The 288,358-nt window shown below is 40.1% G+C and overlaps 10 protein-coding genes and 1 long non-coding RNA gene across 17 annotated transcripts; 5 read left to right on the forward strand and 6 right to left on the reverse strand.

The window, feature by feature from the left end:
• Positions 1–13,436: 13,436 nt before the first annotated feature.
• On the forward strand, positions 13,437–105,208 carry LOC134218391 (transmembrane protein 235-like). Its single transcript, XM_062697366.1, has 6 exons — positions 13,437–14,201; positions 45,163–45,292; positions 84,957–85,107; positions 85,185–85,383; positions 103,825–103,990; positions 104,096–105,208. Exons 1-6 carry the CDS (start codon positions 14,076–14,078, stop codon positions 104,200–104,202), a joined length of 879 nt encoding a protein of 292 aa, XP_062553350.1. The 5' UTR covers positions 13,437–14,075; the 3' UTR covers positions 104,203–105,208.
• Positions 105,209–105,390: 182 nt separating this feature from the next.
• LOC134218451 (carbonic anhydrase 7-like) lies at positions 105,391–127,266 on the reverse strand. Its single transcript, XM_062697491.1, has 2 exons — positions 126,727–127,266; positions 105,391–106,671 (listed from the first exon to the last, which is right to left on the reverse strand). The coding sequence occupies exons 1-2, from the start codon at positions 126,797–126,799 to the stop codon at positions 105,728–105,730; spliced, it is 1,017 nt and encodes a 338-aa protein (XP_062553475.1). The 5' UTR covers positions 126,800–127,266; the 3' UTR covers positions 105,391–105,727.
• Positions 127,267–127,888: 622 nt separating this feature from the next.
• On the reverse strand, positions 127,889–151,903 carry LOC134218498 (carbonic anhydrase 2-like). The gene is made up of 3 exons (XM_062697629.1): positions 151,648–151,903; positions 151,393–151,575; positions 127,889–128,533 (listed from the first exon to the last, which is right to left on the reverse strand). The coding sequence occupies exons 1-3, from the start codon at positions 151,712–151,714 to the stop codon at positions 127,938–127,940; spliced, it is 846 nt and encodes a 281-aa protein (XP_062553613.1). The 5' UTR covers positions 151,715–151,903; the 3' UTR covers positions 127,889–127,937.
• Positions 145,276–147,908, forward strand: LOC134217298 (uncharacterized). The gene is made up of 4 exons (XM_062696057.1): positions 145,276–145,371; positions 147,084–147,335; positions 147,399–147,562; positions 147,632–147,908. The coding sequence occupies exons 1-4, from the start codon at positions 145,276–145,278 to the stop codon at positions 147,711–147,713; spliced, it is 594 nt and encodes a 197-aa protein (XP_062552041.1). The 3' UTR covers positions 147,714–147,908.
• Positions 151,904–153,948: 2,045 nt separating the features above from the next.
• LOC134218565 (carbonic anhydrase 2-like) lies at positions 153,949–191,906 on the reverse strand. 6 transcript variants are annotated; one of them, XM_062697721.1, is made up of 3 exons: positions 171,004–171,070; positions 169,678–169,755; positions 153,949–155,370 (listed from the first exon to the last, which is right to left on the reverse strand). In XM_062697721.1, the coding sequence occupies exons 1-3, from the start codon at positions 171,017–171,019 to the stop codon at positions 154,298–154,300; spliced, it is 1,167 nt and encodes a 388-aa protein (XP_062553705.1). In that variant the 5' UTR covers positions 171,020–171,070; the 3' UTR covers positions 153,949–154,297. The 6 variants fall into 6 exon arrangements, with proteins under 6 accessions (XP_062553705.1, XP_062553717.1, XP_062553722.1 ...); XM_062697733.1 differs by lacking the exon at positions 171,004–171,070 and adding an exon at positions 191,532–191,906 and having other exon boundaries at positions 153,950–155,370; XM_062697738.1 differs by lacking the exon at positions 171,004–171,070 and adding an exon at positions 170,712–170,994 and having other exon boundaries at positions 153,950–155,370.
• Positions 191,907–224,156: 32,250 nt separating this feature from the next.
• LOC134227778 (ADP,ATP carrier protein 2) lies at positions 224,157–234,875 on the forward strand. The gene is made up of 4 exons (XM_062709461.1): positions 224,157–224,315; positions 233,444–233,888; positions 233,953–234,187; positions 234,257–234,875. Exons 2-4 carry the CDS (start codon positions 233,464–233,466, stop codon positions 234,497–234,499), a joined length of 903 nt encoding a protein of 300 aa, XP_062565445.1. The 5' UTR covers positions 224,157–224,315; positions 233,444–233,463; the 3' UTR covers positions 234,500–234,875.
• A 9,393-nt stretch (positions 234,876–244,268) lies between these two features.
• On the reverse strand, positions 244,269–248,104 carry LOC134219163 (vesicle transport protein GOT1B-like). The gene is made up of 5 exons (XM_062697894.1): positions 247,656–248,104; positions 247,504–247,595; positions 246,667–246,927; positions 246,421–246,459; positions 244,269–245,337 (listed from the first exon to the last, which is right to left on the reverse strand). Exons 1-5 carry the CDS (start codon positions 247,678–247,680, stop codon positions 245,329–245,331), a joined length of 426 nt encoding a protein of 141 aa, XP_062553878.1. The 5' UTR covers positions 247,681–248,104; the 3' UTR covers positions 244,269–245,328.
• A 3,498-nt stretch (positions 248,105–251,602) lies between these two features.
• LOC134219251 (uncharacterized) lies at positions 251,603–252,111 on the reverse strand. Its single transcript, XR_009981525.1, has 2 exons — positions 252,026–252,111; positions 251,603–251,860 (listed from the first exon to the last, which is right to left on the reverse strand). It is a non-coding gene; the product is annotated as an uncharacterized LOC134219251 (long non-coding RNA).
• An 830-nt stretch (positions 252,112–252,941) lies between these two features.
• On the forward strand, positions 252,942–256,513 carry LOC134219306 (tRNA (34-2'-O)-methyltransferase regulator WDR6-like). The gene is made up of 4 exons (XM_062698053.1): positions 252,942–253,067; positions 253,138–253,325; positions 253,395–255,474; positions 255,550–256,513. The coding sequence occupies exons 1-4, from the start codon at positions 253,007–253,009 to the stop codon at positions 256,356–256,358; spliced, it is 3,138 nt and encodes a 1,045-aa protein (XP_062554037.1). The 5' UTR covers positions 252,942–253,006; the 3' UTR covers positions 256,359–256,513.
• A 6,907-nt stretch (positions 256,514–263,420) lies between these two features.
• LOC134206325 (uncharacterized protein K02A2.6-like) lies at positions 263,421–266,401 on the reverse strand. Its single transcript, XM_062682025.1, has 4 exons — positions 266,008–266,401; positions 265,909–265,962; positions 265,223–265,803; positions 263,421–264,038 (listed from the first exon to the last, which is right to left on the reverse strand). The coding sequence occupies exons 1-4, from the start codon at positions 266,399–266,401 to the stop codon at positions 263,421–263,423; spliced, it is 1,647 nt and encodes a 548-aa protein (XP_062538009.1).
• Positions 266,402–271,859: 5,458 nt separating this feature from the next.
• On the forward strand, positions 271,860–281,363 carry LOC134227788 (DNA topoisomerase 1-like). Of its 2 annotated transcripts, XM_062709467.1 has the most exons (8): positions 271,860–272,303; positions 275,323–275,600; positions 275,665–276,682; positions 276,756–276,841; positions 277,772–278,901; positions 278,965–279,215; positions 279,873–280,054; positions 280,135–281,363. In XM_062709467.1, exons 1-8 carry the CDS (start codon positions 272,271–272,273, stop codon positions 280,235–280,237), a joined length of 3,081 nt encoding a protein of 1,026 aa, XP_062565451.1. In that variant the 5' UTR covers positions 271,860–272,270; the 3' UTR covers positions 280,238–281,363. The 2 variants fall into 2 exon arrangements, with proteins under 2 accessions (XP_062565451.1, XP_062565457.1); XM_062709473.1 differs by lacking the exons at positions 271,860–272,303; positions 275,323–275,600; positions 275,665–276,682; positions 276,756–276,841 and adding an exon at positions 277,275–277,505.
• The last annotated feature ends 6,995 nt before the right edge of the window (positions 281,364–288,358 follow it).

Genomic DNA, 288,358 nt, shown 5'->3' on the forward strand with positions numbered 1-288,358 from the left:
CGAGTTTCACTTCTTGCGAACCCAATCCCGATCACAACTCGATGTTTCAATTTATTATTTATAATTGATTCTTTTCGTTGAAATTCGAGCACTCGCATTCCAGTTCTGATCCAGTCTTTCCAGTGGACTTGCAAAATATACCAAATTGAGTAAATCAATATTTTTTTGAGAGCATATCTCTTGGTTTCATTTAGTTTGCTAAAATATCCTATGATTTGGAAATTGAAATGGTTAACCGAAAATATTCGAAAATACAAAAGCCATCAATGGAATTTGTTGACAGTGCACATCAGTGTTGTGCAGTGCACATCAGTATTTGAATTTTATTTAGGCAGTTTGATTTTATACAAATCTTATTTGTTAGTGAAATGTGATGACAGAACTCGGAAAGTTCAGTAGCATGTGTCAAATCAATGGAAAGTACCGCTTTCCCCTCTGTGATGAGAACAAGGCGACGATCAGTTTATGATTGGTGGTGACAACATATCTGTCGAACCTGTTTAATGCTGACTACATTGCACATGCTTCTTGATATAATCGGCTCGGCCTAAAGCTGGTTGGATTAATCGGAGAGAGGTCGTTAGGAACCGTTTACTAATATAGATAGTAGAATCTATAGATGAGCGAAAGCATGGTTGCATTAATATTTTCATTTAAGTCGTGATGTCATGCTCGTTTGAAGACACATTTAACAGCTCGATTGGAGACAGAGGATTTTTTTCGCTCTTCTATAGATTCCACTATCCATATTTACTAACAACCGTCAATCGGCTCTTACGGACAGTCTGAAGGTCGAATATCGTATCTTATAATTTAGTGTTCTTGTCATCAAATACACTTAACCAATTCTACAGGTATTCTAAGCTGTTGGAACAATGACAAATTCTCACCTCCATTCGACCCATTGTCACCCCAACGACGATACATTAAAACATTTAGGGAAGAAGGACTAGTTCTATGTTTTCAGAGAAAAACTCGATGACTGATCCAAACTATAATCACATATAGCTAAATCAACTCATTGAAACACTTGTTGCACTTGGAATGGGAAATGTGTTACAAAGTATGAGCCTTAAAATTGTGAAATTTCTCCACAATTATCAGGTTTGGAATCTATAGCTAATCGATACGAATGTAGCGGGTTGTTGCAATGCTGGTTATTGAACCAGTTAAGAAAGTATTGCTATTGAAGGCTTCATGTGTATGTACGTGGGTATTATGAATGAAGCTATAAGTTTGAAGATTCAGAGTAGACAAACTGTCTCGCACGGTTTATGTATCCATTGAAAGCTTTGACTGTATATACTGTAACCATATTACTTGAATTATTCAAAACGATTTGCTGTAAGTGAATTCCGTCGCCGCCGTCAAAAATTAATCGGCGCAACGCCGTATGGAAATTGACCACGCCGCCGAGTATTTTTTTTAAACGCCGATAGCATTTTTACTGATGAGTCTAGACTTATCTAGCTCCTGCCTGTCATTTCCAATACAGTCTAGACCCAACACAATTGTAAGCTGGTGAAGGGCTTATTTAATTAAAAACAGGCTTTTTCAGCTGAAAAAGTAGCTTATTCGACCTGAATTGTTTATTGAAGAACCATTATATCCCTTGTTGTGCAGCGTATGCTCGGTCAAACAAAATGCACCTGACATTTAATTATTCAGAAAATGAGGGAATTGTTCTTCAGGAATTCTTCGGCAGTACGTACTAGAATATTTCGGTTGGAAGATATTTCAGAATTTCATTTAAAAATTGTTTGGAAACTCAACAATCTTTTTTTGAAGTTCTTTATGAACGAATACGTTTACTTCTAGAATTTCTGCTGAAACTCATCTAGGAATTCCTTCGAAAATTTCCCCTGTAAGTCCATCGTGAAATCCATGCAAAATTCATCCAAGAATTTGTATAAAAATTACTTCTGAGTTTCAAATCAAAAATTCTTTTGCGAATTTCCACAAGAAATACTTTATGCATTGAACATTATAATCTTTTATAAACTCCTTCGGATATTCCCACACAAATTCCGTCGTGAATTTTTCACGAAAGAGGAATTTCCCGGAGCAGTTCATTGAGAAAAATTTACAGGAAAACATACAGAGATATTTCTGGAAGAGTTTTCAAAGGAATTTTCGCGGATATTCTTGTAGGTAAGAATTTTTGAAAGAATTTCTGGAGAATTTCCAAAAATAATAAAAACAAGCATATTTCTATATCATATAATTTGTTATAATTATATTTTCAACATTCAAGTGAATTTCTCTCAAATGCCATACATTTATTTTATAATTCAAGAGATTTATTGATAGATTGATACGTAATACGCCTGCGTAACGCATACAAAGCGAAATTATAGACACTACCGATGGTGGGAGTATTTTTCTGATAATTTTTTTTATTTCTTTATTACGGTGTTTTTTATTTCTAGATTAAGTTCAACACCGATTTTTCTGATGATATTTCTAGAAGTTTGTTCTTGAAAAAAAAATTCGAGAGAGAAACATCCGGAGAAATAATTTATTTGTGAACGAATTTCCGGGAGAATTCTTGGAGGAAATTTGGGGTAGGAATTTTTGGAAGAATTCTCAGAGGATTGCACGTAAGATTTTTTTTAGATCTAGATTTCGCAACTTAACTTCCATAAAAAGTTCTTCAAGAACTCCTAGACAATTTTCCGGAAGAATACCCGGGAGGTGGGTTTAGTGGAATTCCATGTGAATTTCGGATGGATGTCAGAAGAAATATCTGAAGAACCCTCGAGGAAGTAATTTATGAAGTTTCCTTGGAGGAGTTTCTGGAGGAACTCCAGGAAAAATTTCAGAGGAATTTCTTTGAGAAATTATTTAAGAGATTACAGAACCTCTCGGGGATTTACCGAGCAATCATCCTTCATATAGCATCCATATAGGAACTTCCAGAGGAATTCCTGATTTTTTTTAAGGAATTACCATCAGAATTCCTGGAGGCACTTCCGGAGAAATTCCTGGAGGAACTTCCGGAGAAACTCCTGGAGCAACTTTCGGAAGAATTCCTGGAGGAATTTCTGGAGGAACTTTCAGAAAAATTCCTGGAGAAACTTCCGGAGTAATTCCTGGAAGAACTTCCTGAAGAACTCCTGGAGGAACTTCTGTAGGAATTCCTGGAGGAACTTCCGGAGAAAATCCTGGAGGAAATTCAGAGGAGAAATTCCTGGAGGAGCTTTCGGAACAATTTCTGGGACAGCTTTCAGAGCACTTTCAGGTGGAATTAACGAATGAATTTGTGCAAGAATTTCTGAAGGTTTCTATAGCTTGAAAAAAGCTCACGCCGACCAACGCCACCTATAATATATCTACTTATGTATAATATACTACTATAAAAATATCTTTCCTTCTCCTATTCGTAATTCAAGTTGACCTACTTAATTCTAATGCTTTGGAGCATTAAGCCCCAGAATATCAGCACTCTAAGCCATATGGTTATCAAGATATAGGCATCAGAAGCAGACACTTTTGAGTTCTTGAAAAATCAATGCATTATCCAACTGCAGTTATCCACGGCTACAGTAGCTTTTTTCCAACTCTTTAAAAAGTTTCTGGAAGCTCGTTTCTTGGACTTTCGAAAAAACGGGAAAATACCCGGGTAGAGGTGTCAACGAAGAGCTAATACACCGGTTCTGGATCATTCTGATTGTGATGAACTGCCGAGGGCCAATCAACCCTGAGAAGCATAAAAAGGAAAATTTACATGACGTTTTCATTCGTTCTATGAGCTCGTCGGATCCTTTGATAAGCTCACTCAAAATAGGCAAATCAAATCTGAAATATCCAGAAGATTTTCAAAGTTTTTTGGTGACTGAAAGTTTCTGCAGCATGATAGATAGAAGTAGAGAAAATAAATGCCCTAGAAGGTATTTGAACCGATCTTGAAGAAATAAATAATGATTCTTTATTACATGGGACTCGTGTAGCTTTTTTGGAGCTTTATATATACTCGTTTTAAAAGGTAAGAATCTGACGACGGCAACAACTAGTCGCCGCAATTCTATAGCTGGGTCGCTAAGCAATGTTACATTTACGTTTCCATACCAGCGGCGACAGAACCGCGTCGCCAATGCAATGTCGCGTCGCGTGTGTTTGGGGGAACCTTTATTGTGCTGTCCCGTCGTAATCTATTAAATCTACAATTTGTCCCGTTTTTTCATTGATTCTTTCAAATATTTCAAAAATTGTATTCAAACGAACTAAACATGTTATGCAGAAACCAAAAAAATACAACAAGTGAACAAGACAAAACCCATAAGACAGTTCGAGATGTTGAACACTTATATTATTATTTATTCAGACTAAGGCCACTGGCTCATCAGACATATCAGCTTCCACACTGATATTCTTCCCTCCCCCTTCATACGGGAGCTTGGCAGAAGGAAGGTCGTGTGATATGTGCCATCACAAATATTGCCTTCCGCTCGCTTTCAAATCGACTTCTATAAAAACATTCTTCATGCCTGCCGTATCCTAACGGAACTATCAATTCTATACTTTCGCCTCTAATTCTATCATGAACATGTACGTCTAAGTTTGGAAGATGATATTAGCATTTCCATATCATGGTTAAATATGTTAAATATCTTGGCTGCACATGTTTCGAAATGGACAAATTGATATGAAATTTGCGAAAAAGAATCCACGTGTCTTGGAGGGACTCGAACCCTCAACCTCCTACTCTCTAGATAGGCGTGATAACCCCTACTCAATAAGACCACTTAAAGGTCACATTTGCGGAAAAGCCATCAGAATCCGAGTACCAACCTCCACCGCGGTTAGCTCTCTTTTTTGCAAATTGAATATCTTTCGGATGCTTGATTTGTCTAATCTCCACATGTGATTTACTGTTGTATATCCACAGTCAAGCGAGTGCACATTGTTTATTAAACGAGAGGATCTCACTCTATGCCCCCCCATGCCCCCCAATGCCCCCCAATAACGATTGTTTCGCATTCTACACCAGGCCGCCCACAATCGCACTCTGCTGTGCCAAAGGCTTGATTGGCTAAAGCATTTGATAAGTTTGATTGCCTTACGTAAGCGGTCGCGTGTACTCAGACGACTAATGACGGTGGAAGACCGACACTTGATTACAATTAATTGCATATTATTCGGCAACTCGGCCGTGCGAAAACCATTTTTTTGTTAAATATCTTGGCTGTGCATAGAGAGTAGGAGGTCGAGGGTTCAAGTCCCTCCAAGACACGTGGATTCTTTTTCTCAAATTCCATATCAATTTGTCCATTTCAAAACATGTGCTGTGCATATGCACAGCCAAGATATTTAACAAAAAAAATGGTTTTCGTACCGCCGAGTTGCCGAATAATATGCAATTAATTATTAATTGTTTAAATATGCCAAAAAAGTTATTGGCAGAGTTCCTGAAAGAATTTCTGAAGTAAAAACGTGATTATTTTTGGAACTCCTCATTACTTGGGAAATTTCATTCCTTGAGAATTTAGCATTAGCATTGAGCAATTCGCACAAATTCGTAGGTGGTACAAATATAGTCTTTTATAAGAGACTAATCACTATCTCTTAGATGGAAGCAAGGCACCCTTCATCAGGTAAGATCTGTTCTGGCCACGTCCTTGCGAATATTGGGGAAGGGTAAGGATTATTAGTTGGACTTCTTCTTCTTCTTATTGGCATTACTGAGATATTGCCGCCTCGCTGGTTAGTATTATTCATTCAGCGCTTCCACAGTTATTAACTGTGAGCTTCTTGCTTTATAGCCGAGAATCTTACCGCTAGGCTAAGAAGAGCCCCAGAAACCATCGTTTAGTTTGGAAAGATGCAGAAAACTCTGGTGGCAAAGAAGGTTTTTGAATTGTTGTTAAGAGTCGTTTGGTAGGAATCGTATTGGTAGAACGTGAAATACAGAAAAAAAAACTAAGATAGAAATACAAAGTAGGAAAGGGACGAGCCTGGAATTGAACCCACGATCTCCTGCTTATAAGACAGAAGTGATAGCCACTAGACCACCGAGCTCATCTTGGTAAAATGCTATGAGAATTTCCGCGGAAACTCATATAGATATTCTTCCAAAAATCCATTCATGTTCTCTTTGGGAAATTCTTCAGTAAAATCGCACATTCATTCGGAAATTTATTAAGAAATGAAATAGTTTCAGATGGTATTCGTAAAAGAATTTCCGAAAGAATTCCTAAAGGGCTTTCTGAGAGAATTCCTGATGTAATGCCCGAAAGAGTTTGTGATAGCATTTCCGGCAAATTTTTTGAAGGAATTTCCGGAAGACAGACATTTTCAAAAAAAGTCCTAATAGAATTTCCTAATGCATCCCAAAATGCAATTTTCTAAGGAATTTTAAAAGAAATTTCCGAATTTTTTAAAGGACTTTTGAATGATTTTCTGAAGAGATTCCCGAAAAAAATTGAAAGTTAAGGAATTCCTGAGGGAAATGGAAGGAATTTTCTGAAGATTACCCTGAGAATTTTCCAAAGAATTGCTTAAGGTTGTTCTGAAAGAATTATTATGGGAATTTCAGGAAAAAATGCCTAGAAGCTTGCTAAGGAGTAATTTCTAGAAAAAAAATCCGTTAGAATTTTCTGAGCAAATTTTCAAAGCCTAAAGAAACTTGCGAAGGAATCGTAAATGAATTTCAGAAGGAATTTTTAGTTATTTTTTTATGGAATTCTCAAACGGATTTTCGAAGGATCTTCCAAAATATTTTCTGTTGATATTTCGAAAGAAATTTGTGAAGGATTTTCGGAAGGCATATTCGTGAGGATTTTGCGAAGCAATTCCTGATGGAATTCGCTGAGGAATTCCAGAAGTTTTACCAAAGGAATTTACTAAAAAAAATCCTGGTGAAAGTTCTTAAACGATTCCTGAGAGAAGATTTGAAATAGTTCCTAGAAAACTTTTTTGAATTTTTGGAGGAATATCTTGAGAAATTTCAACATTTATTTAATTTCTAAATTCATTTCCTAACAAATGTTGGCGCATTTTCCGAAGAAATCCCTAGAACGATTTCTGAACAGACTCTTGACGGAATGTGAAGAAATTTTAGATTGTCGGAATTCCCTTCAGGAGTGGCTTTGACAATTCGGATATTCTTTCAGGAACTTGTTCAGAAATTCTTAAGGAGTTTGCTACAAATTTGCCCAAGAGTTTTGCGAGGAATTCCAAAAGAGTTTTCAGAAGAATTTCTGAAGGTACTTTTTTGACGAATACCTTAACGAATTTCCCAGGGTTTTCATATACAAATTTCTGAAGGAATACGTGAAGAAAATTCCGAACTAATTTCTGAGGGAAATACAGAAAGAATTTCTGAAAGACTTTCTGGAATTCTTTTCCGGAGTTTTTGTAGAACTCCTTAAGGCAATTTCCGAGGGAATTACCGGACGAATCTTTAAAGAAGTTTGTAGAGGAAATTGCGAATAAATTACTGGAAGAAAAAGTCCATAGGAATTCCTGGGAAACCTAGAAATTACTTCAGAAATGCCAGTAGACACTAATATGAATTTCTTCGTTAATGCCATTGAAAATTCCTCTGGAAATTCCTTCAGAAATTTGTTTATGGATCCCTCTGGAAATTCTTCTAGTATTTTTTTGGGAAGTCTTTTAGAAATACCTTCAAAAATTCTTTTAGCAGTTCTTTCAGAAATTATTTACGGAAATCCTTTCAGGTTCTTTTTTTGGAAATGCCTTCAAAAGTTAATTTGGAAATCCCTGTACAAAACCCTCTATGATTTTCTTTAAAAACTCCTCCAAAAATTGAGAACTTGAACTTCTCCTTCATTAAATAATCTAAGAATAAATTCATTGTTATAGAAAAAGATATTAGCTCTTTTATTGGAATGTATTCAACCGTCTAAGACGAATTAAGTACTCTCCATTTAATTCCACCAGTTAATTTTCGTTATCTTTGCAGATACGCAGACATCATTGTTATATTTTTTTGTAATAATAAACCCTAAAAGACTTTCAGCACGAATTGTTGAAAAAAACAGAGTGAATTACTGAAAGATTTTCGGAAAAAAAACTCATTTAGGCATTTTCGAAGGAATTCCTGCAGGAAGTTCTGAAAGAATTCCCGGAGAATGTTTTTAAGGGATTGCTGGAAGTAATTCTAAAGAAATTCCTTTCGAAGGAATTTCTTATTCAATATCTTGAAGAATTTATTTAAGGAATTCATGGAATAATTTCCAAAGAAATTTCAAAAGGAGGAATTTCCGAAGGAGTTCTCAAGGAATTTTCCAAAGGTATTGCTTTTAAAAAATGAAGGATTTTGTAAGCAATTTTTGGAGAAACTCTTAAGGAATTTGTGGAGGAATTGCTAAATAAACTTCCAAAGGAATTCCTTAAGGAGTCTCCAAAGGAATTCTCAACGGAATTTTCGTAGGAATTCCTGCACTCATTTTCGTATGTATTCTTTAAAGAATTCCGAATAAAATTCGTAAAGGTTTTTCTGAAGAAATCGGTAATGGAAATTCTGAAGGAATCGTAAGAAATTTCGTAAGGAATTTCCAAAGAAATATATAAAGAAATTTCCGGAAGAATTACTGAAGTAATTTTCTAAGGTTTTTAAACGAAAGAATTTGTAGAGGAATTCCCGAAGATTTTTTTTTATTAATTTCCGAAGCAATTTCTGGAATATTTTCCGAAGGAATCTCTTGAAGAAATTTCGAAGGAAATCTTGAATGAATGTCGAAACGATACTTTTTCGATTATTCACAGGAATTCCAGGAATTGGAAGTTTTTGAAGAAAATGTTTCTAGAGCTTTCACAATAAACTATTAAACAATAAAATAAAATTTCGTAATGTTTGAAATTGCCTGTCGTTTCAACTAAATAATTTTACTTAATACTAAGCGACGAGGCGACAACATCCCAGTTCTGGGCTACAGTGGCAATAAATAAGAAAAGAAGAATGGTTTTCAACTGATGTTCGCAATATACCAAGTAGTTTTGTCAATCATATTTTAAAATAAAGATTAGTTACACGGAACAAAAAAAATCGGAAAAGCATTCACAGTAGGGATTTAATTATTTTGATAAATTTTTCCTAATAAGTCAACTGTCCTAATAGCGCAAATTTTAAAAACAAAGAAAACTGGCCTGGTTGATAATGAATATGTTACTAAACTTGATAATCCTGAACTGTAATGATTTGCCTACACCTTTGTCAGATCCTATAAGAATGGGAGGGGGCACTTTGAGCATGTGTCCAGGCCCTCACAAAAGCTTGTGTACCACAACAAACATATTTTTTTAGGAGTCTCCTACAAGTTTAGGTGCCCAACTGATTGAGGCCCTGACTTAGACGAAATCCAGTTAAACCAGTTAAACAATCTATGTATTATTTTACTAGATAACGCCTCATTCAAACTCTCAATCTAATCAACCAAATTATTCATTAACCAAAATAATACATGTCACTACACCGACTTAGAGACACCATCGCTTGAGGAAGATTTGAAATTGAATTCTGATGAGTTCCACCTCAACATCATTGACAATAGACGAGTTTAGCACTATTCCAATTAATTCCAATTAATTAATGTATTACCCCTTCCAAAGCGATGTTGAATAGCAGACACGAAAGACCATTTCCTTGCCGTAACCTTCTGCGCGTTTCGAAGGGACTCGAGAATGCCCCTGAAACTCGAACTACGCACATCACCCGATCCATCGTCGCTATGACCAACCGTGTCAATTTATCCGGAAATCCGTGTTCGTGCATTAGCTGCCATAGCTGGCCCCGATCGATTGTATCATATGCGAATTTGAAGTCGATGAATAGATGATGTGTGGGCTCGTTGTATTCACGGCATTTCTGCAGTACTTGGCGAATGGCGAACACCTGGTCCGTGGTGGAGCGTTCGCCCATAAAACCTGCCTGGTACTGCCCCACGAACTTCCTTGCAATTGATGCTAGTCGACGGCATAAAATTTGGGAGAGTACCTTGTAGGCGGCGTTCAGCAACGACACACGACACCTCCCATCCACTCCTACGGCAAAACTTGCTCCTCCCAAATCTTGGTAATCACCCAGTGCAGCGCTCTAGCCAGTGCCTCACCACCGTGTTTAAATAGCTCTCCTGGTAGGTGGTCAACCCCAGGGGCTTTGTTGTTCTTCAGCCGGCCAATCTCTTCCTGGATTTCCTGGAGATCTGGAGCCGGTACAATTATGTCCTGCAGGCGTTCTCCCAGGTACATCACCATACCGCCATCTTCGTCTGCCACATCGCCATTCAGGTGTTCTTCGTAGTGCTGCCGCCACCTTTGGATCACCTCACGCTCGTTCGTAAGAAGGTTCCCGTTTATGTCCTTACACATATCAGGCTGTGGCAGGTGGCCCTTACGTGAACGGTTTAACTTCTCATAGAACTTTCGTGTGTTATTAGCGCGGTACAGTTGCTCCGTCTCTTCGCGGTCTCGATCTTCCTGCTGGCGCTTTTTCCTCCGGAAAATCGAGTTTTGTCTGCTTCGCGCCCGTTTATATCGTGCCTCGTTCGCCCTCGTGCGGTGTTGCAGCAATCTCGCCCATGCTGCATTCTTCTCTTCTACTAACTGCTCACATTCGCTGTCATACCAGTTGTTTCTCTGATCCGGGGGCACCGTGCCTAGTGCAGCGGTTGCGGTGCTTCCAATGGCGGATCGAATATCTCTCCAGCCATCTTCAAGAGATGCTGCGCCTAGCTGCTCTTCCGTTGGGAGTGCCACTTCCAGCTGCTGCGCGTATTCTTGGGCTAGTCTACCGTCTTGTAGCCGCCCAATGTGAGGACCGCGGCGTTCGACTTCGACGCGTGTTGTACACCGTCGAGAGTTTTGAGCGCAGGCATACTGCAACGAGGTAGTGGTCGGATTCAATATTTGCACTGCGGTAAGTGCGGACGTTCGTGATGTCGGAGAAGAATTTACCGTCGATTAGAACGTGGTCGATTTGGTTTTCCGTTTCTTGGTTTGGTGATCTCCATGTGGCCTTGTGGATATTTTTGCAGGGAAAGAAAGTGCTTCGGACTACCATCCCGCGGGAGGCTGCGAAGTTTATGCATCGTTGGCCGTTGTTATTCGATACGGTGTGCAGACTATCCGGTCCGATGACCGGTCTATACATTTCCTCCCTTCCTACCTGTGCGTTCATGTCACCGACGACGATTTTGACGTCCCGCAGTGGGCATCCATCGTATGTCTGCTCCAGCTGTGCGAAGAACGCTTCTTTCTCGTCGTCGGGTCTCCCTTCGTGTGGGCAGTGCACGTTGATGATGCTATAGTTGAAGAAACGGGCTTTAATCCTCAGCTTGCACATCCTTGCGTTGATTGGCTGCCACCACACTATGAAACCGGTTCCCAGCTCGTTGGTGGTGCCACATCTTTGGTAGAAGGTAGCCGCTCTATGTAGTTCCATGTTCCAAGCTTCCAATCGTGATGCAATCGCCTAGTTCTTTGCCGTCGCATTATCTCTTATATTGTTCGTAATTATTGGTTTTACAGGCGGCCTATTGGGCCTGCACAAACCTTCTGTCTCGTCGGAGGGCCGTCGTGTCAGGGCTGTTTAGCGTCCCACCTAACACCAGGACTTGGGCATGTGCGCTTCAAGCGGAACACGGTCGCTTTGGTGGGGCCTACTTGCGGATATATGCAGCTTTTTATAGGAATTTAATAGGGCCCACTGTCAAACCCCATCACATCCTAGGCAAGCCTGACAACTCGAAGATGGCTTGAGGAGGGATCGTCAAACCTTTGGACATAGTCCCTGCTGCCCGCAATTTGTTGTTGTCAAACGTCCATAAAAAAAGCTCTCGAGCATAACAGAAATCATAAAAATTTAAAATTGACTTGGGATTATCTGACTATCGATTCTCTTCTGCAATTCTATTTGTAAAACCTGCAAGTTTTTCAAAATTGTACATGCTCCGTTTTGCAGGTGCGTTTGTCCCGTTTTTTCCTCAAAATGATCTGGTCAGTCTATAAATAATGATTGGTTATGTTGAATTTCCGCTTATTGTACGTCCAAATCCCCAGAGGGATGTTGGATTCAAGCTCGTTTATCCAAAATCATTAAGTTCTTCGAAAACAAAGTATCGAGGATCCAATTGCATTTTTTCTTATTGTTATTAATTGATGACTGGAAATATTGTTGCTTACGAGGATATGGCTTTCTCAGTCTCTGGGTTGATCAAAAAGGTTATATTTTGAATTGCCCGACGTTTCGGCAGGATGTATTCTGCCATTTTCAAGGGAAAATTATCAGTCCTTGTAAGCATTTGTTCTTATTTTTCCAGCATTATGCAAGCATTAATGAACAAGAAAAGAAATTATCCTGATCACCTGTACGACAATAATAAGAACATGTAACTAATAAAGGAAAGAATATATTATTTACTCTGAGGCCAAATTTTCTATGGCCTATCACTTACTTTGATTTACCATGAAAAATTTGTATATATTCGGTACCTTTTCATTTTCCTATAATCAGAATGTAACGTAGTGTAATGTAATGTTACAATTGTTACGTGAAGGCCAATTTCTTATTTTTTGTTAATTCCGGTATAATAATGAAATATAAAACTAATAATTACTTTAGCATTTTTTTTATTTTGGCATTTTTCTGCTATTTCATGTGGTTTTTCTAATGAGTTATTTAGATAATATTAATTATTGTTTGAGTTAACATCTACACCTACGACGCGTTGTCGTGTAACATATATGATTGCACATTAGTTTATTGTTGTTGATCAATTGCATTATTTAATCAAACTACTTGCATAATTTGGGATTTTTTGGATTTCATCTCAAACCTGCACATGTCATAAATTTCACAATCCAAGTCACATACGACAAGCTCCTTTCTTCTTCATATTTTGCTTTTTTCTGCACATGCCTCGAATTCAATCCACACCTACCTACCTGTTTCTTCGTCGTTCGGCGAAGAAAGAGCAGAATACAACAACCTGAATCTGAATCGAGTTCGCCCGGATTAGGGAGGCATGGTACCACACAGGAAAGCACCCACAGAGAACCAGTCGTGTCGCTGCCGCGTGCATCGTCTTCGCAGTGATGTTGGTTTGGCATGCTCTGTCTGTCCGTCGCCGTCAGTCATATCCAGCCATGTGAGTGAACGCCAACGACGACAACGACTCTGAACTCTCAATGTGCACCGAGCATCGAAACGCAAACCTCAGAAACAACTGTAAAAAGTTGGCCTGTTGCGTTGAAAATATTTACATTCAAACTCACTTGATCGCCGCTGCTGGTGTGTTAGAAACAACGACGACCATGTGGTGAAATTCCTTCAGCGAGTGGTGATTTTCTTTCTTGAATGAAGTGTCTTGAGAAGTTGAAATAAATGCACGCGTCGGTGGTAGTGGCAGCGCTCGCTCTCTCATTCAAGGCAGGGGGTTCAGCCTGATCTTGCGGCTGGCGGTAGATTTAGTTGAGCCTTTGCCATCGATGATGTTGGACTGTGAAAACCGAGACGCGTCGTAACGGAGAATTTTACCCCCCGGGAAGAGCGCATATAGCTGCTGTGGTAGTAACGGATTTGCTAGTGTGGGAGCGTAGGATAGGAAAAAGGTGACCCAACGGAAGATCGAGCACGGGCGGGTCTTAACAAAAAGTAAGATCGCTGAGCGTTCCGAATACCCCGTTTTGTTAGTGGGCTCTGTTATCATCGGGAAAAGTCCGTTCTGTGGATCAGGAGTTTTTGAGTTTTGGCACCTTTGAACCGGCAGTGTTAAGGGAATGTTGAAAGCTCCAACCAAGTAAGATCTTGAAGTTGTTGCTGGAAGTGATGTTCTATGGGTGATTGAAGCATAACTACAGATAGTGTGAGGGGCAAAGTGATTCAGTTGTTGATACCATCATACCGAGAGGAAACCATTGCCAATGATCGCCTGTGAGTGTGCACCAATAACCTGATTGCGAATTCAGTGATGATCGTCGTGTCTTGAAAACGTCAAGTGTCAGGAATTTCTGGAAGACGAAGGCTTCCAACAGCGATAGATTGCGTCTTTGTGGTTGTATAGTCGTAGAGAAAGTACCCTAGAAAATCGGACGAAGACAGCAACGTAGTGAAGATGCCCTGCAGCGCAGTAACGTTGTCTCTCGCGACGATATCCGCCATCATTGCCGTTGCCCTGCTGGCAATCGCCTTCTCGACAGATAATTGGCTGAGCTACGAAGTGAAGCGGAATAACATACAGGTAGGTTAGCGTTCGGTAGTCTTCAGCGGAGAGTCTTTTGCGAGCATCAGGTCTCGGGAGAGGGTCTCTCTCAAACTTGGCTCACCGCAGCCTCAGCCCCTGGATCCAGAAGGCGACGATCGCTTGAGGAGAGCTCCCCATCGCCGAGTGGATCAGCTGCTATTGTGGGGAAGTGTAAATGATGATGTGAAACTTATCAACGATCCACCATCACGAGGAGGTGCGATGGTTTACATTTTTCCGTGAACACGCAAAACTACCCATCCGGGTCCGGCATCGCCATCGTGAAAGTCTATCATTATGGGTTTAGTATAACCATTTGGAGAAAGAATTGCTCAATGAAATTCAATGCGCGATCAGCGCATTGTATACAAAGAAAGATGATTGCTTGGGTATTTTGTGATGATTCAAGTTTTGCACATTTTAAAATGTGTTAAAAAAGTTCGTTTGTATTTGCATACACTGCTGAAACGTAGATAGAATTCAACACATCTTCGATTCATTAATGATTTAAAGAAATCTTCAAGACTTCTTGTTCAATAAAATTCTAATTTTATTCGGGCCTTGAGACCAGATTTTCGTCGTGCTGATTGGTATTCTAAGCTTGACATCATCTAATGAAAAAAACTTCTCTCTAGAACTATATTCTTTAAGATCGTGAATCGCAATAGATTGAATGACGAAGATTTGTTATTTCGTATTTGAGTTTATATTTGGTAAACTGAACGTATTCAGATACTCTTTCAATTCGCGCTCGAGTCAAGTAAGTTGCTCAATTCGCTTGAATTGTCTAACCTGGGCTTATTAGCTCCATTCGAACCGGGGATGACGATCCACTTGGAAGATGCGAACCAAGGTTCATCGCTGGTGAAGCGTTCAAGTCACTTATAGTTTTTTTTTTTGTGAGATTGCTCGCTCCCGCGAGACGAATTCGACGAAGGCATCAATTCACGAAAGCTGCATCGTCGCATGAGGTATTTGCTTCTCTTTAGGTCTGATGCGATGAAACGTGGAATTGTGGCTGAATGTCAGAAATCGCACCCCTATGTTATAATTGTCATTATTATTCGGTTTAACATGTTACCAACTAGATTGGATTGAAGTGGGTGAATCTTTTCAGAGGTAAAGCCTCTGACGATTGGGAAATATGTGCGAGCACTCGGGCCACATGTAATATGGTATGTTTAATGGTAACTACTTTACCTCGTTGTGTATAACATAGGTGCACTATATGTGGTTAACCAATGAAGTCATTGGAAACCGTATGATTATTTTTATAAATGCATCATCATTCATTCACTGAAATGCAATGTAATCGTGAGCACGTGTACTATCGTCGTGCAAACAACTGAATGACAAAAACATGACGTAACGTGGTGTGTTCACAGTAGCTTGGCAATACTCGTATCACGATTGAGAATGTTTATATAGATATGATAAGTATTCAACATTCGAATTGTGTAGTGACGTTTTTTTTTTGTTTATTGGAATTATCCAGTTATTTTAAATAAAAATTCAGAGTATCAAATTGATTGATGCTGATAATAACAACAACAATTTCAAAATGATTTGCCTTTACAAAATATTTATCAAGTTAGTCGAAGTATAACATCAGAGTCACTTTACCGAAATTTTATTGCTTCTAGAAATGGACGTCAGTTACCAGCCCGCTATTAAATCCCAAAGAATATTCCTTTTCCAACTTCCTTTATTTCTATAAATATCGTACATCGATTTGTAGATACAATTATATTACATTTTTATTTAGTGCCTTTCCAGAAATTACATGGTTACATATTTTTGTGGATTTTCAATCTGTCACTTGCAGAAACCCTCCACGTAGTTTATTTTGGTAGTAGGTACTACATAAACATACAACCATTTCTTGATTCCAATTGTTCGAAAGACACAAGGAATCGTCTTATTCATCAACTATCGTTTCTCCGGTGCCCATGCCTGATTTTCGGAAGCCTCTTATGCTAATCCTTTCAATACAGTCGATTTTGGTTCGCCAACAAGGATCAGCCGCCCACTCTCGACGGGTCGTCGGAACTACCGTTTAACTTCACGACATTGACGTCAATTGCACGCAATCACCACTCCGTAGTAACCCCAAATTTGTTGGTCGCTTGTTAACTTAGAACAAAAGAAAGCATGGTTACCTTCATGCGTGCATATTGGTGAAGAATTCGCCAGTTCCAAGTTGGAAAGTGTAATCTATTCGCCCATCATTTCCTGCGTACCTTTACTTTCGTGCCACAGGGTCACTACCGCTGCTGCAAGTTAGTTCACACCTAGAAAAGCAATAGATTTACTAACATTTTTAATCGATAATCAGACCGTTCTGTCAGCCATCAGAAAACTAAAAAGCTCGTAAACGGCCGGTCCAGATGGTATTCTGTCTGTGTTGAATAATTCTCGCTTAACTTTTCAAAAGGTAACATAAAGGTAACCTCACATTAAAATATTATGAAAATTAGCCACGATTGAATTCATAATTGAATGAAAGATTCAGTAACAGAATATGTACCAGATCATATATTTAAAGTAGGTTATGGCTTTCAGTCTTCTTATGCTCAAAAACGGGTTTTACGTTTTGCCTTTCTCGTACAACAAAGTTGTACCAGAAGGCTATAATTTCACTCCAAAAGCCAAATTTTGATAGGAGGCCCCAGGATTTTTTTTGTTGAACTCGTTTCATATAGAATATATGAAATATATTCCATAAAGAATTAATTTTCCTTTGAATAAATACAAAATTTCCATGAATAAATCAATATGAGCAACAACCAAAATTTTCCACGAAATAAATATTTTTTTCACGAAAAATTGAAAACTTTCCCTAAAAAACTAATATATTAAAAAGCAATAAAACTGATCGTTTTTCCATAAAAGACCCCTTTTCTAAAAACATACATTTATTGATTGTTTTGTGGGAAGTTTTTATTTTTTGTGAAGAATATTTTTTTGAGGAAAATTTTGTAATTGTTTATTTGTGATATTGATTTATTTATGAAAATTTTAATATTTTATCATGAAAATTTTTGATATCTGTATGGAAAATTCTTTTTTTATAATTGCCATTTTTACTTGTTTATGCTCATTTCGCATCATTGTTTTAATTTATTTACTAGCAGACCCAACGAACTTCGTTTCGCCTAAAATGGATTTTTTTTAAATTTCTGTTTCATTTGTATGCAAACCCTCATTTCCAGAAGGGGAGGGGTTACATCACCACAGAAACATATATTCCCTTCCAGAACCTCCTCATGCCAGATTTGGTTCCATTTGTTTGATTAATTTGAAACACCGATTTTTGAAGAAATTTGTGATTCATTCGTATGGGAGCCCTTCTTTTCAAAGAGGAGAGGGTTAAGAACCTTCCACGGCCCCAAAAACTTCTGCATACAAATTTTCGATTAAGTAGTTTAAGTAGTTTAAGATTAGTAGATTAAGTAGTTTAAGAGTATAAGGTTCAGACAGACAGAAATTCATTTTTATGTAGGGGAACTGTTCCGTTTTCCATCTCACTGATCATATATTCATCTCATCGCAAAACAAAGAAATACAGCACCAATCTCGTCGCTTCTTTTTGCTAACACGCGTGCTCACTAGTGAATAAAATCACAAAAATAAGAAACAAACCACATTTCTTTTCATGGCTTTGTTTTTGATGGGATGGAAATAGGAGCTATGGGATGAAGTGCCGAACCGACCCTATATAGAAGGAGAAGATTGCTTCCACCCTAGTTTTTTTTGCGCAATTTCCTAATTTGTTTGGGGAAATTTTTAACTATGGACATTTTATTTTGCTGCCTCCTAATGAGTTTTCCGGCAACAGAATATCACAACTTTTGTAAATGTTATCAGCTAGCTACGTTGTTTAACTGTTGCATGAGGTAAAATACCCATGAAAATCGCAACAACTGAGACATTACAGCAGTCTTGATTAAAACATATGGCTCCCCTTCCCTTTTGGAATACTTTTCTAATTTTATAATAAAAACAGCGATGAGCCGTGAGCCATTCAATGCAAGCTCGCTTCGCCCATTATCTGCTATGAGAGCTTCAATCATTCTTCGAATATTTCTGGGAACTTTAGTAGATTGAGAGTTCGACTGTTTATGTTAAACTATTTGCGAGGTTACAACAAGATATCAACAACTATCACTCAACGGCTACCAACGTACTATGATCAATAGGTTAATCAATCTGTACAACAACAGAACTAGTCATATCACACAAGAACCAAATCAACAGCCAACCAGCCATCAATCATCCTGTACAGCAATGATAGCCAATAGATCATTCGACCACCAAAGAATCACACAACAATCATCTACAGAAACTCCAAAAGCATCCTACAACGACGATCCATCGTCTAATCCAGAATCTAAAAATATTAAACAACAAGACATCAACAACGAACCACCAAATCATCAAAGAACCAGAACTCACATAACTCACGAGATAGATCCCCAACAGTCAACCAAAACAATCATGTACAAATCGTTCCTCTACATCCCGGACTGATTGAAGGATTATCTAAAATGTTAACAAATGATAACCCATATATAAACTAGCAGCCCGACAGTATCACTCAGTAGCAAATCTACACACCTATGTAACCCAGATTAAATAAAAATAATGTGATATACAGCATCCCATGGAGCAACTGCCAATGCTGTTACATCAGCATGACCACTAACAAGGTATGTACTAGACTAGCAGGACACAAAACACAAATGAAGAAATTGGAAGTACATCTACAGAATGAAACAGACAACGACATACAAATCAGTGATCTAAGAGGTAAAACTGCTTTAATGGAACACTGCATAGATTTCAAACATACATTCGACTTTTTTTCGTTTATTTGGTATGCTCAGGCGTGTATAACACTTTACGGAGCCATGGTTCTTTGTGATATACACAATCAACATCATTTAATTTTTCAGTTAGTAAGAGAGGGGTAGAAGCCAGCTTATTAAGCTTTTCATCCGGGCATTTGGCGTCAGGGACGATGTGGCGTGTCGTCGTGAGGAATGGTTCGACTGGGAACATCTTCCGGATTGCAAGAGATATGGTGCCCTAAGGAACAGAAAGCAGATACTTAACATACAAAAAAAAATTGAAGAAAGAAAAAAAAACTAGGGGAACTGTACCGGTTTTGGCCATATTCCTAATTTGGCCAATTTAGCGAATAACTCCAAAAATAAAGCAATTCGCGAGGGTTTTATTAGTTCCAACAAAAGATATATCCCTCACGGTTCAACGCTGCTTTCAACTGATCGATTATTTTGGAAAAATATGTATTTTCCAGGGTTGGCCAAATTAGGCACCAAGTTGGCCAAAACCGGTGCACTTCCCCTATTAGATTTTGATGTCAGAAGCACAAAGAAAATTATAAATGCTCTAAGATCACATCACGATCTCCCAAAACACGTCAAATTTTCCTGAAGGGTTGTTTAACTTGGGCCACTAGGGTAGGGCCACTCTCTGGAGACGTCGTTTTCCGAGCAGAACCAAACTACGTGATCGATGTCATCATAACCGGCTCCGCACCTACATAAGTTGCTATTGACAAGGTTTATTCTGTACAGATGTGCGTTTAGTGAATAGTGATTGGACATAAGTCTCGACATCACGCGAATGAAGCCTCGACTTAAGTCCCCACCTCTGAACCACGCTCGCCCAGAAACTTTTGGAACTATAGAAATTAGTTATCGTTCAAGTTCGTTGTGTGTCTAATTTCTTTGGCAACTTTGAAGAGTACTCTGACGGAATACATTCGACTTGGACAAAACTGAAATTGTTGATAGTAGTAACAACACTGACACATTACCCTTTCTAGAGATGTGTCTACAACATCTACATCTACAACACGCTCAATGCAGTAAACAGACGATTGATGTTCAAAACCTCAATACAGCATACGCTGCAATATTACACACATGTAAATCTCGTATAATAGCCTAACAATGCCCTATAGCCCAACTGCAAATAACCAAGACCCAAATCACACACATAGCCAAGCAAGATCATCAGAATTAATTATACAATAGCTAGAAGTAATTCCCAAGTAACAATTCCAAGGCTTCATAGATTTATTTAAATTTTTTAACGGCTTTATCGCTGCTTAGCTCAATGCCGCGAGATTAGCCTTATTGGAAGACTTGTAGCTATCTTCAAAATTGTAATAAAACGCTCAATAAAACCACAAATGTCAAATGCTTTATGAGCTTATTTAGGTCCCTAATATTTGCCCTAATGATTATCTTGAGCACTATAATAAAACCAATTTTGAAAACTGTCATAAAGCCGAATATATTGGTCCAAGACTTGTCTTACGCATAACCTAAATAACACTTAGTAGTTCTCATTAGGTTTATAATGATCCATGTTTCTGATCCATGTTCCCCAAATATTTTAAACAAAGAAAACAATAAACACATAAATTTTCCCAACTGGGCATTCGCATATTTAAGATTTTGCTGATTATTGGTCAAATTTCACTTCTGAAAATGAAAACAGATAATAAAAATCCAGCAAACTATATCCTTTTACTTCCGGTAAATTAAAGTGCGAATTCACAACGAATGGTGCAATGACCACGATTCGATATAGAAAAGCTTTCAATAATATGAAATTTGCATAACTGTGCATATGTTAATTGACCACAAAGTTGAAAAGCAAGCCAATTTCCAGTAGAATATAGAACCATCATGAAGAAGAACTGATCGTAAGAAACCGTTTGCAACAACTTTCAGCAAAATATTTATTGTATAATAGAGCTTGCATAGCTTTCAAATACAAATTGTTATTTTGTCCGTCAAAATTGCCCACAGTGTAGTAGCAGCCATGCTGATAGAATTTTTTTTTTATATCGGCGTAAATCAGCGTCATTAGTAATAATCGCTGCATTTCAAGATGATTTTTAAAATTTGAAGCACGGGAAATATTTCCTTGCAAATCAGAATGCCACCAGAAACAAGGCAGCATATCGATTTATTATTTACATTAATTTATTTGCTGTAAATCACAGTATTACGATGGCGCACTTGAACAAACTGATTTTCTTACCTGTTTTTAACAGAAATTCGAACGCACAGAAAAATTAATTGGCAAGCACGCGAACGAATTCTAGGCATCCAATTTCCAATAATTGAACATTATTTTTCATCCATGTCCGTGATGTTGTTTTTTATTTCATTCTTCCATTTCTACGATTATCCTTTTCTACAATACAATAACAAAAAGCTCCACGGAAAAGAAATTCCCTTTTTTGACAGCGGTTTTATTGAACACTCATGAATAACCTTATACTTGCTTTGATAACGATCCCAAGAGTGGTCCACTTGGTCATAACATAATCTTGTAGCGGTCATCAAGAGGTTGTCATGTAGATTTTAGTTTTATTGCTAGTCCTGAAAATTTGCTCTCCAAAACTGCTAATAGAGTATGGTAAAACTCAAAATGTTACTTGGGACTCCATCCATAAAAATGCAGTACAAGTTCATTTTTTATTTATGAATATTTAGAATTATGAAACATACGCCAATAGCCCAACTATCTAATCCTATATCACGGACTATCCACCAACACTTAAAAAGACAATATCCTTTGCAAAGACGTTAGACGTAGAACCATATGCATGGTTTGTTAGTGCCACATAAAAAATTGTGCAGGAACAAGTTAAAACAATTTAAAAATAAACTTTTCCTCTCAGTTCAGTTCCCCTGATGAAGGCAACAAAAACTTGTCGAAACGGTGGGACAAATCTAAAAAAAAAGAAGATGAATCTAAAACGGTAGTTCTAAAAAAATCCAGACTGAAAAGCCGAGACCTCGCAAATAATTTCTGCAACTTTTTCCAAAAGGGCGTAATTGATTCCGACCTTGATACCAAATAAAGTCAGTTGAATGAAATATGCTGAATAGAAAGACTATGAGTCATATGACGTCTATTTAAAAAAAATGGACCTAGATTTCCTTTCATATTCGTTCATTATAGAAAAAATATGCAAAAATATTTCAATTAAGCTCAAGAATTTTGTGCATACACTTTCCCCGCATACAACCCTGTATCAAGGGAATAGTGAACATTGTAAGGGAATAATTTTCTGAGAAAATCACAGTAGGGAATTAGTTTTGAGAAAAACGTTTACATTCTACGGAATCGATAAAACAATGTACACTCAAATTGCAAAGTATTGCCGGAATGAAAAAATATGGATATTTCGAAGTAATGAACCCAGATGTAGGCGGCTTGTTATGCATCTTTTAGAAGGAGTTAAGAATTACCTAACCGCTCTGTCTGCTAAATTTAAAATAACATAAAAGGCGCACATAGTTAAATTGCACCACTAAGAACTACTCGCAAAAATTAAGTTTCGCCACCAATTGCCATGGATTTTTTTGAGAATGAAAATGAAAAAATAATATGTAATTATCTCGATAACAATTGTAATTATTTCACTCTATTTCATTAACATATCCGAATTCCCAAACTTTCTTGTCAAATGCACTTATTAGGTTTCGAACAAAACCTGAACACGCATTTTTCTGCTTTCGGATAGATTTATAGCAACTTTGTGCTAATTGTCATCAAACACATCGAAGTTAACGTTGAACGAAATAACTAGTTAGTAACACTGGGATACTGAAGCACGAATTTCGTAAAATATTGTTAACATCTAAAAGTTGCGATAACGGAACATATAATATTAAATTGTCCTTCTGCGTTAAAATTTCAATTTCCAAAAAAAACCCATATTTTTATGCCTTTTTCTTTCAAATTAAAATTGAAAAGAAAGGTTCAATCTTATTCTGGACTGATTTTTGGGTCAACATCAGAAAAAAAACCAGGTTGCTTCAAACCACAGAAAATTTTTGATTTTTATTTAAGATTTTTAAGCTTTAAAAGTTAGAAGCCAAGGAAGGATGACAAAGAAGCGTGAAACAAATTTTGGCATAGAATGTTGAAAGCAGAAAATGTCGGTTCAGTTCTTGTGAAAAACCTTATGAGTGCATTTATGAAGTAAGTTTGGGGGTTTATATATTTTGGATAAAGAAAATAAAATAATTATACATTATGCATAGATTGTTTTTATTTCTTGTAAATTTCATGACAGTTGGTTGAAAGACCTATTATTGGGCATACTTCTAAGTGACGCAATTTAATTGTGGACACTGGACACAGTCTGCCGTTATCTGAAAAAGTGACGTATACGCCATTTTCCAAAAATGATGTTAACGAGTAGTACTCATCGAGCTCTTTAATATAAAAATGACAAACATACATGTTGTAATTTGGCTGTTATGTCACTTTCTCAGATTACGGTGGACACCTTTAATCATAGAGTGCCTGTTCCAATACATCATATGATTTTTCCATTTTATTGAAACCCAAAGAAATCATACCTAATCAAATCGACATGGTTATTTTTCTCAATTTGTTCTAGGGAAGATCCATTGATTACGTAACACAAAAAATGGCCATTTTTAACCCCCCCTCTCCCTATGTCACACTTTTTGTATGAATTATTGAAAATTTGTGTACGGACTGTCACACTTCACCCCCCCGCCTCCCCTCTGAGCGTTACGTAATTTGTGGATGCTCCCTTATCAGCATTGCGAAAACCAACCAAAGAAAAGACAATGTTGGTGTTTGAGAGGAGATGCATATGTGCATGCCAAATGGAAGAGTATTCTTCTACTTTAAATTCCTCAGAGCATTATGATGCTTTATAAAGTAAATAAACTCTTAAGAAGATCCTGAATCTAAAGAGAATATTTGCTTTTTCTGGGATTGTGTTTGGTTTCTGATAAAGTCTTGCTGTGAGGCGCTTTTGTCAGTGACAGACTCTGTTGACAATAAAGGGTATATTGTTAGGCGTTGCTCGAATATTGATTCTCTATCCATAACATATTTTGATATTTAAATGATATTTTGGTCCAAATTTTTGAAATTGTTGCCAGTCATTCTATATTTTATAGCAATCAATTGCATATCATGTTTTGCTATAATGTTCATAGCTTTTGCCCGGGAACTCCCCCAATACAATAAGTGTGAACACGTGAAGATACAGATACTCACTGCCAATAATGTCTACAATATACATGGTTCTTAGATTTGCATTTAGATATGTTCACCACCCCCTCTCAAATCGAATTTTTATAATACATAGGCAACTGGGGTCAATGAATATTGGAGAATTGATTTTGAAGCATAAAATTCGGTTTTGTTTTATATTCTCAGGATTTATTTCAAGTATTCTATATAAATCTAATGAATTTTCTTATGAATAACTGGAACTATTTCAGTATTTTAAAGCTCTTGAATGTATCTCAGAAGCTCCAGAATACTCTCAGATATTTCTTGGAATTCTCAGTTTTGAAACCCATGTAAGACTGAATAAGGTGAATCTTATTTGAGAAACCCGAATTCCTCTCTTCAAATTTTTGTATGATCCTTGAAAAATAGTAAAATTTAAATAGTAAAGTTAAAATTTTTTATATTATTAATTTTTATATTGTTAATTTATTATATTGTTATATTGTCCTCTTTTATCTCTTGGCTGGCTTACCTCTAACTATTAAAACTTATGTGGAATATCTATCCGCGCTAATAATCTCTGTTTTGAATCCTTTATAATGTAATAATGAAATTGGGCAAAATTCAACATTTTCTTTTTATTGTAGAACAAGTTTCTAATAATAATAAGTAACTATCCATTACTGACATGCTCTATTTCGCATTTCTCACTGATAGTTACCGTTTCCTTCAAACCCCCTCTCGAAATGTCCACAATCAACCCACTTGATAAAATTTATGTTCCGGCTATGAAATGTTTTGCCTTCATCAAACCACCCTTAGGACCAAACCAACATTCTTGGGCGACTTTGTAAGCTCAGCTTGATTCAAGTACATCCAGATAAACTGTTTTCAAGTGAACCACGTCCCGTACCCGTACTGGAATGGTTGTTGAACACGAAAAAAAATCCACAACAAAACTCGACAGCCAGCAGTGCAGCCACCACCAGAGCCAGCAACGTAATCGCATAAACAAGTTCTGGTTTTGGCGTCTCTTGACGCAAGCCAGGCGAACCTACGTACGCATTGTGCTTATACTTCGCGTACGTCCGTGTCGTTGCGACTTGATGCGATTTGTCGGTCAGCGTTTCAGTCACCTCCACACAGCACAACACAACCTAACGGCGGCGGCTGCCTGCCGCGTGTAGCAATAAGAATAACTATAAGCAAGCTACCAGACTAAGACAACAGAAAACCGAAAATCAGCATCATCGCGCTGGGCTTGATTTGAATTCTCGATTCTCTTTTGGCCGAGCAGATCCGTTACACCTACCACTAACTTTGAGCGCGGTAAGAATGAGTGGGTCGGCTCTTCACATGTGCGCCTTCTGTATCCTAAAGTCCCAACTTTACCGCTGCTTTAGTGTGCCGTTCTTCATTGTTGGGTTCTCTTATCTTTTTTTTTCTTCTGGTACGTGGCATAATAATTTTATTTCGATTCGGCTCATTTCAGTTGATGAGACGTCTTTTCGGCATCATTAAAACTGATCTTGACCTTTAATATGTAAAAATGTATGGTGATATCAAACACTCTTAAGTTAAACACTTGGTTGAACTAAACGATTTAGTTGTGTTAGCTATGAAGTTCAAAATGGTGTGATTTGAACACTTCTTTTTTTAATATAGTAACCTCTCCAGATTTAGATTATTGATACGAATAAAATCATATCTAAGTTTTATGTAATGTTATGTTTTAATGTTTTGTCTAATGTTAAAATGGCGATTTTATGATGCAATCAAACCATTTGACCTACTGATGCAACCGATGCATCTGATAGATTCTTCTTCTGGGCTTTTGCAAACTGCTTATTACTTATGGCAAATAGCTTATTGCCGACTCTCAGTGATACTTAACGACCGAAAGAAGCTGAAAAATTCAACTCGAAAGATCTACTTGATAACTTGTTGAAAATTTAACTGTGCTTTATGCTGCCTCATAAGGATCTCGGTGGTATGTAAATGTATCTAAATACACACAAAACGTTCAGTTCAGTAAACTTGCTAATCTTGGAAAAAATTACATTGAGTAAGAGAAGATTGCTTTTTTAACAATTGGATTCATGTTTCCTCCAATCCTTTTTATTACTTTCATCGTGCGGAATGGTCATTACGCAATTTAAAGGAATGTCACTCATCAAAATAAAGAAAATCCCCAAGAAGAGGATTTTGTTCCATTTTTTTATATAAAGCAAATTCTACCTGATTATGATCATAAAATCAAAATCAAAAATTTAAACGAAGTGGAAATGAATAGATCAAAACCATTTACCTGCTGTGCTGTGGGATTTTCTTCATCCATACACAGGTAGCCACTATGCTAATAAGCCGAAAGCAAACAAACACACGTGTGTTGCATTAGGCTTTGGTATCCATAAACACGGGCTAGCCCAAAAGCGAAGAAAAACCTGAAACAGAATGAAGAAACAAGATCTGGAATGCAAATTTGGTCCAACCAGCTGCGAGCTTCTTACACGTTCTATGGGCTTTGGATTAGATACAGAATTGACTGAGGAATCTTTTGTTATGTGGCATGCATTCCATGCACGAAGAATGAAGCCAGTTGTTCCGTCGAAGTTTGTGTATTATTTTCTGGCTGCTCAAACTACTGTGTTGAAAATAGGAACAAGAAATCTCATGTTCAAATGACATACCGATGCAAATATTTTGTAAATAAAGGTTTAAAACTCTATAAAATTAATTGTTTTAAATTCTATCAAACCCTCAGATAATTGAAATGGTATCTTTTAAGACTCAAGCTTTCTCTGCTGTTTTCCAGTTTTGTTTTGATTTGTAGCTTATTCCCGAATTTCAGTTGCTATCGGCCTCTGCTAATGACAACGACGGTAGTGCTCATAAGAAGAGTAACAAAAATTATTGAAAATTATCCTTTTGATTGCATGACAGAACCTTTGTGGATGATAGTAGCATTATTATTATTATTATCGTCAGACTAAGGCCGGAGTGGCCTGTGCTGCACATAAAAGACTTCTCCATTCAGCTCGGTTCATGGCTGCGCTTCGCCAACCACGCAGTCTGCGGAGGGTCCGCAAGTCGTCCTCCACCTGATCGATCCACCTTGCCCGCTGTGCACCTCGCCTTCTTGTTCCCGTCGGATCGTTGTCGAGAACCATTTTCACCGGATTACTGTCCGACATTCTGGCTACGTGCCCGGCCCACCGCAGCCTTCCGATTTTCGCGATGTGAACGATGGATGGTTCTCCCAACAGCTGATGCAACTCGTGGTTCATTCGCCTCCTCCACGTACCGTCCGCCATCTGCAACCCACCATAGATGATACGCAACACTTTTATTTCGAAAACTCCCAGTGCGCGTTGGTCCTCCACGAGCATCGTCCAGGTCTCGTGTCCGTAGAGAACTACCGGTCTTATAAGCGTTTTGTAGATAGTCAGTTTGGTACGGCGGCCAACTCTATTCGATCGGAGCGTCTTGCGGAGTCCAAAGTACGTACGATTTCCAGCCACTATGCGTCTCCGAATTTCTCTGCTGGTATCGTTATCGGCGGTCACCAGTGAGCCCAAGTACACGAATTCTTCAACCACCTCGATTTCGTCACCACCGATAGAAACTCGTGGTGGGTGGCTCACATTGACCTCTCTTGAGCCTCTTCCTATCATGTACTTCGTCTTCGACGTGTTGATGACTAGTCCAATCCGTTTAGCTTCGCTTTTCAGTCTGATGTAGGCTTCCTCCATCCTCTCAAAGTTACGTGCCATGATATCAATGTCGTCGGCGAAACCAAATAACTGGACGGACTTCGTGAAAATCGTACCACTCGTGTCAATCCCTGCCCTTCGTATTACTCCCTCCAAAGCGATGTTGAATAGCAGACACGAAAGACCATCACCTTGCCGTAACCCTCTACGGGTTTCGAAGGGACTCGAGAATGCCCCTGAAACTCGAACTACGCACATCACCCGATCCATCGTCTCCTTGATCAACCGTATCAGTTTATCCGGAAATCCGTTTTCGTGCATTAGCTGCCATAGCTGGTCCCGATCGATTGTATCATATGCGGCTTTGAAGTCGATAAATAGATGATGTGTGGGCACGTTGTATTCGCGGCATTTCTGCAATACCTGACGTATGGCGAACACCTGGTCTGTGGTAGAGCGTTCACCCATAAATCCCGCCTGGTACTGCCCCACGAACTCTCTTGCAATTGGTGTTAGTCGACGGCATAAAATTTGGGAGAGTACCTTGTAGGCGGCGTTCAGCAATGTGATTGCGCGGTAGTTGCTACAATCCAGCTTATCGCCCTTTTTGTAGATGGGACACACGACACCTTCCATCCACTCCTGCGGCAGAACCTCATCCTCCCAAACCTTGGTAATCACCCAATGCAGCGCTCTAGCCAGTGCTTCACCACCGTGTTTAAACAGTTCTCCTGGTAGTTGGTCAACTCTAGGGGCTTTGTTGTTTTTCAGCCGGCCGATCTCCTCCTGGATTTCCTGGAGATTCGGAGCCGGAAGTCGTATGTCCTGCGCGCGTGCTCCTAGGTTCATTACCATACCGCCGTTGTCTCCCTCATCGCCATTCAGGTGCTCTTTGTAGTGCTGCCGCCACCTTTGGATCACCTCACGCTCGTTTGTAAGAAGGTTCCCGTTTATGTCCTTACACATATCGGGCTGTGGCACGTGGCCCTTACGTGAACGGTTCAACTTCTCATAGAACTTTCGTGCGTTATTAGCGCGGTACAGTTCCTCCGTCTCTTCACGGTCTCGATCTTCCTGCTGGCGCTTTTCCTCCGGAAAATCGAGTTTTGTCTGTTCCGCGCCCGTTTGTATCGTGCCTCGTTCGCCCTCGTGCGGTGTTGCAGCAATCTCGCCCATGCTGCATTCTTCTCCTCAACTAACTGCTCACATTCGCCGTCATACCAGTCGTTTCTCTGATCCGGAGCCACCGTGCCTAGTGCAGCGGTTGCGATGCTTCCAATGGCGGATCGAATATCTCTCCAGCCATCTTCAAGAGATGCTGCGCCTAGCTGCTCTTCCGTTGGGAGTGCCACTTCCAGCTGCTGCGCGTAGTCTTGGGCTAGTCTACCGTCTTGTAGCCGCCCAATGTTAAGCCGCGGCGGACGACTCCGACGCGTGTTGATCACCGTCGAGAGTTTTGAGCGCAGACATACTGCGACGAGGTAGTGGTCGGATTCAATATTCGCACTGCGGTAAGTGCGTACGTTCGTGATGTCGGAGAAGAATTTACCGTCGATTAGAACGTGGTCGATTTGGTTTTCCGTTACTTGATTAGGTGATTTCCATGTGGCCTTGTGGATATTCTTGCGGGGGAAGAAAGTGCTTCGGACTACCATTCCGTGTGTGCGTGTGTATGTATGTGCGCAAAATAAAACTCACTCATCTTTTAGGCACTTATCTTGATCCGATTTGTTTGCATTAGACGGGGAATCATGTCCTATTGTTTCCTATTTAAAATTGGCTAGATCGGACTATAGGATCAAAAGTTTTGGCCAAAATACGATTTATATACAAAAAACACGCTAAGAAATTCCTACTATTTTTTAGTATATCTGATGTACGAGAAAGGCACAAACACCGCTAGGTGGATCAATCAGAGTTTTTCGGTGTAAAACAGTTAAACGTGAGACCCGATCAACCGTGAATGTCGGTATTTCTTCCTTTCTTCTTACAAAAATTATTTTCAACGGATAACCGAGACCGAGGTCCTCGTGGAAGACTTAGATTTGGATTTTTCGTGTTCCGATAGTGATTCCAATATTTGACCGACTCTCTAAACTTGGATTTAATTCGGGCTCGAAATTGCAAAAAAAAACTCGAAATGGATTGATGCTGCTAATGCCAATTGGTATGAGAACTATTTCCCATCAAATCATAAAAAAGCCACTAGTCATTATGCAGATTCCATAAAATAAGGAAAAGCTCTCCAACACCACATGGATTTGTCTAAGATCGGCATAAGGCTTCGAACAGAAGTTAGAGACCTGTGTGCAGTCACTTGAGGTAAATAAATGAAAGTCTATCTGCACATGCCACAACGAATGTGTTTACTTTGGCATTCCTTTACGTATATGTATTTATTTACGTACCGACGACGGACGGCGGCTATGACTGGATGAACCAGCCATTCCAGTCGACGACGACGGCAACCGGCCGCTGCAGCAGCGTGCAGAAAAAGGAGTGTTCCGAGCCGAGGTAGGTACCCACACATTGGGGCTGCGCTCGTATAGTGTCCACCGTGATCATGGTAAGCATGTGGCACTTTCAAGTTTTGTTCGCTCCTATAAGACCTGTGCTGCAGGGCAGCTTTCTCTGACCGATGATGATGATGATGATGTCTGCAATTACTATACGGACGAAGGAGCACTATTAGGAACATGATGAGATATTTCATGTTCAATTTTAATATTAAAATTGAGATGTTTAGTTTTCTTGCAAGTACAATTCTGTCTCTGTATGGCTTATTTGCCACTGATAAATGTTAAATTCACGTAAAATCAAATTCGACAAAACACAGCAAATAACATATACTTTGTGTACGGATGACACACATTATGTTTGTGAATCGCATTGGTTCGGATGACGCTCTCACTTCTATAGCGTTACATAATCTGTGAACAGACCCAAATCGTGCACTGTTTGGAAACATGATTTAGATTAATCAATTAGATTAATCTTGAGATTACTCAATTACACTCGATTTGTGAACAGTCGCAATTTTATTGATTCGAGTCTGAATCATTTGTGATTAGCAATAAGTTATGGCATACTGTACTGCTTCGAACAAATAAAAAATACAGCATTAGTTCCTTGATATTTGGCATTCATCATGATTTTTTTAATAAGCATTCAGTACTCCGTAAATCCTTGAATGTTTGTACGTATTCATTATGCTAAACGAAATGAAATGGGCTAATTTTCTACACACTAATTCAAGCTAGTAAGAGACTCAGAACTAGAGATGGGCATTCTGATCCGGAACCGTTAAAATGATCCGGATCTTTGTTGTGAGTGAATGACCCGCAGCTCACTTTTGAAAAGATCCGGATCACCAGATTAGCAAATTAACTAACCATTTGTAAGGAAATGACAAAACGAAAAGCTTATTGTGGGCTCTTTACACTTAAAATATATCCTTATGAGCGTGAGTGCGGTGAAATTTTGGTATGTACGGGTCGAAATCATGGTCCAGAATGCCAACCGTTTCACTCTTTTGCATTCTTCTTACGTATTGTTCTAAAGATCCGATCCGTATGAAAGATCCGGATCATTAGAATGAATGACCCGGATCTGAACCGATCAATTAAGTGATCCGTTTTGCCCATCTCTACTCAGAACGTTGTGGTATCCGATATGATCAAATGTCCATTGTATTTACGTTTATACGACCTTCAAACTGGCACGAGTATTCGGTTTTGGGGTGTTAACTAGCACTGCTAAATGCGATTGATTTCGATAATGTGTAACAATTTGCGCCAATATTCGAATTCCCACACCTAACACGAGTGCTGATTCCATCGAAAGAAATTTGATACATGCAGGCCTATAGGCTTCGCTTTTTGGTTTCGGGGCCGCCCTCTATTCTATTCCACTCAAGGGCACTTACTAGAAAATGATCGATGACGGTCATTGGAGGTGACAATGGGTCTGGAAGGTGAGAGTGGGTCATTGCTCCGTGAATGAGTTAACAGTTTTAAGAAAGGTTTCCTTGAATTTGGTTTTATTGAAGTTTTATTAAATTTTCTCGGAATTTCAGAAGAATTTACCAGAACACACATCTATGGCCTCAATGTGTCAAGGTCCACCTATATTTCAGAGTGTCCTTCGGAGGTGAATTGAGACCCCAATAAATCCGATGCAAATAATAATTCTTATTTGGCTTTGGGTTTCATTCGTAGTCTCATCGTCCGCTATATCCGTAATTGAGATGTCTTGTTCAATTGTTATGCATGTCGTAATATCTAACCGCCAACACACATAATCGACAAGTTTACATAAATGCATCAAATGCATGCTGCTCTCAATACAAACAACTGCTATAACCGCGCAATGAACGCTGAAATAGTGCGAAATTGGGAAATTTGTTCGATAATGTTCAAAAAAATTTGAATGCTCTCATCGAGGCAAACCGTCTGTGCAAAAGAAGACGATCGGAAGCTGTGCGTTGTGCAAGTATTGACACTCGGCCGGGACAACAACCGAGGCCGTGGAGGCAGGCAGGTGATGCCGTACATGTGGTAGGTGGGTGGTCGCGTGCTTATGCCACTTGCACAAAGTTCCCGCCCAGTCGCGCACATATGTGATGCCGCCCGGTTTGCTCGGTCAATGTACACCTGATTTCCGAAAGCTTGCGATGTCGGCGTAGTGCAGAAGATGGTTCCATGACGGCAGCAGCGGCGGAACGTTTAAATGGGCAGCGTGTCCGTTTTCGTCCAAATATGTTATATTTTGTATTGATTGGATAATATTCGTACACGAAAAATAATAGTACATGCTTTACGCTTTTTTTTAAATAGTACATTAAATATTCTGATTGTAGTGCGTCTACTAAGGCACACTTATTTCAATGTTGCGTGGACCCATCTTCATGCTTAGCTTCAGTCGACAGAGCTGGAGTTTAAAACCATTCAACAGGTATTTTTCTTCTTTAAATTAAAGGTTCAAAGCTGTTGTTATTTTGATAAGTTAGTAGAATTCAAGTCTGTGACAACAAGAGTCCCTTCCGTTTCTGGCTACACTTAATAGGACAAAAAACGGTAACCAACTCTCAATCGAGTGAGAGTCTTTGGCAGCCCAAGCAATGCAACCCCAAGAAGGTGTGGACCGTGCTGGCTTGTTGTCTGTTTACATTGCAGAAATTGCTCACTTTTCACTTCCAAGGTACTTAACTGCCACCGCTCATTTTAGTAGTGCCGGTTACCAACTTTGAAGCATGCTGCCTGAGTCATCCGCGCTTTATCCGTAGCATGTAGTCACGGTGGTAATAACCATAATAACGGTAATTTAACTGGAAATTTTGATGGCATTTCATTCTGTGCATATCTTCGTGTTTTCACTTCGCTGGCTGTTGCAGATTAGCGGCAGGTTCATTGTTTTACAAGTAAATAACTAAAGCAGTGTGGCCACATCTGCCAGAAGACACCTGACAGAATACATTAGCCGGGTTCCGAATAGCCCTTTTCTGATTCTTCACGTTGATGCCGTTGTGTTTCACAATACTTCAATGGGCAAAGGGCGGTGGTGCTGCCTGCATGCTCATCTGTTTGGGACAGATTGTTCGAAGAACGGGTCGATTGCACGAGTTTATGTTGATTGTGACAATGTCATTTGATAAGACGCAATATACATCACTCTTACTTTCATCTTGTCAATACAATTTTACTCAATTACTAAGTAGATAAGAGTTAGCGTGATCATTGTTTGTTTAACAGATGAGAATTACTGTTAATTACGGTTCCTGACGAAACATGAAATCCTGCTAACTTTCACAAAATCTGTATTTTTATCGAACTTGCTGAATAATAAGAAAATGGTGAAGCTTGAAAAAATGGACTTTGAATAATAATTTTTAAAATGGACTTTGAAAAATAATTTTAATTTGGAAAGTTATTCCGAATTTTTTTTCATGGTTCTTCATGTAGGGATGATATCATCGTATGGAGTCTAATTTATCACCTAAGAGGCATTGTTTTCACCTGTTTTCTTCAGTTGACACGGTTCTCAGCATTCTCACGTGGTATTGGAGAATATTGAGTTGATGAGAATTTAAGCATGTTCTATGTCGGACAAATGTCTTGGCGATATTGGGCAAAAAATCTGTTAAAGTGAGAACTGTTGTCGGGTTGCTTTCAAGTCTAAGTCAGCCAATGTAAAATTAGGTATTGGTATTAAAGATCTAGGCTTGAAATGTGTACCGGATTTTTTTATTAATCCTAGAGGGAAAATTCCCAAAAAAAGTTCTGGAGGATTTTGTGGAGGACATCCTGTAGCAATTTTTAAACGGATTTCAGAAAAAAAAATCTGACTCAATTCTTTAAAATTCCGACTACTGTCATGAAGGAATTAAAAAACCTTAAGGAATTTTCGAAACAAATTCGTAAGATTTTATTAGGAGGAATATTTAAAAAACTTCCAATGGAACTTTAGATGAATTTCAAAGGGAATTTCGTATGGATATTGCGGAGAAGTTCAGGAGTTCCTGCACGCATTTTCGAAGCAATTCCTAAATGATTTTAAAAAGAAATTACACATAAAGTTTCCTCACAAATACCTAATTAGGAATTCCAAAGTCGAACTACCTCTTCTGCCTTATAAGCAGGGGTCGTTGGTACAATTCCAAGCTCGTCCCTATTCTACTTTGTATTTCTTTCTTAGTTCTTTCTATGTGTCACGTTCTGCCAAAACGATTCCCACAGTTATAACTTTCCACATTAACAATTCCAAAACCTCCCATGGTACCTATAAGAGGTAGTAGAAGTCGTCTCTGCATCTTTCTTTAGTAGGTGTCCAACTAACCATCCTTCCCCTTCCTCAGTATTAGGAAGGACATGGCCAGGACAAATTTCGACTATTGAAGAGTAGATTGTTTCCATCTAAGAGATAGTGATTAGTCCTAAATCAATATCTATGGTAACAGATGGAAGTGGTGCTACTCTCATACAATAGTCCAGACTTGTACCATCACGAATCTGTGCAAATTGCTCAACGCTAATCCTAAATGCCTTATTGGAATTTCGGAAGACATTCCTAGATTTCTGCAGGAATTCCTTCGGAAATAGCTCCAGGTAGTTATTCTTTAGAAAATTTCACCGTTAAGTTATTCTCAAATTTATCCTCCGAAAGTTCCTTTGAAAATAACTCTAGGAATTCCTTCTCAAAACATTTTCCTAAAATAAATCCAGTATTTCCTTAGAAAATGCTTCCAGGAATACCTCCGGAATTTCTTTCAGAAATCAGATCTATATTTCCACATCGAATTCCTTCGGGAATATCTTTAGAAAAAATTTTACGACCTCCGGAAATTCTTGCGAGAAATCCTCCGGAAATTTCTTGAGGAATACTTTTGAAAATTGGCCCCGGGAGAAATTGCTTGGTCCCAGAAGGGAACCCGCTTAAGCCCCAAGCAGCTGGTCTTGAGCCAACGGCAGCTTCCGGGGTGGGCACCAAAGGACTTCTTTTTTCTCCCGGGTCCCAGGGCGGTATAAGTAGGGGAGAGTTTCGGATGTGGGGTCCTAGAACAAGTAAGAGTAAATTTGACTTACTGCTTTATTTTAACGGCAACGGTTGGTGGACGGCAGGGCAATTATCGTCGGAGTTGAAGCGTGGGGCGGCGACGAAAAGGCGTCGGACGGATATCTTCGTAGGATCTCGTCGAATAAGGTGACGAGGATCGGGTTTCTCAAAAGCGGCTACACCGACAAAGTTTACAGTTGGGCGGACCGGGTGTCTCGGCCGGCAAGATGGCGGTGGTCGTAGCAGGCTCGGCGATGGCCCGGACCGGGTTTCTTGTAGTACGGGCGCCCCGGACGAAAGGATGGGCGACGACAGCAACGATTCTTAAAAACTGACTGACTGACTGACTAAGCACTGACCGGGCTTAGAGCTGTGAGGGCCAATTGCGTCGGTTGGAAAGATGGCGATGGTCGAACCAAGCTCGGCGTGTTCTCCGACGAAGTCAACCCACGGTTTCCTGGAGGTACGGACGGACGCCCGGACAAATAGGTGGCGGATTTCAGCTATGTTGGCCGATTACCCGGTCGACGGAAAGCGGTAACCGTTGATAGCTTGACGTATTCACCGACAAAGGTGGCACGGAACGGATAGTCCGCATTAGAAGATCGCGGCTTAGGCTGGATTTCCTGATTGCGGCACCATAGATCGAGTCGGCAACTATACGGACCAAAGTGCGCTGACGAAGGCGTCACGGAACGGGCTTCACGTGGTACGGACGCTCCGGACGAAAGATGGCGGGTTTTCACTCGTTGCTCCACGGTTCACCAAAAAAAAGGGCGCGCATCTGCTTGACTCAAGTATCTAACTTCTACTACCCATCGTTCGCCGAAACCCCAACCACCCGAACTTTTTTGGCACTCAATTTTTCCATCTCGCATCTATCCGTATACACGCATACGCCTTATCAGATCAGGTGCCTGTACACCAGCCCCAACGCTATGATATGCGTTTGATGTATTAGGTCTCCAACCATCCACCTTATTTAAACTGATCGTTAGCTATCTTACACAATTTTAATTACCCTACCGTTCAACATAATCATGATAACCAATGTTACCGTCCCCCGCCCCACGTTGGGCGCTATTGAACCCTTTTTACCCCGGGAGAAAATGCTCGGTTCCGGAAGGGAACCCGCCTAAGCCCCAAGCAGCTGGTGTTGAGCCAACGGCCACTTCCGGAGTGGGCACTAAAGGCCTTCTTCTATCTCCCGAGTTCCAGAGCGTTATTCGTGGGGAAGAGTTTCGGATGTGGGAGTCCTACTAACAAAAATTAATTGCAACTTACGGTGGTTTATTGACAGAGGAGGGCGGCCGGGTGTATCGTGTAAGCGATGTCAACTAGTAGCAGCATCAAGCGATGGCGTCGTCGCCGATTACGTTAGCGATAGATTCGACAGAGACGTGGTAGGGCTGGCAGGAGCGCGCTGGACATCACGAGGCTCAGGACGGACCGAACGAATCGGTGCTCGGGACGTGGAGTCGCTTTGGCTGGCGGCTGACAGTGAGGCGAAGGATCTGGCGAAATCCGAACGATGGATGTCGATGTCGAACCTTAGGTCAGCGGTTGATGGTGAATCTTGGTGAAGCGGGTGGACTGACTGTCCAAATCCGTCGACGGATGCGTGAGGGAAAGAGCGGGGCCGATGGCTGACCGAAATCCTGGGCGTTTGGCGTGCCTGTGAACGAACGTGACCACGACTAACTGGAGCCGGGGCCGATGATTGTGTTCGGCGGGGCTTTGCTTGCCTGTACTTTTTCGCTGGACGGAATTTCGGGGCTGACTCAACTAGGCTGGTGGTGGTCGTAGAACTACTCAGGGTTTCACACACGCGTTGGAACAAACGGAAGCTCATGGACAATCGACCCGCAATATTGGCGCTTACACATGAGTCTTCACACCGTGATGCTACTATTACTGTCTCTCGTTCGGTTTGGCGAGCTCCCGCCACCCCAAACTCTTGGGCACTCATTATTTTCGTCCTCTTCACCGTTTCAGTATTTCCGCCCCAACGAATCAGTCGCATTCACACTGGCTCCAACGATCTGCGTTGCGTTTGGAGCGTTAGTTGTGCAGCCGCCCACCACATTTAAATCGGACGTTATCTAGCTGAACAATAAATAATCCTACCATCCCACATCGTAATGGCAATCAATGTTACCGTACGGTAACAAAATTCTCCCGGGAATTTCTTCCAAAATTATAGAACAAAAGTGTAAGGAAAGGTACTTCCGATATTCTTTGATTTCTCCATCAATTTCTTTGTGCATTGCTTCAAGATTTCCTTCAGAAATTCCTCCAGGCATTCAATTGAAAATTCCTACGGAAACAACTTCGGAACTGAATCAAAAAAAATATTTACAAATTCCTCAGGTTGGTGCTTCGAAAATTGAAAGAAGGAATTTAAAGAATTACTTTAGAATTTATCTCAGGAGTTCCTTCGGAGTTCAAAACTTCCTCCTGGATTTGATCTCGGAAATTATTTAAATCATTCATTTGGAAACACATTTATGAATTTATTTAGGAAATTCTTCGGAAATAGCTTCCAAAACTCCTTTATTGGATACCAATGGAAAATATTTTGGAAATTCTTTCGAATATCCTTCCAAAAGTTCCTTAGAGGATTCTATCGGATATATCTAGGTTTCGAAAATTTGCGTAAGAATTTATTCAGAAATAGGAAAAGATTTTTCTTATTTTTTTAAAGGAATTTATTAAAATAGTAATAGGAAATTGAAAAAATGAAAAAAAATCTTTAGAAATTCATTCAGGAATTCATTAAAAAAAATCTCCAGGAGTTCCTTCAAATATTTGCTAGCAAATCTTTAAGAACTTCCTCTGAGAGATCCATTAGGGAATTACTTAGGACATTCCTCAGATTTTTTTAAGCAACTCTTTTAGAAATTTCTTTGGGATTTCCTCGACAACTTCCTTCGAGAACTCCTTCCAAAAAATTTTCATGATTTTCATAGAATTTTCGGAGTTCCTTCAAATATTTCTTATGAAAGTCCTTTATCGGAAATACCGGAAATTTTCTCTTAAAATTCATTCCAATTTTTTAGGACTACCTTTAGGAAATAATTTGTAAATTCCTTTAGGAATACCTTCGAGAATTCCTTCAGAGAATCCTTCCGAAATCCCGTTTAAAGTTTCTTTGGAAATCCCTTTAGGAAATCGTCAACTCATAATAAAAAGTCATAAAGTTCATAAAAAAGTTCCAACAAGCATGTTGTTGAAAACGCCTTCGTGATCTTTTACGATATTCTTTCGGAAATTAATATAGGAAATTCTTGCTGCTTCGGAAATTTCTTCAGTATTCCCATCAGAAATTATTCCTTTGTTCGGTACAATAAATTTCTGGAAGAATTATTCCAACAAATTATCGGATAGAATGCAAGTATTTCGTATGATTTTACATACGGAAAGAATTCCTAAGGGAATTTCTGAAGAAATTCTCAAAGGAATTTACGAAGAAAAAATCCTGCATTTCCTTCAGGAACACGTTCAGGAATTCCTTCGGAAGTTTCGCCAAGATGTATCAGAATTAGCAGGATATCAGTTTTTCCCTAGTGTAAATCCGCTAAAGATCGCAGATAACTTACTTAATGGTATCCACAGTTAAATTGCATCACGTAGATCTGCTCGTCAAAAAATAAATCTCTCAACTGATTGTCATGGCATTTACAAAGACTGCAATCTCTTTCAATAATTGATAAGCGCCTTTAAATAAAAAGTAAACAAAACTGATTTTAATACCATTCGATAGCACTTTTTAATAGCTACCAGTCCAATAAAAATGTTTCACAATTTTTATAGATTAACTTTCGATCGGGCCTGTGGCGTGTTATTTTCAAAACATCTTTAGGCCCACCCAAAAAAAACGGCCAAAACACTCGTTTCCTTCTGTCAGAGAAAATTCTTCTCCAACTTCAAGGCCGATAACGGGATATTTCACGAATCGTCATTGCTTGGAGGGAAAAATAGGCTCTCTCAAGCAGGCTTATTCCATCAAACCTCACACATTGGGGATTTGGTCCGCGGATTTTCCCCCATGTGATTTTAAATGAGCGATGTTTTCGGGATTTGGGAACAGCAAATTTAAATGACGACCCCATTTAAGATACACAGGGACCACAACTCGGCGGAAATTTTTGTTTTCAACTTTTTCCGGCAAGAAAATCATCTCGTTTCATTATCGCAAAAAAAATAAAAAATGTTCTGGAATGTGAACCGGTCAAAAAATAAGCTTGATGTTGGCTCAAAATTTGCCAAATATCAGTCCAAGATTAGATTTCAACACTTTTTTGATTTTGTTGTCTTCATTCTACCCCAGTATCGTTCGATCAACCTCAACTGCGCTGTTTTTGTTCTCAACTATGGTTCTGAGGATAAACCTGTGAGAATTGAGTCCCCGAGGAAGGTCCCAAACGGACCGAAACGTTGGACAAGATTAACAAAAAAACAATGTTTTGATTTTGTCAAGACTGAAAAGCCATCTCCGAAGCATTAAACTATAGTCGTAATTAATAGTGTTTGTTTCTGTGCATATGTATGCGTATGTATGGTTGTATATGTGCACAAGTTTTGTAGACACAGTTTTTAGAATTAAGTATTGTCCGACTACCGTTGTTGCGCGGTAGTCGGACAATGCTTAATTCTTAAAACTGTGTCATTCGAGTTGCATTGCATTTCGGAATAAATGAAAAATCATTGTTTTCTTCTAAGAGTCTCTTTTTGGATGAAAAATTCAAAACCTATTGTTTACAAAAAATGAATGTAAACAGAGCAAATTGATGAAAACGAGATTTATCTGCCTAAAGTACTTTTTTTGACCTGTCTATATAATGCGATTTTTCCTATACATTTTATAATGCACGAGAAAAGCATCATCACCGCTAGGTGGATATACTTGTTTTTTATTGGAAAATTGGCACAAAATTGGATTACTAACATGTTTCGAAAAAATGTGGGTTGTTGTTGGTGAATGCATAAAATTTTCTAGCGCATGTGCTGTTTCTTCGAGTTTTTTCGACTACTTTTCAAACTTACTGGACATTTTGCAATGAAACTCACGCAGTGCAAATAACACACGCTGATGCCATTTTACACAACAGTTTATTAAAATTGACTGTTGGGTGTTGCGTCGAAATGTTATTAACGTTTGAAAGTGATCCAATTTAACTATGAACACTGGTTATTCTCTCAAAAAGATCTGGGCACACAGAAACAGACTCAACCTACGTCCCGTCTTTGAAAAGATTATTTTTTTGTAGGATTTTGATCGGTTACTGAGGCTTGTATGTACTTCCATGGGTTTTTATTTGTGTTAGACATTTGCGCTTTACCATCACCCGGTATCCACTTGTTCACACATAGTGATCAATAAACTAGGAAAGGGTTGCCATTTGATCGAATAACACATTAATCCGAAAGCCATAAATACCAGATCATTTTGAATTGGGGCAGTTTCAAATGCGTGTATTTTTTAACATTTAGTTTGATCGAAAAACTAATGGAACAAAAGTTATATTATTTTATGAAACTGAAACGAATCATGCATCGTTATTTCGAAGAAATTCTCGCAGTTTCCTGTTGATGCCGCTTGTCAGTCTATGCACACCTTCTCCAGTAATGATTTTGGTTAGCTGATTTCACCAATTCTTCATATGGCCAATGCCAGTGGTCATCTTCAGTTCCTGGTTAATAATCACCCAAAAAACTCCATTGTATGGAACTGATGACAATTTGATGGATTCAGATTTTTTGGGATGAACTGGACTCTAATATTGAAGTGCCATTGTAGTACTTCCTACAATGGCAGCTGGCTAAATCTAGCCAAAACGTAAATGGGCCATCATGGAACTGAATGAAGGGTATAATCCGGCTTTTGGCGAGGATGGATTATGCAAGACTGTGCAGAATTATTTATCGTGTCTCTTCCTGCATGGTGAATACTTTGAAACCACGTTAGTTTCAAACTTTGAAAAATAGACCGAAGAGAATGGTTTACTAATTATGAAACGCTGTGAAAAACTTCCGACCACTAGGAACGGCGCTATCTCTAAAAGGAAATGCCTCATTTCTAAATGATCTAGGCTTTTCACCCGAATTCCATTTGGCCGAACTGAACAGTTGATCAAAAATTAGTTGGCCGAAAAACAACTTTAGCCGAAGAGAACCAAACCATACGACCAAAAATGGTGTTAGACCAAAAGGGTCATTTGGCCAAAAATATTGTTAGACCGAACATGTCATTTGGTCGACTGTTGTTTAGTTGAACCGATATAACCAAGAAAAATATTTGACGAAACCGGTTGTTTAACAATATATGCCATTTTAAAGCCAAACATGTTGTTTGGTCGTAAAAACCATTTTACCGATTAGGTCCAGAACAGATAAAAACAAACTTCAAAATACAAAATACACACCATTCTTAGCTAATGTCTACTCTCTATGATTTTAGCATCATTTATTTTTTTAATGTGCCTGTTTTTATCTGGTCTGGACCTAAGCAGCCAAATGTTTTTGACGAAGAACTAGGTCTGTGTTTTCTATTGAAAAGCTTCATTATAATATAATAGACTTTAAACGGTTATATCTCAGCCGTTTTTTAAAGCATTCGATCGAGGTTTTAATTCCATTATTAACAAAAACATATTTAAAATTATAATTGCAAACAGCATCCAAAAGATACAGCTACGTAGTTCTACGTGACCGTTGCGTACAAATCGTTTGGGCCGTACCTTTGTGTTTTTAATCTAAACAACATGTTCGGTTGAGTGTGAAATGGCATATATTGGCAAACTACCTGTTTGGCCGGATGTGGATTTGTGGATTATTTCGTGGGGTTAACTCAATGATTCATCAAGCCCAAAGTCCTGAAACAAGAAAAATAAACAGCGTAAAAAGCGTCAGCAGTTTATGACATTTTCGGCCGTATTATCCGTTCGGCCAAATGGCCCTTTCTGGCGTCTTGGCTAAACGAAAAGTTCGACCAAATGACCTGTTCGGCCAAACAACTTTTAGGGACAAATGAACAGTTCGGCTGAGCGACATTTTCGGCCGTATGTTGCTTTCGACCAAATAACATTTTCAACTAAATGACTCTCGGCCAGAAGGCTTTCGGCCTAGTGGCCATTGTTCAAATGGCTTTCAGCAGAATACCTTTCAGCCAAACAATCCTTCCATACATACACTGCTAAACGACCTGTGCTTTTCTTGGTCATATCATTTTTCGACCAAATTTTCTTTTCGATTATTTGACCCGTCCGACCAATGGCATATACGGCCAGTCACCTAAATGACATATTCAGTTATATCACATTTTCGGCCAAATGGCCTGTTTTGCTAAATGGTCACTTTGGCTTGACAGCATTTTCAGCCTTTTATGCCGAAGGACCAGTTCAGCCAAACGGCATTTTCGACCGTATGTACCTTTAGTCGAAATAACGTATTTTTTCTGTTTGCAATTGACTGGCTGTCATTATGCCGCTGGTTTAAGGGAAATAACGTATTACAGTAGACGTTCGATAACTGCAAGTCATTTAACTGCAATGCTTTTTAACTGCAATTCGATAGTTGCAACAGTTTTGCAGTTATCGGACCGCTAAACTTCAAACTGATGTCAGACTCAATGACAGCTGCATTGCGCTGCACATTTAGATGCACTTTTATTGCATCTGACGACGATTGACATCCGTTTGACGTCTAGAATGCGTTGCAGTTATCGAACGGCATTCGTTAACTGCAAAGTAAACATTTTGCAGTTATCGAACGGCTACTGTAAATACTAAATAAATAAATTTTGACCAAATTACTTTCGACCAGTTGGATTTCTGCCTGATTGTTTGTTCGGTCAAATGACAGCCAAACGATTCTTCCATGCCCATGATAGCTTTCGATTTAGAGATCATTTTTTAGAATCGATTACAAACAAATTGACTGGATCTATTGAAACTCGTTTCCCAAGTCTCTGCATGACACCTTCTAGCACAATATTGAACAACAGTCACGTAATTCCATCACCTTGTCGTATTCTCCGGCGGGGTTCGAACGAACTGTAGTGTTCGGCCGAAATCTTCACAATGTTGCTTACCGTCCATCGTTATTTTTATCAGTCTGGTAAGCTTCTCCGGACAACTCTACGCATAGCATTTTCAAGGATTTGCTGTACAGTAAAGAACTGGTGCGTTGTCGAGCTGCAGCCAGTGAAGCTTGATAACTTCCCATGAACTCATTCACTATTGGTGGTGGCGGACACGTACATAACTTAAATCTTTTTTCCGACCACATTTTGTAATTTGTTTAAGAAACTGTTGTTCTTAAACAACACTTTAGTACACAACTTGAATAGATCCATTTGTTTCACTCGACTTTAGTTTTGTATTGCGTTGTAGAGTTTAGAATTTCAAATTTTTGAAGTAACGAACCCATCCGAAGTTGGAGAGGCATTTCATTTGATACTGTCCAAAAAGGACCACGGACCATCCCGGGCCAAACAATATTGAAAATCAAGGGTCAGTTAATGCAAAAACAGGTGAAGTGATGACAATAGCTCTCTGTGAAACAGCGAAGACTAACGTTATGAAAACTTTGAAGGATCCCTATCCGATTGTGCGGAAACCAAGCTTTGATTTGGTCAAACTGTTGGCAGAATCTAGCCTCTTCTCCCTTTCTCCAAACTCTCCAACTCCTAGACATCTACGATGGCGGCGGTTAGTGGCTGACCTCTTATTAAGTAGATGCCGTTTCATTATTTTCTTTCATTTTCCTTGTAACGAAGAAGGTGGACGTGGCCGACAATAATAGTTTTCTTACTTCATCATTATTGAATTTCATTATTGAATTCCAATTGAATTTCTATTAACTCCCAAATAGCTTTCCATACGTAATCGGAGCAAGGATGATAAAGACATGCATGAAAACTAACAGTATTCTATCTTAGAAATTATCCCAGCTCCGAACTAACGCAAACACATCCTTTTTGGCACTTTTACCTACTTATACAAAAATTAAAACAATTTGGTGTGGGAAATGTTTTGTATTCCATTTTACGTTTGATGGATGGATGCCGCAGAGATGGGAATTTGGTTAACCTTTTTTTCTGTTGATGAATTTGTATGACATTTTTATCAGCTTTTGAGGTTTTGTTCTTCTAACTGATCCCATCAATACCTACTCGCAGTGAAGTTATGTTACTCCTTGTCTGCAACCTCCAATCTGCAACTTCTGCCCAGGTAATAGGCAAACGAAAGCGAATCACACTTTCTCTGTCCCAGCGGCGTGCATCAAAACAATTGTAGGTACTTCCACGTTGTAACTACCTTTACCTGAGGATACTAAAACAGAAGTTTAAAGTCAACGACCATAGCCGTTAGCCATCCGCGTCTCACATGCTCGGAAGCGTGGTATATCTGCTTCTTGAGCGCATTATACCATGTTTTGCTAGACGAAGTGGAAGACAAAGTGCAAAACAAAGATACCAGTCTGCCGGTGGTTCCCGTTTCCCTCGGTTTCGCACCCAATAAAGTTCCAGTGGAAATAAAACGAATGTTTTCACAAGCTTTAATTTTTTTTCATCCTTCCGTTTATGGTTATGAGTTTAGTGTTTTAAAATTATGTTTCGTTTCCCGTTCTTCTTGCAGACATTTATAGCAAAACACCCCGATGGAGCATCACTCACAGAATCGTTCAACAACAGGCTCGTCTACTACACCCGGACGCGTGGCCTGTTCCGGTACTGCTACCCGAAAGAGAAACCCCCAGCGTCATCCGGTGAGTACTTTCTCTGTCGCCAGCTGATAGCAACTGAAGATGCAACTGAGGCGAAAAAAAATACTTTTAAGGGTTTCAAGAATGTTTTCGGCGTATTTATCATAGTTCTTTGAACGGAACTCCTAGCTTCGATCTCAAATTACCGCAGGCTCGGAAACATCTTGATTAAGTCTAATATGTTGCTAAAAGCAAGAAGCGGTCTTTTAATTTTGCCCTAGTGGTACATAAAAGCCCAGTTTTTCATATATAAAGTAAACATGAAAGTGTTGAAGCTTGTGATTGCGTGGGTGTTGGATATGGGTGAAAGAATGAGAATCTCCCCCGTCAGTGCGAGCAGATCATGTTTCTCGCGTAGAGGTGAACAGGGGCATAATAACAGAGTGGGTTGGTTATTTACTATACATCAATAACGGACGCGGAAAATCAACCGTTTGTCGAACGGCAGGCTGCCGTGGGAGCCGCGCGATAGATAGCATATCTGATGGGGGTAGTTATTATGCTTGCGATCCAGGATGCAGTGTATCAGTATGAATTAAAGATTAGTCAGAATGTTTCGATGCTGTTTCAGTATTTACACCGGTTTAGTAATTAACTTCGGCAGTTTTGGTTCTATTAGCATTAGCATTAGCATTGAGCAATTCGCACAAATTCGTAGGTGGTACAAGCCAAGACTATTGTATGAAAGTAGCATCACTTTCATCCGTTACCACAGATAATGATTAAGGACTAATCACTATCTCTTAGATGGAAGCAATACACTCTCCAACAGTCGAGATCTGCCCTGACCACGTCCTTGCGAATGCTGAGGAAGGCGAAGGATTGTTAGTTGGACACCTACCTAAGAAAGACTCTGCGACCACTCATAGGTGCCACGGGAGGTTTTGGGATTGTGTGGAAGGTTATAACAGTAGGAATCGTTTTGGTAGTACGTGAAACACAGAAAGAACTTAGATAGAAATGCAAAGTAGGAAAGGGACGAGCCTGGAATCGAACCCACGACCTCCGGCCACTAGACCACCGAGCTCGTCAACTTCGGCAGTTTTGGTTCTATTCACAAAAAAAAACAAATCTAACAATTCTGTATAATATGTTGGTATATAAATTTCAATATAAAAAATGTAAGCTTTTTATACAGGTACTGTATAAAACTGTGAGACTTTAATACAATGATTGAAATGAAATTTTTCAAATTTATATACGCCAAAATTTTAAACAGATTTGGCAAGGATCTTATACAGAACTGTATGAAAATCTGCCATTCGCTGGTTGGGTGATCAAGTGTTATTGAACACACATTTTCGATAGTAAATATTTTTAAACAATACAAAAATAGTTAATTTTCTCATATATTTCCTTGAGGGGGGGCTGAGGTTAACACCCCCCTCCGCTTCCAAACAGCCAAAATTTTGACAATAATTTTTTTGTTCTCTAAAAAATTTCTGCTGCGCCGCTGATTGGGACTTACAGTAAATACATAATTCTTTCTTACTCGAAATTCAAGAGACCCCTTCGAATAAAAATCTGGAAACTCTTTGAGAATTTTTGGACGGTGTATGCGATTCTTCGGCTTTCAGTAGGCAAATGCATACATCTTCAACTCTCTAACATTTTGATTAACTTTAATGACGTTATTCCGAGTCGAAGTAAGGTCTTCAAACATAAAATTCTTGGAACAGATAGCGACATCTGTAGTATATGTAAAATTAAAAACCCAGATCAATCCACCTAGCGTTGGTGATGCCTTTCTCGCGCATTAAAAAAATAAGAAAAACACATAAGAGAGGTCGAAATAGCATTTTAGGGGGATAGATTTTACTTTTTCCATCAATTCATATGAACTTGCGGTCATTTGAATGCATTGCTGCAATTTTTTTTAAAAAAACCCAGATCAATCCACCTAGCGTTGGTGGTGCCTTTCTCGCGCATTAAAAAAATAAGAAAAACACATAAGAGAGGTCGAAATAACACTTTAGGGTAATAGATTTTACTTTTTCCATCAATTTATATGCATTTGCGGTCATTTGAATGCATTGCTGCAATCTTTGAGAAAATTTTTTTTTTTTCGTTTTTGAATTTTTTTTTCCAAGGGGGGACCCTTGGTAGAAAAACAATGTTTTTTTAATAACTTTGAAACGCAATGGCCGATCGGGCCAATTTTCAATAGGAAACAACTAGACCGCAATCCGCGTCGACTGCAACTTGTTGCGAGCAAATCCAATAATGCTAAGTACCAAAAAGTGTGTCTCACATTTTTGTACACACACACACACACACACATACATACACACATACAGACATCACCTCAATTCGTCGAGCTGAGTCGATTGGTATATAACACTATGGGTCTCCGAGCCTTCTATCAAAAGTTCGGTTTTGGAGTGATCCTATAGCCTTTACGTATACTTTGTATACGAGAAAGGCAAAAATCTTTTTTTCGTTTTTGAATCTTTTTTTCCAAGGGGGGACCCTTGGCAGAAAAACAATGTTTTTTCAATAACTTTGGAACGCAATGACCGATCGGGCCAATTTTCAATACGAAACAACTAGACCGCAATCCGCGTCGACTGCAACTTGTTGCGAGCAAATCGAATAATGCTAAGTACCAAAAAGTGTGTCTCACATTTTTGTACACACACACACACACACATACATACACACATACAGACATCACCTCAATTCGTCGAGCTTAGTCGATTGGTATATAACACTATGGGTCTCCGAGCCTTCTATCAAAAGTTTGGTTTTGGAGTGATGCTATAGCCTTTACGTATACTTTGTATACGAGAAAGGCAAAACGTGTGAGGCAAAAGTTATCATTAATTTACAATCAATTTGTGCAATGAAGTGAAATAATTTAAAATTTAGAAAATCTTGCGCTTATATAGAATAATAAGGGCATAACTATATTGATTGATTTCTCTTTATCGATTTTATTATTTGGTTATAAGTCAATGTTTTCATAAGTTACAGCCGTGATTTTCGCTTCTTGTCCAAGTTGCAATCATCCTTTCTAACACCAAACCATTAAATTTTCGGCAAACTACCGCAGTTTGCTACACTAATAAAAGGTAAACGGTAATATTTTGAACATTGGAAAACTATCCATTACGCTCAATGTTTTACTTGCTAGAAAACGCAAATATTTTGAATCATTGTATTTCTATACACCAGAGTCAAAGTTGAATACAATTCATAACCAGTATCATAGATATTGGCATTCCTTAGTCGAATGTAATTCTGATTTTACTGGATAAATAAATTCAACAGTTGAGTATTTCAATGTTTTCGGAGTCTTTCAGTTCCATAAATAACAAGACTCACTTTTTTAACACTCAGTGTTGTAAAATGTCATTTGCATTCTTTTTCATAATTTTCCCAGAACTTTTTTCAGTGGTTAGCTATTAACTATCAAGTATGGCGAACTTATAGCGCTTAAATGTAGCTACAACTTTGTCTAATAAGAAATTGCTGTAAATATGTAATCTGGGGTGTGGGAGGCAAAATGTCATTCAAATGACATTATGTCAAATGACATGTGACATTTTGGAGAGATTTCACTCTCTAGCCTCAGATGTTATATTTAGAGTAATGTACCTTTGGACAAAAATATAGCACTACTCAAGCGTTATGCGTGCATATAAAATTTTGAAGTAAATTTGGCTTCCGAAGAAAGTTATGAACAAATTAGTCAAATGACATGCGGATGACATTTTACCAGCCTGTTTAACACTTATAATTTTGTTTATTTTCTAAATACTTTTATCTTTTCTTTTTTTATTTTTTTTTCTGTCATGTTTTCACATGAACCCACTCTCACCAACATCCATCTTCAAACTGACTTTTTTCAACGCCATCAAGCTGACACTCTGTGACCAGGGATGCCAGATACAATTTTCATAAGTCTGTATCAATCTCAGATAAATGTCTGTATTTGTCTGTATAAAGTTAAGAAGGTACAGGAAATTATTATTAGAAAATTATTCAAAAAGCATGCGCTTTTAACAACGTAGAATATCGAGGTTTCAATAATCAAAAGTCGGTGTAAGACTTAGTCGAGCCAAGTACGAGATGCTGAAGACAAGTAAGATTGCTGTTGAGGTGGAAATACGTATTATGAAATTTACTCTAAAGTTACAATCAAGTGGTGGAATTAAATGGGATAATACTATCTATTGGGAAGTCCAAAAGAGATTGGTTCGGAGGAGAGGCAATGAAGGAATAAATCCGTTTGGGAACCCAAAGAACGGAGCGGACATCTTTTGGGCTTACAAACGGAGAACCTTCTGTCTTTCGTACTTTTTTGGGCTTTCAAACGGAACTCTTTTTATGCTTTTGAACAAAATCCTTTCCGCTTCCGAACGGAATCTTTTAAGGCCTCGGAGCACCAAAGGATATCTCTTGTTCTGGAACAGAAAAAAAAATCCATTCAGAAGCCCAGATGGCTCTACTCTGAATTCCAAAAGTATTCCTTTCGAAAGTCTAAAATGAATTCGTTGGAAAGTAAAGTCTAAAATAATTTCGTACAGAAGCCCAACAAGGTTCCGTTGGGAAATTCAAAAGAATTGGTTTTGGAAGCACAAAAGAAATTCGTTCAGAAATATAATAGAATACCTTCCAGAATCCCAAATATTTCCGTTTGGAAATCCAGAGAAAGGCCTTGTTTTGGGTTTACGAACCGAGATTTTTTTGTTTAATGAAAGAAACTCTTTTTGGCTTTCGGAAGGAACTCTTCTGGGTTTTCGAAACGATTTCTTTTGCGCTTCCTAACAAAATCCTTTTAGGGCTTCGGTAAGAAATCCCATAAGTATTCTAATCGGAATCCCTTGTCCAGAAGCAGAAAAAGATTCCGTTCAGAAGCCCAGAACGCTCCAATCGAAAGTTCAAAAGTATTTCTTTCGAAAGTCCAAAAGGATTCCGTTCGGAAGGCCAAAAGTATTCCGTTCGGAATTCTAGAATGATTTTGTTCAGAATCCCATCAGAATTCCGTTTGGAAGTCCAATAGTTTGTTTTCGGGAAACCCAGAATGATTCCTTTCGAAAAAGAATTTCATTCAGAAACTCGAAATGATTCCGTTCTAATATCCCAGAAGGATTACGTTCTGCAGTTCTCATAATTCTGTACGGAAATCCGTACGAACGGATATCTTTTGGACACCCTCATGAAATTTTCTTTGGGCTTTTGAACGGGATCATTTTGGGCTTCAGAATGGATCAATTTTTGACCTCTCAATGGAATCTTGTTAGGTTTCTGAAAGGCATCAAAGAATCTTTCCGTTTGAAATTAAAAAGAAGCACTGTTTGAAACCCATATAAGAGATCCCGTTATGAAGCCTAAAAGCACCTAAAGGCTCCGCTCGAATTCCAACAGGATATCGCTTGGAAACGTTACAGAGTTCCATACGAAATCCGTTGCTGATGAAACAAGTGTGTAGGGGCCGGTTGTAGTGGTTGGCATTGTACACAAATACGTATAGATAGACATTAGACATAGTCACATAGTCACCGGTGAACAGAAAGGTGAACATAAAAATGAACTTTTAGTGAACAAAACTAGAGATCATAATCAATGATAAGCCGATATCCCATTCCGGTTTGAGACTATTATACAGATTCCCAAATGTACAACAGATACAGACAACACGACAGGCTAAGACTGCTAAGCTAAGAAAACAATACGTATTAAATAAAATCCAGTCGAAACTCCAACCACAACATACGTATGAGAGCTCAACTCAATCCTACAAATGTCAGAATTACAACTTATTTAGATTACTTGCTTTTTGACATAATGAAGAGTATCTCGATGTCAAAGTTCACTCATCTTATTCTCATTTCATATCATATCACGCAAAACAACTCGTAATCTGAATGGGCTATTAAGCATCTCGGCTAATCAGCTGTTTGATTTTATGCTTCGGATGACTGATTTCTATCTCTTGCAATGATTGACGTTCGGCGTTGAAGTGCGTGACGTCAAACTCGAGGCGGTTCATGCTGAGTTGTTTGGTCAGATAAAACAGGTTGAATATTATCGAACCAGCGATTGAATTGGTTGAAGGGGCCCGTTAACAGCTGACCAGCCGAGTCTTTTACAGATGTCTCCGTCCCGCCGAGCCATCGCGGGGTATCGTAGAAGAGATGAATGTTGTCAGTTATTACGTCTTTTCCAATCTGCATCATCCGTTAAATGGAATATTACAGTCGACTCTCTAGATCTCGATGTTCCATTTCTCGATAATTCTCCCTATGTCGATGATTTTCTCGGTCCTTTCAACTCACATACATTTTTACGTTCTTCAAATCGATAACCTCCATATCTCGATATCTCTCTATCTCGAGGTGTTCTGATCATATTGTGCCTTGCAACAAAATTACAGCTTTCGTGATCAGTTTTCAAGGCTTTCATAGATGTGTAACATATGTTTTTCTGAGGCGACTATCTGGCGCTTATTTTTGGTTGCGACTAAAAAAAGATTTTTTATGAGCAGTACAATATTTAAATTTCTAGGCTACTCTACTAGACTAGAAATACTAGAATAAGAGATCGGCGAAGACGCCATCTTGTTTCCAATCGAACCGTCAAAAGTGGTTCCATTTTGACTTGTTTACTTTTTGCATCCATAAGAAGCAAGCAAAAAGTTCAAGTGCTGCCAATATCATTGTCACGATTTCATGCATTTTCATACGTTGCCATTTCGACAGTTTTTCACTTCGCCGGTATCTGGTTATAGGGTTGCTATACTAGACTATCTTTGAACAGTTTTGGTCTTAACAACAAAAATTGTCATTTGTTTTGTGGTCATTTTTTATAACAACGAGCTTTTTTCGATCTAGTATCCATTGCAAAGTTTCTTCAATTCATCGATCTTTCGAACATTATTGAACTGACAAAATTAATCATATTTTGTTTGCTGATTTTAATAAAATTTATTTTGTTGCAATCTCGTATAACAATCTTTTTAATATCTCTTCGAAGTGTACATTCATTTGAAATGTACCTAGATATCTTCCTCCCATATGATCAATCTCTGCGAGTTGATCAACTCGCAGAGATAGAATTAAATTCGTTCTGCTAGTTTATGTACCCAAACTCACTATGGTATAATCAATTTTTCGTACATTCATATTCATTTAAACTTTTCATGCAATCAATATTTTGCCAATATTGCCAAAACAGCATTTCTCCCTGAGAAAAGTGTGTGAAAAGCCAATGAAAGTGTGAATTCAGCTTTGAACGGCAACTCTTTGAATTATATTTGATAGACGGCCAGTATGAGTGATGGGATGATAATTTCAATTTATTTTTCAAACGAGTGATAGTTGCGATAGCTACGCTTAGTAATGCTGCAATAGTTATGGTCTGGTGACCATACGAGAGCTACAATGATGCGTGCCCGCTTTAGGTGATGTACTATTAATAGAGATTAATGCACTTAACAGCGATTATCATTATTGATATAGCTTAGGCGGTTTCAAATAAACGGTCGAAATTATGCTCTATGTAGGCTAGATGTACCAGTTTTGGCTATAGCACCAGTTGTCGCACTAGTGTTTTATTTGCCAAATGGCCAATCAAATCACCGCAAACCAAGTTCATATCGATAAAGCACATTCATATGATACGATAATACCTTTGATCTCCTCCAAAATAAGCAAAACATAATTGTAAAAATTAAGTTTGCTTAATTTTTGACATCCTTTGCACCAGTTGTCGAACTAGTGGTCCCAATTTGGCCAATCCCATAAGAAAACAATGGGATTTGCCAAATAAGGAACCAAAATTAAGAATAATGCCACAACTGGTGCACGCGTTCCTATTATGGATTAATCAATTATGAGGATAATAACAAATTTTATTATGGTTTTCACAGCTGTTCTAAGGAGCAGGAAGTAAAACCTTTCGCTTGATATATAAAGTCCATCCACATGCCTTTTACATATTTAAAAAAAAATAGTTGTTCTTACGTATGGCGACAATTGGTACACCCACCCTAGTGCTTTTTGAAAATAAAATGGTATCGACCCTATATCTACACAGTTAAATAAATTGGAACCATGTTGACAGTTTGCTCATATTTCTGTAACCCATGTCCGACCAAATAAATTATTATTTATTAATGACGCAGGCTAAGGCCTAAGTAGCCTGTGCAGTACATAAAAGTCTTCTCCATTCAACTCGGTCCATGGCTGCACGTCGCCAACCACACAGTGTACGGAAGGTCCGCAAATCTCCAAGACCAAAATTTATTCACATGATCCCTCTGTTTTGGCTTTTCTGAATTTCTGAATTTAAAAAAGCGTTGTGATTCTACTGCATACGACGACGTTTCGACGAAGACCCAAACCAAGGGTGGAAACTTCGACTGAAGTAAATCACTCCGCTTTTTTAAATTCTACATATGACCAGAAAAGCCAAAACAGAGGGATCATGTGAATAAATTTATCGCAGCGTCTCCCTCCAACGCGTCCTTGTCGTTGTCCATTCTCCGTGTCCGCTCACCATGGATTCTCGAACCAAAAAGACGCACATGCTGGACACGGTTCTTTTTATGCACAGGAAAATGTCAAGATTTGAATTCAAATTGTATTTAATCAAAAGTTTCTATAAAATTGGCTAATTGTTGAAAAGTTTCAGAGTCGATTGAAATCCATCGAAGGAAACAGGCGCTAACCGCTTCGTTGGCAAATATCAGGCAGGTATCAGACGACGGATCAAATGTTTACCCTGAGACAAATCCTTGATAAATCCCGGGAGTACAACTTGCAGACAAACTCAGGTGCCGCTAGACGTTTTAGGGCGTTTTCGAGCGAACTTCGTAGTGAACGTTGAAGGCACTCGAGATCGTGTAGTAGCCTTCCTCCAAGTCGTTACTTCAGATGACGAAGGCTTGATGTTTGGAATTTCTACTTATGATTTGAAAGATCGGATTGGCAATATTCACCTCGGCCGTATGACCCGATCGACCGAATGGCCTTTTGTGTCAAATGTCCAATTCGGTAAAAAAAGCATTTTCAGCCATATGACCTATTCGGTCAAGCACTAATTTTGGTCAAATGACCAGTTTGGCCCAACGTTCATTTCGCCCAAATGAAATTATCGGCCAAATGGCTCTCGGTCAGATGAGTTTCAGGCTAATGGTTTGTTCGAAGTAAAGGCATGCATATTCAGTCAAATACATAACTTTCGGCATAGTGCAGAGGCGTTGCGTCCGCATGTGCAACATGTGCAATGCAATCTAATCCAAACATATATTTGGACTATGTTCATTTGATATATGTTTTGTACAAATATGGCGATTGGATGCAGAATAGGAAAATATGCATTGACTTTTATAGGCAGCTTGTGATGTGAGCCTAACAAATGCTGCGATGGAGGCGTGTTATAATTTACTCTACGACAGCGGTTCTCAACCTTTTTCTTGAGAGGTACCCCTTCGAATTTTTACATTCATTGAGGTACCCCCTTTTTTCATCGTCGAAATCAAAATGAGCGTAACTAATAACACATGGTAATATTCACATGGTTTCTATCCAAAAAGTTGATTAAAATTTTAGTTGTTTCGTGAAATTTTCCTATTTAAATTAAGTGTATGCATCAATCTTCCAAGCCTCTTGAAAGGACGCTTCCGAGGCTTTTGAATGGAGGTTTTTGACTCTCTTAAAAGCAAGTTTCCGACCCTCTTGAAAGGAAGGCTCCTAAGAATCTTGAAAAAAGGCTTTCAAGCCCCAAACAGAGGCTTACGAGTCTCTTGAAATGAGGCTTTCGAGCCTCTTGAAGGAAAGCTTTCGAACCTCTTTGAAAGGAGGTCTCTAAAGCTCTTGAAAGTAGCTTTCCGAGCCTCTTGAAAGAAGGTTTCTGAGAATCTTGAGATGCTTCCAAGCTTTAAAAAGAGACTTACGAGTATCTTGAAATGAGGTTTCGGGGCTTCTTAAACGGGCCTTCCGAGCCTCTTGGTAGAAGGCTTTCAAGCCTCTTAAAAAGATACTTCCGAAACTCTTGAATGGAGGCCTTTAAACCATTCGGAGAGGCCTCTAAATGTTTCACATAGACCTCATAGCAACTCATATGTGACCAGATTTGGTTACAATCAAGTTGCTGCAACCATTTTGGTCCAACTTGTATGCTTGAGAAGGAGGCTCTTGAAAGGAGGCTTTCGAATCTCCTGAAAGAAGGCTTTCGACCCTCTTGAAAAGTTGCTTCCGAGCCTCTCGAAAAAAGGCTTCTGAGAATCTTAAAAGGAGGCTTCCAAGCCTTTTAAGAAGAGGCCAGGGATTGAATCCAAAAGAGAATGAAAAGTCTCCCACTTATCATCTCTGTATACATATACGATGTGTAGCATACCGTGAGAGACTTTTTCTTGCAAGCTGTTATGATAAAGAAATAATTCGGGAGGCTATAAAATTCTTTTAGAAAGCTTCAAACTGATTCTGATGATGCATTTCAACTTGTTCTATACTGCTGTACGGTTACTAACACAAAATGAGCGAGAAAAAGTGAAAATCATCACTTCTCTGTGGGGGCTGCCTATCCGATTCTGTTTTTTCGCACTTGTATACAAGTTTGATAAATTTGTTATCATGACTTGTTATGATTCGGAACAGTTTTTGCCTTTCTTTTATTGTTGCTCGTTATCTATTGAGAGCGATTTCTGTAAACCCTGGAAGAGGCTTAAGAGTCTCTTGAGATGAGGCTATTGATATTCTTGAAAGGGACTCCAGAGGTTCCTGCTAAAAGATTTCTTACACTCTTGAAACAAAGCTTCCAAGCCTCTTGAAAGAAAGGCTCTAAGGATCTAAGGCTCTTGAAAAGTGCTTCTGAATCTCTTAAAAGGAGGCTTTCGACCCTCATTAAAGGATGCTTCCGTGCTTCTTGAAATGTGCTTACGAGCCCATTAAAAGAAGGCTTCTGAGACTCTTGAAAGAAGGCTTCCGAGTCTTTTGAAAGGAGGTATCTAAAGCATTTGGAAGGGGACTCTAATGATCTTGAAAGGAGACCTCTGAGCCTCAATGAAAAGAAGCATCACAACCTCCTGAAAGATGGCTCTTGATATTCCTCAAAGGAGGCTTCGTACCCTTTTGAAAGGAGGCTTTTGATCCTCTTGAAGAAGGTTTTTGAGAATCTTGAATGGAGGCTGCCAAGCCTTTTAAAAAAAAGTTGTATGGGTCCCTTAAAATGAGGCTATCGAGCCTCTTGAAAGGAGGCTATTTGAAAGGATGCTTTCGGGCCTCTTGAAATGAGGCTTCTGAACCTTTTGAAGAGAGGCTTTCGAGCCGTTTCCAAGAAGGTTTCCGAGCCTCTTGAAAGGTGGATTGAAAGAAGGCTTCCTAGTCTTTTGATATGAGGCTTCCGAGCGTGCAGAAAGGAATCTTCTGAGCCTCTTGAAAGAAGACTTTCGAGCCTCTTGTTAAAAGTCATCGAAACCTCGTGAAAGGCCTTTTAAAGAAGGTTTCCGAAGCTCTTGAAAGCAAGCTTACGAGCTGCTTTAAAGGGGACTTCTAAGCCTCTTGCAACGTAGCTATTCTGCTTTTCGAGAAAAAGTACTTTAAGCCTTTTAAATGGAAAAAGCAGACTTCTAATTTCTCACATCTCACTGTGAAAGGTGAGAGTGCGAAGTGAGAAGTTTAACTTGTTCGGCAAAATGACCCATTCGGCCAAATGGCCTATTCGGCCAAATAACCTATTTGATCAATTGACCTTTTTGGCCAAATGCCTATTCGGCCAAATGACTTTTCCAACCAAATGACTTTTTCGGCCAAATGACCTTTTCGGCCGAATAGCCTATTCGGCTATATGACCCTTTCGGCCAAATGGCTTTCATGGCTATTGGTCTGTTCGACCAAGCAACGTTTGACCTAGTGGCCTTTGAACAAATGACATTTGGCCGAACGGTATTCGGCCAAACGGCACTTCCCCATTTTCGACAGCGGCTTTACTCGCTTTCGCTTTTTTTAGTTTAACTGATGCTACGTCCCCGGGTTTCTTCCTCGATTATGATTTAGGACAGGGCTGCCCAACGTACGGCCCGCGGGCCGGATGCGGCCCTCGGCTTCATTTTTTGTGGCCCGCGGCGCGTAAGAAAAATAAACTCAGATTCGGCCCGCCAGTTTTTCTAGCTGGCTCGGGAAGCTCTTTTTTATTTTTATTATTCATTATTTAATACGTAAGTTTTAAATCAAATCTTGAAACGTTTCCAATAAAGATTGGCACGAGTAGTTTACGTTCACGTTGAAAAAAAGGAAGACCGGTTTGCTCAATTTGTTCAGAAGGTTTTGCTATATTGAAAGAATAAAATCTGGATCCAAGCATTCTATGGAATATGATATTTGAGAAGGCTCAGGTACGAAACAAAAGATGGTAGAATTTCAAAGGTAGGGCACATTTACATTCATTGATTTTAATTATTGGTACTATGGATTACAGAAACAAAAACTCTCTTCACTCAAAAAATACGCAGTCTGAAAATGCAGTACGGGCCAGTTTTGCTGTTAGTAGGATTTTGGAAAAACGGATGAATTTTTTCCAGGACGGAGAGCTTGTTAAGGAAAGCATTTCGGTTGTTGTTTACAACATCGTAAGTCTCAAGGAAATAGCCTCCTTCAGAAGCATTAGTTTGCGCGGAACACGGTGAAGAGTAAAAGTTCTCGCAGAAGATTTGAAAGCTACGTTACGTGACATTCTCTCGCTAACGATGAAAATACTGACGTGAAAAACGTGGCATAGAGGTGAGCCAGCCCACTCGGGTAAAAATCCATTCCCAGAAATAAGAAAATAATTCATGATTCCACGAATCCGTCGTGTTTTCATGCTATGAAAATACACCATGAATATAAATCATGATTTCATGATTTATTTTCGCGTAACGCAACCAATGCGTTACAATTTGGTTGTTAAGATCGACAGAATAAAAAAAAAGTTCAACAGGGGATTTGAACTCGAGTACACAGAGCGAGAGTCCGGCGTGCTACCTCTCAGCCGTTCTTACTTCTTGGGAATGGAATGTTCGAAGTATAACCGGTTATGCATACTGTCGACTGATGATGATTGCCTAGTACCATGATAAATGTTCCTGAAATCATGAATTTTAATCATGGTTTCATGAACTGACCTGATTCATGATTTTATGATTTTTTATTCATGCCTGTGGGTATGCATTTGTTTCCGTGCAGGGCTGCAAGCTTCTGTAATAAAGATTAATAGAAACGTGACAAAATTGGCTGTGATCATAGGAGGAATTGATGGTCTTTTTCGAATGACAGAGAAATTGGCAGCTTCGAACCCTATGCAGGGAACAACTAACGGGAAACCTTGAGGGCTGATATGACCTGTGCGAAGGAACTATTTTTCCAATATTTTTTTCCAATTATAAATGATGTTGACGGAAATGACGAATACGAAGACTTCCTGTATTATTGCGAAGTTCATTATTCACTCGAGCTGAATGATCCTGAATAGATGAGTGACTTGGATTTTCTAGCAGATATCGCCAAACATCTCAATGACTTGAACATGAAGCATTTTGGCACAGTGGGTTGCTGAAATCTGGTACATTTCCATCATCCTGTTGGAAACAGTTCATGCAAATATGCTGGTAAAGTAACGAAATTCCCATTTTATCAACACCGTTTACCGATTTGAATAATTTACCTGAAATGTTTCAAATGGATTCCTCATGCAACGATCGAGTTTAGTTTTTTTTAGATAATGAAAAAAAAAACTGATAATTTTGAAAATTCAAAAAAAGTTATGTACCGAATATTTTCTGGCCCGCCAGCAAGTGTGAATTCTAAAAATTGGCCCGTGGCGTGAGAAGGTTGGGCAGGCCCGATTTAGGATCTCGCAAGATAAATAGTTTGTTCGCGTGTGTTCGCTCTTTGCTCAGCGATTCTTAATTTATTGGGAACGAAGTGAGCTTTTTGCGCGAGGGCTCCGATTGACGTTTTGTGATTTTTTCAAATGGCTTTCCGCTGGTATGGATCAGATGAATATGATGTTTTGCTTCGCCTAAGAAATGTATGTAAATGCCCCAAACTTGCGTCATTGTCGTCGTCGTCGCGTTCGATGATATACTATGAAAGTGCAATGTAGTGCAATGAAGTGTTACTGTTTGTGTTGATGTAGCAAATAAGTTTTCACTTTCCTGATCAACTGGTCCTTGGGACTTCAGAACCCTCAAAATGGGTCACCAGTAAACCGGTGAGAAAGATCCTTTGTCTACTTTCGTAGTTTTGAACTCGTTAACTTTCTATTTTCGCTTTAAAAAAACAATTGGTTTTTTTGTTTATTTATGTATTCATTGAAAAACAAAAATTGAATGGTTCGTCACAACAAGTGTCGACGTATACTTTTGATATGTATTTTAATATCATGCAAATTTAAACTTCAAGTAGAAACCATAATAAGGATAAGATTGAAATATAAAATCAAGTTTCACTTATTTTTACTATTATTTGTATTTAAAAATTTGTTAAACAGTTTGACTTTTAAGGTGACTGAAAACTGTGAAATGATTAAATTTCTTCTTTCATAAAAGTTGTATGGACCTCAACTATTTACCCCGTTCCACTTACAAAATCTTTCCTGTGACATCTGTGGAGATGCAGAGGTGATCTCGGTCTCTAGTAACAACGGATGTCACCTCAACATTCCTTCCTTTCCCATATGACCGTGAGGACGTGGCCGGCGCCGTTATTGATTCTACAATGTTTTGGATTCTCAATCTGTGCACATTGACGTTGGAAAGCTAATCCCAAACCCCAACTTTTGGTTTCCTGTGCAATTTTGATTGTGCAATCACGGAGTAGCAACTACGAATTGTACGGTCATCCAGCTCAAGCTCAATTCGGAAAATGGGATGTGAATGAGAAGCAGACAGACGTAAAACAAAAGGCAAGCATTTGACAGTCGCGTTGGAAGACCAACCTTTATTGTTGGCCTTGTGCAAGGACACAATGGGAGCCATTTGACTTTCGCCAAACGACTCTTTTCCGTTTCAATGTGATTTAAAATATATTAAAAGATATAAAAACATGATCTTCCGTAACAAAATTGACCCAGATTTCGTACAGATTCAAGGCAAAAATAAAATGTTGCCACGAAACATTATACCGAACATGAATTGATTAATATCCTATGCTGATAGATGAAGTACTAAACAATTAATGGAAAATAAAAACCCATTTTTATTGTGAATAGAAAACGACGAGTTTGTTGAGCTTCACTGTTCTACTGCTTCTCACTGATCCATAAAGTGTAGTCATTCACGATTGGATCTAAACATATGAAGATCAAAGAAAGGTGAATAAAGCCACAGCGAATCGTCTAACCTGTGTTAAGGGCAATTAGAAAGCAAAAGTAAACCGATTATCACAATAGGGGCCTATTAGTCAGGAAAAAAATATTTAGCGCAAGACTACACTATATCGATGTCTAACGATGGCTAAAGACCAAAAATTAAGCTGAAAGCGATCCAAAAAAAAGTATCCATTGCTCCCATTTCATTTGAGTGAATGTGGAAAAAGGTGAAGTAAGCTATACCCCAATGAAGAGCACTTTTCTCGTCAAAGTTTTTTTTATATATGACTTAAACATGCCAAGAGCCAGCAGCCTCCAGGCAACTAGTGTAACATCAGCCATAATAAGTATAAATGCGATCATCCGAAAGTTTCCGTTACATCACCTTTGCTCCTCGATATGCAAAAGCTTCAACTGTAGAAGTGCACATTATTGGCATTCTTTCACTGAGAACTGTAAGCCGATATTTCTCAATGAAACCAATACTTAACATACATTGTAAGAGATCGGTCATTAAATCCTATTTCAATTTTTTTATTTCGATTTTGATCAGCGTCTGACAAAATTTAACTTAACTGGAGGAAGAGCTAACAGTCAGTTATCAAATACATAATGACCATGCAATGCCGTTTCCTTATCTTGGGTATGTGTGATGGCAAGTGTTAGGTAACACATTTGATCCGAGTCAGTTATGTCGATTCACATCCCAGAGTAAAGTGCAAAATTTTAATTGCATTTGTACCGATGGAATTGCAATCACACTTTACATGAGAATGATCCAAGTGCCCAGCAACGATCGCACGCGGTGCGTGTTTGGTTTGTTATGGCGCGTAACCGAAGGCCTTTCGAGAAATGCCGTCATTCGAGTTTGAATCAAGTCAAGCTCACCAATTTATTACGTGAATTCGGCATCGGCGATGTTAGTGATGGATGAATTGGGCGAACGTCATTAGAGCAAACATTACAGCCATGAGCCGAGCAGGCATAAGTAAGGCCAAATCGCTACAAGTAGGCCGCGATCAAACAAGGCGTATGAATAGAAAACAGAAGTATGTACAATTAATGCAACGTCCGGTCATTACCTTTTTTCTCCTTTAAATTTTATAAATATCTTTATAAAAACGGTAGCAATGGTAACAACGTTCAAATTTAATGACGGGTTACGATGAGCTGCACATGAAATACATTTTTCCCACTGAATTCATTTTTCGCCAACCTTACCGTACAACGATCTATGAATGGAAGAATATGTGCATATCACTACGAAACATGGTGGCGTATTTACAGCACTTCGCTTTCATCGGACTGATTATCAATATAGTTTACCATAGAAGTTGGAACTGGTAACGAACACGAGGAAATATGAGGGAAAGGGTGGTCATGGTCATTAATCGGAAAACATACCAAACATCAAATTTGCGAGCATTTACTCAGAGCGTTTATATCGTAGAGCCAAACTACTTAAAAATATTGAAGATGGAATGCTATTCCCAAACTTCATTCGTTGATTCACTTTGCATTTCCGATTGTTCTAGTCAATTACGGAGTAGCAACTAGGCCAACACGTTTCATCGTTTTTAGGACAAACCAGTTGCAAACATCCGCCTTCTCTGGCACATCGCGGATCAAACGATTTTGCGGACGCTTGAACAAGCTAAAAGTGTTTCTGACCTTCATTTAGTCAGCTGTATTCGGTTTTTCGCTGCTGCCTGATTACCACTGAGTCGTCTGAGCCTTCTTGAATAACTTCATCATCCGAAACATCGTCGAATAATTCATTCCCATCCCAGGTGTTTTCACACTCTATGCTAGTTCAGTCAAATTTTCATCAACTTGACTCACAAGATAAAAACCTATAAAATAATCAATGTGTTCACTTTTTCCGAGTACACAGTATTTAAAATGCAGTCCTACAATCAACTCAGCATTTCACATTAAAACCACAAAACTAGTTGCAAATACTGATTCTGAGATGAGGTTCGTTCAACTGGTTGTTTATAAATTTTACTACATAGCTTTGCCAAACTGACAAAAAAAATCAATTATTTTATTTTCTAGTCAGTCTCAAAAATCAGCTTCTTAGTGCGAACGTATTAAACCAATTAAAATTCATTTCCACGGCCGGGAAACTTTCAGCTAGTAGTGGTCTGAACGGACGATGGGACACGCAAACCATCTCCAGCGACTCCGTACAGGGTTGATGAACACCTTCCACCTCTTCAATCGGCCATTTCGATCGAGTGCGTGACATACAGGCTCCACTGGGTGTGCAGTAGAAAGCGAAAAAGAAGGAGCATCCGAAACAGTTGTTGGAAAACTCGACAATAAAACCAACGTCCATCAATCAATATCGTCTTTCAGGTCGTTTTTTGCAGCGTCGTGCGGCGACAACATAGCGCATGACAACGCAACTTGCGACGCGAATGGTGGAGTTTCGTAATCAACGCAATTTTTCGTCCATTTTTGGTGAACCCGTGCATGCCGTTCGCCTATCTGTCGGCGGTGGAGACACCTTTCCTATCCCAGGCGCAACTACTAGTCACGTCAGTCCACTAAGGTACTTTCTCTTCGATTATGAAAGCCACCGCGCGCGTGGATCAGGTATGTAGGCCCAGAGGGCCTGCTTTACGTGTACCGGTCTGAGCCCGTCAGGGGCCTGCCGTTAATTTATTCAACTCACGCATCTGAGGTTTTTCGATGCAGCGTGAAGATTTTATTTGAAATGATTTTCTTCGACGTTTAATTGCGGACACGCAACCGAAAAAAACGGATAAAGACTGTGACAAAGGTAAATTGTTTGCATACCTGAGCAAGCGTTCATGATGTTGTCATAGTTTCCGAACCTTTACGTTTTGGTTTTCTGGCACTATGGGAAAACCAAACACAGGTAATATTCACCTTATGCTTTTCTTTGTTAGTCTCACATCCTGCGACTCCGATCATAAAAGCATCCCTTGCGGAATCAACAAACGCGAACTTCCTTTTCGTTTATTCCGTTTAATGGAATTTGGTTGGTTCTATAAAATTAGGAACCAATCCCAATAATTTGAACAGACAGGTGAATCTTTCGAAACACACGATTCTCTCACGCTTCTTGGGCTCAGGGTCAGCCCTAAAGGCTTTGGGTGTGGATTATTTTATGTCGAATATGTTATATGTGTTTTATTAGTTTTGATTCTCCTAACATTTTTCGAGATATCTAAATTGCGATTCTCATATGTTTTACTGTTCCTTCTAATATTTATCAGTAATTTATCGCATACCCACCACAATACCGCATACCGCCTCAGCTTGAAGATTTCCTAAAATGTGTATATGATTAAAAGTGACAATTAATTCATTAAAATTTGATTAATTTAATATTTGACATAAACTTGGCCATTTTCCACCTTCTTCCTCCAATGTTACATGTTGAATGTTGAATCGATATCTCGGACCTCACAAAAAGATGCTTTTGAATTGCAATTGCATTGGTTTTATCCCAATACTTCTTCTTCTTCTTATTGGCATTACATCCCCACAATAATGGGACAGAGCCGCCTCGCAGCTTAGTGTTCGTTAAGCACTTCCACAGTTATTAACTGCGAGGTTTCTAAGCCAGGTTACCATTTTTGCATTCGTATATCATGAGGCTAGCACGATGATACTTTTATGCCCAGGGAAGTCGAGACAATTTCCAATCCGAAAATTGTCTAGACCGGCACCGGGAGTCGAACCCAGCCACCCTCAGCATGGTCTTGCTTTATAGCCGCGCGTCTTACCGCACGGCTAAGGAGGGCCCCAACACTATTTATGTTTATGCTAGTTAATCCCTTGATAGAGAACGTGTTTCATAAGAAATGTAAATTGATAGACCAGAAATCTTCACTGACGATAATTTATTATGTAATATTCGAATTCTGACCCACCTTCACTCCCTGGTTGTACATGCAGCGCTGCATTCTTGCTCAATGGACGACGACCAATCCCGTTCGATGATGATGCGCCCTTTTTGTTCACTCGTTATGCGCTTCCTTCTTAACCAAAACCATCCAATCTCCCGCTCGCATAATGTTCATATCCACGATTGATGATGTCTTGGTGTTTGGTGGTAAGCTCCGTTGAACTTCTATAAAAAGTTACATGTATCCGCAAGCAGGGCCAACCAAAGTGACCATATGCCGATTATAGCGCATTAGCCCAAATCCTGGACGGTGTTGGGTGAGACTCTAAACAGACCTGATACAACGGCCCTCCGGCGAGACAGGAAGTTTTCGCAGGCCGCGACATAAGAGGTTATACGACCCGATACAACCGAATAAGTGTCGCAGATTGCAAAAGGATAATCTATCTTCTATCTATATATATAAAACTCAATGTTTGTATGTTTGTATGTATGTTCCAGCAAAACTTCTGAACGCATTGACCGATTTCAACCAAATTTGGAACACACATTCTTTATCTTAAGGAGACGACGATAGGAGGGCTATGAATGCTCTTTGGAAAAGGGGGTGGGTAAGGGGGGAGAGGTATTGCTTAGTCATCGATCAACTCAGTATACCTTCTGAACCCCTTGGCCGATCTTAACCAAATTTGGAACACACATTCTTTATCTTAAGGAGACGACGATAGAGGGGTTATGGATGCTGTTCGGAAAAGGGGGAGGGTGTGGGGAGAGGGGTATTGCTTAGTCATGGATCAACTTAGTTTACCTTCTGAACCCCTTGGCCGATTGGAACAAACATTCTTTATCTTAAGGAGACGACGATTGGGGGGTTAGGGATGCTCTTTGGAAAAGGGGGAGAGTAAGGGGGGAGGGGTATTGCTAAGTTATCGATCAACTCAGTGTAACTTCTGAACCCCTTAGCCGATTTCAACCAAATTTGGAACGCACATTCTTTATCTTAAGGAGACGACGATAGGGAGGCAAGGCATGCTCTTTGAAAATAAGAGATGGTATGTGGAAAGGGGTATTGTTTAGCAATCAATCAACTCAATGTAAGTCTTGAGCCCCATGACCGATTTGAACCAAATTTGTATCAAATATTGTCTGTCCTAAGGAACGATTTTAGTGGATATTGGTAGGTCCTTTTAAAATGGGGAGATTGTGAGAGAGGGGTATTGTTTAGTTAGCGATCAATTCAGCATAACTTCTGAACCCATTTACCGATGTCCACCAAATTTAGAACCCATATTCTCTGTCTAAGGACTATATCAGACTATATCAGACTAGTAGGACTGTCATAGCTGAACGAGAGAGGGTATATTTATTAAACGAACAGTTTAGTATACCTTTTTATCGCATTGGTGAATTCAAACCAAATATTTAAACACGTATTGTTTACCCAAAGGAAATTATTTTAGAGAGGCTGGGATGAGTTTTTGAAATGCGAGAGGATGTTGGGGTTGGGTATTGTTTAGAAAACGACTTAATTTAAAATCCCTCTTATTTAGTTCATCCGAGGTTCCGAGGTTTCAAGGGGCCCTCCTTAGTCGTGCGGTAAGACGCGCGGCTACAAAGCAAGACCATGCTGAGGGTGGCTGGGTTTGATTCCCGGTGCCGGTCTAGACAATTTTCGGATTGGAAATTGTCTCGACTTCCCTGGGCATAAAAGTATCATCGTGTTAGCCTCATGATATACGAATGCAAAAATGGTAACTTGGCTTAGAAACCTCGCAGTTAATAACTGTGGAAGTGCTTAATGAACACTAAGCTGTGAGGCGGCTCTGTCCCCAGTGTGGGGATGTAATGCCAATAAGAAGAAGAAGAAGAAGAGGTTCTTTGACATTGTACAGTGCTCCGAAAACAATTCCTCAAAAATAGCAAATCCTCGACAATAACATTTCCCTGAAAATGACATATCCCTGAATGAAGCAGGCCATTAACATAACACCATTGGCGTAAATAAGGGGGGGCTAGGGGGGGCTTAGCCCTCCCTAGAAAAAAATTAGCCCCCCTAGGATTTGATAAGTTAGTTATTAGTGATATCAGTTTTCAACATATAGCATAATGAATTACCGAAAAAGTTTGAAGACTAAAGAGTTAGGTATCTCTCATATTCACTCTATCATACTTAATGAAATGAGTGGAAAAAAATTAGCTTGTTTCTGAATTCTGGGAAAGATTCCCATCAGCATCCTAGAAGGATTCTCATCAGAATCCGAGAAGAATTCTCACTTCAATCTCTAAATATTTTTTTTCGGATTCATCGAAGCATTCCAGTCGTAATCCAGAAGAATTTCTACTGGATTCTTTCCAGTATTGTTAAGCAATACCCTTGGGAATCTGTGAAAAATACTCTTTAAAATCCATGGAGGATTTGCTTTAGAATCTCTCGTTGATTTGCTCCGGAATATCTCCAGATTTGTTTTAAGATTGGTTTAGGAATTCCTTGACAAATCAGAATCCTTCGGCGATTTGCTTCGTAATCCTTTGAAGATTTAATTCGGAGTCTCTCGACGTTTTGCAAATGATCTGCGATGGGATCTCTGGACGATAAGGAACCCGGCTGACGATTAGCTTCGGAATCCCACGAAGAATTGCTTCAGAATCATTCGACGTTTCGTTTCGGAATACATCGACGGTTATCTTCAGAATTTCTCATAGATTTTGTTCAGAGTCCCTAAACGAATTTTTTTTGGAAATATTCGATGATTTGCTTCGAAATCCTTTGATGATTTGCATCGGAATCCCTCAACGATTTGCTTCAACATCCTTGGAAGATTCCTTTCGGGATCGCTGGAGGATTCTTTTCGAAATAACTGAAGGATTAATTCGGAGTCGCTCGACGATTTGCTTTGAAGTCCTTCGACGGATTGCTTCGGAATCCTTCGACGATATGCATCTTCATCCCTGGAACATTGCTCATAAAATACCTGGAACCATCATATTGGAGTTCCTGGAGGGTTTTCGACGAAATCCCTGAAATATTCCCGTCGAAATTCCTGGAGGGTGAAGGATCCCTGCTACATTCTCGTCGGAATCCTTGAAATTTTTCCGTTGGAATTCCTGAAACATTCCCTCCGAAATCTCTGGTGGATTCCCTTCATGATCCCTGGAGGCTCCCATCGGTATTCTCGTCGAAATATCTAGAGATTTCCGTCGGAGTCCCTGGAAGATTCCAGTCAGGATCAGTGTTGGTAAAATCACTCATAAATCTCAATCAACGAGCGCTCCCGTACGAACGAAATCGTCTGCGATTTTAAAGGAATGCATCACGCTTGAATTTTTTATGCTAAAACGCATCATTCCACTTATTTGCCGAAAAAAATCAGTTTGGTTTAAAAACGCATTTGAAATCAATTTGGGGGCAATTTATTGCATATACATGGAAGAGTGTTTAATATTTTATGCGACAAACGTCAATTCACCGTTTTTAACGAAGGAGAACAAAATAAAACCTACGATGATTCAAATGGATGATTCAATTCATCAATGAGTTTTTAGGTGCTGAGTTGGATGCGTTTCAACTCACGCTTGATTTGAATCATCCATGAGTTTTGAGATTTTGAGTTTTTACCAACACTGGTCAGGATCACTAAAGGATTCTCATCAGAATTCTTGGAAGATTCTCGGCGGAATCCATGGAAAGTTGCACTATTTTTTTTCATTTGAGATAGATAGAATATTTATGAAGTATGCAAATATATCCACTTCCTGACGCTTGTCGAGCGCAATTAAACATAGACTGTGAGTTGTTGCTCACACGTGCACACGTGCACGTGCTTAAGAAAAGAAAATAATATGAATGAGTGTGATGGATCCGCAATTGCCTTAGGAGGTTGGACTGAATTTGTCACATTACCGCTGATAACTTGATGAGATGTTAAAATGTTCGAGAATTTTCAAAAAGAGGGTCAATTTCGAGAAAAAATGTAAAGGGGCTATAGCCCCCCCTAGGCATCGGAGGTAGTTACGCCAATGCATAACACTATTTGGCCTAACGTCATTCAACATGAAGTGAATTTGGGATAATACTGAACAGCATCAGAAAAATCTTTCATAGAAAGCATGCATTTGCTGGGTATAAAGCAATGATAATTGTTACCCTTTATCGGAATCATAGTTTGCCCAGTGCAAAGCAATGAATAATGTGTTTCCTTCTGGATGGTGGATGTGATTGCTCCTTTAAAAGTAGGCATTTTCTCGGAATAAAGCAATGGTGGGTGTGATCCCTTCTTTAAAAATATGCGTTTGTCCGGAATAATGATGAAGTATCAATAAGTAAACACAATTACCCTGTTGACCAATTGGTTTTATCATTTTCCGATTGTGAAAAAAAAAACTGCAAACCAAACTGGCAACTCCGAGCAAGGCCGGGTACAGAAAGCTAGTCTACGATAAAGTACATCCCCACAACTTTGACGTCGTGGCGCTGCAGGAATAGGAAATTTGCTTGACAGGACAGATAGTGTGAAAATGCAGACATCGGGCTGGGAACGGGCTTCATAGGGTAAATCCGCGTAAGATGCCGCGTCGGTACGGCTGCCGCACTTTAGAGATCTGGTAGAACAGACTTAATTTATTGGCGTAAATGTATGTGAAAGTGTGTCTTTTGTAGCGAATGCAAAAACGTAAGTAGTAACTGCGTAATCTTATCAGCCAAAAAAGTAATATGACGGTTACCACTTGTTCTGTCGCACAGGCCGTATAATTTATAACGCTAATAAATATTTTTTCGCACAGTTTCGCGAAAAATTTTACGAACCCATATGTTTAATTAATTACAGTAGCCTCTCCACATCTCGATATTGAAGGGACCATCGGGATAAGGAGAGATCGAGGAATGAGAGGAAAAAGAAAATGGGCACTAGATTGAAAACAGCTCGTTGCTATGAAAAACGGCAACAAAACAAATGTCATCTCTTGTTGTTCATGTGTTTGTTATTGTCAAAAATGGTCTAGTAGCCGAGAAATATGAACACATCGACATAGGGAGAGAGAATCCTGAACAAAATATGAGCAGAACACATCGGGATAGAGAGATATCGAGATGTAGAATGCCCAAATGTATGTAGATTGAAAGGACCGAGAAAACCATCGACATAGGGGGAGATATCGAGATATAGAACATCGAGATGTGGAGAGTCGACTGTATTTGGATCCTATAAAAAGCGTGTAGCTTATGTTTGTAAGCAGTTTATGTTTTGTGTAAAAATTATAATGATGTGGTGTAGGGTAAAAGATCCGATAGTCATGGGTGTTCCACGACATGTCAGTAAACGGAATAAAAGAAAACAGATTTGGATTTCCCTCAAAATCGATAAGTTATCTCTAAAATACTGTTACCGAATGGTAACACTTTGTGTATGGTGTTGGAATGCAGGGAAATAATTTGTCAAGTTAGTGTCTAACCGTTGTTTCAAAACGGGTGGGCGATGAATCAAAGCGGTGAACTTTGGTAAAGTTGTATGGCAAATGAATACGGTTACCAAAAATATGAGCTCCAGAGGCTTCGATGGAGGAGACAAAAAGCCAACTCGCATCTTTGAAGTTTTTTTGATTCCTCGTGGAACTCGGAATTTGATGATAAGTGGTAAATCAGCCCAAATAGTCTGTCCGATAGTGTGACGTTCGGAATCGAACGAAGTGGGAATCCAGCTACGTGCGTGTGTTGTGTAGTGATTGCGTCTTTTTGACGCCTCTCACCAACTGTAGGAGCTATTAACGCGAGAATGCCATATTGCCAGTCGGCGTCCTGTTGCCGGTAGTTATGCGCATAAGTGCCGACTTCCGTAGACCAAAGCCATCCGATCGGTAGACGACTTCCAGCGAGCGACCGTCCCCGAGCTTGGCAAGACCTGCCAAGTGAGAACCACCGAGCCTGCTAACATCCTGCCCAGAGGTGCCGAAACTTCTACGTATTCCTGAAGGTACTTTCTCGCCCGAATCGACGGGCGGTACCACGCCACGAACGCCACTTTGTCATACGGCGTGGCGTCCTGACAACGACAGCTATTGTTCGTCCCAGCTTTTCCTACGAATCGTTCCAACGAACACCGGGACTCGAGAATGCCCCTGAAACTCGAACCACGCACATCACCCGATCCATCGTCGCTTTGATCAACCGTGTCAGTGTATCAGGAAATCCTTGTTCGTGCATTAGCTGCCATAGCTGGTCCCGATCGATTGTACCATATGCGACTTGGAAGTCGATGAATAGATGATGCGTGGGCACGTTGTATTCGCGGCATTTCTCCAGTACTTGGCGAATGGCGAACACCTGGTTCGTGGTGGAGCGTTCGCCCATAAAACCCGCCTGGTACTGCCCCACAAACTCTCTTGCAATTGGTGCTAGTCGACGGCATAAAATTTGGAAGAGTACCTTGTAGGCGGAGTTCAGCAATGTGATTGCACGGTAGTTGCTACAATCCAGCTTATCGTCCTTTTTGTAGATGGGACACACGACACCTTCTATCTATCGGCAAAACTTCCTCCTCCCAAATCTTGGTAATGACGCTGTGCAGCGCTCTAGCCAGTCCCTCACCACCGTGTTTAAATAGCTCTCCTGGTAGTTGGCTAACCCCAGGGGATTTGTTGTTCTTCGGCCGGCCAATCTCCTCCTGGATTTCTTGGTTCATCAGGTTCATCACCATACCGCCATCTTCGTCTGCCACATCGCCATTCAGGTGTTCTTCGTAGTGCTGCCGCCACCTTTGGATCAACTCACGCTCGCTCGTACGAAGGTTCCCGTTTATGTCCTTACACATATCAGGCTGTGGCACGTGGCCCTTACGTGAACGGTTCAACTTCTCATAGAACTTTCGTGTGTTTTCGTGTGTTATTACCTCCGTCTCTTCACGGTCTCGATCTTCCTGCTGGCGCTTTTTCCTCCGGAAAATCGAGTTTTGTCTGTTCCGCGCCCGTTGATATCATCCTCGTTCGCGATGCTGCAGCAATCTCGCCCATGCTGTATTCCTCTCTTCCCCTAACTGCTCACATTCGCCGTCATACCAGTCGTTCCTCTGATCCGGAGGCACCGGGCCTAGTGCAGCGGTTGCGGTGCTTCCAATAGCGGATCGAATATCTCTCCAGCCATCTTCGAGGGCCGAGCGCCTAGCTGCTCTTCCGTTGGGAGTGCCACTTCCAGCAGCTGCGCGTATCCTTGGGCTACTCTGCCGTCTTGTAGGGTCCTGATGCTAATCCGTGGCATTCGACTACGACGTGTGTTGTACACCATCGAGAGTTTTGAGCGCAGGCATATTGCAACGAGGTAGTGGTCGGATTCAATATTCGCACTGCGGCAAGGCGGACGTTCGTGATGTCGGAGAAGAATTTACCGTCGATTAGAACGTGGTCGATTTGGTTTTCCGTTTCTTGGTTAAGTGAAGGTGCTTCGGATTACCATTCCGCGGGAAGCTGCGAAGTTTATGCATCGTTGGCCGTTATCATTCGATACGGTGTGCAGACTATCCGGTCCGATGACCGGTCTACATACATCTTCTCCCTTCCTACCTGTGCGTTCATGTAGCCGATGACGATTTTGACGTTCCGTAATGGGCATCGTATGTCTGCTCCAGCTGTGCGTAGAACGCTTCTTTCTCGTCGTCGGGTCGCCCTTCGTGTGGACAGTACACTTTGATGATGCCATGATTCTGATGGGATTTGACTCATGCATGATTTGAATCGCCGATGCGATTTGAGAATTTGAGATTTTAAGAACTTTGCATTGTGCTTGCGCAATAACAAAAGCTTTGTTTTACACGAAAAATGCAATGAAAAAGAAAATAAATTATTTCTGCAGAAGATATCTCACTTAACTTTTCAAAAGGACCTAAGTAACATTTTTTTCATGATTTAATTTGAGTACTGCAATCAAAAGCTTTCATGTTGTTCTGTTGATTGGGCTATTCAAATTAATTCATGAAAAAAATGTTACTTAGGTCCTTTTGAAAAGTTAAGCGAGATATAATCATCTCTTTAAAGCACACTTTGTCGAGCAAAAGTCTAAAAAGTGTACGAGATCTCCGATACGGCTGATGATGAATGTGAATAAAAGCTGATGAGCCGACAACAACGATCGAACCTACTGCCTTCAAAGATGAAGTTTCGCCCGGACACTCCAATTGATCTTGTCAGATGAGAACACGTATTGGAGATGGAGATACTCCCGATGGACCTTACAACGTTTTCCTGGCACAGCAAGATATCTCAAATGCTAAATCAACCCTCTCCTTTGGAATATAACGGACTGGTCAACATTTTGGAACTGACCTCGAGAAATTCAAATCATAGTCGAACAAACGTTCGAGGGAAGATTTGATGACGTATTTCAGGAGGACTTGGTGATGGCATACATACACGGAAAGGGTACTGTGTTTCCGGAAGTAAGGTCAGAAATATTTTTCCTAGTTTTTTTGGTACTATCTTTTAGTAGTTTTTACTGATGTGCTAATGAACTACTATACATACTTATGCTACACATAAGTATATATTTAATAACGACGGCTTCGAATAACGGTTAAAACTAAAAGTATTGATTTGTCCTTAAGAAATTTATAGACCACGATTGATTCATTTTGCCTTATCTCAACTCAGTTGGATTTTTTTTTCTGTTGTTCTCACTCGATTTTAATATTTTTTCTATATAATAGGACATGTGTTAAAGCCATACATCATTTGATCTACTCTACATTTCATCATCTACTTCTATTGATACAACAGTGAATTGACGTTGATCCTATTAAATTATGGATATATTTGTTTTGGTACTATCTCAGAGGAATTGCTTGGAGAACTTCCGGAATAATTCCTGGAGGAACAATAAAAAAAATGTCTGAAGGGACTTCCGAAAGACTTTTTAGAAGAAATGCATAGTTTTCCATACTAATTCGCATTCAGATTATGGGCCCGGCTGGCTGGGCGTTCCGCTTGGTCGGGATCCCAGAATCTTGATTTTACTTGATTAGATGAATTGAATGTTCTTTTCAGTTGTGCCCTGCTCTAATGTAGGTCCATAGTAAATTAATTGTACTGAGTAACATGACTCATACAAATAATTATTTTTTTTTCCTCCTATAAGAGAAGATCCATTAATAACCTAACGCAAAAATTGGCTACTTTCAACCCCCCTACCCCTCTATGTCACATTCGTGTGAACTATCCGCACGGTTTGTATGGGTCGTCACACTTGAGACAACCCCCCTTTGAGCATTACGTTATTCATGGATGTTCCCTAATATGAAACAAATGAAGCCTACGGCCTCTTCCGGGTTCTCTACTAAATATTATTTTCGCTTGATGCTTGACGTGTTTTACATGAGACATCTTAAATATTATTACATTATTAAAAAAGCGACTATAGCTATTGCGCTTCGGCATACATTTTTAAAGCAGCAATTGCATCTTTGAGTTCAATTTCAACAACATTTTTTCTATATTTGGTTTTTGAGCCTTTTAGGTCGTTTTCTTCGTATCACTGCCAAGTACAATAAAATATGGCGGTTGATGGAAGGACAAAATTGAAATATTTTCATTATGTGTACCAAACCAAGTCCGTTTTTCGAATTTCTTCGTGAAAACCATGCGATGACAACATTATTTTGTAATTCTTTGGAATTTCTGGTTATCACGGTACCTAATCAATATTTTTTTATGAAATTAGGGCACATCACGGATTTAATGGAAATGAAAATGAATATTTTATCGAGCTATCTGCTTATTATTTATTCAGATAATAGGGTAGGGGATCATTTGGGCAGCACCCCCTATTTCCGTCAGCAACGTTCATTACTCGATCACATTACAACCGAATTACTTGTTTTTCAGTACGTGGTTAGTTTCCGTCGATATCTAGTGATGTACAGACAATCAAGCCATTTGGTTGGTACGCGGTCGAGTTATTAACGTTGCGGACGGGAGTAGGGGGTGCTGCCCAAATGGCCCCGCTCCCTACTTACATGAATGATAATCTCAATTTGAACTTAAATTGATTTTTTTTATCATAGTCTTTAATATAGTTATATCTAAATAATGACATCTTGTTAAGTTATTTTGGTTGACTTTGGTTAGACTTGATGTCTTATTTTGTGAAATCTAGATCAATAAACTGAAATAGTTATCATTTATAGAAATTTCATACACGCATTGCAATTAAATAATTGTCTAATTTTATTTCTAATTTGTTCGCACCTAATTGTAAACAAAAATATATAATTTTACGTGCAATTTGATATCTTGTATTAGGTATAAAATAAAATGAAACATGAAAACTTAACATCCAATTAAAAAAAAACACATAAATAAAGAAATTTAAAAAAAGAGATTTCTTCAACATAGCAATTTGCTATTCATAAATCCTTACAAGTTAGCATTTATTGGACGTGATGGAGTTTGATAAAAAAAACTTAATTCTTCGAATGTCTTTTTTCATTACTGTACGCGTAATAACAATATAATCGACTCAAATTATGAGGAAATGCTCCTTCGAGAATATGATTAGGCATGCTATTAGTCATAAGACTTAGACACTACAAGTTTCATATATAATTTTTTTCTGTTCAACATTTCTTTCTTTATGATTTTCAAACGTAGTGTAAGTAGTATTCTAAGTATGGCATCTATCATATACTCGTTTCTGTACTACAACTGTAACATAATGAGAGAAACGGAAGATGATCATTGAAATGTTGAGAAGCCCTCAACGCTGGGACTAGTATTTCCAGATTTAGTTCTACTCGTTTGAAAATCCGTCAGAATTGCTAACTAATATCGTGTTTTTTGGGAAACTATCTTCTACTTCGAGTGGTATTCACTGTTGTTTTAAATCAGTGTTTTCTACATGTCTTTGTTAAGCATATCTTAGTGAAATGTAGTGTTCGGCTGTATGTTATAAAAAAAAAGTTCGCAAAAAGAAGAAAAAATCCTTGCTCTGAGATTTTTTACATGTCTAAAGTGATAATTGGGAAAAATACCTAAAGCTGGATAAACGTTTGAAGCCATTGACAGAGAGAGAGATTTTTAACGTGCTCAAGTTTCATTAGGTGCTATTGTTTCTATTATGCTTATTCTTGAGTTTTGTGAGTGTGGGATCGAACGAGTTTTTAGAGCGCAGAACAATTTCGAGATCCGTGTTATTTTCTTATTCTCTGTGTCGTTGAAAATACATTAATTAGTGCGTGACCAAATGTGTTTAAGCGAGCAGAACGACGTGGAATTATGTAATTATGGAAAGTAATAGTAAACTGTGCGTCTCATCGTGTTTTCTCTAGTCGCAGAACGATCGCGCGATCATCGAAATGTTTTGTTCTGCGTTGTGCGGTTGACCTAATTAGATAGCGTGTGCGTGTCCCATCGTATTTCCTTTATCACGCAGAACGATCGCGCGATCATTGGAAAATTCTGTTCTGCTTAGTGCGGTCGGTAAATCAATTAGTTACCGCACGTTCGTACGATTGTGTTTTTGCTTAACCTCGATCAAATGACACGCTACACTCGGCATACCGTTTACCAAAACGAACCCTGCTACACTCCCTCCCCACATATCCAAAATCCCAGTGATTTCTCGTGGAAGTGCAGATGACTCGTCGGCTTCCATCAAAGCGAGTATCACGTCAACATTTTCCTTCCTAATCCCTAATTGACCTGCATTCGGACACGGCCGGCGCTGGTATTTTTAATTTTGGGTCACCAGTTCTTACACATTGAAGATGATGTTAGTCCCAAACACCATCTGTTGGTTCTCTGTGTAATTACAGCTGACCTGGCAATAACGGAGTAGCAACCGTTCAATCATGCTCATGCATGCTCATTGCTCATGCTCATGCTCAAAAGTCTAAAAAGTGTACGCTCCCTTCTTCAAAGGATACATTTTCCCGGGATATAACAAAGGAAGATACGATTCATTTTTTCTTAGTTATTGGATTTGCCCGGAATAACACACGAAAGTATGGTATGGTTGTATTGTTCATATTACCAATGTAAGCATTTATTCAGCTCAAGGAAAGGGAAGATATAATTTCTTCTTTCAAAGAGTTCATTTAGCCCAGCAGAAAGCAAGTGAGGATATAATTCATTTGTCCAATTCAGGCATTTGCTCAGTTTAATGCAAGGGAAGATATGATGCCTTTGAACATAGGAGGCATTATTCCTTCCTTCAATTCGGGAATTTGCTTGGATTAAGGCATAGGGGCATATGATCCCTTCTGTTAACCTTTTGTCTGTGCTCTGGGATCAATATGACCCCAGGCCACTTTGAGTGGCTGCCATTTTTTTAGTTTTCAACCGATTCTCCTAATTTTTGGTAGTTTGGTAAAACTCGCCGAGATCTAACTCCTATGTGCAAATTCACTTCAAAAATCTTGAAAATATGCGCTACAGAGTACTTTTTCAAAAACTTACGTTGTCTGTGCTCTGGGGTCAAATTGATTTAAATTGAAATTGCTATAACTTTTTTAATGCTTGGTTAATTTTGGATTTTTGGAGCTGTTTCGAAAGATAATTTAATCATCTTTCAGGTCGTTACTAAAGATTGACTATAAGTGGGCGGGTACATCGCAGGGATGGGGTTTTGTTAAAAGGGTATAAAAACAGTGATTTTTCATGCTTATTTTACTTATATCTGAAAATCCTACCCATTTTGAACTGCACTTTTTCAAAAAGGTTATGCAGGAAGGCGTGTGCTTTGATATGAGGCATTGATTAGTTTAGAGCTTGGTCGCTAGGTGGCGGTATATTTGAATTCATTAATTTAGACTACTCAAGTAATTCCGATATATGGAATTTTCCTCATTGTAAATATTCTTATCGCACAAATTTGAAATTTGTAAAGATGACGTCCCTAATAAAGTTCGTCTGGTGGGAATGGACTGTCATGTGACGGAATAAATAATTAGGAAATTTTCAAATAGGCGGCGCTAGCGTACTTGCAATATTCTTGCATATATCAAATATTGCTTTAGATTGAGATTCTTCATACCTACACTCAAGTTGTATTCGGCAACATTGTTCAGGATGTCTAGCACTACAAAGCGGTGCTAAATATAATAAGTACGTCTTCCAATTTTTGAATTTGTGCGATAAGAATATTAACACTGAGGAGAATTCTATATATCGCGGAATATCTTAAGCAGTCCAAAATAATGAATTCAAATATACCACCACCTGGCGGCCGAGTTCTAAACTTATCAACGCCTCATGCCAGAGCACATGTCTTCCTGCATAACCTTTTTTAAAAAGGTGCAGTTCAAAATAGGTAGGATTTTCGGATATAAGTAAAATAATCATGAAAAATCACTGGTTTTATACCTATGTTCACTAAAACCCCTCCCCGCGATGTAGCCACCCACCAATAGTCAATCTTTGATAACGACCTGAAAGATGATTAAATTATCTTTCGAAACAGCCCCATAAATCCAAAATTGGCCAAACATTAAAAAAGTTATAGCAATTTCAATTTGGGGTCAATTTGACCCCAGAGCACAGACAACGTAAGTTTTTTTGAGCACAGACAGAAGGTTAAGGAATACATTTTTTCCGGCAGTTGACAAGAGAGTATATGACAACTTTTTTCAATTCAGGCGTTTGCTCCGTTTATGGCAAGGGAAGAAATGATCTCTTCTTTGAGGGATGCATTTCCCAGGCAGAAGGCAGGTCAAAACATAAGTCCTTCTCTAAATTCATCTAAATTCTCTCTCATTTGCTCTGTCTAAGGCAAAAAAAAATTATACCATCTTTAAATGAAAGCATTTACCTGAGAAAAGCAGATATGATACCTTCTATCAATTCAGGCATTTGCTCGGTTTAAGGCAAGAATGATACCCGAGTAAACGGAAATTGCTCAATAATATCAAATGTTGATTAGATAGCATGGACATGATTGATATATGAGATAAAATATCATACGACAGTATCAATGTTTTGCACTAAAATATGATGAGGAGATAAAACTATGTTATTTGTAAGCAATGATCAATATCATGTGCCATTAGATTGTTCTTATCCAGACAGAAAATGGCTCTCGAAAATGATCTGATAGGCACAAGAACGCGAGGTGCGCAGCAAGCAAGATGGAAGACGATCGGTGGACCCTCTAAAACTGCGTGACTGGTGAGGTGCAACCATGAACTAAGCTAAATGAAGACTATTATCACAGACAAACAGACATAACACATTGAACATTCACTAGTCAAATTCATCGTCGTTTAAACACTAACGACATCTGTTGATTTCAGTTAGTTGGGCAAATCATGAACCAGATGGTGATAGTGAGCAAACGTCAAACTAGAGCAAATAAATAATATTAATAATGTTATGCAACTTTTGATTTAACTTTTGATTTCACATAATAGTTAATTATGGACTTTAGGAAAGAACGTGGAAGTGGAACTAACCTACCCGACCTCAAATCGGCTAAAAAATGTGTTGTAGGTGTTTAAAAACTGTTCAGATGAACGTGATGGCAAATTAGGTAGCGTACGTTAAACCGTTATTTATACAAGTGTTGTGGGACTGATCAACTGAAAGTTTATCGTAAAATCCTGCAAATGAGGCATCGCCGCGTGGCGGTTAAGGATCGTTAAGAATAATAGTGAATCCTGGTAATAATGGTAATTCGTAAGCATTTCCAGAAGATCTTTCCGATAAATTTCAAACAAAAATTGTTGAAATCCCCGTAGAAATTTATAGTATTTCCTAAAAACTTCTGTTAAAAAATACTTAAAAAATATTCTTTCAAATATTCAGAATTTCTTGAAAATTGCAAAGCATGTCTGGTGGAGACTTTAGAGATTTTTCCGCGAGAGTGCCGAATAATTAAACATATATATATTTTTAAATAATAGCGTGATTGAAATTTTTATAAGTTTCCTGAATTTTTCGTCGAAGATCCAGAGAAAATTTCTTTGAATTTCAAAAGAACTTTCTTCCAAATTGAGAAATATTCCTGAAATAGGTTTTCCCGTGAAGCATTCAAACGAATTTTAGAATGTTCATTTAAAATAAAACCTGATTAGTTCACCTAGCGGTAACTGTGCCTTTCTCACGCCAAATAAAAATAGTATTGGACCTCAAAGCCCAAAGTCCAACAAGTTGCGTTCGACGGGGAATCCTGTTCCATTGTTTCCTATTGAAAATTAGCCAAATCGAAATATGAGTTTAGAAGTTATGGCCAAAATATTTTTTTATAAAAAAGCGTGTACAAAAGTCTAGCTCACTTTATCCCAAACCAACTCACTCGCAACAAGTTGCATTCTACGGGGAATCCTATCCCATTTCTATTTACAATTGACCGGATCAGACTAAGGGTTTTGGAAGTTATAATCAGAATACTATTTCATTACGTACGAGAATGGCACAATTATCGCTAGGTGGATAAATCGGGGTTTTGGAAAAGTCACACAAGAATTTACAAAATCCTGAAAATTCTCTTGGGCAACACAAGCAGTTTTATAATTCACGAGAAAGGAGCAGCCACCGCTCTTAAATTTCTAAAACCTTTCAATCCATTATTCTTCTTCTCCAATGGTTCTACATTCCATCTAGAACTTGGCCTGATTTTCAACTTAGTAATCTATTAACATTTCCTCAGTTATTAGTTGAAAGCTTTGCTATGCCCGCCATTGCATGAGTATGTATCTTGTGTGGCAAGTACAATGGATACACTATGCCCAGGGAGTCGAGAATGTTTCCCACCCGAAAACATCCTAGACCAGACAGAGAATCGAACTCGCCATCTCCGGATTGGAAATCCTACGCCTTTGCTCGCAAGGCTACTGGAGACCCCTCTCAAAGTTTTCCCTCCATTAAAAATAGTGAAAAGCGTATAAGAAAAGTCATTATATACAATATAATAGTTGTTCAGTTTGAAAAGGATACAACCGTCAATGTGCCAAAATGACAACGTTCAGTACGTATCCAACCAAACAATACTTCGTTGAACCACTTCTGTCCTTCAAACTGCAACCGATTGCACCATCATCCGTTACACTCGTAGACACAAATTCTTCATTAAGTCAAAATCAACAACATAAAGCAGCCCAAAATAAAGGAAAACAAACGGTGAACTTGGAACTACATTTATTTCTCCCCGTGAACTCGACAACCCGTCCGTCTAACCGCGAACTTTTTCTCAACCATCATCGAGATTAATTCCACCGTTCCGTTCCGGTGCGTTGCATATATCCACTGACTGACGGACGGCAACGCTAATTCACGATTTTGCGCCGCAATCATTTCAATCATCCGAGGTACAAATACAAACCGGCGCAAAATTGCCTTTCCCAGCGAAGCCCTAGATCTGATGCCCATTGCATTGCAGCAGGGTTTCGCCGCAATTTTGGTCCATGTTTACTTTCCGTCGGTTCGTTATCGTAGGTGAATAATTAGTATTGAGGTTTTTTTTTCACCAATTTACTGTCTATATAAATTGATAAAATGATGAAAAATTTCACAACTGATTAAGATTAGAACCCAGGCGTCATCAGGGTGCTGCATGTATGGTCTTGCTTTGCATATTACTAGTGAAGAAATATCTTTGAATTGCTTGGTAGATCGAGAGCATACTCATAGCCCTAACTGCGTATCGCGCGCAGGCAGTACCCAAAGCGTATCAAAGTCGGACCAAAAAATTACATCACTGTTTCTTCAGCGCGGTCCAGTCCACCGTATCCGCAGGCCGGGTGGAATCTATAGGCAAGTCACTGTGACCGCATCGGTTAGCGAAGGCTGCTGGAAGAACCTATAATAGAGATGCACGCTTGGTTGCTCACGCAGTTGAAACACTTGAGCTTGCGGAGAAGAATTCAGACCAAAAACGTGATCAATTTTACCAATAACGGTCGATAGCAGACAAACAGATGTAACAATCGGAAAATTTCGTTAATTATGTTTATTATTGCAACAAATGAAATCAATGACAATAATTGGCGTTTTTTTTTCGTGGCTAGTTGATGTACTGACACTGAGAGGCTATCATTTTATTTCGAAGAATGGGTTTACGTTAGTTTCAACATCAACTGATGGAGAAAACTCGTACTATCACATACATACTGTGATTTTCTTAGGATGATTTTTTTTGTAATTTTATAATCTGTTTTTATTTGATCTTGGCCAAAAATCGCAAAGCAATTTACATTTTGCATTTTCCCAAGCATTTCCTCTAGGTCATCGGCAAAGCCTGGTGCATTGGTTTACACCGCTTCCCGTTTCTCTTCAAATACAACACAAAAAAATGATTAGAAGAAAGGTTCAAGAAAGAGAACGATGATGGGGAAATTAATTAGCTTTCTTTGCAGTAACTCTGTTCGAATTAATTTCCACTCATTTAAATTTTCCGCTTTTGTTTTTTTTCGTATGCGAATGAGTAGAGGTAAAATAAATATGAAGTAGAAAATTACAATGTTCATTATGGATGCGCTTGGCCACAAAGTGAAGAAAAATATAATAACGTAACAGAACTTCTGCCCGCCAAATGAAGAATAGAAATGTTTTCTCAACTCGATTGAAAGTAGGGCAAATACTGTAAATCGTTTGCGTATTTTGGGGATGATGAAAACTTTATCCCAACACATTTACCAGTAAACATAAACAAACTTATACTTTATCATATGACACTGCGCAACACTGGATCGCACTTCAAGATGAAACCAAAAATGTACTGAGGTTTGGGGTTTCTAGTGACCCCTGGTGAAAGAAATGGAACGTGGCTTCAAAATCTAAGACGCAAGTTTGTTTGGAAAGTTGGGGATATTCAAGCCAAAGGAGATATCAAACGTTGCTAGTCGAACATTTATTGTCTAACTTACGAGTTTTATCAACCCGGCACTGCATTCATATTTCTTCAGCATCTTCGTTGTTTTTTAATAACTTGATGTTGACTCTGTTTTTTTTTTCAAGATTTAAGCGTTAAACAATCTTATAATCGTTAACAGGCATGGCATAGTAAATAATCCTACAGATGTTCTAGGTTCTCCAAATTATCCTGGAGCTTAGATCATTTGGTCTTCCAGGTAAACTACTTCTAAAATGGAATAGAAGTTTACTGATTATGACAATATAGGCTCACAGAGCCCAAGGATATTATTTAAAATTCGGTTGGGGAAGGATTTTGGCCGAAACCCATTCGGCTGAAAGCCGTTTGATCGAATGCCGCTAGGCCGAACAAACCATTAGGCCAAAACCCATCTGGCCGAAAGTCATTTGGGCGGAAGGGTCATTTGGCCGAACGGGTCATTTGGAAGAGAGGGTCGTTTGGTCGAAAGGGTCATTAGGCTGAAAGGGTCATTCGGCCGAAAGGATCATTTAGCGGAAAGGGTCATTTGGCCGAGAGGCTCATTTGGCCAAAACGGTAATTGAAAGGGCCATTTGGCCAAATGGGTCATTTGGTCCAATAGGTCATTTGAAAAGTGAGATATTAGGAATGAGTAGAGAGACATCTCACTTCTCACCCTTCATTTTTCTCTTCTCACTGTAAAAAGTGAGAGGCGTCTCACCTCTCACTCCTCATTTATCACTTCTCGCTAAAAAAGTGAGAAACGCAAAGTGAGTAGTAAGAGGCTTCGCTTCTCGCTCCTCTTTTTTTTACAGTGAGAAGTGAGACGTCTCACTACTCACTTCGCGCTCCTCATTTTTTACAGTGAGAGGAATGAGAATTGAGACGACTCTCTTCTTACTCCTAACTTCTCACTTTTCAAGTGACCTATTCGGCCAAATGTCCTATTCGGAAAAATGACCCTTTCGGCCAAATTACCATTTCGGTCAAACGACCCTTTCGGCCAAATGGCCATTTCGGCTAAATGACCCTTTCGGCCACATGCTCCTTTCAGCCAAATGACGGAAGCAAACGACCCTTTCGGGCAAACGACCCTTTCGGGCAAACAACCCTTTCGGATTAATGGTCTGTTCGGCCAAATGGTATATTCGGCCAAACAACTTTCGGACTAGTGGCATTCGGCCGAATGGGTTTCGGCCAAACGACCCTTTCGGTTTAGTCCAAAATAAATTGGTCAGTTTTAAAAAATCTCATTTTTCTCTTTCCTGAACAGCGCTTCAAGATGCAACAAAAAATTAACTGAAGTTTGTGGTCCTTTATGATCGGTAGTGAAGATTTTTTTCGAAAAAAAATGGAACACGTCTTAGCAATCCAAATCCAAATCCGCGCTTCGAGATGCAATCAAAAATTAACTGAATTATGTGGTCTATTATGATAGGTAATGTAGATTTTTTTTTAATTGGAACGAGGCTTTACAATCAAAAACAAAAGTTTGTTTGGAGTCCTAGAGATGATTAGTCCAAATTAGTCCAGATTATTAGTCAGTTTTGAAAAATCTCATTATTCTCTTTCCTGGACCGCGCTTCAAGATGCAATCAAAAATTAACTGAATTTTGGGGTCCCAATGATCGGTACTGAAGATTTTTGTTGGAAAAAATTGAAACCAAATGCAAACCAAAACAAAAGTTTGATTGGTGTCCTGGAGATGATTAGTCCAGACTGAACTTTCGTTTTTGTTTTTGTTCCATTTTTCCCAAAGATTTTTTTTACTACCGATCATAAGGGACCGCAAATTGTAGTTGATTTTTGGTTGCATCTTAAAGCGCGGACCGGGAAAGGAAAAATGAGATTTCTGCAAAATTCATTGAACATTAATTTTAGACTGCTAAGCTGCGCTCCAATTCGTCATTACCGATCATTACCGATTATAATCATTGACATAAAATAATCAACCAAAATCATAGCAGAAATAATATTTTTAATCTATGCTGATTATTGATATTTATTCTTACAGCTGATGTATTACGATACGTGGTTACTGAATTTTAATGCCAGCCTTTATTGGTGAATTTGCTTTTAATTCCCCCTAAATTTAATTTTGAAAGTGTCGACGTGATAGATTATAAAAAAATTATACTTTCACGATCTCACGCTCGACAATGCAATGTAGGCAAAAATATCACTAAGTACGTTGATCAGATTGAAGTTCAAAATTGAGTACAGAAAGCATATGAAAGTTTTTAGGCCTGCTATTTCATGATTACCCAAAAACACATCAATAATATGTACAATGTTATTAAAATCAATTTAGGTGAGGATGCACTGCACACTGTGCACAGTTCTTCATTACAGAAGCGGGAACTACTATTTTCGGTATGTCGGCCTGTCCACGTTAAATTTCGGACACTTAGACAATATCCAATTGATTTTTAGCCATTTTATCAGTTTCGACAAAAATGAAAACATGCTGAAAGCAAAACGCAAAGCGGAGAGGTTCAGAAAGCTGTCGAACAAATTGATCTTCTTAGCGCTTTGTTGAAAATTTTAAAAAATCGCATTGTTGGGTGTCCGGAATTTACCGGCTTTAAATAATGTTTAGCTTGTTTCTGTTTTTCTTTAAGTTACTTCCTCCAACAACATTGGAAATATATTTAATATTTTTTCGATCATCTTTTCTCTAATTTCAGTTCAAATCTACCTCTCACCGGTAGAAACCCACTGTTCCAATATCGACTACTTCCCCCAGACCGAGGAGGATAAGTCATCACCAGGCTTCAACGAGGACATCATGGCTCGTCTACATCTGGCCCGTTCCGTCATTGCCGCCTTTATTCTCAGGTTCCTCCTTTAAACCCCAAAGTAGCGTCTGACGCCAAACTTGCATGTTTCCTAACGCACCCTCCATCTGATTTTAGCTTCGTTGCCATCTTTTGTGCCTTCTGGACCGGACTGTCTGGCTGCTGGAAGCGATCAGCCGGTGCCATCACGGCTACAGCCATTCTGATGTTGACAGCCTGTCTACTCGCCGCCGGAGCCATGGGACTGTGGCACACGGTGGAGTTCTTCGAGAAGGAGAAGGTCGTCGGCGATGACTACTACCAGAGCTGGACAACAGTGAGTAATGGTTGATTTCTATGAGTGAAGAGATTTTAGGTTTCTAGTACAACCAGAATAAAATGGCATGATTAGTACAACTAAAAGGGATTGCGATAATAAGTGGAAAAGCCACTACTTGTGCATCGGCCAAGCCTTACATCAATTTAAGTACTTGCAAAACTCTCGTAAATATTGTTGTCTGGTTCGATATATTTAATATGCGGGTATTTTTGAACTTTCAATATACCGAGAAGATCCATAAAATACGCCATGCAAAAATGGATATTTTCAAACCTCGTTTTTTTATATATTTATGGAGTATCATGCTTCTCGAGCCCTCCTTTCCCCCGCGCCGGAGTATGATAGATGGCTGCTTATTAGGAAAACCCATAATAAATGTACCTTCTCCATCGACTCGTGATTGAAAAAAATCTATATTACCTATACTTTGCATTTAGATCAATCAATCAAACGTAAAACTTATTTACGCTAATGCACGGATACAAACCCGCTCCCAAAAGTGGTAAAAACGACTCATGATATCATGAGCCTAGTGTATTTTACCTTTATGAAAATACACCATGATTTGAGCTCATGATATCATGATTCATGCTCCCGTAACGCATCCGAAGCGTTACAAATTATTCTGCCAAGAGAGAACCATGATTCGGAATCATGATATCATGAGTCACTGCTCCCCAAATCATGATTTAAATTCTGGATATCATGACCTTGGCTCATGATAGTGGATGCGCACAATTCATGATCCCGTTTTTTTCTAGGACCATGAATCCAAATCATGATTTCGGGATTTTGAATAATGAAATCGGGTGCGAATTTTTCGGGTACCATATATAAAAACATGTTTTTGGCATTGTGAATCTGTAGGTGCTTATTATGAAACACATTTTTGTATTTTCATTAGATTTATTTTGTTCATAGTACTTGATGATATTTCGTCTTCCGGTCGGTTGCTGACATACTCGTTGAAGTTTTTGAATTGTGAATGGATATTTTTATTTACTGTTTGACGATTTTGCGTTGAGTTCTCAAGTTGCTTTATTGATTCTGCGCATAAAACCTGTTGAATAAATTTTATTTGGGAGATAAGAATCAAGTTGGACATAGGTTAAACCACATTTATTTGCTAAGGTTTGAAAAAAAGTTAATGACATATATTTGGCCGGGGCTCAGCGAAACCGCACCAAGCGCCTTTTTGACTGACTTGTGGTATTTTGTTCGTTGAGTAAAAACGGAAATAAATTTACATAGGGAACTGTTCCATTTTCCGTCTCACTGTACATATATTCATCTCATCGCAAAACAAAGAAATACAGCACCAATCTCGTCACTTCTTTTTGCTAACTGCTCACTGCTGAAAAAACACAAAATAAGAAACAAACCAAATTCCTTTTCATTGCTCTGTTTTTGATGGGATGGAAATAGGACCTATGAGATGAAGTGCCGAACCGTTCCCTATATCAATTCATGCATACAAATGTTGCTAGATATCCTCAGTTATAAAGTGGAAGTATACCGATACGGTTTGTGATCAATTGGATCTGCTACGTGAAAATTTGTGCAAGAAAGTTGATCATTTTTCATTTGCGCTTGGTTCAATTTGGCTGAACCCCGACCATTTAATACTGAGAGAATCTTCTTATTATTATTCTTCTTCTTTGGTATTACATCCCCCAGTGGGACAATGCTGCCTCGCAGCTTAGTGTTCATTAAGGCTCAAGAAAAGTTGGGACCTCTGAATGATTTACCACCGGCCAAGTTACCATTTTTGTATTCATTGAATTTTTCAATTTATTTTACAAGTATAGTATGTGTATTAGACTGGCCCAGGAAACAAAAAGTTGTCTAATTCCACGGGGCACCCCCCAGGATTGTGTCTTTGGGTGAGAAAATCAATCTCTGAAAATTTCAGCTCAATCGCTTGTTGCATAAGCTGGCGCATTTGATTTGAAGTTTGTATGGGGATTTAAGCCAAAATGTATAGGAAAATACACCTCCGTCACTCATTCGATCTGGAAATTGGTTCTGATTGCTCGATTGACCTCAGAATTGCAAAAACGGCAGTTGGTATGCTACAGAACAATTTCACAGAACATTGTATGATGATTGAATGAACTTTTATATAGGTTTCGGCTGGTGCGATTCGATAAAAAAATCCAAAAATACACAAATCAGCTCCTAATAAATCAGCCGAAAACTATATAAAAGTTCATTTAATCATCATGCAATGTTTTGAGAAATTGCTATGTAGCATACCAACTGCCGTTTTTGCAATTCTGAGGTCAATCGAGCAATCAGAACCAATTTCCAGATCGAATGAGTGACGGAGGTGTATTTTCCTATACATTTTGGCTGAAATCCCCATACAAACTTCAAATCAAATGCGCCAGCTTATGCAACAAGCGATTGAGCTGAAATTTTCAGAGATTGATTTTCTCACCCAAAGACACAATTCTGGGGGGTGCCCCGTGGAATTCGACATTATTTTTTTCTCCCCATACTAATCTGGGCCAGTCTAATGTGTATGGATCACGAGAGGGCCTTCACTGGCCATTCAAGTCCATAAGTGAGGGTCACGACAATAATGTCTTGCTCAGAGTGCGAAAATAGATTTTTTTAAAACCGTGCTCTTGTGATTCGAGTTTCGTTAGCTGGTAACTTTAAGGGATATTACCGGCATTATTCATGAAGGTCACTCAGGTTCATAAGAATAAGTAAAGATAATTTTATATATCTTAGAGTACGTTAATAAAAAGCTTTGGAAAAGCCGTATTCTTCTATGGTGAAAAATTCATGAATTGAACATTTCTACGGATTTTCCGGATTCTAGAAAGATTCACAATGGGTCACCACAATCATTTGTTACTCAGCGTTTAATAAAAAAAATCTTTGGAGAAAACAGTGCTCTTCTATGATGATGTTCATAAATTGGCCACTTTTGAGGACGTTCCGGATCTTCTGGAGGACCTCCGGTGGTGGGTCCATCAAAATGGGTTACCACAATCATTTGTTACTCAGAGTTCAATTATGAGAAGCTTTAGAAAAAAACCGCGCTCTTCAAGGATGAGTTCCATGAATCAACCACTTCTATGGACGTTCCGGGTCTTCCGGTCTTATTTCCAAAATCATCCTTCGAAAGACAAGAAATCACGCCCAAAATTGGCCTAAGAATCTTTGTTCCTTCGAAATCGATTCCTGGAAACCAGAATTGACAAATTTCAAAAACGACATCCTCGGTATCTATACCTTCATTTTGGTTCCAACAGATTGAGAATCGGTTCGAAAATGAACTTTTGAGAACGAATTCAAGTTGGGGTCGTTTTTGACCCGCTACTGCACAATGTGTCACTTTTTTTGTTGTAGCGTTCCAAGAGGTCGCTAAAAGCTGGTTATCACCCAAAAAAATTCGTTTCCGAAAGTTAGGAAAAGTCAGAAAATTTCAAAACCCTATCTCATTTGGTTACAAAACTGCAACGTTTTAAATCATCTCTGCTCTGGGCCAAAATAGTCCCCATTCCCTAGGAAGCTTTCGCTACCAGTTTTAGGAATTGGGAAATAGTGGAGTTCAGAAAGAAATGTCTTATCAAGTTCTTTTGGAGCTTTCGCAGTACGATACGATCTCTCGAAACTCTGCAGAAAAGCTCTGAGTCGCCTTCCTTTAGCTCGCAGAACTCCTCGGCAGTAGTGATTCCGTGACTGACGATTATTACGTAGGAGTAATTGGCCAGCCCTGCACGGCCCAAGATCATTCTCATTCCATGATCCATACTGATGCATATGCTAAAATTTAGTTTTGTGTTAGTTTTAATTTCGCAAATTGAAAATTGGAAAACTATGGAAAACTATGGAAAGGCAAAATGATCCACCTACCTGATGGAGCGGAGACGGAACTAACTGACGTAACTGGATGGAACTGATCGACGCAAGTGGAAACATAACTGGTCGGACTGGAGACGGGCCTGGACGAGAACTGTGTTAAAAAAAGTGAATAAAACAAGCACTTAATCATAAAAAGTCGAGAGAAAAGGAAAGTTATTCTTTCAAATTCATCCATTTTTCTTACTTACCGGAACTTTAGCGGAAACGGATGGCGACGAAATAAACGAAATTTAAAATTTCACTGAATAATAATGGACAGGAACACCTACAAGATGGCACGAAAACACTGGCATAGTTAAATGTTTCTTATTTCATAAAAAAATAAATACTTTTTTGAAAGTTTTGCATTTTTACTTTCGAACGCGAACGACGCTGCAAAATGATTGATTGCATGTTTTGACAGATACGCATAACGCTTGATGTGATCATGATTTCTGGCTCATGAAAATGGGTGCGCGGAATCACGAAAAAGGTAATTTCGGTCTTACAATCATGATTCATAGTCATGATTTCATGATTCATAGTCATGATTTCATAAAGGAATGTAGCTTCTGGTTTCATGATTTACAAATCATGATAACGGGATCAGATTTGTTTCCGTGTGTAGATACAGAATACAGATCTTACTACAATGAAAGCCGAACCCCGGCAAACAAAGGTTTGCTCCATGTCCTTGATTTCCGCTAAGTGACAACTCTTTGACGGGAAAACTTGTGTGATGTACCGAAGCTTGCAATCATAGGGGCTGTACATAAACCACGTAGACTCTTGAGGGGGGGGAGGGGTTTCGAAAAAGTCTACGATAGTCTACGAAGGGAGACGGGGGGGTTTACCAAAAGTCTACGTAGAATTTTTATTGTTTTTTAAATGATTTATACAGCAGCTTTGTGCGAAGTTCATTCGTTTGTTTTTTTTAGGATTTTCCTTTTTTTTTCATAAAAATGTAATGATTTTCACTGAAATAAAAGTCATGGATTTCACCAGGAAATTCTTCTGTGTTGAGCAGGAAAATTATCCAAAGTATTCTATAAAAACTTTTGAAAAAAATTTCAAAATCTTCACTTGGATTTTATTGCAGATTCCACTAGATTTTTTTTTTAATTTTCGGCAGGAACTTCTTTGGAAACTATGGAAATTAAATTATGTCGTACTTCAAAGGACTTTTTTTGGAATTTACAAAGGAAGGATTTTGGAATATCCAAGAAAAAGTCTTTGGAATGCCCAAAAGATATTCTTTGGAACTTGTAAAGGGAATTCTCCGAAATTTCCGTATATCCACTGGAGATTTTCTGGGAAGTCGCCGGAATTTTTTTCTCAATTTCGGAAATTCTTCGGAATTTTTCTGAGGAATTCTTTGGACATATAAGCAAAATTCTTCGAAATTCCCGTGGATAATACTTTGTAAATTTCTTCGGCAGTTCTAATGCAAGTTCTGTGGAATTATCGATGGAAAATCTCCGGAATTTCTAAATAAATTGTTGAAAACTTCCACCAGAAATTATTTGAATTCCCCACCAAAAACTGTATGAGTTTCCACAACAAAAAATTGTTTGCACTTTTTGTAAAAAAGCATTTGTACACTGCCAAAAATATCTATATAAGATATATGTGTCGCCGTTATAAATGTTTGCAATAGCTCCACCATAATATAATCGATATAGAATCAAACATAAATTAAATAATTGCTAATTCGAAACCACAAATAAAATTTATTTGGATATATATTTTATTAGTAGTTCGCGTGGAGAATGGTTATGTGTGCGCTGATATACATCTTAAGCTAAATCTATGGATTTTTTCCAATAAATATGTGTGGATTTTTAGTAGTGTAATTTTTATGAAAATTTATTCGAATTTTTCACGAGAAATTTGCAAAAAGTTTAACTGAAAATTCTTCATAATTTCCATTTCAGAAAATTCTTTGCAAGAAAAAAATTGCGAGATGCATTTAAAAAATATAGTAGGAAACCATTCTAAATTTCCAAAGGAAATATTGTCCGTTTAAACTTTAAATTACCTCGGGAAATAATTCTACGTTTTAACGGAGAAATACTCGTTTTTTTAACGGGGAAACTTTTGGAATTTAGAAGAATATTCATGGGATTTCAACAGATGATTATTCAGCGGGATATTGCATGAAATTTTCAAGAAAAGCATCGGAATTATCACGGAGAGTGATTTGGAGTATTACCTGGAAGCTTTCAAGGTTATCAATTGGGAAATTTTTACGAAATTTCCACGCAAAACTTATTGGAATATAGACTTGACATTCTCGGAATTTAAACTCGAAATTTCACGAAATTTTAAAAATTCTTCGGTTTTCAGAAATTTGAACCGGCGTTCAGAATTATAGGACAGATGCGTAACAGATTTTAAGCAGTGGCGCGCCGATGCAAATGTGTCGACGATGGTGGCGCACAATTCTAGGAGGAATCAAATGTAACATAAATTGAATTACTTGGCTTTGAAATTTGATTTCAGGAGCTATGGACAGAGCATTAAATTTGATTTCCTTTCAAGTTGATTTTTGTTTTGTGGGATTCTCTTCAGTTTGATTTAGTTATGTTTGAAATTTGAGTTTTATTGTAATGTTCACATGGAAATGGATTTGAATAGCTGAATTGCTTGAGACGTGGTTGATTTCCATATTTTCCAATCACAAATGATGTTTTGTAAAATTTGGAAAAGTCTACGTAGACATCAAGGGGGGGGGGAGGTGTTTCGGAAAAGTCTACGAAAGTCTACTAGGGGGAACGTCTACTAGGTGAAATTTCGGTCTACGTGGTTTGTGGACAGCCCCAAACAATAAATATTGTTTCGTCCAGGTTGGGACAACCCTACGTTGAGTGATTTTAATGTGGGTTCATTGATTGGTGTTTGGACTACGGTTGACGAATTTGCAAAAAAAAAAGAGCTAACCGCGGTGGAGATTGGTACTCGGATTCTGATGGCTTTTCTGCAAATGTGACCTCTAAGTGGTCTTGTTGTGTAGGGGTTATCACGCCTATCTAGATAGTAGGAGGTTGAGGGTTCGAGTTCCTCCAAGACACGTTGATTTTTTTTCGCAAATTTCATATCAATTTGTCCATTTCGAAACATGTACTGTGCATATGCACAGCCAAGATATTTAACAACAAAAAATATTGTTGTTTAAATTTTGAATACAGTCACTTTTGGAAGAATTCAACACGCATCAGCACGCAAACAAGTGGCATCAAAAGCTACCAGTTTTCTGGGTGGTGATTTGTTTTAGATTTTTGTTGTTTTCATTTCAAAGCCTACTCTCCATTTAAATGGCCAAAAAGCTTACTGTCCAGTATATGAACAGGACAAGATAAGTTATTTATAAATTTGTTATATACTTAACCCCCTTTAATTTATTTATTTCTCCTGAGGTGGATCGCAAATTGTATTCCCGGAATTTAACAAAGATTTGTTGCATAGTAAACTTCAGGTCCGTTGTTGATCGTCCTGCTCGAAAACCGCTTTGATGTTCGCCGATAAAGGTCTCCGCAAACGGATGCAGTCTGCCAAACAGAATTCGGTGGATTACCTTGTAGGCGGTATTGAAGAGTGTTATACCTCGATAACTAGCACACTCGAGTCTGTGCCCTTTCTTATAAATTGGACATATGATGCCATCAATCCAGCTCGAAGGCATTTCTTATCCCTCCCACATCATTTCAATAACATGATGGATTTTTTTTTCGTTCAGCCGGTCACTCGTTCACGTTTCGCTCAGCCGGTCACTCCCAACTTTTAGAAGCACGACCGGGATTCCGTCCTTCCAGCGGACTTACCGTTTTTAAGCTAGTCTATTGTCGTCTATAATCTCTTTGTAATTTGTAAAATGACCAACAACATAAAACCAGAAACCGTAACCGGAATAGTATCGATGAACAGCTTACAATCGTGGGAGATATCTATTTTCAATGAAACCAAAGTTTTCGAACATTTTTGACCTTCCAGATCCACAATAAGTACAACCATTCTTCTTTCACTAAGAAGAAACTGTTAAATGCGGGCGTCCCACCACGCAGAATTGCAATCATTCTGATCTACAACAACATCATTCTTCTTGCGGGCGTCCCTCCAACGTAGAGGAAGAAACTCCTTAATGCGAGCGTTTCACCACACAGAATTGTTATCTTCAAGATCTACAACAACATCATTCTTCTGAGGGCGTCCTACCAACGCAGAGGAAGAATATATTGAATGTTGGCGTCCCACCACGCAAAATTGTGATCATATATATCCACAATAATATCGTTATTCTTGTGGACGTTTCACTTACGCGGAACTACGATCATTCTAATCCTTAACGCCATTTTTCTTGCGGGGATCTCACCACGCAGAATTGTGATCATTTTGGTTCACAACAACACCATTCTTCTTGCAGGCGTCCCACCAACGCAAAGGAAGAATCTATTGAATGCGGGCGTCTCACCAAGCAGAATTGTGATCATTACGATCTTCAACAACGGAGGTCACCGCAGCCGACCGGCAACGTTTTTGTTGTCGGGGTGAGCATGGTGTTCACTGCATCTTCTTCAGAAGAAGAAGAATAAGAAGAAGAAGACTTTATGGATCTTCTCGAAGTATTGAAAATATCCGCATATTAGATATTGTTTTCACATAAACCAATCTATGTCCCTGACAATGTATGTATGTTTGTTAACTACTTCTGAACCACTTGAACAATTTCAACCAAATGTGGAACACACATTCACTATCTTCAGAGGAAGCTAACAAAGGAGGTGGGACGGACATTGGATCAAGAGGGGAGGGTAAGGGGAAGGGAAACTCTTTAGAAAACAGTAAAATCAGTGCAACTTTTAATCCTTAGGTCCGATTTCCACCAAATTTGGAACACTTATTCTTTGTCATGATACGATTATATAATAGATGGGAGGGTCAAAAGAGAAAGGAGGGAGGGACATGTTAATGACACGAACGTTTTTAAACGCAACATTTAAACCAAATTTAGGACACGTACACGTACACGTGGTTACATGGCGTGTGGTATATTATTTGGAAAACTACCTCTTGAGTAAAACTTCTGAGCCCCTTGACCGATATTCTTAAGAATTGGGACATATAAACTTTAGCCTAAGCAGGCGATTATAGATGGAGTGGACCGGAAAAGAGAGAGGTGTAAAGAAAGAGTAAGGTGCGTGAAATTTAGCATCAATACTTCAGGCGTGAAAAACGGCCTATCGGGCGTTGCGCTCACTTCAAATTTCCCAAAATAAACATTTTCCTGGAAATAAAATATCCCCGAAAATAACATTTTCCGCAAGTATCATATCCTTGAAAACATTTCCCCGGATATGACATTTCGCCGAATATGGCAATTCCCCGAATATGACATTTTCCCGAAGGTTCAATGGCACTAACCCGAATGCCATTGCCCCGAATGTCACAACCCCTAACGCCAGTACCCCGAAAGGTCACTACCGCGAATATCATTTTTGACTGATAAGTTTCTATTTTCAACTTCATTATTGAAACGCAATCTAATAAAGTATTAAAGTAAGCGAGAAAGTGAGTACATGTTTCTCTTTAAAGCTATTTGGGGGAAACAATTTGCCAAATTCGGGGTAATGATAATTCGGGGTTATTCGGTGCCTTTTGGGGTACTGGCGTTCGGGTTAGTGACATTCGAGGCAGTACCATAGAATCTTTCCCGAATATGACAAGTCCTCGAATACGACATTTCTTCGAATATGACATTTACCCGAATATGATAATTCCCCGAATGTGACATTTCCTCGAATATGAAAGCTCCCCGAATATAAAAATTCCTCGAAAATGACACTTCAACAACTATGACTATTCCCCGAATATGACATTTCCCCGAATATGACAATTCCCCGAATATGACAGTTTCGGTAAACATCTTTTTCTCGGTAATATAATTTAAAAACAAGAATTTATTTGCCAGAATCAATGTTTTTAAAAGTGATATCTACCTTCCAATGATTATTGGATGTTCTCTAACCAGTATTTTGATCTTCTCATCAACTGAGAAAGTATCAACAACAAAACACGATAACTACGTTTAACAACGTTTATGGCCGGGTACGTACAGCTAGTATCACCATAAAACTTCGTTATATTGAAGTTCTTCAAGCTTATATCAGCACAAAATAGTTAATTAGCCAACGCAGCATTAATCAGATTTGTTTTGCACACCATTTTCTTCCGTTTTGCCATCGAATGTTACGGTTTTCGACACTTCACGCACAAATGCGGGAACATGCTGTTTTGATCACTTTCTTGAACTTCACGACAGTTGCTTACGCCTTAGCGATGTCATATATTGCAAATTATCGTACCGAAAACATTTTAAGGCGCATTTACAGTACGAATTTTCGAGTACATGAATGTTTGCCTTCGCTAATCCCAGTTGTATGGATTACTTCGCGTGTATCGTTGAAACGCTTCCAATTTTCCAGAACCAAAATATCGAAAAGAAATAAAATAAACCAAACTAAAGAGAAAACTCTGAAACATTTTGTTTGAAAACTACAACACTGATATTATAACACATAGAAGAAATGTTCCATCGTCTCACTCACTCATGTATCCTGATCACCCTTAGGGGAACAATGGGGCTAACGTGAAAGATCTACATCCTGGGCTGCTAGCTTTAGCCTTGACCTGGGCCCATGACAGATTCCTACCCCGCCACGAGCCCCTGCGTCTGCCTCTCAGCTTAGCATTCGAGATCAAATTGTGAGGCCACCAGGCCCGAATTATAAAACGTAGACATTGGTTAATAAACACTTGAAGTTTCTGCGTAATCTCGGGTGATACACACCATGTCTCACTGGCGTATAACAACACAGAGTTTACGTTTGAATTGAATATTCGAAACTTGGTGCGTTAAATAATATGATTGGATCTCCACGAATTTCGTGAACTCGCAAAAGCAGCCTTAGCCTTCTTAATCCGTGTTCCTATGTCGGCTGCAATGACATTGAAAGTTTTCTTGCCCTACTGGCTTGCACGGCTACCGTAAAGTGTTTACATCCAACGATTTGGTCTTGTTGACGTTGATGATGAAACCCGCCGTGAGGAGCGTTCGGTAGGTCGTTCAGCTTACTCCGCATATCAGAGCACCGCACCGTTGTGTTAGTAAAACAATATCATCAGTCAAATATAAGTCCTTTAAATGCCCCATAGTAATATGCTGCCAGAGCAGCCCACGGTTTGGTACACGGTCAATCACACCCACCATGATCTCGTCGATGACGATAAAGAACAGTAGTGGAGATAGAATACATTCTTGCCTCACTCCAGCTACTACCCGGATGGGGTCGGACAAAGCTCCGTCATGCAGGACTCTGCACGTAAAAGCTTCGCACTGCGCTTCGATGTGGCCGACGATTTTATCTGGAACACCCTTGCGTCTAGGGGCGCCCCACAGATTTTCGTGATTCAGACGATCGAATGCTTTTTCGTAGTCAATGAATACCAGGTAGAGTGACTCTTGGAATTCGTTGACTTACTCCAGAATGTTTCGGAGCGTGACAATGTGGTCCACACATGATCTTCTTGAAAGGAAGCCTGCCTGCTGCCGTCGGAGAGTCGAATCTATTTTCTTCTGTATCCGATTTAGGATAACTTTGCACAGAACTTTGAGAACAATTCAGAGTAACATGATGCCTGCCAATTGTCGCACACAGCCAGATCCTCCTTTCAGGGACCTTCACTAAGACGCTGCATTCAGTCAGCCGAAAAAGTTGCGGTGTTCCAGATATTGCAGAATAGGTGATGTAAAATTTGCTCAGATAGCATGGGGTAAGCTTTGAACATCTCTGCTGAAATGCGATCGACCCCGGGAGCTTTGTTGGATTTCATGCTTCGGATGGCTGCTTCAATCTCCTGCAATGATGGAGCTTCGGAGTTGACGCGAGTAATACGTCGCACCCTTGGCGGCTCATGCTGCGATAGTGACGGTCGTCGAAACTTGAAGAAGTTGCTCGAAATGCTCGAACCAATGTTTCAGCTGATCAGTTGGGTCGATGAGTAACTGACCTGTCGCATCTTTCACCAGCATCCTCGGATTCATCCTTGCTCCACTCATGCGTCGTACACAGCAAAAAAAATATTAATATGCTGCGACGCAATTTTGGTTGATGTACTTAAAAAGTCTACGTAATAATCAATTTGTTGTATTTTTAAGCTATTTCGATGTTTTATTACATTACTCAACGTAAAATCTGACGGGCAAAATATTTTTTTCTGTTACGCTTAAAGTACACAAAATTACCAGTATAAATCGGTATTTTATTACATAAAAATGATGCACATCATGCCAGTTGAAAATGTTGCACATTATTACCTATTCTGATATATTATTGTGTATAATCAATGTAAAATTGCATAAAAATGGTGCGATCGCGCCCGAACTAACCCCAGGACGAACTGTCAAACAGATTGAATTTTCTCTCGTGCTGCTTGTTTAGTAAAAATGTTTTAGTGCGGAAAAAGACTTTTTATGCAGTTAATTAAGTGCGTTTTCAGTAAACTAGTGGTGCGCTGAACGTCCACAACCGGAGTAGTGATTTCTGTCATTGTGTTTCACAACTGAAAATACGGTAAGGTAAGTTTCCGATCTGCAGGAATTGCATTTCATTTCAAATTGTACATATGATAATATACTCTTTTCATTGCAGTCATCGCAGGATTTGGCTAACTTTTTTCTCACGAACGATTTGATTGCAGGACGCTGTAAAGAGATCATTCCGATAGGTAAGTACCCCATCGTTGATTATGAATCGGAAGTCATTTTTTTTTTTGGTTTTGTCAGACAGCAAGGCGAAGGAGAACTGGTGCTACCTCGACACAACGATTGCTCGAATAAAGTGGACAATCCCGCGGATACTCGAGAGGGTGAGCATTTCCAACCAGAATGTGCGACGCTGCCAAGTCAAAACCCAATTTTCAAAACGACTTATCTTCTTTTGTAAACAAAGATTGAAACATCGATTCTACGAATCTTATTGCCCTCCCACGCAAACCAACACTATCAATAGGCAGGTGAAGGCTTGAACTACCTGTTGGTGGTGTTGGTTTGCTTGGGAGTTCTCTCAGATTCGTCAAATCGACGTTCGAATTTTTGTTTACAAAAGCAGAAAAGTAGTTTTGAAGATTTTGTATTGAAGTAAATTTTTTATGAATGATCCAATTCATCCCAATTATTCCCATGAAGAATATGGCTCTTTCAAACGAACAAGATTACCATCAGATATAAACGCAAATTTCTGTACAGGGCTGTTTCGCCACCATGAACACAGGGCTGTTAATTTAAAAAATTAAACTTTTAAAGAATATAAAATTTTAAAAAAATTTATATCCACAAATTTGGAAATTTACAAATTCAATTGAAACTTTTAAAATTTAAAAATCAATGTTCAAAAATAAAAAAAAAAATAAAAATTAGAACACCAAAAATTTAAAATTTATAAATCTAAGAAAATAAACATTTAAAAATTTCAGGATTCCTTAATTTGAAAATTAAAAAAACTTAAAATTTAAAAACTAGAAAAATTTAAAGAAATTTAAATATTTAAAAGTATTTAAAAGTTTAAAAATTTGAAAATCTTAGAAATTAAAATTTTAGGATTTTAAAATTAGAAAATTAATAAATAATTCAAAAATTAAAAAAAAAATTAAAATTATAAAATATAAAAATAATAAAAATGTTGAAATTTAAAATTGGGGAATGGCTTAGGCAAGTTTTGTTTTTAAGTCTCGCTAATAAAGACAAAAAAAAAAGTTTGTTCTATTATTGTCTGGGGGGGTTTTTGTCGACCAAATTTTATGAAATTTGGCCACAATATTCTTTGATAGGGGAACTGTACCGTTTTTGGCCATGTTCCTAATTTGCCAAATTTTGTGAATAGCTCCAAAAATGAAGCAATTCACGAGGGTTTCATTAGTTCCAACAAGAGATACATCTCTCACACTTCTACGCTGCTTTTAACTGACCGATTATTTTGGAAAAATATGTATTTTTCAGGGTTGGATAAATTAGGCACTAAGGTGGCCAAAACCGGTGCACTTCCCCTATGCAAAGAATGTTTAGGCCAAATTTGAGCATAATCAGTCGTAAAAAAAACCCTGACAATAATCGAACAAAACCTACCGAAGCCGTAATTCCCCCTATTTATAAATTTTAAAATTTAGGAACTTAAAAATTAAAAAAAAATAGGAATTTAAAAATTTATGAATTAAGGTTTCTCTAGGAATTCCTTAGGTTGTTCCTCCGAGAATTCCTTCGGATGTTCCTCCAGGAATTCCTTCGGAAATTCCTCCAGGAATTCCTTCGGAAGTTTATCCAGGAATTCCTTCGGAAGTTTATCCAGGAATTCCTTCGGAAGTTTATCCAGGAATTCCTTCGGAAGTTTATCCAGGAATTCCTTCGGAAGTTCCTCCAGGAATTTCTTCGGATGTTCCTCCAGGAATTCCTTCGGAAGTTCCTCCAGGAATTCCTTCAGAAGTTTCTCCATGAATTCCTTCGGATGTTCCTCCAGGAATTCTTTCGGAAGTTCCTCCAGGGATTCCTTCGGAAATTCCTCCAGGAATTCCTTCAGATGTTCCTCAAGGAATTCATTTGGAAGTTCCTCCAGGGATTCTTTCGGAAGTTCCTCCAGGAATTCCTTCGGAAGTACCTCCAGAAATTCCTTCGGAAGTACCTCCAGGAATTCCTTCGGAAGTACCTCCAGGAATTCTTTCGGAAGTTCCTCCAAAAATTCCTTCGGAACTTCCCCCAGAAATTCCTTTGGAAACTCTTCTAGAAATTCTTTCATAAATTTTAAACTTTTAATTTTTTCAAATTTTAAAGCTTTAAAAAATTTTAATTTTTTGGATTTATGAAATTATAAAATGAAAAAATGAAAAATAAAAAAAATGGTGAATTAAAAATTCAAAAATTTCAATTTAAAAAAAATTAAGATCTAAAAATATAAAAACAAATCAAAATTTCAAAATTTCAAAATTTTTAGAAAAGAAATTTTTAGAAACCTTCAAAATTTTAAAATTTCAATATTCTAATATTTCAAAATATCAAAATTTGAAAATTTAAAAATTAAAAAAAAATAAAAATTTCAAAATTTCAAAATTTTAAAATTTAAAAACTTTAAAATTTAAAATTCTAAAATTGAAAATTTCAAGAATTTCGAAGGACTTTCTAAAGAAATTTCCGAAAGAATTTCTAGAGGAATTCCCGAAAGAATTTTTAAAGGAATTTCTGAAGGAATTCCTGGAGGAACAACCGAAAGAATCCCTGGAGAACATCCCAAAGAGTTTCGGGAGAAACTTCAGAAGGAATTCCTGGAGGAACATCCTAAAGAATCCCTGGAGGAACTTTCGAAGGAATTCCTGGAGAAACTTTCGAAGGAATTCCTGGAAGAACTTTCGAAGGAACTCCTGGAGGAACTTCCGATATAATTCCTGGAGAAACTTCCGAGGGAACTCCTGGAGGAACTTCCGTAAGAATTCCTGGAGGAACTTCCGAAAGAATTCTTGGACGAACTTCCGATGGAATTCCTGGAGGAACTTCCGAAGTAATTCCTGGAGGAAATTCCAAAGAAACTCCGAAGAAATTCCTGGAGGAAATTCCGAAGAAATTCCTGGAAGAAATTCCGAAGGAATTCCTGGAGGAACTTCCGAAGGAATTCCTGGAGGAACTTCCGAGGGAATTCCTGGAGAAACTTCCGAAGGAATTCCTGAATAAACTTCCGAAGGAATTCCTGAAAGAACTTCCGAAGGAATTCCTGAAGAAACTTCCGAAGAAATTCCCGGAAGAGCTTCCAAAGGAATTCCTGGAGGATTTTTCAAAGTAACTTTAGAAGGAATTTCTGAAGAAACTTTCGAAAGAATTTCTGGAAGAATTTCCGAAGGAATTCTTGGAGGAACATCCGAAAGAATTCCTGGAGGAACTTCCGAAGGAATACCTGGAGGAATTTCAGAAGGAATTCCTGAAGAAACTTCCGAAAGAATTCCTGGAGGAATTTCCAAAAGAATTCCTGGAGAAACTTCCGAAGGAATTCCTGGAGGAACTTCCGAAGGACTTTCTGGGGGAACTTCCGATGGACTTTCTGGAGGAACTTCCGACGGAATTTCTGAAATAACATCCGAAGGAATTCCTGGAGGAACATCCGATGGAATTCCTGGAGGAGCTTTCGAAGGAATTTCTTGAGGAACTTCCAAAGGAATTTCTGGAGGAACTTCCGATGAAATTCTTGGAGGAACTTCCGATGGAATTCTTGAAGGACCTTCCGAAGGAATTCCTGGAGGATCTTCCGAAGGACTTTCTAAAGAAATTTCCGAAAGAATTTCTAGAGGAATTCCCGAAAGAATTTTTAAAGGAATTTCTGAAGGAATTCCTGGAGGAACAACCGAAAGAATCCCTGGAGAACATCCCAAAGAGTTTCGGGAGAAACTTCAGAAGGAATTCCTGGAGGAACATCCTAAAGAATCCCTGGAGGAACTTTCGAAGGAATTCCTGGAGAAACTTTCGAAGGAATTCCTGGAAGAACTTTCGAAGGAACTCCTGGAGGAACTTCCGATATAATTCCTGGAGAAACTTCCGAGGGAACTCCTGGAGGAACTTCCGTAAGAATTCCTGGAGGAACTTCCGTAAGAATTCCTGGAGGAGCTTCCGAAAGAATTCTTGGACGAACTTCCGATGGATTTCCTGGAGGAACTTCCGAAGTAATTCCTGGAGGAAATTCCAAAGAAACTCCGAAGAAATTCCTGGAGGAAATTCCGAAGAAATTTCTGGAAGAAATTCCGAAGGAATTCCTGGAGGAACTTCCGAAGGAATTCCTGGAGGAACTTCCGAGGGAATTCCTGGAGAAACTTCCGAAGGAATTCCTGAATAAACTTCCGAAGGAATTCTTGAAAGAACTTCCGAAGGAATTCCTGATGGAACTTCCGAAGAAATTCCCGGAAGAGCTTCCAAAGGAATTCCTGGAGGATTTTTCAAAGTAACTTTAGAAGGAATTTCTGAAGAAACTTCGAAAGAATTTCTGGAAGAATTTCCGAAGGAATTCTTGGAGGAACATCCGAAAGAATTCCTGGAGGAACTTCCGAAGGAATACCTGGAGGAATTTCAGAAGGAATTCCTGAAGAAACTTCCGAAAGAATTTCTGGAGGAATTTCCAAAAGAATTCCTGGAGAAACTTCCGAAGGAATTCCTGGAGGAACTTCCGAAGGACTTTCTGGGGGAACTTCCGATGGACTTTCTGGAGGAACTTCCGACGGAATTTCTGAAATAACATCCGAAGGAATTCCTGGAGGAGTTCCTGGAGGAGCTTTCGAAGGAATTTGTAATTTTTGGAGGAACTTCCAAAGGAATTTCTGGAGGAACTTCCGATGAAATTCTTGGAGGAACTTCCGATGGAATTCTTGGAGGACCTTCCGAAGGAATTCCTGGAGGATCTTCCGAAAGAATTCCTGGAGGAACTTCCGGAGGAATTCCTGGAGGAACTTCCGAAGGAATTCCTGGAGAAACTTCCAAAGGAATTCCTGGAGGAACTTGCAAAGGAATTCCTGGAGGAACTTCCGAAGGAATTCCTGGAGGAACTTCCAAAAGAACTCCTGGAGGAACTTCCGAAGAAATTCCTGGAGGAACACTGAAAGAAATTCCGAAAGAATTTTAGGAGGAACTTCTTGTGGAGCTTTTGGAGAAATTCTATAGAATTTTTAATGCATGAAACATACGAAAGCCGACCCACTTTGCTGCACTTGACTCGAAAAATCTATCACGCCGCCGCAAATGAAGCAGAGACAAAAATATTCTGGCAATTCCAATGAGTTTTTGAATAATAATTTGAGAATTTATTCATCCATGCATCCAAAAATATCTTAAGCCATAAATTTGTATCAATGTTAAGCAATGTTGAAAAATAAGTCTCATAATAAATTGTTTTAAATTGATACTAATGAATTTTTTACTATGAAAGAAAATTCCCGATCCCCCAAAACCCACTGCACAAAATCCACTGACTTTTACATCGATCTTGCCATTACGTCGAATATATTACGTCGCTTATTCATTACATCGCCTCATTTTGAAAGCAAAATAGGAAGTACGTCACTTTTTTATCGCTCATAAATGATGTAATATTACAAAGCATTTACGACGGGGATGATGTGCAGCAAATCGAGTGTAATATTACTTTTTATTTTTTACTGTGTAAGATATCATAGAGGAGGCGTGTCCTGCTTCTAGCCTTAACCTTCCGGGACTCGCACCGTTGTCATTGTAAAAAGTACAACACCTTCGAAATAGCACGTTTGTCGTACACAAGTCCGGCGGGGCTGCGTGAGTCATCCAGGACCATACGAGTTCCGGAAGGTTGAGGCAAGTTACGCAAACCATGTTAACTCTGAAGCATATAATAATGGAATCATTTTTAGGTTACTTCAATACTTGACTGATTGACAATTACAATAAATTCCCTATCGATATTTTTTTGGTTCTTCACCAATCACTGTGTAGCTAACTTTTAAACCCACCATTACCTATATCAACACTTACAGGTTCTCCGTGACAACACCCGCATCTCGTACGATTGGTCCTACATCGTGGCCTGGGCCGGTGTGGCATCCAGTCTGTTGGCCTCTATACTCCTGTCCGGAGCGGCCGTTTGCCTTCGCGGTGAACGCGAAAAGGAAGAGCAACTGAACCTGCAATACTTGATGCCAGGTAAGTACCCAATTTCGGGCGGTTCAGGTGTTTCCGAGAGCACAACTACCGGCACAATAAGCTATCCTCTATCGCACATCGCTAACCTTCTGTCTCCGGTTTCAGTGTATCCTCAAAAGCAGCCCCCTTACCCCTATGGTGGTTTCCCTCAACCTCAGCTCTACCCGCAGCCATACTATCACGGATCGCAGTACGGACCGTATAACTACTAAACGCGCATCCTCTTATGATAGGCCACAGTTTAGAAATCATACACATGCGAAACAGAACAAATGCAATTTATAAGTAAAATTAAACTTTTGACTTATCTGTCCGTTATGGTTGAAATAATAAAAACTTTTATTAAATTCGAAATCGAAGCGTCGCATAGGTATAAAACCGCGGAAACTGATGCGAATGAAGCCGAGAAATAGCGCTACATCTTCTCTTATCACGCGGTTTTATTTTTACTTAAAACCTGACTTTTAACAATCTCGCCCACAAGTTTCTGCTTTTGTTCTATCAATCCTGTAGAATAATTCTAGAAGACCACAATTTCCCCGTGAACGGCGAAGGGCATTCGATTTGCACGCTGAATGAGCTGTTGATTGAGCTAGGAAAACGTCAACTCACTCCTCTACATAGAACTGACTTCTCCGTTGGGTCTTCCATTTTAATATAACTTTATCTTCTTGTCTGTAATTTTACACTATTTTGTAAAATGTGTGTTTGAATGGGAAAGATTGTTCCCTTTGTGAAACAAAATAAGAACATAAGAAATAAGAGAGTTATAATGTGCCTTTTTCTTCTACCCATACTAGAATTTTCGGTTTCTTAGTTCTCTCATTGATACATTTCATACATTGTCATATATTATAAATACAAAAAAAAACGGTGTCATTCTAGTTTATCTATTTTTCTCTCTGTCTTTCTTTTTGTGTGTGAGATCATTTTCTGTTTCCGGCAATGCTATTTTACTTTTGTCAATTATTTTTAAGCTTAGAATGACATTTGCTATATTTTGTTTTAAGAAAGCAAGAGAAATTCGAAGTTAGGACACAGACTATCAGTAAGCTCTTGAAACAGATTATTATTTGTTTATGCGAGGGCAGCAGAAGAAAACTACAGACGAAATGAACAATGCGTAATATGCAGATTTGTATTATGTATAAAAGAAGATAATTTAATACTAGATTTTAAGGAACAGGAAAGCGAAAATATATTTTAGTTATAAATCGATGGGCGGTGAGAAAACTTCTTCAAAGACGTCAAAGAGTGAACAATTCCTTTCTACTTCCTCATTCAGGTTAATCGTGGTCATTTGCGAATAGTCTCCAACCCACATATAAGACCAAATGATTTCGGAATAGCCTCTGGACTTTCGAAGAATTAAAACTATTAGATTACATTTATCACAAACATTTAATGACTTATGATAATAATTAAGGTTGGTTTCAATCATGATGGCATATAACTAATTACACAGTAATTGCATATAAGCTGGGTGCTAGTATGTGGTCTTCTGATGATTATTAATGTGCACTAACTTTTAGTGCATATGGGTTTACTTTTTAAATGTTATAACTTTATTTATTTGTCTCCGTTTTCAATCTTCATTTTTCAATGGCACAATGTTGTATTGATATAGGGAGCGAGGTATTTTTCTTTATTGATTCAAATGTATCAATACGCGTGGCAGTATATATTAAATTAAACCAACACACAACTCATAGTTAAATATTTCGTTACGCACTCATATTAATAGATGAACACCCTGCGGAAGTTCAAGGCCTGCACAGGTCGTGCCGTCTGGACCCAATCTCCACCTCTTCCTTTTAACGCTCGCATAGCTTTCAACTCGCTGCGCGTCAACGGCCTCCGCTCGCTAGCCACAATCCACTGCACTGTCTCCGAACAGGGTGGCGTCGTTAAACTGCCTTCGTATGCAAAATATGGCCACCTTATGTCTCCCAAAACATGGCCAACCGAAAACAATTTATGTCGCGGTATGCTGTATTCACTGCCCGCCTCAGCTACTTCGTTCAAAAATTGAGTCCACTTGTTCAGCGATTCAATTCTTCCACTTTTCAGTACTTCGAAAACCAGTGCTATGACAGCCACCCCATTGGCCTGATCCCGGGCGGCCTTAAACGACCCATACAAACCATTGTAGAACACCAAATGCATCTCCGTCGAGTAGCGCTTCCTATCGAACGTATGCTCCGACCCCAGATGATAGTGAAACTGGTAGAACCGAAAGTCCCCCCGTAGTGGCCCCCCTTGAAGAATCGGTTGATCATCCTTTCTGAATTGTGGGAAAAAAGCTGCCACACCTCCTTCGTTTTCCACTACCATGCTGATCGGTATGTTTCTAGAACCCTGCAGCTCGAGGGGTCGCTTCCGATGAACGATCGAAGAGCGATTGGCGATCAGGTTAACTGGACTCTGATACATGCCCTCACAGGTCGCATTCAGTGCCCCCCAGTTCGATGGACCGAAATCATCTTCTTCGCGGTAGGAAAAAGAATCCTGTGACATTGAGCTGCCTGTTGTACCCTCTGGCCAAACTTCGTTGTTTTCGATGAGTTTCTCGGACTGGTTGGGTCCGTGTTGGTAATAGTTGTAAATTATGTTTTGTGTATCTTTACCGAACTGGAAGAATCTATTCGAGTTGTAGTAGGAATCTGCTGTACGATGATAAGCTGAAAAAGAGAGATAAACGTGAGATGAATTACCGTTCATTTTGTGGGTCATTTTATCATAAAAACCACAAGCGCTTACAAGGCACAACTCGAGTAGTATTGAAAATGATATTTTCATGGGAAAATTGAAAACTGAAACAGAATGGCCCGTTTACATTTTTGCTAATTCTGGCGAACAATGTACTGTCCGACACTACTGCCGCGATATTATCAAGCTGCAATGGAAACAAAATGAGCAAAATGCCTTCATTTTACAAGGTGATTATAGAATAAAGCCAGAAGTCGGCCATTTTGTAAACCACGTGGTTTTCCAACATTTTTTTTCAAGAGCACGAGATGAAAAAACCATAACGCGTATGGGGCTGAAATAATGGTAGATCGTTTGCTTAGTAATGCTGAACAATCATAATTTGAGTTTCGGCACTGTACGAAAACTATTACGCCAGATTTGGGCTTTTGGAAATGTATGTAATTAAACGTGTGGTGAATTTGAAATTCAGCACGAGCTTTATTCTATAATCACCTTAATTCGACGATTTGCGATTATTTCACCTCCCCCTATTCAAGATTTTCGTTTAATCCGTTAAGACAAAACAAACAACCATGCGTTCACCTTTATTTCACATGCAATTGATGCATTTTACACCACTTTTCAGGCGTTTTGCCACAAGCCCATTTTAAATTTCAAATGCGTTAGAAAGTTGACAAACACTTTGTTGTTTTGAATAGAAGATCATTGTGAAATGTAGCTGATTTTGTAAATTTTGTATCTGCACGTTGAAATGGTTTGGTATTCTTCAACCGACTAAGACGAGTACTTTCCATTTAATTCCACTACGTTTTGTTATCTTTGCAGATACGTATTTCAACCTCAACTGTGAGGCCGTCTTCAGTGTCTCGTACTTGACTGGACCTAACGTAGTGGAATTAAATAGAAAGCACTAAACTCGTCTTAGACGTTTGAATACATTCCACTAAAAAAAGAGCTTATTTTTTTCTGAACTTGAAATTCTTCTTTTTATTGTCGAAAACATCGAAAAAGTTATCCCCTGCTTAACAACATGTTCACATGTTGTGTAACCCTTTGTAGGTCTCCAGTTAGCCTTGCAGCAGCCCTATGCTAGACAACTACCCGATCTTCAATGTATATTAAAACTTTATCTGAATTATATCAATGGTTGTTATTTCCAACAACGTGTGTAATAAGTAGATAATTGGATGAAAATGTATCTTTGATCAGTACCAAAACTATAACATTATGTATATTTTTACCAAAATTGCCTACATTTATTTTTGTACATCGATATTGGAAAAAAAATCGAAGGAAATCACCTTTAGTATAAATCCCGATCAGTAATACCCGATCAAGAATGCATAACTAAGTAATAACAATGATAGTTATTCACTTTTGAAAAATATTGTAACAAAATTTGTTATCGATTTGGCTGCTCAGTTTTTAAAATAAAATAAAAATCCCTTTATCTGTGATATTAATATTTTTTGCTATTTTAACAACTAACCAATAACAAATTTGATTGCAATACTTTTCTGAAATAATTAACTTCCATTGTTATAATTTTTTTATGCATTCTTGATAGGGTATGTTCGAAAGATGAATGGCCTGGCAGCCTCCATCGGAATTCGGTAGTTCGAAGTATCTTCTTCCCCCGAAAGAATATCTGCAAGGCCATTATGATCTTCATATGGCCTTGTGAACCAAGAAACGTGAAAAATAAGAATGGCAAAACCAAGAAACGGAAAACCAAATCGAGCACGTTCCAATCCAAGACCCTTACATATATACACCAGTTGTGCGTTTCTTCCGTATTGAGAGGTGTACCATAAACCAATAACCTACTGTTCATGGAACATCAGTTTGTTCGAGAATCCGAAAATAAAAGAATACGGACTCACGCAGAAAAAACTACGTTAAGAACAAACATATTCTAGGTAAATCCAAACATAAATTCAGTTTGTTCTGGCATCAAAAATAAATATGTTTGGATCAAACATATTGTTGCATTTGAAGCGAACGAAAACTTTTTTTGAATCAAATGTGCGTTTCAAGTTGTTTCAACCAGCTAAATGTTTGAAGCAAACATCAATATTATTGTTTTGGTTCGACCACTCATTATATTTTGATATCAATTCCACCAATTTTCATATTCTGGTAGCATTTGACTACCAGATTTCACAATTCCAAACGTTCATATTTAATTTACTTACCTTTCTGTACCTAAAAAACATCCTTATCATTAATTTGGAAGCAAGAAAACATCTGCTTCTACTCTTGCTTCTACTCCTCTGCTGCTTCCGATCGGATCCGATCCGAACTCGAGTGTTTGTTTACTTTTACAAGAGCGAGCGAGGGGCTGCCCACTAGTGAATGTATAAAACAAACAGGGATTTAATTTGGTTTTAAAAATAAATATGTTTGATTCAAACATATTACCATTTTGGAAATAAACATATATATTTTTGAAGCAAATAGATGAAATTTGTATCCGTGCTGATTATTGACTATAATTATGATATTATGAAGCGACTAAACAACTTCGAACTGGCGGATGAAGTCCCGAATATAAAATATGATACAAAAACTATATAACGTAATGTAACATTACTATTGTAAACAATAAATTCACAATAGATTTTAATGTTGACACAACAATAGAATCACAATTCAATGTATTGTAATCAACCATTCAATGAACTGTAATTGAAGTTTTCGTAATAGAATATACGGGTGGTTAAGCATCGTAACAATTCAAAATTTAGCATTTTTCCATACATTTGAATTCGCAAAACAATAGATTATGATGTTTTTGTATTGTGTGAAAAGTTTCAGGATGAAGGAATTTTTTTCCCAGTGTACAATACGAAGTCGGTAAAGTAGAACAAAAAAGTAAGTTTCGCCAAAAATAACAATTTGACATGTTTATGTTCTGTTTTTCTGCTTTTGTTTTTAGTTTTCGCGATTCGAACCGCTGAGAGTTCGAACAGTTCTTTTCTATGCCTTGCTCTGGCGCCTTAGCTCGCTGGGCCAGTTAGTATCATTAGAAGGATTTTAGTTCTGAGCAATGATATTTTCTAGGAACGTAGCATAGAGTTTAAATTGGGCAAGTAAGTTGAGCAACTCGGTTGAATTTAAATGAGTTGCAGAAACAATTCGTGTTCAACTTTATTATCATCCAAGTCAACGAGTTACTCAATTAACTGGTCCAATAACTTAGTATGAATGATGAGACCATCGAATAATATTTATATCTATTAGTTTTATCTGTATTTGATAATGCTTGGTGAATCCTTGTAGAACATTCGTTCCGCCACTATTTACTCTGGCGGTCAAAAAAGGAAACGTCTGGTGGTTCGGCGATTCTTAAAAGTTAACTGTAAAGGTAAGTTTTTGCTATCTACATTATAAATAATATTGTAAGCAATAATAGATTCAAGTTATACTGTATCATGTTATTTATTATCATAAATAGCGGAATCTAAATAGGCTATGAAGCGCTGAGCGCAATGTAACAGAACGACAACGGTAATGGCAGAATTTGAAAATTAACCCATATTTTTCTGTCACATCTCACATCCTGCAGTTATCTTCACCGTTCCGTTGTAAACCGTTCGATGCTTAAGGACAGCAGCAAAGTTTTTCCTTTAATATTATTATTATTATTATTATTATTTATTCAGACTAAGGCCGAAGTGGCCTGTGCGGTATATAAGAGTCTTCTCCATTCGGCTCGGTCCATGGCTACACGTCGCCAACCACGCAGTCTACGGAGGGTCCGCAAGTCATCTTCCACCTGATCGATCCACCTTGCCCGCTGCGCACCTCGCCTTCTTGTGCCCGTCGGATCGTTGTCGAGAACCATTTTCACCGGGTTACTGTCCGACATTCTGGCTACGTGCCCGGCCCATCGCAGTCGTCCGATTTTCGCGGTGTGAACGATGGATGGTTCTCCCAACAGCTGATGCAGTTCGTGGTTCATTCGCCTCCTCCACGTACCGTCCGCCATCTGCACCCCACCATAGATGGTACGCAGCACTTTCCTTTCGAAAACTCCAAGTGCGCGTTGGTCCTCCACGAGCATCGTCCAGGTCTCGTGTCCGTAGAGGACTACCGGTCTAATTAGCGTTTTGTAGATTGTCAGTTTGGTACGGCGGCGAACTCTATTCGATCGAAGCGTCTTGCGGAGTCCAAAGTACGTACGATTTCCAGCCACTATGCGTCTCCGAATTTCTCTGCTGGTGTCATTTTCGGCAGTCACCAGTGAGCCCAAGTACACAAATTCTTCTACCACCTCGATTTCGTCACCACCGATGCAAACTCGCGGTGGGTGGCTCACATTGTCTTCTCTTGAACCTCTGCCTATCATGTACTTCGTCTTCGACGTGTTGATGACTAGTCCGATCCGCTTAGCTTCCCTCTTCAGTCTGATGTAGGCTTCCTCCATCTTCTCAAAGTTACGTGCCATAATATCTATGTCGTCGGCGAAACCAAATAGCTGGACGGACTTATTGAAAATTGTACCACTCGTGTTAATCCCTGCTCTTCGTATTACACCTTCCAAAGCGATGTTGAATAGCAAACACGAAAGACCATCACCTTGCCGTAACCCTCTGCGGGTTTCGAAGGGACTCGAGAATGCCGCTGAAACTCGAACTACGCACATCACCCGATCCATCGTTGCTTTGATCAACCGTGTCAGTTTATCCGGAAAGCCGTGTTCGTGCATTAGCTGCCATAGCTGGTCTCGATCGATTGTATCATATGCGGCTTTGAAGTCGATGAATAGATGATGTGTGGGCACGTTGTATTCGCGGCATTTCTGCAGTACTTGGCGAATGGCAAACACCTGGTCCGTGGTGGAGCGTTCGCCCATAAAGCCCGCCTGGTACTGCCCCACGAACTCCCTTGCAGTTGGTGCTAGTCGACGGCATAAAATTTGGGAGAGTACCTTGTAGGCGGCGTTCAGCAATGTGATTGCGCGGTAGTTGCTACAATCCAGCTTATCGCCCTTTTTGTAGATGGGACACACGACACCTTCCATCCACTCCTGCGGCAAACCTTCCTCCTCCCAAATCTTGGTAATGACCCAGTGCAGCGCTCTAGCCAGTGCCTCACCACCGTGTTTAAATAGCTCTCCTGGTAGTTGGTCAACCCCAGCGCTTTTGTTGTTCTTGAGCCGGCCAATCTCCTCCTGGATTTCCTGGAGATCCGGAGCCGGTAGAATTATGTCCTGCGCGCGTTCTCCCAGGTCCATCACCATACCGCCATCTTCGTCTGCCACATCGCCATTCAGGTGTTCTTCGTAGTGCTGCCGCCACCTTTGGATCACCTCACGCTCGTTCGTAAGAAGGTTCCCGTTTATGTCCTTACACATATCGGGCTGTGGCACGTGGCCCTTACGTGAACGGTTTAACTTCTCATAGAACTTTCGTGTGTTATTAGCGCGGTACAGTTGCTCCGTTTCTTCACGGTCTCGATCTTCCTGCTGGCGCTTTTTCCTCCGGAAAATCGAGTTTTGTCTGTTCCGCGCCTGTTTATATCGTGCCTCGTTCGCCCTCGTGCGGTGTTGCAGCAATCTCGCCCATGCTGCATTCTTCTCTTCCACTAACTGCTCACATTCGCCGTCATACCAGTCGTTTCTCTGATCCGGGGGCACCGTGCCAAGTGCAGCGGTTGCGGTGCTACCAATGGCGGATCGAATATCTCTCCAGCCATCTTCAAGAGATGCTGCGCCTAGCTGCTCTTCCGTTGGAAGTGCCACTTCCAGCTGCTGCGCGTATTCTTGGGCTAGTCTACCGTCTTGTAGCCGCCCAATGTTAAGCCGCGGCGTCCGACTTCGACGCGTGTTGTACACCGTCGAGAGTTTTGAGCGCAGGCATACTGCAACGAGGTAGTGGTCGGATTCAATATTCGCACTGCGGTAAGTGCGGACGTTCGTGATGTCGGAGAAGAATTTACCGTCGATTAGAACGTGGTCGATTTGGTTTTCCGTTTCTTGGTTAGGTGATCTCCATGTGGCCTTGTGGTTATTTTGCGGGGAAAGAAGGTGCTTCGGACTACCATTCCGCGGGAGGCTGCGAAGTTTATGCATCGTTGGCCGTTGTCATTCGATACGGTGTGCAGACTATCCGGTCCGATGACCGGTCTATACATTTCCTCCCTTCCTACCTGTGCGTTCATGTCACCGATGACGATTTTAACGTCCCGCAGTGGGCATCCATCGTATGTCTGCTCCAGCTGTGCGTAAAACGCTTCTTTCTCGTCGTCGGGTCTCCCTTCGTGTGGGCAGTGCACGTTGATGATGCTATAGTTGAAGTTTTTCCTTTAAATAGTACGGAAATACCTCTACAGAATAATAGTGATTGTGAAAACAATTACATTTTACATACAACAATTACATTTTGAAGAAAGCTTAACCGTTGTGCCTACGCAAGAACTTATGATGCAGCTAGTTAAAGATGAGAGTTAAATTTATTTGAATTTGATTTTTGAATTCCATTGAATATTCTTTACCTCGAATTAAAAAACAATGACCAGCAGTTCGACTTGTTCTAATGACCAAATTTCTAAGCAACGGATGATATGGGTTCTTTTACAAATTACGTAACGCTGAAGTATAATTCAATTATTATGAGAGCCAAAAAGAAATTAAAATAAAATCAAAATACTTTATTTAAAATACCTATATAAATAAGGACAAAAATTATCTAAAAGAAATATTTTCAAAGTGTGATGCTTACTTAAACGTGGTAATGTTTTGGCACAATGATATTGATTGACCTCAATACTTGTCAATCCTGTGCTGTGCTGTGAGTATGACCTTTTTCGGAAATACAATAATACCACACATCCAGTTTTCTTTAGTAACACCAAATAAAAATAAAAACTTCAAATGCTAAATAAACCCGATACAATATATTAGAAAAACATCAATACTTATTGTAACCGTAAACAGTACTGTATTCACATTGTTAAACATCAATCATAATTTAGGCAATAAATTTTCAAACAATAAGTATACCATTGAAATTATTGTTCACGATGGAATATAATGTAAATATATTGTTTGTTCGATAAGCTATATGGTACTTTTTTATACGGGGTTGCATTTCAAGCTCATCGCTGCTCTAATATTCAGAGTAAGCTCAACATCTAAGCGCTCCTATTCAGCAGGTTCAATATTCAGCTTCAACAAACTCAAATCGTTGGATGCGTACACAGTGACCCCTTCTAGTTTCACAGTACCCGGCCAATCAGTGCAGAATGTTGAAAGCTTACAATATCTTGGTTTAGCCAAATGGCGTCAGACGGCGGTAACAAGATCAACATAGGCGCATGAATCAAATAGACAAGGGCTGCTTTTGGGAGACGCAGACGCAAAGACTCATGGCGGTGTAGTCTTCATAAAGAAATAAAAAAGTCGATCGTCAACTAACTTGGAAACAGGTGTACAGGACCCAAAAGTAAGTTTATCTTCCATATTATAATTCGACCCCAGAAAAAGATGAAATCAAAAACTGCTCAAAAACCTCCCAGACGCTCCGGATAATTGAAAGGAAGTAAGGGTGATTGCCATTGAAACGTCGTAGAAACCTGCACTGAATCAATATTCACGATGTTGTCGTGTATACGTAAGCTGGCTCTGATTATGAGTGGAACTTGGCATATAGGTCGAGTCAAGTACGAGACACTGAAGATGGACTTATTTTCAAAGCTGCGTGCGTGTGACGTAAAAAGAACGCAAGTTTGCGTCGGGAAAAAGCAGCAACTAAGCGTTATTTAAGCGCTGCGTGCACGTGGTGTAGAGAAAATCGCTACGCGTGCATCTAGTCTTGAATTGAAAATGGAGTGAATGAGATGTGGATAGGTGGTTACATTCGACTCTAACATAAGTATTGAAGAAATTCTGGTTCAAGTGATTGGCCATTGGTCGCTTCTTCAAAATTCGAAAAGTTCCAGCTGCCTCAGTTTTATAACCGCTGACAAAACAGAACATCTATTAAACTATGACGATCAATATCCAAATGACATCCCCGAAATATCATCCTCTTCAAATATCCGTCAGGCTTCGCCCTAGTTCTGGATACCGGAACGCACGCCTGCTCTTAGCTCCATGGAAGCCTCGAAGCTCCCCATCTCAGTCGAGCTTTTCCAGCCAGCGCTCATAAGTCGTCCCGGTCCTGTGTTTGGGGTGGGTGGAGAGGTCTTCCGAAACCCATATGCAGGCAAGTACTCTCCTCGGTCGAGCAATTCGTGCGTTGCAATTTTTGAAGCCTCCAGCTCGCCCATCACGAACAACGCCTGCCGCTTATTTGAATCTGGTCAGGAGCCGCTCGGACTGCCACGCACAACTTCAACTGGGCAGACACATCAGCCCCTGTCAATATCTTCAACATCACTGGGACGCACAGTTACAAACAGCCTTGAGGAAACCCCTAGCCGACTCATCTCAGTCGAACCCGTGCAGCCAGTGGCCAACAGTCGTCCCGGTCCTGAGTATGAGTTAGGTGAAGGGGCTTTCCGCATACGCTCCTCAGGCAAGTACAATCTGCCGACGAATTCTACTCTGCCTGAAAGCCTTTCAAATTCCAGTACAGATCAACGAGGAAATAGCTTGATTTTGTACTACTCAGACGCTGGGATTCATTTTCATAATAGCAAAGAATTTCACCGATATGTATTGCCTTAAATCACTGTACTGTTCTCTGTGTCGGTCTACCCTGGAGTATTGCTCGGAAGTTTGGAGTTCCAACAATAACAAAGAAGTAGAGAAAATCGAATCCGTACAGCGCCGCTTCCTACGCTTTGCACTTCGTCGGCTACCGTGGCTGAATCCGTTTGAACTGCCTAGTTACGAAAGCCGCTGTCGTTTAATTCGATTGCAACCTCTACACGTAAGAAGAAACACCGCAAGCACAATGCTCGTTGCAGATTTATTGCAAAGTCGTGTGGATTGCACAGCCGCTTTGGGTCAATTGAACATTACCGCGGTTCCACGAGCGTTGCGCAGCAATTTTCTGCTGCGTTTACCATTCCGGAGTACGAATTATAGTATGCATGGTGCTATAACAGGATTGCAAAGGATTTTTAATCGAGTGGTAGCTTTGTTTGATTTCAGCATTTCTCGACAAACTCTACGACGACGCTTTTCCAATTTTTTCTTTCGGCCAAATGACCCTTTTTGCTAAATGACTTTCGGCCAGACGGATCAACCCACTTTTGTTTTTTTTTTAACCGAGCCGCCAACTGTCAAATGGTTGTTCGAACAACTACACACACGATCAAACAAAGCAGCAACCGAAGCATTTTCTTGGGGGCAAACTCAATGTTGGTCCAACGTGTTTGATCGTGTGTAGTGCGTGTACGCTACATTTGACAGATACCTTTATACCTTGATACCTTGAATGCCTTACTTTTGCGGTTGAAATTATATCTGTCAAAGGTAGAATCAAGTAGTGATAGTACGAACTCGTCTTATAACAAGTGAAGAGCTCAAAGCTCAAAATAATTTGTAACATAGGGTTACTGCTCCTGGACTTCATCTCATAGCTCCGATATTGGTCTCACGAAAAACAAAGCAATGAAAAGGTATTTGGTTTGTTTATTATTTTTGTGATTTTTTTCAGCAGTGAGCACGCATGTTAGCAAAAAGAAGCGACGAAATTAGTGCCGTATTTCCTTGTTTCGCGATGAGATGAATATAGGTTCAGTGAGATGGAAAACGGAACAGTTCCCCTATATTTTCATAGACAATATAAAAATAACTGAAATGTTCACACGCAGTGCAGATTTCAGAGCCAGTGACGCAAAAATTTTCGTTGAGGTGAATTCAATTGCAATAAAAATGTTTAGATTCTAAACAGGAATAAAAATAAACTCTGAAAACTTCCTAGTAAATTTTCTCAGCTTGATACGCCTTGATTTATCAAAGTACCCTAGAATTGTCGTCTATCATGACCCCGAGGAGCTTGAAACTCCGCATAAATGTGATCTCGACTACTCCCACTTGAATCACTGCATGTTGCGCCGAGTTGTGGTTGTTGACGATAATCATCTCCGTCTTATGTTGAGCGAGTTCCAGGCCTCTAGCGCTCATCCAATCCGCCACCGTGTTGATCGCGTGTGTTGCGGTCAGTTCTACCTCGGGAATTGACTTCCCGTAGACCACCAGGGTGACGGCGCCAGGGGGGACTTGACTCATAGAACCTTGTCTTACATAAATGTAATATTATAATATAAGGTTCCATAATACCAGGACTAGAGGTGTGCGCCGGTCCGATATTCAGCGGCGGCGGCGTTACTCCGAATTTTGGACGGCGGCGGCGGCGGCGCGAATCGGCGTGGCGATTTTTTTTCGGGAACATATTTTCAAGACATTAACGGAACAATCTTTCGAATTTCGCCTGAACAATCTGATGAACTTCTTCAAACAATTCTTTAAGGAAAACAGGAAATGGTTGAAACCAAATGTGCTGGATGCACATACCCAATTTACTCAAGAACTGTGTCCGAATACGTTTCGTCTTTGACTCATCAGTACAGAGCAGTGCAACATGCACCGCTCAGTAGACGTAATGTCTAACAGAGCTTAGTACCAACTGTAGTACTCATTTGCTCAAGTAAACGACTGCGCGAGAAGGTGTCATTCTACCTTCTTCTGTACCGCGCTGGGTCGTTCTGATGAGATCACAACAAGATCGAAACTTGAGGCGGCTTTCTGGCCTACCACAGATTGTGGAAAACAGGAAATGGTTGAAACCAAATGTGCTGGATGCACATAACCAATTTACTCAAGGACTGTGTCCGAATACGTTTCGTCTTTGACTCATCAGTACAGAGCAGTGCAACGTGCACCGCTCAGTAGACGTAATGTCTAACAGAGCATAGTAATGTCTAACAGAGCGCAGTCGTTTACTTGAGCAAATGAGTACTACAGTTGGTACTAAGCTCTGTTAGACATTACGTCTACTGAGCGGTGCATGTTGCACTGCTCTGTACTGATGAGTCAAAGACGATACGTATTCGGACACAGTCCTTGAGTGAATTCTTTAAGTTTTTCCAAAATATTCATTTGGAAATTAATTTTAAATTGTTCACGGAAAATACTTTGAAGTTTAGAGAATTTTTCGGAATTACCAACAGAAGCTTTGGTAATCCAAAAGAAAATTGTTTTGAATTTCAGCAGGAGATTCTTTGGAATTTACATAAGAAATTGTTCCAAATAACTACAGGAAAATGTTCGGATTATCCGCGGAAAGTTCCTGCTGAGTTTCTTTATTTGAATATTTTTCGAAATTTACTCGGAAAATTCTTCATAATTGTAGAAGAGTGCGACTAGTAGAATGTGTGTTTTAACGTTAGCTTGCTCAGTCTAGAAAAATTAAGACGGCTAATTTGGCATGGCCATCGTTAAAACAGAAAATTCTTCAGAATATCCGCGGGAGACTCTGGAGTTTTCATAGGAAATTCTCTGAAATTTTCACGAGAAATTCTCCGGAATTTGAATGGAAAATTCTTTAAAATTTCCGCGCAAAGTTGTTCAAAATGTAGATTTCAATAATAAAATATTTGGATTTCAACGGAAAATTGCTCGGAGTTTTTAAGGAATTTCGTTGGATTTCCAAGGAAAATTCATTGCACAGCAGACGTTCGATAATTCCAAGTCTTTTCGACTGCAATTCGATTGTTGCAACAGTTTTGCAGTTATCGGGCCTCTGAACTTCAAAACGATTTCAAACATAGTCGATGATAGCTGCATTTTGCTGCACAATCAGGTGCACTTCGATTGCATCTGACGTCGACTGACAACCGTTTGATGTCTAGAATGCGTTGCAGTTATTGAACGACATTCGCTAACTGAATCGTAAACATGTTGCAGTTATTTAACGACTAGTGTATTGTCCATAAGCAATTCTTGGAAAATTCCATAGGGTGAAAGCCTCGGTGAAAGCAAAATACGAATGAACTGGTAATTTGACCAAAAAAGTCGTTTTCCCTATCAGGTCGTTTGGTCGAAATGGTCATTTGGCCGAATAGGCCATCAGCCCGAAAGAATAGGGAATTTAGCCGAAAATGTTGTTTGGCCCAACTAGTCACTTGGCCAAATGTCAATTACTGAACGGATAATATGGTCAAAAATGTCCACCAAAAATGACATTTACAGTGAAATGGCCTTATTGTCAAAAGATCATTGAACGAAATTTCGCAACCTCTCTACTTTGTAAGCTGATTTAAGCCAAAAAATATCTAACCAAATCGCATTAAGCCGAATTGAACGTATATCTGAAACTGCTATTAGGTCGAAAATGGTTTGTCCGCAAATGTTGTTTGGCCCAAAACGACATATGGCTGAAAGGGTCATTGGACGTAGTTTGGCCGAAAAAATCGTTAGACCTAATAGTTAATTTCTAGGAACTTTTTTCAAATACTTACTTACTTACTTATGGATCCTGTACACCTCCGGTGGTGCAAAGGGCCAACTTGAAAGATCTCCATCCTGAGCGTTGCCCGGCTATCGCTTTAACCTGTTGCCAGGTTAGATTTCGGTCGACTTGTTTTATTTCTTTATTCAGGCTTCGCCGCCATGAGCCTCTGGGTCTGCCTCTGCTGCGATGTACCGCTGGGTTCCAGTCTAATGCTTGTTTACAGATTTCGTTTCCGCCCCTACGTAGAGTGTGGCCGACCCAGCCCCACTTCCGATCCCGAATATCTGTTGCTATCGGCCTCTGGTGACAACGACGATGGAGCTCGTTGTTTGAGATCCAGTTGTGAGGCCACCAGGCCCGAATTATATACCGCAGGCATCTGTTAATGAACACCTGCAGCCGTTGAGTGTTCTCCACAGTTAGAGCACAGATTTCACGTTAGAGTTGAAAATTCGTATTTTGGTGCGTTCACTTATCTGCCTGTTTGTCCAGATATTTCTTAAACTCGCAAAGGCAGCCCTTGCTTTCTTGATCCGTGCGCCTATGTCGATCTTGGTACCGCCGTCTGACGCCATTTGGCTACCAAGATATTGGAAGCTTTCAACATTCTCCACTGGTTGCCTACTGGTTGGCTACTGTGAAACTGGAAGGAGTCACCGTGTTTACATCCAACGATTTGGTTTTGTTGGCGTTGATGACTAAACCTGCCGCTCGGCAAGGTCGTTGAGCTTACTCTGCACATCAGAGCGCCGTTGCGCGAGGAGTGCAACATCATCCGCCAATTCGAAGTCATTTAGGTGCTCCATGGTTATAGGCTGCCATAACAGCCCGCGGTTTGGTTCACGGTCAATCGCATCTACCAGAATCTCGTCGATTACGATGAGGAACAGTAACGGTGATAGAATACATCCTTGCCTCACACTAGCTACGACCCGGATAGGGTCGGACAATACCCCATTGTGCAGCACTCTACACGAGAAGGCCTCGTACTGTGCCTCGATGAGGCCGATGATTTTCTCAGGAAATCCCTTGCGTCTCAGGGCGCCCCACATATTCTCGTGATTGAGACGATCGAAAGCTTTTTCGTAGTCAATGAATACCAAGTAAAGGGACTCTTGGAATTCGTTGACCGGCTCCAGAATGAAGCGGAGCGTGACAATATGGTCCACACAGGATCTTCCGGCACGGAATCCGGCTCGCTGCCGCCGGAGAGTCGCATCGATCTTCTCCTGAATCCGGGCTAGGATAATTTTGCACAGAACTTTGAGAACGGTACAGAGCAACATAATGCCTCGCTAGTTATCGCATACAGTCAGGTTTGGGCCTTTTTGGGCACCTTCACTAAGATACCTTGCATCCAGTCGACCGGGAAAGTTGCGGTGTCCCAGATATTACGAAATAAACGATGCAGTAGTTGAGCGGATGTCATGGGGTCTGCTTTGAGCATCTCGGCTGATATGCGGTCGACCCCTGGGGCTTTATTCGATTTCATGCTTTGGATGGCTGTTTGAATCTCTAGCAGTGATGGAGCTTCGGTATTGACGCGTGTTATACGTCGGATCCTAGGCAGATCAGGTGCCTAGGTGGTGATGGCCTGGCTAGCACTTGAAAAAGTTGTTCGAAGTGCTCGAACCAGCGTTTCAGCTGATCAGTTGGATCGGTCAATAACTGATCATTCGCGTCTTTCACAGGCATCGTTGCATTCATCTTCGCCCCGCTTAAGCGTCGTGAGATATCATAGAGGAGGCAAATGTCCCCGGTTTCGGCGGCTTTCTCTCCTTCGTCGGCCAGAGAGTCTGCCCACGCTCGCTTGTCCCTTCGACATGAGCGTTTTACTTCCTTCTCAAGAGCCGCGTATCGTTGACGGGCTAAGATTTTGGCTCCTCTGGTTTTCGATCGCTCTATCGCGGCTTTGGCTTCTCTTCGCTCCTCTATCTTCCTCCAGGTCTCATCGGTAATCCATTGTTTTCTCTGGGTGCGCAGTTTGCCCAGGTTGTTCTCGCTGGTGGCGATGAAGGCATTCTTTATGGCGGTCCATTGGTCTTCCACGCTGCCACCTTCCGGAATATCTGCAGCACGCGTCTCTAGTTCTTCAACGAAGGACCGTTTCACCGTGGCATCTTCCAGTCGGCGTGTGTTGAATCGTCGTCCAATTCTTTCCTCCTGCCGACGAATCCGCGCAATGCGCAGGCGTATTTCGCCGATGAGGAGGTAATGATCAGACGCGATATCGGCACTACGTTTATTCCGTACATCAAGAAGGCTCCGTTTCCATTTTCGGCTGATGCAGATGTGGTCGATTTGATTTTCAGTACAGCCGTCACGGGAGACCCACGTGACCTTGTGAACCGGTCGATGAGGGAAGAGCGATCCCCCGATCACCATGTCGTTATTACTACAAAATTCTGCGAACAGCTCTCCGTTTTCGCTTATTTCTCCGAGACCATGGCGTCCCATAATGCGCTCATGGGCCTAATTAATTCAGTTCTTGATTTTTGAAATGACGATTGTGCTCTGAATTCAAACTATTTTGCACAACTAATACACCCAACAGAAAGAATAGATTGCGATCTATCAGGTAGTAATGTCAACTGAACGAAATATGGTGAATAGAGAGAGTATGCGTCCTTTCAAATTGTATGGTCAAATACAGTTAAGCCCCAAACGCAATTCAGCGGAACGGCGACGGAAACGGAAAATTTGACAGAAAATATATGGGCTAACTGTCAAATCTGCCGTTTCCGTCGCCGTTCCGCTGTATTGCGTGGGGGCCTTTTACGCTTATTTGAAAAAAGTTCCTAGATTTGACCAAAAATATGCCGTTTGGCAGAAAAAGCCATTTGGCCCGAAAATGTCCTTTCTGCAAAACAACCCTTTTGGCCAAACGGAATTTTCCGTCAAATGACCTACTCGGCTAAACAACTTCTTACAAAATTTAATTCTTACCAAATTGCATTTTTGGTCAAATGATCTATTCGGTCATACGACTTTTTCGGCCGAACGGCATTTTTAGTCGAATGTTCCTTTCGGCTGTATGTTGCTTTCGGCCAAACTACATTTCCGGTCAAACAATTTCCGACCTGATATCAGTTTAGATAAACGTTCACTTCGGCTTGGCTAAATGGAAATTGGTTAGATGGCTTTTGGCTTAACGGCCAGTATCGGCTTAAAAAATAGAAAGGTCACGGAATTGTGTTCAACTGTCATTTGACAATTTCGTCAACGATTGGCCATTTTTTTCCATATCTAGGAACTTTTTTCAAATGGACCTAATAGATTCTGACCTTGATTTTTGGAATAATGATTGTGCTCTTAATAGGGCACTGCACGGACTTTCGTTCTTCATAAATTTTAACGTTTACTGGCTTTGTTGTTTTATAATTTCTTTGTAGCGAGAAATAGACAAAGCAGTCCGTGCAGTGCTAGGGCATTTTGGTCAACTCATGCACCCAACAGAAATAATAGATTGCGACATATCTGGTAGTAACATCAGTTGAGCAAAATATGCTGCATAGATAAAGTACGAATCGTTTCAAATTTCAAGATCAAATATAGTTACGCCTATTTGAAAAAAGTTCCTAGATATCATACATTCAGTAATTGACATTATGCCAAATGCCGTATGCCAAATAACATTTTCGGCCAAATGGCCAAAAGGCATTTTTGTCTAATGACTTCTTATGCCAAACGATCATTTCGGTCAGACAACTTGTTAGGGCAAACGGCTTTTTCAGGAAAATTACCAGTTCGGCCGTCTGGTGCTTTCGACCAATCGAATTTCCCAAGAATTTCTTATGGACAATGCAAAGAACTTTTTGTAGAAATCCAAAGAAAATCCTTAAAAAAGTTCGAGCAATTTTCCGTTGAGTTTTCCTGTTTTTTAATTTACATTTTGAATAATTTTCCGCGGAAGATTTGAAGACTTTTTTAAAATTCCAGGGAATCTCCCGCGGATAAGAAACTCAACAAAAACTTTCCGCGGATATTCATAATATTTTTCTGTAGAAATTTGGAACAACTTCTGACTTCAACAACAATATCCTGATGAGATTCTCATGTAAAATCTGAAGAACTTTATGCTGAAATTCCAAACAATTTCCGTTGGGAAATCCAAAGAGCTCCACTTGGTAATTCCAAAGAATTCTCGAAACTTCAAATTAAAAAAAAATCTCGGAACTTAACGCGAGCTTTTTCTTAGTTTTCACAGGTTTTCACAGAGAGTTTTTAGAAATTTCAATAAGAAATTGTATTAAGAAAATTATTTTGAGCTTTTTAGTGGAATGTCTTCACTTGTCATAAGACGAGTTTGTACAATCCCATTTAATTCCACCACTTAATTGTACCGTGACAGATACGTATTTCGACCTCAACTCGACTTAGTTAGGTCAAGTACGAGACACTGACGACGACCTTACTGTTGAGGTCGAAATACGTATCTGTCAAGGTACAATTATGTGGTGGAATTAAATGGGATTGTACAAACTCGTGTTATTTATTTATTTATTTATTGTGCCAAAAACTGCCGGCGGTGTGCCAAAAACTGCCGGCGGCGGCGGCGCACACCTCTAACCGGGACCAGTATTGATCCTTGCGGAACTCCTGCGGTATTACTAACGCTCCTCTGACGGGCATCGGTCTCGTATAATAGCACACAGTTCTGGAAATAGCTTTCCAAGATCCGATACAGGCAAACCGGCAGGCTAAGTAACAAGAGGGTGATGGCATCCCAGCTTGTGCTGTTGAATGTATTCTTCACATCAAGTTTCAATAGCGCACAATATCGAATACCTAGCCTTTTCCGTTGGATCGCTATCTCAGCGGTCTTTACCACTGAGTTTATAGCGTCCAAATTGGACTTACCCTTACGAAAACCGAACTGATTGCATGACATGCCGTCCGTACCCTCTGAGTACAGGGTCAGTCTGTTGAGAATAATACTCTCCTGCAACTTGCCCGTCTTGTCAATTAGACAGATTGGTTTGTACGCCGGTTGTTCGGCGGCTTCTTGGCCTTCGACAACAGTACCAACTTTTCCATTTATCGAAACTGCACTCATCGAGGCATCTCTGCATATCTATGCTGAACGTGAAGTGCTGTTCGGAATTTTATCAGACCCTGGAGCTTTGTTCGTTTCCACCATTTCGGTAGCACCCATAGCGCCGTGTGGTGTAGAAAACTATGGACTTATAGCTCGGGATGGGAAGAGAACCTCCATAATCCTCGCCAACCTTTTCGAGGACCGTTCGGGTGAAGAGCATCCTTGGCTATCACAGTCCTGTAGACGTCACCCCAGGGATTCGGTGCTCTTAATGGCTTGAGTAGCAGATTCGCAGCTCGAAACACTTCAAGTTAACATCTAACATTCAACTTATGTCTACAGCTTTGCTATAAGTTACTTTGCTTAAACCTACTTGGTAAATACAACTGTTTAAATGAGAGCTCCTTTTAAGGCACTGCAGTCATGGATAGTCAAAAAACTGATGATTTAACTATAATTCGAGATTTTTTAAAAAGGAGAATACTACTGAATCTTTTTCTAATTAAGGCACAAATAGAGTTTCCATCCCGGGACATCCCGGGACAAAAAATCCCGGGATTTAGGAAAATTCGGGATTTCCCGATTCCCGGGATATTATTTCTGAAATCCCGAAAATCCCGGGATACCCGGGACAAAAAATACTGATTCATTTCCGGTTGTCAAACAGTGTAATTTTTCTTTTTACAAAAGCTATTTGTTTTGAACGCGAAACCCAACTTAGGTGATAAACTCATATCATATTTTTATACCTCCCATCAGACATGATTTTTTCCAAGTTCGTTTATTTGGTAGGCTCAGACATGAATACGGAGCCAAGGTTCTTTGTGATGCACAATCGATATCATCTTAAATTAGTAAGAGAGGTACAGACATAAAAATATTGGAGATAGTTAATAGAACACTTTCACAAAATAATAGATTCCCCTATATTGTTAATCAGTAAGTCGAGCACATCTGTATATGGACGCTTTATACATATGTTCTCGACTTGCGGTTAGCGGCAGTATATGTACCACTCAATAAAGGGCTACTGACTGATACTTTGTCCAGCAGCTATAGCTCTCTATTGCTAATCTCCTCGTGCCGCCCAACATTGAGACAGTCTTCATGAGCTTCTTGCCACCAAAACAATTCTTGATCCAATTCATGTCCTTCCAATCGACGTTAGTACAACAAACTTTCCAAACATGCACAAGTACAAGTGGCCTGACCCCGATGCTCTGCCAAATTTTTTTGGTGTATCGCTTCGATTAAAATCAACTCTTCTCAACTGGCTGCAATCAATTTGTCCAAATCTCGGCTTATGTCAAAATTGTATACCAATTTTAATCGCGTAATATATTAACAACAACGTTAAATTATCGAGTTAACTTACGTTAAATTATCGAACTCCGATAATAATTGAGTTGATTCATCTTTATTGCAGCAAGCGATTACGTTGAACACAATTAACTTTATCGGCGATAACGATAAATTAACGATTAACATCAAGATTTGGAAGCGATCTGTTCAAGTTTAGGAAGAGCTGCAGCTCTTGGCAAAAGTATCAATAAGTAGCCTGCCATGGGTTGGAGGATACTCTAGTATTGTGTTTTCTTTGTGAGGGGGTTCCCATATCTCCAATAGGTTATGGGCCCAGTGCGATTCTACTGCGCATCTTCCATCTTTCGTCACTAGGGTATTGAATGCAATCCCAGTAACTGTCTAAACCCAATGCATATTCAAAACAATGCAAACAGTCAAGCCGACTTCAACTGCCAGCGAACCCTTCTTCTCGGACTCGGCGATCATTTATTTCAAAAGGGTACTCTACCTTCCGAGAAAAACGTGAATATTATTTGCTTCTTGAAGTCGTTTTTCTTAAAGGAATCGATTCAAATTTCGAATTGAATTGAGTTTCAATTTGAAATCTGTATTTTCTGGCCTTTCTAAAATATGAACTTTACCCCTGAACATTGAATAAAATCGTTTTTAAATCAAAAAATAAGTTTTCTAAGGAAACATCGAAAAATCCCGGGATCCCGGGATTTCCCGGGATATACGAACAAGTTCATCCCGAATCCCGGGACAACGAAAATGGCCGGGAAATGGAAACTCTAGGCACAAACGACTATGCATTTTCCAGCATCAAACCCGCTACGATATTCAAGAAAAAAATTATTTCTAAAAAAATTCGCTGCTTTTTTACTTATACGTGATATACTATGTAAAACTGAAAAATTGACGTCAACAGATTACGTTGTCTAACACAAGAAACGATTTATTAGAATTCTCCCTTTGAAGAAGACTTGAATTAGTGTTGAAAGGCCGTGAAAAATCTGCAACGGTCGTTTTATTGTCCAAAACCAAGTATCGTTAGAAGTCGCTCCGGTATGACAACATCAGTCGAACCCTCGTCATTATTCTTTCAACTTTTTAAATCGATGTCCACATTCTCTGACGATTGCAACATGTTGCTGCAAAATCAGTTATCACTAGAGGCTTCTCCGCAAAATTTAGGCTTCTGAGAAGCCACATCTCCTTGTATACGGTATTGAAAAGTATAGCGTATATCAACCCAAATCGAACATACTTACGCCCACTATTCACCAATGGCACAGCTGTCAGCACAATGACTCCAAACCATGCTACCAAATTAGGCAGTTCCATTTTCGCCAATCAATCACCGCTCATAATCTGCATTCGAATCAATGACCGACAGCAACAAATCACAGCACATTTCTTTAATCATGCAGCAACGAAATGTGTTCCCATGCTTGAACCGACAAGGCACTATTAATTTCTCCCCGCTATCGATATGACTGAACTCGATAAATCACTTAGAAACAACTCAGTCCATGTGGCTTAAGCTGCTTTCCCACGCCGCGCCGTTATTTTCTACAGCGCTTGCAGATAATAACAGAGGAATGAATTGATCGCGAACTTGATCTTGACCACCGTGCAAGTGCGCGCGCGCTCGAGTTCCTTTACAGCTAGTCTGAATTTGTGAACCGCCACGCCACGCCCAAGCTTTAGATCACCGTAAGCTTCTGGCGTTTCTCACACGTTTAGTCGAATTTCTTCTCAGGGTTGGCGGAACTGGGGGACTATGGCTTGTCACTGGCTTGTTGACACCCGCGCGGTACGATTCGAACTGGGGCGACGATAACCGGCTGCTCCAGTTTTTAACCGTTCTTGGGACACCGGGTCCAGATCTCGTGCCACACAATATGTTCTGTTTCTAGGATTGGTTGTTGGGATTTCTGCATTACAGGAAACCCGGATGTTTTTTGAGGCAACCGCCTTTATAGGCTAGGAAATTATATCGGGACTGTGTCGTGAGAAGTAGGGAAACTGAAGGCTTTTATGGCTTGACAAATAATCAGAGTGATATTGCTCAAGGCCTATATGGGTGGGAACGAATGAATGTTAATTGATTTCTCGAAACTCGACTAACTAGCATTTATGGAATTTGCATCCAATCCAAACCCTTTACTCTCAAAAATATTTATTTTAATTACCCGTGAATAAGACCTAGTTTATATGAACAGCATGCATTTCTATTCCACTGTTGGTTTTTCATTAAAAAAATTAAATAAGTGAGAGTAATGTTCAATAATGCAATGAATAATACGCCCTTTAGTTACTCAATCACGTGCAAAGCAGATATTGTCATCAGGAAATGAAAATTATTTCAAAATTTTACTAAAATTTTAAAATCATTTCAAATTTATTTCCTTTAGTATTCTGTTACAAAATTCTAGGTCGTGTCGTTATGTTTATCACCCATAAAATCATACCCACCAAATTACCGATACAGGAAAATCGGCCGATCGTTTACTGGTTGCAGATTGCGATAATTGTCCACCAGTGGCTCACCATTCTCCTTCCGCAATGATCGGAATACGTTCAGCTGGTCCTCGGAAATTGGGAGGTAGTTTCTCTGCACCAACCAATTGACCGACTCATAGCACGGAGGTGTGGTCAGGCTGCCATTGTAGGAAAAGTATGGCCTTCTTCGGGCACCGATCAGCTTCTTGATGTTGAACACCGTTGGATCCGGGAGAGTATAGGTCGTACCGGCCGTCTGCACTTCATTCAAAGCGGGGATCCACCCGTAATCCGGTTCGGTTGTGCTGTTCGACAGGAAGATTCCCAACACAGCAAGGCCGTTTTCCAACGGAGCAGCCGTTTCGAAGGAATCGTACTGCTGATTGAAGAATACCAAGTGCATTTCCATAGAGTATCGTCTTCTTCTTCCGTAAGAATCGATGACGTGTTCGGATCCACGTTCGGAAGTTGCCCCCCAATGAAAATGAAGGCTATCGAATTGGAAGATGTTTCGTAGGGGACCTCCCTGAATGGTGACGTTTGCGTCACCAGGAAACTCGAACCGATAAATGGCTGAAAAAAATAATAATGTGTTGGTAAGGTAAATTGGAAATCATGCAAAATATTCGTATTTGGCTTAATTAACAGATACAAAGTACCGAAATTATGTCATTATTAGGTAAGGTATCAATTACATCCATACACCTTTCTCTGAGTTCTCCAGAATACGTATTTATATAAATGTTAATAATGGCATATGAGTATATTTCGTTTCATTGAATAAAAACTGATCAAGATTTCGATTTTTTAAAGCTACTTGATTTTTACAGTGGATATTAAATAACAATTAATTTGAGTGTGGAAACATCGCTTACGGTTAGTTAGCAAAAGCAATATTGATATTTACAATCCAGGTCCGCGGTTCTCAACCTTTTCTTGAAAGGTACCTCTCCGCACTTTTGTATTAATTAAGGTACTCTATATTGAAAGGAGGCTTCCGAGCCTCTTAAAAGGAGGCTTCCGAGCCTCTTGAAAGGAGGCTTCCGAGCCTCTGGAAAAGATGGCTTCCGAGCCTCTTGAAAAGGAGGCTTCCGAGCCTCTTGAAAAGGAGGCTTCCGAGCCTCTTGAAAAGGAGGCTTCCGAGCCTCTTGAAAAGGAGGCTTCCGAGCCTCTTGAAAGGAGGCTTCCGAGCCTCTTGAAAGGAGGCTTCCGAGCCTCTTGAAAGGAGGCTTCCGAGCCTCTTGAAATTAGGCTTCCGAGCCTCTTGAAAGGAGGCTTCTGAGCCTCTTGAAAGGAGGCTTCCGAGCCTCTTGAAAGGAGGCTTCTGAGCCTCTTGAAAGGAGGCTTCTGAGCCTCTTGAAAGGAGGCTTCTGAGCCTCTTGAAAGGAGGCTTCTGAGCCTTTTGAAAGGAGGCTTCTGAGCCTCTTGAAAGGAGGCTTCTGAGCCTCTTGAAAGGAGGCTTCTGAGCTCTTGAAAGGAGGCTTCTGAGCCTCTTGAAAGGAGGCTTCTGAGCCTCTTGAAAGGAGGCTTCCTGAGCCTCTTGAAAGGAGGCTTCTGAGCCTCTTGAAAGGAGGCTTCTGAGCCTCTTGAAAGGAGGCTTCTGAGCCTCTTGAAAGGAGGCTTCCTGAGCCTCTTGAAAGGAGGCTTCTGAGCCTCTTGAAAGGAGGCTTCTGAGCCTCTTGAAAGGAGGCTTCTGAGCCTCTTGAAAGGAGGCTTCTGAGCCTCTTGAAAGGAGGCTTGAGCCTCTTGAAAGGAGGCTTCCTGAGCCTCTTGAAAGGAGGCTTCTGAGCTCTTGAAAGGAGGCTTCCGAGCCTCTTGAAAGGAGGCTCTGAGCCTCTTGAAAGGAGGCTTCCGAGCCTCTTGAAAAGGGGTTTCTGAGCCTCTTGGACAGGGGCTTCTGAGCGTCTTAAAGGAAGGAGGCTGCCGAGCCTCTTGAAAGGAGGCTTCTGAGCCTCTTGAAAGGAGGCTTCTGAGCCTCTTGAAAGGAGGCTTCCAAGCCTCTTGAAAGGAGGCTTCTGAGCCTCTTGAAAGGAGGCTTTGAGGCCTCTTGAAAGGAGGCTTCTGAGCTCTTGAAAGGAGGCTTCTGAGCCTCTTGAAAGGAGGCTTCCGAGTCTTGAAAGGAGGCTTGAGCCTCTTGAAAGGAGGCCTGAGCCTCTTGAAAGGAGGCTTCCTGAGCCTCTTGAAAGGAGGCCTGAGCTCTTGAAAGGAGGCTTCCTGAGCCTCTTGAAAGGAGGCTTCTGAGCCTCTTGAAAGGAGGCTCTGAGCCTCTTGAAAGGAGGCTTCTGAGCCTCTTGAAAGGAGGCTTCCGAGCCTCTTGAAAGGAGGCTTCTGAGCCTCTTGAAAGGAGGCTTCCTGAGCCTCTTGAAAGGAGGCTTCTGAGCCTCTTGAAAGGAGGCTTCCTGAGCCTCTTGAAAGGAGGCTTCCTGAGCCTCTTGAAAGGAGGCTTCTGAGCCTCTTGAAAGGAGGCTTCTGAGCCTCTTGAAAGGAGGCTTCTGAGCCTCTTGAAAGGAGGCTTGAGCCTCTTGAAAGGAGGCTTTCCTGAGCCTCTTGAAAGGAGGCTTCTGAGCCTCTTGAAAGGAGGCTTCCTGAGCCTCTTGAAGGAGGCTTGAGCCTCTTGAAAGGAGGCTTCCTGAGCCTCTTGAAAGGAGGCTTCTGAGCTCTTGAAAGGAGGCTTCCTGAGCCTCTTGAAAGGAGGCTTCCGAGCCTCTTGAAAGGAGGCTTCCGAGCCTCTTGAAAGGAGGCCTGAGCCTCTTGAAAGGAGGCTTCTGAGGCCTCTTGAAAGGAGGCTCTGAGCCTCTTGAAAGGAGGCTTCCAGAGCCTCTTGAAAGGAGGCTTCTGAGCCTCTTGAAAGGAGGCTTCTGAGCTCTTGAAAGGAGGCTCTGAGCCTCTTGAAAGGAGGCTTCCGAGCCTCTTGAAAGGAGGCTTCTGAGCCTCTTGAAAGGAGGCTCTGAGCCTCTTGAAAGGAGGCTCTGAGCCTCTTGAAAGGAGGCTTCTGAGCCTCTTGAAAGGAGGCTTCTGAGCCTCTTGAAAGGAGGCTCTGAGCCTCTTGAAAGGAGGCTTCCGAGCCTCTTGAAAGGAGGCTTCCTGAGCCTCTTGAAAGGAGGCTTCTGAGCTCTTGAAAGGAGGCTTCTGAGCCTCTTGAAAGGAGGCTTCTGAGCCTCTTGAAAGGAGGCTTCTGAGCTCTTGAAAGGAGGCTTCTGAGCTCTTGAAAGGAGGCTTCTGAGCCTCTTGAAAGGAGGCTTGAGCCTCTTGAAAGGAGGCTTCTGAGCCTCTTGAAAGGAGGCTTGAGCCTCTTGAAAGGAGGCTTCTGAGCCTCTTGAAAGGAGGCTTCCTGAGCCTCTTGAAAGGAGGCTTGAGCCTCTTGAAAGGAGGCTTCCTGAGCTCTGAAAGGAGGCTTCCTGAGCCTCTTGAAAGGAGGCCTGAGCCTCTTGAAAGGAGGCTTCCTGAGCCTCTTGAAAGGAGGCTTCCTGAGCCTCTTGAAAGGAGGCTTCTGAGCCTCTTGAAAGGAGGCTTCTGAGCCTCTTGAAAGGAGGCTTCTGAGCCTCTTGAAAGGAGGCTTCTGAGCCTCTTGAAAGGAGGCTTCCGAGCCTCTTGAAAGGAGGCTTCCTGAGCCTCTTGAAAGGAGGCTTCCGAGCCTCTTGAAAGGAGGCTTCTGAGCCTCTTGAAAGGAGGCTTCTGAGCCTCTTGAAAGGAGGCTCTGAGCCTCTTGAAAGGAGGCTTCCTGAGCCTCTTGAAAGGAGGCCTGAGCCTCTTGAAAGGAGGCCTGAGCCTCTTGAAAGGAGGCTTCCGAGCCTCTTGAAAGGAGGCTTCTGAGCCTCTTGAAAGGAGGCTTCCTGAGCCTCTTGAAAGGAGGCTTCCTGAGCCTCTTGAAAGGAGGCTCTGAGCCTCTTGAAAGGAGGCTTCCGAGCCTCTTGAAAGGAGGCTTCTGAGCCTCTTGAAAGGAGGCTTCCAGGCCTCTTGAAAGGAGGCTTCTGAGCCTCTTGAAAGGAGGCTTCTGAGCCTCTTGAAAGGAGGCTTCTGAGCCTCTTGAAAGGAGGCTTGAGGCCTCTTGAAAGAAGGCTTCCAGAGCTCTTGAAAGGAGGCTTTCGAGCTCCTTGAAAAAAGCTTCTGAGCCTCTTGAAAGAAGGCTTCCGAACTACTCGAAAAGAAGCTTCTGAGCCTCTTGAAAGGAGGCTTCTGAGCCTCTTGAAAGGAGGCTTCTGAGCCTCTTGAAAGGAGGCTTCCGAGCCTCTTGAAAGGAGGCTTCTGAGCCTCTTGAAAGGAGGCTTCCAGGCCTCTTGAAAGGAGGCTTCTGAGCCTCTTGAAAGGAGGCTTCTGAGCCTCTTGAAAGGAGGCTTCCAGAGCCTCTTGAAAGGAGGCTTCCGAGCCTCTTGAAAGGAGGCTTCTGAGCCTCTTGAAAGGAGGCTTCCTGAGCCTCTTGAAAGGAGGCTTCCAGCCTCTTGAAAGGAGGCTCTGAGCCTCTTGAAAGGAGGCTTCTGAGCCTCTTGAAAGGAGGCTCTGGAGCCTCTTGAAAGGAGGCTTGAGCTCTTGAAAGGAGGCTTGAGGCCTCTTGAAAGGAGGCTTCTGAGCCTCTTGAAAGGAGGCTTCCTGAGCCTCTTGAAAGGGAGGCTTCTGAGCCTCTTGAAAGGAGGCTTGAGCCTCTTGAAAGGAGGCTTCCGAGCTCTTGAAAGGAGGCTTCTGAGCCTCTTGAAAGGAGGCTTCTGAGCCTCTTGAAAGGAGGCTTCTGAGCCTCTTGAAAGGAGGCTCTGAGCTCTTGAAAGGAGGCTTCTGAGCCTCTTGAAAGGAGGCTTCTGAGCCTCTTGAAAGGAGGCTTCCTGAGCCTCTTGAAAGGAGGCTTCCTGAGCCTCTTGAAAGGAGGCTCTGAGCCTCTTGAAAGGAGGCTTCTGAGCCTCTTGAAAGGAGGCTTCCGAGCCTCTTGAAAGGAGGCTTCTGAGCCTCTTGAAAGGAGGCTTCTGAGCCTCTTGAAAGGAGGCTTCCTGAGCCTCTTGAAAGGAGGCTCTGAGCCTCTTGAAAGGAGGCTTCTGAGCCTCTTGAAAGGAGGCTTCTGAGCCTCTTGAAAGGAGGCTTCTGAGCCTCTTGAAAGGAGGCTTCTGAGCCTCTTGAAAGGAGGCTTCCGAGCCTCTTGAAAGGAGGCTTCCTGAGCCCTCTTGAAAGGAGGCTTCCTGAGCCTCTTGAAAGGAGGCTTCTGAGCCTCTTGAAAGGAGGCTTCCTGAGCCTCTTGAAAGGAGGCTTCTGAGCCTCTTGAAAGGAGGCTTCCGAGCCTCTTGAAAGGAGGCTTCTGAGCCTCTTGAAAGGAGGCTTCCTGAGCCTCTTGAAAGGAGGCTTCTGAGCCTCTTGAAAGGAGGCTTCTGAGCCTCTTGAAAGGAGGCTCTGAGCCTCTTGAAAGGAGGCTTGAGGCCTCTTGAAAGGAGGCTTCCTGAGCCTCTTGAAAGGAGGCCTGAGCCTCTTGAAAGGAGGCTTCTGAGCCTCTTGAAAGGAGGCTTCTGAGCCTCTTGAAAGGAGGCTTCTGAGCCTCTTGAAAGGAGGCTTCCTGAGCCCTCTTGAAAGGAGGCTTCTGGAGCCTCTTGAAAGGAGGCTTCTGAGCCTCTTGAAAGGAGGCTTCTGAGCCTCTTGAAAGGAGGCTTCTGAGCTCTTGAAAGGAGGCTTCTGAGCCTCTTGAAAGGAGGCTTCTGAGCCTCTTGAAAGGAGGCTTCTGAGCCTCTTGAAAGGAGGCTTCTGAGCCTCTTGAAAGGAGGCTTCTGAGCCTCTTGAAAGGAGGCTTCCTGAGCCTCTTGAAAGGAGGCTTCCTGAGCCTCTTGAAAGGAGGCTTCCTGAGCTCTTGAAAGGAGGCTTCTGAGCCTCTTGAAAGGAGGCTTCTGAGCCTCTTGAAAGGAGGCTTCCTGAGCCTCTTGAAAGGAGGCTCTGAGCCTCTTGAAAGGAGGCTTCTGAGCCTCTTGAAAGGAGGCTTCTGAGCCTCTTGAAAGGAGGCTTCCTGAGCCTCTTGAAAGGAGGCTCTGAGCCTCTTGAAAGGAGGCTCTGAGCCTCTTGAAAGGAGGCTTCCGAGCCTCTTGAAAGGAGGCTTCCGAGCCTCTTGAAAGGAGGCTTCCGAGCCTCTTGAAAGGAGGCTTCCGAGCCTCTTGAAAGGAGGCTTCCGAGCCTCTTGAAAGGAGGCTTCCGAGCCTCTTGAAAGGAGGCTTCCGAGAAGCGTAGAAGAATGCTTTCAATCCTCTTGTAACGAAGGAACTGAACTTTTTGAGAAAAAAAGTTTTCATGCCTTTCAAATGAAGGCTTCCAAACCTTTAGACCAGCAGTTCTCAACCTGGGGTACATGTGCCCTTGGGGGTACCTCGGACAGAAATGCATAATGGCGTATTTATATTACAACTCAAATATAAATATAATGATAAAGATTTGATAGTTGTAGTTTTTTATTTTAAAACTTTGTGTACAATAATATACATGGTGATCACTAAATCAAAGCCTATTGAATCTGCCCACCACAATCAACAGTGTAGGAGGGGCTCTGAGACAAAATATCAAAAAAACAAAACATCAAGTGAATAAAATCTTGAATCTAAAGGTTAGAAAGGCTCCATTTTAGAGGCATGATGACTTTTTTCGAAAAGCTCAATACTTTGCTAAACCGGAAGCCTCCTTTCAAGAGGCTCGGAAGCCTCCTTTCAAGAGGCTCGGAAGCCTCCTTTCAAGAGGCTCGGAAGCCTCCTTTCAAGAGGCTCGGAAGCCTCCTTTCAAGAGGCTCGGAACCCTCCTTTCAAGAGGCCTCAGCCTCCTTCAAGAGGCGCGGAAGCCTCCTTCAAGAGGCTCTGGAAGCCTCCTTCAAGAGGCTCTGGAAGCCTCCTTCAAGAGGCCCGAAAGCCTCCTTTCAAGAGGCCTGGAAGCCTCCTTTCAAGAGGCTCGGAAGCCTCCTTTCAAGAGGCTCGGAAGCCTCCTTTCAAGAGGCTCGGAAGCCTCCTTTCAAGAGGCTCGGAAGCCTCCTTTCAAGAGGCTCGGAAGCCTCCTTTCAAGAGGCTCGGAAGCCTCCTTTCAAGAGGCTTGGAAGCCTCCATTCAAGAGGCTTGGAAGCTTGAAAGGAGGCTTCCGAGCCTCTTGAAAGGAGGCATGAACCCCATGTTGAGAACCGCTGATCTAGGTAGTTGCAAATAATACGTTCGTCTGATCAAATCGACTTTTCCATCAGACTCTACGTATTGGATATCGTACGTTTGTGAAAATCAATGCAAAAAACTTATTTCGGTCAGCAGAAGGTTTTATATTTCCTTTAAGTTGAGTTATTTTAGTGTAAATTGATAATATATGAACCAAGTTAAATCGGGCTGTCAGAAAACGTAATTCACTATTTATGAGTGATTTGTTAACTGCCGTGTTGAAACTCACTATGGCCATTTCGTTGCCAGAAAAAGTGGTACATGTACAGTTCCACCCACTAAAATCTGCTTATTTAAAAGAAAATTCAGCAACATGACTGTTTTCACAATAGATTTTAATCCTATTTTGAATTTCAAGATAGTTTACTGCCGTTTAGAATGATTTTAAAAATGTACTTGTACCACTTTTACTGTCAACGTTTTTCGGTTTCTGTTTCCTTTTGTTCCCATTTATAGTGGTACATACATGTATTGCACAGGTGCAATTTGTTCCAATAAATTTGAAATTTGTCATAAACTTTGCTCATTTTTCACTACTATCTTTAGGCACATCAGACATAACATGTAGGTACAGTTTAGTTGCACAAAACTGCAAAAATGAATTTATTATTCGATGTTTGTGGGAAAATGCGTCTCCTGAAAAATTTACTCAATGTAACATGTACCACTTTCGCTGGCACCGGTTCACTTATTGCAGAACGTCTATGCACAAGATCGCATCGATCGAGATCTCGTCCGCTACTTATGCAATTGCATGGAACTCATTAGAGAAAATCTACGATAACAAGAAGCAATTGGTGATGTCTTACCTGGATTTCTTGTTAACCCTTGATTCACTCCAACTGCTCGCCAAGAATGGTTAGAATACTGAGGGCTGGAATACGGTACTGCTACGTACGCTACGTACGTGATCTGGAGGCGTCTATTTCCCACAACGCTTCGTCACTTCCACATTACAATTTTAAGAAGATTGCGAAGTATCAAAACATGGTAAAAAATTTTAACGATCACTGTTTCATATTACAGTTCATCGCACCATTTTTTCCTACTGCATTTGGAGATGCCAGTTCGTCCAACATCAGTCGAACTCGTCGGACCATCGCGAATTCATCCACCAAGGCTGGACACTGGATCATCTAAGATATCACCGGCACAGCGCAACTAAGTACCACACCACACATGCAAGTAATACTCATTCACACTTATCCACCACAGACGACTTCAGTACAAGACCACACACTACACACTCGCTACAACAAGACACGTTCGTGCCGTTAATGAATAAAGCTTCCAATGAATGATTAAATTTGTTTTGATTAAATCATTCAACTCTATGATTAAAGATTATGATTAATGATTAATTCATTTTCGAAAATGAATAATGATTATGATTAATGATTAATTTAATTTTTGACAATGATTAACGATTATGATTAATGAATAAAACGTTTGAAGTATGATTAATGATTACTGATCGTGATTAAATGTTGACACAATATGTGTATGATTAATGATTAACGATCGATATGATTAATGATTAATGATTATGAATAATCAAATTAAATGATTTGCATAGTGATCAATAATCAAGTAACCGTTTGACCAAATTATGTTTTTTTACCTTTAAAATTGTATGATTATGATTAAAGATTAATGAATAAAAGCGATGCATGCAATGATTAAAATTAATGGTTAATGAATAAACTCAAAATAATCATGAATATGATTAGTAATTAATGATTAAATGCATAAATTTATGATTAACGATTAGTGATTAATGATTGAATCGTATTTTTTTTTATGATTATGATTAATGAATAATGATTAAATAACCCATTATTCATTAATCATGATTAAATCTATGATTAATCACTAATGCTCTGGTTCGTGGCATATGCAATATATGAGCAACGTTTCTCGTCATAACCTTAGCACATTTCTGGGAGCGTATTTCTTACTGAACCATATTAAACAGCAAATCACTACAGTATACCCCGCTGATCCGACAAATGTATGGTCGGACTATCGAGGTTTATCTCGTTAATCCGACTGTCAAATCCATACAAATGAACCAAAGCAAAATCACAGCATAAATATGAAAACTGAGAGCATAAAATTGTTTAAATCGTTTTGTGGTGGGCTTCATAGTCTTTCGGATAGCGACGTCAATTGTCTAGACGCATGTGCTATGGAGTGTGGATTTGATTCCCGCCCCGGTAAGGAGAAAACTTTTCATGATCGAAATATTCTCCACTGGTCCACTGGGTGTTATGTGTCCTGTCCGTTGTCTCATGCTAGGTGTTAAGTGTTCAGTCTGTACGACCTCTGGTCGAAGATGGTGTCCCTGTCTTTTTTTAATGGGTGTTGATACTTTTTAATTTTAAATTCCGAATTAGAGCGATCCGGACTAACGAGTCGTCGGATTAGCGAGGTCCGGATAAGCGGGGGGATACTGTATAATCAAACTACGTGCGCGTCTGGAGTTCCATTACATAAGGCTGTCATGGTAGATCATTACTTCCTTCCGTAGTGTTATGGAAGGAAGGAAGACTTTACTTCTATAACACTACGCTTCTGGCTGGCTTGAAGAAGCAGTACAACCGTCTCATGATCTGATCTAAGCGCTAAGCACAGCTGAGCCTTCTTTCTGGACATCGGGCTCCAACTTTGTATACTTGTTTGTATACTTCAGAGATAGAAATTTGCTGTGAAGTCGATGAAAGGTCATCTCATGCGAACCCTTGCAAAAACCGCACCCGTATCCAACAAAATGGCAATACGGGTGCCCTTCATAGTGAATACGTGGGTACGTAGTGGGTACGTCACAGACAAATACTAAAACCTCTCACTACTTATTTCTACACTTCTGGAATTGTTGGTCAGCGCAATATTTATATTTATCCAAGCAATTAAGAACAATGACACTCAATCAACACCATCACCATCAGGCGACATGTGTTGCTCCGAAGACTCTCGACGTCCCAGTCTGCAGCTGGATTTGGAGGATTCACAACTGGATGCCATACCATAAAATCTTCCGATCCCCTTCTTTCGGATGTTGATAGTATCACCTGTGTCCGGCCTTCTTTAGTTGGCGATGCTATACAGGAAATATAGTTCTATCCTACAAGAAATATGTTCCATTGACTTGCCTGCAGCCAATTATGCGGTAGCATGGAAGGTGCTCGGAAGTCGCTACGCAAACAATAAGTTAAGGCGCATCTAAACTCTCTCTTCGTTGTGGAGATCCTCATAAAGGAGAGCTATAGGGAACTTACGCCCAACCCACTAATGAGCGACGTAATGTTCGAGAGGATCAGAGAGAAGCTGTCAGTTTGGAGCACCATTCTGACTTACATGATACATACCAGATTTATTTTGGCAAGTTTACGGCAGTGTGAAACCCATCACAACAGCAAGGAAATGACAAAGTATAGAGACTTGATTGGCTTCACCGATCGACACGTCCTGCAATCTGCCAATCAACTATGGGCCAGGAGAACCGGATGAATGCTTTCATCAGAGAAAAAGAAGAATCACAAAAATTTACCACGGCAAGGTTATAGGGTTTCTTACCCCATTCCCGGCCTAACATGAATATGACTGCATTATTTGATTGATATTTATGACAGGAAGCAACTTTTCCTAAATTTCGTGGGCCGTGCAATACTGCAATGGGGTTCACTTCTGCTTAAAAATAGTTTTTTTTGGTAAAGATTGTTTGAAAAAGCTTTAATTTGATTTAAGTTAACGAGGTCCAGCACTCATTTCAGTCATAGCGATTTTGTTTCCGGCCCACTTCCAACCAGTTCCCGGCCTAAGCAAAATTTCGCTCAATCTCCCAACATCTTACTCTCATTCTCTCTCGGGACGGTAGAAAATGCGACGTAAACAAAAATATGCACGTTCTACGCCGACATGATGCCAGATGGTATTATTTATAATAATTTTTATTTGGTTGAAAAAATATATTCACTCATCCAAATTACTTCCAAACGCTTGAAAACTATATTTTTTCACTTTTTGAAATCGAGAGAATTATAAATAACATGATAGCGTCAACGTCAAGTTTTCCTATGAACGTTGAAGGATTTTTTTCATACTAAAAAAGACTCCTGGCCTTTTGGCAGCATGGTGCGGCTAGAAGTTCTTATGCCGAGGTGAATTTTTGTTCGGTTTGAGGATAGATTTTAAAATGTATTGTAATAAGTTTATATTAGTTCTAGTGAAACGAACAAATAGAAAAGATTAAAGTGCGTGAGCTAAGAATTATTGTGTGGTGATTAACAGCTTCAAGCAATGATTGTATCGAGAACAGTGACGATTTTCAGGTAGGTGTTTATATGAAAATACCGTTTTGTAAAAGTGGAAAGATTCACTCCGGCTCAGTGGCATAGCAACGGAGAGCGAATGTTCGTAATCTACATTTTTATTTTCTATAATTGGACCAATTAGGAGTGAAATAAATGGTTGAAAAATATTGAGTATTGTGCGAAATAAATGGGAGACTTTTTTAAAATTATCAACCATAAACTTACGGCTTCCAAATAGTATAAATCCTTAGTTTTCTGTGCAGTGAGCCGGGAATCGGGTCCATAGGCCCAAGTAGTGATTTACCCTAGTCAATGGAATTCAAAATAATTTTAAAAATTACAAGTTGATTTGTTTTTGAAAATAATTTATTACACGAGATTAAAAATTCAATAAACATCAAAAATAATACCTTTTCCGGAATCAATTCGTGATTCTACTATTTCTTTTTTGACATTTCTCCTAGCGTATTAAATCAACGACGAAATGCTGGTTTTAATGCGAGCCACGCTATTCCGTATTCCAGTGCGTCAAATTCCACCGCATGAGCGTGTCGAACAGAATGGAGGATGTCAACAGGAACAAACTCGGTCGAAATGGTTTATATTCGGAGCATTTTGCTCGGGCAAAAAAGGAACGTGGACGCTTCTGCACACTAAACAGAGTAGATCATTTGATCCACCCACACAGTTAAAACCTCTCAAAGTAAACCAACAACGCAAATAGCCACAACAGCGCTCTACACCACCGAACCAACAGACTCGGACTGCTAACACCGCTAACACTGACAACGCATAAAACTCACATAGCCAGCCACAGAACACGCAGTAACTCTATTACATTTAAAAAAAAACATAGTTTTTTCCACCACATTTATTAGTGGGGTAACAATGGTATTTTGGACATCTGAATATATTTTGGACTTTTGGCTTTATTTTCTTTAATTTGTTACATAAATATGGCTAGAAATGAAAGATTATGAAAGAGACTAAACAGACACATGATTCCTATTTATTTGTAGAAAGTTAAGTAGAAAAACACGCAAAATGTAGCCAAAAGTCCAAAATATATTCAGATGTTCGAAATGCACCATTTACCCTATTCCAGTCGGTTACGGAATATCCGTGCTTGTACTAACTGGATTAGTGTTCGCAGCATTCTCTTATAATGTCAAGTTTGGCTAAAAAGGGGCGTATCCCAGAGCAGCCAAAGTTTTAGGGAAGGATTTGTTCGTGGATGACATGTTGTTTGGCATAGACGGCGTCGAAGGAGGGAAAGAGCTCATCGATCTGATGATAGGATTTCTGCAATCTGTGGGATTCTCTTTGCGAAAGTGAAATTCTAATAGCAAAGAATTCTCGCTTACCTTTTCAAAAAGACATAAATAACATTTTTTTCATTAATTAATTTGAATAGCGCAATCAACAGAACAACATGAAAGCTATTGATTGCAATATTCAAATTATTTCATGAAAAAAATGTTACTTAGGTCCTTTTGAAAAGTTAAGCGAGAATTGCTCTCAGCGGTTCCATATGAATTTAGAGACGAGCAATCGATAAACTGGAATTGAATTCATTGACTGGTGCTGCCCAAAACTCTGGTGCACTTATACGAAATGGTCGCCGAAAACATCCACGTTGTCGTCAGGTGTTACTCCTGGACTGATTCAAACATAGTCATTTGCAGGCTGTCATTGTCGCAACATTTAAAGTGAAAGTTCGTAGCAAACCACGTCTCCGAAATCCAGTACGTTACGAAAGAAAGTGACGTTGCTAGAGAAGACAATCCTACGACCATAATCTCCCATGGCATGTCGTCGACAGAACTACAATACGAATCGAATTGACTGTACATCTGGTTCAGATAACAATCTACGTCCATCATTGCCAGCCAATTAATAGAACAAGAAAGTCTGGTACATCACATTCCAGGAGTATACCGAAGGGCTCAATTTAACTGGATGCTCTCGACTCTTTGGATTTAGCACCGGCTTTAAGTCATTTCAGCAACGAAAACTAAAGTTTTTTCTTTGTTTTTTTTTCGTTTTCCCTATGTTTCAATGGGCTAAGTCCCGAAAAAAGCAAAACATACTTTTACATATAAACGATAAAGACGGATCCATAAAAAAACTGGAAAACGATCCATATATAACATCTGAATGTTCCTTAAAATGCTACCATAAATCCATAAAATAGTTAATGAGATTCCATAAAGAATAATTTTTCGATCCATAACTAATCTAAAATTTAGCAATTAATTGGGAAATATGGTCAAGAAAAACAATACAATTCTTGCTAATTTCCCATGAAAATATGACAAATGATCCATAAAAAACTAAATTTTGATCCATAAAACTTCAAATCAAATCAAATTTGCGCATTTTTTTATCGTGATGATGATCCATAATTTCAGTAATATGATCCATAATTTTAGTCATATCAAAGACTAATTAAGACGTTCATGTCCCATACAAAAGCCCACTTTTTTAGTGCTCATGAAGTACCAGAATAAGAAATTGAACAACCGCATTGTGATATCACCTTGATGCAAGTCTTCTTCTTCTTCTTATTGGCATTACATCCCCACACTGGGACAGAGCCGCCTCACAGCCCGAGCAAGGTCTGAAAACATAATGAGAGCATATAGAAAACATATTTTGATATTGATATCAAATCGAAATCATAATTTGTTTTCAAATATGAATCATCATGACTGATTACATATTTTGATCTCATTTTGCTGTTGATTTCTGAATTGTATGATCTGACATCAAACTGTGTACTTATTTTGTTATCGGAACCAATATCAAAATTAGTTTTCGTTTTGCTCTCATCGACAGCAGGAATAGTTTTCGATTTGATGTCACAGTAAGATTTTTCTGCTGTAGATTTTGATCTTTTAACCGTTAAAACGACCAAAAGGATATCAACCTGAGTTATCAAAATTAGGCGATTTCACAACAACAAAATTAGTTATCGATTTGCTCTCAAGCTTTGCTCGGGATTAGTGTTCATTAAGCACTTCCACAGTTATTAACTGCGAGGTTTCTAAGCCAAGTTACCATTTTTGCATTTGTATATCATGAGGCTAGCACGATGATACTTTTATGCCCAGGGAAGTCGAGACAATTTCCAATCCGAAAATTGCCTAGACCGGCACCGGGAATCGAACCCAGTCACCCTCAGCATGGTCTTGCTTTGTAGCCGCGCATTTTACCGCACGGCTAAGGAGGGCCCCTTGATGCAAGTACAGAACTGAGTAACTGGTACTTCGTTCTCTGTTGCTACGGCAATCATACAAGTTATGTCCACAATATCTCTATGTCAAGTATGCGTTGTCAAGCAAAATAAAACGAAGTATCAAGATGGGGAAAGTGTGTGCAATTGTTTGTTGCAGAAATAAATACAAACTTAAAACCTCCTCGACGACTCCAATTTCATTACACCGATTTCCTGACGATGAAAATCTGTAAGCTATTTTAATAATTAACCTGACAAATAAGATTTATAAAATTCTATCTCAGTGCAAATGCCTGAAAGCAATACTGCGAAAGCTCTGGTTCACCCATAAATGGCGATATTACACATCGTCGAATCTGTTCACGTCATTTTAATGACGAATGCTTCAAGGATGCTACAGATAAATCTAAAGGGTATGTAGAAATTATTACTCATTAATAGATTATTTTTTTCCTTATTTTTCAAATCAGACTGAAAAGAAACGCCGTTCCAGCGAGAATCGAAAATGAGAGATTACAAATAGTGGATTTTTTAGAAGAAGACAGAGACATTGTTGAGAAAAGTTTGCAGTGCGAAGGTAAACATAAATTCGTTGTCCATAGCAGTTTCTTGTAGTATATATCCGTGATACACGACACGTGAACATAGCATCTAGTTTATTGAATTATGCTCTCAGTGCTAGTTCAGGTATCTCAAATACGCGGCAATTAACTACCACGCTCCTCCACTGGGTCGATGAGCTCGTTTGCATAAACAATTGTGCACTCAAACATTGGTCTCGGATTAAAGGTTTCCTAACCATAATCTACTATCACTGTGGCGTTTTCGACACGTAGATACTTTAGTAAAATGTGATGCTGCAATTTGAAATATTTAAAGAAAAAACAATCCACTGACCTTGAAATGATCATATGTGATGATTACTGTTGCGTCAGTAATTTCATTTGTAATAATGACTCCAATTAGCGTAATAATAGGCCAGGTAATCATATTTTAAATATTTATATCAAAATAAGTAGTTAGATCCCTAGTAACATTTTAGTTTTATGATGGTTTTATAACACGCTTGTAGAGTAAATTATGGTCTTCAAGAGCGTTATAAAACTTAAAATGTTACATGGGATGTAAAAAAAATTAATCATTTCACTATAAACATGTATTTGCAATACAGTCGCGACTTGCGGGGCCAATTGACAGCCATTTAAACATGTGTATTTCGGCCTGAACATTATGTCCAGTGATGCTCAATCAATCGTTGCCTGTGAGATTTTATCATATAACTGCTCGGCCCAGCCGTATCCCAACGAACGAGGGCTTAACTAAAAAGACCCATGTTTCGAAATCCCAATCAGCGAATTTAACAACTGTAACTTCGAGTGTTTATATAATTTTACAGCCGAGACTGTATCAAATTTCAATCCTACGCATGAGACTCTGATTGGAAAGATTAGGAAGCTGGAATTACTTCTAAGTAAGTTTTGAGAGGAGAACTAAGAGGAATCTTCTTCGATTATGTAAAAAACGAAAAGAAGCGTTGGTGTTAAAGTCAAAACAGATTGTAAAACTGAAGTGCATAATTGCAGAAAAAAATAAACTAATTCAAACTAATAATACGATATTGAACACGGTGAATAGCAATCCTCTTTTGAAGGAATCGTTGAAGAACTTAAATAAGAATAAATATGGTCGACGATATAAATTCGCAAAAAGGTTTGCAACTCGTCAAAAGCTAGTGTCAACTTCCGGATTCAAGAAGCTTAGGGCAGCTAACGTATTATGTTTACCACATCCAAAAACAGTCACTAAATGGCATCGCAACATAAGTATTCATCTAGGTTTCAACGAAGAAATACTGTCTCGAATGAAGCTTGCTGGAAAAAGTATGTTGGAGAAAGAGAAAGTAGTTTCTATTCTCATCGATGGGATGGCTATAAAGCCAATGCTTGACTATCATGCGCGTTCTGACACATTTCACGGGTTGCCAACGGTGGATACTTCCAGAAGTCAATTGAGTGAGAACAACGATGCCAATGTTTTAGCGACTGAAAGTGTCACTCTAATGGTGAGAAGTATCAGTTCAAGCTACAAACAGGTATAATTCTAAATTTCTTAAACAATAAAACATAAAAATCCCTCTTTTAAAGGTCATTGGGCATTTCTTCGCTAATGCGACTTTGGGCAGCGAGAGTCAAATGAATATTATTTGCGAAGCAATCAGAAGATTGAACAAGATCGGGTTTCACCCAGTTTTGGTTGTGATGGATCAACACCCAACCAATGTGAAAATGGCACAATCTTTTAGGCGTCTCTATCGAAAATCCAGTGTTTTATGTAGATGAAATGCCAATTGTTATCATGTACGACAATCCACACCTTCTAAAGTCAATACGAAACAATCTGTTTGCTAAAAACTTGCTCATAGACGATCAAATAGTATCCTTCAAATATATTTCTGATCTTTATAACTTGGACATTCTCAATGTTCCAAGATTGGCTCCTCGATTAACGAAAAAAGCAGTATTCTTACCTGGATTTTCCAAAATGAATGTAAGTTTGGCAACACGAACACTAAGTAGAACGGTTGCAAAAGCACTTGAAACGTGTGTAAGTCTAGGAAGCATGAACAATGAAGTTAATCCGACGATTGAATTTATAGACTTGATGGACAAGCTGTTCGATACATTCAACTCAAGATTTGAGCAAGATAAACTGAAGGTACATATCTAATATTTCACGTTTTTTTGTACATGTACTCATCACCTTATGAAAATCAATATTAATAACATAATCATCTAAAGCCTTTTCGTGCCGCACTTCGGGCAACCAGTGAACATTGGAAATTCCTAGATGAAGCAAAAAATATTCTCGAAAAAGCTATATTCGTTCCTAAGACAAGCTTTGATTCCTCGACGGTACTATTGAGAAGTCATCTAGATTTTTGATTCACAATTTTGATTTGTAAATCATAATTAATATTCTAGGCTCGAAAAGAAGCATGCGAGTTGCTGACTTCAAAGCAGAGAAATCCTCCTTGTATGAAGGGTTTCATTCAAAATATTTACGGACTTAGACAGTTGTGGAACATTTTGGAAACAAAATTCGAATTCACATGTTTATGCACAAATTGTATTTGCCAAGATCCTTTGGAGAACGAGTTTGCAAAAGTAAGATCATCATGTGGCTGCAACGATTCACCAAATGCTATGCAGTTTGGAGTCGCAATAAAATACAACGGAGTTGACAGAACGATTGATCATCAAGAGAATACAAATTGTAAGCCAGATGCAACATTTTCCCTAATTGAAAATGAGATTGAAGACGAAGACTCTGTCGATCCCTTAGCGTTGATTGGCAAAGTCAGCCTGGTCGATCTACCATGTGAACCCTTCGACTTCGAAAATATCGACATTTCGGACAAGCATGAAACCAACGCTCTGGTGTACGTTGTAGGGTTTGTCATATCGAAACTACCTCATGACCAATGCAAAAACCAATTCCGTACACCCTCAAACAGTAAACACTTGAATGATGAAAGTTTTATCTTCACGAAGCTTAAATACCACCTCGATTCAGCCAAACACACATTTCCAAATGAAATCGCATTAGAGCTTGGTGTTACATTATTGATCGCATTCAAGCAAAAATTTTATAAATATTTCAACCAACATCGTTGTGAGGTTAAAACACGATTAGGAAGATATATTGATTATGATGATTACGCTGATTACGCTTGTGAGGAATGCTTTAAAAAATTCATCGATCGTCTTCTGAATACATTTATAAATGCTGAGATTAAAAAGAATCAGTCCAAATACAATAGACGGTCAAGAAGAAATGGAAAGTCGCGGCGAATGAACATAGAAGAGAGCAAACGGACTAAAAAAAACTACAACACAGGCTTTATCTAGGAACAGAAAAAGAAAATACGGAGGTGAAATGGATAATGTGAATTCCAAACGAAAGAAATAGTGGTATGCAGAAAAAATACCAATATGCGTTTTCTTTACCCTTTTCATTTTTGCAGATGCCGCTACAATAAGGTATTTTTAGCAACATTTCAGCGTTCATCTTAACAGCTAACAAACAACAATCGCTCACTTCTGCCAGGTTTTTTTTCCACACCATCAATGTGAGTCTGATTCCAAAATAATCGCGTATTTGCAATTATTAATTATTCACTTTCCTTCATATACCTATTTCAACAAAAGTACAATCATCAATACCAGAGGGGATGTCCAAATATCAGAAAGCGACTGCCTGTGTCATGATTCCGGTTATGCAGCCGATTTAACCAAGATATTTACATATTCTCCGAATGTTCTCCGCGAAAACGCTGGATGCCTTGAGTCTGTGAACCTTGTACAAATTTGGCATCGTACAGAATATCGTACACATTTGGAGAAGGCATCCTGTGCTTGCAAAATTAGATTACTCAATTAATTCCGGCATCAGTAGTCGAATCTCCGTGGATTACGTTTACGAGAAAAAGCGCCACGTTCGACTGCCAAGGATTGCATGCGAATCAGATTAATCATTTTGATGACAGTACTATTTCTACGAAAAAGTTCGCGACGAGGAGAAGGGCTCCAGAATTCTTTGCCTTAGATTCGAATTTCATTTGGTATCTGACGCTTATTCCAGATGAGGGAAAGCGTCAGGTTTCGGAGAAAATCGTAAAGGTAATATTCTCCTCCATAGTTTAGAAGTACCAATAGGAACTACACTACATTTTTATTTCTCAGATCAGTAAAACAACTGCGGTCACGATTAATTGCATCGTTCGAAAAAGCAGCTCAAACATGTTGTGGTGGAATAATATGCCGAATTACATCAGCAGCAACTCGGACGATATTAAGAAAAAAAACTCCGGTACGCAAGACTCCGAACTTCGGTCTGCAGTGTATACGTAATACTCTACTCATAATCAATTACTAATGTCATAAAGTATAACACATATTTTGATTACCCATTTCAGGAATCTCATGAACGACCCGAAACTGTTCGGCAGAGCATGGCCCGCTGCTGAGAATGTTGGCTGGCAAAAACGGCAGAGTTAGTTAGGAATTTTGGTCATCCGTAAACTAATGTTGCTTGTGGAACAGCTCATCTTGATTACTACTGAAGTAAGGAAACGTCTTGAAGAAATTGTTCTCATACGAATTCATGTGACAACCTTCGGAGCAGCATACTGAATCGGTTCTTGGGAGGTGGATTCGAACGACACCGTTTCAAAATTTGTTAGCGATAAATTTATTCTGGCCCAAATCTTGGACGCTTCGAACGACAGTTAATGCCAGTTAATGATAGTATTAACCAAAGCAGCAACAAGAAAAGCCCAGGGCAGTGACTAGGGTTTGGATGGTTTCAGTTTGGAAATTCCAAGACCTGTTTCGTTCAACGGAGTTGGTATCATTGATCCAAAAGTAATGCATGCTGCATTGATCACTATAGAAGTAACACAATTGTTGCAAGTTTACTGCTAATAGGCATGCAGTTTCTAGCCGATATAGTTAAAGTATATAGTTTATTTTCAATTATTTCTCCGTTTTAGATCCGAAGTTAGTTTGATTCGGAGAAGATTTTTAATGGTTATCAAATTCTAATAGTTACAAATTCCTAAGTTCTGAACCTGTGGTTCTTGTTCAAGCATTTAATGTTACTGCTGCTATTTCCAATTTCATTATTACAGACTGATTGTAAATCAATTATGATATTCGTCCATTTGCATTATATATATATATATATATATATATCCTATAGGAATAAGATTTATAATATAGTGTCAATGTCTCGTTTAATGTCTCAAATAAATACATAATTGTTTAAAAACACTTTATCATCTTGGTTTTAATTCAAAATTCATTTTAGGTTAAAATAGACAAAAAAGTTCATACCGTGTAAATTAGTATAACGTAGCCTTATAAATTTTCCAGTAGGATTATATATGGAATTTTGAAGTATATTATTTGAAAAAAATCATCAAAAAATTGAAATACCCATACATCTACGTTATTTATTGCTTGCTGTCCAGCAATTGTAAGCAGAATTCATTTCTACATATATTAGTAGTCCATCACCTAAAATTGTCATCAATCGTAGAGAAACATTCCTGTCAATGTTATAAAGGGTATTCAAACTATGATCTGTATAATATGATATAGAATAACTTGTAGTCAATGTTCGCGCGTCTAATTTTCACTGGGAATGATATTTCAAATTAAGATACACTATATGTAGCGACAAAGCTTCTAGTGCTTGTAGTTTGAATAATCTATTATAAGATGTTGTAGGGCGTGAACCTTATGATGAGGTAGCAAGTATGCTTCTTTTACCGAAGATTAAAGGCAATTCAATCCATAGCAAATCAATTTAGTAAAAGTCTGTATCGTTAATTTGGAATTTCACGCAGAAATCATATGACGAGGTGAAGTTTCACCTACTGTATGTAATATTTTTTTATATATTCTACATAAGGTTTAATGTAACCAAACACTAAACATCTAACGGAATTTGGAACATTAAGAAATGTGACATAGCCGCATACCTTACAATGCTTGTATATGTTAGGTTGAGTTTATTTTTATATAAAGTGCATGTTGATCCATAGATTTTATAAAATGTGTGGATCATTTAATATAGTTTCATTGGCCTTCTTTCCAAGCATTATGGATCACATTATAAAAATTATGGATCATATGACCAAAATTATGGATCATATGGCTGAAATTGTGGATCATCATCAGGATATAAATTGCGAAAATTTGAAATTTTATGGATCAATATATAGTTTTTATAGATCATTTTTCAAAGTTTTATGGATCATAAAAATATTCTTTATGGAATTTCTCGAACTATTTTATGGATTTATGGTATTTATGGAACATTCAGATGTTATTTATGGATCGTTTTTCATTTTTTTATGGATCGTTTTTCCATATTGAACGGTGCAAAGTAAGGGCTGCCCCCGAAAAATCCCCGGTGCGAAGGGCTCAAAGGGATGGTGAAGCAATGTCAGCGAGAAAGTTTACGGCGAGAGTTTGCAGCCATCGACAGACGGTCAGGTGCAATATTCGCCCAGAATAGCGTAGCTACTTCTCGGCGGTGGTATATTGTGTGTTGGCGGCCAGTTGAAAAATACAGCTGAACCGTACAGTTTTGGCCACTATCATCCCTTCACAAGACTAATCTGATGAACCTCGAGCTCGTCCAACTCTCAGGCGAGCCCAGTATGATAGCCGATGATAGGTAAGCTAATGCTGTTTGGATACGATGGACAGGACATATTGCAAGAATGCCGGACAGCAATCCGGATGGTGATCGCTTTCTATCCGGAAGATACAAGAAGGTGAGGGAGCCAGGTTGGCGGGCCAAATACAAAATGTTTTGGTGTTATCGAGGATGGAAAGATTGTGGCCTTGAAGCGTGTATACTATATACTATAGTGTGGCGTAAAATTATAAATTCAGCGTTAGAATATCACGACGATATTATCCACATGGAAGCCGAGCAAATTCCAAACTCGAAATTTTTAAAGATGGAACCGACAATCTAACCTTTGCGCATTGTAGTGGCGCATCCTACCACTAGTCTAAGGCTGTGAACCATTCCACCGATTCGCTTAACTTGTAGTTAAAATTTGAAACTTCGATGGTTATTTTCCCATCGTGGTTAAAATTTTACTCCGAAGCCGACCCATCTGAGTTTTGACAGATTGATAGTTATTTGGAACGAAATGGATTTGGCGCCAATTTTCTCACGAACAAAGTTTAACTATCGAACTGTCAAATCTAACCATGCTCCGGAGCAGGGTTATTTTTAACCACGGCGAAATAACCATCGAACTTTTCAAATTTTAACTAAAAGTTAAACGAAGCCTAAGTAATTATTACTTTTTAATAATTTTCATCCATATTCTTAGATACAATGGTCATATTTTTTATATTTAAAAGCGTAGCCTAGCTTAGATTATACTTATAGTCATATTGTTTATGAAAAGAAAACAAATTGAAAGATAATTTTAAAAAATAATTTAGCTAGGGTAGATGTACCAGTCGTGGCTATGACACCAATTGTTGCACCAATGCAATTAGTGAAAAACGATACACCAAATCAGAACATGTTCAGAACAGTAGACCACATTCATTTGATACTGTATCATCTACAATCTTCTAAACAACAAACAAAACATAATTGTCCTTTGCGACAATTGTCGCACTAGCGGTCCTATTATGGCAAATCCCACAAGAAATCAATGGGATTTGATATAATAAGAACCAAAATTAAAAAGTGCCATAATTGCCGCATGTTTTCATTTGGCTATTATGGATAAAGATATTTTGGGTGCAATGTGGTATATTTTATAAATATCACCCATATGTTTTCTAGTTATTTTTCTAAAAATAGTATTTCATAAGTTTGGAGACAATTGTTCTTCTTCTATGACTCTACGTTTCAACTGGAACTTAGCCTGCTTTTCAACTTAATGTTCTCTATTTGCATTTCCACAGTTATTATTTGAAAGCTTTCTTTGGGATAAACCCAATAAAACCCAATTCGATTTTAACATTGCAAAAATCGGTCCTGTTCTCGTGACCAAAAAATTTGCAGTTAGATTGCTGTCAGTCGTTCTTTAAATAATTTGACCATTAAAAGCATCAAAGTATGCACTGGATCAATCTTCGAAATGGTAGACTTTCATGATTTTCTCCCCAGTCCCAGTCCGAATTGCAAACTTACCTAATTTTCCATCGTTTGTGACCGTGACCTGTCTGGGATCCATCTGATAGTTGGTCAACTCTAACGGTTGCGACTCATAACCAGGACGAGCGGTGAAAGCCGAAAGCGGGATTGGGCTCTGCATGGTTCCTCTGCACTCTGGATAGTCGTTACCCTGCCTTGACTCGCCTGCTGGTCCGAAGGCTGTGAAATATGTAAGATCACATGACGTATGAAGACTTCCGATCTCTGATGTTGAAATCCGATATTACTCACGCTGACCACCAATAACCAAATGGGCTGACAGGCCCAGCAGCACCAAAAGGATCGTACACACTTTCATTGTGAACTTTGTTACACTTCAAACGAAATGGTTCAAATCGTCGAAAAGCATCGGTATTTATTAAACAGTTATTCGCCCCCGACAATGCTCAAGAAGATAAGGAAAAATTGAATTTTCATAGAACCTGCTGCCATGGTATCGCCATTTTTTTTTATTACACTGTTGCTACTGCTGCTAATGAAAAACTCTGCCCGAGGGTATCTCGTTAGGGCGCGTTGAGTACTTTCACGTTTGCCGCTTTTCATCGATCACAGCTGTCACGTGAGGCTTCTTTGTGAGGAACATTAGTATCACTCTGCCGCTATGCATAATGTTCTCTAATGTAAGGTACCTAATGCTTCGCGGAAAAACAGTTAAATTGGTCACAAACAACTAGGTTTATTACTGGTTCAGTGTGACAAATCACATTATAAATGCATTTCTTTTATCAGCGGCAATTAACTATGGATACAGTTGCATTCATGAACCATACATTGCACTTCCAAAGTCTGTAATATGATACACCAAGAAAAATACGGTGGTGTTCGATGTACCCTGGCGTCATCCTATTAAGGCCGATACAAATATTTAAAAACAATTACGGTAATTCACCGAATGTTGAACGGCTAATTTCTTCGCCTATTGTTTAACGCACATGCATTTCTGTTGGGAGTTTAACAATAGGGGGCAAAATTAGCTGTTCAACATTTGGCGGTTTCCCCTCCACGGATTTTTTTGTCCAAAAATAATATTTTGAGACAGCAGCAAAAACATTTTTGGGTGGTTTTAAGGATTTTCAAAACATTCTTTAACAAATCCCAGTAGTTATTTCGCTTCCTCGAACCTATGATAACATAACACATCTGTTAAATGTTTGGATATAGCTCGAGCAAAGTCTGACATCATAATGAGGACAAATAGAAAACATAATCTTATATCAACATCAAATTGAAATCATAATTTGTTTTCAAATCTTGGTCTCCGTAATTGATTACAGTTTGCTGTTGATTTCTAAATTATAGGAACTGATAACAAACTAATTACTTATTCCATTATCCACACCACATTAAAATCAGTTTTCAATTTGCTCAGAAATAGTTTTCAATTTGATTCCACAGTAAGATTTTTCTGTTGTATGTTTTGTTATTTTAACCATTAACGACGAAAAAACTAAATACATGTTGACCCGATTTTGTCACTCCCCGATTTTGTCTACCCCCGATTTTGTCTACCCCCGATTTTATCACGTTTTCGACCCGATTTTATCACGTCCCGATTTTGTCACGTTTTCGACCCGATTTTTTCACCCCAAAAAAAATTGTCATTCTTTTTATTTTCGTAAAGAATACCACAAACAACATTGATTTTCATGAAATAACTTTCACCGCCTGTATTTTATTATGAACGACTTCTGAGTACCTGGGAAATATTCTGCAAGCAATTTCGACAAGAAATAACGGATACCGTTCATTTCCAAGGCATACAATGATTCATAGTTGGTGAATGAATTAAAAAATTGGAAATAATTTTTTTTACAATTTTGTCACATACCCTGTTTTATTACCCCAAAATTCACCAGGGGGGTGATAAAATCGGGATATTACTGTAATCAAAATCAACGATCCCTCAACATCAAAACAAGTTAGCGATCTGATCTCAAGCTTTGCTTGGGAGTGCAGTCGGGAAAATGTTGCAATTCCTATAGTAAGAAAATAGTGCTTCAGACGTTTATTCACCAAGGTGGTTGGAAACTCCATTTTGCAATGGAAACGCGCTAACCAATGCTGCCAAACTGCAAGAAAAATGAACGTCTACATCGAACTTAACGCCGCACAGTGGGATCAATTTAAAAAAAGACGGTCATAAATGTTAGAAGTGAATAAAATGGTCTAGCAAGCCACATATTGTGATTTTTCATTGAATACCTAGATGGTTCATCTTCTCGGCATCAACGACCCGTAAGCTAAACTACAACTATCGGAGCGAGAGGTGAGGCACCAGTCGTCGCAAGCACGCTATAGTTCTCTAAGACAACGTGCTTGCACCAAGTGGTGCCCCATCAAATATCAATGGCTGGCACCGCCAATGTAGAGTTTCTATGACCATTTCCACAGGTATTACCGATCTCAACCGCCTCACCGCAGCGTCGTAGATTTAATTCCAAAAGGTAATAAGGTTCCGTATTGGACATGGATTTCTTTCTACAGGGTATCTTTTGCATACGTTCAAAAATAATTTATTCAATAAAATATCTTTATGTATAATGTATGTAACAATTGAAATAGGTGTGTAAAATAGAAAGAAAAAATATTAGGATGAATATTATTTGAAGCTTGAATACACAGCTTTGGTTTATGTCATTCAGTAGAACACATATTCAATCATTTGCTAACACCTTCTGGGTAACTTTCCAAACATTCTTCAATCAGTGCCCTTGTAAAAAAAATCACTTAATAATAACCTTAAGATTGTTGCCCGCTCGAAAGCGAATACTTTGGTTGGTACTTTGAGCTAAGTTAAACTAAATCAGCTGAAATCATTCTGTCTTTGAAATGCATTTGATTATCACGCGTCGTAGGAATCCTAACCACTCCTTGCCGTCGCTCAGTACCGGTAAACTCGTCGATTGTAAAGCTTCTGCACCGGGCGGAAATTATTCACCATTGGGCCGCTCTTGGATCTGATCTTACGGAACTCTTGAATTTCCCGCGGCGTAATCAGTAGCGGTTTGGTCGACACTATCCAGGTTACCGTCTCGAGGCAGGGTGGCGTCGTCAGACTTCCCTCGTACGAGAAGTATGGCCACTCCACATCTCCAATCAGGTCGTACAGCGGGAAAGTGTCGATGAACTGGATGGGGTATTCCGAGTCTGGTACTACAATTTCCTGCAGGAAACGTGTCCAAGTATTGAGAGGTTCATCGTTGATTTCGTACAATTCGTAGAAAAGACCCATCACCACTAAACCGTCCACCTCGGAGCGAGCGTCGTCAAAGGAGGAGTACAGAGAATTATAGAAGACTAAATGCAGCTCCATCGGGTATCGCTGGAAATCTAAAACATGTTCCGAACCGGATGAACTGTCTGATCCCCAATGGAAGTGGAACTGTTCGAAATAGTATTTAGTCTTCAGGGGACCTCCCCGGAGGTACGGCCTTTCCCCGTTTCGCCACACGTAAGTGAATTTGGCAGAATGACCATCATTCTGCAGTCTGATCGATTGTGGAAGATTGGTCTGCCCAACCAGCTGTAACGGTCTTTTATTTCTGACGTAAAGCGCGCTACTCGTGTTCAACAGAATTGGACTCTGGTACTTCCCACCGCACTGTGGTGCAATCTGATCCCAATTGGCAGGCCCATACTTGTCCTTTTCCCGATAGGAAAATTCCGCTCCTCCAGCGGCTTCATTATTTCGGGGCCTTTCCCGAACCAGCGAGAGACTTTGGCTGCGTCGAGTGGTGGTCGGCAAGTCCCGCGCATAGTCGAAATAAAAGTCCGGGTTCGCGTTAAGGCCAAACCGCGCACGGCTGGGCGATGGATTGTAGTTGACCTCTTCGCTGTCATAGTCTCCGAAGAGACCGAGCCGTCGGTCATTGTCATTGCGGTAGGATATGGCCCGTCTTGGCCGAGTCGTCGTAAATTCATTGCTCCGACTGGGGCGTTGGTGCGTGTCAAGTCCTGCGGAAGACGGAAAAAAGATAATCGCGTTAGATCTAGTTTTTATTGATTCGGACGGTTTAGAGATGAGCCAGCCGTGCGCTGAAAATCTCTTTAAAAAAAGTAAGAAAACATAAACAAAATAAGACGGTATTTTAGCATTATTGGCAAAAAAAAGCTCAAAAATTTCATCAATTTATCGGTCTAAATGTTAACAATTTTTAAACACCACCTGATTTTCCTTCAAAGTTTTGAGGAATTTTTGGTAGGTTAAACTCAATGTTTCATCAAATCCAAAGACTAGAATCAAGCAACACGCGTGAAAAGCGACCCCAGTGTATTAACTATCAACTCATACAATTTGGTTAACAATAATTTCTTGTGACAACACTGAAGAATTCCAAAAAAAAAGTATGGGGGAAATCCGGAAAAAGCTTTTGGAAATCTCGAAGGGATTCGTTGATTAGAGTTACTGAACAAATGGTAACCACATTTACTTATAACATCTAGTTGAAGATGCCGTGAATACCAGGTCCCAACGCATCATCTGTTCGTTGATTTCAAGGCGGCATACGACAGTATAGACCGCGTAGAGCTATGGAAAATTATGGACGAGAGCAGCTTCCCTAGGAAGCTTAACAGACTGATCAAAGCAACGGTGGATGGTGTGTAAAAACTGTGTGAAGATTTCGGGCGAACACTCCAGTTCGTACGAATCGCGCCGCACGCTATGTTTAAAGGCAACTATTATGCAAAGTGAATGCACCTCGGATGTTAAGCTGTTAGGTCATAGTTTTTGACCTCTAGTTTAGGGATCCGTGTTGATTGAAATATTTCATCGGTGATAATTTGACTTTTTTACCATTTAAGGGGATATTTTCAACCTAAAAATCTATTCTGATTTTTTTAAATTTTTTGAAGCAAGTTATAAAAAATCCAGGTATCACATTTTTTTCCTGACACTTCAAGAACAATTTTCATATAAAAACAATGTTCATATGATGAATGTAGCAGAAGTTATACTAAAAATACTGTTGACACCGAACATATGTTTCATTTTTCGATAGCGAATTCTTGTGTAACTGCATATCTCATACGTGTTTATTAAAAAAACAGCAACCCTGCACTACTTGTTACCATAGAAACATAATTCAACGCTAGACAGGTCAAGGAATTATATTTCACTTGTGTTCATAATCATTTTCTGAAAGGACTGGAAGACTATGACACAATTTTAGACAAAAACCCTCCTCCAGCGCTACATTAACTGGTGGGATTGGTCTACCAAATCTTCGGCCCTGTAGCAAAAAAAACCATCCAGACAAATCTGAAGTCTGGACATCAGAGGTCAACGCAACTCATTATGCTCAACTTGGTTTCACTGGGCGTACTGCCGAAGTCTTTTAGTTAAACGGGGTGTTTTGAAAGGAAAATAATACAATGGTTATTTTATTACCATTGTATTGGAGAGTCTACCACAGGTAGTTGATTGCTGTTTTAGTGTAACATTGTTGGACTTCTATTCAGACGCCATACGAGTTTTTTGTTACAGTTGGATATCAGCCGGGCTACCAATCATCGAAAAATTATTTTGAAATTCCATGTTCTTGAAAAGAGCGCAATAGAGCCTTACAAAGTATACGGAGCAAACAACGGAAGCCATCAGAAATTTCTATACTATCTACAAAATGCCAGATAACCACGAACAGTATGCAAGTATCCACGGTGGGAGCATATAACAATGGTCACATAATGCAGACGTTCATTGAGGTTCAATCAAGTTTGAAATACAGAACATACATAAATACTACTTTGCACTAGTTCGTAGTTTTAATTTTTTGTTGATTTGAAATGTTAAAGAGTGATATTACGTTCTTCCATTTAATAATACTTCTTCTTATTGGCATTACATCAACCACTCTGGACATATGCCGCCTCGGAGCTTAGTGTTCATTTAGCACTTCCATAGTTATTAACTGCGAGGTTTCTAGTTCAAGCTACCATTTTCGCATTCGTATATCATGAAGCTACGATAATACTTTATGCCCAGGGAAGGTGAGAATATTTCCTAGACAAGACCGGGAATCGAACCCAGCCACTTTTAGCATGGTATTGCAGTGTAGTAGTGCATCTTACCGCACAGCTAAGGAAGGCTACAGATCGATTCTTAATAAACCGTAAGAACATTTAAGACTGGCAGTAATTTCAATATAACTTCTACTATTTTCATCATATGAAAAATGCTTTTATATGAAAATGTTTCTTAAATCATCGGGAAAACAGTAGTGGTTGGATTTTATATAACTTGTCCCAAAAAATTTTAAAAAATCAGAAAAGGTTTTTAGGTTAAAAATATTACCTTAAATAGTAAAAAAGTCAAAATTTCACCGATGAAATATTTTAATCGATGCAGATCCTTAAACTAGAGGTCTAAAACTATGATCTAACGGCTTAACATCCGAGGTGCATACACTTTGCATAATAGTTGCCTTTAAACATAGCGTGCGCCGGGGACTAAGACAAGGTGATGGACTTTCGCGCCTGTTGTTCAACATTGCGCTAGAAGGTGTCATGCGGAGAGCCGGGTGTAACAGCCGAGATACGATTTTCAACAGATCCAGTCAATTTATTATTTGTTTCGCGGATGACATGGACATTGTCGGCCTAACATTTGCAAAGGTGGCAGAACTGTACACCCGCCTGAAACGTGAAGCAACAAAAGTTGGACTGGTGGTGAATGCGTCAAAGAAGGGAAGCAGTGTTACCATAGACGGGGATACCTTCGAGTTGGTCGAGGAATTCGTCTACCTCGGATCCTTGCTAACGGCTGATAACAATGTCAGTCGTGAAATACGAAGGCGCATCATCTGTGGAAGTCGGGCCTACTACGGGCTCCAGAAGAAACTGCGGTCAAAAAAGATTCGCCACCGCACCAAATGTGTCATGTACAAGACGCTAATAAGACCGGTTGTCCTCTACGGACCTGAAACATGGACAATGCTCGAGGAGGACTTGCAAGCACTCGGAGTATTCAAGAGACGGGTGCTTAGGACCATCTTTGGCGGTGTGCAAGAAGACGGTGTGTGGCGGCGAAGAATGAAACACGAGCTCGCCCAACTCTACGGCGAATCCAGTATCCAGAAGGTAGCTAAAGCCGGAAGGGTACGATGGGCAGGACATATTGCAAGAATGCCAGACAACCCTGCAAAGATGGAGTTTGCTTCCGAGCCGGCTGGTACGAGACGACGTGGAGCGCAGCGAGCGAGATGGGTGACCAAGTGCAAAACGACTTGGCGAGCGTGGGGGGTATTCGTGGATGGAGAGATGCGGCCTCAAACCGTGTATTGTGGCGTCAAATCGTTGATTCAGTGTTATCTGTTAAGATGTAGACTAAATAAATGAAATAAATGAATCTAGTTGAAGAAAAGTTACAGCGCGTTTGAAGGAAATCAAGGAAGACTGCCAAAAAAGTTTACATTCTCTTGGGAAATTTGCCGCGAAACAAACGAAATAATTCTTCAAAATAAAGCTGGAATTCTTAAGGAACTTTTAAATAAATTTCTTCTGATGCATTTTCAGGATATTCTAAAGGATATTAAACGTCATACTAGCTGAAAAAGAACCTTAAATTCATAAAAGCTTTAGACTAAATTACTGATCATTTTAAGAATTAAAAAAATAAGAAATAGTTTCAAAATCCCTTTTTTTAATCTTCTGGAGAATATCGCTTAAGACACTTTTTTTTACATTTTTATGAAAATTTGTTTATAGATCATTTTGAAATAAGGTCAAAAAGTCTTAAGAATGGCTTCATAGAAACAATAAATAATCGAAGAATCCATAGGTGAATTTTGGGAGAAATTAGTGAATACACGCAAAAAAGCGTCATGAACTCGTGAACTAACAAGATAACGTAGTATTTTTGGCCACGATCTTGGATTTTTGAAGTACGTCCTTCTGAATTTCTGGAGATTTTTCTTTTCAATGAAAGTTTCCATTCCTCGGGGTATTATTTTTATTAAACAACCAACCTACATCAGACAACAGTTAGAACTTCGAACGCTGAGTGTATCGAAAGCCGCATCCCTTCTAGAAGCTTTACGGGCACCTCGGGGATTCTGACCGGGATTATAAGTCCCAACAGATCCTGCGTGTCAGGCACCCCGGATCATAATGTCAGCCAAGCACACCAGTCCCACTTACTTTATATCTGGGTGTGGATGTCATTCAAGGTTGGCCGTATAATCCGTAAATCCTGCCAACAGCAGCGCCCCTCCGTATAAATACTTCTGGGGACATAATCCTAATTCCTGATTATGGATCGACTGTACGTTTTAATTTAATTCAATAAATTAAATCCTGATTCCTGAATCGGTTTCTAGACCAACAAAATTCAACATTTCACTTTTCACACCTCATTTTTCATTTTACAAATGCCAAATATCCTGTTCGGCCAAATGATATGTTCGGTCAAATGACCTATTCAGACAAATGTCCTATTCGGCCAAATATCCTGCTCTACCAAATGTCCTATTCGTCCAAATGACCTATTCTGCCAAATGAACTATTCAGCAAAATGTCCTATTCGGCCAAATGACCCTTTCGGTCAAATGACCTACTAGGCCAAATGACCTACTCAGCCAAATGACCTACTCGGCCAAATGACCTACTCAGCCAAATGACCTACTCGGCCAAATGACCTATTCGGCCAAATCCAGACCAACATTTGAAAAGGACGTAACAGCCTAAAATTATTCCTTCTGATTCTTAGTCTGCATACTTAGCTATATGTATATGTGGACGAAGAATTACAGGGAAGGCTAAAGGCCAAATGACCTATTCAGTGATGACTTTTGGCCTATTGGTCTGTTTGGCCAAATGGTATATTCGGCCAAACAACTTCCCAAGTAACACATAAAAACATGTTTTAAAATTCGAGCCTAAAAAAATGTCACATAACAGTGGTACAAGTGTTACACAAAAACATATTATTTTAAATCATACATTTACTTTGGTTTTGCAATATTATGGTAATTACAGGCTACGGAAACATATAATTTACTTCAACATAACAAGTTTGTTCATATGATGATGGTGACTCAATGATGTTTTGTTAAAACCACAATACGACTTATCTAAATTTGACAAATGAAAAATCTGAATCCACACTGAATCTTATGTTTGCATTATTCTTCTCTCAGCTCGCGATTTCATATCCAAAAATGTGTTCAATTTAAAGTCTTATGTAGATCAAATCCATGAAAAACGGCATGCTGCAGGTAAGCAAACATAATTATAACGTTTGGTGGGTGCTCCTATCCAGGAATCGAAAAATAATACAATGTGAAATCTTGAGGTGGAGGCGAAAAATATCCATATATTTAATGCGTTGATATTGTTTTAGATATGTTTTTAGAACACGTTTACAAATCTAAGCAATGGAAGTTTAAATGTCGATTCCACACGGAATCTGTTTTTCTCTTCGCGACTTCTAAATCTCGGGTTTTTGAGTTTCGATGGCTCTTATGTTTCAGAGAGAGGCATGCTGCAGGTAAGCAAACCAGGGACAGAAAAAGTCAGTTCAACTACACTCAAACAGCTGACATTCAACACGCAATCAAGTTGCTAGTCCTTCCCGAATTTGAATGTGCGAATGAATAGGACGGCATGTGCACGAACAGCAGCAAGCGTCGACTCTCGGTGTCAGCGTTGTTTTGTGCGGTGTCAAAATGAATCTTCAGCTTGGCACATTGATATTCAATTTGAAATCTCAAAATATGAATATTTTTTTTGTGTCTTTATTAAGGTGAAGGTGGGTTGAGTACCAAAACAAAGCTTTGATAGTATCGGTACAATAAAAACTTTCATATTCTGTAGTAGTATTGGTTTCGTATTTAAAAAAAAAACAAAGAATATTAGTAGGGTGGTTCAAAAAACGACCCAGCACCACCATGCTCACTCGATTCCGTCCCATGCTCCGAGTGTCCTCAAAAAACCGATTTGAACAAAAACTGGTTGAGCGCAAGCCGGTTCAAGTTTGTATGAAAACTAGAATGGGAAACTAAACCTTTTATTACACTGGCTACGGCGCTTTCCCTCCAAACGCTGGCGAAAAGAGAACCCACATAGCTGAAAGCAACATTCCAGAGACTTCAGTGAACGAAAACCGCACCGCAGGAAAGATCCATTGATTACGTAACGCAAATATAGCATTTTATACTCCACTCACCCTTATGTCACACTTTTTGTATGAAGTATCTGCCCCTGGTACGATAGTGTAGACTAGACTAGACTAGAAGTATCTGCCCCTGGTGCGATAGATATCACAGACAAATTCTGGGTATTTTGTTGAATTGCACGTTTCACTGATGCCTTCTGAGAAGCCTAATTATCATGCGAAAGAATTGCAACCTCGATTATTTAAAATCGACTCCCAACTGTTGGAACGACCATTCAATATGGATTGCCTATGGAGATGAAGCTCTTAAATATTTCATCCCGTCATACACTGAGGCAACTGGACGTATGATTTCCAATAAAACGCCTTATGAAAATTTGCCACAAGGAATCGGTATGAATTTCAATATGTTGCCTTATGAATGAAGATTTACATTTAAAAAAAAGTAAAGTGCGGCAGACTGGGTTCGAACCAAGGACGTCGGGATCGGTAGGCCGGTATGTAGACCACACGCCCATCGACGCTTGAAGACTTGGGACGGTAACTGCGTATAAAAAGCACTGTTGGTGTAATATTCAGTCGAAGCTTCATAAGGCGCCAGTTATTAATTTCACTAGTCCAGTTCGCTGAGTGTATGGTCTCCCCCCTCGCCATCGCCCAATGACGTAGTGCCAGAATCAGAATAATATTAAATTCAACCTCTCCATATCAACTGTCATACAAACCTGAAACAACCTGCACACGGTAAGCCCAATCCAGCCCAAACCATTGGATGACACCCAAATTATAAAGCATACTCAACTGAGCGTGGCGAAGCAAAATTATTTTTGGAGCCACCCTACTTATTAGTTTGCTGCTGCCGGTGCCGGTGCACCGCGGTGTTTACATTCGCTCCGCGATCAGTTTTTAGCAGTTTATACTAAGTTTTCGGTTCAAATAAGTGACTGATTTCAAAAAGTGGTGTTTAATTTGCATTCTATCAACATTTCGGGCTGCTCATGTGCGGAGCAGTGAGTAAAAACTTGATTTTTCCAATGCCCTTTGAGAAGAAGTGAAGTGCAGTGATGAACCCAACAAATCACGAACGGCTATTAAATTGGCACGAAACTGCTGATTTATGCTACAATTCGGGCCGGAATACATAGGATTCATTGAAGAAACATGTTCATTATCACGGGAAGTAAGGAAATATGCTGTGAACAGGTTAGTAATTTGAATATTAAACTTTTGTTCGATGCTGTTCGATGCATTCGAATGTTGGTGGGAGAGGAGTGCGGGAGGTGTGGAGTTGGCCCGTGGAAGGTCCGGTGCCATATTGGCTGCCATCGTGGTACTCTTCCAACTATGTCCTTAAGGAGACTTTCAGCCCAAAATATGAATATCATTTCATACTGCGGTGCATGGATTCAACATTTTGAAGTCAGATTCCCAAAATATATGCATTTGTTTAGTATATAAACTAAAATAATCATCATTTATCGGTGCAAATTAACCACAATTCAAAATATTCATTTCAGCCCCGGTAGATATTCATTTTTTGCGCTCGATTATCAATTGGCTATTGAAGATCGGGCGGTAAATTTGGTATGGAAGTTTGACAGCATGCTGCGAGATGTTCGTGCCTGCATCGCCGAGCGTCTGATTAAAACAAACACGAATCTATGACGAAGCTTCCTACTGAGCATCGATGCAACTGATAGTAAAACGAAGATTTCCGTCCTCGAAGCAAACATTATTTTTCAAAAATGTGAGCTAAATTATGTACGGATTTAATATTTGCGGCGGGTAAAATGGCCCGATGGAACCTTTCTAAAACTGCACACTGACATCGATTACCTCCGTGTTCAGACCTGTGTTAATAGCAGTGTAAACATTTTGTACCCGCTGTCATTGTCAGTCACAGTATGGAAACTATTAGTGCCCGATATATTCAAGATATTGTCAGGCAATAAGATAAGGGAAGATCCATAAAGTACGTCACGCAGAAATTGACGATTTTCAACCCCCCCTCCCCCCTTCGTCACACTTTTTGTATTAAAACTCCAAATTTTTTGTATGAGTCGTCACGCTGCTCGGCACCCACCCTCCCCCCTAGGAGCGTGACGTACTTTGTGGATGGCCCCTAAGCATACGCATGCCATTAAACGGGTCCGCGACGTTAGGCATAAGTACGTTAGGCATAAGGACGTTAGGCATAAGTACGTTAGGTATAATGGACGTTAGGCATAACGGACGATAGGCATAATGTACGTTAGGCATAATGGACGTCATGGGCTGTTCTTTGGGTCATTTTATGCCTAACGTCCATTATGCATAACGCACATTATGCCTATCGTCCATTATGCCTAACGTCCTTTATGCCTAACGTACTTATGCCTAGCGTCTTTATGCCTAACGTACTTATGCCTAACGGGGTATACCCCCATTAAACTGATCAAGACCGCTGAAAAAAAAAGGTCAACCGTGTTGAATATCATTCGTCTTTAACTCAATAGTTAAAATTTGGCTAAAATTATCAAAAAAAAATTAATTTTCTGATTGGCGCGTAAATTGTATGTAGGTAAAATATTGTCTTAAGACCATCATCTTCGAACCGCTTTAAAACGCATCACTCCATCTATACTCCCGGCCATAAGATTGGGTTCGTCGTTTTAAAAATATGACAAAGTGTTTAACACATATTTCTTCAGTCTTATGTCCGATTTATGTTCTTCATGGCTCATTCGAAATATAATGAGTAGATATTGAGCTTGAGATGCTTGACAGAACACAATTTTATTGGAAAGCAACACTTTTTGTCCAAAATTATCATAACTTCTTAAACAGGTCTGGATTCTTTGAAAATGAGCCGACAAAATTATAAAGCAAGTGTGGAAACAGGACCCAAATTCATGCTCTTTTTATACCATTTTTCAAAATATAGCGAAAAAATCTTGATTTGTTTATATTTACTGAAATAGTGAGAAACATGAATGACTCACATCGGCCAAAAATTCACCACTTGGAATTAGAAAATGAATTCGTTCATAACTTATATAAAAATTGTATAGCAGCAAAAATTATAGAATTTTTCATATACCTATTTGGAGGAATATTTCGTTATATAGTGAAATATTCAATATAATTGGCTAAACTAACTACACATTTTATATCTAGACAGTGAGTTAATCTGATTGGCTTTCGTATGCTTCCATGAGAGTTCAAATCGTACTAAAAATGAACGAGGTATAGTGGCAATACTATTTTTGGAGGTTGAACTCAATCTTATGACTGACACACCATTACTATGGATGAACCCAAACTTTTGGCCGAGGCAAATCATAGCCGACGACGTACATGATCGCTGGCAACCAACGCGAGTTCATTAGTGGTGGTGGTCGTGAAATGGTGCTGGATAGTGAAAAATTTGAAATGGTAGAAAAATTTGTATATCTTGGAACATTAGTGACGTGCGATAATGATGTTACCCGCAAAGTGAAAACGCGTATTGCAACTGCAAATAAGGTTTATTACGGACTTCGTAACCAGCTCAAGTCCCGTAGTCTGCAAAAGAAGAGAAAATTCGCACTGTATACTACTCTGATTCTTCCGATGGCTTTATACGGCCATGATATAGGACGTTAAAGAAGGCTGATCGGAGAGCTTTTGGAGTGTTTGTGCATAAGGTGCTGCGGATGATACTCGGCGGTAAACAAGAGAACGGTATCTGATGGCGTCGCATGAATCACGAGCTATTTCAGGTGTAGGGGAAGAAGGGGCAATATGCCCTAGCTAAGCATAGACTGCTTTTATGCCTTAGCTATAACGTTTTTCATAGATGGTTCTACATCACGCAACAGTTAAAAAATATAGCTAGCTGATGCCATATTAAAATTAGAAAAAAATTCAATCATATTGATAATACTCACATTTCAAAAAAGTGGTGATATTTCGTTGCCGGAAAACTCATGAGGCAAAATGCCTTTTATCCGGCAGCTCTTAGGGAACAACGTACCACGCGTCGGCACATCAGCATTCTGGTATGGACAGTGCGTAGAGACGCGAGTACATTGTAGAATAGTTCCACTAGGGCATTTTGCCTCGCTTCATCAAAATGTGGAAAATTTCAGTTTTTCCTACATTCCTATCTATTATTTTGACACTTTTTTCGCTTAACTTACATAATTTCACATCTAGTTTTATTAAGGCTATCTCAAACATGGTAAATATAAGTGAATACCCGAAAGTCGTTTTGCTCCGAGGGGGGGGGGGGGGCGTTTTGGGGCTTCTTCCCCTATAAAGGGCTGGATATTGTGAAGCTTATACAACACGGCAGACTACGGTGGGCTGGACACGTTGTTCATATGCAGGAAGAGCGTTAAGCGAAGACAATATTTAGAAGTAAACCCTGGAGATGCCGTAGGCTTCGTAGAAGGCTGCGTAAACGATGGCTTTTTGCAGTTGAAGAAAACGTTCAGGGCGACTTGAAGCGATTGTTTTTTTTATAATTTATTTCTGTGAATTTTGAAATTACTTCAGCTCTTCACTTGTCATGATATTGCCAATGCTAAGGGACCAACTGGCAAGGGTGAGCACTGAAATCAGCGACCCTCAAGTCCAACCTAAGGACCATCCGCAAGCAGAGAATACAATACATAATAATTACCAAATAAAATTATAATTATACCCTTTAAAAAACGGTAAAAATTTGATTGGTTCATAAAATTAAGCTCATCGACAAAAACGGACATCAATCACGGTCTTTCGCGGTGGGAGTTTCCATCGATAAACTTTGGTCAGGTGGTCAACTGTGGCTGTACGGATGTCCAAGAATCCAATTGTTGAGTCGCGCTGTTTTCCGGAGTTTAATCGCTGCAGCCAGATAGGAAACCCAACCTTAGCGCATAATATCGATACATTAAACTAACCGAAGAAGGGAAAAAATTTCAGAGCGAAGGACTTTCGCAAGAAATATTCGGAGTGGAGGATTTCCGCAATAAACTGATTTAAGTTAAACGATGACAAAATTCAGAACGCATTTAAAAACAAAAAAAAAACTTCGAAGAAAGCGTGGCTCAATATGAGAGCGACAGCTTTCGTATTCCTGCTACACAGGACTTGGTAGGTTAGTATCAAGATGAGGATACGATGTGAGCGAAATTGGGGAGGAAACGCAACCATGGGGACTGTGGGGAGCGTCGGGACCACAGCCCTGGGAAGACCAGGGAGACTCACACACCTCCTTTGATGGGAATTATTTCCGGGTTGAGGTGCACGGAAAGTCCAAGCTGGATCTAGTGGTACAGTCCTCCAAATTTTCAAGGAAGCTGATGAGGACAGATAGGCTAGTGGTATCGTCAGCTAGGAAATTCCTTATGTTTTTCGGTATTCCGTAGCTGGAGCGAGGAACGTCAAACTTTGGACATCGGCAGATCACATGTTCCATGTCACAAACAGTACGAAAGGGCCTTCCGCCGAAATTATGTGAGAATCGAGTGTGGCCGGTGCGGAGGCGGGAGATTACTTGCTGGTCCTTGAGACTGGGTATGTCGTTCCAGGGTGCCGTGGATCCCTTGACCTTCCGCAATTGCGTGGTTCTGGAAGCAGCCCATTGGTTTTCCCAATCCTGGCTGACGATCTTTTTGATCCAGGCTTTAACGTCAGCCGAGGGAACCGATGTTGTGAAACGCCGGCCTTGGTGGCCGGCTCCAGCCAGAATGTCCGCAGTGACGTTGCCTGGCACCCCACAGTGCCCGGGAATCCAGGCGAAGGTTGTCGATTGTTGTTCACTAGCGAGGATGGCCTGTATCCATGGATGTTTCGGGTGGTCACTTTGTAGCGCAGCGATGGCACTAGGGGAATTAGTCAGAACTAGGACTGGTTTGCCGGAGGCAGTAGTAGCGGCAATCAACAGAGCTGTGGTTTCCACCAAGAAAACGCTGCATAGTGCAGGAAGGATGTCCGAGATCGTTAGGTTGCCTCCAGTAACGTCTAAACCGACCCCTTCTCTCAGAAGGGAACCGTCAGTGTATCGATGCTCATGGTCCCTAAACTCAGTGTTTAGCAACCCGGCGACCGATCTTCGAAGAGCTTCTGTGTTGTCCCCTATTTTAAAGCGCCTCGTAATGAAGCTGTTTATGTTGGCTGTGGATGAGTGCCAGATCCTCACTCCGTGCCAGTGGACCCTAGCCACCGGGGGAGATTGACGTCGGCCATCGTGTGCATGATCCGATCCCCTTGAACAAAAAGAGGGTTTCCGGATGTGACGGAAACGGCGGTTTTTAGGCAAATAGTCACTTGCACATGATGGCGAAATGGGAGGACACCTGCTTCGGCCCAAGAAGCCTCAGCGGTTGTGGAAGGAAGAACTCCGGAAGCTATGCGGATGTATTGGTTGAAGACTGGGGAGGTTATGTTAACAAGCTCACAACGTGCTACCCAAGTCAGTTCCAGTCCGTACAGAAGACAGCTGTCAATCAGCGCTTGGTCGATACCTGGGAGGGAGAAACAGATACGAAAAATGTGTGTGTCAAGCCGAGCCGAAATCTAGCTATCAGTGTGAGCCGAAAACGAAACTCTCGGCAAGCAAATTTTTTAAGGCAATATGACAACAATAACACGCAAAAATGAATTTAGTCTTTTCAGGTGGCGCCTACGTTGATTGCTCTTTCTTGTTGAAAATTTACTTGTTGCATGACGACAGTATATAATTAATTTGATGTGTAGTATCGAGAGCTCCCTCCCAGGTCGATACGATACCAAGTGGCCCTGTTGTTCGTCCTATGCGGTCTTGAAAAAGTTTTTTTTACATGATTGATCCTTGTTTTGCAGCCAACTTTATCAGCTTGGAAATGAGGGACGCAGGTCAGTCCCCGGTCGATGGAGACTCCGAGGACCTTGACGAGGAAGCGATTGGCCCAGGATCGAGTCCAGTGGAGAAGGATACTCCATTCGGCGTAGGTTCTGCGAAGAGCTGTAGCCCATCAAGTATCAAGTAAGTACTAGAACACCGTGTATCCAGTCGTGATGTGCCTATCTAAGCAATTTTTGCGCAGACAGCATGGGGCAGTTTTGAGCATCTCGGCAGACTTGCGATAGACCCCGGGAGCCCTGTTGGATTTCATGCTTCGGATGGCTGATTTAATCTCCTACAATGATGGAGCTTCGGAGTTGACGCGAGTAGTGTGTCGAACCCTTGGCGACTCACACCACGACGAGGTGTCGTCGGCCAGGGACTCGATCCACGTTTGCTTGTCCCGTATGCGGTGACTTCTATCGCGGCCTTCGCTCCTCTACGCTCCTCAGTCTTCCGCCACGATGCATCTGTGATCCACACTCTCTGCTGAGTGCGCAGCTAACCCATATCGTTGCCACTTGTCTCAATAGAGGCATTATTGATGGTAATCCCCTGCTCTACTACACTGCCACCTTCCGGAACATCCGCCTTCGCCTTCATATTCAAATCAATAAATACCTGCCGATTTTTAGCTATAATGCTCTCAACAGTTAAGACAACACTGATTCGAGCCAACAAGGAATAAGACAAATATCACAGCTGGATTTACACAAACGTGTTTTTTGATGAAACTTATGAACGAAATTCAATGAATTCTGGAGGAATTTCTTTTGAATGTCATTAAGAAACTAATTAATAAACATTATGAGGTATTGTGTGGGAAATCCTGAGACACAACAAGGAACTTACAAATAGATTATTGAACCAATATGCTGAATAATAGCATACTAAACCGTTTTCAAAAATTGAGATGAATTCCTGTAAGACCAATTTAAATAAATGGTAAACTAATTCTAGAACTAAATATAGAAGAAAAAATCATTGAATAAATTTCTGATTAGCTTTTGTAGTAATATCTAGAATAACTTTCAAGTGAATCTATTATAGTAATACCTGGGTAATTCAGAAATATTATACAGCTATTCTATTGAGGTTTCTAAATCTTGTTACCTTCCAGATGATTTGTTTCTTATGTGCGATATCTATCTATCTATCTATCTATCTATGCATCTATATAGAGCAAGGTCGGCTGGGTTCAACTAGTGTTAAATAAATTTGAATGTCAATCAGACAAACAATTCTGAAGCTTGCAGAGTTTTTCGAAAATTTCCATATTATTAAATAACGTATTAAATAACAAATCAGCAATACTCACTTTGACAGGACATCCATGGCAGGAACACCAGCGTATTCAGCAGAAGCAATTGTTGTTGCAGTTTGGCAATCTTCATTTCTAGAAAATCAAACATAATTACAAAAACAGAAGTCCGTTAATTATCACGTGTCGTAAAAAGTGCACAGCAATTATTAGCTCTATGGCTCTGTCCACTTGGAAAACACTCGATTCACTTCACACAAATTCCAATTTTCCCACCCAGACAGCGGACAGCTGTTCACACCGACGATACCTCCTAGTCAACAAGACAAACTGAACAAATCCTCAGAACTTCCGCTACCATCGACCGCCAATCAACGATAAACGATTACATCGTTCATCATGCTTATTAACTTGGCAAAAAATTAGCAAACATACCGTCTGGGTTGTACGATATGTAAAATGTAAGGCATCATCTCACATTACAAATTCAATTTGCCTATTCTACAATGCAGAAAAACGCCGGCAAACGTCTGTCGGTCGCATTGAAACATCATAACAGCAATGATCAACGATGGTCAAACGGTATGCGCTGTGGAGGCGTGTTGCTGTACATTTTCACGGTACATCGATCAAGTTCGAGGAGCCCGGAGTGGTTTTCCGATAAGGTACCTAATGTATGTACCTAACCAAAACCAGCCATAGCACGAAGGTAAGTGGCGAGTTCGTATGATTTAGCATTCACTAAGTATGTGATGGCCCTACGAAGAATGGCAAGTTCACGGCCCTGTTAGAATAGAACTATAATCACAGAGAACTGACATCTAAGCAAAAGCTGTATCTGACTTTAGTAGAATCACACGCGTTGCAATTTTAGTTAAAATACAAATTGAGCCAAATGCACTTCTTTAGCTTTACTATTCTAATATGCAATGAATTCATCAATTTATTTGTATTTCAGCGATGATTGTTCCACAAGCATGTCACAGAATAATTCCTTACACACTATTCACACCGGAGTTATATGTCTGTTGCCTGTGATCGGGTTTAGGTTCTTGGTAGACTTTGGCTATCGCGCATATCGCATTCCATACCGTTCGAGGGTTCGCAATTTTCCGCGCAACTTGTATTCGGAACTGGACTTGAAACAACTTTTTCCTTAATCACATATGGCACCAACTACTAACCAGTCACGATCGGGATTTAATAGGGCCTTTGGGATCCAGTCTGTTCGTATGTAGTTAACGTTATCACCACGCTAGAAACTTTGGATAGAATAAATAACTGACTAGGTTTGTATTAGATCAGCTCTGCCAATGAACGGTTGAACGGTGGCAAAGTCAAGGTCACCACTACTGAGCTGCAAATGTAAACTGGAGTACTCACTGAGGTCATAATACATAAAGAGCAAACCGTAGGTAGATGCGATGTGTGTCCCTTCCCAAATGATGGTAGAAAAGTAACGAACTCGAACAGGCCATTATTGTTGAAGACCAGTGTTTCTAAAACTTTGTGCATCGTGAGCTATGTTGTATCCCTGTAGGCTCGGTCTTTCTGCGCTCAATTTTCAAGATAAGACATAATAAGAATACTAACAGTTCGAAGAGTAAACTGTTTCAATGACTGTATGCTGCGAATTTCGAATAGGAATAAATATTCAGATAGATACGAATGTTTCTTTGATTAGTTTTCCACTCGATGTATTCGATGGTTTGAGAAACGCTGGTTATAGACGATTAATTACCTAGCGATGGAGATTGAAGCGTGAGAGAGTCAACACCATGGCTGACTGATCCGCGACAAACTGGAGTGAACAGAGATTGGAAATGCTGTGCTAATTATATTGCATCATTATAGCAAATTTTTTATCGGTGATGTGCTCAGATCAGACTTAAGTGATATACGATCATAAATTTTGGATGCCATTCGAATTGCTTCAATTTTTTCGACATCGCTGCTCATGGAATCACTTCAACATTAAGAATATCAAGGTCAGAAAAAGTACAATTGGATGATTCAGCGCTATGAAGCACTATAAGAAGTCTTATTTTACTTTCAATAAATGTATCGCCAAAGCACTGCTGAAATAGATGGTTAATTTTGTAACTAATTGCAATAAAATTACCTTTTCAGCAGGAGTTGCGCGAGTTTTGCAACAAGCTGCAAACATTATTTTAGCAAAGAAAAGAAGGGTTTCAATGCGATAATTTAGGACCAAAATATTTCCGTCTGATTTAGGGGAGATTAATATGCGCCCCTAAGCTAATCTCTTAATTCAATGGTGATTTCATCTGAAATAGTGTAATTTCGAAGTGTTCATCAATATTCTAGCATATCAGTCATTATATGGTCCAACCATTTTCAAGAAAAATCAACAATATTACAAGAAAACGATTTTATTCCAAAATACTGCATTTTCATTTAAAATGGACGACGTTGGGCAATATACGTTACCCAAAAATTATAATCAAAATATTCCAATATTTTTCACTGAAATAGTCACACTATTTTGCAAAAGATAAGTGTCAGTCTTATACTTTAAGGTAGTCAATACTTTAGATTAATAAAAAAGAGGAGAAAATATTTTTTGTATGTGAAGAAAAAGCATTGTTGACGTATATATAACACCGAAATGGCATCGGAAAAAGCCAAAAACACATTTTATATAAAAAAATTTAAACACAGAGTTTTTGACAAAGTTTTTTTGCGTAACGGCTTACAAATGTTTTTTGGCTTCAGCCGCTCACGATTTTGAGATAAAATTTGGGTTGATAACCAAGAAAACGTGGTGGCGCATTTTACCCAACCGGTGCATTTCATACGTATCTCCCCTACATTAAGTAACCAGACGTTTCGCTTTTCGCAGGACAGTTTCGCGTTTTCGCATTTTGTCTCGCGCTGAAAAGTGTCCCGCGAAAGAAAGATGAAGGAAAAAAGGAAGAATGAACAGGAAAAATAAAGGAGGAATAAATAATGAAGAAAGAAAAAAGAATAAGGCAAAAAGAAAAAGGAAATAAGGGAGAAAGAAGAGGAAAAAATATCAAAGAAGATGGAAGAAAGAAGAAGAGTTAAAAAGATTGAAGAAGAAAAAGGAGACGAAAGGAGGAATAAGGAATAAGTAAGAAGTAATAAGAATGAAAAAGAGGAAGGGAGAAGGATATAGGAAGAATGGAGAAGGAAGAAGGAATAAGGAGAAAGGAATAAAAAAGGAGGAAGAATTAATTAGCAACAAGGAACAAGAAAGAAGGAAACGAAAGAATTTAAAAATAAGAAGGAAGAAGGAAGGAGAAAGAAAAAAAGAAAGAAAATTGAAGAAGGAAACCTTCTGTCTTTGCACAAAAAAACTTACGTTGTCTGTGCTCTGGGGTCATATTGACCCCAATTTGAATTTGCCAAAACTTTTTTATTGTTCGAACAATTTTGGATTTTTCGGGCTGTTTCGAAAGATAATTTAATCATCTTTCAGGACGTTACCTAAGATTGACCATAGGTAAGTACCTCACGGGAAGGGTTTTTTTTTTGTGTGAAAAAGTTGCATCCTTGTTGTAAACAGTGATTTTTTATGCTTATTTTACTTATCCAATTTGAACTGCACCTTTTCAAAAAGGTTATTCTTGCATGTGTGTGCTGCTTTGCATGAGGCATTGATTAATTTAGAACTTGGCCGCTAGGTGGTGGTATTTTAGAAATCATTATTTTAGACTATTGAATATATTCAGATATTTGGATTTTTCTTGAAATTTATTAAAATGATGTCTTAAGCAAGAGTCGTCCGATGGGAATGAACTGTCTTGTGACTGAAAAATTATTTAGGAATTTTACAAATAGGCGGCAAACTGACTGATCTTTGGACATCGAGATGTTGAGAGTCGACTCACATGGAAAAATATACTCAAATATAACTTTTACTAGCACCGCCTCTTGGAAGAAGTGCACATTACACTGAGCACCGCTTTTTAGTCCTGGACATCCTGAACAATGTTGCCGAATACAATTTGGGAGTAGGTACGAAGGATCTCAAGCTAGAGCAATGTTTCAAACATGCAAGAATATTACAAGCACATTAGCGCCACCTGTAAAATTCATATTTTTTCAGTCACAAAACAGCCCACTCCCACCAGACGAACTTTGCTGAAGACATCATCTTTACCAATTTAAAATTTGTACAATAAGAATATTTACAAAGTGGAAAATCTCATATATTGAAATATCTTGAGTAGTCTGAATTAATGATTTCATATATACCACCATCTTGCGGCCAAGTTCTATACTAACTAATGTCACAGGTCAAAGCACACGTCTTCCTCCATAGCCTTTTTGAAAAGATGCGTTCGTAATAGGTAGGATTTTCAGATATAAGTAAACAAGCATAAAAATCACTTTTTTTATATAATCTTTATTAAAGTGATTTTTAAGTTTAAACAAAGTTCAACACTACATAAAAATCACTGTTTTTGTCCCTTTTTTTACGAAAACCCCTCTCGCTAGTAACCCGCCCACCTATGGTCAATCTTGGGTAACGTCCTTAAATTATCTCCCGAAACAGCCCAAAAAATTCAAAATTATCCAAACAATAAAAAAGTTATAGAAATTTCAATATGGGGTCAATCTCTGTCACATTGACCCCATATTGAAATTTCTACGTAAGACAGACAACGTAAGTTTCTTGATAAAAGTCACTGTAGCGCTTATTTTTAAGATTTTTCAAGCGAATTTGCAGCTAGAGGATGGATCTTCGCGAGTTTTACCAAACTACCAAAAATTAGGAGAATTGGTTTAAAACTTTTAAAAAAATGGCTGTCTTTCAAAGTGGCCTGGGCTCATATTGGCCCAGAGCACAGACAATAAGATATTAACCCACCTAGTGGTTAATGCTGCCTTTCTCGTGTATTAAAAAAAAAATATTTTGCCTATAATTTCTAGCCCATAGTCCGATTTGCCCAATTTTAAACTAGGACAGAATTAAACTTTGCCCAACAAAGTACTAGGACAGAATTTTGCGTTGAATGCAATTTGTTGTTGTTTTGAAGCAAATTGGCTAAAAATAAAGTGTTTATTTATTAACCATTTTTTACGTAATGCAAAAGCATATTTTGGCCATAACTTCTGAGTCCATAGATAGTCCTATCCGACAAAATTTTCAAAAGAAAACAATAGGACAGAATTCCGCGTAGAATGCAGACTGTTGCGAGCAAATCGCTTAAGGATAACTATCTCAACAGCTAGTGAGATTTCTTTGTGCACACACATACATACACGAAGAGATGCTCTTTGGTCCATAGCTTGATTATGCAAGACCGCATTGCGAAATAGAACGCAGAGGCGTAAATCAAAGCCTTAACTCCAAAGACGGTGATTTTGTAAAGGGATCTAGACTCGGAAAGGCTCAGACAGATCCAACATGTTTTAGAAATGTGGAGAGACAGGTCATCTTGCTAGATACTGCACGCGGATATCGACGTGCATGCTTTATTCTATCCAGATGATGAGAATGGCTTCGGCTTCGTGATGGCCAAAATCAACGACGTCTGCAGACCCCAAAGACTTTCTGGTTTTATGTTGGTTTATGGACGTCATGTAGAGAGAATAATGGTTTTCATGACCGTTATAAAACTAAAAATGTTCCTTGGATATGGAGCTGTTATACGCCTCCTAGGAGGACCGTGGAACAGTTCAACCAGAGACTGGAGCAGTTAATCGACAAGTTGATAGGACGAAGGCCAGAAGTCCTAGCATGTGACTTCAATCGACCAACCATGGTGAAATACGGAAAAAGATGACCAGTGAGCGGAAGTGGAAGACTAAATCCTTCAACAAAGACCTCTTCGTCGAGGCACTTCGATCGGACAACAGTAAAATATCGTATATGCCGCCGAGCTAACAATAATGGTGGTAACTATACTTGTGACGCTGCAATGCCGCATACGCTGGAATCGAAGAGCAATCGACATCCGGCTTACTGAAGGAACGAGAGGCTCAGTGCGCTACGTACTGCTTGTTTCAGAACCAGGAGGCGGGCACAGATAGCGAGAACGGAACCAGAGAGAGAAGCGCAAGGCGGCGTTCCGAGGAGCTGGGATCGTATTAACCTTCCGGGACTCGCTTGGTCCTGGACCGCTCATGCAGTCCCGCTTCTGTGGTGAACGAGAAGCGTGCTTTTTTCGAAGGTGTTACAACGGCGCGAGTCCCCGAAGCTTAAAACGTAGAAAGTCAGACTGCGTCGAGGAGCATAGTCGAGTTGTGATGTCGATGATCAAAGGTCTGTCGACGTCAGCTGAAATGTGCCCGTGGAAGGTCTCTTCCCCAAACATGATCTGACCACAGTGTTGGTATGGTGGTCACACCGTACGGCGATGAAGAAGAAGAAGTAGAAAACGCTGAGAATCGACAAGTGTCCAATGTCGAGCTGCCAGAAACAACGAAGTGAGTGAAAGCGTAGAAGCCCCCAATCCGGATGAAATATTGGACATGTTCAGGAAGGCGCTACAAGTGTCTGGACGAAAGCCCCGAAGTTATTGGTTCTGTCAATGTTTGGAAAGATAGGAAACGCTCAGGAAGCTCCCGAAGAGGATCATCCTCAACAGGCTGGCAAAATATATGAGAGGGAAGCGCAGACTGTCAAAGATACAGTTCGAATACAATTCACATAGTGCTCGAGAGTGCATAGAAGGCATCCATCCAAACAGAAGTTACGAGGAGATCGATACTGCGCAGTGGTCACGATAGTCGTGAAGAACGCGTTCAACAGTGCCAGCTGGGTCTGGGTCATTTGGCATAAAGTCATTTGGCATAACGCCATTTGGTATAAGGTCATTTGGCATAACGGACATTTGGCATAATTTTGAAGTGCAAGAAAAGAGTGGGTCATTTGGCATAACGGACATTTGGCATAATTTCCAACTGTGAAAGCGAAAGGGATATTTCATGTAATGTTTAGCGTAGATAAAGTAGGTCGAGGCTGTTTTCAGATAAATTTAGACTGATGGTAGACATTTTCCAGAAGAACGAAATAACAAAACGTCAGAATTACTTCCGAGAGAGCGATCACATCCATAATTGACTTATTCCGGCCACATGCCTACTTTTAAAGTAGGAATGACATCCACCATTGCTTCAATCCGGGCATGCGCCTAACTTTAAAAACTCAAGCAACACACTTGTCGTAGACGAGTTACTTAAACCAATCAAGTCACATATGAGTTATTGCATCCAAATCAATCTGAATTGTGCTTTTCGGGAAAGAGATCACATCTACCATTGTTTATTCCCGACAAGCGCCTACTTATAAAGAAGGAGTCACATCTACCATTGCCATAATCCAGGCAGGGTCTACTTTTAAAGAAGGGATCACATCCACCATTCTTCTTATTCTTATTGGCATTACTTCCCCACACTGGGACAGAGCCGCCTCGCAGCTTAGTATTCATTAAGCACTTCCACAGTTATTAACTGCGAGGTTTCTAAGCCAGGCCACACGCCTACTTTTTAAGAAGGTATCATATCCTTCATTGCCATAATCCAGCCATACGCCTACTTTTAAAAAGGGGATTACATAAACCACTGCTCTAATCCAGGCATGCGCCTACTTTTGCATTGCATTGCAAATGCATTCTTTCCACGAGAGGATAATGTCTTTTTAATATTTGTATCGACGGGTGTTATATTTACTATCCCGGGGTGTTTCCCGCGCCACTTAGTCATCATTTAGCAAACGTAAAGAAAAATTATGCCAAATGTCCGTTATGCAAAAAGACCCTCACTTTTGACGTTGGTTACAATTATGCCAAATGTCCGTTATGCCAAATGACCGTTATGCCAAATGGCCTTTATGCCAAATGACCTTATGCCAAATGGCGTTATGCCAAATAACTTTATGCCAAATGACCCGCTCCCGTGCCAGCTTTACGTTGCAGAGAATGCAGATCCCCAACTATCTGTGCCATATCCTGAAGAAGTAGAGGTTTTGATGTACGGAGTTAAGCTGCAGATAGCTCACTACAACACGAAGGGGCTGTGAGTAAGCAACTGCTAGGCGACCCAGTAGATGGAAATCGTTCGATGGTTCAGGACAACTTCTCTCTTCATCCTCGGTTGGGCCCCACGTTCGGCAAATCAATTTCTACTTAGTCCGCTCTCACTTAGCTCGCTGCGCTGCCTTTTTTGCACGATTGATGTCCGACATTCTTGCAACATGCCCTGTCCATCGTATCTTTCCAGCTTCAAGATACTGGTAACGCAACTTTCTTATTTACTTATTATTTACTATAGCGTGGATCTTACCGATCGTAGGTCCACGAAGTAGCACGAGGGGTCAGCTAGCTAGTGTCTCGTCATCGATACTTCGGTATGGAGTTCCTGCTAAGGGTAGTGCACTGGACACCAAGCGGAAACACAAAAGGCTAAAAAGCGTGTTTCGCTGATGGCCATATGTATCATCCTGATGGTAGCCATTGACTGTTATCAGCGGAGAGACACCAGGAATATAAGAAAGATGGTGAAAATCCGTTCAATGGCGAGGCGGCAGCAGGAGTGGGACAGTACGCGGAAAGGAAGGTGGGTCATGCTCATTCAAAACCTGTCGACGTGGATAAACATATAACATGGCGAAGTAAACTTTAACCTAACGGTGTTTTTTTCGAGCCATGGGTGCTACAGTAAGCATGTACATCGCCGGTATGGGCACGCTAATTCACCGTTGTGTCCGGGAACAATACATTGATGTCTATTTAACAGATTTATTTGATTTTTACTACAATCTCAACAGCAGAACTGATTAACTTACTTCCACAATAATTCAGAGGAGTTCCAAGTAGGATTGATTTGATAAAATGAGTTCTGTTTGAGGTAAAACCAATAATAATTCCCAATACGAATAAGTTTAGTAAAAGCTGAATGTTTTGGTAAGTAAAGTGACCAGATGTACCGCATTCCGCGGGACAGTTCCGCAATTTTATCAACTGTCCGCGCTGAAAAGTGTCCCGCGAAACGTCCCACATTTCGCTTTTATCCTGACAAAGTCCCGAAATATTAAGAAAATTCGAAAAAAGGGACAATCACTCAGTAAAGGGTTCTTTCTAAAATTACGTAACGCTAAATTTGGTGATTTTGGACCCCCACTCTCCCCCACGTAACACTTTTTGTATGGAAGGTTTATTATTTTTGTATGTACCGTAACGCTCGTCTTGACCCCCTCCCTCCCCCTTCAGCGTTACGTAATTTGTGAAAGAACCCAAAGAACTTATTACATTTTTACAATTCTCGCTTAACTTTTCAAAAGGACCTAAGTAACTTTTTTCATGAATTAATTTGAATACTGCAATCAATAGCTTTCATGTTGTTTTGTTGATTGCGCTATTCAAATTAATTCATGAAAAAAAGTTACTTAGGTCCTTTTGAAAAGTTTAGCGAGAATTCATCATTTTGTAAACATGACATGATAATGGCATGCGTTTTGTAAGATGATCGCACATATATGGATTAGAAGAAATTAGGAGAAGCTTCTGTGTCTCATAGACTATATCCTATCCAAGTTTTTTGGATGCTTATGAAAGATAAAAGATGTTAAAATAGACACCCATGTGATTTGAAATAGATGCAAAGAACTACAAGTGCCAACATAAGTAAAATAGAAGGTTTGTGCATGCCGTTGAGAATGGTTCGCTATCAACACTAATCAATGTGATATTTGCTTCGAATATTACTAGGCACTAAAAAGTTAAAAGTCGTGTTTAACAGACTCAGACTTTTCTCAATCTGAACAAATTATTTTGATCGTTTCGGTCTGACCTAGAAAACAAACATATAAAACTCCATGATTTTTAAAGACAAGATCAACAGGTGAATTTTGGAAAGATTTTGGACATACTGGCAACCTCCGGAAGTGTTCCCGGGAACTTGGTTCCCTCTGGGAAGTGGACAAATTTCGATTAGCTCCGAACCCCATCTTGTGTCATATCAAACTTCATGATTTTGAAAGACAAGAGCACTAGATGCATTTTTGATAAATGTTGGACCCATTGGCCTTGTCCGGAAGTGTTCCCGGGAACTTTCCGCATCTCGATTGGAAACGAGCAAACCATACAAACTGTCATACAAAAGAGCTGTCGAAAGGAGATGCGCAATGAGACCCCTGGTTTCCTTAAGGGATTGGATAAATTTCGATTAGCTCCAAAACCTATCTTGCGAGATATCAAATTCCATAATTTTGAAAGACAAGATCAATCGATGAATTTTGATGAGATTTTGGACACATTGACCACGTCCGGAAGTGTTCCCGGGAACTTGGTTTCCTCAGGGAAGTGGACAAACTTCGATTAGCACCACCTTGCGACATATCAAACTTCATGATTTTGAAAGACAAATTTTTGACAAAATTGAAAGAAATTTGTCCATTTCCCTGAGGGAACAGATTTCCGGAACATTCGGAAGCATGTCCTGGTGATCCCAATTTATTAAAACTAACTTCTGATACTGGTCAATAATGATTTATCACGTTTTCATTGAATTCTGGGCGCTTTCGGTCATTTATCAATGGCTTTAACCTTTCCGTCCCCAACGTCTGTTTTTAAGGGCTTTCAAAAATCTAAACTGCTGTAAAAATCGCATTTCTTGACCGATTCTTTCGCAACAAATTGCATTCCATCCGGATGGATCCCAATTTTTGATTTATACTAGTTTCGAGACTATCCACAGTACGGTTCCAGAATTATTCCAGATTCCGTTGGGGTCAGTTGCCCCCGGAATAAGTGGCCATTTACAATTTTAAGTCAAAACAGGTCGTGCGACACCTCAAACTTCATGATTCCACAAAGCAATGATGCGAATGATATTTTTGGGGTTCCTGGCCCACTCGGACTCAAACTGGCCACATCGGTCACAATCCCGGGGCCTACGGAATGGCCATTTTCTAAATTGATTCAAAATAGGTCGCTCGACACCTCAAACTTCATGATTTTACAAAGCAATGATAGGAATGATATTTTTAGGGTTCCTGACCCACTCGGATTCAATCCGGCCACCTGTCCCAATCCGGGGACCAACGGAATGGCCATTTTCTAAATTGATTCAAAATAGGTCGTGCAACACCTCAAACTTCTTGATTTTACAAAGCAATGATGAGAATGATATTTTTATGGTTCTTGGCCCACTCGGATCCATTCCGGCCACAACCCGGAGGACCTACGGAATGGCCAATTTTCTAAATTGATTCAAAATAGGTCGTGCGACACCTCAAACTTCATGATTTTACAAAGCAATGATGGGAATGATGTTTTTGGGGTTCCTGGCCCACTCGGATTCAATCCGGCCACATCGGTCACAATCCGGAAACCAACGGAATGGCCATATTCAAAATTGATTCAAAATAGGTCGTGCGAAACCTCAAACTTCATGATTTTCCAAGCAATGATGGAAATGATATTTTTAGGGTTCCTGACCCACTCGGATTCAATCCGGCCACATCGGTCACAATCCGGGGACCAACGGAATGGCCATTTTCTAAATTGATTCAAAATAGGTCGTGCAACACTTCAAACTTCATGATTTCACAAAGCAATGATGGGAATGATATTTTTAGGGTTCCTGGCCAACTCGGATTCAATCTGGCCACATCGGTCGCAATCCGGGGACCTACGGGATGGCCATTTTCTAAATTAATTCAAAATAGGTCATGTGACACCTCAAACTTCATGATTTTACAAAGCTATGATGGAAATGATACAAGGGCTTAGCCAGAGTGGGCAGGTTGGGGCAAAACAACTCGAAAAGTTTCGGGCGCATGAATTCTCCTTGAAATCCTTCTAGAAGCTCCCCTGGGAACTTCTAAATTCCTCCGGAAAGTAATCTACAAGTTCCTCTGAAAATCGTTCGAAAATCTTTCTCATGTAATTGTAATTTCTCCTTATCTAGAAACCCCTAACTAAATTAGTTTTTTAAGAAATTCATGAGGAAATTCCTTGAAGGAAATTCCTTTCTTCTCCAATTTTTCCTTCTAGACATTTCTTTGGCTATTCTTCCAGAAAAATCTCTTGCATTTATATACATTCGGGAGTTCCTTCAATAATACAAACGAAATTTCCTTCCAAAATTTCGCTAGAAGTTTCTTCAGAAATTTATGACGGAAATCCTCCGATTTCGCTCCACAATTTCACTTGTAAATCTATAAGAAATTCCTTCGGAAATTCTTCTAGGTACTTCCCCGGGCATTCCTCCAGGATTATTATTATTTATTCAGACTAAGGCCGAAGTGGCCTGTGCGGTATATAAGAGTCTTCTCCATTCGGCTCGGTCCATACACGTCGCCACCCACGCAGTCTACGGAGGGTCCGCAAGTCATCTTCCACCTGATCGATCCACCTTGCCCGCTGCGCACCTCGCCTTCTTGTGCCCGTCGGATCGTTGTCGAGAACCATTTTCACCGGGTTATTGTCCGACATTCTGGCTACGTGCCCGGCCCACCACAGTCGTCCGATTTTCGCGGTGTGAACGATGGATGGTTCTCCCAACAGCTGATGCAACTCGTGGTTCATTCCACGTACCATCCGCCATATGCACCCCACCGTAGATGGTACGCAGCACTTTCCTTTCGAAAACTCCGAGTGCGCGTTGGTCCTCCACGAGCATCGTCCAGGTCTCGTGTCCGTAGAGGACTACCGGTCTAATGAGCGTTTTGTAGATTGTCAGTTTGGTACGTCGACGAACTCTATTCGATCGGAGCGTCTTGCGGAGTCCAAAGTATGTACGATTTCCAGCCACTATGCGTCTCCGAATTTCTCTGCTGGTATCATTTTCGGCAGTCACCGTGAGCCCAAGTACACAAATTATTCTACCACCTCGATTTCGTCACCACCGATGCCAACTCGCGGTGGGTGGCTCACATTGTCTTCTCTTGAACCTCTTCCTATCATGTACTTCGTCTTCGACGTGTTGATGACTAGTCCGATCCGCTTGGCTTCCCTCTTCAGTCTGATGTAGGCTTCATCCATCTTCTCAAAGTTACGTGAAATAATATCTATGTCGTCGGCGAAGCCAAATAGCTGGACGGACTTATTGAAAATTGTACCACTCCTCCAGGAACTCTTGCTTTAATTCCTCCAGGATAACTTTCAGGAGTTTTTCCGGTAATACCTCCATAAATTGAATAGTGAAATCCTCTAGGATTTCATTCTGGAATTCTTTCCGCTATTACTTCAGAGTATCCTTCAAGAATTCATCTAAAAATTTCTTTAGAAATTTATCCAGGAATTTGTCCATATATTTCCTCGGAAATTCTCCCAGGTATTTTCCCGGGAATTGCTTCCGGTACTTCTCCAGGAATTCCTTCAGGAATTTCTCCCGAAATTTTTCCGCGGAATTGTCCTGGAATGCTTTCCGGACTTCACTAGAAATTCACTCCAGAATTTCATTCGGGTATTAATTTGAGAGTTCCTCCAAGATATTTTTCAAGAGTTCTTCCAAGATTTTCTTCAGAACGATCTCCGGGAATTCATCCGGTAATTTCTTCAGCATTTCATCTGGGAATCTCTGCAATAATTTCTCCTGGTATTTTTCCGGGAATTCCTTCAGATATTTATCCAGAAATTCCATCATGAACTTCTCCAAGAATTAGTTCAAGACTTCCTTGTGAGGATTCTTCCGGAAGTGCTTGTGGGACCTCCTCCAGGAGTTTTTCCAAGAGTTCTTCCGGGAATCCCTCCAAGATCTTCACAGGGAAATCCAGGAGGATATATGGCAAGAATTTCACGGGAAATGGGATTTCGGAAGTTCCTCTAGAAATTCAACTCCGGGTATTCCAACGACTGTTCCTCTGAAAATTTACCCGAGAATTCCAGCAGTAGCTCCTCCGGGAATTCAATCAGGCTTTTTTTTTAGAATTTATCTACAAAATCCTCCAGAAGTTCCTCGGAGAATGTCTCTGGGAGATCTTTTGAGAACTCTTCCAAGAGTTCCTCCTGGAATTCTTACGGAAGTTCATTTGGGAGTTCATCCAAGAGTTTTTACGAGAGTTACTCTAGAAATTCTTCCAGTAGTTCTTTAAGAAATTCCTCCAGAAGTTCCACCGGAAGTTCCTCCGAAAAATCCTCTGATAATTTCTCTGGAAATTCCTCCAGGAGCTCCTCCGGAAATTACTCCAGGAGTTCCTTCTTAGAGGAACACTCGGGGGAACTGCCGTAGAAACTTCCGGAGGAATGCTCATAGAAACAGCCGGTGGATCTCCCGGAGGAATTCTCGTAGTAACTGCCGAAAGAGCTCCCGTAAGAGCTCCCGGAGGAATTTCAGGAGGAACTCCTAGCAGAATTCCTAGAGGGACTCCCAGAGAAACTATTGGAAGAACTTTGGGAGGAATTTCCAGCTAAATTTCTGAAGAAGGACTAAATGATTTCCTGGAAGAGCTACTGGTGGAACCAAAGTGTAAAATAATCGAAATTTTTAGTGAAGACCATTTTCTTCATTTGTCAGTTCACTTCCGACACATTCATAGTCGGCTCTGGACAGTCAATATTCAGTTGAATATTAGTCATTGAATATTTATGCACATTTTACAAATTGATAAATTATCTGAAATCTGAACACGTTTCAAATAAGTAAAGTGATTTATCACACAGGACTGAATCCGATTTTCATCCGCGAGGCACTTTCAGTGGTAAACATCAACATAAACAATGCTAATTATGTTTTTTTCTGCACATAGTAAACACATTCAGTGACAGTCGAATGAATGAGTTCGTGGAGTAGTCGTCTGACTATGTCATTCTATGTTTTGAATATTCATGCGATGTTTGTCAAAATTCGGACCAAAGTTGCTTCATGAATATGAATATTTTAAGCTCTGGGTGGGACTCCCGGAGGAATTTCTGAAAAAACTCCCGGGAGAATTTTCAAATGAACCCCCGGAGGAACTGCCAGTGAAACTACCAGAAGAATAATCGAAAAAAATCTCGGATAATTCATCTTATACACAAATCTCGTCTAGCTGAAACCTTTCTAGGGGTATGTAGCTGAGCTGGATCATCATCATCATCGGAGGACCTCCCGGAGATTACCTTCAGGAGCTCCCAGAGAAATTCTCGGTGGAGCTTCTGGAGGATTTTCTATATAAATTCCTGGAGAAGCCTAAATGAATTCCAGAAAGAAAGCTTGAATGAATTCTCGGAGGAAATTCTGGAGAAATTCCCGAAAGAGGAACCCCCGTAGGATCTGCCGATAGAACTACCGGAACAATTCTCGGAGAAAATCCTGCAGGAACTCTTTGAGAAACTGCTGGTGGAATTCCCGAAGGAACTCCAGGAGGAATTTTCAGAAAAAAAAACTCCTGAAGGATGTCCCAGTAGAAATCTTGAAGTTTCCACCGGAATTCTTTCAGGATTTCTTTGGGAATTAATCTAGGAATTCCTCCAAAAATTCCATTGTTGATTTCATTTACGGTATAATTTCTGTATATTTTTTCGGTAGAATTCCTGGGTCCCTGGATTGTGACCGATGTGGTCGGATTGAATCCGAGTGGGCCAGGAACCCTAAAATATCATTCTCATCATTGCTTTGTGAAATCATGAAGTTTGAGGTGTCGCACGGCCAATTTTCAATCAATTTAGAAAATGGCCATTCCATAGGTCCTCCGGATTGTGGCCGGCATGGATCCGAGTGGGCCAGGAACCATAAAAATATCATTCGGATCTTTGCTTTGAAAAATCATGAAGTTTGAGGTGTCGCACGACCTATTTTGAATCAATTTAGAAAATGGCCATTCCGTAGGTCCTCCGGATTGTGGCCGGAATGGATCCGAGTGGACCAGGAACCCTAAAAATATCATTCCCATCATTGCTTTGTAAAATCATGAAGTTTGAGGTGTCGCACGACCTATTTTGAATCAATTTAGAAAATGGCCATTCCGTAGGTCCTCCGGATTGTGGCCGGAATGGATTCGAGTGGGCGCGGAAGCCTAAAAATATCATTCTCATCATTGCTTTGTGAAATCATGAAGTTTGAGGTGTCGCACGGCCTATTTTCAATCAATTTAGAAAATGGCCATTCCGTAGGTCCTCCGGATTGTGGCCGGAATGGATCCGAGTGGGCCAGAAACCATAAAAATATCGTTCCCATCATTACTTTTAAAAATCATGAAGTTTGAGGTGTCGCACGACCTATTTTGAATCAATTTAGAAAATGGCCATTCCGTTGGTCCCCGGATTGGGACCGATGTGGCCAGATTGAGTCCGAGTAGGCCAGGAACCCCAAAAATATAATTTGCATCATTGCTTTGTGAAATCATGAAGTTTGAGGTGTCGCACGACCTGTTTTGACTTAAAATTGTAAATGGCCACTTATTCCGGGGACAACTGACCCCAGCGGAATCTGGAATAATTCTGGAACCGTACAGTGGATAGCCTCGAAACTAGTATAAATCAAAAATTGGGATCCATCCGGATGGAATGCAACTTGTTGCGAGAGAATCGATCAAGAAATGCGATTTTTACAGCAGTTTAGATTTTTGAAAGCCCTTAAAAACAGACGTTGGGGACGGAAAGGTTAAGAAAAAAATTCCTTAAATAATGCTTAATTTTCATAAAAAATAAGAATTTTCCACAAAACAAAGAAAAATTAGCACTTTTAAAAGCAAAAATTGCAATTATAAAAGAAGAATTTTCCATGAGCAAAAAATACAAAATTTCCATAAATAAATCAATATTAGCAATAAACAAATACAAAATTTTACACAAAATAGTTTTTTACCACAAAAAAAATACAAACTATCCAAAAAAAGGGCAATAGACGAATTTCGCGCCAACCCTTCTATGGGGCTGGCAGTACCATCTCAGAATCGAATGAAACTTGGTGGGCATGAAGATACGGTATTTCTAAGCCACTCTGCATACTTAGTTTTTCAAAAATTGTCAAGAGTAACATTTGATGAGGGTCTAATTTTTTTTCATGGATTTTTTATAAATCGATGTAACTCTAAAATGACAAGACCTACAACAAAGTGTTGTATGGCGGACTGTCGTAAAATTCCCAGAAGTTTTTTGGAAAAATATCCATAAAATAAAATACCGATTTATACACTGAAAAAAAATAGTTTTAAAAATTAAAATCGATATTACAAAAAAACCTCATCTCGGAAATCGATGAAATTTTTTCTGCAGATAGGTATTTTAATTATCTAACTTTTCTGGGAATAATGTTCCTGTGACATATTTAAGGAAAAAAAGTTTTTCTAACAAAAACTTTTTTCATGTCCATATTGAGTGAAAATTTATCAGCGTGTTTTATGCCTACAGCGCCAATTATAGGTTCAACAGCCTATCATCAACCAACGACACATTTTGGACGTATAAAAATTTGTTTGGGAAGCAATTTAGCATAATCTAACATAATTGTGGACCTACATTTGAAAAAGGTTTATGTTTTATTTGACTTTTTGTATCGAAGTAACTTAAAAACAATTACAAAAAAATAATTACTTTGAAAACGGGCAATGTTGCCGAAACGAAACTGAAGTGATATTTAATTGTAATAGTGGAAAAGAAGATGTTGTTTTCATCAAAGGCTAACCACTGAACGGTTTAATTTAGAAACCGTTATAAACCCTGTAGAGTAGATGATTTTGTATCGTATTTTATTGAAAAAAATGATAAACTTATAATTTATGACATTATTTGCAAACAGCAATACACTTGTACTGTTAGCTTTGTCTGAAAATTTTTCATTCATTATCCAAAATGCTGCTCAAGGTTAGAATAATTCCCAGGCAACAATACATCCATTCGAATTTTACTTTTAAAGATACGGTTAATAAGAAAACGTTAGCTTTATTAATCAGAAGCAATGACCCATGACACAAAAGCTGTTCACTTATTCATTTCAAAATTAATTGACTTTTTGAAACAGTAGATCGGTTTTACAAAAATTACTTTTGTGTCTGAGTGAGCTTAGAAGCAGAATGGCACTTTTTTACAACATCGCACGGTAAAGGCCCTTGCGAAGCTATTGGTGGCACTCTCAAACGAATGGCAAAACAAGCAACTCTTGCCAAAGATTATGGAAATAGCCGGAGACGAGCCAGCCTCGGGCTGAAAGTCTCCTTAACAAAGACAAAAAAAAAGATACTGGATTATGATACTATCAAGACTCCTCGGGAGTTGTACGAATGGACGAATGGGCACGTTTTCAATCAAACAAAAATATCACTATATTACATTTCTGTTATATCACGTATGAGCAATACCGCCATCGGGGGTGGCAATGGGTCTGGGGGTAAGAATGGCTCATCGCTCTCACCGCGAGCATGGAGGGCATAGAGCAAAATCGTTCTAAAAGGTCTCTTATATTTTTGTCTTCTTGTCCTCAGATACATCCATTCTACAAGCATTCTAAGTAGTTGAAACAGTGACCCATTCTCACCCCCATTTGACCCATTGTCACCCCCGACGACGGTACTCAACAAGAGTTTGATGAACTTTTCAAAAAAGCAAAAACTATAGTTGGCAGACAAAAGCTTCATTCTTTTATACCAATCGGTCATAATAAAATCCTGGCTAATATTCCAACTCAGATGAAGACCCAAAAGTCTTTGAATTGTTTTACTAAGTTTATAAATTAATGAGTATTCAAGTAGAAATAAGAATAAAATGTAGTAACAAATAAAATTGAAGAAAAAATTTAAAAAAATGCGGAAAATTTATTATTCTTTAAATGTGCGTTTTCCGAAGATCCCCCCAATTTGTTTTTGCTAAACCAATTTTAATCTTTACATTCATTAATTTATTTTCTCGGTGAACGAAACGCTCTTTCATGTTTTAGACTTCATAGTTCAGACAAATTTACAATAGTCCATCAAACATCACCATTTTGTAAATCTGGTCATTTGTGTGTAACATTGATATAAGCAATCTAGGAAAATATACGCCCTTTTCAAATGTTGGTCCACATTAATGTTAGATTATGCTAAATTGCAAACAAATTTTTATACTTCCAAAATGTGTCGTTGGTTGATGATAGGCTGTTGAACCTATAATTGGCGCTATGCCTAAAACACGCTGATAAATTTTCACTCAATTTTGACATGAAAAAAATTTTTGTTAGAAAAACTTTTTTCCTTAAATATGTCACAGGAACATTATTCCCAGAAAAGTTAGATAATTAAAATACCTATCTGCAGAAAAAATTTCATCGATTTCTGAGATGAGGTTTTTTTGTAATATCGATTTTAATTTGCAAAACTAATTTTTTTCAGTGTAGAAATCGGTATTTTATTTTTTGTATATTTTTCCAAAAAACTTCTGGGAATTTCACGACAGTCCACCATACAACACTTTTTTGTAGGTATTGTCATTTTAGAGTTACATCGATTTATAAAAAATCCATGAAAAAAAATTAGGCCCTCATCAAATGTTACTCTTGACAATTTTTGAAAAACTAAGTATGCAGAGTGGCTTAGAAATACCGTATCTTTATGCCCACCAAGTTTCATTCGATTCTGAGATAGTGCTGCCAACCGCTGGTCGAGTTGGCGCGAAATTCGTCAATAATAAAATAAGAAAATTTTCATTAAAAAAAAGAAAAAGCAATAAAATTGATTAAATTTTTCATGAACAATAAACGCTTTCGAAGAAATGACCCCTTCTTCGAAAGCGTTTATTGTTCATGAAAAATTTAATCAATTTTATTGCTTTTGGCTATGGAAAAAAAGCTTAGTTTTATTGCTTTTTTATATTTCATAATGGAAGTTTCCATATTTTGTTATAGCTCTTTATTATTGAAATCGAAATTAATTGATTGGCTTTTTTCGGTGATAATTATACTACTCAAAGCGAAAGGGAGTAGATGCAAGTAATGAAGATACAGATTCGATTGACACCGCAAGCAAGCGGCAAGTGTGAAATGAATAGAAACTGAAGATTAGCAGAGGGCCATATGAGAGAACAAGCATTGTTGAAATCTTTGTTATTCTGCCTAACGTCCACCCAGGAACGGCTTGGATAGTTTGATGATCACTGTATCAAGACATACCATTGCCAAGACATCGACATCAAGACATCGATTGCCAGGCATATTATTGTTTTTGTGAAAAGAAATTATTTTTTTTGCGTAAAGAAAACATTTATTTCGTGGAAAATTTAGTAATTGTTCCATTGTTAATATTTATTTATTTATTTATGAAAATTTTGTACTTTTTTCTCTAGAACAGTTTGATTTCTTTAAAGAAATTTTTTCTCTCATAATTACGATTCTTGCTTTTAAAATTGCTAATTTATTTTTGTTTTGTGAAAAATTCTTAATTGTTGATGGAAATTTTCATTTTTTAGGGAAATTTTATAGTTGTTTGTTTTTTGCACCCTGATTTCTTTATTGGAAATTTCCTATTTTTTATGGATTTTTTTTAATTTTTCAGGGGTAGTTTTTATTTTAGAAATTTTTTGAACGAAATTCCATTTTTACCGAAATTTCTCAACTGTGGCGAAGAAAATTAATCTAACCCGTCAGCATCGCATTGTCACCTATTAGCGCATTAGTGTAACGAACGAGGTGTTACGATTATGTCCGGGAAAGCCAGCATAGACGAGACAATAATTGATTCCATTTCGTTGCGTACGGCAACAATTTGGCACTTGTCGGCATTGAATAGTCACGGCAATGCATAATCTGTTCTGGGTTATTTTCAACTGGTTCTGAAACCACAAACTGGTTTAAACCTGACATCTAAGCGAATTAGTAAAAAAACAATAATGATCAATAAAAAAATTCGCAACTGTCGTCTAATAAAACTAGAATAGCTACTAATTTGATTTAATTTTCCACTACGAAACGGTTGTCCTTCAATTGTTTCGTCTTTCATACTGCTTGGGGTGATGACTGATTTGATTATTATGCACTTTGCTGGGCTTATACAATGTACTTAGGTTCATCAGGCATGAATTGATTCGATGTCCTTGGCTGATACGTAATTTTCATTTATTTTCAACAATTATTGGGAGTTTTTCTGTTAATATGCTCCATAGGAGCTCAATGCTTGTTACTTTGGATCATGCATTCGATCAATTGAAGTTCGTCGTCATATGTCACCGTTGTCCTACGATACATTTATCAAACCGATAGTCTTTCACGGACACGAGACAAAACTCAGTAGTCGTGAATAACCAAAGCGCTTTAAATGTTTAGAGAAAAGCGATGCGTACCATAAAGAAAACCCATTACATAGAGCTGTTAGTAGTATCATCTGTAATTGCATACCGCAAAAATTGAACCAGGCATACAGCCGGAATGTCGAACAACAACCCGATCCTCCGTCAAAGTTTTACGACAGTGGAAAGATTGATAAATCAATAAATGATGCAAAAAGATATTTTATTCTCCAGTTTTCTGATATTCACACATTATCTTATTTTTTTTTTCTTAGCTGGTAATCACATTTTTACCATTTGAATTAATTTATACCCCACTTTTGTATTTGAATCAATTTTAATTATTTCATTGATCCGCCGTATCGTTTTGTGAAAAATTCACCCAGAACCTGAACATTTAGGCTTGATAACATGAAATTCCTTTTCAGTAAAAAAAATATATAATATGCGCTATGACCCCTTCATGCAGAAACAATTTTGGTAAAATTACATTTAACGCGGTATGTCACTGACTGGATGAATAGATTTTCCCACGACTATCGGTCTGAGTTTAATTCCAGCGGAATGGTAATTTTAGATCACTCACATCTCAGCACATGATTCACCATAACATAGCGTAATAACAACTTTCAAACGGCATCTCATTCATAAAGTCGTTAATTCCATTATAGATGCAAACACTTCATTCATACCGGAGCGCCAAGAGCGGGAAATCACTTTATTCATCACAAAGATTATCACAATCCTCAATCAAAACAATCCCCCGCTGCCCCAGTAGTAATCGTTATTTGCACTAACCTCTTTCCTTGATCTGGATTCAACAGGTGCTCCGTACGCAATGCTTGCAGTCAACTTCGTTACCCACTTGGTAAGTTATTACCAGCGACCCTCAACAACCTTCTTCAAATCGGTTTCCTTTGGGTTTCACGCAACAACTGGTAACACTTCGTGGTCAAGATCTTCGTTAATTTTTCACGAAGTACCAATAGCCCGAAAAGTGTAATGACTAGAATTGGTCAATCAACAACACGTTTTCGCGCCACTCCACTGCACTAAACAGACTGGCTGGAAGACACCCTTCGACTCTCACTCTCTTGAAGGCAAACTTGAACTTGCTGTGCCAATGCCCAGACTGTGGCGAATGCCGGCTGAGAAACGTTTGTGATCGAGGGAAGCGCGCGTGGTTTATTTTATAGTTAGTAGTGATATTGCTTTTGGAAAACCGTTTGGAGCGCGATCTGTTTAGGTACATCGGGTAAACCTTCTTTCCGTCTGCCGGGAAGTGAATTTGTCATCGACCACTGAATGCACGGTCTTATTCTGCATGCAATTGACGTACGATGTACTGGCACCCAACGATGACGCCGATGGTAACGCTTTACGTGTAAGTAAAATTCTAAACCGGCCGGTAAATGCCCTTTTCCTGCTTTCTCTCTAATCTGCCCGTCGCTTGTTGATGGGTGGAAATGGTGAATAAACTTTTATTGGCGACTATACAACATTAGGGAACTGTGTGGAATTTCCACAAAATAAAATTTATTGGTACACTCAGGTAACTGGTCGTATTTTATCAAATTCGTATTTGTACCTTGTTTAGTAGATTGTCTTTCCACGTGTAGAGAATGAATTCAAGCGCTTAGTATCATAAGGGTGAAACTGCATTGATCGGTTTTTCTTCGTCAATATTCTTCGCTTACAGTTGAAGCCATTTAGATTGCGGGAGATAAAGGATGATTGCATCTGGCACCAGAAGTAACAATTACGGTTGTAGCTTTTGATCTAGTTGAATTATGATACTAAGTGCGAGAGTTGTATCTTGACATGTCGCTTATTTCAAATACCAACAAATACCAACTGTTTTCAAATGCGAGATCGAATCTATCAAATTTATATCTTTTCAGATTGAAATACGTGTTATCTCCCTCGTTTGTCGGGTGAAGATCACTGCGTCCAGATTTTAGGACTATTGTGATATACCCTTTTACTGTGAAATACGCAAGTTATCTCAGTAACATGTTTGTCACTGAGATACCTTGGTATCGACTGAACTCAAGACCATCTATTATTGATGAATAGAGATCCTGAGTTACAGTATGTGACTCCCCCATTCTGGCGAGACTAGCTTTATGAAGCCAACCACGTCCTTGGGGGATAAGATCCATATGTCAGCAGGCCCTAAAAAGGGCTTGCTGAGAACTTTGAACCTACGTTGGGTGAGTGCACTGCAATAGCAGAGGATGTGTTCTGATGTTTCTCTCTCCTCGTCACAGAAGCGGCAATTTGAGGTTTGGATTGCTCCGATCTTTTGTAGATGGTATCTGCAGGGGCAGTGTCCAGTTATTAGACCGGTGTAGATGTTGAGATCCCTTTGTTGAGACCTAATAGTTGTTGGGTTTTCTTGGGGTTAATCGTTACGAGCCTTTTGGATTGGCTCGTATGGGGAAGATGCATTCCAGTTTGATGTGATTTGACTGACCATATATTTGTTCAGTTCCATTTTTACAGAGCAGTCTGAGATCCCGCAGAAGGGCTCAGGGCCAATGAACCTTTCATTAGATCCATTCCTGGCTAGCTCATCAGCAATCTCGTTTCCCTCTAGACCCGTATGTCCTGGGATCCAATATAGGTAGACTCGATTGCGTATGGATAAGTTTTTCAAAGCCAGAATGCATTCCCACACTAGCTTTGAGTTACAAGTGTAGTTATTAAGCGACTTAAGTGCCGCTTGGCTGTCAGAGAAAATACATATTTTTGCAAATCTATACTTTCTCCTCAGGCATAATAACACGCATTCTAATATTGCATACATTTCCGCCTGAAATATCAGGGCCACTGTCCTAAGTGGACAGAAATTTTGTTGTAGGGCCATAGATTCGGGATCCTGTCAGATTATTCATTTTCGAACCATCTGTGAAGAAATTTATAGAGCCTGTTGGAACGTTGGTCCACCTCCTTCCCACTCCTGGCGGGAAGGAATGAACACATCGTAAGGTAAGTCATAATTGACTACCGTTTCCATCCAGTCACTACAAATTCCTATTGCGGGATTTATGGCAAATTCATTTAATATGCTGAGGTGACCCGTAAGGTCTCCCGACAGCAGTGTTTTTGTTCTCTTTAACCTTAGAGCACTTTTTTCCGCTTCCAGCTTTATGAGTTGATCTAACCGGGGCAGGTGAAGCATTGCGTCTAGGGCCAAAGTGGGTGTACTACGAACTGCACCAGTGATGGCTATGCAAGCGGTGCGTTGGATTTTGTTGAGCTTAGCCCTTGCAGCAGCCTCATTAGTTTTAGGCCACCAGACAAGGGAAGCGTAAGTTGTCCTGGGACGGACAATGGTTTTATATATCCACATGATCATACTTGGTTTTAGGCCCCATCTTTTACCAAGGGTTTTTGAACAAACCCAAAGTGTATTGAGACCTTTCTGCACAACTGATTGGAGATGAGAGTTCCAATTAAGCTTTGCGTCGAGTATGACACCTAGATATTTTACTTCACTTGAATAAACTAATTGTGTTTGATTCAAGAAAAGGGGTTTCAGTTGTACCTTTCTCCGTTTGGTGAAAGGGATAATGAAAGTTTTTGTAGGATTTATGCCTAGTTGATACTTTTGACACCAGGAAAAAGTGTGATTTAGGGCAGATTGCATTCTTTCCACGATAACACTTTCGAATTTGCCTCGTACAATAATGACAACGTCATCAGCATATCCAACCACTTCGAAGCCTCTTCTCTCTAAGCTGTCTAGAAGCTCATCCACCACCAGTGACCACAACAAAGGAGAAAGCACTCCGCCTTGCGGACACCCCCTTGTTGCTTTAACAGTGATGTATGAACCGCTAAGCTCAGAGGAGATTTTCCGATTAGCTAGCATAGCATGTACCCAGGTAACAATGCATGGGTCGAATTTTCTCCTCAACATTGCTGACCCTATAGACGAATAAGAAGCGTTATCGAATGCGCCCTCAATATCAAGAAATGCTACAAGAGCAATTTCTTTTGCATTAAGTGTTTTTTCGATTTTTCAACTACCGTATGTAGTGCCGAGATCGTAGATTTTCCACTTTGATAAGCGAATTGGTTTTTGACAAAGGCATTGCTTTCATAAATTTGTGATTTATGTACTCGCATAGTACCTTTTCCATAATTTTGAGCATTACAGAGGATAAACTTATCGGCCTGAATGCTTTGGGGTTGGTTTTATCTCTCTTGCCTGCCTTCGGAATGAAGACAGCCCGGATTTGACGCCAATCGTTAGGTATGTGCCCCAAAATCAGACTCGCCTTAAAAATCTCAACCAAGGGTGGAACCAGTGTTTTCTCCTCTTTTGGATCAGCGCTGAAAATATTCCATCCATGCCAGGAGACTTAAATGGCTCGAAAGATCTCACAGCCCTCTCAACCCTGGCCCGAGTGAAAGCTTCCTTTGCAACCTTTATTGCGTCTGTTTTAGACCCAGAAACCCATGATTGGATCTCTTGTGGATCTGAGACAGCAATTCCAGTGCCTTGGTCGCCGATGCTCGACTCAGGGATTGAATCAGGGAAGTGGATCTTTAACAATTCGCTCAGTGTATCGCTAGGCTCTACAGTGAGCGAACCATTCGTCTTTCGGAGGCTACCCACACCATTGGAGTGGTCTTTTGAAAGAGTTTTTTGGAGTCTTTCCACTACGGGTGTATTCTCTATGCTTTCACACATTAGAATCCACGATTTCCGTTTGGCTGACCTTATTTCTTTGTTGTAGTTCGTCAGGGCCTTTCTGTATAGGCTCCAATCGCCGGTTCGCTTAGCACGATTGAACTCCCTACGCGCAGTTTTCCTAAGCTTCTCAAGAGTTTTATTCCACCATGGAACGTCTCTACTCGAACTAGTTGATTTAGTTGGACAGCTCTCTTGGTAGGCGTTAAGGATTTTGTTTTTAATGGATTTGGACGCATCTTCCAATTGTGTTATGGACTTGATGTGACTTTCTATGATGTACTCTTCGGATCGTAGGATAGCTGAGTAGGATTCCCAATCAGTTTTCTTAGGATCTTTAAACGTTTTTTCCATCGTTAGACCCCTTCCCATTCGAAGATGATGTGTTTATGGTCTGACATTGATATTTCTTCAGAAACATGCCAGTTTTTTATTTTATCAGAGATAGACCGACTACATAGAGTCAAGTCCAAAACTTCCTGACGAATGGAGTTTTCAAACGTGGGCTTGTCACCAACATTACAAATGTCAATGTTCTTGGAAGAGAGAAACTGTAACAGGTACTCACCTCTGGTGTTTATATTGGTACTTCCCCATACGGTGTGATGTGCATTTGCGTCGCACCCTATGACGAAGGGGATGTTGTGTCGGTGGCTGTAGGCTACGAGCGCAGCTATTTCTGGAGGAGGATTTCGTCCACGTCACCTGGGAAGTATGCCGAGACCACCAAGATCTCTACTCCCTCTGGCGGAAGGTACCTCCATCCTGACCGCTACGATGTCCCTTTTATGAATTCTGAAATTGGAAAGTATTTACAGTTGTTATGTAATAAAATAGCCGCTCTAGGAGAAAGCTGGCTGTCATCATATACCAACTTACATGAGTGTTGTGGAATACCTTGTATTCTGGATTTATTGACCCATGGCTCTTGAATGAGGGCCACGGTTAAATTCTCTTTGGTGAACCTCCGACAGAGCACACCCGTGGCGCTCTCAGCATGGTGGAGGTTCACTTGCAGAACTTTAGTCGCCATTTCCGGGGTTCCTGCTTTTTTCCGGACGACTGTCCGGCTTTGGATGTTGCGGATCATCAGGATGTCGTTTGGTATTACAGTCTGGGTTTTCTCTTCCCTGTAGCAACCTGGCTCGCCAGTTTCGCCTCTGTAGTCAAACTGTCGCTTTTTGCACCCCTTTGCCCTGTTTAGATACCTTTGGTTTGGTACCACTAGAGCAGGGGTCGCATGTAAGCTTCGAGCTTTTCCTTTAGAGGCGGACAGACTAGCCTTTATGGTGCTTTTGGGGTGAGATTTACTAACCTCGCCCGAACCGGAGGCTTCCTCAGATTTCTCTTGGGTCGGCCTTCCAGTTAGCCGAACCTCGCTTGAACAGGAGGCCTCCTCAGATTGCTCTTGGGTCGGCCTTCCAGTCGGATTGGCGGTAGCGGCAGTCGGTTGATCTGTAATCTTCCTTAGTTGGATTTCACCAAATCGGTAGTTGAGGGTGTATTTGGACTTGTGAAGATCCATTCAACATGAATATCTTTCAGAATGGATCGTTTCACAATACGCCAATTAGTTGTTGTGATGTCATTTTGGCTTTCTATGAGAGCCTTTATTCGGTCGTCATCATAGCTGGAGCTTTGTGGGAAGAATGCTCGGATCATCTCTGGACGTGGAATCGCCACTTCGTCCATTGCCATCAGCTCTGCACCTTCCCAGGGTTTCATGGATGGGGATATTCTCTTTAACCACTCAGCAGTCTCTTGATCCTTACAGATTAGAACCATGTAACCGGACTTGTAGATGAGGTTGTTGAATTTGGGTTTTATTGGCTCGTTTCGCTGTTGAACTACTCTGAGCAGGAGTGCTTCTTGTAGAAGGTCTAGCTGGGCTGTAGTGAGTTGGACGGTGGGAAAGTCTTTGGGTATTATCCCGACCTTCACGCTTTTGGCCATATCACTGTAGCTGATACCAGCTGTTTTCCTCATGGGTGGGTTTTGTTGTCCAGACACGTTTTTCTGAGGCGCGCGGTTTGAGGACTGTTGGGCGCGCTCTCTCGGATCCAGATGGTGCTTTACCCTTTTTTGTTTGGGGTCCTCTGTGGCGGATTTGTCTAGGTCGTTTCTCGAGCGTTTTGAGGAAGTGGGCTCGCTCTCCTTATTCAGGATTATGGACAAGGCCTCATTCCGGTCTTTTCCCTTCTCCCGGAGAGTTCTAAGCTGCTTCCTCTGCGAGCGTGTGAGTGTGGGGATTTTCTTTCTCGGAGCACCCTTGGCTTCCGTAGAACCCTTGTTATCTTCGGATCCTTTGCTACTTGCTAAAGATTTTTGGGGTTGATGATGATCCTTATACCATCATCTTCGTTATCTTCCATGTCCAACAGGTTGGAGTCGGTCGATGAGGGGGGTTGTAGATCTGGATCAGCTTTGTCGAAACATGTGCTGCTCCGGGAGATAGGCGTTGAGGGGCAGGATATTTCCATCTTCTCCTGCGAACTACTGAGTAGCTGGTCTTCGGTAAGGCCAAGCTGACTCAGAGTATTCTCCACTTCGCTCTCACACGACTGAGAGAGGCAGTCGTCACCTTGAGGGTTGTTTGTAGAATTTGTACTCATTTTTGGTCCCACGAGTAGCTAGGGAAATAAATGTCCGCTGCACCAGTGCCCCGCCGTAGTGCAGTAAGGGCTGCTTACTGGGGTGTTCGCCCTGGTGCACCCCAGGCTCCGTTCGCGGTTGAGCATGTTTAGAACCCCCTCAACCATTCAGCCCTCGGCACGGGTCGCATGACACCTTGGCATTGGGGTTTATCCATTTTTGCTTTACACGATGGCCATGAATAACAGCCATCGCAACCTTCCTCCTTTACCAGGGCTTAGGACCTTAGGGCTACGTGTTATGACAAGAGTATTAATTATTGTTTATTTCCTTTTTTAATACCAGGGTTTAGCCAAAGTGACCTATACAGTACAGGGTGACAACGTTAAATGAATACTTCTTCTTCTTCTTATTGGCATTACATCCCCACACTGGGACAGAGCCGCCTCGCAGCTTAGTGTTCATTAAGCACTTCCACAGTTATCAACTGCGAGGTTTCTAAGCCAGGTTACCATTTTTGCATTCGTATATCATGAGGCTAACACGATGATACTTTTATGCCCAGGGAAGTCGAGACAATTTCCAATCCGAAAATTGCCTAGACCGGCACCGGGAATCGAACCCAGCCACCCTCAGCATGGTCTTGCTTTGTAGCCGCGCGTCTTACCGCACGGCTAAGGAGGGCCCCAAAATGAATACACAAGTTTCAAATATTCGTAATAGTTATTTATTCGATTCCTTGACACATTTCTGAGCTTTTTTTAAGTTTTGATATGTAAGTAGTGAATAAGGATACACCAATGCAATGTTGAGAACAAATACAGAATAATATGATCGTGTGGTTCTCGATATTCATGTTGAGTAAATATAGCCCATATTTAAACACAACAGCGAAGTGATTGAAGTAGAGCTTAAATTAGTTACAATGAAACTTTAATAAATTTAAATTTCTTTGACACAAATAAATAGTTTTTTTTGTCAATACTCAGCATTTTGGGGCTCTTCCCCTTCGAAAAGTGCAAGCAGTACTCCGTGAAAATTTTCAACCAGAAAATTTCCTAGACCGGGCCAAGAATCGAACACAGCCACCCTCAGCATGGTTTTGATTTGTAGTGGTGCATCTTGCCAAACGGCTGAGGAGGGCTCCGATTTCCAAGTATACATGCAGCACCTATTCTCTCTTCAAATCGAAATTATTGGATGGCTACTGTCATCTTTGGATGGAGCTGATGTCTAGCCAAACTAGTGCGAAAAACGATGTGGGAAAATGTCTTTGTAAGGCCTACTTGGGCACTAGATCCCTTTCTATACAACGGCCAAATAAAAACAAATTTATTCTTAGAAATCCACCTGACATTCAATGTTTCATAAAATGTGGACATTGTTCTTCAGGAATTTAAGGAATTGCTTTCAGAATACCTCCGCATAGTCTAAAAGAATTCCTTTGGTATTTCGCACTGAAATCATTTCAGAATTACATGTAAATTTTTTTCAGAAATTCAGCAAGACTTTTTTTTAATTCCGCGTGAACTTAAAAATATTTCAAATTCTATAATTTCTTTAACAACTTTTTTTGGATTTTTACTAGAATCCAGACGGTACATTTGGAAATTCACACATTACATCAAAAATTATTCAAAAATGCATCCAAATGAATCGATTTCTTCAGTAAATCCTTCAGGAATTGTTGCATGAAATATTTCAGGACTTTCTTTGGATTTTTCAACAGAATATCCAGGCACCATTCATGGAATTCGCTAGGAAACACCTTGAGGAAATTTGAAAATAAATTTCCCGAGGAAGTGAATTCCGCGGAAATTCCTGAACGATTTTTTTTTTTGAGAATTCCTGAAGGAATTCGTCGAAGGAAAATTGGGAGAATTTCCAGGGTAAATTGTTTGGGGTATTCTGGGGGAATTCTTGAAGGAATTTAGCGGAAAAAAATCCAGAAGAGTTTTCTGGGCCATTTCTTGACGAACTGTTGGGAATAGTCCCTGGAAATTTTTTTGGGGGAATTCCGGCAGTAAGAAGTTATATGGTGTTGATGACTAAAAATGTACTTTTAAAATTGAAGTTTTTCGGTGAAAGCAGTTTCAATAGGTATCAAATACGTTTTACATACTTTCGGAGGAAATCCTGGAATAGCTTATGAAGGAATTCCTTAAGGAAATTCCGTGGGAATTCGTAGAAGAACTTTCAGATAAATTCCGAAGAAATTCCTGGAGGAACTTCCGGAGGAATTGCTGGAGGAACTTCTGGAAGAATCTTTTGGAAGAATTCCTGGAGGAACTTGCGAAGGAATTCCTGGAGGAACTTCCCAAGAAGTTTCTGGAAGAACTGGAGGAACTTCTGGAAGAATTCCTGGAGGAAGTCCTGGAGGAATTTTCCGAAAAATTCCTGGAGGAACTTCCGGAGGAATTCCTGGAGGAACTTCCGGAGGAATTCCTGGAGGAACTTCCGGAGAAACTCCTGGAGGAACTTCCGGAGGAACTCCTGGAGGAACTTCCGGAGAAACTTCCGGAGGAACTTCCGGAGGAATTCCTGGAGGAACTTCCGGAGGAATTCCTGGAGGAACTTCCGGAGGAATTCCTGGAGGAATTCCTGGAGGAGCTTCCGGAGCAATTCCTGGAGGAGCTTCCGGAGTAATTCCTAGTGGATCTTCCAAAGGAATTCCTAGAGGATCTTCCGAAGGAATTCCTAGAGGAACTTTCGAAGCAATTCCTGGAGGAACTTCCAAAGGAATTCCTGGAGGAACTTTTGGAAGAATTCCTGGAGGAACTTCTGGAAGAATTCCTCGAGGAACTTCCTGGAGGAATTTCCCGAAGAATTCCTGGAGGAATTTGCGGAGGAATTTCTGGAGGAACTTCCCAAGGATTTCACTGAGAATTGCTCAGCATTCCTTTCTTGTTTTGGATTTCATTTAATAACGTGGACTGTGGAGTTCTATGCGCGATAACATCAGAATTCACCCAAGAGTTTGTTACGTGGACGTTCTGCTCCTTCAATTTAAAGCGTCGTCCGAGGGTTTCTTACACAATCTCTATGGTGTGGTGGGGCGCTGATAGAAAACGGTACATCGCGGAGGCAATTGAATCACGAGTTGGTGGAACCATCAATAACGCGAAAATGGGACGACTCTACTGGGACGGGCACGTTGATGGAATGTCGTGTAATAACTCGGCGAAAAATTTCTCAATAGTGATCCGAAGGATAAGAAGGTGCGGGTTGGGAGGCAACGCAAAACTAATATACTTCAATCGGTAAATGAACTGTTTGTTTGAGAAACTGCATATGTGACAATTTTAGCCAAAATGAGATTTTTATATATTCTGAATTCTTGTCTAAAATACATATTCTGACAAAAACCCAGATTAATTCACCTCGCGATGATGATGCCTTTCTCATGCATCATAAAATGTATAGAAAAATCATATAAGAAAGGTCAAAAAACCTCTTTAAGGGTCTATATCGCATTTTTTCCATAATTTTTCATGTTTTTGTATTAATTAACCCTTATCCTCCCTTGATTCTTTCTAAACACTAAAAAATGATTTCAAAAAATCATAACTCCGTTGATTCTGAACCGATTTTCACGATTCACCTACCAAACAAGCCGGTTAGGTCTCTAGTTTTCAAACCTGAGAAGAGAATCGGCATTGGCCACCTGGTTCCGAAATGATTCCGGAGTCGAGTGGGGTACCTTTTTTTCTCAAATCAAATGACAGGTTCTGCGGCGTTCCGGGGACCTGGTTCCCCCGGGAAGTGGCCACTTTTCGATCTGATCCGAAACCCATCTTACGACGTCTCAAACTTCATGATTTCGCGAAACAAGCTCAACAGAGTCTAATTTGAGGTACCTAAGTGGTTCTGGTTAGGTTCCGTGGCATTCCGGGGTCCTGGTTCCCCCGGGGAAGTGGCCACTTTTTGATTTGATCCGAAACCCATCTTGCGACGTCTCAAACTTCATGATTTCGCGAAACAAGCTCAGTAGAGTCTTATTTAAGGTACCGGAGGTTAGGTTTCGTGACATTCCGGAAACCTGGTTCCCTCGGGAAAGTGGCCACTTTTCGATTTGATCCGAAACCCATCTTGCGACGTCTCAAACTTCATGATTTCGCAAAACGAGCTCAATAGAGTCAAATTTGAAGTACCTAAATGGTTCTGGTTAGGTTCCGTGGCATTCCGGAAACCTGGTTCCTTCGGGAAAGTGGCCACTTTTTTATTTGATCTGAAACCCATCTTGCGACGTCTCAAACTTCATGATTTCGCGAAACAAGCTCAGTAGAATCTTATTTATGGTACCGAAGGTTAGGTTTCGTGGCATTCCGGAAACCTGGCTCCCTCGGGAAAGTGGCCACTTTTCGATTTGATCCGAAACCCATCTTGCGACTTCTCAAACTTCATGATTTCGCGAAACAAGTTCAATAGAGTCTAATTTACCCTAGTAACATTTTGGTTGTATATTGGTTTTATAACACTCTTGAAGAGTAAATTATGGTCTTCAAGAGTGTTATAAAACTTAAAATGTTACTTGGGTAGGGTACCGGAGGTTAGGTTCCGTGGCATTCCGGAAACCTGGTTTCCTCTGGGAAGTGGCCACTTATAGATTTGACTCGAAACCCATCTTGCGACGTCTCAAACTTCATGATTTCGCGAAACAAGCTCAATATAGTCTAATTCAAGGTACCCGAGTGGTTCTGGTCAGGTTCCGCGGCGTTCTGGGGACCTGGTTCCCCCGGGAAGTGACCACTTTTCGATCTGATCCCAAACCCATCTTACGACGTCTCAAACTTTATGATTTCGCGAAACAAGCTCAACAGAGTCTAATTTGAGCTATCTAAGTGCTTCTGGTTAAGTTCCGTGGCATTCCGGGGTCCTGGTTCCCCCGGGGAAGTGGCCACTTTTTGATTTGATCCGAAACCCATCTTGCGACGTCTCAAACTTCATGATTTCGCGAAACAAGCTCAGTAAAGTCTTATTTAAGGTACCGGAGGTTAGGTTTCGTGGCATTCCGGAAACCTGATTCCTTCGGTAAAGTGGCCACTTTTTTATTTGATCCGAAACCCATCTTGTGACGTCTCAAACTTCATGATTTCGCGAAACAAGCTCAAAAGAGTCTAATTTAAGGTACCCAAGTGGTTCTCGTCAGGTTCCGCGGCATTGTGGGGACCTGGTTCCCCCGAAGAAGTGGTCACTTTTCGATTTGATCCGAAACCCATCTTGCGGCTTCTCAAACTTCATGACTTCGCGTAACGAGGTCAATAGAGTCTTATTTGAGGTATCTGAATGGTGTTCGTTCTTAATCTAGAATTAAAAAAACACCTAAATAAAGAATTTAAAAAAAAATGGTGTTCGTCTGGTTTCGTGACATTCCAAGAACCTGGTTCTCTCGGGCTTTTTTTGTAGTGATCGTAAACCCTTCTCTCGACAAACTTCATGGTTTCATAAGACATTTTCAATAGAGATTTTTTCAAGGTACTTGAGTGGTGCATGTTATGTTCCGTGGCGTTCAGGGAATCTGGTTTAACTTTTTGATGCATTTTGAAACCCATCCTGTATCGTATCAAACTTGTGTCGTATCAAAGTGGAAACTGGATAGTATAAAATTTATATAGAAGAAATTTATATATTTATATAGAAGTATAAAATTTTTCAGAATACTCGAGAGCATGTACAACATTTTAGAATTACATGTTTCGTTGTTCATGTTACAGATTACATGATTCATGTTTCAGAATACATAAAGCAGTTTCTTTATCACCGAGGGCACCTGGTTACTGGCATAATGAGAAACGTCTGCTCGTTTCGCGAGATCATGAAGTTTGAGACGTCGAAATATTGTTCAGTTCAGTTCACATTAAAAAATGACTACATCCCCGGGAGAACCAGGTTTCGCGAAGTCATGAAGTTTGAGACCCTGCAAGAAGTCGTTACATCAAAAAATGGCCATTTCTCGGGGGAACCAAATTCATGAAGTTTGAAACGTCGCAAGATGGGTTTCAGATCAAATCGAAAAGTGGCCACTTCCCCGGGGGAACCAGGTTTCTGGGATGCCACAGAACCTTACTATCACCACTCAGGCTACCTCAAATTAGACTTTACTGAGCTCGTTTCGCGAAATCATGAAGTTTGAGACGTCGCAAGATGTGTTTCGGATCAAATCGAAAATTGACCACTTCCCCGATGGAACCAGGTTTCCGGAATGCCACGGAACCTTACTAGCATCACTCAGGATACCTCAAATTAAACTTTATTGAGCTCGTTTCGCGAAATCATGAAGTTTGAGACGTCGAAAGATGGGTTTCGGATCAAATCGAAAAGTGGCCACTTCCCTGGGGGAATCAGGTCCCCGGAATACCACGGAGCCTGACCAGCACCACTCAGGTATCTCAAATTAGACTCTTTTGAGTTCGTTCCGCAAAATCATGAAAATTGAGACGTTGCAAGATGGATTTTAGATCACTTAAAAAATGGTCACTTCCCGGGGGAACTAGGCTCCTGGAATACCACTGAACCTGACCAGCGCCACTCAGGTACCTCAAATTAGACTCTACTGAGCTCGTTTCGCGAAACCATGAAGTTTGAGACTTTGCAAGATGGGTTTCGGATCAAATCGGAAATTTACCACTTCCCGACGAAACCAGGTTTCCGGAATGCCGCAGAACCTGTCCAAACCCACCAGGGAACCTTGGAAGACGCACTATTGAACATTTCTCGTGATTTCATGAAGTGGGACACATCAATAAATAATTTTTTTTACCCCATTCGACCCGGAATTATTCCGGAACCAGGTGGCCAATGCCTCTTCTCAGGTTTTAAAACTAGAGACCTAACCGGTTCATTAGGTAGGTGAATCGTCAAAATCGGTTGAATTCAGGAAATATGTTTCGTTTTGAATTGTAAATTAAGAAACTGAGTTCTTGAATCCTGAATAGATGAGATAAGAAGAATGAAAGCAGTATCAAAAATTATAACACTAAATTTTTGTGTACTCTGATTTTATTCATCCAATTTGAAAAATATTTTTAATTTTTAGAAATTAAATGATGCATAAGCATGGTAAAAGCAGAACATTTGTATTATATTATAGATTAGCCATTAATGAAAATATCACGATAAGAAATAGAAACAATATTATGAAAATAATTGAATATAAAAATGAATATAATGATTATTATGACACGCCTTGTATGTTAAGACCTATACGGAAATGATAAATCTTATTCTAAATCCGGTCCAGGATGTTTTCATGTTGAAATGAAATTGGCATTTACCCAAAAAAGAAAGAATCCACCATTCATTTTTCTTCCAATTCAATTGAATTGTAAAAATATTCATGTATTATACGATTCTTATTTATTTACTTAAATATTAGCCATACAATTCGTAATTACTCCCCCAAGGAGGTTCGTCGAAGGCGCTTTATAGGTCGATGAACATTGCGCCGTATATTTTCGGTCGGTCAGAAATGACAAAAACTTATCTTTCAATTCTGTGAGATGATTTAAAACATTCCTCTTTCCGCCCGAGCACCAGAATAGATTTGCGATGGCTCGTTTCGCGACTGGCCATATTCTGATCACGACAGCTAATAGGAACTTTTTGGACTTGCCTGGACACTGTTGGAGATGATTCCTGTGACAATTCCAATCACATTCACTTTTTCTGACTTCCGGTAGAGCTTAATTGTCGGACTTTGATGATTTGGAAGTTGGATTAAAACTCAAAAATAACGTCAAACGCGTAGTGATCAAAAAAGAAACTCATCAATCAATTTAAGAGGGTTTGGGGTAATAAATTTGAAAATAATTTATCTTATCGTTCAAACTGGACTGGAAGCTTGTTGGCCATAGCAATGAAAAGTAGGCTGTGAAATCAAAACTAAACCATGAAAACCAAACGAATGCGAAGTTTTAGGTGCCATTTTTTCGCGTGTTGACCATAATTGTACTAAAAGTGACTGCGTTAAATTACAAATCACAATTAGTGACGCGGAATATAACTCTAAGGATCGCTTCTTAAGGTACATATTGAACTATTTACAGTGGTAGTCGAGTCAGTTTTTCTACTATAACTTGAATATTTCGTTATAAATAAGCTGCACGGATTTTGATTCTTCGATTCAAAAGGATCAAAGCTGATCCTTGATTTTATTCTTTATTTCATCACAATTTTCGTAGTTTTACATATATACTGATGCGCTTAGGTGTACAGATTTCAATGTCCCACAGTTCGCCTTCTGTACTTGTAAACAGTAGTGTAGTGTGGTGCAAGGAGACGCACAGTACTTCATTTTGACTGGTGTGATAGTTACTTTCCGGAAGTGCGAAGGAGATGCACGGTACTTCCATACGGTGCGAAATTTTAGTGGGGTAATCGAACTTATTCCCCAGAAGTGCGAAGGTCGGGTTGGTGGAAAGTGACTTGCGCAGTGGTATAACCATAGATACAAGTAGGTATCGAGATGTAAAAATCTGAATTTTTGCCATACTGTATATGAAGGTTAAAAAACGTAATAATGTTGTGATAGTTATTACATTTATTTTGAAACCAACATGCATATTGCCCCATTGGATTTGTGACTAAGAACCCTCTTATTTTAATAACTTTATTTTTAAGCTGGCCTATCAAATTATGTGTTACAGATAAATTATAACGGTTTCGCGTAGTTTCAAACGAACCTTTTTCCCCACTGATCGGAGATGTAAGCTCGAATGGCATTATACAAATATTTTCAAAAAATCATTCAAAATGATAATTTTTGGTCGTTCTGCTAACAAGCAGTCTATAATTGCCACAAGGGAATCGTACGTCATAATCTTACTTCATATTCCTCGGCAAACGATTCTTCCCACCAAGCTTCCAACTGATTGTGGCGGCGAGGGAAAAACATCCGTTACAGAAAATCCCTGTATGTTTGCAATGCATGCCGCCGCATATATAATAATATTACTATATTGCAGTGGATGCATAGCGAATTGTACCGCCATATGTGCATTATTGCACCAAGCAGCTGACGCGCTTGTCAATCTCGGTACTATGCCGATCATCTTCACATCGTTTCTGGTTCTGGTTACCAGTTTCTGGTTGGTATACTCTGTTAATATTTAACTATTATTTTTTTGGTGAGCAGTTCAACTATACATCACTATTTTTTGTTTTTTTTAATTTATGCTCGGGTAACACACGCTTTGCAAATTAGAATGAATCAAAATAAAAACATTATTGAACTTTATGTCGGGGTGAAGATGCTTGCGAATTTGCTGAATGATGCCAGCTCCCTGCATTGCATTAAGTGATGCAATTTCACTCAAAGCGTTCCAGACATGCTGCCGTCTTTGTAGTTCATTGGTTTTGTCATCATAACCGTCATCGTTCTCGATGGCCGGCCATTTGATGAGGTAATTCAGAAATACTGAAGAAACCCCACAAAAGAAGCTTTCTGGCCATGTGGTTCTTGACTTTGCACATAATATTTAGTACGTATCAGGCATAAATCCACTCGACGGTGTTGCTGGCTTTTTTATTCATTAAACCATGAGTATAATGAGCATAATGGCCATACAATTCGTGGTCCATACCTTTTGATTGACTAGAATTTGCATAACTGGAAAAAAATTAAGTGAATAAGACTTGAATAAGCTATCTATTTTAGATTGTGAATATGATAAAGAATCTCGGATCCGTTAAGTGTTATACACGCCTGAGCCTGTCAAATAAAGGTAATAAATAAAAAAAAGCTATCCACTTTACACGATTCAAATGCTCGTGCGTTTTAATTCATGAAAATAACGTCGACATCTGTACGGTCTTATAGTAAGGAAAGGATTGTTAGTTCGACTCCCGAAGCTAATAGAGATCGAAATCAGCTCTGCATCCTGATGATTGTCTTATACTAGAGGTTTGTGTTAACTATAAGGATTAATTGATGTAGATTTGCTTCTAGGAGATAATGGAATGGATTATATGAATCCCATTTCAAGGAGCCAGAAGCAATCAAGCAAATAGCATTTTGAACAAATTGCAGCAATTAATTATTTAACTTTTGACTTACTTTGTGGCAACACGTTGATATAATTTGTACGTCGATCATAAGAACAATGTGATTACTTACAAAAATTCAGTTACTTTTGGGACATTACCGCCTCGCATTTTTTGCGTTTTCATATCATGAAACTTTCGTGAGAGAGTGAAGCCGAAAAAGGTCCTAGACCGGGAGTGGGAATGGAACCCATTCACCTTCAGCATGAAATTGTTTTGTGGCCGCGCATCTTTCTGCTATGCCTTCCTTTCTAATGGATACACCAACGTTGTTCTACACATTGTGCGAAAAATTCTGCTCTTGGATTTTACACAATGTAAACAAATATAATATAATCCTAATAAAGTAAGTGCAACCAATAGAGGATATTTGAATTTTCTAGATGTCATGTCAATCTTTTTAAAAAAAAATGCACGCGAGAGCCACAGGAGCGAATTGTTGACATGGTGTAAAATCCCAAGTCCCAAGTGTATCGGCATGAATTAGCAGAATTCATGGAGAGCTATACCACAGACAAACAGATAGAACAACTAGAACAATATCCTGAAGAATTCATCGCCCAGTTACGTTATCACCATCTCGTGTGCATGTTAAGGACAAGCTTCACGGAATCCAAAAATAAATAAACTCGCGTTTCCAAGGGCACCCCATTCAAAACGGGAGCCACGCACTACTCTCATTTTTATTATTCCAGTTTTGCTACGTCGCAGCATGCGTGTAATAATAAAATTGACAGTAGTGCGTAGCTTCCGTTTTGAATGGGATGCTCCTGAAAACGCATTAAGTTTTGGATTCCAGGAGGCTTGTCGTGATTGGCGGGTTTAAATTGCTCAATTGATTAATCGCAGTGATTTGCCGGATTTAGATAAAAAAAAATTGTCAACATGGCTGCTAAAAACCTAGTTAAGGTGATTTTTCGCGCAAATTTATTGCTTTTAATAGTTGAAGAAGTGCATGAATCCGTCTTAATGAAGCTGAAATATGTTTGATACACTTTTTTAGAGAAGCAGTTGATTAATTTGCGGGATGAGTCAATGTTACATCCAGGGCCAACATTACCTCCTGTTACATTACTTTGGTTGATTAAAAGCAACAGCAAGATATTTTTTGTGCGCATTCTAGCTTAGTACAACCTATCGCTTAATAGTATCATAATTATGCAACTAGAACTGAAAAATGTTGACCAAATACAATTGATTCAGTAGCGCAGTTAATGAAGAAACAGGTATCAAATCCAGTAGTATTTGGCATTCAACACTGGGTTCTCGCGCAATAAAATTGCAACGAAAATTTTTATTTTTATTTAGGGTAACTGTACCACCACGCTTCTTCGCTGTGGAAACTGATCGATAGTTTTTGAAGAATATGCATTTTTCAGGTTTGGCCAAATTAGGCACGAAGGTGGCCAAAACCGATACACTTCTCCTACACGGAAACAAATCTGATCCCGTTATCATGATTTGTAAATCATGAAACCAGAAGCTACATTCCTTTATGAAATCATGACTATGAATCATGAAATCATGACTATGAATCATGATTGTAAGACCGAAATTACCTTTTTCGTGATTCCGCGCACCCATTTTCATGAGCCAGAAATCATGATCACATCAAGCGTTATGCGTATCTGTCAAAACATGCAATCAATCATTTTGCAGCGTCGTTCGCGTTCGAAAGTAAAAATGCAAAACTTTCAAAAAAGTATTTATTTTTTTATGAAATAAGAAACATTTAACTATGCCAGTGTTTTCGTGCCATCTTGTAGGTGTTCCTGTCCATTATTATTCAGTGAAATTTTAAATTTCGTTTATTTCGTCGCCATCCCGTTTCCGCTAAAGTTCCGGTAAGTAAGAAAAATGGATGAATTTGAAAGAATAACTTTCCTTTTCTCTCGACTTTTTATGATTAAGTGCTTGTTTTATTCACTTTTTTTAACACAGTTCTCGTCCAGGCCCGTCTCCAGTCCGACCAGTTATGTTTCCACTTGCGTCGATCAGTTCCATCCAGTTACGTCAGTTAGTTCCGTCTCCGCTCCATCAGGTAGGTGGATCATTTTGCCTTTCCATAGTTTTCCATAGTTTTCCAATTTTCAATTTGCGAAATTAAAACTAACACAAAACTAAATTTTAGCATATGCATCAGTATGGATCATGGAATGAGAATGATCTTGGGCCGTGCAGGGCTGGCCAATTACTCCTACGTAATAATCGTCAGTCACGGAATCACTACTGCCGAGGAGTTCTGCGAGCTAAAGGAAGGCGACTCAGAGCTTTTCTGCAGAGTTTCGAGAGATCGTATCGTACTGCGAAAGCTCCAAAAGAACTTGATAAGACATTTCTTTCTGAACTCCACTATTTCCTAATTCCAAAAACTGGTAGCGAAAGCTTTTTAGGGAATGGGGACTATTTTGGCCCAGAGCAGAGATGATTTAAAACGTTGCAGTTTTATAACCAAATGAGATAGGGTTTTGAAATTTTCTGACTTTTCCTAACTTTCGGAAACGAATTTTTTTGGGTGATAACCAGCTTTTAGCGACCTCTTGGAACGCTACAACAAAAAAAGTGACACATTGTGCAGTAGCGGGTCAAAAACGACCCCAACTTGAATTCGTTCTCAAAAGTTCATTTTCGAACCGATTCTCAATCTGTTGGAACCAAAATGAAGGTATAGATACCGAGGATGTCGTTTTTGAAATTTGTCAATTCTGGTTTCCAGGAATCGATTTCGAAGGAACAAAGATTCTTAGGCCAATTTTGGGCGTGATTTCTTGTCTTTCGAAGGATGATTTTGGAAATAAGACCGGAAGACCCGGAACGTCCATAGAAGTGGTTGATTCATGGAACTCATCCTTGAAGAGCGCGGTTTTTTTCTAAAGCTTCTCATAATTGAACTCTGAGTAACAAATGATTGTGGTAACCCATTTTGATGGACCCACCACCGGAGGTCCTCCAGAAGATCCGGAACGTCCTCAAAAGTGGCCAATTTATGAACATCATCATAGAAGAGCGCTGTCTTCTCCAAAGATTTTTTTTATTAAACGCTGAGTAACAAATGATTGTGGTGACCCATTGTGATGAACTTGAGTGGTCACCTTTCTAGATTCCGGAAAATCCGTACTGTTCAAATTACTGTTCAATTCATGAATTTTTCACCATAGAAGAATACGGCTTTTCCAAAGCTTTTTATTAACGTACTCTAAGATATAAAAAATTATCGTTACTTATTCTTATGATCCTGAGTGACCTTCATGAATAATGCCGGTAATATCCCTTATAGTTACCAGCTAACGAAACTCGAATCACAAGAGCACGGTTTAAAAAAAATCTATTCTCGCACTCTGAGCAAGACATTATTGTCGTGACCCTCACTTATGGACTTGAATGGCCAGTGAAGGCCCTCTCGTGATCCATACACATTAGACTGGCCCAGATTAGTATGGGGAGAAAAAAATAATGTAGAATTCCACGGGGCACCCCCCAGAATTGTGTCTTTGGGTGAGAAAATCAATCTCTGAAAATTTCAGCTCAATCGCTTGTTGCATAAGCTGGCGCATTTGATTTGAAGTTTGTATGGGGATTTCAGCCAAAATGTATAGGAAAATACACCTCCGTCACTCATTCGATCTGGAAATTGGTTCTGATTGCTCGATTGACCTCAGAATTGCAAAAACGGCAGTTGGTATGCTACATAGCAATTTCTCAAAACATTGCATGATGATTAAATGAACTTTTATATAGTTTTCGGCTGATTTATTAGGAGCTGATTTGTGTATTTTTGGATTTTTTTATCGAATCGCACCAGCCGAAACCTATATAAAAGTTCATTCAATCATCATACAATGTTCTGTGAAATTGTTCTGTAGCATACCAACTGCCGTTTTTGCAATTCTGAGGTCAATCGAGCAATCAGAACCAATTTCCAGATCGAATGAGTGACGGAGGTGTATTTTCCTATACATTTTGGCTGAAATCCCCATACAAACTTCAAATCAAATGCGCCAGCTTATGCAACAAGCGATTGAGCTGAAATTTTCAGAGATTGATTTTTCCACCCAAGGACACAATTCTGGGGGGTGCCCCGTGGAATTAGACAACTTTTTGTTTCCTGGGCCAGTCTAATACACATACTATACTTGTAAAATAAATTGAAAAATTCAATGAATACAAAAATGGTAACTTGGCCGGTGGTAAATCATTCAGAGGTCCCAACTTTTCTTGAGCCTTAATGAACACTAAGCTGCGAGGCAGCATTGTCCCACTGGGGGATGTAATACCAAAGAAGAAGAATAATAATAAGAAGATTCTCTCAGTATTAAATGGTCGGGGTTCAGCCAAATTGAACCAAGCGCAAATGAAAAATGATCAACTTCTTGCACAAATTTTCACGTAGCAGATCCAATTGATCACAAACCGTATCGGTATACTTCCACTTTATAACTGAGGATATCTATCAACATTTGTATGCATGAATTGATATAGGGGAACGGTTCGGCACTTCATCTCATAGGTCCTATTTCCATCCCATCAAAAACAGAGCAATGAAAAGGAATTTGGTTTGTTTCTTATTTTTGTGTTTTTTTTCAGCAGTGAGCAGTTAGCAAAAAGAAGTGACGAGATTGGTGCTGTATTTCTTTGTTTTGCGATGAGATGAATATATGTACAGTGAGACGGAAAATGGAACAGTTCCCCTATGTAAATTTATTTCCGTTTTTACTCAACGAACAAAATACCACAAGTCAGTCAAAAAGGCGCTTGGTGCGGTTTCGCTGAGCCCCGGCCAAATATATGTCATTAACTTTTTTTCAAACCTTAGCAAATAAATGTGGTTTAACCTATGTCCAACTTGATTCTTATCTCCCAAATAAAATTTATTCAACAGGTTTTATGCGCAGAATCAATAAAGCAACTTGAGAACTCAACGCAAAATCGTCAAACAGTAAATAAAAATATCCATTCACAATTCAAAAACTTCAACGAGTATGTCAGCAACCGACCGGAAGACGAAATATCATCAAGTACTATGAACAAAATAAATCTAATGAAAATACAAAAATGTGTTTCATAATAAGCACCTACAGATTCACAATGCCAAAAACATGTTTTTATATATGCTACCCGAAAATTCGCACCTGATTTCATTATTCAAAATCCTGAAATCATGATTTGGATTCATGGTCCTAGAAAAAAACGGGATCATGAATTGTGCGCATCCACTATCATGAGCCAAGGTCATGATATCCAGAATTTAAATCATGATTTGGGGAGCAGTGACTCATGATATCATGATTCCGAATCATGGTTCTCTCTTGGCAGAATAATTTGTAACGCTTCGGATGCGTTACGGGAGCATGAATCATGATATCATGAGCTCAAATCATGGTGTATTTTCATAAAGGTAAAATACACTAGGCTCATGATATCATGAGTCGTTTTTACCACTTTTGGGAGCGGGTTTGTATCCGTATACTCTGCAAAAACAAACTTTCATAATAAACTCATTTCATGGAATTTCGTGTATCGTTAGATCAAAAATTGATTTAATGTCGATTTTTGTACTAGTTTTCTATACCAGCGGTTCTCAACCTTTTTCATGGGAGGTACAACTTCGAACTTTTGCATTAATTGAGGTACCCCCAATTTATTTGTGTGAATAAAAATAAGCGTAACTGAAAATGGACCTGAAAACTAACGGCATATATCCGATAGTTAACTAACATCATATATCCCTAACGGCTCTCCATAAAGTTAGCTGAAATTTTTATTATTCTGTGCAACTTTTCCATTCACATTAAGTTTAACCATCAAGCTTCCTACAGAACTATTGGAGGCTTCCGAGCCCCGAACCACTTGAAAGTAGGCTTCTGCACCTTTTGAAGGGAGGTTTCTAAGCCTCTTGAAATGAGACTTCCGATCCATTTAAAAGAATGTTTCCGAGCCCTTGAAAAGAAGTTTCCGAGCCACTTACAAGAAACCTCCCGAGCCTCTTGAATAGAGAGCCTTTTGAGCTTTTTGCAAGAAGACTTTCGACCTCTAAAACCAACCTCCAACCGACCAAGTCTCTTGAAGAAAAACGGCTAGGCCACTTAAAACGAGGCTTCCGGGCCTCTTGAAAGAAGGCTTCCGGGTCTCATGAAAGTAGACCTCCGGGCTTCTTGAAAGGAGGCTTCCGGACCACTTGGCGAAGGCTTCCGAGCCTCTTAAAGGGAGGATTCCAATCCTCTTGAAGGAAGCGAGCATCTTGAACGGAGGCTCCTTCCGACCATCTTGAAAGGAGACTTTGAAATGAGACTTCCAAGCCTTTTGATAGGAAGCGTCCGGGCCTCTTAAAACGAGGCTTCCAGGCCTTTTGAAAGGAGGCTTTCGGGTTTCTTGAAAGGAAGCATCCTGACCCCTTAAAACGAGGCAACTGGGTCTCTTGAAAGGAGGCTGTCGAAATTCTTAAAAGGAAGACTTCGAGCCTATTGAAAGGAGGCTTTTAGAAAGGCCTTCGAGCCTTTTGAAAGAAGGCAACCGCCCACTCCCCCCCCCCCTTAAAACGGTGCTTCCAGGCATCTTGAAAGGAGTCGTCCAAGCCTCTTGAAAGGCGGCCTTCGAGTAGCTTGGAAGAACGCTCCCGAGAAGCGTAGAAAGATGCTGTCAATCCTCTTGCAACGAAAAAAAACTTCATGCTTACCAAACGAAGGCTTCCGAATTCTTAAATTCTAGATTTTAGTTAAGAAGCATAGTCCTAATATATTTTTCAACATTTTGTTTCGGTTTCGAAGTAGACTGCATAGAAGAGTTTTTTAAATTTGTTCATTCGTTCAAGCTTTTGTAACCGTAGCCCTTGGTTGTGGAGGTCAGGATTCAATAGGCTTCGCTATGCATATTATGTACAAGACAATGTTTTGAAATAAAAAAATACACAATTATCAGAACATTATCAATATTTTTGATTGGAATGTTCTCCGCCATTACGCATTTTTGTCCGAGGTACCCCCTGGGACTAGCAAAGGTACCCCAGGGGTACATGTACCCCAGGTTGAGAACCGCTGTTCTATACTATTGTAGGGGAACTTGTAGGTAGGTGGAAGTAAGTGATTAACTTTTTAATATGCCTTTTTACTGTTTTATTGAAAAAAATAATATTGCTTGCTGTATTATTTTGTATTCATGCTAAGTGCTAAGTACACTGTGTTGTCATGATAGAAATATGGGCTTGGATACAACTAGTGCTAATCGCTACCTTCGTTACCAGCAAAACGATGTAACCGTTAAAATTTTAAGAGTGAAGAAATGAAATTGACCAACTACCACTCGTGATCAGTAAATACTTTCAGAAGGTTTTCTAATGATCACATATCAGTCCTATGTTCTCATTGGTTCGGAGTTGATATGACGTCATAGAGACTACAGCGACGAAGAGCCGGTAGGTATATTAAAATAGAAACAAGTACCAATCGAGCATTGATCGTCTATCTAAATTTATTCACTCACCAAATCACTGCTTGTTGTTGTATTCTACGCCATTGACGCACTGTGGGTTGATCATGGGCCATCTGACCAACATTATTTTCTTTCGATTCACATTTGAAAATGCATTTTTTCACCAAAAGTTCAAATACTGGTGGACTACTTAAGTTGAATTTTTCTCACACTACATTTGTTAAGTGGTGCGCTTCAAAAAAGGGTACGCTATGTGACGTTTGGCCTAATTGTATCGTTTGTTAAAAGAGACATGGCTGCTAGTCGCTAAAGGGCTACACTACATTTGTTGCTTAAAACATGCTTACATTTTTTTATTAAAGCTAACGACTCTCTCCCAAATTTTATGCCGTCGACTAGCACCAACTGCAAGATAGTTCGTGGGGCAGTACAAGGAGGGGTTTTAGGGCGAACGCTCCACAACAAACCAGGTGTTCACCATTCGCCAAGTATTACAGAAATGCCGCGAATACAACGTACCCACACATCATCTGTTCATCGACTTCAAAGCCACATATGATACAATCGAATGGGACCAGCTATGGCAGCTAATGCACGAACAAGGATTTCCGGGAAAACAGACACGGTTGATCAAGGCGACGCTGGATCCTGTGATGTGCGTAGTTCGAGTATCAGAGGCATTCTCGAGTCCCTTTGAAATGCGCAAAGGGTTACGGCAAGGTGATGGTCTTTCGTGTCAGCGATTCAACATCGCTTTGGAAGGGGTAATACGAAGAGCAGGGATTAACACGAGTGGTACAAATTTCGTCCAGCTATTTGGCTTCGCCGACGACATAGATATTATGACACGAAACTTTGAGAAGATGAAGGACGCCTACATCAGACTGAAGAAGGAAGCTGAGCGGATCGGACTAGTCATCAACACGTCGAAGACAACGTACATGATAGGAAGAGGTTCAAGAGAAGACAATGTGAGCCACCCACCGTGAGTTTTTCACTGGTGACTGCCGAAAATGATATTAGCAGAGAAATACGGATACGCATAGTGGCTGGAAATCGTACGTACTTTGGACTCCTGAAGACACTCCGAACGAATAGAGTTTGCCGCCGTACCAAACTGACAAAACGCTTATTAGACCGGTTGTTCTCTACGGACACGAGACCTGCTCGTGGAGGACCAATGCGCACTGGGAGTTTTCGAAAGGAAAGTGCTGCGTACCATCTATGGTGGGGTGCAGACAACGATCCGACGGGCACAAGAAGGCGAGGTGCGCAGCGAGCAAGGTGGATCGATCAGGTGGAAGATTACTTGCGGACCCTCCGTAGACTGCGTGGTTGACGACGTGTAGCCATGGAGCAGGCCGAATGGAGGAGACTGTTATGTACTGCACAGGCCACTTCGGCCTTAGTTTGAATAAATAATAATAAACCATCTTCCGTTCTTTCGGGTAATATGCTACAACATAACGGTAGGGTTCATTGATTTAGTGCATTTCCCGGCAACCTTTGCCGGCGAACATCAAAGCGGTTTTCGAGAAGGACGATCAAGAAAGGACCAGATGTTTACTCTACGACAAATCCATGATGAATTAAAGGAATAAAACTTGCGGACTCATCAACTGTTTGTAAACTTTAATACAGCGTACGATAGCATAGCTGCCCAACGTACGGCAAGTGGGCCGGATGCGGCGCTCAGCTCCATTCAGGTGGCCAGCGCTCCGTGGCAGAAAATACTTCATAACAGGCCCACAGGCTTCTCAATGCGGCTCGGGAACAAGGGGTGTCTCACAGCTATCGATGGCAGCGAATTTCAATCGAAATAAAGTCGATTTGTATTGATTTTTATGAAAAGGTACTATTTGATCAATATTGCAACACACCTTCTGTAACACTGAACTGTAATTTTGATCTTAGCAAACGGGGACTTTACGTACGTTACCAATGACATTGACCGGATTGTTTATTTTTCCATCAACAAATAAACTTGGGCATGATTTCTGAAATAGCTATTTTTGTGTACCTATATCAATTACTAATAAATTGTTTTCTAATTTTAGGTTTTAGTTGGAAAAATATGCTTGAGGACGACACTAAACGGAGCTTAGATGATTTATTAGAAAGTCCTACCCAGTGCTAATTATTGTATTTACAAATATAGAAACTAAGCTTTTGCAATCATCTATATTCGGCAGCATTTTCATATAGTTGATATGGTTTACTCTTTTCAGAGACTGTTCGAGACTTAATTGATATGATCTGACGTGGTTCCCGTGTAGAAACACTTGAGTATTATATTCCATTTTCTAAACTCAAAGATCACGAGTCGTTCTTTCGTCATCAGTTCAATTCAATCTGCGAGTTGTGTGGTTGAAGTCCTTAGTCCATACTTCAAACTACAAAGATGTTTCTAATGTATTTCCCTAGGTATTTCCTGTAGTGAATAAATTTACCTCGAAATCGAATGCGCTATTATTGCACTATGGTTTCTGTTCTGGTGTATATATGACAAAGAATTGTTTGGGCGCAGCTGTAGATGAACTCAAAAAGCTGCAACGCAACGTATCTATGAGACAGGACGAAATTTCTAAAAAGTACACTGGCACTTTAAAAATCCAAACGCATCACATTTACTACTCTGTGTTGGAAGTGACGACATCTATGCTATGAGTCATCAGACAGAATTCACTTATTGCATTCTTAAAAAACTGTTTCCGGCTAGCTCTATATATGTTTTCTATCGGTATTTAACAAACTTGAGAAACTTTACATTATTTGTGCAGGCGTCGTCATATTTTGACAATCACTGTTCGATCTGACAGATGTAAAAATCGTTGCGTTGCTAAAATCAACTTTTGAGCCTGAATAATTTCGATTTGCATCGAAATAAAGTCGCTTCGGTTGCTTGATTTATTTTCAGCAAATCAATTCAATTTATTCTATGTGAGACACCCCTTGCTCGGGAAGCTTCTTTTTATAATTTATTATTAAATACTGTGGAATATTACCGGTTTAAAAAAAGTCTTTACTTTTATTGTATTTCAATAATTCCATTTGTTTGAATTTGAAACAAAAATTTACATCGCGTTTTCAAGTTGAACAAAGAAGAGCTGGTTTATTAATTTTTCTCGGAAAGTGTTACTGTGTTGAAGGAATATAAACTGGAACGACATTATTAAACCAAGCATTCTACAAAATACGAAATTTAGACTGAATCAGGAAGATAACGAATGTTAAAAGAGCTTCAAGATAACATGCTCATTTAATGTAATTTCCATAACTAATTAAAATTATTTGTGGAACAGAGGATTATCGAAACAACAAACTCTCTTCATTCTGACAAACACAAAGCCGGAAACTGCAGTACGGGCCAGTTTTGCTGTTAGTTAGATTTTGGCAAAACGCAGGACGGAGAACTTGTTAAGGAATGCATTCGGCTATTAGCGGCATTGTGTGCAAGGAAAAAGTCTCCTTCAGTAGCACTAGCTTGACCCGGAACACGATGAGGAGTAAAAGTTCATGCAGACGATTTGAAAATCACGTTACGTCAAAAAGCTACCTGCTTCAAATTCTACTCTTTCGCAATCGATGGTAATACTGATGTTAAAAGCATGGTGCTGGTAGTTGTCTTCATAAGGGAAGTAGATGATCATCTTTAAATCACTAAGGAATTGGCATCTTTGATTACAATGAGTGGAACGACCGGAAAAGGCCTGAATGGAACTGTTGAGACCTGTATGAATGAGCTTGGACACTCCTTTGAAAACTTAAGTAGCCTTATCTACAATGTCTTTGGTTGCCCAGGAACTTGTTGAAATCCATTTGTTCATGACTTTTCAAAAAAGCTTTATTATGTGTTTTCTGTAATATTTTTATAAAGGGTGAACGGAATCAAATTGCATCACTTAGAACTACACGCCAAAAATATTTCTATTAACAGGTTGTCATGAAATTCAGGGACTCTAATACAATATGTATTAGAGTCCCTGAATTTCATGACAACCTGTTAATAGAAATGATGCAATTTGATTCAACAATGGATTTCAACAAGTTCCTGGGCCCTCCTTAGCCGTGCGGTAAGACGCGCGGCTACAAAGAAAAAACATGCTGAGGGTGGCTGGGTTCGATTCCCGGTGCCGGTCTAGGCAATTTTCGGATTGGAAATTGTCGCGACTTCCCTGGGCATAAAAGTATCATCGTGTTAGCCTCATGATATACGAATGCAAAAATGGTAACCAGGCTTAGAAACCTCGCAGTTAATAACTGTGGAAGTGCTTAATGAACACTAAGCTGCGAGGCGGCTCTTTCCCAGTGTGGGGATGTAATACCAAGAAGAAGAAGAATACAAGATGTAAGCTTGGTAGATGCATATTCACTTTAATTCCTTAATACATCTAAATGCTAGTACTTTTTCTCATATTAACTCATAAGATTTAGTAATAGTCCTAAACCAATATTTTTTGCTTTAAATCTTTCCCAATCAACAAACAGTCGCAGTCGATTAGGTCGATACAAATAATTAATTAACAAACTTTATTGACCTAATCTTATCTACTACACTACCGGCCTTCAAAAGGTCAAGGAAATAACAAAAACTAAATAATAAAATGAAAAAAATCAAAAAAACTCCTCGAATTTGTTAAAAAATGTTTTGAACAAGTCCCGCTAACAAAGAAACATTTTTTTTAATCCTAAACATTTTTTTTTGTTGACCTCTCAAAATACTATTTTTGGGCAAAAAATCCGATTTGTATCTTCCTTATTTGACTTAATTAAGGTCAACTTTCTTTGCAAAAGAACCCATATTTTTTACGCCTTTAACTAGGGGGAATGACGGCTTTGGCAGGTTTTGTTCTATTATTGACAGGGAGTTTTTTTATGACTGACTAGGCTCAAATTTGGCCTAAACATTCTTTGCATATCAAAGAATATTGTGGCCAAATTTCATAACATTCGGTCGACAAAAACCCCCTGCCAATAATAGAACAAAACCTGCCAAAGCCGTCTTTCCCCTATTACAAAAATCGAAAACAAAGAAATTAAAAAAAGTGCTGCAGTGTGAGCCGGTCTGAACAGTAAGATTCTTGCTCTCCCACAGACTCACACAGTATGAGCCGGCCTGAACAATGAGATTCTTGCTCTCCCACAGACCCACACAGACCAATACTTTTTTATACAAAAGTTGATGACATATATAAAACATGATGTCAAGAGTATGTTAGGACTTAGGAGAATTGACCTTTCCCGTCAAACATTGTATCTTGTTTTATTGTCTCAGTTCGATTTTTGTTTTAAATTTTAAAAATACTTAGAGGCATTGGTTCTTCGGGAAAGTTGACCTTAAATAAGCCAAAGAATCGATCGAGCAAATAAAAAATTTTGACGGGAAAGGTCAATTGGAGAAACGCTCTCATCAGAGGAAAAGTCGAATAAGCCATTTTATAGAAAGCTCAAATGACAGGAGACCAAATACTAATATTTACATTTTACAAGGAACATTTGCGAAAATGAAATGAAATGATGATGATGATGACGAAATGATGATGGTTTACATGCAAATTTACCAAAACAAAGACCGAGCCGTCCGCTCAAAATTTCGATCAGCTGTTCGAATCTGTCTCATAAAATGGCTTATACACAGAAATTTAACACGGTAAGGTATAGCCCAGGGAATTGGGAAGGGTCGTTTGGCCGAAACCCATTCGGCCGAAAGCCATTTGGCCGAATATACCATCTGGCCGAACAGACCAGATTAGGCCGAAAGTTATTTGGCCGAAAGGGTCATTTGGCCAAAGGGTCATTTAGCCGAAAGGGTCGTTTGGCCGAAAGGTTCCTTTGGCCGAAAGAGTCATTTGGCCGAAAGGGTCATTTAGCCTAAAGGGTCATTTGGGCGAAAGAGTCGTTTGGCCGAAAGGGTCGTTTGGCTAAAAGCATCGTTTGGCCAAAAAGGTCTTTTGGCCAAAAGGACCATTGGGCGGAAAGGGTCACTTGGCCGAAATGGTCATTTGGCTGAATAGGACATTTGGCCGAATAGGTCATTTGAAAAGTGAGAAATTAGGAGTAAGAAGACGTCTCAATTCTTATTCCTCATTTCTCACTCCTCACTATAAAAAATGAGGAGCGAGAAGTGAGTAGTGAGACGTCTCACTACTCACTTCGCGCTTCTCACTTTTTACAGCGAGAAGTGATAAATGAGAAGTGAGACGTCTCATTTCTCACTTCTGACTGTGAAAAGTGAGTAATACGAAATGAGTGGTGAGACGTCTCACTACCTACTTCGCACTACTCACTATTCACAGTGAGAAGTGACAAGTGAGACGTCTCTCTTCTCATTCCTAATTTTTCACTCTTTAAATGACCTATTCGGCCAAATGACCTATTCCCGTTCGGCCTAATGACCCTTCCGGCCTAATGACCCTTTCGGCCAAATTACTCTTTCGGTCAAACAACCTTTTCGGTCAAATGACCCTTTCGGCCAAACGACCCTTTCGGCCAAATGACTCTTTCGGTCAAACGACCATTTCGGCCAAATAACCCTTTCAGCCTAATGACCCTTTCGGTCTAATGACGCTTTTGGCCTAATGACACTTTCGGCCAAATGGCCCTTTCGGTCAAATGACCCCTCCGGTCAAACGACCCTTTCGGCCAAATTGGTTTATTCGGCCTAGTGGCATTCGGCCAAATGGCTTTCGGCCGGATGGGCTTCAGCCAAACGACCCTTCCCCTACCCACCAGTGCAGTGACACCTTAAAAGCTCACGAACATTGCGACCGGTAGCGGGGAGTTTCCATTGCTGGCACTGGCCAAGTTACGCTGGGGCTGATGCACATCATGACCAATCAATTTAATATTTCCCAAGTAATTTAAGTAGGATACGCCAAAATTGTTCTAATAAAAACTGATTTTCCCCAAATTTTCGCCAGGATAGATCCACTGTAGGAGACTTTCTGCGATCAAGATGGGTTTACGGACATGCGAGATTGGATTAGGGGAATCTACTGCAGCCGGGAGTTAGTAGTTAGTAGTGAACGATGGCGACAGACGAATTACTGGCACCTCGACCTTGACACTAGACCGGTCTCCCATCTAAGTGAAAAAATGCTTCGGATGTGCATTGATCTGTGCCGATTTAGTCAAGTCGTGTCGTGTAATGCGATTCTCCCTTTATGTCAAAACTCATACATTTAATTTTAACTACAAATAATATATAGCGTTTTAAATTAAGTGAATTTATACATACTACATGATATGGCGGCTTCCGTAGCCTAAAATTTAAAAATCTTATATAATTCTCTTATTCATTAAATTAGTGTTAGCGCTCCTAGTCTATAACTGTACAAATTTATCTAGAAGTCGACAGTGAGCTAGTATACAATAAACAATAATATAATAATTGACTTACAAAATAAATCTTTCAATCAATGTTTAATGTTTTGGTCGAACGTTTGCTCACCCTTTTCTAATGTGCAACGCTGTGCATATATAAACCTATTATTGCACTAAATAGATACATCGATTCACATGCTACTACATGTAGCTACTACTCAAGTAGGTATGCGGCTAGTAAGGCAAATAGCGCGTGTCAAGTTCTATATGGGTATACTTGAATGGCCGCGGTCACTTAAAAATAGTGCAAAAACGAGTTTTCCAGGTTAATGTCAGCAGCGTGCGCACTCGAATGCCTTGCCGTTACCCGAGTAAGAATTGAATTTCCGAACGCTAAAACATCACATTTTAATGTTGAGCATATGTAACTTGAGGTATACAAAAAGTAACTCAATGCCAGCCTTATGTCATGTGAAATGACAAATATTTCCTACAATAAGCAGCAACTTGACAAACCAATGGCAAATTTGCATATATTTTTGCATGAGTATAACGCAACAATTGTGATTATTAATATTTTTGACTAACTTTTAGTGAATAGCTCTTTGGTGTTCTTATATATGATTAAAACCGTTCTGTGAGCAAAGCATAATTTACATATCGGTACATTCCCTTCATTTTGGATTAAAACGAAATTGCTTTAACTAGAGATTTTATGCATTTTGTTAAATTTCGTATAATCCTACCCCCTTACGGTGGCATATGATTTCTACATCAACCTATTTGAAAATTTTCTCTGCAATATAAATAATTCAATTCTACTCGGGTAGATCACTAACGGAACTATTAGTAGAATATTTTAATCAAGTGTTAGTTACCGTGGTTTCATTGAATCAACAATTATTGGAAGTAAAATATGTAAAACCTATCAACCACCCTCAACTGGTTCAGCGGATGCTATCGCGGTACCGCATTCTCGCCACTTTCGCTCCAACTGAATGATAGTGAAATTCAAGAATCGACGCCGATCTTCGTAAGGTCAAGGATGATGCACTCCAAAACAAACCAAACGGTTCATTTACGTCATTATGCCGATTGCACTGGTCCCATATGATTGCGATCGAATGCGACTTGTGATGGTAGCTGGCTGACACTCACGAGATGCACGATCGTGCATCGTTGCCCTATAGTGTGCAGTGTCACGATCACGATACCGCTTGGTCGTACTTCTCTCACGGCTTCGGCGCAGTTTCAAATGCATCTTTCGAACCTCCGTAACGAGGTGAAGGTCGTGAGCGAATTGCATCCGCCGTCTCGTGATTAAAAGGAAGAAAATAAAGGCTACCCCGTCTGATCGATCCGCAATTGACGGTTAGTTCCTTTCCCGCGGTCTTCTAAGCAAGACTCAGCATCCGAACTAGTGAGCAGCAGCAGGAAGCGGATCCCCATTCGCAACTTCCAACTTGCGAATTATTGCATTCTTTCGACCCTAATACTAGGTAAGCATGAGGAATGAGGATAGTGTGGAAAAATGGGCGGTGTTGTGTTTTAGTGAAGTGGAAGAAAAGTACTGCAGTGCGAAAATCCAAACGGTCAGTCGATGATCGTTATTGCGTAACAAATAAGAACCACAAGGAGTGGCGATGATCACAATAGCAATACTGAAAAGTTTGAAGTAAATTCAAGTGAAAACGGCTATTTCCAGATAAATAAGATAAAACAGGAAATAATTTGCAAGGTGATTGCATAATTAATCACCATTCTGGTATAAAGTGAGTTAAGTGACTGCTGCAAATAATAATGTCAGTTCATCACAAGGCATAAGCCATTATACAATCTGAACATTGCATAACAAGTGCAGGCGCAAAACAGTCGTTGCATAACAGCGAAGGAACAGTAGGACATCCTGATGAAAAAACATCGTAGAAACATTCACTGAAAATCCGATACTCCATTGTTTGCGGACTAAGCTTTCTCTAGATCAGCAGTTCTCAACTTGAAGTAAATTCACCCCTACGGGTACCATTCCTCATTCCAGAGAACCTGAGATGACATTATGTAATGGACATATGGTGTACTAAAACTCCTCTGGTGACTTTTGAATATTTACTATTTCTGTCAGATATACGGTTACAGTTATTGGGTTCATAACATGCAGCTAGGGGTCTTCAATGGAGCCTACGTAGATGGTACTTCTATCATTTGTTTGCATCTTGAAGCTGGACCTTAAAGTTCAGTTTATGTTAAACTTGTGTTGTATGGTACATATTCTTTCATGCTAACACCTATAAGTGACTATCATAGTTTTAAAAACATAAACAGACATCATATTAAGCCGGGGTGGAGCAACTTAGCCCTCCCTAGAAAAAAATAGCCACCCCTCCTTGGGATTTGAAAAGTTAGTTAGCAGTCAATATTATGCTGTATAATGAATTATTACTGAAAAAGTTTGAAGACAAAAGAGTTATCTCCCATATTTACCCTATCACAATGAAATGAGTGGAAGAAAAATGAGCTTATTTCTCATTTCTGAGAAAGATTCCCATCAGCATCTAAGAAGGATTCTTATCAGAATCCGAGATGAATTCCCATCAGAATCCGAGATGAATTCCCATCAGAATCCAAGAAGATTTCTCATTGAAATATATAAAGAATTCCTTTCAGAATTGTCGAAGGATTTCAACCGGAATCCAGAATACTTCACACTGGATTCTTTTTAGCATCGTTGAGGGATACCTTTAGGAAACTGTGGGGGATATCCATGGATGATTTTCATAAGACTGATTTATTTCGGAATTCTTTGACGATTTGTTTTGGATTCCTTCGACAATTTGCTTCGGAATTCATTGAAGATTTCATTCGCAGTCTCTCGATGTTTGGACTGGGAATGCCCCAATGATTTGCTTCGGAATCATTCAACTATTTACTTCGAAATCCTTCGATGATTTGCTTCAGTATCTCTCGAAGATTTGTTCGGAATCCCTCAACGATATGCTTCAACATCCCTGGAGGATTCCCTTCGCTAGAGGACTCTTTTCGGAATCCCTGGAGGATTAATTCAGAGTCCTTCGACGATTTGTTTCGGGATCCTTAGACAGATTGCTTCGGAATCCTTCGACGATTTGCTTCTACATCCCTGGAACATTGCCTATGAGGATTTCCGACGGAATCTCTGAATTATTCCTGTCGGAGCTCCTGGAATATTCCCGTTGGAATTTCTGAAATATTTCAGTCGGAATCCCTGAAGGATTTCCGTCGACATCCCGGAGAATTTGGAATCCCTGGAACATTCCCGTTGGAATCCCTGGAGGTATGTTGAATGTTTTTTTTTTTTCATTAGAGATAGATAGAATATTTATGAAATATGCAAAAATGTCACCTGGCTACCAGTGGGAACCTGACGGCGATCCATCACCTATTGACATTTGATTGTGCGGGACAAAGCCGAACGCAACTACCCTTAGACACAATAACCATACGCAATTAATTTAAGTCGTTGTAGCAATCATCAGCCAAACACTTCGATACTGTGGGCTACAACAGAAAGCACGTGCTTGAGAAAAGAGAATCATGATTAGTGTGATTGATCCGCAATTGCCTTAAGTGGCAACCGTAGCGACCGTTTAATAAATTACCCCTAAGCTAACTCAATAAGGTGGTAAAATGTTCAAAAAAATTTCAGAAGAACCTCAAAATAGAGAAAACATATTAAGCTTCATCCTTCCATAATACTTTATGGGTTATTGAAAATACTAAAAGGTCACCATTTTTCTCATTGCAAGATCAAAAAAGTCTTAATGTGAACAGATGTGAACCAAGATTATGATCATCTGGATTGGTTTCAAACCAGCATTCGAAGGAATTGCAATTTCAAAAGGAAGTGCACCTTCCGAAGAACATGAAAAAAGCCGCCAAAGTATCAACCGTATCCTATGTACTTTTCTTCCTTAGTTCGAGGGCATCTCGAAGACTTTCTATGTCGCCAGCCACCGATCAGCCTCAAAGTCTTCCGGCATTCTGGTCGACAGCGCTGTGACAAGCGCGGTGTCATCATAGAAATAGACAAAGCCCGTTAATTTCAATGAAAAACAAAGAAAAAGGGGCCTGGGACATCCTGGCTGCAATCTGGCGATGGACTGAACAATAGGATGTCAGTAGCCTAGCTCTAAATTACTTTTAAGCAGCTGACCGATGTCAGAGTCCAAGTCCGGGCTGAACCTCAGACGTGCTACGCTTTGCAGTTCGAAATTGGTTCCAATAATTATTTCAACGCTGTGAAGGCAAGGGAACAGTTTCTTCGAAGGCTCACGCTGCTCCCAGTCCGGAAAAGGGGAAAGCAATGATCCCCTAAATCTCGAGCAGTCGTCAGGTCGGAAGTCACCAAAACAAATCTAGAAAATTTCCGCGATGCCGCCTTTTTTTTGCTAATTATTTAATTTATGCATTGATCACTTAGACTAGGTGTTCCGTGTTTTCTTAACACTATCATCCTTATTTGCTATGTTACATTTTTAGTTATTATGAATACATTTCAATTGCCTCTGGCAGTTAGGATATTTCCTCTGGTTGAATTGAACCATGTAGGAATTACAATGTTTTCAACTTAAACTAAACTGAACCTAATTTATACTAATGGTGCAAGGAGTCAATCTTTACAATAGAAGATTGTAACGATTTCTGTCTAAAATTGAAAATTATTTTGTTGGACCTTTTGTTGCAATGTCTCAATACATATTAAAAATTTTATGAAGTTCATTGGTATTATACCACGGAGGCAACTCCAGAATCATTTTCAAACATTTATTTTGAATCCTCTGAAGTGCCTTCTTTCTGATATTGCAGCACCTAGACCATAATGGCACAACATACAACATGGCTGGTCTAAAAATTTGTTTGTAAATCAAAAGTTTGTTCTTAAGACAAAGTTTTGATTTTCTGTTTATAAGTGGATATAGACACTTAATATATTTATTACATTTGGCTTGAATGCCCTCAATGTGACTTTTAAAAGTTAATTTTTGATCTAGCAGAAGTCCTAAATATGGAACCCCATTCATAGTGATTGGAACCCCATTCATAGTGACAATATGTCTGCTATGTAGAAGGTTTCAAATAAGAAGCTCTCGGCTTATGTGGGGAAATTATAAGCTGAGTTTTGGAAGTATTCGGGGAAATTTTCCATTTTTGCAAGTCAGTGTAGAAAATATCCAAACTTTTTTGCAATCTACTACAAATGACACGAAGGCTTCGTCCTTTGGCTGAGAGACCTGTGTCATCTGCAAACAAAGATTTTTGACACCCTGGTGGTAAATCAGGTAAGTCAGAAGTAAAAATGTTATACAATATGGGCCCCAGTATGCTGCCTTGGGGGACACCAGCCCTTACAGGTAATCTATCAGATTTAGAATTCTGATAGTTTACCTGCAGTGAGCGATCTGATAAATAATTTTGGATCATTTTAATGATGTAAAGAGGAAAATTAAAATTCATCAATTTTACAATCAAACCTTCATGCCAAACACTGTCAAATGCTTTCTATATATCAAGAAGAGCAACTCCAGTCAAATATCCTTCAGATTTGTTGAGCCGAATTAAATTCGTTACTCTTAATAACTGATGGGTGGTTGAATGCCCATGGCGAAAACCAAATTGCTCATCAGCAAAAATAGAATTGTCATTAATATGAACCATCATTCTATTTAAAATAATCTTTTCAAACAGTTTGCTTATTGAAGAAAGCAAACTGATTGGGCTATATCTAGAAGCCTCAGCTGGATTTTTGTCACTGGCGTTTTACCATTTATCTGGGAAGTATGCTAATTGAAACATTTGTTAAATAAATTAACCAAAAAGGATAAAGAGCTCTCAGGAAGGTTTTTAATAAGTATGTAGAAAATACCATCATCACCCGAGGATTTTATATTTTCAAATTTTATAGTAATAGATCTCATCCAAATTAGTTCCCAACGAAGGGTCAGAAACATTCTCTTGATTGAGAATGTCTTCGAAGCTCCGTATAACCTGATCCTCAATTGGACTAGTGAGACCTAGACTAAAATTATGGGCACTCTCGAACTGCTGAGCAAGTTTTTGAGCCTTTTCGCCATTTGTTAATAAAATGTCACTTCCCTCTTCAAGCGCTGGAATTGGCTTTCGAACTGGGATCCAACTTCGACACATTATTCTCAAAGTTGGAATTTTTTGTTTTATATAAATCCCAATCAGCTCTATGATAATTAAAAGTAGAGCTGATTGCATTGTTAATGGCTTTCTGTGAGATTTCAAACGTCACAGGAAGGTGATCAAAGTCAAAGTCAGCATGAGTTACGGAGTTACCAATTGGCCACACAGCTGACTTGCATCAGTTAAAACCAAATCAATTGTAGAAGGATTTCGACTGGAAGAAAAACAAGTTGGTCCATTGCAGTGGCGTAGCCAGAAAATTGGTCTGGGGGGGGTTTTCTGAACATTTTTTCTTTCGAAAAAAAATTTTTCTTCCAAAAATTTTGTCTTTGGGGGGGGTTTTGTACCCAAAACCACCCCCGTGGCTACGCCACTGGTCCATTGGGATATTGAATAGTATAATATCCTGCAGAACAATCTTCAAATAAAATTTTACCATTGGAATTGCTTTGAGCATTGTTCCCTAAACGGTGTTTGGCATTGAAGTCACCAATTATGAAAATTTTGGATTCGTTGCGAGTTAGAATTTGAAGAACAGCTCTCAACAAATTCCTTTGCTGGCAATTGCACTGGAAAGGCAAGGTGGCAGCAATAAAAGAAAATTGTCCAAAATTTGTTTCAACAGAAACTCCCAAGGTTTCGAAAACTTTGGTTTCAAACGAAGAATATAATTGGACCGTTTGTTTGAGAAACTGAATATGTGACATTTTTGGCCAAAATGAGTTTTTCATATATTTTGAATCCTCGTCCAAAAATACGTATTCTGGAAAAAAATACAAAAAAAAAATTTCTTCGTAAATGTATGAAGAATTTTTCGTTTGTTTGAGAAACTACATATGTACACGCACTTTGAGGAGCAATTATGAAGTACGGCTTGCAGTTTTCAAACTGGAAGTGCCTCAGGGTGTTGAGTTTTGCCAAAAACTATTAATCTGTATCGAAGAAATCAAAAGATTCGGTGCCAATTTGTTCAAAAACAGTTTTTTGTTGTTTTCTCGGAATTGTGAAAAATGGATATGGGCTCATTCACAAATTACATAACGCTTCAAGGGGTGGGTGGGTACACAATATTGCGTTACAAATTGTTAGGCTTTGTGTAGGGGGTGAGTGGGTTTGTTCATTTCTGTTACGAGTAACATTTATGATAGTAAAATAATTTTGAAAAAAACTAAATTACTAATTAATTTCAAATTTGACAGTATTATTATGTACTATGTAGAAAGTTAAGGTAGAGTTCACTAAAATATCAATTTATCATTTTTTGTGAAATTTTAATAAGACGTACGTTATGCGCATAACGTTATGCGTCACAGTTGTGGGTGGGTGGGTATAAAGAAAATGTTACAAGCAACTCACAGAGGGGTGGGTGGGGGTTCAAATCTGTGTTTTTTGCGTTATGAAATTTGTGAATGAGCCCTATGGGTATACAGTTCCTCAAACAAACCTCGCTTAACTTTTGAAAAGGACCTATGTAACATTTTTTTCATGAATTAATTTGAATACTGCAATCAATTGCTTTCATGTTGTTCTGTTGATTGCGCTATTCAAATTAATTCATGAAAAAAATGTTACTTAGAACTTAGGTCCTTTTGAAAAGTTAAGCGAGAAATGATTCAATTTATGTTTGATACGTCTATAAATGACAATGGCGACCCCACCACAGGCGTTGTCAAGACGATCATTTCGGTAAATAGAATAATTTGGATAAAACAGATAAAACTTCAGAAGAAAGTTAGGTTCTGAAGTCCGGACTTCCGAATTCTAAGTTGGTGCTACGCCGACAATACCTGAGTCGTCAGAACGAACGTTATTTTCCATTGAAGAATGGGTACCGTCGTCGGGGGTTACAATGGGTGAGAATGGGTCACTGCTTCAACCACTTAGAATGTTTGTAGAATACATTGAATGTATCTGAGAACAAGAAGACTAAAATATAAGAGACCTTTTTGAACGACTTTGTTCTACGACCTCCAGCCCAGAGATGTGCTCTTTTATTTTTTACAATTTTAAAGAATCAAATAAAATTTATTCAGTGAGTGCAACTAAAAGATGGATATTTGAGCTTTCGAAATGTCACTTCGATCTGTCAAAAAATACACGCCGGAGCCACGCAGGTGCGTGCACAGTAAATACACCGGCGTGTAATACACGCCGGTGTATTTGTTGTGCGCGCGCCCACGTGTATTTGGCGTGCATCATTTTGTCAAAATGAAGTTACATTTCGAAAACTCAAATATCCATCTATTAGTTGCACTCACTGGCCCCGATGGCGGTATGAAAATCATTCATCGTCGATAAATTTTCAGAAATGAAATTTTGCCTGCCTGCAGCGATGTTAAAGTGAACTAAATAAAATTCTTGAGAAATTCCCCTCTGGGAAATACCAGAGCAAGATATCTTTTTCATCCTAATTACTTGGACTGGTGAAAATCCAAGTATGTAATTGAGAAATTTCAATTTTAATCTCATCCAGTGATTTATAAGCACGAAAGCACGATGCGGTCTGATGCCGCCGAACATTCGAATCGACATCGAAGGGCTGAATAAAAATGCCGGTCAGCGGCAAAGTTTTCTAAAATGCTGGTTTACTCTTTAAATCAATTCAGCTCTTGCAAGCGATTATTCAAAAGGTGGACTAAAATCGCTGAAGTGTCTGTCGTGCCTCTTAGTGGCCACCGTAACGATCCTTCCCAACTTTCTGAAGTTTACACTCTTCCAAGTCCTCGCCAGTTACTTAAATGCTGACGCTCACGCCATTCGCCAGTTTTTCAAAATGGCTGACGCACACACTTATATACCGCAACGAGCCTAAAATATCCGAACTTGTTTGGAAGGATGTTGGAGTCCAAGTCCAATACGAATATCAGCCATACATACTTCGTTGTGTAGTTTGAATTTGAGCCCAACAACTATTTCAGCGGTTTTGTTCTGTTTGAGCTAAGCTCAGTCTATCTATTCCTGATAGAATAAAATAGTCCCCATTTTGCAATCCTTAGCCTCTTACTCAGCAACTCCAATCCTTAACGGCCGGGGTACGAGCAACCTTATGGTAACCAACCCCGTTGGGAACTGTGATGTGTATGCTGGAAGGATGAGGGTGGTTGCTCCTGGAGGTGCAACCTGGACATCACCACTGCAAACAGAAGCATAAATCGACCACGTTCGGATTGATGAACGGCACATCTCCTACATTGTAGACATATCGTGGCGCTAGCATAGAACCTGACCACTATCTGGTAATGTGCGCTCAAAACTGTCCATCACGATGTTCAGTACCTTCGGCCGCCTTGGTACGACCTAGAGCGACTGAAGCAACCTGATGTCGCCACTGCATACACGCAACAGCTCGAGGCAGCTTTTCCGGAAGAAGGTGAGCACGATGGGACCCATTTTGATTACTCCTGTGGTGCAGTTAAGGCAACGTTCGACAAAGAGTTCACACAGATTCTGGAGGAGAGGACGCATGGCGGGCGGTCGCGCTGCAGCAAGGGACCCGGCAGAACGCAGAATGCTATAGACGGAAACGCCGACAGCAGACCCGCCTCTTTCAGTTGAAGAAACATCGCATGGAGAAATCGAAATGCGAGGAGATGGAACAGCTGTGCCTTTCTCAAGAAACACGCATGTTCTATCTGAAGCTCAACGCTTCCCGCTTAGGCTTCGTGTCGGGAGATGAGATGTGAAGGGATAAGGATGGGAACATTTTGACTGACGAACGTGTGGCGATCGAAAGGTGGAAGCAGTACCTCGGGGAACACCTAAATGGCGCAGCAAGTACAGGTAGTGAAGGTCAAAGCAGCGTAAAAGGCCACTACGCCAGGTCAGCGGATGATGGAAACCAACCAGCATCTTGAAAGAGGTTTAGGATGACATTTTACAACACAGGTACAATAAAGCAGCTGGTAAGGATGGTGTTGGAGATGAGCTCATCAAGTTGGCCCCGGAAAAGCTGGCCAAGGCTGATAGACAGAATCTGGAAAATAGAACAGCTACCGGAGGAGTGGAAGGAAGGAGTTTTTCATATGCACCATCTACAAGAAAGGCGACAATGTGCTAGAATGTGCTCTTATGCTACGTTTAGGCAAGACGAGTGAATTGAGCAAGTCGCTTGAATCGAACGCAAATTGAAAGTGTAAACACCTTAATTCAATTCACTTGAACGAAAAGAAAGTTGAACATGTTCAACTTTTGGCAAGTCAATTGAATTCAACTGAGTTGTTCAACTCACTTGCCCTGTCAAAACGCAGCATTAGGAAGAGCAATAAAGCATATCAATAAATGCAAATAAATGTGAAATCGTGTAATTAATCTCATTAGAATGCTATTTTGATCTCCCTAATGTACTTTTCTCATGTTAAATGCGCGAATAAATGATATTTGTGAGATTTACCAAATAGTACAAAAACAAACATTTACCCTATTTTTTCCATATTTTTATTTGCAGCCAAAACCCCCCGCTAAGCCATGTCCGGATTAGCCGATCCCGTTGCCTTCCTGAAGGATTTTGCCGCCGGTGGTATCTCGGCGGCCATCTCCAAGACCGCTGTGGCCCCCATCGAGCGTGTCAAGCTGCTGCTTCAGGTTCAGCACATCTCCAAACAGATCGCCGAAGCCGACCGATACAAGGGCATGGTGGACTGCTTCGTACGAATTCCCAAGGAGCAGGGAATCGGCGCCTACTGGCGTGGTAACATGGCCAACGTCATCCGGTACTTCCCTACCCAGGCACTGAACTTCGCCTTCAAGGACAAGTACAAGCAGGTATTCCTGGGTGGCGTCGACAAGAACACCCAGTTTGTGAGATACTTCGTTGGTAACCTGGCCTCCGGCGGTATGGCTGGTGCCACCTCGCTGTGCTTTGTCTACCCCCTTGACTTCGCCCGTACCCGGTAGGTTTCATTATGCCACGTTCCAGCTAGTAATCTAATTTCAAAACCGTTATTTGACTTTTAGTTTGGCTGCTGATGTCGGCAAGGGTGCCGGTGAACGTGAATTCAAAGGTTTGGGTGATTGCTTGGGTAAGATCTTCAAGACTGACGGTATTGTTGGTCTGTACCGTGGTTTCGGTGTATCAGTGCAGGGTATCATCATCTACCGTGCTGCCTACTTTGGCTTCTACGACACTGCTCGTGGTATGCTGCCAAATCCTAAGACCACTCCGTGGTACGTCAGCTGGGCCATCGCTCAGGTTAGTATCAAGGACATCAAGCACCATCCGTTGTAGTTTGTACCGCTAACGAAACATGTTTCATTATAGGTCGTCACTACCGTTGCTGGTATCGTTTCCTATCCCTTCGACACCGTTCGTCGTCGTATGATGATGCAGTCCGGTCGTGCCAAGTCCGAGATCATCTACAAGAGCACATTACACTGTTGGGGTACGATTGCCAAACAGGAAGGTACTGGAGCATTCTTCAAGGGTGCCTTCTCGAACGTTCTTCGTGGCACTGGCGGTGCTTTCGTACTTGTGTTGTACGATGAAATCAAGAAGGTGCTGTAAACTTCTGCAAAAACCCTGCTTTTAATGCGTTTTCGTCCTTTCCACTATGAATTCCCCGTAATCCCTCATTGCTTCCTTTCCTTCCATAATCGAATCCCGTGGTAGTTCCTAGTCTCTTTCTCTCTTAAACTAGTGTATTATTATGTATATTGTCTCCTCTTAAGCGATTCGACTGTTGTGTTCACGAAGCAACCTGTCACAAATGTTGCGTATTTTGCGTGTAAATGTACAAACAGAAATCTAAGATCCAATGTGATGCAGCGAAAAAAAATGAAAAATTAACAGGAAAAAGTGCGATGTAAAGTGCTAAGTGCGGCGAAAATATGGAACCTAAAAATAAGATAAACCGAATAAAAAATAAACAACATCAACCCAATCTGTCTTTCAATTGTTACGTGTTTCACACTTCCTATGAACAATAGGTTGTAGGTATGGTCTGACCTAAAAATATACTGTTTTAGCCAATTCTGGAGTAAACAGCATCTTTGCTGTCTGGGATTATTGCAACATACCCTTCTGCATTGCATACTGGGTTTGTGGTTTATCCTTTTGCACACCGCCAAATATTACCCAAACTACGAAGTAGCACGAATACTCCAAGTGCTTTCCAGTCCAAATAGTTTCCTTATTTGATCCTCAATCGCCGCTCTAACTTCGTTATTCCACCAAGGAGTTGACTTTCTTCCTACTTTACCGGATGTTCTAGGTATGATCTCCGCTACTTCGATGATTTTCTTGGCTGAATTCTTCCGTCCTGTCTTTTGGAATACGTTCTAGGATTGCATCCTTGAGCTCGCTCCAGTTAGCGTATTCAAGTAACCACTTTTTTCGTTGGCGTTTTGGTGATGTTTTCAGACTAGCTTTTAACAGTACAGGATAATGATCGCTCGTCCTGGCGCCGTCGTCTACTTTCCATTGATATTTATCTGCAATTTCTTGCAATGCGATGGATAAATCCGGTGCCGATGTTGCTCCGGAGTCCGGACGAGGATCTTATCTGGTGTGTTCCCCTGTATTCAATATCACAAGTTTTTTGTTCGTTATAAATTCCTTCAAAATAGCTCCGTTTAGCACTCCCCCACATTGGACTGTGGCAGTTAAAAGATTAAAGTCTCCTGCTAACACAAATAGAGTGTGTAACTCATTCAGCAATTTCGCTAGTTCTTCTCTCAAGGTCTGAGATGGCGTATGACATGGAATGTATACACACTTAACCGACATTTTTTTTCTCGGCAAAATAAAGTGACGAACGTGATCGTTAAAGTTAATTTTAACTGATATCTCGTTAATAAATGTGACGTTTACACAAGTTACTGAAACTCGGCAGTCAAGTTTGCCATAGATATCGGTAATCCGGAATTTACCCGAATTTCGGCAAACTCAACTGTCAAAAGTATAAACTTCTATCGCGATCTATCACAGAAAACACGTGACCATCTTCTGTTCTCTTGGTAAGCATTTTATCTTCAGTTAATTTTTTGACGTAGAACTACGTCTGTCTTTTCTATATTGGGGTACACTTTAAAATTGCAAAAAATCGTAAAACGTCACGAAAATATGATAGACTTTGATCGTTAATATCTCAGCCATTTCTCGATGGATTTTCAATTTTCATGGACCATTCGATCAAGGAAGAGTCAACGCTTCATTCCCGATGTACACTGAAGTCGTTTTTTACGCGGTTGTTTTTTACACAAATCGCTTTTTATGCGATTTTTTTTCACTCGAATTTCGGGATTTCTGCGGTTCATTCAGACATACTTTGGAATTTACGCGGGGTTTAACTTTGTTTTAATTCACGTGGCCCATATCATCCGCATAGAAAAATACTCCAGTGTATTACAATATATACGTATGATAATATTAAGTATTGAAACTTGCTAACAGTTTAGGAATTGGTTTCGGTGAATCAGTCAATCTCATAAGTGCATTGCAAGCTTCTTCTTCCATAGCACTACATTCCAACTGGAAGTTGGCCTGCTTTTCAACTTAGTAATCTATTAGTATTTCTTTAGTTATTGATTAAAAGCTTGCCCTTTCCTTGCATTAGTATGTATCTTGTGTGGTAAATACAACGGATACACTATACCCAGGGTGTGAGAATGTTTCCCACCCGAAACATCCTAGATCGGATCGAGAATCGATCTCGCCATCTCCGGATTATGCGCCTTTGTTCTCAAGGCTAACTGGAAACCTCAAGCCGGCATAGACGTCAAATTAATGCAACTTACAACTCGTTTCTGCTAACTTACACGCGCGTTTTCTCTATAAAGCATGGGGTCGTTTGACGACAGCTGCTCGCTTACGTCTATTGATGCCAGTAGAGAGGCTCGGAATCTTTTTTGCTGCTGCAGTAATCTGGTAATCTTTCTTCGGCTCTTGGTGTCTGCTGGAGTAAATGCAAAGTCCGACTCCTCACGTGAAGGAATGATAATTATTATCAATAAACTCTCAAACTGTCAAGTAGCGGCCAAGACAGCGCAGCGGTACACTATCAGCCAGATTTTTGGAATTATCATTTGATAACTTTGCAGGTGTGAAAAGTAGGCGAGTTGTTATCGGCGATAACTTTTCAAATCTTGCAACACATATTTATTATTTTAATGTAATACCAAACTAATCTAATACCAATTTAATGTAAACAATGAAGCTCAATCGAACGATCCTTACTCTCTAGCGAGTTTTTATTAATTGATAATTTGGATATGTGATCGCTTGAGAGTGTTATTCATCCTCGTTTATTTGAAAAAAATATTTTTATCATCCTTTTTAAATGTTAGTCTAAAATCTCACTCAATCTCAGGAGAGCAGGATAAACAGCGAAAACAGATTCACCCTGGGCTTGAAACACGCTTGCTTTGGTCTCATCGAACAGAAAAGTCGAAAACCTGTACATTACATACAGCTACGTAGTTCAACGTCACCTTTGCGTACAACCCGATTGGGCTGCACCTTTGAGTTTTTTATTTATACCAATATAAACCAATTCAAACAACATTATAAGCTAACTTCAATACTAAAAATAATTAAATTGATGTATGTATATATATTTTCAGAAAGTTCATAATACAATCAATTGTCATAGACATTGAAAGATGGACAAAATTCGACTTCCACGCACGAAAGACTTCTGAGGTCGGCCTAAGCATAATATACATGTTGCAACAGAGATATGTGGTATCGCGGAATGATGCTGTTAGATGGCTGCCATGACCACGTAAATTGCGCGCAAAACGCATAAATTTCCTACTGAATCAAAATTTTAAAAGATATTTTCGTATTACCAAAATTGTTTCGATTTTTAAATATGGACAGCAACAAAAAACGCCTGAAATATATTTATTTTTCATGTGAATTGATGCTTTTAATTTTTTTTATTTTGGTCTATCTGAAAGCAAACAAAATTTATTTATTCACTGAATTTCGGTAAAACACATTACCGATCTATTCGGCAATGAACTACCGAACGGATCGGTAATTTTTGACAGATGGGTGGTTACTCACATTTTACGACCGATCGGTAATCTGAACTTTCACCGAGATTTTTACCGATATATCAGCTGTTGGATTCTCGGTAATTTATTTTGCCGGCCTCGGCGAAAAAAATTAAGTGTGTAGGCTAGCGTAAGTGGCGGAACTGGGAAATACTACTTGTGCGGATACTTTTTTTTGTATGCCCTAGGCTGACTCACCTCAGAGAAGTGCGGCTACTATTTGCAGCGGTGTTTTCATATGGAGAAATTTGTACGAGAAGCTTTTATGAATAGCGAGACCTTGTAACATTTGCTATGTCCCATAAAATTGGAATTATTTCTAAATATATGTTTTTTTATGATATAGGAGTTAGAATTACAACTATTAAAATTCCCTATAAAGTTGCCCGTTTGACACACCGTCACTACGTTCTATCCCCACGATACGGCTACGCGTACGCCTACGCATAAGCAGCGGGAAGTAGCAAAAATCAGAGTCTATTATATATAGAGTTACGCAAAGAGTGAAGCCAAATCTACCTATTGAACTGTCAAACCGTCTACCTATCGAGCAAAGTAAACAAATGATTGTTGGTAAGGCGGAAGTATTGTTATCGCCTGATGATTATTATGGCGAATTAAAACTCATGAATTGAAATGTATTAGATTTGTTCTAGAAACAGCTTCAAAAACTTCAATACACCCCCCAATAAAGTTGCAACAAGAAACTCACGTGTTTGCACTCTGTAGGTGACTTTGGTTATCGAATTAAAAAGCTTTAGAAGTGATCACTCCCGTGAAGTCACTTGAAGGGTTGAACAAAAAAGAAAGTTTTCAACATAATAACAAGAGCATCATTCAGAATAAAAGTAAGAAGATCCTCTTTGCGCAACTCTATATAATAGACTCTGGCAAAAATGATCTATGAACAGGAGACACAAAAAGGGAGTGTATTGGGGCTGGATAGGGTAACGGGATGTAATGTTAGGCCTGGATGCAACGTTGGCTCATCATGCAAATTAATCAATAATTCAACAATAATACATCGTTTTGTAGATAGATATTTATCAGGGCTTCTGTGAAAAAGTTTATCAAGCCGACTTTATTTATATTACCCAAGATTCGTGCACTTCTTCAACTGATAAACGCAATAAACCTGCGTGAAAAATTGCTTTGACTCGGTTTGTTTGCAACAACTTAAGTAGGCAGGCAGTGCAAGAAATTTTTCTTTTGCCCAATAGAGTAGTTTTTGGAATGGACTTACCTATTTTCGCACATTAGATGAACGGATAACAATCCCACTATTTCAGCATTCATGTTAAATTCACTATTTTTATGAGTATTGTAAAACAATTACCCAAAACTTCTTTGAACAATATTAGAACACTCGTTGCCAAAATTCGGCTGACGATTTCGCTTATACAAACGATTTACAGTGAATAATGAACCAACATTTCATGGACCGGGGCCCTCCTTAGCCGTACGGTAAGACGCACGGGATACAAAGCAAGACCATGCTGAGGGTGGCTGGGTTCGATTCCCGGTGCCGGTCTAGGCAATTTTCGTATTGGAAATTGGCTCGATTTCCCTGGGCATAAAAGTATCATCGAGCTAGCCTCATGATATACAAATGCAAAAATGGTAACCTGGCTTAGAAACCTCGCAGTTAATAACTGTGGAAGAGCTAAATGAACACTAAGCTGCGAGGCGGCTCTGTCCCAGTGTGGGGATGTAATGCCAATAAGAAGGAGAAGGATTTCATGGACCGAAAAGCATCCAACACCAGAGCCGAGATTAGGAAAATTGGCCGAACATAAAGTCCATTTCGCACGAAACTTTTGATGGATTAAATAATAGATTTTTAACCATTACTGTTGTTTCTGAATATTTGGTTTAATAACCAAAAGTAAGAAAGCCGTTTGGTGGCATAATTACGGTTAGATATTCAATATATGAATATTTAAATTGATAAATGTGCTCAACCACAGCATAATAGGCTAAGATTTTAACCTTATACCCGATGTGCTTCAGTAAAGGTGTGGGCCAAAGTCCTCTATGTCTGTAGTAGTCGAAAAAATAACGTAAACATTGCCACCCACAGTGGGTGGGCGGAATGAAACGTCACGTCTGTTATAAAAATTGTACTGGGTATGCCAGACGTGACGTCACATTCGGTCGCCTTCGGCCATCTTCGGCAACCCAGCTGAGAGTTTCTCTCTCAAAAGAGAGAACTTTCGTTGAACAAATACTACTTTAGGGTTTGGCCCACACCTGTAGTAAAGCACATCGCCTTATACCCCATATGAAAAGGAGGCATACCAAGTCTCTTCTGGCTTGAGCTTCCGTTCGAATAAGGTGCGTGAAAAAAAAACGTCGTTAGTGAGATAGTGACTAAAACGTGCTTGTGCTTTCCACCTTAATGGACAAGATTATACCCTCAAATATCCGGTCGTGTATTGTGCGAACGCTGGCGTATTCGTGAATCTGCTTTAGTGATTCTGAAATCAAGAATATTGGGAAAAGTGCTCGTGCTCCCGACAGAGATTGTAAGTGTAACAGATCGAACCCCGTGAGTGTAAAGAACTCGAAGTGCAGAACTTGGTCCGAACCACCTCCCAGGGTTAACTGCCCTCCACGCTGAGCGGGTAAATTATTGTGTGCGCGTAGTATCTGCGCCGATACCCTCGAGAAGAACCTATTGGCTAATGACGGTGTGGACCATCGTAAATTCCCTTAACTTACATCAGGCTAGGTGCCGCTGGGATGAGACAAAGGTAAGTCCATGCTATACCGCCTATTTATACCTAAACGGCCTGCTGCCGGTGGAGAGTCGCATCGATCTGCTCCTGAATCCGGGCTAGGATAACTTTGCATAGATCTTTGAGAACGGTACATAGCAACATAATGCCTCGTCAGTTATCGCATACAGTCACGTCACTCTTTTTGGGCACCTTCACTAAGATACATTGCATCCAGTCGAACGGGAAAGTTACGGTGTCCCAGATATTTCGAAATAAACGATGCAGTAGTTGAGCGGATGTCATGGGGTCAGCTTTGAGCATCTCGGCTGATATGCGATCGACCACTGGGGCTTTATTCGATTTCATGCTTTGGATGGCTGTTTGAATCTCTAGCAGTGATGGAGCTTCGGTATTAACGCGTGTTATACGTCGGATCCTAGGCAGATCATGCCGAGGTGGTGATGGCCTGGCTGGCACTTGAAAAAGTTGTTCGAAGTGCTCGAACCATCGTTTCAGCTGGTCAGTTGGGTCGGTCAATAACTGATCATTCGCGTCTTTCACAGGCATCGTTGCATTCATCTTTGTGAGATATCGTCGAAGAGACGAATTTCTTCGGTTGCTGCGGCTCTCTCTTCTTCGTCGGCCAGAGAGTCCGCCCACGCTCGCTTGTCCCGTCGACATGAGCGTTTTACTTCCTTCTCCAGAGCCGAGTATCGTTGACGGGCTAAGACTTTGGCTCCTCTGGTTTTTGATCGCTCTATCGCGGCTTTGGCTTCTCATCGCTCCTCTATCTTCCGCCTTCCGGAATATCTGCAGCACGCGTCTCCAGTTTTTCAAGAAGGACCGTTTCACCGTGGCATCTTCCAGTAGGCGTGTGTTGAACCGTCGTCCAACTCTCTCCTCCTGCCGACGAAACCACGCAATGCGCAGGCGTGAGGAGGTGATGATCAGACATGATATCGGGACTACGTTTATTCCATACATCAAGAAGGCTGCGTTTCCATTTCCGGCTATTGCAGATGTGGTCGATTTGATTTTCTTTAAAGCCGTCATGGGAGACCCACGTGACCTTGTGAACCGGTCGATGAGGGAAGAACGATCTCCCGATCACCATGTTATTATTACCACAGAATTCTGCCAACAGCTCTCCGTTTTCGCTCATTTCTTTGAGACCATGGCGTCCCATAATGCAATCATGATTCGAGTTGTCAGATCCGATCTTCGCATTGAAGTCACCCATACAGATCTTGATATCACATTTCGGAATTCTATCTACGACGGCATTGTGGGGTTTGAGTAAGTTATCATCAGCGTGTGATTATACATTAACACCTCAGCGTATCAATCAGTGCGCAGCAAGCCATGAATCGGCCTCTTTCTGGTCAGACCTCCGTGGTGTGCACACGCACCCACGGAGAGCTGCTGTCATAACAATTCGCTCCGGCAATTTGAGGCCACACATTTTGGCGATCCTGCCAGGTTGTTTGTTGGATCCTGATACTGATTTCAAAAGGTGAGTTGAATTCAATTTGTTGATGTGCTAATGTGTTAAAATATTTGATGATTAAAAAAACACAAGGCAATGTGTTTGTATTGCTACAAAGCGCGTCAGGAAGAACGCTGTAAAATGGATTGTGGTTTGGAAAATCACATAGCGCGTTTGAAAGACCGCTGCAAAATGGATTGTGTTTTGGAAAATCACAAAGCGCGTCTGGAAGACCGCTGGAAAATGGATTGTGGTTTGAAAAATCACAAAGCGCGTCTGGAAGACCGCTGGAAATTTGTGGTTTAGAAAATCACAAAGCGTGTCTGGAAGACCGCTGGAAAATGGATTGTGGTTTGGAAAACCACGAAGCTTGTCTGAAAAACCGCTGGAAAATGGATTGTGGTTTAGAAAATCACAAAGCGTGGGAGACCATTAGAAAATGGTTTGTGGTTTGCAATACCACAAGGCGCGTCTGGGAGACTGCTGAGAAAAGGGTTGACAATTTAGAAAATCCCAAAGTGGGTCATGGAAGCATTGATTTTGGTTAAAATAAATTTATTTTGAAATGTATAAATGTATATCGGACCAAGATCAAGTGAGATATGGCCATTTGTTTAGAATCGGTGCCAATCTGGAGTTTTAAAAGGGACCAGGCCACAAATTTATTTGAACCAAGCTTTTTGACCGATCTTCCATTATGATTACATTCCAAAAGTCTTCTGATACGTCAATAATGAAAAACCAATTAAAAAGACGATTTCAAATTTCAACATATGGTTCCAATCAGAAAGAGCCCTACTTTATGTGTGGTTACTAATATTATTCTGTTTTTAACCACAACTTATCCCAATACCCACCACAAATTCACGGTTCTGAAACTACCTTCGAAAAACCCGGAATATCTCCGGTATCCGATGACCATGGTCGGTTCCATGGACATATGGTGAAACTGCATTAAATTTCTAGTTCAGGCATCCCTGAATTGTCAAAATTGGATAATAATTGACATATGTAGTTACAACACATCTAATTATGCCCAAAATTTGCCTATCCCAGTTATTTTGGACATCCCCTGTATATAGGTACTTTAATAGGAGCGGTTTATTGGTAAATTTCACCCATATTTGGGTGATGCTTTGTTTTTGTTTTTTTTTATCCAGAAAATAAAGAGAAACAAATTTATTTATAATCAAAGAACCATAATATAAATTTATTTAAAAAAAAATGTGAATGTACATAATTTAATCAATTTCCGTGCTATTGTTTCGTTTTCCTCAAACACTGAGTAAAAGTTGTATTCAACCGAATTTTTACCTTTCCCCGTCAAATTCATCAGCTTTTTGTAGGGGAAGTGGACCGGTTTTGGCCAACTTAGTGCCTATTTTGGCCAACCCTGAAAAATACATATTTTTCCCAAATAACCGATCAGTTAAAAGCAGCGTTGAATCGTGAGGGATGTATCTCTTGTTGGAACTAATAAAACCCTCCCGAATTGCTTAATTTTTGGAGTTACTCGCAAAATTGTCCAAATTAGGAACATGGCCAAAACCGGTACAGTTCCCTCATACAAACCTTACGGATTCCAAGTCGAATCGATTGGTGTGGGAATTTTGCAAACCCGTTCGCGAGTTAAATCGCCAGGAAGGAAATCTCAACTTATTTTTATTATATAGATCAGTCTAAACACATAAATAGTAGAAAAAACATGCTAAACTTTTGCAAGCGATTTTTCCGTTTTCACTTTTTTACAGATGGGACTGACTTGCGATTCGCGGAAAAGCCAATCATGGAAAATGTTTTGACAGTGGAGATTTATCGACGGAAAATTTTCCCTGACAAAACCCGGAACAGAATCCCGTAACAAATCCCGCGGACACATTTCCGAACTGTAAATCAGCCTTAATGGAATTAATGTATCTAAGAACAAGTAAACTGAACTATAAGAGAGCGATTTAGTTATTCATAAAAGCGAACGCCCAAGTTCACCACACGACACCAACTACCCCCGCCCTTTGTTACCTCGTTGACGATAATTTTTGTTCTTAGGCCTTCTTTCAACAAATATTCAGTTTTATTTTGAGCATTTTCGTTCATATTTCCAATTAAGCATAACATTTAGACAAATTATTTCTTTCACGTAACTGCTTGTTTCTTTTATAGTACATATTAGCAGCCGTAGGTCGTAGTATAAAATGTGTCAAATAATACTATCCAATCTGCAAAACTTCTTCAGATCCTATCACTATCAGAAGTGATATTCAAATTATTTCCCGTCATCATAACATAGTCTAGATCAGAGGTTCCCAAACTGTGGGTCGCGACCCCCAGGGGGGTCGTGGGCTGTTCAGTGGTGGGTCGCGAAAGACAAATCTTAATTCATAATTTTGTTACTATTTTGTCCCACAAATCTATTCCATATTTTGAATTAGAATCTAAGTAATGATTGGATGATTAAAGAACAACAAACCTGACGAGGCCGAGACCTTTTCTTTTGTTATACGATATTTGGGCAAGTAGAAAGAAGTCCTATACAATCCAAATCTAAGCCCCGAACCCAATCCAAAACCAATCCTGATCCAATCTAAATCAAATCCAAATCTATTTAAAATCCAATCCAAATCTAATTCAACTCCAATCCAAATCTAATTCTCATCAAATCGAAATCCAATTCAAATCCAATCTAAATAAATATTAAATTCAATCCAAATCCAACCCAAATTCAATTCGAATCCCATCCAAATCCAATTCACATCCAATTGAAAAAATTGACGACATTTTGACAAATACAATGATGGGATAAAAAGCAATTTATTATGATTTGTCCAATCTAACGCGAACTCATTTTTATCTAATTTCACAAAATCAATGCATTTGGTAACTGGTGGGTCGCAAGCAATATGGGATTCTGCTAGGTGGGTCGCATATCCAAAAGTTTGGGAACCTCTGGTCTAGATTGATTTTGTTTTTGGACCGACTGATTATCTTCTAGAGCTATGACAATTTCTAAACCATTATCGTCACCAAACGCTGTAGGTATATCTTCATGATTTGAAATGTTGATACATGCAGAAAAAATGACATACATAATACATATTGCATTACAAAATATAACCTATTTGATGTTTCTCTCTAGAGATCCTGCAAAATTTGAGAGAATATGATTGTGAGTTATTATTAAAGAAAAGAAGGTTTTTAATTACAGATACATTTTAAAACTTTTGTTTGATTCCTATAATATGGGAATCATTAAAAAAATAAATGTTACATTGTTACATTCCAAGCTCCCTACTTTACTTTTGATAAGACAATTGAAATTTATCACAGAATTCATTCATACCGTACTACATATGCAAAATTTTACGAAATCAAAAAAAAATATTTTCAAGGTTGCCCATTCATAATACAGTTTTAGATGCAGTAAAAAGATGACGATTATTATTCTAATTCATGTTTGAACGAAACAATTTGGCAGCCTAATACGTCATACGATTGCATCGAGTTGTATCCTGATTGGGTAACTGGATGCCCAAGGTGCCAATATTATTTCACATCAAAAAAGATCCAAGTGATTTTTTGGCATAGTTTGAACATGGAAGCGGTAAATATAAATTTGAATAGTTTTACTTATAATAGGATTCGACAATGAGAAACAATGAATTGGTAGGAATTTAATTTCCTCTGTCTTATAAAGCATAAAGCAGAACTCTGAATATTTGCGAAAGAAACATCAACCATCACCACAGATCAAGGAAGTTCTTTCTAACCAATCAACACTGTCAACAATTTACATTTTGAGTACAATTGTATGTCTTTATGTAATTGCCAAACATGAATTGCCTGAAAACAACAAACAGTAGTACGCACGATACTTAGTAATGCATTATTTTCATGAATAGCATTTGCTTTGTTTTTTTTTCCTAATGATCTTAGAAACTAATCTCAAAACAAAAAACGATTCGATACTGTTTTTAAATCTACTGAATCAAAAATAAATGTGGTGTAACAAATTTAAAGGTGGGAGCATAATTACAAAATCGCGATAAAACAACGGTTGCTTTTACATCCAGTTCGGGTATTATTGAGAAGTAACCCGACATGTTCTGTATCAAATCAGTTGCAGCGATTGATTTGTTAGTTCTTCCACATAATAAGAAATACGGGAGAACCCTACCCGTAATCTTATCGACACTAGACTACACCATGACCAGATTGCTATCATACCGTAGTTCGATTGGAGTCTCCCGCCAGCCGATCCACAACCTGTAATTGGGAAAGAAATATCGTCAGTCATTCGCAACGATTATAGTTCGAAACCTATTGTTCAAAACGATTCATCTGATTTGGTGAATTGGGATTTATCCAATCCCTTTTATCACACGAACCTGTCAGTTAGAGTGATAAAAGAGGAAGTTGTACCAAGATTGCTCAGTTCGTCGTTCTGGACATTTGTTTCTGAAAGGTGTTTACCTTGCTGACACCGGGCATATTTAAGAAATTTCCTAACACGGGTACCCTCCGCAGGAAATTGATGGCGACCGGGAAGAATCCACTAAACAGCAATATGAAACCGTACGTTTCGATGAGCATGCCTATCAACGGATACCCGAGCAGAACGATCACGATTCCACCGAAGAACGCAATGGAGGCCTTTACCTTGTGCTTTTGGAAAAAGAACCGGAACGTTCGCTCCAGACCTATCACGCAGGCAAGACCGCAAATGAAGAGAATCTGCAATTGGAGAAAACACATTTTCATTGACAGGGGTTTTGTTGCCATTGTACTACGACAAATTACATATAACGCTTTCTTTAATATAAAAGATATATTAACCCTTTTTTTCCTATGGTAACTGTAAATCATGAAATAATAAACCATTTTAACAAACTAGAGTTAAAGTTTATTGATCTGCCAAGTTTATATTTGCACAAGCTGTTTTGCGTGTCAATAAATAGGAATATTTTAAGTTTTTCAAAACAACGTGCAACTATTTTTTCAAACTCAAAATAATTTCTATTGATCGTGAATGAACAAATAATACAAATTTAACTTATTCGAAGGCTTTTGAATATTAGAGTAATATAAGGAACAATGCAGGCACGGCATACTATCGTAAATTAGCTGGTTAAGTCTGCTACACAAACCTTATTAATTAACAGTGATTTGACATATTTTGCAACATAGATTTAGCATTCTGCCGAAGGCCCAATCCTAAACAATAGTTTCCGTGGCATAATTTCAATATTATTCTAGTAGGTGAATGACATTTTTCCGTCATATTGTAAATATGATTCCACGGGTACTTACGTTTCCTATGGCTAGTAAACCTTTGTCAAACAACAGTAGCACTCCCAGGAAAAGAAATGCAATTCCAAATCCGGCCAGTCCGACGCCAATTTCTGCAGAATGAAAATTGACAAATTATCGTGTTTGATAGACAACAATAAACGCAAACTCACTCTGCGTATCGCTTATCTCGAACATTTTGGATTATGCCTTAAATAGTACTTTACTAGTATGTATCGTACAGTAATTGCTATTTAACTTATGCTAAAACCTGCCCTAAAGCAGGAATTTAGTGGCTAGTTGTTTTCCTTCTGGATCCTCTTCCACGTCATTCGTGTTTGTTGTTATCGGCCAGCAACTCAGAGAAATGGAATTCACGACGACGAAACTAGTAATCAGAATCGATCGCTCTCCGTCACCGGGAGAATGAAAATCCACACAATTTGCAAGCAGCTTTCTGACAACCTCACAATGCACAATAATTGGATTATTATTTAGAGAACTTCTTTTTGCTTCACGGAATCATTTAATGAAAACGATGAACGATGATGTATATTCTTCATGTCACAAAATCACAAAAAATAAAGATTGCAAGAGCTGAGACTGCCAGAGCGCAGAGAAGAAGCAATCAGATGACATTGACACTTTATCAATGATGGATACTGACAAGGTGAGGAGAAAATCTAAAGCAAACTACTTGCACAGTGAAAAAAAGTTAAAAGTCGTTGAGGTGAACTTTGGGCTAAAAACCAAAAACCTCATTAATTAATTATAATATTCTCAATCCAGTTGAAAACCGGAATTGGGGGCTAGCGAAGTTGGATTTATCTCACAATCCGTACGTTAAACCTAAACCTAAACCTTCGGAAGTGGTGCGCTGTGGTTGCGAAGCGCTATTCAGCGCACCACTTCCGAAGTTAGGTTTAACGTATACGGATTGTGAGAAAAATCCAACTAGCCCCCAATTCCGGTTTTCAACTGGATTGAGAATAATAATGTTAAAAGTGTTATGCAGGACAACATTGCGAATGATTTAAATAAATATAACCTATATATACTAGGGTGGGACAGTGATTCGTACAGTACATTTTTGCTGCTATTATCATGTCACATTGTTTGTACCGGACAGAATGTTGCACAACATTCTCTTGTGACAATTATAGTGTTGTAGACACATGCCATTCATGGCAATGAATGTATTACCCGCGAGTCGTTCGTATCATGTGACAATATTCGTGCCGCCTGTGAATGTATCGCTATCTATTATGATGGTAGTGCAAAATGAATGTTCTGAGGGTCTGTCTCAATTGGATAATTAAACTGAAATTAAACTTAAAAGTGACATTTCCATAATTATCAAAAAACCCTGCTCGCAGAGCAAGATTACTTTTAACAGATATCGAATCATTTTCCATCGATGTCCTATTGGAATTGCTGGGTAGCACCAGCCATTCTTATAACGGGGTGATTTTTTAATTCTCTAACTGTCACTTTTAAGTTTAATTATCCAAATGAGACAGACCCTGAGTAGTCATAAAGGTATGATGCTTATAGCGAGACGAGCACTGCGTGGGCGAAAAAGGAATGGTGAAAATATTTATGTTCCTACATATCATTCAGAAAGTCTCCGTGCATTGATCTTTATCAAGTTATGGCAAAATAAGCGAAAATAAGCACCCGGCTTTGGCTGTGGAATAATTGATAATTTCGATTATAAGGGCTGCCTAGATTTCCAACGGAAATCGTTTCAGATAAGTTGCCGAATGATACGAACGTTGCCAAAACATTTTAGATAGTTTCACTCGTGTTGAGTATTAATCTCGATGTGACCGTAGCATTTTTTCTTTTTCTATGGTAATATAAAAAGTTCTAGTGGGAATGGACTTGGCCAGGTTTCACCCAAATAACCATGAAGCAATATATATGCTTTTGAATAAATAAACCCCTTAGGTGATTATACAATCAAGCCATGTGGTGAATTTCAAATTCACCACACGGTTTTCTACTCCTATTATCAAAAGATCAAATCTAGCGTAATAATTTTTGTACAATACTGAAATTGAAGTCGATTGCTTAGCACAAGTAAGCAATCGATCTACGAATGTTTCATCCCCATGGACATTGTGGTTATCTCAATTCGTGCTCTTGAAAAATCACAAGAAAAAGCACGTGGTTTCCAAGATGGCCGATTTGTGGCTTTGTTGTATAACCACCTTAAAGTTGACTTGAAAGGCACTTTTATGACCGAAATAATAGTTCATTACTTTGACATGTTGAGCATCAGTAATACATTGCTGATTTATAGTATATTGTTGTCTGATAGCAGATAAATGAATATATCTTCACCGAGATCTTCACATAGATAAAAGCGATCTAATGTAATCTGCATGCTGATTTGTGATTGATTGTGCGATAATGTAATGCTTGGGATTACTTGGGCAATTTAGTATTCTATTATATAGCATTTCCTTAGCTATTAATTGAAAGGTTTTCTATGCCCACCATTGCATGGGTTATGTACCTTGTATGGCAAGCACCGTCGGTGTGCGGCAAGTACAACAATAGATACGGTATGCCCAGGGAGTCTGGAATGTTGCGCATCCGAAAACGTCCTAGGCTGGACCGTAATCGCACTCGCCATCTCCGAATTAGTAATCCTACGTCTTTGTTCGCAAGAAGACCAAAAAATGATCTTCACACTTTTGTTTTGAAAACAATTTGATAATTTGACAGATATAAACATGAAATGAAAAAATACCATCAATAATACGCGAAAAATACATGTCATATAGTAAAAATACGCGGAAAATACAATTATTGATGAATTTAATACACTAAAATACAAAAATACTTAAATACGCCAAAAAATACGTAAATTCAAAATAATTCCTCAATACGCCTTTTCAATTCAGGCAGATGAATCGTAAATACGTAAGTTGACAGCCCCTCGGCTTATAGAAAAAGTAAATTAATATCTCACCGTCATTAGTCGTCTGAGTACACGCGACCGCTTACGTAAAAGGCAATCAAACTCATCAAATGCTTTAGCCAAGCAAGCCTTTGGCACAGCAGAGTGCGATTGAATTCGCATTCTATACCGTCCCGCCCAGACAGTTACTGGGGGGCATGGAGTGCGATCCTCTCGTTTAATAAACAATGTGCACTCGCTTGGCTGTGGATATACAATAGTAAAGCACATGTGGAGATTGGACAAATCAAGCATCCGAAAGATATCCAATTTGCAAAAAAGAGAGCTAACCGCGGTGGAGGTTGGTACTCGGATTCTGATGGCTTTTCCGCAAACGTGACCTTTAGGTGGTCTTGTTGTGTAGGGGTTATCACGCCTATCTAGAGAGTATAGGAGGTTGAGGGTTCGAGTCCCTCCAAGACACGTGGATACTTTTTCGCAAATTTCATATCAATTTGTCCATTTCGAAACATATGCTGTGCATATGCACAGCCAAGATATTTAACAAAAAAATGGTTTTCGTACGGCCGAGTTGCCGAATAATATGCAATTAATTGAAACGCGGTCGTCCATAAAATGCTGATCGGAAACTTTCCTATGTATCTCTTGAAAATCATCCGTAACTACCTGAATGGCCGAACCTTCCAAGTTTCGGTCGATGGGTATCTTTCGAACGAGGTACAAGTTCCCTTTGGTGTACCTCAAGGATCAGTTTTGAGTCCCATACTATTCAACATTTTTTCCGCTGATATTGTTAAAGTGAACGGGGTACAGTACTACCTGTTTGCTGACGACACCGGGTTTCTTACATCGCATCACAACCCTAACGTGGTAGTTGAAAGACTCCAGCAGGCACAAGACGCTATTGAGGACTACCAAAGCAAATGGAAGGTTAAAGTTAACCCTGCCAAATCACAAGCCATATTTTTCACTCGTCGTCGGAGCCCTAGACATTTACCCCGTATACACGTATCCTGCGGTGGCGTTAACATCCCATGGTCAACTACAGTTGGCTATCTTGGACTAACTCTGGATAAAAAACTCAACTTTGGCAGTCATGTATCTGGATGTATTAAAAAATGTGAGAAACTGACTAGAACGCTATATCCGCTTATCAAAAGACGCTCTCGTTTGAATACAAGCTTGAAGGTCTTATTGTACAAAACCGTTTTCCGGCCTACGGTTGCATATGGGTTTCCTGCTTGGTTTAATTGCGCCCGTTCACATCGCAGCAAAATACAAGTTAAGCAAAATCGTTTGCTCAAGATGATTCTGGACCTAAGCCCCTTCCATCCGACCGATGCTGTTCATAGAACTGCAGGAATTGAACGTATCGACGACTGGTTCCAGAGATTGATGACCAAATTCCATCAAAGTTGTTCATCGTCCGAAAATCCTCTTTTGCAAGAGCTGGCCGTGTGAAAGAAAAAATGTGATATTAGATTTAAGCTTCTCCTATGTATATTTATCTCTGTAATTTTGAAGGTTTTTTGTTTGTTTAATTGAAATTTTCCTTCCTTGCCGATTTTTTTGTTTGATAGTTAAAGTTTACTAAATGTAAATAAGTTTAATGACATTGCTGAAAGGAACTCCATAACTCAATCATAGAACATTATGTAACAAACTGTACCCGATAAGTTAACAATAAAATGAAATGAAATGAAATGAATTGCAAGTATTGTTACATTAGAGAAATATGTTGATGTATTGTATCCTCAGTGTATCTTGTATCAGATCAGATTGTATCTATGCCGTACATTATTGTAAGGTAATTCAATTGTTTACACTATTGAACCAATAGTACATTTTTATTCGGGGGAGTAAGAGCAAAAAATAATTTATAACGAAACAATTTTTCATAGGGGAGGAGGTTCAAACTCCGGAGAATTCACTTCGTACTGAGTGTATCGCTTGATGTTAAGTCAAAATTTAACCCTTTCAGGACGGATGAACTTTTTTAATTTTTAATTTTGCGTCTTAATAATGGTTTGAGGCATAAAAAATATGCATTCTTTGAAAAAACTGAGCCTCAATAAATTAATAAATCGATTGAGCCAAAATTTATTGATGCAAAAAAATTGATTATTTTAAGACAAACATTTCAAAACGACTTATCTGCTTGTGTAAACAAAGATTCAAACGACGATTTGACGAATCTGATTGCCCTCCCACGCAAACCAACACCATCAAAAGGTAGCGGAAAACCTTCACCTACCTATTAACGGTGCTGGTTTGCGTGGGAGAGCTATCAGATTCGTCAAATCGTTGTTTGAATCTTTGTTTACAAAAGCAGATAAGTCGTTTTGAAAATTTGGCTTGATTTATGACATTTATGGAGAACGCGAGATAAAATTGAAGAATGACCTCAATCATGTGGCCTGGCGACACTGCTAATGGGGCTTGCTTGGCTGATGAGGCTGATGCCAAAGCGGCCAAAGACAAATTTGTTTGTCAACAGATTTGTTTTGCTTAATGTTATTGTTGCACACATGTTCAGAGGAGTCAGCGCGGGATCATCACGTTTTATATTTTATTTTTTAAATTATTTATCGCAATATGCAAGTTCAAACAGATGCAATATGCGTGAGAGTGCTTACATTTGATAAACTACTAATTGGTAAGTCATTATGTACATGGATATAGTCATGCCTGACTTCACAACTTTGTTTTATCCGCTCTACATCCAGCTGTCGGAAATCAGCTGTTTTTCCTGCACGTTGATGCCGATGGTTCGACGCAGCGACAACCGGTACGTTGCTTGCCACCGAACTTAAAAGATAAGATTCATGGAATCGATTTTCGGAAGCTAACATCGGGTGGCTGGTTGATTATGCTACGATCAGGCCGAGAAGTGTACTCGTTGGTTCTCGGACAGGTTTGTATTGTCGCCGTGTAAATGTAATAAGGCAAAACTAAGTTTTTCATTTTATTTTTTCGCTTTCAGGACAATACTTTTTCGCAAATGAAACAAGTCCAACTCTTCAACCGAATCGAAAATGTTTTGTACCTTCCTGAAAGCAGAACTCTTCTTACATATGCATGGCGGCGATTAAACGATTTGATTAGCGCTGTAAAATTTATTGGCGAAAATGAGGCATGCCTGATAACAGCACACGGAGTTGCCGCTCGTTTATGCCAGGATTACTTCGGCGATTGGTTTGTTTCGGAAGTTTGCTGTTGTGAAGATGGATCTACGCTGTATTGTTCGCAGATTGTAGGAAACGACTGGGCGAGTGCGCTTTGTTTCAGTGGAACGGCACTAGGTTTGCTTCTCGCTTGGCGTTTTGGCGGTCCGAATAAAGGGCAGATCTTATGTAGTGTATCTGCCCACAGAGGAGTGGTATTTTCAATTGAATGCGATTTAGAGCGTTATTTCCTGACAACTACCTCTGATGATCGATCAGTAAAGTTTTGGAAAATACAGGATGTCGGTACTGGACTGGAGTTGTCAGAGATGTCGTACTGCTTCGGGCACACGGCAAGGGTGTTTCAGAGTCGAATCATTCGCGAGAATGACCTTAACTGGGTGGTCTCCATAGGAGAAGATTCCAATCTGTGCCTATGGGATGAATCGGGCAATCTCGTGCACAAGCAACGAATGGAAGATGGAGCTACGCTGTGGAATTTAGATTACGACCAAATGACAAAAACCATTTTTATTTGTGCTAGTAATGGAAATGTATCGAAACTTGGAATTGAAAAGTTTTTGAAATCAAATCAAGATCGTATGGTTGTTCGAGATGTAACCCCTGATTTGGATGGTGATCACCCGACGAAGGTCAAGTTGTATTCTGATGGATCTATCATAGCAGTCACCAACAGCAATCGTGTTCTAGCGATACGAGATTCACAGAAACCGGAAATGATTGATCATCTAGAGGATCAACTAAAATGTAGTATTTTAGAAGTATCAAACGACAGAATTTATGTTGCTGGAGATGGATGGATTAGAATGTACATTGATTTAAGATTTAGTCCGCCATCCCCAAAATCTAGAAAACTCACCAATTTCGTCGAAAAATCCCCTAGCAATTACTTGTCAAAGCAGTTGCAATTGGATTTTAATCGCCCAGAACTAGCGCTGGAAGAAGATCACATTCAATTCAGCATAATTCGGTCGCTGCACATTTGCAGCAGCAATTTTGGTCTAGTTATATGCGACAATAACGGTCGATGCTTGGTCTATGACCAGGATGTCGAAACCCTGAAATCCTGCCACCGAATACCAAAAACAAACGAACGTTGGTTGACATCGGCGTACTACCTGGAACCAAACTTTCTACTCCTGGCGGATCGCAGTGGACATTTGTATTTGTTCGACGTTCAGCAAGTAGATCCGGTGTTTAAACTTCCATTTCTGCATGGGAAACTGGGGGTCACTGACATTCAGCTGGAGGAGGAAACACCGGAAGGATACTTCTTCGCTACTACCGGTCATGATAGTACAATAAAATCAATATTTCTCCATAGGACGGAACGCCGTCTAGAGCTGTTCGAGGCACGAAAAACGATTATCAATTGGACTGAAAAGCTTTGTGGTGTTGCGAATCGGATGCGGTTTGTTATGGGTTTCAATGACTCGCATTTTTTAGTTATACAAGAGGACCAACAGAACGTTTTGCTTGATGTGCAATGCGGTGGAGGGCATCGATGTTGGGATTGTGTGCTTTCCGAAGATGAAGCTGCTCTACGCTGCTGTTTTGTGTTCATTCAGCATAAAAGATTGAAACTCGTAATGGCAAATCAGCTTCGTTTTGAAAGCTCGCTCAATTTACTTCAAGTTCCTAGACTTAGTTGGCATGTAAAAGCTTGCAACACTGTTAGGATTTTAAAACATGCTCGTGCAGTACTTTTTGTGTCTGGTGGCGAAGATAACGTGCTACGAATAAACACATTTTGCCCAAACAATAAAACCTTGTCGGAACAACCACGGAAGCATCTCCATTGCCATATATCTAGCATCAAAACGATTCAGCTCGTTGATCACCCATTCGAATCGGAAAAGGTGCTAATAATATCTGCAGGTAAGAACACAATTCATAATATCCATTTCGATGTTGATGCTAGTTTCAAAATGTAATAAATTCATATTTTCGCAGGAGGTCGAGCTCAACTTTGTATCACCGCGCTGGACCCAGCCCAGCCTGGACGAACTAAACAGGAAATGTCCTACATGCTGCTCTCCAGCGACAGCGAGCGGGCCCGATGGCGATCAAACCGAACGGCATCATTCGATCCTGAAACCCGATTCATGTGTGTCGTCCTACATGAATCCCATCTCTTCGTCGGATGCTCCGACGGTTTTTTGCGACAATTCGCCATATCACGCGCAAATCACAACTATGGGGTCGAACTGCTTCAAGAAATTTGCTACGATCAGTGTATTCTGCACATAACTAAACTGACGCTGGGAACACAAACGCTCATAGTGACGATGGCCACAGACGGTTTTATTTGCTTTTGGGATCCAACCAGTCTGACGAGGCCATTCTACAAGCTAAAGCACCATGACAGCGGTATCAACAGTTTTGATATAAGGCCATTTGCTCGCACCGGACAGTTCCTAATAGGAACCGGTGGAGACGATCAAAAAGTGGTAGTAACAAAAATACACTTTACCATTGCCGGTAATGGCACGATATCTGTGAATCCCGAACGTACAGTGGTGAGCAGTGCACTTCACATTGGACAAGTTACCGGAGTGAAGTTTGTTGGAGATGGTACTATGTGGAGTGTTGGTGTTGATCAACGAATTGTATTGATGGATTTCTCTGGATGGAAGCACATGATTGTGCTGAAACAGCTGCAGACTTGTATTGCTGATGTCAAAGGGCTGGAATTGATACCCGAAATTCAATGTCTGTTTGTGTATGGATGTGGATTCGAGTTCATTAACCTGAACGTGTAAGTTGTCGTTTTTAGTCGGGTTGATATGATTATTATGTTTTTATTTTTTATTTTTTATGTGCTTTGAAACTTATTTTTTCAAAGTTTTTATGAAGTTGTGATAATAATTAGAATTTAAACAGGATTAAATACCCATAAAGGGGCAAATGCTCATCATTGCTGATCAATCTTTCTAGACCACTGCTGAATTCTTGGGCAAGTGGATTGATCAAGTCGCATAACTTCAACGTAAGTGTAAAATATAAACACCTAAATTTAACTGAATGCAATGGGCCAAGTTCTACTTTTGGCCACTTAATTGTACTCAACTGAGACTGAAACTGAGAATTGATCCACTTTCTCAATCGATAAAATGTGAAAGAAAAGAGAAAAATCCTGATTGATTCCCCACAAAAGCTATCTTGATATGCCGGCTGTTGTTTTGTTAAAATCCAAATTGATCCCCAAGCGCCGATTGTGCCTTTCTCGATCAATCTCTTGATTTCACCTTGTTTTATGATGAATCGTGAACGCTGGGTAAATATAAGTCAAATAGGGGCAGTAGGGGCAAAATGAGCCACCCTCAATTTACTCAATCAAAAGATCTATTATAATTGAATATTGTGCAGACACATGATAGTACTGGTACAAATCTGAATTTATCATAAAAGATTTGTTTCCAAAACCACTCTCTATAGGGCAATACGGACATACCTGCACAGAGAAAGATATTAAGCCTAAATATGCTAACAAGTTCAGTTGCCGAGTACAAGAATATTATCATCCATGTTAGATTCATTACGGATAAATTACAACACCGCATTACTGTGACCGGAACAGAAAAAATAACTATTAACCAATTGAGAAATGTGTCTGTGCAAACGGTGAAGAGTGGCAAATTGGCACACTGTTATGCGGTTTATTAATCTCATGTTGCATAGAATACTCTTATCCGTTGTTCCTATATCCTAAGGATTATCATATTCATCCATATTACAACACTTTTCTCTCCCAGAAAAAAACATTTTGCATTTTTGGCCCACACATTGAAATCAATACATTTTCAAAAGTGCATTCTAACAATTTCCAAACGTATTCATCGACGTAATATGAAAGGTAACAGTCGCTGATGGCTACACTCACAGCGACCACCAGGCGGTTTGCTACAGTATCGACTCTACGACCAGCATTCAGCGGACGGAAGAAAGGGCGAGGCCTAGCCCTCGTATGTGGAAGACATCGTACTTCGACGATGAGGTGTTTAAGGAAGCGCTCCGCCGCGAGCACAATACTCTCGGTCTGAGCGGTTACCAAATCCGCGGAGATAGCTATCCAGCGTAAGAGGAGGGGAGTTCGCTATTGTGCAGTAGTGACTCTCGACGTGAGAAATGCATTCAATGGTGCCAGTTGGGCAGCTATTGCAGATGCGCTCCTGCGTCTTGGAATTCCCGAGTACCTGTACAAAATTCTCGGAAGCTACTTCCAGAATTGAGTACTGGTATACGACACGAAGGCGGGTCGGAAGTGCGTTGACATAACCTCAGGGGTTCCGCAAGGTTCCATATTGGGTCCGGTGTTATGGAACGTCATGTACGACGGTGTCTTGAGGTTGAAGCTCCCGGTGGGCGTGGTAATCGTCGGCTTCGCCGACGATATTAGGCTGGAGGTCTACGGCGAATCGATCGAAGATGTGGAGTTGAGTTCCAGGAAGTTAGAACTGGCTCACCACAAGACTGAGGTGGTGGTGAAAGTCGGAACAACAAGCGGTGATAAGGGTAGGCAACTGCGCGGTCACTTCTGAACGCTCCATCAAACTCTTGGGGGTAATGATCGACGATAAGCTCACCTTTGGTAGCCACGTCAGTTACGCCTGCAAGTGTGCCTCCACAGCTATAGTGACATTGTCCCGGATGATGTCCAATAGCTCTGCGGTTTATGTCAGCAAGCGCAAGCTTCTGGCTAGTGTCGCTCTGTCCATACTGAGGTATGGGGGCCAGCTTGGGGCACGGCCCTGCGTATTAACTGCTACAGAACGAAGTTAGAAAGTACGTATAGGCTCATGTGCCTAAGAGTAGCGAAGCGCGTACTGTACCGTGTCGCACTTTTTGATGCACTTTGCGTCATCACCGGTATGATGCCTATTGACATCGTTATCGGTGAAGACATAGAGTGCTTCGAAATGCGCGGCACGAGAGGCATCCGTAGGACTGTCAGGTTGGCCTCAAATCAAATGGTCAAATGGCAGCGTGCGTGGGACAGTTCCATTAAGGGTAGATGGACACATAGGTTGATACCGGAAATAGGTACGTGGGTCAAGAGGCGCCATGGGGAAATCACTTTCCACCTGACCCAGGTCCTTACAGGCCATGGTTGCTTCAGACAGTACCTACACCGGTGCGGACACTCGGCCTCGCCTGAGTGCCCGGTGTGCGCAAGTTTAGAGGAAACGGTGGAACACGTGTTGTTCGTGTGCCCGCGTTTTCGCACAATGCGTGACCACATGCTTGCCACATGTGGTCTGGAGTCTGGACAACCTAGTCCGGAGGATGTGTAAAGATGAAGTTGGCTGGAACGCCGTTTTATCGGCTATCGTCCAAATCATCTCGGAGCTACACAGAGGGTGGCGCGTGGACTCGAGGAATGGCTAGTTCAGGCGCAAATAAGAGGTGGTCCAGGGGTTCGGAGTCGGCTTCATGGGTCATACCGGTGCCCTGTGGTCGTATTCGATCTTTTTATCGAACAAGTGGTCGCGTGAAGAACAACATGGTATCGTCGCTTTCGCGGCGTCGGTCAACCGGACGGGTTCCGAGCCCGAGGAAGGAAAGGGGTCCTCGTCAAGGCTGGGGCAGGCGTAGGCACCGCGTCGGCAAGTCCCTCTGTGTGCTGGCGAATAGGCCCTATCGCAGAGAGGTCAATTTGGGGTGCACGCGGCATCATCATTCTTGATACCAGTCGTGCAGAGGGAAGCAGGCGCGAAGTCGACCCTTCCCACCTTCCGAGGATATAGGGCGTGGTAAGGCCACCTGGAAAGCCGGCAATGCGCTGACACGACACGATACTATGGTGTTCTTCTAAAAAAGCGAGTCACGATGTTCGATGCTGCAAGGACACGCAGCTAACCTCGAGGGTGCGTTATGCACTGGCCCCCTATTGAAGCATTACTTTCTGGTTGTACCGAAGGGACGATGGACTTGGCGGCAACGGAAACGGTTTAGCGGGTGGGGGATGCAGTCCTGCCTCCCTCGTTTGCTGTTGGAGGTGGCCCCTAACCCCGCACTTCCTGGACAACCCAGGATGTGTTGAGCAGATTCCCCCTCCATTGCTTAGGAAGAAAAAAAAACACACAAACACTAATTTTTTTTTGCTGTTTTTTTTTTGTGCTGTTCAACCAGTAATAAATTCAGCAAAATGTTTTGCTGTATTTACAGCAATCAAGACAGCAATGCGTTTTGACAGAACTATTGCTGGTTTCCAGCAATTTTATCGCGGCTAAAACTTTACTGGTTTTTTTAGCAAAATCTTAAGTTTGTTTTTGTCAATAGTTTTCATTGAAAATATGGTAAAAACATAATCCCCCCATATTCAATAAGTCTTGAAAAAATATGTATACGCTGCAAACTGCTAACGAACTGCTGTTGTCATCTCCAAACTGCAAATTACCAATTTATTCCTCGGTTCCGCTTTCGCCTATGTCGCAACATGGCAAATGAAATGAACGAATAAGTGTTTGGCATATACATTGCTAGATGTTCAACAATGTCGTAAAATTTCTGGATTTTCAGCTAACAAAACCAACTTAGCTGAAGTTTCAGCAACAGGAAATTTACTGATGCAATTCCAGCAATTCAGTTTACTGGCAACGATAAATAAATTTAGTGTGCACACACACACACACACTCACACACAATTGCGAACCTACGCCGCGCCTGCCTACGGGCACGGAGGCGGATGTAGCGAGCACGCACAGAAGAGGAGGCCTGTGTCAAAGTGCCAACGCGAATCCATGGAGTGACGCCTATAGGGTCGTAATGGCCAAAACACGTGTGGCGATGGCCCCCACAGAGCGGTCCCCGGAGATGCTGGAGAGGATCATAACGGGGCTCTTCCCACGTCATGACCCAAGTCCCTGGTCGCACTTTGTGGAGCTGCCAGAGGCCAGGGGTGGCCGACCAGCATATAGGCCTGTGCAGGAGTTCATCAAATTCACTCACCCGATGGATTTTGACATTTGAGCGGGTCGTCTACTCGAACAAAAGTTCATTTTGCGACCCGCACAAACGTCATAATTGCTTGGGGGAGTTCATTTTGCGTTAGTCTATTCAGAGCAAGATTACTTTTGATAGACATCGAATCATTTATCATCGAAATCCTATTGGGATTGCTGGGTAGTACCAACCATTCTTATAGCCGGGTGATTTTCTAATTCTCGAACTGTCACTTTTAAGCAGGGTTGGTCATTTCTCACACTTCGTCTTGAAATGTGTAGAGATTTTACAAGTAAAGAGAAGTGTATTGATTCACACAAGGATTCACACTCAAGAGCGTTCACACGTAGAGTTGTCGCAAATTAATCGATTACTTCGATTAATCGATTCATCGTTGAGATAATCGATTAATTTTGAATCGATTATTACCCAACGATTAATCGATTCAATAATCGAGAGGAATCGTGAGTAATCGATTAGTTACTAATCGATTAATCCGAATTTCACTACATCATAAGGATGTCGAAAATTAATTGATTATTTCGATTAATCGATTCATCGTTGTGATAATCGATTAATTTTGAATCGATTACTATACAATGATTAATCGATTCAATAATCGACAAGAATCAAGAGTAATCGATTAGTAACTAATCGATTAATCGGGATTTTACGACATATCTATTCACACGTGCGTATGATTGAAGCCGAGAGAAACATGATCGATAAGCAGTGAGAATATTTTCGGTCGCGTGTGTTTTGCTGTTGTATATAGATCCGCGGGCAGCATGGACTATGTCCAATGGCTTGACGATCCCTCCTCAGGCCATCTGCGAGTTGTGGGGCTTGCCTAGGATGTGGTGGGGTTTGACAGTGGGCTCTGTTAAATTCCTATAAAAAGCTGCATGCATCCGCAAGTAGGCCCCACCAAAACGACCGTGTGCCGCTCAAAGCGCACAAACCCAAGTCCTGGTGTTAGGTGGGACGCTAAACAGCCCTGACACGATGGGCCTCGGACGAGACAGGAGGTTTGCGCAGGTCCAATAAGAGATGATGCGACTCGATATAATCGGCGAAGACCTAGGCGACGAATAAAGGATCACGATTAGAAGCTTGGAACATGGAACTGAAAGTCGCTAGGTTTCGCAGGTTGCGACAGGATGATCTATGATGAATTACATTCCCGCAACTTCGACGTCGTGGCGCTGCAGGAAATTTGCTAGACAGGACAGAAAGTGTGGAAAAGCGGGCACCTTCTACCAAAGCTGTGGCATCACCAACGAGCTGGGAACCGGCTTCATAGTGCTGGTTAAGATGCGCCATCATGTGATTGGGTGGCAGCCAATCAACGCAAGGATGTGCTATCTGAGGATTAAAGGCCGTTTCTTCAACTATAGCATCATCAACGTGCACTGCCCACATGAAGCGTGACCCGACGACGAGAAAAAAGCGTTCTACGCACAGCTGGAGCAGACATACGATGAATGCCCACTGCGGGACGTCAAAATCGTCATCGGTGACATGAACGCACAGGTAGGAAGGGAGGAAATGTATAGAGATGTATAGATATAGAAATTTTATGCCGTCGACTAGCACCAATTGCAAGGGAGTTCGTGGGGCAGCACCAGGCGGGTTTTATGGGCGAACGCTCCACCACGGACCAGGTGTTCACCATTCGCCATGTACTGCAGAAATGCCGCGAATACAACGTGCCCACACATCATCTATTCATCGACTTCAAAGCTGCATATGATACAATCGATCGGGACCAGCTATGGCAGCTAATGCACGAACACGGATTTCCGGATAAACTGACACGGTTAATCAAAGCGACGATTGATCGGGTGATGTGCGTAATTCGAGTTTCAGGGACATTCTCGAGTACCTTCGAAACCCGCAGAGGGTTACGGCAATGTGATGGTCTTTCGTGGCTGCTATTCAACATAGCTTTGAAAGGGGTAATACGAAGAGCAGGGATTAACACGAGTGGTGCGATTTTCAATAAGTCCGTCCAGCTATTTGGCTTCGCCGACGACATAGATATTATGGCACTTAACTTTGAGAAGATGAAGGAAGCCTACAACAGACTGAAGAGGGAAGCCAAGCGGATCGGACTAGTCATCAACACGTCGAAGACGAATTACATGATAGGAAGAGGTTCAAGAGAAGACAAAGTGAGCCACCCACCGCGAGTGTCCATCGGTGGTGACGAAATCGAGGTGGTAGAAGAATTTGTGTACTTAGTGTTACGATGCGAGGATAGTCGAGAGAGATAACATAACAACAATTAACTTTATTTGGTACTCATAACTACATTAATTAAAGAACATATTAAAATGTGCAACCGGCGTGTTCTGTTGTTGTAGCCTCGCTACATGACGTGACGTGCATCCGGTTGATTGTCAACTGTCAGTTGGCTGTCGGGTGACAGCCGTGAAGAAAAGGCGAATAGGGTGGTACTCCAACACCTCCCCTTTTAGTAGAGTTGATACGGTTCGTAGCGGATAGGTGCATATCGCTGTCTCGATGAGCGACGCAGGAGCGCTTCATTAGGGTCGGCTGGTCTAGTCGGAACTCGTACTCGACGTTGTTGATTCGTTGGCTCAAAAAGCTCCTGCAGAAATTCCCGTTGCATTTCCGAGAAACCTTCTGGTTCAGCTGGTGGACGTTCTATTGCAGCTGCGGCAGTGGAACCATTCGATTGGTTTAGACCCCAAGCTCCTAACAAGAGGTCCAACGGAATATTTGGTTCAGCTTGACTTGATGCTACGTTGTCGTCATTGTAACGTTTCCGCAGTTGGTTACTGTGTGAGCGGATAAGACGTTGCTGCTCTGGAAGCCATACGTTGTACATAACTCTGCCTATACATTCTACGATTTCACCTTTGCACCAGGTCCAGTTGTTGCCATGGTGTACTTGGGCATACATTGTCTTGCACTTCGAAGGTCTTGTCTTTTGCACCATGTTTCTTGTTGAACTGGCGATCTTGGTTGCTGTTTGTTGCTTTGGAAAAGTTGCTCGGTGGTCGAAGAAGCTCCAAAGATATACGCATCGGACGACCGATCAGGATTTCAGCAGGTGATTTTCCACCAGGTGCACTCCTACAGGGTGTTGATCGGTAGCAGGAGAGGAAAATGTCGAGTGCTTCATCTAAGTCTTTCCCTCCCGCTTGGATTTTCTTAACGGTTCTCTTAAACGTGTCAACAAAGCGCTCCGCCTGTCCATTGCTTTGAGGATGAAACGGTGCTGTTTTGAGGTGCATGATCCCATTTGCCTCACAGAATCCTTCAAAAGCGTCACTTGTTAGTTGCGCTCCGTTATCGGTCACTAAAACTTCCGGCATTCCAAATCTACCGAAAATTTTCCGAAGGCTAGCAATCGTTGCGGCGGTGGTAATACGTTTGGTTGGAATCACTTCCGGCCATTTAGAGAAAGAATCAACAACAATCAGGAAGTACGTGTCGTTTAGAGGGCCCGCAAAATCCGCGTGTACTCTCTGCCATGGTTTTTCGGGAATTGGCCACGATTGGAGCTTAGTTTTGGGATCGGATTTCGCAACCGCGGCACATTGGGCCAATAAACATAACTGCGTGCTAATGACCGCATACGATCAATTCCAGGATGTCCTCTATGGAGTTGCTGGATGACCTTCTGCTGCAATGTTTTCGGTACCACAATTCGGTCAATGTACATTAGTACATCTCGAGCACAGTAGAGCGATTCTCGACGCAGAAAGAACTGATGAGCCTCCGGAGTTCCGGAGAGAGATTTTGCGTCTTTTGGCCATCCGTTTTGCACAAACTTAATAACATTTTGCAGCGTCCGATCCTGACTGGTCTCAGCGGCAATCATTTTATATGATACCGGGAGTTGTTCGATTGATTGACAAACAATGTTACAGATTACTGTTTCGACTTCAATGGACGCAATAATGAAGTCCTCGTCTGGCTTAACGTGTGAATTTATTAGACGAGAGAGGATGTCAGCGTGGCCGAAGTGATCTGTTGATATGTACTCTATACGGAAGTCATATAGAAGCATTGTGAGAGCCCACCTTTGAAGGCGATTCGCTGTGTATAGAGGTATACCACGCTTTGACCCGAAAATCGCTAATAGTGGTTTGTGGTCGGTCTGAAGAACAAAGTGCCTTCCGTAGATCATCCGATGAAACTTCGTGACCGCATACACCAACCCCAGAGCTTCCTTTTCTATTTGACTGTAGCGGGATTCGGCTGGTGTTAGGCTTCGGGATGCATGATAAATGGCTTTCTCTTGTCCGTCTGGAAATCGATGAGCAATGCGGGCACCAATGCCCACGTTCGACGCATCTGCTGATACAACAATTTCAAGGCGAGGATTGTAGTGCGTCAACATAAGCGGTGATTGGAGGATTTCCTTGAAGCGATCAAAAGAGCGTTGGCAGGCATCCGACCAACGGAAGGTGGAACTCTCTTTTAGCAGTTCATCAAGCGGTTGGCGAAGTGTACGCATTTCTCGAATGTACCTTCCATAATAATTTATCGCACCTAAATACGATCGGAGTGTCGAGACATCGTGAGGCGGAGGCATGTTTATAATTGCCTTCACCTTATTTGGGTCAGGACGTGTACCTTCAGAATCCAGAAGTTGGCCCAAATACTTCACCTGGTGCATGAAAAAACGACACTTTTCAAGCTTTACCGTGAAGCCATATTCTTGCAAACGCTGTAGGACAAAGTACAAATTCCGCTTGTGTTCTTCGGCATTCCGACCGCCGATGAAAATATCGTCGAGATATGGGCATGTACCTGGGATACCGCTCAGCATGGCATCCATAATCTGCTGGAACGCTCCAGGTGCAGTCTTAACACCGGGAGACAGACGGTTGAAGCGGTAGAGACCCTTGTGGGTGTTGATTGTAAGCATTTTTTTGCTTTCCTCATCGACCTCAACTTGCAAATATGCATCTGATAGGTCGATATGGCTAAATACTGTGCATTGCGCCATTCGATTGAAAATGTCCTCCGGAAGTGGTAATGGGTAGCTGTTAGATTCAAGGGCGTTGTTCAATCCGGTGGAAAAATCCGCACAAATGCGAACGGATCGATCCGGTTTGCGGACCACAACAATTGGAGCCGCCCAATCTGCATAGGTTACCGGTGTGATGATGCCTGAGTCTTCCAGTCGCTTCAACTCGTCCTCAACGATGGCCTCCATGTTGTACGATACTGGCCGCTTGGGTTTGAATATCGGCTGAGCGTCCGGCTTGAGTGTGAGATGCACTTGTGTTTTTGTGCAAAGTCCCATACGGTTGGTAAACACGTCGGGAAACTTCTCTTTCAGTTCGAGCACCTACTGATCTGGTTGTGGATTGTTGACCAGCTTACAAAACGATGAGAATGGAACGTCCCAGAGCCCAAACTCATCCATGAGGTCTGAGCCTAAAACATTTAGGGAAAAGTCAGCTGAACATACGTAACAATTACCTTCCTTTTGAGTTCCGTTGATGGTATACGATGCTCGAAACATGGCTGCGATACCCAACTTTTGTCCGGAAGCTGTTTGAACTTTGCAGTTCGGTGGAGATGTTTGAGGTGCTCCAACATTGATCCAATTTTGTTTCGAAATGATGGTTATGTCGGAGCCCGAGTCCAGCTGCAGTTCAACTGGAACTCCGTTGATAGCCGTCTCCACATATCGCCGGCTGCGATTAACATTCTTGACTGTCACAATCTTTGATGCGTACTTCTTATTATTTTGCTGCTTCCTTCTGGAGCCAGATTTGGATGCGAAACAGTAACAGTAGCCGTCCTTATGGCCGGTCCGACCACATTCATGGCACCTATGGTTCTTGAAAGTGCACTGACTGGAAAAATGCATGCCGCCGCATGACCAACACGGTGTTTTAGGCGTGTCGGATTTCTTGCCACCAAACTTTTCTTTCTTATGGCGGTTGCCATTAGAGAATTCGCTCGAACAGCATGTGTTGCAGCAGCTCCGGCGGTGGGGAAGATTGACTACCGATAAGAACGGTGTCTTTCTTCAAGTTTATCAAATTTTGCACTCCTCCACTACTTTTTCCAGGGTGATATCCTGCGTTTCGTTGATCTTCGAAAGCAGGCGCATTCGTATGTCAGCATCCTTGGGTGAGCGTAAACCACACACGAAAATAAGGCACTTGAATTGGTCTTCTTTGCGCTCCTGCAGCTTGAAGTCAACACAAGCTCGGTTGACTTTGCAGGAGTAGGAGATAAAATCTTCGTTTTCGTCTTTCGCCGTCTGCAGACACTGATATCGACGATGGAAAGTTGGAACCGGACTACCAAAATGGTTTTAATTTGGCAACCGTTTCCTCGAAGGAAAACTCCTTTGAAAGCTTTGGAAGAATGAATGAAGTGTACCTTTCATGTGCGGCAGGATTGAGTTTACGAAGCAGCAGTCGTACTTTTGCGTCGTCGTCTAATTTGGAAGCATCCTTCTCGAAGAGGTCCGCATATCTGGAGAACCAGGCGTCGAAAGAGGATCCTTTCCAAATCGTAAGCGAATTCCGTGATATTGCTCGCTAGGGAATCCAGAATTAGTTCGTTCCGACTGGTATTCTGGATGTTCCCCTGAATGCTTGCCATTTGTTCTGCCATCCGGGTCATCAACGAGTGTTGATTGCTAAGCAGCTGTAGGATAGTTTCCTTGAACGGCTGATCCCCAGTCGAACTCGCTGCAAGAGCTGCTGCTCCGGGTGTAGGTCCAGGCATGGTGAAAACGACACTCGCGACGCGATTGTTTTGATACAATTGTTTTTTTACGAAAAAAACCGGCACGACTTTTTACCGACTCGTCGCCACTTTGTTACGATGCGAGGATAGTCGAGAGAGATAACATAACAACAATTAACTTTATTTAGTACTCATAACTACATTAATTAAAGAACATATTAAAATGTGCAACCGGCGTGTTCTGTTGTTGTAGCCTCGCTACATGACGTGACGTGCATCCGGTTGATTGTCAACTGTCAGTTGGCTGTCGGGTGACAGCCGTGAAGAAAAGGCGAATAGGGTGGTACTCCAACACTTAGGCTCACTGGTGACTGCCGAAAATGATACCAGCAGAGAAATTCGGAGACGCATAATGGCTGGATATCGTACGTACTTTGGACTCCGCAAGACGCTCCGATCGAATAGAGTTCGCCGCCGTACCAAACTGACAATCTACAAAACGCTCATTAGACCGGTAGTCCTCTACGAACACGAGACCTGGACGATGCTCGTGGTGGACCAATGTGCACTTGGAGTTTTCGAAAGGAAAGTGCTGCGTACCATCTATGGTGGGGTGCAGATAGCGGACGGTACGTGGAGGAGGCGAATGAACCACGAGTTACATGAGCTGCTGGGAAAACCATCCATCGTTCAAACCGCGAAAATCGGACGACTGCGGTGGGCCGTGCACGTAGCCAGAATGTCGGACAGTAACCCAGTAAAAATGGTTCTCGACAACGATCCGACGGGCACAAGAACGCGAGGTGCGCAGCGGTGAAGGTGGATCGATTAGGTGGAAGATGACTTGCGGACTATCCGTAGACTGCGTGGTTGGCGACGTGTAGCCATGGAGAAGACTCTTATATACCGCACAGGCCACTTCGGCCTTAGTCTGAATAAATAATAAAAAAATATTGTAGATCCAGTTGATTATCTTAAAGATAAATCGTCTAGCTCAAACCTTTGTACGGGTATGTGGCGGGACCATCATCATCATCATCATCATCAAACCGAACTGAGCTCTTGCGACAATCGCATTTTCTCTCATTTCCGGATGTCGCAACTGCATCGTGAATGGTGGTGATGGCGCACGACTATGGTATAGATGCGCACTACTCGCGATGCAGTTGCGACATTCAGAAATGGGAGAAAATGCGATTGCCGCGAGAGCTCAGTTCGGTTTTCAACTGGATCTACAATAAAATGGCCTATGTTTAGGCGCTCACATCAACGTATTAACGTGGAAGATTTAGAGCATAGACTGAATGTATGCATTTCGGTAAACAGCAAATTGTAGGTATTTTTCCAACCAATTCAGTTAAAAATTTAGGAGGTTCATTAAAATAGCAAATGTTATCGTTCGAGCATAGGGGAGCGGGAGCGAAAGAGTCAAAATTTGAATCACTCTAAGCTTCTGTTCAAACCAGTAACAAAGGTAATCAAATGAATTATCTTATATTTTGTTTTACGTATAGTTTACGCTGGGCGGTCGTATCTTGTATATTGCAATTTGCGTTGAGTTCGCCAAATGCATGAAGTTGCAGCAAACTTGCAAAAGATCTTGCATACAGTGTTGCTGGTTATTTTATCTTTTAATAGCCTATTCAGATTACGCCATTAATGACATAATAATTGGCGTTTCAGGGTAAATACGCTTTATGATGTCATTATTTACGTAATATTCCATACATTTTGCGCTGTCAAAACATACCCACTAAAAAGAGTCACAAAGAATTTATTACTAACAATTATTACGAGAGAGCTTTCGTTCTAACTGGAATGCAGGGAGAAATTCAACAAAACAAAACTGACAAGCGTCACGCTCTCTTTGCCAGAGAGAAAATTCTCTCTGTTTTCATTTTGTTTCGTAGTTGACAGTCATGCTCTTTCTGTCGCAGCAGGGTCGAATGCATGTTAGATGGAAATCTTCTGAGCGCTGAAGAATAACTCGGATTGTGATGGTTTTGTGGAAAGCATTTTATATGATGAAAAATAATGATGATAATTATTTATTCTCCACTTATTCAACATGAATTGTTTAAAAATCAGATGCTCTCTAGAATTAACATGAAGTATTTAACTTAAACCTATATTTAATAGAACAAATCGAATAAATTTTCAAAGTTCAAGGGCCAATGCGGAAGACAATTTAAAACGTAGGAATGGTTGTAAAACGAATATATTTGATGAATAAACATGATTTCATAAATTGTTTCAATTCTGCTCCTTGAATGGCTTAATATACTTTGGATCTCAACATTTTCACGTGGGACAACTGTACGATTTGAATGGGATGTATATATATAGTAGAATAACCTTAAATAAAACATGGATTGGTAATGCATTAATTCATCCAAAATCCAGTTTAAATTATATCACATTCACACGATTCGATTTTGTTAGAAGCTGTATCATTGATTGTCGAGTAGAACGCAATGGTTCAGTTTCCATTTTTGAAAAAAATAAATTGCTGAGTTGCCCTTCATACATGGAGATACTGGTGGAAATACATTTTAGTTCGATAATATTTCTTGAAAATTGGTCCAATCGTCCTTTTTTTATTTATTTGTGAGAATTCCCAAAAGTATCTAAATTTTTCTATCAAATCTCCGTTCGATCATAGTACAGAATCAAAATACTTTTTAAACTTAAAAATAAATTGAGGAATAGTCTGATTCCCCGAAGAACGGCGCACCCAACTAATGAATGTAGCTTCGCTCATTATCCTTAATGACTTAATGAGAGCTTCAAATATTCTTCGAAAATCCCTTTTCATATTTTTTTTTTCGTGGAAACTTTGTTTAGAAAAAAATGTTCGATTGTCGCCACACAAATGCTTGATTTCGCAAATTAAATTTTAAAACTCTCCTTGAATTCAACCCTGTATTAGCGTGCAAATGAGGAAACATGGAAACGTCAAGATATATTATCTTGCTGCAGTCTGAACACCTCGTAATAATTGGATACCCTCTCACTTAACAAAGTCATAAATAGCCCAATCTGAATAGGCTATAAGAAGAGTATGGTTAAAATCGACGTTGTCATGATTTGTCATATGCTATATGAGCAAAATATAATGAGCTCTTCCTCTACATTTAAGATATTGTAATAGAAAGTTATTTTTTGAAGAAAAGTATGATAAATCTAATAAATAAAGTGGCAATGTTTGGAATGATTCCGCAGAAAAGTAAGTAAAATATTTCAGCACCACTGCTCTGATATACAGATCAAACCTGGGTGCTGCGGATAGAGCCGCTTTTCTGCTCTCAAGCGAGTAGTGGGATATTTTGAAATCAATCCCATAAGCAAAATTATTTTGCAGTTACTCGGCTGTCAAACATTTCCCGCTCTTCGAGTTTCTCTTTCCATGCTGCATGAAGGCACGCAAATGCGCAAATGAGTGTCCTGAACACTCTATATGACTTTACGATGGTATACCGGCAGATGCCTGTCTTGGTACAGTGATCACCACGTCACTATCCAAGCCGTTCCCGGGTGGACGTTAGGCAGAATAACAGCGATTTCAACAATGCTTGTTCTCTCATATGGCCCTCTGCTAATCTTCAGTTTCTATTCATTTCACACTTACCGCTCGCTTGCGGTGTCAATCGAATCTGTATCTTCATTACTTTCATCTACTCCCTTTCGCTTTGAGTAGTATAATTATCACCGAAAAAAGCCAATAAATTAATTTCGATAAAGTCACGCGGTGATCAAAGCTTTCCTAATTAAACCACATTTTTGACGGGATATCAGTTTTCTATTTTGCTGAGTACACGCCCGCATAATTACAAACTGTACATGGATATTTTCCCGTGCAGTCGACAACAGTATCCTTTACAACTGTAAATGAACAATCTCATATAAAGTTTTAACAGTTTGTGGTACGGTTATTTGACAAATAACAATATGTTGAATGGGTTGTTAAGTTATGTCACCATAAAAAATCGTCTGTTTTCGCGTGCAAAATTTTCGCTCAACAGTATGATAAAATGTTGACATATAATGCAGGAAATAAAGAACATTTTGAGACAACATGTTATATGTTGACATTTAGTGATGATGTCGAGCAGTTATGGTTGAATCGATCGAAAAGTGTTCGATAACCGCAACGTAAACTGTGAAGCTATATCTTACATCGTAATAATGATTCTGACCATATAACATGTTGTTTTTTATTATGCGGGCGGCTGTGCGGATTTTGCCGAGCGGCAGAAATAAAAACTGAGTGTCCTGAACATTCAGTAAAAAAAAAATCGGCTGCAATTTTGCTGGAAATCGAGCAAAGATTCTGTCAGTTTTTGGTCAGGGTGTTTTGCTAAAGAATCAATTCAAAATATTTTACTATGGATGTGTTGCTGTATTTACAGCACAGCAAAATTCAGCAAAATGTTGATTTCCATCGAAATAAAGTTAGTGTGTGAGATGAACGTCTGATGTTCTCTGATGTGATAATATTGTGAATATTTTTACAGTGCACTTGTCGTCGTTTCTGTCTGTCAGCAGTGTTTGTGTCTTTGCTGACGGAAAACGAAAAACTTGCCTGATGCTGTCAGTCTGTCACTCGTATCTGCCAGTGTGCTTTCCCGTCGTGATGTACGTCCTTCGTGCTCTTCGTGCCAAATAATTGCATATTTTCCTTCAAAATTCCTCATAATTCGAAGGCAACTCGCAATTGCCTCCAAGTACTACTTAAATAAAGTCAGATTTTTTACCAAGCGAAGCGAATTTGGACAAAATTTGCAATTTCAAACTCGTGTTTTCGGCACTTTTTGACACCCGTCAAAACGTCGACGGCGTCTTTGTTGTGGTTGTAGTGTTCACTGCCGTGCGATAAAGAAAGGTAGGCGACGACGATCGCAGCAGTCAGTCGGACTCACAGTGTGTGGATTCTCGGACTTGTAAAAATTTCTGCTTCATTCCGTGTTGGTCTGGTGTAGAGACCGCGGGCACAATTTGGTTCGGTTTTGTGGTGCAACTCTCGATTCCTTCGGACAATGAGTGTCGAGGTGGAAGCGACTAATTCGCAGGTTAGTACCATTAAAATTCAGGTGTCACTTCCCCCGTACATGAGAACGGTACTAATGAGGCAATTCCGATTTGGGAACGATCTAGAAATAGTTATCAAATTTGGGTTGCTACGGTCGACATCTCGCAAATAGAGCAGAGTCTCAGCACAGCACTCTGGAACTTAGAAAAATTTTCGTCTGCTCTGCTTGGTTGCTGCTATATGTGCCAGAGTCAAAGTGCTGTGCATGAAGAGAAAATGGCGTCCGGAGACTAAGTCCCACGTCGCCGTCGAATGGCAGTAGGGTAAAACTTTGAAAATTAATATTTCAATTTAGGAGGCATATTTTGGGCTGAAAATAGGACAGAAATTCGTTTCGTGAAAATCTACATCATTTGAGGTTCGGTTACTTTTTGAGCCAAAAAATTTCGACAAGTCCCGGATTTTTCCGACACTTAGAAAATTTCCGATTGATTTCACATCTTTTTCGAAGGGTGGCTGTCTGTTCGCTCTTTGTGCTGTTGAAACGAGCGCACGGCTACTACGATGAAGCCGTCAGTCGCGGTGGGTTCAACATCTCGCTGCTTATATGCACCGTAGAGTAGAGCAAGGCGGACGGACTTTATTATATTTAGCATGCATCGGGCAGCGACTTGGTACTTTATAGTTTGGTGCGAGTGTGGCTGGCTTTGAATTTTCACAAGTGTTGCTCGCGTATGCTGCACATATAGGCAGAGTGGTGGCAAAAAGCGTACTGCGTTCACCGTTTTCTGGCAAAGTCCTATATTGGTAGCATCGTTTAATGGGGAAAATCGAGAAAGGCTATATTGGCTATTGTTGCGATTGAGTTTTTTTTGTGTGAAATATGTTTAGATTGCCAGCTAGTAACCAGTTACTGGGTTATAATAATGAGAAATGTCTTTGCTAATTTGAATATAAATATCAGAAGTTCGCAGTGCATGGCTAGATAGTGTTTTACAACTTTCTAATATGTGTTCAATAAGAAATGTTATATATTACAAAGATGCTTGAGGGAGTTGATTTATTTGGACAATATATTTTATTCCCGTCCCGGCCTTTATTTCCCTGTCATATATTCATTATTGTATGTAATTGAGAAGTACAACGATTCTTACCCGGTAACCGAAATATGTATCATTTTTTAATTTGCGTTTAATTCGGCAAATAGAACGTTCTACCAATGAACACAATTTTGGTTTCAACTGAAAAAGCGTCCTAGATACGAATTTCTTAAAAAACTAATTTGAAACTAAAAGATTTATAAAGGATTTTGTAATCGAAACACATGTGTCAGATATGTGAATTTCGAATCATGTTTAGTTTTTAATTCGTTTTCCTTTTCTGTCAGGAGAACTTATTTTGTAGGCTACCTTTATCATGGCTGTCTTCCCGATAATTGCGTGATTCAGCATTATTCTTTACGTGATGGCCAAGGTCAACAATCTCAATCAATCTCCTTCACCAGGGCTATGGATCTGTTGCTCTGGTTCTCAATAGTTTCATGTTCTAATCACTTTAATAAAGCTTAAAAAAAAAAAAAAAAAAAAAAAAGTTTCATGTTCTTAAGTTTATGCATCGCGCTAATATTTTGTAGTGATTCGTAATCAAATTCAGATTTTAACCTTATTAAATGCAATGTATAATACATCATCGAATAAAATTTACAGCTTTTGTGCACACATGCAATAAGTCAATGACTGTTGATTTCATGGTATTTCTATTTGGGAAAAAAGCGAAGCTTTACCAGCTCCTGGTGATATATTAACTCGGCACCAACATTTCAAAAGGGCGAAACTGCTTTTGTAAACAAGAGCTTTTTACGTCCCTGGTGGGCTAATTCGAGCCCACCCACGCAATTCAACACCACTGATGGAAGCAGCGATTCCTCTTCTTTCATTATAAGGCGCTAGAATGCGTGGATGGGCACAAATTAGCCCACCAGGGACGTGAGAAGCTTTTGTTTACTAAAACAGTTTCGCCCTTTTGAAATGTTGGTGCCGAACTGTTGGGAAACTCACGGGAAAAGACAATGACAGTCTATTTGGTCGAGCAGTAGATCCGCGACAATCAACACTCAGCCGTTTGTTCACGACTATTCAAATGGTCATTGGGAAGCAGCTCTCATAACTTGGATGGTTAAAAGGGAACTCCACACCCCTTAGTACTGTACAAATCCTATATATGAAGAAACACCTTTTTGGAGATGGGGGTTCCACACCAGGGAACATTTTTTCAAGGAAGTCCTCACTAACTAATCATACTGTAATTTTAGAGAGTAGACGTTTCGATCTTCTGACATGGAAAATGAACGTTACGCTCTTATATAGCGAGGCTTTAGTTTTTTTTAGGCATTTTTAATATATGGAGCGTAAGCCAATGGCAGCCCTTTTCTTTTCATAAGCCCTCGCATGATTGGTATACAACTCCTTGAAAGTTCATCATCGAGTATCAAATCGAGGTCTCCAGTAGCTTTGCGAGCAAAGGCGTAGGATTGCCAATCCGTAGATAGCAAGGGCATAGTGTATCCATTGTACTTGCCACACAAGATACATACTCGTGCAACGGCGGGCATAGAAAATCTAATAACTAAGGAAATGCTAATAGAATACTAAGTTGAAAAAGAAGAATAAAACCGCTCTCTGCAGAATTTATTCACATCGCAGTTGCCACGGCCCTCCTTAGCCGTGCGGTAAGACGCCCGGCTACAAAGCAAGACCATGCTGAGGGTGGCTGGGTTCGAATCCCGGTGCCGGTCTAGGCAATTTTCGGATTGGAAATTGTCTCGACTTCCCTGGGCATAAAAGTATCATTGTGTTGGCCTAATAATATACGAATGCATAGAAACCTCGCAGTTAATAACTGTGGAAGTGCTTAATAAACACTAAGCTGCGAGGCGGCTCTGTTTCAGTGTGGGGATGTAATGCCAATAATAAGAAGAAGACAATTGCCAAATACCTTATTTTTTTGTCTATTCACTTCAAGTACTGTTTTGGTAACTAAATCCGTTTCTTCGCCGGCAGGATGACGCCAACAAACAAGTGAACGGTGGATCGTCGGACCGCCCGAATGGGGTGAGCAATGGCCACTCGGAGGGCGGCGTTGGCTCCAGCGATGATCACCGCAAGAGCCACAAAAGCTCCAGCAAGGATAAACACCGGGACAAGGATCGGGACCGGGACCGCGAGAAGGACAAGAGCCGATCGGACAAGGATCGCGACCGGGACAAGGACAAGGAGCGTTCGAAGGACAAGGATCGGGATCGCGACAAGCACAAGAGCAGCTCCTCGTCCTCGTCGAAGTAAGCGTTATTAACTCGTGCCAAATAATAGTAATTCAATGGTTTTCCTAAAACGTTGTTATAGGGACAAAGATCGCGATAAGAGCAAGTCCAGCAGCAGTAGCAGCAAGGATAAGGACCGTGATCGTCATAGCAGCTCGCACAAGAGCTCCCGAAGCGATAAGGATCGAGAAAAGGACAAGGAACGGTCCAAGGATAAAGACAAAGAGCGGTCCAAGGACAAGGATAGAGAACGGGAAAAGGATAAGGAGAGATCGAAGGATAAGGATCGCGAGCGGGACAAGGATCGCAAGGATAAAGAAAAATCCAGCAGCAGTAGTAGCAGCAAAGACAAAGATCGGGACAAGCATAAGAGTAGTTCCTCATCGTCTCGAGACAAGGACAAGGAGCGCGACAAGGATAAAAGCAAAAGCAGTAGTAGTAGTAGCAGCAAGGACAAAGAAAAGCATTCCAGCAGTAGTAGCAGTAAGGATAAGGATAAAGATCGCAAAGATCGGGACCGCAGCGAAAAGCATTCTTCGTCGAAGGATAAACCTCGCGAAAAAGTTAAAGAAGAGCCTGCATTAAAAATCGAAGAGCCTGAAGAAACCCCGGAGCCCGCTTTCAACGGTACTGTGAGCAACGAATCATCTCAAGATGTGACTGAAATGAAACAGGAGGATCCTTTGAGCATCTCACAAGCCAGTTCCTGCGATTACTCGATGTCTCAGTTCCGGACGGATGAGTCACAGTTCGTAATCAAAGAGGAAGCACCAGATCCGGACCAAGATGATGAATCTGAGCAGGCGGAACCGGAGGAACCAGTCCAAGTTGATGTGAAGCAGGAGCAAGATTCTGATGATGACGTACCTTTGTCCAAGCGCAAGAAAAAAGACGACGACGAAGACTTCAATGAAGGAAACAAGAAGAAAAAGATAAAGACCGAGAAAAAGGACAAGAAAGAGAAGAAAAAGAAGAAGCGCGCCTACGAGTCCGAAGCGGAGGAGTTTGACGAAGAAGAAGATGAGGATTATGGGGCAGCCAAGAAGAAGAAACAAGCCAAGAAGGTCAAACAGGAGATCAAGAAGGAAACCAAGACCAAGGTAAATAGTTTTTTTTTTCATCGAATACATTCCATTTCAATAATTTTTGTTCTTGTTTGTATTTCATTACCAGGTTAAGAATCAAGTAAAACAGGAGGTTGTCAGCCCCACCAAAGGTCGCAAAAAGAAACAGGAACCGGAGGAAGAAGTTTGGAAGTGGTATGTAGAAATATTAACACATTGTTTGCAAAGAAGGAAACGGATCCGTGAATCATGAAATTTTCGCAATCCTCGGAGGTTCAGGACTAATTATGTTACAAGCAACTCGGATTAGGTTGGGTTCGGCTGGAGACGCCACTGTAATCCAATTTGAAATTGCTTTAAGTACCTGAATTGACACTGAAAATGTGTTTGAAAGCGATTGCAATTTACTTCAAGCTCCCAGACAGAACAAATTATGACGTCAAGTTGAAATCTTCTATGACGAATGTGCATCTGTTTTCAAATTTAGTTCCAGTGCTCACCACAAGTCGCGAACTGGCACTTCTATCGCTTGAAGCAGGTATTTTGACAGCATACTTTTGACGTCTTGAAATGTCAATCGCAAAAAATGGTGTCCATACATTCTGCGTGTGTACAGTAACTAACGTGTTTTTCGATTTGTTGTGTTCACATGCAGCGAGTTTTGAGATATTCCAGACTTAGCATGTTATGTAATCGGAACAACTGAAATTAGTTTAATGTGGACTGTCGTTTACGTTACATGCAGGGGCTTTCGCTGCCAAAAACTGGTAAACAGCTTTCGGAACGGAACAATTACGAAACATAGTTCAAGCACTGCAACAGCCCGCTCGACTGTGCAACTGGTGCGCTCTCAAAAGAGGTTGATCCCCTGCTATTTAATATTTTTGTTGATTCCTCACCATAGAGCTACTAAACTGTAGACGTAGACTGTCACTGCTGCGATTCTCTTTGTTCTCATTCAAAACATGTTGAATACATGGCAAATCGTATATAGATTTTGCGATGACATTTAGCTCGTATCATAGCAAAACATAGTTCATAAGTGACGACAGCGACAATCGTTCTTCTACAGTTTTTATCTCTATTGTCCACATCTAAACGCAATGTTCTTGTTACTTGTTCCAGGTGGGAGGAAGAAAAGCGCGAAGATGGAGTCAAATGGAACACTCTGGAACACAAAGGTCCGGTCTTCGCACCAGCATATGACCCGCTGCCAGAAAAAATCAAATTTGAGTACGACGGCAAGGTCATTAAGCTTTCACAGGATGCAGAGGAGATTGCCGGCTTCTATGCCCGTATGTTGGAGCACGACTACACGTCGAAAGATGCCTTCAACGATAACTTTTTCAAAGACTGGCGCAAATCGATGACCTCATCCGAGCGCGACAAGATCAAGGATCTCAAAAAGTGCAACTTCCGCTACATGCACAAACACTTTGCCGAAATTTCCGAAGCGAATCGTAACCGCACGAAGGAGCAAAAGCTTGCTCTCAAGGAGGAGAACGAAGCTTTGGTGAAGGAATACGGCACCTGTATTATTGATGGACACAAGGAGAAAATTGGAAACTTCCGTATTGAACCACCGGGTTTGTTCCGTGGTCGCGGAGAACACCCAAAGATGGGTATGGTCAAGCGACGCGTTTTACCCGAAGATGTGATCATCAATTGTGGTAAGGATAGTGCTTGGCCTAAGGCACCGGATGGGCGCAAATGGAAGGAAGTACGTCATGACAATTCAGTCTCATGGTTGGCTTCATGGACCGAGAACGTTCAAGGGCAAGTCAAATACGTGATGTTGAATCCCAGTTCCAAACTGAAGGGCGAAAAGGATTGGCAAAAATACGAAACTGCGCGGCGGCTGCTCAAGCACATCGACAAAATTCGAAACACATATCGCGATGAGTGGAAGAGCAAAGAGATGAGAATACGGCAGCGTGCTGTGGCTTTGTATTTTATTGATAAGCTCGCCCTGAGAGCTGGTAACGAAAAGGATGAAGATCAGGCCGATACGGTCGGTTGTTGTTCGCTGCGCGTTGAGCACATTGATTTGCACAAGGAACTGAACGGCAAGGAGAATGTGGTCGTATTTGACTTCCTCGGTAAGGATTCAATTCGGTACTACAACGAGGTTGAGGTTGAGAAACGCGTGTTCAAGAATCTGGAACTATTCAAGGAGAACAAGAAACCTGGTGACGATCTATTCGATCGGTTGAACACCTCAGTACTGAATGAACATCTTCGTGAACTTATGGAAGGTGTGTAACATTGTATTTCTTGAAATTGTTTGGTAAACTAATTAACAATACCTTACTTTACAGGCCTCACCGCCAAAGTGTTCCGTACGTTCAACGCTTCATTTACGCTGCAAAACCAGCTTGCAGAACTCACTGACCCGGAAATGACCGTTCCGGAAAAGTTGCTGGCATATAATCGTGCGAATCGTGCCGTAGCTATCCTATGTAACCATCAACGGGCTGTCCCGAAAACGCACGAGAAGAGCATGTCCAATCTAAAGGAGAAGATCAGACAGAAGCAAGATGCGGTAGAAACCTGTGAACGTGAATTGAAGGTAAACGTTGTTCCACACACACTTAAAATAAATCGCAGATTTCTGTGAAATTTCACCGAAATCTCAACAGCAGAACTGTTCGGTAAAAAATTTACAGATTTTTTGGTGGTTTTGACAGTTGAACAAAGGAAAATACCGCAGAAAATCGGTGAAATAATTACCGAAGATTTCGGTGAATTGAAGCAAAAATCACCGAAATCTGTGAAATGATTTAAGTGTGCATATTTCGAAGAAAACAAAAAGCGAACTTGCAATATTCATAAAAGCAAAAGTCACAAACAAATGTAAACAACGGCTACTTCCGCTGATTTCAGGAAAACTATTCACATCGTATTCCACTTGCATTCAATCAAAGACATTTTTCCTAACTTGTAGTTGGTTGGAAGCGGGTTTAATTATTGTATATATTTTGCAAGATGGTCAATGTTTTCTATGGCGATTTTTGCCTTTATGAATTAACAATATGGAAAGGATTCATTTTGAAGAGATCCTGTTATTATGTTTTAATCACATTAACATAGCTCAAATGAACCGAACAAAGCATATTTAGGCCAAATTTCAATATTGAAATTTGTTCCACTCGCTCGCCAACAAGAACAAACTCTTTTTTTTTGTCGAAAAATACCAACAACGTAACATTATTCCGTTTTTCCACAGGACCTTAAGAAGAGCAACGTTAGGGACAAGGTTGCCAAGGACAAGAAGCAAAAGCAGTTGGAGCGACTTAAAGATCAACTGAAGAAACTCGAACTGCAAGAGACTGACAAGGACGAGAACAAAACCATCGCCCTTGGAACATCTAAGCTGAACTATCTCGATCCCCGTATTTCCGTTGCATGGTGAGTAGGCATATAAATTGTCCATATTCATCTCCCTCGACCTTCAATCTATCCTAATTAATCCTCTTCCATCTCAATAGGTGCAAAAAGTTTGACGTCCCGATCGAGAAGATTTTCAACAAAACGCAACGGGATAAGTTCCGGTGGGCTATCGACATGGCCGATGAGAACTACGTATTCTAAGCGCGATCGGGTCAAATCCGATATCCCCCAACTGTGAGATATCATGTTATCCGATGTAGTAGAGTATCGATGGATACTCAAATCCTAGCAACTGTAATATTTAACATCCAAAATGTTTCGTTTTTAGAATCATAAAAGTTTTATTTAGATAATTTTCCTCGTTTCCATATCCATTGGTCAAAATCCGTCTCATTTTACGTGATAGATAGCACATACCAGTCACCCACATGAACTTTATTGCCACGGTGCAGGAAGAAGAAAGACGAGTTTTCATCCCGGAAAGCGTGACAAGTCGGAGAAAATTGAGTTTAAATCATTGTATTTATTTGATATGTGTAATGAATCATACACAGATTTAGAATCGGTAGCCTTTTTTATAAATGCTCGAAGACACACAGAGCACTATCACTCAGAGCTGGTTTAATTGAGGCCAGCTGCAAACATATAGAATTGCTTAGGATATTAGTTATGGCTATTGAAAGCATTTCTCAAATAGGAGACGTTTATGAATATTTTACTATATTTTTTGTTAGAATTCGAATAGGGGAAAGCGCCTCCGTTTCGTCACGTCTTCTTGTTAAAGGCCAAGAAGGGAATGGATACAAAAATCCAAATCTTCAAAGTAATACCAATCAATATTTTTAACACAAAACAGCCTAAATTTATTTATTTTTGAGAGAGAGGGAAAAAAAAGAAAATATCAATCTAAAGATAGATTTTATTCTCACTTCCTAGTATGAATTAGATACTTATCTAATTATGTTTGTCTATTTCCCCTAGATTGTAAGTAGTGGCAATTACACATACGAATACCAAGTGCATATGGTTGACTTAGCAACAATACAGAAATTTGAAACCGTACAGAGTGTGATTTTAAAGACATCAAGTTTGTTTTGTTTTTATCGTTTGTTAGGACATAGTTTAAAAAGGGATATTAAATATGTCACGAACGGGAAGTGATTTGCACATTTACATTGGAAGGAATGATTAAATCAAATTAGTGCCCAAAATTTAAGCCGATTGAGACAGACAGTGTAAACCGAGTGGCAATGGATTGAAAATAAGCTTACGATACAAATGTTCATATTTACACAACAATTAAAATAAAAAAGCATATTCGTAGAAATGACTAGGTATTACATAATTAATTAATCAATGAAATACAAAACCACAAAAATACCATTCTTAGATTTAACTTGGTACTCCGCAGTAACTTCAAAAAGTGCAGTAAAACGTATATATTTAAGCGATAGAAATTTTAAACATTGAAAGAGAAACAAAAGCAAAATTCCTTAATATAGTTCATCTTTGACAAAAGAATACAATGAAGTAGAATCGTAATCGTGGCGATATGGGGAACAGCAGCATTGTGGTGTTCCAATATATGACTCTTTATGAAAGAGATCCTAGACCCGCTTGTGCAAAACACAGACAGAACAAAACCATGCAAACACGTACACATATTGATCTAATGTGAAATAATTTAAATTACTGTAAGTTCAGAGATCAGACGAATAAACAAGAATGCAAATTAGGTACACTAGACAAAAAAATCGAATAAAATTCTATAAAAATTTGAAAAAGTGGAGTTAAATTGTTGGCGAATCATCCGAAATTCTTTTCATATGAAAAGTCTCGAAAATGATAAGTAGGGTAGTATGGAGCAAGATGGGTCACCTCAGTGCCTCAAAACGAAAACATTTTAGTTTAACTTTTCAACATGGTTCTATACCTTCCCCTCGGATATGTTACCTTGCCGCGGTGGGTCGGCTTACGCCATTAGCACTGAGATGGCAACCAAAGACATATCCTGTCGTGGTGGTATCACATGTTGAGTATTTTTGTTTGGTGCCGCGTTACATATCTGGCATTGACGCACTAATTTACGGCATTTGCATGTGATCCAACGGACATCGTGTCTTGGAGCCTTGAATGGTAGTGCAGTCAGGCAGAGGCCTTTTTCATCAGTGATAATGATGTGAGTTCTCTTCTTTTCGGCAATACTTTTCTGATGCGTTCCCTGTGACGCTGAGTCGTAGCCACGCTTACATTTAGCTAGCTAGGCATTTATTGAAAAACAAAGTATTCAAGACATTCGTAGGAAATCGACTGCTGGATTCACTGATTAGAAGTTTTTTCAAAACTAGGAACGTGGTGCCAGTTTTATTTTGTTATGCCTCACTTTGAAGAGCAATAATAAAAAATACCACACATTATAATGATGGTATATGAGCAATCTTATAACAGCTTCATTTTCGATGATTTTTACAAATAGATAGGCAATAGGCGTGATGAAGCTTTAGTTTGCCACCGAAAAGTGAATCCTATAGCTGACCTTGATTAGAATTTAATAGATAATAACCGTAATTAATCAACGATAAAGCTACTTGTTAGAACAGTTTAAAGCTATAGGCAACCTTGACAAAAAATATAATGGAACAAACTAAGTTCTTTAGCAGTTTCCACTTTTACATGATACAACTTACATTGAGTTTGTAGTGTCGACACAGCTTAAAAACATTGACGAAACAATGACTTAGGTAAACAAAGTGATTTGACGAACGCATAACCTACACTCAGAGCAAACAAAGTCAATTAATTTTCATTCTACATAAATAAAAGTTCAAAAATAGAACACTAATACGCAATAATTTTTTTTATATTTTCAATGTAGTCACAAAAAGCTAACACATTAAATAACTTATAATTGTACTATATGACTAAGTGGCCTTTCAAACCACATCAGCTGCTTCCAAGGCAAAAAGAAGACATTGCATTTTAAACATTGCCTTTAATAACTAGAAAAACGTTGTACTAGAAATCTTGAAATTATCATTTTAGCCTTTGATCATTGACTAGTTTGCATTCAATTACATTTTGCATTAGTGTCGAGTCGATTCCAAATCCGAACCTCACTTCACCCCATCCTTATCCTACCCCATGGCGTTCAAGTGGTCTGCGAGGACTCTTCTGCCATTACCCTCTCTATTATCGGCTTTGGATTGACTTGCGCTCTCATTGCCCCACCAAACGCTGCAAAATGAAAATGAAAACTTTTCAACATGGTTCTATACAAAAAAATAGCTTACACGCTAATCCAGATCTACCCAGAATGTTTATGCTGTTTCGTTCACACTGCTGCAAAATCAAATCGACCCAAATTGATGAAAAACCGTGGTTACTCAAAAGTGAAGTGGGTAGATCTGGGGTAGCGTGTATAATATGTATGCCAAAGGGTATGAAATAACAAAAATTCTACTTTTTATTTCATTTTGAGTCACTAAAGTAAAAGTCTATTTTTCTGTCAACCAAAAAATGTCGGGGTAAGATAGGTCAAACAGCGGGGCCTTCTATAAAAAATCGATTTTATAGTGAAATGATCGCTTTTTTGTACAACCTTAGAAATCGCTTAGGGAATCCTAGAAGAATTCTTTCAAAAATCCCTTCAAATTTTCCTTTAAAAATGTACAGCAACCGTTCGCTAACTGGGCTAAAACACCAGCCCAGTTACCGAACGCCGCTTTTTAACTGAGCTGACGAGGGAATTCGCGATGCATTGTTGTGATCGTGTTTTACATGAAGCTTAAAGAATATACCATTCAGAATCCCCTCGTCACCGAGTCTTTGTTGTTGTTTTTTGACGGATAACAGCTTTTTAACTGGGCTTTGGCCCAGTTAGCAAACGCCCAGTTAAAAAACAGTCCAGTTAAAAGGCGCCCAGTTAGCAAACTGTTGCTGTATTCGAAAAATCCTCCAGGAACTTTTTTTTTCGGAATATCTCTAGGAAATTCATCTAGAAAAATTGAAAAAGTCCTCCAGCGATTCCTTTTAAATCCTCGGGAAACTTCTTTGGAAGTTTCTCCTCTAGGTATTCTTTTAGAATTACCTTACGGAATTCTTTTGGATTTTACTTTATGAATAGGTACACTCCAAATAATCTAAACGTTGTTTCCACCTGAATTTTCAGGTACATTTTACGTGCACACGTAGCTGCAAATGCTTCAGAAAATTCAGGTGAAACTTACGTGTCCGGTGAATTCTATCCAAAACTCAGGTAGAACTTACCTGATTTTCACGTAGAATGAAATTTCTATCGGAAAATCAGGTAAAAGTTACGTGAATTTCAGGTGGAAAAAATCTACGTATTTTTTCAGGTGGAAAGAACGTGCAGAATTTTTTGGGTGTACCATCGAATATTTCTCGCTTAACTTTTCAAAAGGACCTAAGTAACATTTTTTTCATGAATTAATTTGAGTACAGCAATCAAAAGCTTTCATGTTTTTCTGTTAATTGCGCTATTCAAATAAATTCATGAAAAAAATGTTACTTAGGTCCTTTTGAAAAGTTAAGCGAGATTTCTTCATGAATTCAGTGGAAAATTACTTCATGAATTCTATTGGATTATCCTTTAGAGAATCCTTCTGAAGTTCTTTCAGGAATTTGATTCCAAAATTCCTTTAATGACTCCCGGGAGTTCATTTAGAATTTCTTTCGAAAATATCTCCTGAAATAATTGTCGAAGGAATTCCTGAAAGAATTTCTGAAGGAACTTCGTAAGAATTATCAAACAAATTCGGAAGAAATTTTCATGGAATTTTGAGGTAATATTTTTTGGCGTAATCTAAGGGGTGGTTTATTTTATCGAAACTTATGATTATCAATATTAAACTTTTGAAAATTGGCATGAACCGATAGAAAGCAGTTAATCGCCAAAATGTATGCAATTAACTTTGGAATGCATTAAGGACGAACTTTTTGGAGGCCAATATTGTTTCACTTCGCGCTTTCAAGGACACTACTATTTAGAGGCAGCAGTGACTATGGCTAAGGGCTTCACGAACCTACGGAAAGAAAACGCATATGTATCAGATGCATAAATCAGTTCGATGGCGCCAAAAACTTTATGCAATAATGGCTATTTGCCTAGCTCAGAATACATTGTGACCTAAGCGCACTTTCGTGCTGTTACCAGGGCGCACCAAATTTGCCTTCTTCTCTCATTCTTTTATACCACATTCAAACTAAACTCAAGTGCCTCCCGTAGCTGAACTGTAGCTTAAGATCCGATCAATAAAGATATTCTCAGTTCAACTTTCAAACTGAACGCGTCATTCTTGTGGAAAGAACGCCAGTGCAAAATAAACCATATGATGTAAAGCTAAAACATCCCATACACTGACATGAAACGGCGAGTGGGCTAATGGCTAGGCCGTCTTCCGTCCCCTTAAACCGTGGAGGGCCTTGTAGCACGTTGTCCAAACCTGTTACCAAACTTTGCCTGCTGGCTGGAAGTAGGCTCAGATGCCCTTTCCTGACTTGCGCTGATCTGTCTCTGAACGCGTAAGTATCAACCCTTGCATGGCCTCCCTGCATGCCGTAATACATGCAAAGATAACCATGGGATCATTATAGGCGACTACTCCAGTAGGAGGGCAGCCACAAGGGGGACTCAATTACAATAAGTGAAGCAAAAAACAATTCTTTTGACGATGCGTTAGGCATGGAGGTGATAAACCCTTTTTCCAATGAAGGTTTGGCGAGGTCTTCTCCCAGGGAGGCGGAGAGCGGAGTGACGGAGGCTACAGCTAGTAGCACCGGAGGGGAGACTATAGCCCTATCAGCACGTTCGGCGGGTCACTACCCGGGATGAGGGTGGTCGCCGCCCAAGCAATCTAAAGTACGGATAAGAAGGGATGTGTGGGCTTAATCAGCTTGCATTTTAAGTAATTTTTGTATGGCTGGAGCACAAAAATGTACTTTGAAGTTCCGTTAAGGTGCTTGGAACTGAATGTGAACCAAGAGTGAACCAATTGGTTCGGTTAGGAACAAATTTAAGTAAAATGTGAACTTTTGGTTGCTTGGGCGAGTAACTCGATGATATCATAGAGTTCGCGAGTGCAACGTAGAACATCAGTAAGGAACTGAAACCTTCGGATGCTCCGCCAGGATGTTCGAGTTGCAAGACAACAACAGGATGCGTTTATTAGGCGGGTGGTGGCCGACAAACACCCCTATTCTGCGTCCCGTATGAGGTAAGGCGTTTCGAATGGGGTCGTCTCACGTGAGACGTGTCGGAATCGAAAATTCTAGAGTCATTCGAGACGCAGAATAAGCACAAAAGGTGCCCAAACCGATGCCTTCTCTTTCCTTGGAGGAGCGACTATGGACCAAGAGGCGATTGATTTGCCCTGACGGCCAATGAAGAAAATACAGCGTCTAACCCGAAACGGCTCAGGCAGTAATCCGGCGAAGGCGCTCAGAGCAAAACCAAACGACGTGCGACCATAAAGGAAAAACGTCGTCTGGTCGAAGCAGATCGGGGTGCAGAGGAACCCGAAGGGGGTCGACCCGAGAAGGTGACTACTCGACCCAAGAAGACGCAAGTCACCAGGCCGCAAGAGGTTACTAGCCGGTCTGTGCCATCGGCACAAGGGACCGAAAAACCATGGCAGCTGATCAGTAGCGCAAAGCGGAAGTTGAACGCATCTCGACCCGCAAAGAATGCTAAGGACAGAGGCGAGGCCATGTTAGTGAAAACTGATAAGGAAAAGTACGCTTAAATCGATGCGGGCGGCCGAAAAGTTTTCGGCACTGGGTCAGGACGTGTTAAGCGTCAGACGCACCAATACAGGTGAAATGATCTTTGTTCTGAAACGCGGAGCGCAGGCTAGTGGGACTGACTACAGGAAGCTGGCCCAGTGACGACGCCGAAGTAAGGTCGTTGGGGTGGAAGTGACCCTCCAGTGCAAGTAAATGGATAAGGCACGAACGCGGACGACGTCGTCTCTGCCGTCAGAGACCAGCGCGGTACAGAGGTCGAGAATACCTTTGTACGCTTGTCTGTGCGCCTAAGAGGTGGTCCCTTTGGCACGCAGGTAGCCTATCTTAGGTTACCGGTTGCGGAAGCCAAAAAGGTAAGGGAGCGAGTGAAACGGCACTTAATTACGGACCGGGTATAGGAACTACGAGTGACTCGATCAAAAAGATTGCTTTCTTTGTTGAAGAAGGAAAAAAATATCCTGTTCTCTGACGCGAAAATCTTTTCAGCATCGATGCTGACGCCAACGGCCGCACGGACCGGTTCATTTCACCGAAGAAAATTGCGGATGTTCTGGAGAAAATGAAGATTAAATTTCCAACCAATCCGGCTAATGTCATGATGTTTGGCTTGGTTTTCATTTGTGTTGGGTTTAAAATCAATACCGAATTATTTATCGGTATTGTAAAGGACCAAGTACTTTCCTACACGCAAAAAAATATTGCAGTCGAAACTACTATTCCGAAGGTTAATTTAAGAATACGCACCGACGATTTTCAGCAGACAACAAATCCGTTTGATTTTACCATGCGCGCAGTAAAAATCAACTGTGGTCCTGGTGGAATGTTGTTGCATGAACTGAATCAGTGATGAATTTGTCAGAATGCGTGGTTAATTTAACTGAAAATTTGTCGTTTTAAAAACATGGCGTAGTCTACAAAATAGTAACCGTTACCATGGAATTTTTTTCTGTGTAGGTGAAGGCCAAATTATCCGATGATCATAACGTTGTCCTACGGCATGATGGAGCGCCATGTCACACGTCCAATCGACCCAATAATGACTGAAGAACAAAATGAAATTTTAGTCGAAAGATTTGTGGCCCCCTAGCAGTCCGGATCTTAATCCGTCGGGTAATACGATTGGGGCGTATGTTGAAGCACGAGCATGTCAGCCCTAACATGCACATGGCAGTCGATGTCGGAGGACTAGGTTCGAAAGAGGTGTTTCAGCTCCGGCGTCATCTTGAAGATATTATTAATAAAAATAGAGCACACATGCAGTAAATTTGTTTGAAAGGGCCTTATAATGATAACTTAACTCGAAAATGTTGATATTATTGCTTGGATGGAATGGAATTTGAAAGAAATAGAACCCATTTTCGCATTATTTTCTGCCGCACTCTGTACCAAAGCTGTGGCACCACCAACGAGCTGGGAACCAGCTTCACAGTGCTGGGTGGCAGCCAATTAACGCAAGGATGTGCAAGCTGAGGATACAAGGCCGTTTCTTCAACTATAGCATCATCAACGTGCACTGCCCACGCCCCGTGCCCACACGAAGGGAGACCCGACGACGAGAAA

The sequence above is a fragment of the Armigeres subalbatus genome, chromosome 1 (genome assembly GCF_024139115.2).
Source record: "Armigeres subalbatus isolate Guangzhou_Male chromosome 1, GZ_Asu_2, whole genome shotgun sequence".
In the NCBI taxonomy this organism is placed as follows: Eukaryota; Metazoa; Arthropoda; class Insecta; order Diptera; family Culicidae; genus Armigeres; species Armigeres subalbatus.

Bases quoted from the DNA above. Each gene is read 5' to 3' on its own strand.
- LOC134218391 (XM_062697366.1), top strand. From the start codon at position 14,076: ATGCCCTGCAGCGCAGTAACGTTGTCTCTCGCGACGATATCCGCCATC. The intron at 14,202-45,162 runs GTAGGTTAGCGT...TTCTTCTTGCAG, and splicing joins TGAAGCGGAATAACATACAG to ACATTTATAGCAAAACACCC. The intron at 85,384-103,824 runs GTGAGTAATGGT...CAACACTTACAG, and splicing joins ACTACCAGAGCTGGACAACA to GTTCTCCGTGACAACACCCG.
- LOC134218451 (XM_062697491.1), bottom strand. From the start codon at position 126,799: ATGGAACTGCCTAATTTGGTAGCATGGTTTGGAGTCATTGTGCTGACA. The intron at 106,672-126,726 runs GTAAGTATGTTC...TCTCTTTTTCAG, and splicing joins GCCATTGGTGAATAGTGGGC to CTTATCATCGTACAGCAGAT.
- LOC134217298 (XM_062696057.1), top strand. From the start codon at position 145,276: ATGAACAATGAAGTTAATCCGACGATTGAATTTATAGACTTGATGGAC. The intron at 145,372-147,083 runs GTACATATCTAA...TTGCAAAATTAG, and splicing joins TTGAGCAAGATAAACTGAAG to ATTACTCAATTAATTCCGGC. The intron at 147,336-147,398 runs GTAATATTCTCC...TTTATTTCTCAG, and splicing joins TTTCGGAGAAAATCGTAAAG to ATCAGTAAAACAACTGCGGT.
- LOC134218498 (XM_062697629.1), bottom strand. From the start codon at position 151,714: ATGAAAGTGTGTACGATCCTTTTGGTGCTGCTGGGCCTGTCAGCCCAT. The intron at 151,576-151,647 runs GTGAGTAATATC...CATATTTCACAG, and splicing joins TTTGGTTATTGGTGGTCAGC to CCTTCGGACCAGCAGGCGAG. The intron at 128,534-151,392 runs GTAAGTTTGCAA...TATTTTTTTCAG, and splicing joins CACAAACGATGGAAAATTAG to CCATTTATCGGTTCGAGTTT.
- LOC134218565 (XM_062697721.1), bottom strand. The intron at 155,371-169,677 runs GTGAGTATTGCT...CGTCTTCCGCAG, and splicing joins GCCATGGATGTCCTGTCAAA to GACTTGACACGCACCAACGC.
- LOC134227778 (XM_062709461.1), top strand. From the start codon at position 233,464: ATGTCCGGATTAGCCGATCCCGTTGCCTTCCTGAAGGATTTTGCCGCC. The intron at 233,889-233,952 runs GTAGGTTTCATT...TTTGACTTTTAG, and splicing joins CTTGACTTCGCCCGTACCCG to TTTGGCTGCTGATGTCGGCA. The intron at 234,188-234,256 runs GTTAGTATCAAG...GTTTCATTATAG, and splicing joins TCAGCTGGGCCATCGCTCAG to GTCGTCACTACCGTTGCTGG.
- LOC134219163 (XM_062697894.1), bottom strand. From the start codon at position 247,680: ATGTTCGAGATAAGCGATACGCAGA. The intron at 246,928-247,503 runs GTAAGTACCCGT...CTCCAATTGCAG, and splicing joins GTTTACTAGCCATAGGAAAC to ATTCTCTTCATTTGCGGTCT. The intron at 246,460-246,666 runs GTAAACACCTTT...TCCCAATTACAG, and splicing joins ATATGCCCGGTGTCAGCAAG to GTTGTGGATCGGCTGGCGGG.
- LOC134219306 (XM_062698053.1), top strand. From the start codon at position 253,007: ATGCAAGTTCAAACAGATGCAATATGCGTGAGAGTGCTTACATTTGAT. The intron at 253,068-253,137 runs GTAAGTCATTAT...CTCTACATCCAG, and splicing joins ATTTGATAAACTACTAATTG to CTGTCGGAAATCAGCTGTTT. The intron at 253,326-253,394 runs GTTTGTATTGTC...TTTCGCTTTCAG, and splicing joins ACTCGTTGGTTCTCGGACAG to GACAATACTTTTTCGCAAAT.
- LOC134206325 (XM_062682025.1), bottom strand. From the start codon at position 266,401: ATGCATTTTTCCAGTCAGTGCACTTTCAAGAACCATAGGTGCCATGAA. The intron at 265,804-265,908 runs GTAAGCTGGTCA...CAAAAACACAAG, and splicing joins CGTTCCATTCTCATCGTTTT to TGCATCTCACACTCAAGCCG. The intron at 264,039-265,222 runs GTAAAGCTTGAA...AAACCATGGCAG, and splicing joins TGCAAGAATATGGCTTCACG to AGAGTACACGCGGATTTTGC.
- LOC134227788 (XM_062709467.1), top strand. From the start codon at position 272,271: ATGAGTGTCGAGGTGGAAGCGACTAATTCGCAG. The intron at 276,842-277,771 runs GTATGTAGAAAT...TACTTGTTCCAG, and splicing joins GAGGAAGAAGTTTGGAAGTG to GTGGGAGGAAGAAAAGCGCG. The intron at 278,902-278,964 runs GTGTGTAACATT...CTTACTTTACAG, and splicing joins TCTTCGTGAACTTATGGAAG to GCCTCACCGCCAAAGTGTTC.